Source organism: Myotis daubentonii, chromosome 2, assembly GCF_963259705.1.
Source record: "Myotis daubentonii chromosome 2, mMyoDau2.1, whole genome shotgun sequence".
NCBI lineage: Eukaryota > Metazoa > Chordata > Mammalia > Chiroptera > Vespertilionidae > Myotis > Myotis daubentonii.
In genome coordinates this window covers 98,335,990-98,598,472 of record NC_081841.1, presented here as the reverse complement: position 1 = coordinate 98,598,472, position 262,483 = coordinate 98,335,990, and the positions used below count along the sequence as shown (strand labels likewise).

At 44.8% G+C, this 262,483-nt stretch overlaps 3 protein-coding genes and 1 pseudogene across 19 annotated transcripts in view; 2 read left to right on the top strand and 2 right to left on the bottom strand.

The window, feature by feature from the left end:
• Window positions 1–8,066: 8,066 nt before the first annotated feature.
• LOC132226253 (large ribosomal subunit protein uL29-like) lies at window positions 8,067–8,523 on the top strand (annotated as a pseudogene).
• A 30,968-nt stretch (window positions 8,524–39,491) lies between these two features.
• On the bottom strand, window positions 39,492–181,870 carry WNT5B (Wnt family member 5B). The gene is made up of 5 exons (XM_059683960.1): window positions 181,333–181,870; window positions 67,680–67,825; window positions 65,516–65,763; window positions 60,028–60,320; window positions 39,492–40,881 (listed from the first exon to the last, which is right to left on the bottom strand). Exons 1-5 carry the CDS (start codon window positions 181,336–181,338, stop codon window positions 40,423–40,425), a joined length of 1,152 nt encoding a protein of 383 aa, XP_059539943.1. The 5' UTR covers window positions 181,339–181,870; the 3' UTR covers window positions 39,492–40,422.
• Window positions 122,103–127,191, top strand: FBXL14 (F-box and leucine rich repeat protein 14). 2 transcript variants are annotated; one of them, XM_059683958.1, is made up of 2 exons: window positions 122,103–123,944; window positions 125,338–127,191. In XM_059683958.1, the coding sequence occupies exons 1-2, from the start codon at window positions 122,793–122,795 to the stop codon at window positions 125,371–125,373; spliced, it is 1,188 nt and encodes a 395-aa protein (XP_059539941.1). In that variant the 5' UTR covers window positions 122,103–122,792; the 3' UTR covers window positions 125,374–127,191. The 2 variants fall into 2 exon arrangements, with proteins under 2 accessions (XP_059539941.1, XP_059539942.1); XM_059683959.1 differs by having other exon boundaries at window positions 122,103–123,991.
• A 28,714-nt stretch (window positions 181,871–210,584) lies between the features above and the next one.
• ERC1 (ELKS/RAB6-interacting/CAST family member 1) overlaps window positions 210,585–262,483 on the bottom strand; it is a 524,562-nt gene continuing 472,663 nt past the window's right edge. For 9 of the 16 annotated variants that reach the window (XM_059683946.1, XM_059683950.1, XM_059683941.1 and 6 more), the window contains 2 exons: window positions 260,284–260,472; window positions 210,585–216,078 (listed from right to left, as the gene is read on the bottom strand). In XM_059683946.1, coding sequence (XP_059539929.1) covers window positions 215,941–216,078; window positions 260,284–260,472 — 327 coding nt within the window. In that variant the 3' untranslated portion in view covers window positions 210,585–215,940. Of the gene's footprint in view, window positions 216,079–259,999; window positions 260,027–260,283; window positions 260,473–262,483 lie in introns of those variants that run through there. The other 7 variants (XM_059683955.1, XM_059683952.1, XM_059683953.1 and 4 more) reach the window with 2 other exon arrangements.

Genomic DNA, 262,483 nt, shown 5'->3' with positions numbered 1-262,483 from the left:
ATTTCCTGCTCCCTCTCTTCTCCTTACAATACCCCTATGATGCAAATGTTGGTATGCTTGAAGTTGTCCCAGAGGATCCTTACACTACCTTTTTTATGGGAGGGAGGATTCTTTTTTCTTTTTGCTGTTCTGATTGGGTATTTTTTGCTTCCTCATACTCCAAATTGCTGATTTGATTCTCTGTGTCCTCTACTCTACTGTTGAGTCCCTGTAATTATTCTTTATTTCAGTTAGTATAGTCCTAATTTCTAACTGGTTCTCTCTCTTTTTTTTTTTATGCTGTTGAGGTCCTCACTAAGTTCCTTAAACATCTTTATAATCAGAATTTTTAACTCTACGTCTAGTAGATTGCTTATCTCCATTTTGTTTAGGTTTTTTGTTTTATTTTGTTTTGTTAATCCTCAAAGGAGGATATTTTCCCATTGATTTTTAGGGAGAGTGGAAGAGAGAGAGAAAGACAGAGAGAAACATTGATGTGAGAGAAACACATTGATTGGTTGCCTCCTGCACAAGCCCCAACCAGGGCCTGGGCCAGGGAGGAGCCTAAAACCAAGGTATGTGCCCTTGACTGGAATCAAACCTGGGACTTTTTGTTCCGTAGGCCAATGCTCTATCCACTGAGCCAAACTGGCTAGGGCTTGTTTAGTGTTTTTTTTTTTTTAATGGAGTTTTGTTCTATTGTTTCATTTGGCCCATGTTTCTTTGTTCCTCATTTTGACTGCTTCCCTGTGTTTGTTTCTATATATTAGGTAGAGCTGCTATGTCTCCCAGGCTTGGTAGCATGGCCTAATGTAGTAGGTGTCTTATAGGGTCCAGTGGCATAACCTCCCTGATAGCCCCAGCTGGGCACTCAAGGTGTGCCCCCTGTGTGGGCTGCACACCCTCCTGTTGTAGCTTAAGCATGATTGTTCATAGTTAAAGTGATTAATTACCCGCCTGGCACTTAGTTGAGGGGTTTTATTCCCTCCCTAACTTCAGGGGAAAATCCCTACCTGGGGATTCAACCTTTCTCGGAGAGGTGACCTTGGTTAAAACACAGCGCCAAGAAGCTGAGCAAACATATTAAGAACCATATGCCATATATGCCAGGTCCCTTGAAACAGCAAGGATGGACCGGCTCCCCGCAGTTGAGTCTTGATTGCTGATGGTGCATCAATCAGATCAGCTGCAAAGACTGGCTGTGACCACTGACCACCAATCTCCAACCACCTTGGAGGATCACCTGTGCAGGGACACACTGCACAGAGCAGGACTTATTTCAGCAGGGCTCTGGTTCCCACTGAGTCTTCCCTTGAGTGTGCTGCTTAGGGAGGTGGTTGGGTGGTAGTGCTTTGACATGGTCTGAAGCTGACTACTGGGTAAACTGGCTCAGGGGCCTCCCAGAACATTCAGGCCAAGATCAGCCACTGCCTGTGTTCTGCCCTGGGCCACCAGGCATAAACTACAAAGCAATCTGCAGATGGCTGCTTCTTGTACTGAGCTTGGAGTGTCAGGGCCAGCCTGACAAGTTGAGCCAGGCTGAGGCAGGGAGGTGGGAATTGAGAAAAGAAAGAAAGACAGGAAAGCGGGATCAGGAGGACTGCAGCTCATTCGAGGAACTACAGCAACTTTATTAGCCACACAATCCTATTTATACACAACACACTGAATAGGTCTGTCAAGAGGAATGTATTCTTTGTTCCTCTTAATCTCTAAGGGAGAAACACAGCAGAAGGACAAGTTCTCAGTACAGCATATCTCAGTAAATAGTTACAGACTTCTCGGTAAGCCATGAAAGGCTGTTCTCATTCTACTGATAATTGCCATCCAAACAAGTCTGGGAAAACTGTGTGGGTAAGCGTCCCAGCCTTGCTAGCCCCTTCAGGTGCAAGGACCTTGCCAGCTTACAACTGGCCCCCAACATTGGAGGTGCCTAGGCGAGGCCAAACTGTGAACCAAGGCTGGCTGCTACTAGTGCCAGGCTTGGGGCCAACTTGCTAGAGGCCAGATGCTGCTCATTTGAGAGATTTTAGGAAAATCTGAAGCATGAGCCAAGACAGGCCATTCTTATGGAAATAGTGTGGTTAGGCCCGAAAGGTGGGTGGGGTGGGGTCTCAAGGAATCATCAGAGTGGGGCAAACAGTGTGAGCCAAGTTGATGGAGTCTCAGATATGGCACCTATCAGCTGGCTCTGTGGGGGAAGACTCATCAAAGGAGCAATGGCCTCTGCCAGCACTTCTGTGTAGGAGAAAGCTTCCCCTCCACCTCTCACCCTGATGCCAGACAATTCAGTTCTTCCCTGTAGGTCTTTGGTGCCTTTTAAGCTTCTTTCCCCATGCTGGAGCTCAGAGGGAGTGGGTCTGAGTAAGTCCATGTGCAAGCCCTTTAAGAGGAACTGCCTGGGACTCCAGCAGCCTCAGCCTCCCTCAGCCTCAATTCCCACTGGCTATTACAGCCAGAAGTTTTGGAAACTTCTCTTTTTGGGACTAGAACCCTAGGCACGGGTGTCTGGTATGGGACTGGGACTCCTTGCTCCTCTGGGGGGACCTCCACAGTCAAGATATCCCTCCTTATTTTTATCTGCTATACATGGTCATGGAACCAGCCCATTCCACACCTCTGCCCCTCCTACCAGTCTCAACGTGAATTCTTTAATTTCATAGCTATAGGACTTCAGCTCAATTTCAGGTGGTTCTGAATGATGGTTGTTCTGTAGTATAGTTGTAATTTTGATGTGGTTCTGGGAAGTAGTGAATACTGCATTTACCTACTCCATCATCTTGACCAGAAGTCCACCATGTCTTCCTATATTTAAAAAAAGAAAGGAAGGAAGGAATGAAGAAAGAAAGAAAAATGAAGGAAGAAAGAGAGAAAGAAAGAAAGAAAGAAAGAAAGAAAGAAAGAAAGAAAGAAAGAAAGAAAGAAAGAAAATATATATCAATAGAATAGAATGAAAAGTCCAGAAATAAGCCCATACATCTACAGTCAATTGATTTCTGACAGGATGCCAAGATCAGTCAATGGAGAAAGAATAATCTTTCCAACAAGTGATAGTGGGACAACAGATATCCAGATGCAAAATAATGAATTTAGACTCCTATTTTACACCATGTACAAAAATGAACTCAAAATGGATTAAAGGCCCAGCCAGTATGGCTCAGTGTTTGAGCTTTGACCCATGGATCAGGAGGTCACTGGTTTGATTCCTGGTCAGGGCACATGTCTGGGTTTCAGGCTCGATCCCAGTTAGGGGTATGCAGGAGGCAGCCAATTGATGTTTCTCTCTCATTGATGTTTCCATCTCTCTATCCCTCTCCCTTCCTCTCTGAAATCCATAATATATATACATATTTGTACTACAACTAAAATTCTTAGAAAAGATATATGTATAATCTTCCTGTTTTCATATTAGGCAACAGTTTCTTATATATGATATCTAAAACACAAGGAACCAAAGAAAAATAGATTAATTGGACTTCATCAAAATTAAAGACTTTTGTGTATCAAAAAAGTTAAATGACAATGCAACAAAATGGGAGAAGATATTTGAAATCATATAGGGTGTCCGCCCAAAAAGCATGTACACACATTTTGAATAATTAATAAAGGCAGTGTTTATTAAAATACATTTCTTTTTTAAAATTTCTTTATTTTTATTATTATTACTAGAGGCCCAATGCATGAAATTTGTGCAAGATGCTTGGCCCTCGCAGCTGCAGCTTCGTTTGGAAGGTCATCCGGAAGGTCCAGTCTAATTAGCATATTATGCTTTTATTATTATAGATTATTTTTTTTAATCCTCACCTGAGGATTTTTCCCATTGATTTTTAGAGAGAGTGGAAGACAGAGGGAAAGGCAGAGAGAAATATCGATGTGAGAGAAACACATCGATTTTTTGCCTCCTGCATGAGCCCAGACAAGGGCCCGGGCTGGGGAGAAGCCTGCAACCAAAGTACGTGCTCTTGACCAGAACTGAACCTGGAACCCTTTGGTCCACAGGCCGATGCTCTATCCACGGAGCCAAACTAGCTAGGGCTACATGTCATTTTTAAAATTGAGCTACCAGCTGCTAAAGTGTGTGTACATTTTTTTTGAGACACCCTGTATATTTGATAAAGATCTAGTATACAGACTATATAAATAAATCTTGGAACTATGCAATAAAATGATAAATAGTTCAATTAAAAAAATGGGTAAAAGATTTGAATTAACATTTCTCCAAAGAAGATCTATAAATGTCCAATAAGCACATGAAAAGATGCTCAACATCCTAGTCATTAGGGAAATGTAAGTCAAAACAACAATGAGATACCACTTTACACACAGTAGAATGACTATATTTTAAAAATGAAAACAAACATTCTGGTTAAGATGGCAGCGTAGGTAAATACGGCAATCGCATCCTCCCACAACCACATCAAAATTACAACTAACCCACAGAACAACCATCATTTAGGGCTGCCTGAAATCTGGCTGAATGGAAGTCCTACAACTAAAGAATTAAAGAATAAGCCACATTGAGACTGGTAGGAGGTACGAAGGTGTGGAATGGGCTGAGACCCACATATGGTGGTTTTATTTTTTTCTTGTGTTTTGTGTGTGTGTGTGTGTGTGTGTGTGTGTGTGTGTGTGTGTGTGTGTGTGTTTTGCGGTTCTTTTTTTAAATCAGGAGAGATATCTTGGCAGTGGAAGTCTACGTGAGGAGCCAGGGGTCCCAGCCTCACACCAGACTCCTCAGCCCAGGGTTCCAGTGCTGGGAAAAGAAGTCCCCACAACTTTGAGCAGAAAGAAACAGTGGGAATTGTGGCTGAGTGACATAGAGGCTGCTGGAGTCCCAGGTGTTCCTCTTAAAGGGTTGGCACAATGACTTACACACTTCCTCTAAGCTCCAGGGCTGGGGCAGCAGCTTGAAAGTGTTCATAGACATACGGGGAGGAACTGAATTGTCTGGCATCAGGACAGAACTGGGGGGCAGCTTTCTCCCAGACAAAAGTACTGGCAGAGGTCATTGTTTCTATGCTGAAATTTCCCTTGCCATAGAGCTGACTGGTAGGTGCCATATCTGAGTCTCCATCAACCTGGCTCACACTGTCCACCTGGCCCTGGTGACTTCCTGAGAACCTGCCCCACCTAATTTGCAGCCCCACCCAAGTTGTTTGCAGTGGTCCTTCCATATGAATAGCCTGTCCTGGCTCAGGCTTCAGACTTTTCTAAAATCTTTCAAACAAGCAGCAGCTGGCCTCAGAGTGCCCCATACATATCAATGAGAGGCCCCATGCCAGGCACTAGCAGCAGCTTGCCTTGATTCACCATTTGGCCTCTCCTGGGCACCTCTAAGCCAACACAAGTAACAGCCATCTGCAGATAGCTCGGTAGCTTATGTTAGGTGGCCCCAGACAGGGCACAGGCAGTAGCTGACTGTGAACCTCCCAGGAGGTCCCAGAGCCAGTGCACCTGGTGATCAGCTTCAGACCATGCCAGATTACAACCCTACTACATCCATGAGCAACACACTCAAAGGTCAGATTTGGAGAGTACCAAAGTGCCACTGAAGCAAGTCCTGCTCCATAGGAGTGTCTCCTGCACATCAGCTCTTCCACTGTAGTCGCACCTGGTCCACACTGCCAATTGGCCTGGAGGTCAATCCCTCCCAGTGATGCCAACAGAAAACAATGCTCAATTATAACAAGACAGTGCATGCACCCCATATAGGGGTGCACTTAGAGTACCCACTCAAGTGATTGGGGAGGCTGAGCCACTGGGTCCTACAGGACACTTACTACACAAGGCCACTCTACCAATTCCAGGGGTCATAGCAGCTCTACCTAATACATATAAACAAACACAGGGAAGCAGCCAAAATGTGGAGACAAAGAAAAGTCACAAATGAAAGAACAAGAGAAATATCCAGAAAAAAATGGAAGCAAGCAAACTAACAGATACAAAGTTCAAAACAATGGCTATAATGATGTTCAAGGATCTTAATGAGAGCTTCAAGGGACTTAGTGACTACTTTAAGGAACTTAGAGAGTAAATGTCATAAAAGGTACCATAAGACATCATAAAAAAGTCATAAATTAAGCATACACTAATTGAAATGAAGAATAATTTACAGGGAATCAACAGTAGAGAAGAGGACACAGAGAATCAAATCAGCAATTTGGAGTATGAGGAAGCATAAAACACCAATCAGAACAACAAAAAGAAAAAGAATCCCCCCAAACCATAAAAAAAGGATAGTGTAAGGATCCTCTGGGACAACTTCAAGCATACCAACATTTGCATCATAGGGGTACTGTAAAGAGAAGAGAGGAAGCAGGAAATTGAGAACCTATTTGGAAAAATGACAGAAAACTTCCCCCACCTGGTGAAAGAAACAGACATACAAGTCCAGGAAGCACAGAGAGTCCCAAACAAGATGAACCCAAAGAGGCCCACACCAAGACACATCATAATTAAAAATGCAAAAGGTTAAAGACAAACAGAAACTTATCTCAACAGAAACTTTGTAGGCCATAAAAGAGTGGCAAGAAATATTCAAAGTGATGAAAAGCAAGGACCTGCAACCAAGATTACTCTACTCTGCAAAACTATCATTTAGATTTGAAGGTCATATAAAGAGCTTCCCAGACAAGAAAAAGCTAAAGGAATTCATCACCACCAAAGCAGTATTACATGAAATGTTAAAGGGTCTCCTTTAAGAAGAAGAAAAGAGCCAAAACCGGTTTGGCTCAGTGGATAGAGCGTCGGCCTGCGGACTGAAAGGTCCCAGGTTCAATTCCGGTCAAGGGCATGTACTGGGGTTGCGGGCATATCCCCAGTAGGAGATGTGCAGGAGGCAGCTGATCAATGTTTCTCTCTCATCGATGTTTCTAACTCTCTATCTCTCTCCCTTCCTCTCTGTAAAAAATCAATAAAATATATTTTTTTAAAAAAAGAAGAAGAAAAGACAAAATATGAACAATAAAATATCAATAAGTACATATCCATCAATAATTGAATCTAAAAATCAAAATAAATGAACAAGGAATCTAATGAACAAAATAAACTGATGAATACAATATAACCAGAGGCATGGAAACATAGAACAGATTGACTAATCTCAGAGAGAAGGGGGCAGGGATGGGAAGAGATTAACCAAAGAACTTATAACATATATGCATGACCTATGAACACAAACAATAGGGTGGTGAAGGCCTGGGGTGGGGCGGGATCTGGGTAGAGGGGTACAATGTAGACAAAAATGGGGAGACATCTGTAAAACTCTCAACAACAAAGATTTTTAAAATAGTGAAAACAAAAACATAAACTAGAAAATAACAAGTACTGGTGAGGATATGAAAATATTGGAACCCTCATGCATTGCTGGTAGTAATGTAAAATTATGCAGCCAATATGGAAAACAGTTCTGGCAGCTTCTCAAAAAGTTAATATGGTGTTGCTATATGACCTACCATTATCTTTAGGTTTAAAATAATTAAATTGATATGTTCACACAAAAACATATACAGGGAATCCCCCCCCCCAAATGTATACACACACTTTGAATAATTATAAAGTCAGTGTTTATTAAAATACTTTTCATTTTCAAAATCGAGCTACCAGCTGTTACAGTGTATATACATTTATAGGGATTTCTTGTATATGAGTGTTCATTGCAGTATTATTTGTAAGAGCCAAAAAGTATAAACAACTGAAATATTTATCAATTGATAAATGGGTAAACAAAATGGGGTAGTGATACAAAGGAATATTATTTGGCCATAACAAGGGAATGAAATACTGATAAATGCTACAACATGAGTGAACCTTGAAAACATTTTGCCAAGTGAAAGAAGCCAGACATGGAAGGCTGCATGTGGTATGATTCCATTTATAAGAAGTTACCAGAACAGGTAAATCCATAGAGACTGAAAATAGATTAGTGGTTGCCAGAGACGGGGGAAGAAAAGAATGGTGAATGACTGCTAACGGGTATCGGATTCCTTCTGGGGGGTAATGAACGTATTCTAGAATTAGATGGTGATGATGGTTGTATAACCTTGTGAATATACTAAAAACCACTGAATTGTACACTTTAAAATAGTGAGCTCTCCGAGCAGGTGGCGGCGGCGCTGGCGGCGGGGTGTTCAGCTATGGCCAAAAGTAAGGCTCGGGACCTTCGAGGCAAGAAGAAGGAGGAGCTGCTCAAACAGCTGGACGACTTGAAGGTGGAGCTGTCCCAGCTGCGCGTAGCCAAAGTGACAGACGGCGCAGCTTCCAAGCTTTCTATCTCCCGTGTTCTTACTGTCATTAACCAGACTCAGAAAGAGAACTCAGGAAACTCTACAAGGGCAAGAAGTACAAGCCCCTGGATCTGAGGCCTGAGAAAACACGCGCCATGCGCCGCCGGCTCAACAAGCATGAAGAGAACCTGAAGACCAAGAAGCAGCAGTGGAAGGAGCAGCTCTACCCCCTACGGAAGTACGCGGTCAAGGCCTGAGCATCGCGGCGTCAATAAAGCACAAACTGGCTGAAAAAATAAATAAATAAAATAAAATAAAATGGTGAATTATATCTCAAAAAACAAATATTAACAAAAAAGATTTGATATCTCTTACCATGTCAGAGCAGGAAAGGATCTTAAATATCATTGGTCTACCTTGATCATTTTGGAGAGAAAGAAATTAAGGCCCAGAGGAAGGGAGTGGCTTTAAAAAAGTGACATAGCTAGTCAGCTGCCAGTTGAGTAAGGGGGTTCAGGACCTCTGCTACCAGTAGAGTGCTTTCCCTTTTTTCTAAATTCTTTAACATGTATGAAAAATTTCAGTCGTATACAAAAATAGAGGCAGTAGCATAAACTCCCTGCACCTATAACCCAACTTTAATTATTGCCAGTACACAGCCAGTCTAATTTCACCTATGACCTCATCCACTTATGTCCCTCCTAGATTATTTTGAAATGTATCTTAGATATCATATTTTTCACACATAAATAATGCAGTATGTGCATGTTGTCATGTATTTTTACTTACATGGTCTCTTTCCCACACACATATAAATGCATACAAAAGAAAAAGTAAATGTCCCTGACAAAGAACAAAAGAAAGATAGAAAGAATGGTGAACAAAGAAACTGCTAAAGCTTTAAGTAAATCTAAATATGGATTCACTTTGTGCCGCAAGAGTTTTAAAAAATATTTTTATTGAGTTTTAGGGAGAGAGGGAGGGAGAGGAAGAGAGAAAGAGAAACATAATGAGACTGAAATGTCGATCAGCTGCCTCCTGCACCTCCCTTACGATTCCCTACCAGGGATCCAGCCTCCACCCTGGGCATGTGCCCTGACTGGGAATCGAACTTGCAACCTTTTGGTGCACAGGACAATGCCCAACAAACTGAGCCATACCTGCTAGGGCTGCAAGAATTTTTAAAACATACAATACCTGACTATTTAGTCAGGGGCACTGACCTCTTTTCCCTTAGATTGTCAAAATAAAAAATAAGAAAAAATGATAGCAGCCCAAACAACAATAGTTGTCCAGTGTGAATGAATCAAAATTATACCTTTTTTTTCAGATCGGCAAAAAATATAATATAGTTTTTGGTGTGTTGCAAAATTTAATCTATAGTAATAAAAGCATAATATGCTAATTAGACCAGACTTCCTGCCGGACAACCTTTAGGACGAAGCCAGGGCTGTGAGGAAAGCCCGGGTCCCGGGTGCTGAGGGAAGCCAGTGCCGGCAGCCGGCTGAGGGAAGGAAGGCCTACTCTTGCACGAATTTCATGCATTGTGCCTCTAGTTAGTTTGTTTGCCATGAAATGAAAAGGTTGAGAATTGCTACAGTAGATGAATGGATATGTAAAATATGGTATATGCATACATTGTAATATTGTGTCTCATTAAAAGGAATAAACTAGCTCTATGTGGATCAGTGTGCACAGATCTCAAACATAATGGACTAAAAACAAATTGCAAAACAACATGAAAAACATTAACAGTAAAAACACATTGATTCAAAATAGAAAGGAAAACATATCTGTTCATAGCATGAAGACAGAAAGGGAATAGGACCAAGAGTGGTGGTTAAAGGGATTTTTAGCTACATCCATAATGTTTTATTTCTTTGGAGAAGAAAAGAAGATGAGGCACATATGAGTGTAACCATTAGAAATCTTGGATTGGAAGGATAGAGACGTTGTGATATTAATTGTGTTTCTTATATTACCATATCTGTGCTTAAATTTTTATTTTTACTTTTTTTAATTGATTTTTTTAGAGAAAGGAAAGGAGAGAGAGAGAGAGAGAGAGAGAGAGAGAGAGAGAGAAATATGTATGTGAGAGAGAAACATCAATAGGTTGCCTCCATACCACCCTGACTAGGGATTGAACCTGCAACTAGGGCATGTCTGGAAATCAAACTGGTGACCTTTCCATGCATGGGACAACACTCAACCAGCTGAGCCACACCAGCTGGGGCTTTGCTTAAATTTTTAAAAATCATAAACATTTCTGAAAATTGTATATGTATTGTATAAATATATATTAAGAAGAATTAAAGAGTCTGAAGAGCAACCAATAATTTTGGCCTAAGTCATCTATGTTATATAAATAGTCCCTGCTAGATATGAATTTTGTTTGTTAATCCTCACCCAAGGACATTTTTTCATTGATTTTTTAGAGGGTGTGGAAGGGAGGGGAAGAGACACAAAGAGAGAAACATTGATGTGAGAGAGACACATCGATAGGTTGCCTCCCACACAGGCCCCGACCTGGACTGGAGCTGGATCCTGCAACCGAGGTACGAGGTACATGCCCTTGCCTGGAATCAAACCCAGGACCATTCAGTCCATGGGCCAATGCTTTATCCACTGAGCCAAACTGGCCAGGGCTAAGATACAAATTTTATTGGCACTATGCACCTGCTCCAAGGAGGAATACCCACCATCTTTGCTCTCCATTCTTCCACTTCCAGATTTTGACAAAACTGATCCACATTTTCAGATTTTCCTGTCTTCATGATTTTAACTCCAGAATAGGATTCAGGTAGGTTAGAAAGAAACATTCCATTTTATGTAAAGTCAAAGATAATATCCTAAATTAAGGAGAAATATTTATCTAGCATTTATTTATATTGATTTTAGAGAGGAATGGAGAGGGAGAGGGAGAGAGAGAGAGAGAGAGAGAGAGAGAGAGAGAGAGAGAGAGAGAGAGAAACATCAATGATGAGAGAGAATCATTGATCAGCTGCCTCCTGCACACCCCACAATAGGGATTGAGGCTGCAACCTGGGCATGTGCCCTGACTGGAAATTGAACCGTGACCTCCTGGTTCATAGATCAACACTCAACCGCGCCGACTGGGCTTTATCTAGCACTTATATTTTGATATTTGTCATATTGACATTCTCACAGTAAGAATGGATTCTGTTTGAGATGTGTATGTTTGTGGGCAAGGGTGTAGCCAAATACTAAGTAGACCAAAGCAGCTGGAGAAACAGGCTCAGACGCAGAGGCTGGACCTCAAAAGGGCGACATCCAGGGGTAATGGCAAGTTCAGCTACAGTCAGTGCAGAGGTCAGCCCTGAGGACAAGGAACAAGTGATTACAGGAGTTGGAAATAGTAACTGGGTTAGGAGTGTTAGTTATTGAGTGAGATTAAAGGTAAGGCTGTGGCAACAGTATAATAGCTGATGATCTGACCGTTTGTGTCAGGATCTCATCTGGTATACAGAGCCAACATTGTGGGAGAGGGATTTGGTAATGATTTGTCAAGGTAATAGGACTATATCCTAGGAGCTTAGAAAAGATTTTTGCATTGGTGAGGACTTGTTTGGTTCCTAACAATAGAAACTCAATAATTGGGTGGCATTGACTTTAGATGCAATGGGATCCAGAGGTTTAAATGATGTAGTCAGAACTGTTTTTCACTTACCATCTATGTTAGTCAGGTTTGCTATAATCATACTATATAGCAAGTAACCCCTAAATCTCTATGCTATATAACAAGTAACCTCAAAATTTCAATGGCCCATAACAACATACATTTATTTCATGCTCATAGATTAACAGATTGGCTATGATTAAGCTAATATTGTATTGATTAGGCTTGGCTGGGCTCAGCTGGAGTTCAGGCTTCAAATTAACCACAGATGTGCCTCATGTCTTCATCCTAGGACCAAAGCAGAAGAATGAACAGTTTTCTAGGGCCTGTTCTTCTCATGACAGAGAGTAGAAGATCCAAAATGGTTGGTGGAAACTCTTAAGGCCTCAGCTTAGACTGGGCACACTGGTCATTTCCATCCACAATCTGTTGGTCAAAGCAAGTCATATGGCTAAGTCCAAAGTTAATGGGAAGGGAAGTATATTCCATTTACTCTAGTGGGAGGCACTACAAAGTCACATGGCAAAAGATTAGATAGATAATAGATGATAGATAATAAATAAATAGATCTCTCCATATATATAACTTCAGAAAGACAGTGAAAAATTGAAAATAATAATACAATCCAAACACCATCTCTGAACTTTGCTCATCTCTGCTTGGCTTTACCCTGCTTGCAGGCTCTGTTGCGAAGGGCAAGATGGCTGCTAGCTGTCCCTGTTTCACTTTCTCCAAGCTTAGCAGCCCTAATGAACAGAGACCAATCTTCCAGGTAGCTTTAGTTAAAAAAAAAAAAGTCTAAGAAGGCTCTGATTTGTCTGCCATGGACTCTATAGCTCTCCCTGAATCTGCTACCACAACCATGGGGGACAGAATCCTCTGACTGGCCAGGCTAGGTCACAGACTCACACTCTACCATCTGAGGATTAAGAGGGAGATGTGGTCAACCAGAATCACATAAAGCTAGTGAGGGGTGGCAAAAGGAACCAACACTGGGCAGACATAAGCTCTGCAGTCTCTAATCTCAGCAAGAAACTAGAAGCCTAGTTAGGGAAATCAAGTAAAAACCCAGCTCTAAGGTGTCAACATGAGAGAACTAGGGAGAGATCAGCAGAGCCCCAGGGAACCAAAGTGACAGCTGTCAATGACTTAAGAAACGTCCACATAAGCATAACCAATGGATGCAGACACCCGGGGGGTGAAGGCATGTATGTGAGTGGGGTGGGGGCGGAAATGGGGGGATAAGGACACATGTAATACCTTAATCAATAAAGAAAGGAAGAAAAGAGAAATGTCCAAACCTGTACAAAATGTTTTGACTTTATCTGAGTCAAACAGGATATGCCTGGGAGCAAGGTCTCAATAGACTGAGAAAAATGCTTCTAGGGATGACAGTTTGCAGCTTCTTTTATGCATTTGAAATTAAGGTAGAATGTAGAGAAGATTACATGACTGTAGGAGAAAACAAAGTGGAATCCAATTACAGGATAGTTAGCAAGATTTTTTTTTTCCCTAAGTGGTCACCTTTAGAAAGAGGGGTCTGAAAAGAAGCATTTTAAAGAGGTATTAACCTGGCTGCACAGAAACAATAGACAAGGCTTACTTAAGGCAAAGATAGTCTTTTACTACTAACAAAGTTACGCATATGCCTTGGACATGACTACACACTAAGACCTGCCCAGTTAGGAATTTATGATCAGATCATCCTGTGAGGTTACTTTCCCTAGAACCCCTTTTATTGTCCAGGCAGCAATGGGACTTAGGGTGAAGTTTTTGTGTACTTCTTATTCCTACACTTGATCGTAGCCAAAAGCCCCAAAAGCGAGGTACTTCTAATTCCTGTTGTGGATCTGGTATGGGCCTAGTGGAGACATGGTGGAGACCTGGGTCTCTAGGAACATCCACTTTTAGGATCTAGAAAACGTAATGGGAGGAAACAATGTCTTTTTAGCTATATTGGTAAACTTAAAATGTTTTTTATTTATTTGTTTAAAAATGTTTTTTAACAGGTGAAAAGCTAAGCACATCTGAATCTCAGGGAAAAGCTATGCTGCTCCAACTTCAAGATTAAGACATTGGTGCTGTGGTGGAGAACCACAGGGTAAAATGAGCTCTACACTTACCAGGACTACGTCATTATAGTGAGGGCAACATGGCTGACCTTTCACCAGGTGGCAGGTGTATTGGCCCTCTGTAGACTCATGAGTCAGAACATTGTACCAGGCATCATCTGATAACACACCAACAACTTCATATTGAAAAAAAAAAGATAGCCTGCCTGATGTGGCTCAGTGGTTGAGCGTCAACCTATGAACCAGGAGGTCATGGTTCAACTCCATGATCAGGGCACATGCCTGGATTGCAGGCTTGATCCTCAGTAGGGAGTGTGCAGGAGGCAGCCAATCAATGATTCTCTCTCATCATTGATGTTTCTTTCTCTTCTACTCCCTTCCTCTCTCTGAAATCAATAAAAACATATTTTTAGGAAAAAAATTATAACTTAGTTGAAGTCTTTTCAAATGAGATGTAAATGATATCATCTCTTACTTGAGGCGGTGAACACACAATACAATATACAGATTATGTATTGTAGAATTGTATATAAAACCTATGCAATTTTATTAAACAATGTTACCCCAATAAATTAAACTTACAAATGATATTATCTCTTTGCTTTTTTAAAAAATTCGTATTGATTTTTTGAGAGAGAGGAAAAGAAAGGGAGAGAAAAACATCGATGGGCATGCCTCCTATCGAGCCTGCAACCCAGGCATGTGCCCTGACCTGGAACTGAACCAGGAACCGCTCGGTGCACAGGAGGACGCCCAGCCATCTGTGCCACACTGCCCGGGGGGGGGGGGGGGAAATGCCGTCCACCTGAACGCTAGCCAGGAGTGTATCTTTGAGTGGAAGGAGTGTGTGTGGTGATGGGGTCGGGGGCAAGTGTGTCTCATAGTTGCAGCTTTTCTTCTGGCGGCCATTGCAGGAAATTTAATTCTTAAATTAATGGAACAAAGTCTAAACCTGTAGTGATTTTTAAAGTATGTGCTCTATAAATGCATGGTGACTGACTGATCTAATCATTGGGATTTCTCCATTGACCTTTTTTTTTTTTTTGAAGCCCTATATATCCTAAGGTGAAAAGGGGAAGGATAGAAACAGAGGGGAATAAATAAGAGGGGAGGGTGCCAGTGTAGAGAACTGTGTGCAGCAAAAAACATAGGCAGGCGCTGATCAAGCTAAAAATGAGTGAAGAGAAGGTGGTAACGTGGTTCTTCCAAGGTGAAGAATCTTTTGCCTCCAGGCCATGTCTCCAAGGAAAACTGCAAAGGGCCCACCCAGGCCTATAGGCTCCCTTCCTGTCTTGGTTTATTCTCCCTCATTCGGGAGCTGGTTCCCTTCACTCTCAAATTCCCAGCGCTCAGACGGAATGTGATATTAGCATTTGCCTCTTCAAGTTCTTCCAGAAAGAGAGTCAGATTCGAAGAAGCCCAATACCACTTCCAGCCTGTGTTTTTGGAGATGTGTGAGACTCCAGAACAAGCCCTGTTTTTTCTGTTAACACCAGAAAAGTAAGATTTTTTTTTTTCTGGTGAGGGGTTCTTTGGTCTGTGAAAGCAAGAGTTTGTGATGTTTCTGGCAATTTATTAGAGATTAGTTGAGGGTGATACAAGAAAAAAAAAAATAATAAATAACATGTCAAGGATTCAAATTGTACCCAGTTGTGATAGTCTACTTCTCCCTGATCCTCTCCCTAAGCCAGAGCTCCTATTTGCCAGCCAAATAAACTACATCTGAAGTAAAAGTTCTTCTAGACAAGCATCAAGCTAGATTAGGAATATTTTAGCCAGGTTTCCCAATCAGTGTCTGGTATTTCCATTTCTCTGTCGTCATCTGAGTCTGATGGCTGTGACATTTTCATGACCTTAGACCTGGTACGGATCCTGCAGCGCTGGGTGGGAGGCTTGAGGTCCAGAGGACAGGCCTCCTCTGGGCACACCCGAGGGCCCTCTCATTGGTGGGGCCAGTAGGGGGACAGGCCACAGGGCACTTTGACTCACTCAGACTGTTAATTCAAAAGGAGACCAGAATCAAGAGGGCCGATTAGCACTGGGGCAAGCAGGGATTGGGCCATTGATGCAGAATGTTACAAAACCAGTGTTAGGTGGCATAAGGCAACAACAATATCTCTTCCAGATACTAGAGTCCCTCTGCCCTAGTTCTGTTCAGAGTCCAAAGACCAGGACTCTCCCTATAGCCCAGAGCTTGAGATACACCACTCACATATTATGACACTGTCTTAAAAAAATAAATAAATAAATAAATAAGTTCAGTTAGGACACTGGTCCAAAGGTCAAAAAGCAGAGAAATGCCATCCACCTGAACGCTAGTGAGGGGTGTAGCTTTGCATGGAAGGTGTGTGTGTGTGTGTGTGTGTGTGGCGGGGGGGGGGGGGGGGGAGAGGGGGGGCGTGTCTCATAGCTGCAGCTTTTCTCCTGGTGGCCATTGCAGAAAACAAGAAATGGTTTTCTTGGATGTTTCCACCTTGTGTGGAGGAAACCTGAGTAAGACTCCCTTCCTCTCTTAAGGGTTATTTTTTAGTTTGGTTTTGTTGTTGTGTTATGTATGTGTTGTTAGTAATGTGTGTGTGTGTGTGTATATACATATTTGTACATATATATATGAATGTCGAAGTTGTATTTCACACTCTTGGCAGAAAATTTATAGGAAAAAATAAAGGTGGGTTTGGTTAAACACCATAAGGCAATAATAAGACTGGTTAAGCACTGTACCTTAAAATGTCTAGTTAAAGGTTTTAGGCTTGTCAAAATTGTCAGTCAGCTCAGTTGGTAACTTTAAAAAAAAATGAATGTAACAAAATTTACCATTTTAATAATTTTTAAGTGTATAGTTCAGTGGCATTACGTACATTCACACTGCTATGCAACCATTACCACCATCCATCTCCAGAACTTCTTCATTTTCTCCAATGGAAACTGTCCCCATTAAACCTGCCCCCCCCCCCCCCCCAGTCCCTGGCCACCACCACTCTGCTTTCTGTCTCTTTGAATTAGACTATTCTAGGCACCTCATAGAAGTGGAATCACATGGTATCTGTCCTTTTCTGATTGGTTTATTTCACTTAGCACAATGTCTTCAAGGTTCACCTATGTTTGTTGTTAAATTTTTCTAGTCTGTTTTTTATCAACTGAACTGTTTGTTTTTGTTTTCTTGCTGGACACTCTGACTTTGAAAACAGGATAACCATCTGAAAGTTTGCCTGGCCACTGGGCTCCCTTCTCATCACCCTAAAACAGACCTATCTTTGCCACACTGGATACTTCAGTGTTTTCTCCTGCCTTGTCCATTACATAATTGGTGTGTTGTTGGCTGCTCCCAGCTCTCAGCCTGCATGTCTCTCTCTAGCCCTCCACCCTGCCCCCAGCAGCAAAGATTCAGAAAAGCCAAAAGAAAAGCCCTTTCTTCTCCTAGGAACATGAGGTCCTCCTGGCCTAGAGAGCCAGCCTGTACTAACCCTCCTCTCCAAACACAGCAGGCTCTTTCTCAATCCACGCTTTTTGTTTGCTCCTTATAATTATTATTTTTAAGTAGCACACTTCCTTGTTCCCCTTCCAGCAGTCAGCTACATGTAAACAAGCACCTGGCACCTTTTCCCACAAAAGAGCTGATCTTATACCACTGATCTGTACCGTGCCTTTTGGAAAAATACAGAAAGGCAAGACAGTGATATACAAAGTTCCCACCATCCAGAGCTGATAGGAGCAGTTTAGCCATAGCTGTTTTGTTTCTGACATGAAAGCAGTAAAAGTTACAGATAAAGTTCAAATACTCTGTGATCCTCACAGCCGATCCTATTCCCCTCCTGTCCTCAGAGGTGAACACTATCATGAATTTGTTATAGCTTTTCAGACCACATACATATACCAGTGTGTCTGAGAACAACCCATAGTATTGTTTTGTGTGATTTTTTTAAACTTACATAATGGCCATGTTTAATATCCATTCCCTCTCCTGACAGGCATTTAGATTCTATAAATTTTTTTTTAATTTATTGATTTTTAGAGAGAGATGGGGGGGGGGGGGGCGTTGATTTGTTGTTCCACTTATTTATGCATTCATTGGTTATTCTTGTATGTGCCCTGACCAAGGATCTAACCTGCAGTCTTGGCATATCAAGACTCGCTCTAACCAACTTAGCTATCCAGCCAGGGCTAGATTCTTTCAAACTTTTACTCTTTGATGATAATGCTGCAGGAAATTTCTAGCACATACACCTTTGTGCACACGAGTGAGCATATATATATATATATGATCATTTTGTAGAAGTGGGTTCATTGGATCAAAGGGCACACACAGTTTAAATTTTGATAGACTGTTCTAAAGAAGCGGTGCAGTTTTTTTTTTAAATCTTTATTATTGAAAGTACAGATGTCCCCCTTTTTTCTCTATTGACCCCCTTCTAGCCTGCACCCACGACCCACCCCAGGCCTTCCCCACACTATTGTCTGTATCCATGGGTTATGCATATATGCATACAAGTTCTTTGATTAATCTCTTGTCACCCACCCACCCACCCCTGCCTTCCCTCAAAGATTTCTCAGTCTGTTCCATGCTTCTATGTCTCTGGATCTATTTTGTTCATCAGTTTATTTTGTTCTTTAGAGTTCACATCTGAGTGAGATCATGTGATACTTGTCTTTCTCTGACTGGCTTATTTTGCTTAGCATGATACTCTCCAGTCCCTCCATGCTGTCTCAAAGGGTGAGAGATCCTTTTTTACTGCTGCATAGTATTCCGTGGTATAAATGTACCACAGTTTTTTATCCACTTATCTACTAATGGGTACTTGGGCTGTTTCCAGATCTTAGCTATTGGAAATTGCCCTGCTATAAATATAGGGGTGCATATATTCTTTCTGTGTTTCCAGTTTCTTAGGATATATTCCCAGAAGTGGGATCACTGGGTCAAATGGCAGCTCCATATTTAATTTTTTGAGGAAACTCCATACTGTTTTCCATAATGGCTGTACCAGTCTGCATTCCCACCAGAGGGTTCCCTTTTCACCAAACCCTCGCCAGCACTTGTCATTTGTTGATTTGGTGATGGTAGCCATCCTGACAGCAGTGAGGTGATCCCTCATTGTTGTTTTAATTTGCACCTCTCTGATGATCAGTGACTTTGAGCATTTTTTCATGTTTCTCTTGGCCTTCTCTATGTCCACTTTGGAGAAGTATCTATTTAGGTCCTTTGTCCATTTTTTAACTGGATTGTTGGTCTTCTGTTAAATTGTATGAGTTCCTTATATATTTGAGATATTAGCCCTTTATCAGATGTATCATTGCCAAATATGTTCTCCCATACAGTGGGCTCCCTTTTCATCTTGTTGATGGTTTCTTTTGCTGTGCAGAAGCTTTTTATTTTGATGTAGGCCCATTTGTTTACTTTCTCCTTAGTTTCCTTTGGCCTATGAGATTTATCTGTAAACATATTGCTACAAAAGATGTCTGAGATTTTTCTGCCTATGATTTCTTCTAGGATTTTTATGGTTTCATGACTTATATTTAAATCTCTTCTCCATTTTGAGTTTATTCTTGTGTATGGTGTAAGTTGGTGGTCTAGTTTCTTTCTTTTTCTTTTGCATGTATCTGTCCAATTTTCCCAACACCATTTATTGAAAAGACTGTCTTGACTCTATTGCATGCTCTTGCCTCCTTTGTCAAATATTAATTGAGCATAACGGCTTGGGTCAATTTCTGGGTTTTTTATTCTATTCCATTGATCTATGTGCCTGTTCTTGTGCCAGTACCAGGCTGTTTTGATTACAGTGGCTTTGTAGTATAACTGGATATCACAAAGTTGTGATCCCTCCAACTTTGTTCTTCTTTCTCAAGATGGCTGTGGTTATTCAGGGTCTTTTTTGGTTCCATATAAACTTTTAGAGTATTTGTTCTAGATCTGTGAAATATGCTGTTGGTATTTTAATAAGGATTGCATGGAATCTATAGATTGCTTTGAGCAGTATGGACATTTTAATGATGTTAATTCTACCAGTCCATGAACACGGTATATTCTTCCACTTGTTTATATCTTCCTTTATCTCTATTTTCCACATGGTGCAGTTTTTACTCGCACTAGCAATGCATGGAGTACCTACTTCTCCACATCATCTCCCACACAGTAGTTTATCAAAATTGTTCGTCTTTACTCACCTAATGGGTGAAAAATTATATCTCTTATAGTTTAAATTTCTATTTCTTTTGTTAGAAATGGGGATGTGCACCTTTTTGTGTGTTTAAAAGTCATGCTTATTTCTTCTATGATGTTTAAAAAGTCCTCGGCTCATTTTTCTTTTGAGTTGATGATCTTATTGACTTTAAGTGTACTTTGCATGTGATGAAGTCAGCTCTTCATCATGAGATGTGCTGCAAATATTTCCCCAGCTTATTGCTTATCCTCTTGCTCTTAGCTATTTTTGTCACATGGAAATTTTAAATTGGAATACAGTCAACTTTGTCAATTTTTATTAATGCTTTAAAGTGATGATACACTTGTTAAACTTTCTCTTTCTTCTCCTTCTCTCCTACTTTCCATTTCCCCCAGATATCAAAATTAATCTGATACCATTCTGACCCAGATCATATCTCATATTCCGGGTCTAGGGTCAGATCAACAGCTTGGAGTCACCTGGAGTTAATTCAGGTGAACCCTGGAGGTTCAATATAACTACAAAGGCTCCAGGTGGCCTTGAATCAACTTTGCCCTGGTGTGTATCTATGGGGTTCCTAAATCACTACTGACAAGCAGTGGCATTTCTGGGACTTCTTACACCCTGGGGGTAGCCCACAACCCAGCTGGTCTGCTCAGCCTCCCTCTGCCCTAGTCTGCCCTCCCCCTCAGAGGCATTGCAGCAGGGTTGGCACAGAGGAGCGAGGGCTGTAGTGACCTATCACTTCTTTTTTTCTTTTTTTCAGCTTTTTAAAGTACTCCCCACAGGAGCCAGTTTTCTCATTGTCAGAGAAGGAAAAGGGGGAAAACGAGAATGAACTTTACGGTGTCAAATTAGAAAATAGGCATCCATGTGAAGTCATGATTCCTAATACATAAAGATATACAGATAAATACAGATGTATAGGTGTGTGTAAAATTTTGAATTTGCTCTTGTGAATTCTTTCAAGGTTTACACACACATCCTTCCCACCCTGCTCATGAGTCATCCTCCCGCGGCTGTACGGGTAGGGCCATGGTCAGTTGTTGCCTTTGCCCTCTCCACATCTCTTCCGCTACAAATACAAAGCTCTGCACAAAATATTACTATGTAGGCACTGGAGATTAAAATATAAGACTGAGGGGGAAATAAAACAGGTCATTATTTGTTGTCACTGATTGGTGCATTCCCTCATCTTTCTTGCCTTTCAAGGTCCTTCTCAGCAGTTTAACATTCTGCACCTCTACCGGCCCTACACCCGTTTTACCCCCAAGCTCTTTCCTTCCTCCCCCCCCCCCCCCCCCCCGGTCCATCTCTCCCTCCCTTTCTCTCCATCCCTCTTCACATGAGTCATTACTGTGCTTGCTCCTGGCAGTCCAGTGGTGAACTGGTGCTGCATCTGACAGACACAGGTGCTGCCTTTGGCAAGCATACAATTTAACCAACGTAATACAGTGAATCACTAAATAAACCAGGCCCTTCCTTCCAGTGCTGATCCCTCACCAGGACAGGGGTGACGGGCAAGTCCAACTGTAGCCTCAAGGGGGGATCGCCCACTGAGGGCGAGAGAGAGAGCTTTAAATACTCTGATCCCCTTGCTTCTAGCATACTAATAAAAATTGAGCTCTGGCTGGTGTGGCTCAATTGGTTGGAGCATCGTCCCATATACAGAAAGGTAATGGATTCGATTCTGCACCAGGGCACATATCCAGGTTGTGGGTTTGATCCCCAGTCAGGGTACCTGGGGGAGGCAACCAATCCACATTTCTCTCTCACATCGATGTTTCTCTCTCTCTCTCCCTTTCTTTCAAATTAATAAAACATATCCTTTGTGAGAATTTTTTAAAATTTGAGATTTTTGTGGTTTCACATGCGTTGGCTCACTTGAGCCTCATGAGGGGAGAAGGAAGACATTCCGATCTGCATTTGACAGAGAGTGGTGGGTTGCCTGGGATGACAGAGCATGTAGGTGCTGAGCTGGTGCTAGTGCAAAAAGAGACAGGTGGAGAGCTTCAAGGCCATCTGTCCAGGCACCTGTCTGCTGCTCCAATTTCTTCCCCTGGTCTCCTGACCCTGTACTACTTTCCTGGACTCACGCTACTGCACTCCTCTGGCACTGCAAATGCACTCCTCTTCCGTACTTTGCTTTCTTAACCCAAAGGAGACTTCTGGTTCTTTATCTTCATCAGTAGGTTCACAGGGGAATAGATCAATGGGTCTACATGGGAAGGTAGACGAGGCGCTGGGCAATGCAAGGGTGAGGAAGAAGACACTTTTCCTACCTTTAAGGAGCTTGTGATTTTAAGAGGCTAAATGGATATGCAGACAACTCTACAGCTGTAGTGAGGGAATCTCACGGGAGTCTGAACAAAACACCACATCAGGAACCTCCTGGAGTTCTCTCTTCTCTAGAGCGAAGGATCTCAGGGAGGGAGAGTGAAGTTACTGACAAGTTTGGAGCAAGAGGGGAGAGGAGTGGCAAAATTATGACACTTTCCATCAGCTGAGCAAGAGCAGAGCAGGGGCGGCCGGGAGGACCTCAGGGTGGGGGTCGGAGAAGGACCACAGAGGGGAAAGGGACACAGCTAGGAGCAGGGTGGTGAAGACCACTGAGGTCAGGAAGCCTGAATATGTCATGGGGAGAACTGGCCCCGATGAGTGACTTTTTCCAGGAAACTGCACAGGAGAAAAGAGGAGAGAGCAATTAGACAGCAGCTGGCCAAGGGGAGGAGGGAAGCAGGGGAGGCCACGCCCACTAAGCGCTTTGAGTGTGCGAAAGCTGGGTGCATTCAGATGCCAGAGACTGCTATTCCCCCGTGGCGGGTGGGGGTCAGAAGTCAGATTGCTTCATAGCTCAGAAGGCTGTCTCCCGGGGGAAGAAAGGCGAGTGTGCTTCCTAAGGGCTGGCTTCTGCCACCTTTACCCGAGTAACTCCCAGGCTGCTGGGCTCGGCTCTTCAACAGGAGGTCCAGAGAGGAGGGAATTTGAGGTGCTAGCAGGGCGGGGTGGAAAGGACTGGACAGTACAGGAGAAAAGAAAATGCAGACAGGAGAGGGTGAGCAGTTCAGGAAAAGGGGTGAAGAGACCACAGGGCCGGCCTGAGGCATGCTGGCACAGCAGGGGTGGAGGGGTGGAGCTGGGGGTAGGGTGGGGTTGGAAAGGCGATCTAGGCTTTGGAGCTGCCAAGTAATAAAGAAATGAGGGCTATGACAGGTTCCAAGGAGGTGGCCAGCTGTGACATGGCCTAGTTTGCTGTCACGAGATGGGACAAAAGGACATGGTAGCATGTGTCTCTGTCCCCAGTGCCTTTGCAGAGGGGCCCCAAAATGGCTGGAGGACAGCCACCAAAATGGGGAGAAGATGGTCTGGCCCGGGGGCTTCCTGAGGAAGGTCCTTACAGTGGTGTGTGGAAACGAGAGAGCCCCACAGCACGGGGCTGAGAGAAGGAGCCTTTACGCCAGAGGGTTTTTAACTAAATGACCTTGTCGGAAAAACCCAGAGCTCAGGTCAAGGAGTGAGAGGGCTTTAGGGACAGCCATTGAAAGCTCTGTGAGATCGCATCTACGGGGAATCTTCTGGATGCTCCCCCTGGAACCAGAGCTGGATCTTCCATGAACTGAACGCAGCAGAAGCCGCAGGCCTTGGAAGGCCCTGCCCATCACTGTGTGTGCGCGCGCCCTTTCCCACATTCCCCATCCCTGGCTGTGCCACCTGCAGGCCCCAGAAGCTTACTCTGCCTCCGCCTGGAACTCTACCAGTTGGGGGCCTGGGAAGGACTCGGGTTCTATGAAAAGTCCTGGGACGTGATGTACAGCACAATGACGACCGACAACACTGCTGGGCCACAGCTGTAACAGAGTGGATCCTAAAAATTCTCATCACGAGGAAAAATACATCTTTCTGTTCCTTTTGTAACTCTCTGAAGTTCACTGAACTTACTGTGGCAAGCATTTCACAGCAGACATAAGTCAGGTCGTTAAGCTGTAACCTTGAACTCACAGGTGCTGTCTATCAATTATATCTCAGCCATTGAAATAAAAATACAGAAAACAGTTCTCAACATGCATCGCAAACCAAACCAAAATAAAAACCTCAGTATTTTGATCTCCAAACAATTTCCCTACCCCTGTATTATTAAAAGATAAGAACAATAAGTGCTTATTCACCTGAGAACAAAATTTAAAAATTTTTGGCCCTGATAATATCTGACGGTGCGTTACTAGGACCTTAGCAAAGGGACACACCTACCAAATCTCCTTTGGCTCAGAGTGAAGGTTAAGTGGCATTGGCAGGACCTGTGACCGTCACATGCACAGGGTGTGTCCCTAGCAAACACCGGGACTTGAATTTTGAAGCACAATCCACTCTGTAGGGGTGACACCCTACCTCCTTCCTCTCCTGAGAACTGTCTGCCCAGTCAGCCATCACTAGGACAGAATGTCCCCAAACAATAAATGAGCATTGTTCTGAGAAAGAGATTTGTAAGTCCATTGTTTAGAACTAGAAGGCGCTTCCCCAGATAAACAAGGGTATGTGTAACCTTTCTTATTCAGAACAGCCTGAAAGAACTTCTTGTGTCCCTGAAATCAAGGACTGTATAGTGGTAACAAAAACCCCACCCCGGGTGATGAACAGTGATCCCTCAGAAAATGCCTTCCAACTTCTAACTTGAGACCTGGGACTCTTTCCTGTCATGGACCCTCTGTGGGGCCTTCCCCAACTCTCACTCCTCAGTGTGGCTGCCGTGGTGTGGGCTGGAAGTCAGAGGAGGAGGAGCTGGGCGTGGGTGTGGGCTGGAAGTCAGAGGAGGAGGAGCTGGGCGTGGGGTGGCCAGGCACCCTGGAGGGCGGAGCCAACCCCAGAAATCCTGTAGGATCTAGCTCCCTCTGCATCTCTGAGCTCCCTGGGGATAGGCCTGGTTCCTCATGCTTCTGATCAAGGTTTCTTTGATCTTCTGCAGCTTCCTGAGGTCTTTGTACCCTAAAAACAATGGCAAATGGACTGGAAATTTTAAAACTGGCTCCCGTTTGAAGAAGAGTGGAATTTCTCATTAATTTTTCAGTTAGTGGCCCTCTCAGAAAAGACCAAGTTTGGACCTAGGGAAGAATGGTGGATTTCTGGGCATACAAAAGACCAAACCAATCTGGGTCAGAGTCCTTGCGTTTGTAGTTGGCTTTAATCCAGAGACGATTCCCAAGATTTTACATGTCACAATCTTGCACTTAAAAAAAAAAAATCATGTTTTATTTGATCTTGCCTTAATACAAGCTCAATGTATCTATATACCAATATCTCAGTATTTTAAAGGTTTATGTTTTACAAATCACTGTTATATCCATTATCTCATTGGAGGTAAAGATAATATTACCTGTTTTGTTGCTAAGGAATCTGCCTGACTTGGCTGGTCTTCTGTGCACCAAATCTGTGTCCTTGTTGATGTTTTTCAGAAGTTGATTAACTCCCTACAGGGAGGCAGGACCCAGGGTTCTGGAGCTAAAATGAGTCTCCAGGGAATGTCTGGTGTGCTCCTGTCTCCAGACTCTACTAAATTATCTGAAACATTGAAATGCCTCTTTGTTCTTAATCTTCTCTAGGGAATGGAATCTGTAACTCTCAGTTACCTGTCCTGGTGACAGATAGCCTCTCTCTGATTAGAAAGACATCTTTATTTCCACCTTGGTTCTTTTGATTAAAAACAAAAAAAGTTCATTGGGCAGAGAAAGCGTTTTTACTACTTCGTTTAGAAAACACAATTAGGGACTTAAAAAACAAGGAGCTAGCTGGTTACAGGGTCAGTTCACAGCAGTCTGCGGCACAACTGAAATAATAACTAACGCGAGACCGGGATTGTGTGCATTTTCCATATTCCTTCCTCATCTTCCCTGGCAGCTAAGCCTCACAAAACCCCTGAGGGCGGTAGTGCTGGCCTCAGCGCCAGGGTGATAAGCAAACTAAAGCTTGGAAGCCTGGTGTTTCATCCAAGGTTCCTGTGCAAATCAACCCCAGAGCTGGACTAGATTCTGGTCTCTGACCCTGGAATTTAAAAGCCATGTCTCTGTGCCCACCGAGAACTCACATTGAGTTCTTAATTCAGTGCCCTGAATGCAGGGCTGCTGCTGGCAGAAACAGAGGCGCTCCCCAGGGACTTCGCTTACAGAGAACACGAAGCCCCAGTTGGCTTCTGCTGGCTGGTCCTGGGGCAGAGCCAGCCTGCTGTGCAACCGAGCAGTTGCTGGCTTTGCCCTGCTCAGGCCTGCCTGGGAACCAGCAATGCTCAGAGGCTTTTCTTGAGCTGTGGTCCATCAAGTCTGTCCAGACTCGCATGCAAACCATGTGGCTTTGTACAATCTGAATGCAATGCCACTTTTTTTAAAAAAAATCCTCACCTGAGGATATGCTTTTTTATTGATTTTGGAGAGAGAGGAAGGGGGAGAGAGAGACAGACAGACAGACAGACATTGATCAGCTGCCGCCTGCACGCCCCCTCCTGGGGATTGAGCCCAAAACCCAGGCATGTGCCCTGACTGAGAATCTAACCAGTGGCCTCGTGGTGCGCAGGATGACGCCCAACCAACTGAGCTACACAATGCCACTTTGATGCACTGTGTCTTGTGCATTTGTCCAAAGTTAGAGAAGACAAAAACAGGCCAAGCTTAGGGCTCAGGTGTGCCTAACTAAACTCCCCTCCTCACCTGATCATATAATGTGGTGCAGCTGACCCCAGTGGAGATTAGAAACAGGCCCAGGAAATTATGTTTGCACATCTTATTTGGTGGAACTCGGCACAGACTGTACTGATTTTAATCTCCTGGGAAACTAATTCAGGACAGTTTACCATTCCCTCTCCCAGGTTCAGTCTAGTCGTGTGTAGATCAAGCATGTCAAACTCGCAGCCTGCCTCATTTAAATATGCGGCCCGTTGGCCACAAGTTTGACATGCTTGGTGTAGAGTCTCTCTAGACACTGTAGACCAGGGATCCTCAAACTACAGCCCGCGGGCCACATGCAAATACAAATATTGTATTTGTTCCCGTTTTGTTTTTTTACTTCAAAATAAGATATGTGCAGTGTGCATAGGAATTTGTTCATAGTTTTTTTTTAAACTATAGTCCTCCAACGGTCTGAGGGACAGTGAACTGGCTCCCTGTTTAAAAAGTTTGAGGACCCCTGCAGACATTGATTATTTACTCAGAATCCTCACCCTCAGACTTCTAACAGCCTGAGGCCCTGGTCACATCTCCCCTAAACCCAACTCTTCCTGCAAACAGCCCTCTCACTTCCTGGAAGGTTTGCTGAGGTCAGCAATTCCCAAACCTCTTCTGAGCAGATTCACCCAAGGCATTGTTTAAAACACAGATTCCCAGACCCCACCCCAGATTCATTCGATCAGCATCTGTACCTCTGGGTCTGGGAGTCTGAATTTAAAAATCTCACCAGGTAATTTTAATTCAGCTGGATCAAGGGCAAGCAATGTACTCCCTGCTTACCGGCCCACCAAAGGGGTGGGAAAATACCACTCTCGCCCTTTGCACACATTAAAACACCACTTCAGACTCAGCCCTAGTTGTAATCCGAGCTCTGCTAAATGTCCACCTCAGCTTGCTTGCCCGACACATGAACACCTTCATGCTTTGACCTGGACTCATTTCTCTTAGAGAATGAGGAGCCCCAAGACTGTTCACCGAATTGATTTCTTCTAACACCTACCTGGACCCCACTCTTGTTGTGAACTGAGAACCCAGGCGAGAGTTCTGAGGGAGCAGCAGGAGCTGCTGGTCCTGCTCTTGCACCCTCCGTGGGCACACCCTGGGCAGTGGGAGTCATAGTACCTGCCTCCACTTCCTACCTCCTTGTCCCGGCCTCAGCTCCTCTTTCCAGTGCAACATGCAATTTCTATGCTTGATTGGACATTTCTGCCAGGCGAACTGGCTGCTTACTAACCGGGGGGGGGGAAATCATGGAGAGATATTTAACTGCTCCAAAGCCTTTGAGACACAAGGGAATTTCAGCAACTAGAGATTAGAAAGCTGGCATTCCCAGTCTTGCGAGCTCACGTGACCTCTGCAGAGGGAAGAAAAGCTGCTCTGGCCCTGGTGGCTGAAGCCCTCACTCAAGGAACCGGGTGACCTCCTCTTCCTACCAGCCTGATTCCATTGTTTTCCGTTGTGCTCTGATCCTACAGGTCCCTGGAGGGGGAAGCAATTAGAAACCTGCTCCCCCACCTCAGACCTCTCCCTAATCATTGAAGGGGAGTATTTTGTCTTTAAAAATATGTATATTTTTATTGATTTCAGGGAGGAAGGGAGAGGGAGAGAGAGATAGAAAATTCAGTCATGAGAGAGAATCATTGATTGGCTGCCTCCTGCATGCCCCCCCCCCCCCCCCCCCCCCAGGAATCAAGCATGTGCCCTGACCAGGAATCAAACCATGACCTCCTGGTTCATAGGTCGATGCTGAACCACTGAGCCACACTGGCTGGGCTATTTTGCCTTTTTGAGCACCAAGCTAAGGCTGGGGAAGTCCATCCTTACTTACACTTCGTATTGCTTAGGCCCTGACGTCTGAAACCTTCCCATACTTCAGCCATGTGGCTCATTCCTTTCCTGCTAAGAGTCCATCTTACTGCCTCCTGCCGCTGCCTTGGTGCTTTCTCCAAGGGTCAACCTGTCTTGCCTAACCTGCTGTGTAAGTTACATTGCCAAGAACAAATTCGAATGTTCAGAGAAAAAACCCCAAAAAACAAAACAATTCTCCTGTGTACAATGAACAACCATGAGGCAGCTCTTGAAATCATACTTGATTTGCGTGGAGTCACCCAGTTTGTTCCCTGGTCCCAGGCGTGGAACTCCCCAAGCTCAGCACTCCACCAGTTCTCCTTCTGTTTCAACCTGTATGCCAATATACTCATCACCCAGCCGGTGTAGCTCAGTGGTTGAGTGTCAACCTATGAGCCAGAAGGTCATGTTTCGATGCCCGGGTTGCAGACTTGATCCCCAGGGACATGCAGAGGCAGCTGATCAATGATTCTCATCATTGATATTTCTATCTCTCTCTCCCTCTCCCTTCCTCTCTGATATCAATAAAAAAATATTATACAGTGGGGCCTTGACTTACGAGTTTAATTTGTTCCGTGACAGAGCTCGTAACTCAAATTACTCGTATGTCAAATCATAAAGTGAACGAGTGAGACACGTGATGCTGGGCTGATGTTGTGGCGTTCACTGTGACGTTCGCTGCGCCAACTAGCGGTGGGGTATCTGAAGCTGGCTCGTAACCCGAATTTTAGCTTGCAACTCAAAGCAAAAAATCGGCCGAGAGACGGCTTGTATCTCGAAAAACTCGTTAGTCGGGACACTTGTAAGTCAAGGCCCCACTGTATATATATGTATTCTCTCTCTCTCTCTCTCTCTCTCTCTCTCTCTCTCTCTCTCTCTCTCTCTCAATTTGGTGCATAATTTTCTGTGTCACTGGCCCTGTATGTTTTATACTTTTACCTTCGATTTGGGATCGCCACGTTCCCTCTGCCGTGTATGTGCCCCTATCAAGAGAATTTCCCTAGTCACTCCTGATTAAAAATTCATGGCGGCAAGATGGGGAAGATTATTTACACACCTTGATGCTTAGAAGGAAATGGGCACCTCTTATTTCAGGTGACTAGATCCTGTAATTACCCAGAAACCCACTGAGAAAGAGCTCTGGAATCGGCATCAATTACCAACTGTGTGAGTCAAATGACATTACTTAACCTCTGAGTCTTAGTTTTCCCACCTGTAACATGTGGATAATAATGCCTACAGTGCAGAGGTGCTGAGAGAATTATATAGTATAATATATGCAAAGCAGCTGGTATACAGTAAGCACTTGATAAATGGAGCTGTAATTATCCTCACCTCTACAAGGATAACCTTCATGTATGCAAAGTATCCGGCTTCCTGGAAACTATTCAGGAGCAGGAAGTAAACCATGGTGAATCATATACCTGTTACACAGCCACTTCTGAAGCCCATGATCCATTGTCATCTTTGAGGTCTCGGTGGCCCAGCTGAGCAGTAGGCATTTCACTCTGCACTGCCTTCTGCACTCAATCTTTAAAAAATAAGTAAAAAACACTGGCCTAACTCTTCCCAAATTTGTCCAAATGAAAAATATAAAACTTTGCTGCTGTCCAGATTCTGTTTCTGCTATCAATCCACAAGGACCCCACTGCCCCACTTTTGAACTGTGATGCGAGCCACAGACTATATTTGGCTATAATTTATGAAACAGCGACACCGTGTGGCCAGATAGAACTGCAGCCAAAACCAGACCAGCAGTCAGATCACGTCAGTTAGAAAATAAAATGAGGAAGGGAACACAGCACCTTCCAAGTGTGAGTGGAGTGGAGTTACTTCCTACTTTCCAAATGTGTCCGGCTTGTCCACAGCCCAAGGTTTGAAGGCTGGATGGCGTGTGCTCTCAGCTGGCCACAGGGCATATGTAAAGTTTCAGTGTTTTCAGCATGGCTCCCAGGGAGCTGTGGAAAATGTACAGAAAAATCTTAGCAATCCTTAACCTACTCAGATTTTTCTTGGCATGTGCTCAGACCTTGAAAAACTAGGAAAACCATGCAGGAAGCAATTAATACTGCCACAGGGAAGATATCTTTAAATCATTAACAGGAACCATTGGCCCTTCAAATAGAGCTCAATATTGAAAACTAGAGGCCCAGTGCATGAAATTTGTGCAAATGGGGATGTCCCTCAGCCTGGCCTGCACCCTCTCCAATCTGGGATCCCTCTTGCAATCCAGAACCACTGGCTCCTAAGCACTCACCTGCCTTCCTGCCTGATGCCTCTAACTGCTCCCCTGCCAGCCTGATGGTCCTAACTGCTCTCCCTTCCTGGCCTGATCCCCCTAATTGCCTATCTGCTCTCCCCTCCTGGCCTAAACCCCCTAACTGCCCACCTGCTCTCCCCTTCTCTCTGCGCCTTCAGACCCTGGCACAGGAGTGCTGAGAGCTCTCTGCTGAGGCCCTGCTCCTGTCCTGACACCCCACTCCCAGCCGGTGGCGCAGCAGGCCTTTGCTCGCTTCCGCTGGGGGCGCCGCCACAGCCCATCCTGACACTGCCCTTTGGGCTGGGCAGCACAGCAGGCCTGCACGTGCTTCCTCTGGGGGTGCTGCTGCAGCCCATCCTGATGCCCCCTCCGGGCTGGGCAGCACAGCAGGCCTGCACGTGCTTCCTCTGGGGGTGCTGCTGCAGCCCATCCTGATGCCCCCTCTGGGTGGGCGGCACAGCAGGCCTGCACGTGCTTCCTCTGGGGGTGCTGCTGCAGCCCATCCTGATGCCCCCTCCGGGTGGGCGGCACAGCAGGCCTGCGTGCGCCTCCACTGGCAGCCTCATGTCCTGGTGGCGCAAGTTCCCGCCTCCGTCCCTGCCCACTAGCTCCTGTGCTCGCACAGCCTGTTGAACAGTCATGACTGCGACACCATTAGGACCAATTAGCATATTACCTCTTTTTTTTTTTTTAAATATATTTTATTGATTTTCCACAGAGAGAAAGGGAGAGGGACAGAGAGTTAGAAACATCGATGAGAGACAAGCATCGATCAGCTGCCTCCTGCACACGCCCCACTGGGGATGTTGCCCGCAACCAAGGCACACGCCCTCGACCGGAATCAAACCCGGGGCTCCTCAGTCCACAGGCCGACGCTCCATCCAGTGAGCCAAACCGGCCAGGGCAGCATATTACCTATTTATACCTATAGACTCGAGGCCCGGTGCATGAATTCGTGCATGGGTGGGGTCCCTCTGGGTAGCCTGCAGAGGTCAGGCCAAAACCTGCAGTCCAACGCCACCTGCAGCTCCCACCTGCCGCTCCCACTCATCCCGGCCCCATGGTGCTTGCCGCAGGCTCTTGCCCAAACAGTCCCGATCAGGAGAGGCTCGTGCTGCCACAGCAGTGCTCGCCAGCCATGAGCCCTGCATCTGGCGCTCTCCCAAGAGGAGTGGCCTGTGGGATCGGACTGAAACCAGCTCTCCGACATCCCAGAGGGGTCCTGGATTGCGAGAAAGCGCAGGCCAGGCTGAGGAACCCCACCAGTGCACGATCAGGCTGGGGAGGGACCACAGGAGGGCTCCAGGGTATGTCCGGCCCATCTCACTCAGTCCCGATTGGTCGGACCCAGCAACAAGCTAGCCTACTGGTCAGAGCATCTGTCCCCTGGTGGTCAGTGCACGTCATAGCGAGTGGTTGAGCAGCCTTAGCATATCATTTGCATATTATGCTTTTATTGGTTGTTCGGTTGTTCTGCCGTTCAGTCTATTTGCATATTACCCTTTTATTACATAGGACTAGAGGCCCAGTGCACAAAATTTGTGCGCTCGAGAGGTGGGGGTGGGGTCCCTCAGCCCGGCCTGTGCCCTCTCACAGTCTGGGACCCCTCGGGGGATGACCATCTGCTGGCTGAGGCCTGCTCCCTGGAGGATTGGGCCTAAGCTGGCAATCAGACATTCCTCTGGCAGCCTGGCAGCTCTCGGGGGATGTCCACTTGCCAGCGGGGAGCAGACCTAAGCTGCAGTCGGACATCCTTACCGCTGCTGAGGAGGCAGGAGAGGCTCTCACCACCACCACTGTGCTGGCAGCCATCAGCCTGGCTTGTGGCTGAGCAGAGCTCCTCCATGTGGGAGCTCACTGACCACCAGAGGGCAGCTCCTGCATTGAGCGTCTGCCTCCTGGTGGTCAGTGTGTGTCATAGTGACCAGTCATTCCCAGTCTTTCTGCTGTTAGGCTCAGTTTGCATATTGCCCTTTTACTATATAGGATAGAGGCCTGGTGCACGGGTGGGGACCAGCTGGTTTGCCCTGAATGGTGTCCAGGATCAGGGTGGGGGTCCCGCTTGGGTGCCTGGCCAGCCTGGGTGAGGGGCTGATGGCTGTTTTCAGGCTGCCCACACTCCCTTCAGTGTGGGGGTCTCCACTGGGGTGCCTGGTCAGACTGGATGAGGGGCTGATGCCTGTTTTCAGGCTGCCCACACCCCCTTCAGGGTGGGGGTCCCCACTGGGGTGCCTGGCCAGCCTGGGTGAGGGGCTGAGGGCTGTTTTCAGGCAGGCCAAGCCTGCAACTGAAGCTCCCAGTCTCTCCTTTTTTTCTTTCTTTTTTTTAATTCTGGGATTTATTTATCTTCTGTAATTGAAACTTTGTTGCAGCTCCAGCTCCGAGGCCGGCTGGCTGAAAGCAGGTATCTGGGGTTTGTTTAGCTTCTATAATTGCAACACTGTTGCATCCGGAGCTCAGAGCTGGGCTGCAGCAGGCGGGGAACCTTGGCTTCCTCCATTGCCGGGGCAACCAAGCCTCATGTTCGCTTCAGAGGCATGGCTGCCGGCCGCCATCTTGGTTGGCAGTTAATTTGCATATCACCCTGATTAGCCAATGGGAAGCATAGCAGAGGTATGGTTAATTACCATGTTTGTCTATTATTAGATAGGATTACTAAATCTGTATGATGGAATGTCAGTCTGGGTGGTCCCTGGTTATAGCCTAGTCATCTGCTTAGTAACTTGAGTCCCTTAACACTATCAGACAGACAAATGGGTATTTATCTCATCCCTGAAGTTATTTAGGGAGCAGGAGGCTTCCTCTTCACAGTACTGGGCCCAGGTTTTTAACTCTTGAGTAAAGTCTCAGGATTTGTCCCATAATTATGCATTTTCATAAATCAAGGACTTCTCACCAACATTCCCAGGGAAAATATTTAGGGGGTTTCCATGCACAACAACAAGCTGGATTAAGCATTCTCTCATCTAACCTTCAGCAGAGAAATGGATGAGGATAGAATGGCTCCTCGCACTTCCATGAATCCTTAAACTCCTCCACTTCATTGTCTTGGGCTGGTGGAGAGAGCCCTGGCCTGGGAGCTAAGGGTCAGGAGAGATTCTGAGTCACTTCTCATGGCTAGAACTGCAGTTTGTTAACTCCGACAGACACTGTCGGCTGACCTGTCCCCCCCTCCCACCCACCCCCTCCCCACCCCCACCCTCCGTGAGGAGCAGAGGAAGCTGGTCTGCAGAACACACAGGGAAGCCAACCACAGGTCAGTGAGAGGAGGCGCAGAGCAGCCAGAGGTGTCGGGGTCAGTTCCTGAAGACCCTGGGGTCCCTGGGACTCTCCTGAACCCTCCTTTTAAGCTGACTCAAACCGATTTCTGTTACTTGAAACTTTGAGAGAACAAACTACACAGTGACCTGGGCAGTTAATCTCCTTATCCTGCAATTCCCTCATCTATTCAGTGAGAGTCATCATTCATTCAGCAAACATTTATTAAGTGTTTTCTCTGTGCTAGGCACCATTTTAGGTTTTGGGAGACATACCTAGGAGCAAAAGAGACTTAAAATAAAAAGGTCTCTGGAAATAAATAGACATATGAGAGAAGACACAAACTTCAAATCAGTACCAGCCATAAAGCTGGTTGACCCAACAGAGTGAGAGCACAAGCCCCAAATCTTAGAAAACGTACGAGAGAGCCACTTAAAACACCTACGGTCCATTTGGCTTTAAAATAAAATTAGATGAAAAGACTGGCCTTCCTGTGTCTTTCTTTTACATCTGGTGCAACTGCTGAAGGCCCCTTCTGATATTTTGCTGGGGCCCCACACTTAGAAGCTCTCCTCCCATTGCGGCTTCCTGCCTGCTGGGCTCTGGGCAGCTTTCAGTCTATTTTCAGTTATCAGGGAGAGCAACGGATAATGCACATAAGGGACAAATTAAATCCACACATACTTTTAGCATCTAATTTTAGCCACCCCTCTCCCACTCAGTTATTTGTCAAAACTACTTAGGAAACCCGAATTAACTGATTTGGTTCTATCTTCTGTTGCTGCCTCTGATAGATTGCAAATGAACCAAGTGAAGACTAAAAGGCAGGCAGCAGGGGGGAGAAAGCAAAGAATGTGAATAATCTGCTGATGAACACCCAAACTCTCATACAATTTGGAAGATTAACTGTGTGAGGACTCAGTCTTACATATTGTCTGACCCTCATATCTGGGCTAAAACCTTCTTATTTTGGGAAAATTACCCATAGTTCCTATGTTAAATCAGGAATGAGAGCACCCTTTACTTCCTTTACTTATTATATTAGTATAAATACAATGCAGAGATTCTTATACAATAAAGGACAAATCATAGTACTGAACACTGACAGCTCAGGTGGCCCTCTCAGCTCCTCAGTCTTCCTTCTATAGATATGAAGCTTGTCATCATGAGCCAACCAGAGGGCAGGGATTTCCAATAAAATGGACAATCCAGATTCTGCAGCATCTCAGCCAGAAGTGGTGACAGTTATTTTAAAATTTTTACATATTCAAGTACTTCTCCATCTTCCCTCCAAAGTTAATGAAAAACTATTCCTGTTGCATGGGTGTGCACAAATGCATGTGCACACACCCACACACCCACCCTCCATGCTCACACACACACACACACACACACACACACATTCAGAGAGTCTCCCAAAATACATGTAACCAGTTCAGTGGAGGCTGACAATGCATCAGAGTCTGTTTTTGTTTTCTCATTGATTTCAGAGAGGAAGGGAGAGGGAGGGATAGAAACACCATCAGTGATAAGAGAGCCTCCTGCACACCCCACACTAAGGATGGATCCCATAACCCAGGCATGTGCCCTAACCGGGAATCCCACCATGACCTCCTGGTTTATAGGTTAATGCTCAACCACTGAGCCACACCCAAGGGGCAATCAGAGCCTGTTTTAAGACTGATCTATTTTTTTCCACCCTTTCAGAATGGTGTAGCTCTCTGCCCAAGAAATAGGCTTCTTTCTTGATAAACTACTCTTGCTGTAAGATCTCTATCTTGTGGAGCAATCTCAACCACGGACTTCTCGCTAGTTCTTGGAACTCCAGGAGATGACAAAGCTTAAGTAAGAAAATAATGGCTCGCCCCAGCTGGTTTGGCTCAGTGGATAGAGCGTTGGCCTGTGGACTGAAGGGTTTGATTGCCGGTCAGAGCACATGCCTGGGTTGTGGGCTCGATCCCCAATGGGAGTGTGCAGGAGGCAGCCGATCAATGATTCTCTTTCATCGTTGATGTTTCTCTCTCTCTCCCCTCTCCCTTCTTCTCTGAAATCAATAAAATATATTTTAAAAAGAAAAGAAAAGAAAAGAATGGCTCAACCAGCGTGGCTCAGCAATTGAGCGCTGACCTATGAATGAGGGGGTCAGGGTTTGATTCCAGGTCAGGGCATATGCCCGGGTTGCAGGCTCAATTCCCCATGGGGGGCATGCAGGAGGTAGCTAATCAATGATTCCCTCTCATCATTGATGTGTCTCTCTCATCTTCTTCCTTCCTCTCTGAAATCAATAAAAATATTTTTTAAAAGAAAATAATGATTTAAGATAGGAGGCAGGGCAGAATTTCAGAAGCAGTAACTAATTTGGAGTTTTAATTACAAGTAACAAGTTTTGTTTTTCACCTCAAAGATTGGAGAGTGGCTGACCACTGAATGAGTTCTGCAAGTTAGGATTTTCAATCCAAGTTCTTGAGACTTTGATCAGAATGCCTTTACAAATGGTTGCCTGCCCTGATCTTCACTCTGGCTGCGACTGCCTTCCTACCCTCCCATCTACTTTTAGATGGAGACAGTCAGGCATACCTTTTCCCTAATGATATCTTGAAGACAAGGTGAATACATGCAGACAAACAGCTAAGCAAATATTAACTCATATTCATCATGGAGCTGTAGGCTGCCCCTACCAGTCCCAGGGAGAGGACGGAGGTGGAACATCCCTGGGCAAGTCAGTTCTCTGTGCCAGATGCCCTTTCGCTTCTCAGAAGGCTCCCTGGAATGTCGAGGACTACTTGATCCAGGCATTACATCCAATGCAATGACCTTCCAATTAGACTACATGTTAACAATGATACATATCAGGGACTACGGATCCTGCACAGGGTGGCCCAGTGGGTTGGGAATCAGGACCTGAATGCCTGCCTCCTTGCTGATCTTGGGTTAGCTCTAATGACAATAGGTCCAGTGCAGTCTTTTCTTTTTTGTTTTTTTTAACTGTCAGGTTTTTTTTTTTTAATCTTTATTGTTGAAAGTATGACATATGTCCCCTTTCCCCCCCACCCCCCCCTCCAGCCCCCTCCCCCCCGCTCCCGCCCAAGCCCTCTCCAACCCACTGTCTGCGTCCATGGGTTATGCATATATGCATACAGGTAGTGTAGTGTTTGGACCATTGGCGTGTTATCTCAGGTCCTTGTTAAAGGTGCAGACACCACCCCAGAGCAACTGAATAAGAATTTCTGGTGTTGGAGACCTAGGACTCTGCATTTTTAGAGCATCCTAAGGTTTGGGACCTACTCAAGATTTGGAGCTCCTTATCTGAGACCCAGGAGCTAGAGATCTGACTGTCATGTTCCCTTCCTGCTCTAACATTCAATGGTTCTGGGTAGAAGCTCATTTTCTTAGGTTGGTCCCTATATTCTCCAGCCACATTCCTGTGTCATTACTGGTCACTTAGCAGACAACTGCCAATTCACCAGGATTTAACAAGCATGTGACAGTAACTATACCTTCTTCCCAACCCAGTTATTTGTTTTGTTTTGTTATTGTTTGTGTGTTCGTTTGTTTTTTTAAATCCTCACCTGAGGATATTTTTCCATTGATTTTCATAGAGAGTGGAAGAAAGAGGGAAAGACAGAGAGAAATATTGATGTGAATGATACACATCGATTGGTTGGCTCCTGCATGTGCCCCAACCAGGGCCGAGGACAGGGAGGAGCCTGCAACCAAGATATGTGCCCTTGACCAGAATCAAACCCAGGATCCTTCCTTGGGTCCACAGGCCGACGCTCTATCCACTGAGCCAAACTAGCTAGGGCTTCCCAACCTATTTTTTTAATATATATATTTTATTGATTTATTTTTACAGAGAGGAAGAGAGAGGGATAGAGAGTCAGAAACATCGATGAGAGAGAAACATCAATCAGCTGCTTCCTGCACACCTCCTACTGGGGATGTGCCCGCAACCAAGGTACATGCCCTTGACCGGAATCGAACCTGGGACCCTTCAGTCCGCAGGCCAACGCTCTATCCACTGAGCCAAACCAGTTAGAGCTATTTTAAAAATCAAATATTTCCTAACCCTGGTGGTCAGTGGATGCAATAGTCACATTGGTACTTGAACACATGATTTGCTCTCCACATCAGAAAGAAACATTAACAATTTACTCCATTCTCTTGCCATAGGAAGACCTCAACATAATTAAGATGGCCCATCTCCCTTAATGAGCATAGAAGTCACATTTTAGGATAGTGGACAAATCACTCTCAACGAATTTCCTGTAGTTTCTAAGGATGAGTTGGATTTCAGCTCTTAAACACTTTGAGCACCTGGTATACGGTGACTCTCCATGCTCTCCACGTGGTGTGGCAAAAAGCAATAATGCCAGCCAGTGTTTCAAAACCCGCATTATCACTGCTGATCTGTGTGGCCAGTTAGTTTATTTAGTTAAACGCCAACTAATGAAGCCAAGGACATGGATCTGGTCTTTTGTAGGCCAGCTGACTTCAATCACTTTCTTTTATGTACTCGTCTTGAAAATGTTGACCACGGGAGTCTGCGTAACAGTGTGAAAACCAGTTACTGGTAAAATAACCTACATCTCATAGTCTTTGATGTCAAGTCAGAAGGTTCCCCTTTAGATACTAAAGATACAAGTAGTAGATATAGCCATGGATACTCTCAGGCAGACATCTTTTAGATTGTTTTGCAGTATTATTATAACTCAAGTTAAAATTCCTTAATTCCATTATTTTCCAGGAAATACATTCTAGAATAAAACAGGTGTCTTTATTTGGTTACTGGCTCACCTGAAGGCTGGTCACCTAGTGCAGCCTGGATCAACGTCTCTCCTCGTAATTCCTTCCTTCTTTTGAGGACATAACAGCTCCCTTCTTGGACCCCTGAGCTCTGCCTTACTCTCTCTCCTGGCCCCAGCCACTGGAGTCCAAAACTGGAGTTGACAATACACAGAATCCTGCAGCGAGCATCCCACTCCCTGTGCTTTCCCAGCGACCCAGCGAACAAACCAGGTTAACTTGGTAGGCTGTAAATGGAGGGAGAAGGGATAGGGGAAGTCAATGTGAGGTTTAAACTTAAATCTCTGAGTCCTTTTGCTGATAATAGTAATATGAATAGCTACCACCATTTATTGTTTTAAACTTTGTGTTAGTTCTTGGGAACAGCACTTAGATGCATGACCTTATTTAATTGTGATAACGTTCTCCTGTCCTTGTCTCTGATCACCATTTCCTTACCCTCTTCCATATGTGCACCATGCAGGAGGGTTCTAAGGATTAGGTAAAAAACCAGAGGAGACTCATGAAAGATAATCGTGTGTCCAAATAAGGAAAGGAGGAAAACTTCAATGAAGGGTATTTAATGTCAGGGAGAAACTGTACATCTGGGGCAGAGATGAAGAGACCGTGCCAGGCAGCGAGCCTGACCTAGCTACGCATCCTGTCGCCCATGAGGCCTCCGCTGTTGGAGGGCTTGACAGCAGCATCACAAGGTTCCTCCCTGGTGGGAGCACAGTGCAGCGTTCACTCAGTACGGCTACGCACCCGGCTTTGTGCAGCGCAGGCACAAACATTCAGTCCATGTCCATGTCTTTCCTAACACGTCAGGCCAAAGGGCCCCTTTCCTCCTGGTGCAGGGGACTTGTGGCAGGAGCTAGTGAACTGTGGAGGAAGAGTCATTCTCATTGGAAAGAGGCCCAGGGTGGTGCGGGCCCCTTTGCGGTCCTGGGTCAGAGATGGCATCGGACGGCTCCTCGCTTTTGCAGGTCTGCACACAATGGAAAGGTAGGAAAGCAGTGTCCTCTCACAGAACCCGTCAATATTCTGAGCAAGACCCCGCAGACTTCAAAGCCTACGCTGAGCTCCTGCCGCCTCCCACAGGGCCTCTAGGCCCACAGGCTGGAGTCACAGGGCAGTCATGTACCCAACAGAGACTCCAGACTTCCAGACGAAGTCATCTTCTCCTTCTACCCACTACCTCTCTCCTCAAGGCCATGGTGGATAGGCAGCAAATATTCCCAAGTCCCTACATCCTGAGAGTCCCCCCTGGAGGGAGGGAAAAAGCCCTTTGTCCCACCCACTGGGAGCTGAGAACCTGCAAAGTCCAATCCTCAAAGACCTCTAGCATCTCTTAAATAAGCTTTTCCTTTCCATTTTCATCTTTTAATTATCATTCATCCATTCATTTATACAAATAAAATATATTTATATAGATTTATATATATATATAATCTTCTGTGAGGCAGAGTGGAGAGGAGGCCAGGACGTGGTCCCGGCTATTTGCAGACGTGCTGGTCGACGACCTCCGTGCACTTCCTGCACTTGACGAAGCAGCACCAGTGGAACTTGCAGTGGCAGCGCTCCACCTGGACGCTCTTAAACTGGTCGTAGCCGCGGCCGCAGCACATGAGCTCGCAGCCATCCATGCCCTCCGAGGTCTTGTTGCAGAGGCGGCCCTGGGTGCCCAGGGAGCCTGTGGTCTCGTTGCGTAGGCAGTAGTCAGGGCTGGGGTCCACATACACCAGGTCCTCCGGTGTGGGCTGGTTGAAGCGGCTGTTGACCAGCTCCAGCTTGCCTTTGCGGGTGATGCGCATGGCAGCGGCGCTGTCGTACTTCTCCTTCAGCTGGTCCCCCACCTTGCGGAACTCAGCCAGCTGGAGCCAGCAGGTCTTGAGGCTGCAGGACCCAGAGACGCCATGGCATTTGCAGGCTACATCTGCCATCTTATACACAGCCTGGGGGGAGGAGAAAGAAGGAAATAAGGAGAGTCCCTGATGGAAGATGTCAAGAGGGTGGCTAGCGTGGCCATAGGCCAAGTATAGAAGAAGGCAGATGGGGGGAGGGAGGGAGTAGGAGTAGTCTTTCAATGTAAACAAAGATCTTTCCAGGACCCTAGGTTGCTCAGATTGACAGCAAATAAAGGGGCACTATGAAGAAACATGCCGGTGAGCATGCGGCTGTCTGACCCATGGCAGGGGTAGCATGGGGCGCTTACTACTTTATCCATTTTTTATTACTTGAAACTTGTCACAATAAATGTGTCAGGAAAAAAAGAGATATTTCTATCTTGATCTCAAAGAAACAAGTAAAAACCAACAAAATGTGTCCAGCTTTCATATGATGTGGAGCACCAGTGAGAAAACAGAATCCAGCCAAATTACAAACCGGTAACAGAAACTGCTGGCAGGCCCTGGCTAGCCAGGGCTTTCCCAATCCTGCCACAGCTCCTAAGAATTCAATAGTCACTAACTCCACAGAGTCATCAGGCGCCTCACCATAGGTCACATCATATCTGATACCCCTGGGAGAGGCAGTGACAGTGGAGGGAAAAGGGCGAGGCCGGTGCAGTGGGAGAGCAGGTCAGCAGAGGTCCATCTACAGTGGCGATTCATTTGAAATCAGATCCACCCTGGAAGTCACTGAACCACAACAATGTGGAGCGGATTTGCACTTGGGCTATCCCAAATCAAAATGTAAAAGCAAAGGTAGACCAGGAAGCTGCTTACAAAGTGCTTTCCATGCAACCATACTGATGCATTGTGTTAAACCACCCTGGCAGCAGGCCCAGATTGCAGATGGCGGGATGAAAATGCAAGCCCACTGCAGAACATTTTCTTATGCCACAGCTATTGTCACCAACTAAGTAAGGACTCATTTTTCAAGACTTTTTCTCAGGTTTCTTTTCAAGAGGCCCCAGGTTATGTCTTTATTCAGTACTATGCAGGGATCATTGCAGGTACAAGGGACAACTTACCCATCAACATATTACTATCGTCCAAACTCTTCCTGATCTTTTCTTCTGGTATGGGATTATTCCCACTGTTTTATAATGGAAAAATTGAAGTTCTAGAAATCCTCGGTAACCTGTTCAGGGCCACCCAGAAGGGACTCAGAATGTCTAGCACTTCTGCTCTCCAGTCTTGGGGCTTAAAAACAGCTTAGGGTGAGAAGGAAGGCAGGCTCCTCCCCAAGGTTTAAGGCAGCCACTTGGCTGGCAGCTCCAGGCCCAGGGCATAAAGGAACCAATACCCCATTCCAACAGGCACTTCAAAGACAAGGCCTGCAATTATCCTTCTGGCACAAATCCCCATGTCTGAGCTGGAGGCTGACATTCCTCTGGAAATGGTCCTTAGACAGGGATGTCAGGCATCTGGCACTGCTGGGAGGAAGCATTAAGGGCCTAAAACTGTGTACCTTGCTGCTAAGTGACTAAGGAAACAGGATAAGCATCTGCACTGGGAACAAACACTTAGGGAGATTTGGGGAAAAAGAGTCAAAGCAAGACCTCAAAGAGTAAGGATAGGAATTTTAGTAAAACAAATTCATGAGAAAGAATGTCACTGATCCTAACTGTTTAGACATTCATTCCATCCTTCCTCTAGAAAGAAAGACATTGTAGAGACATAGTATTTGTATTTTAAAATATTTTACTATTGATAACATATAAGTTCCTCTTGTAGGAGAATGGCGGCAGGGGAGGGGGGAATCCTAATTTTTGCCCCCCCCCCCCGCCCCATCTGTAAAAGCAATAAAATGTTTTAAAAAATGTTTTTAGTTCTGTATCTTGCCCCTGGCAAGGCCCTCTTTAAATCCTCATTCACTTCTACCTGACTGAGCACGGTAAAGGCAGGAACGTCACAAAGATTAGGCAGCTTTTATCTAGAAAATGCTCGGAAGCCCTTGAGTAACAAGGCAGTATCAACCCACTGCTCTCACTATCAATATCTGAAATGGAGTTACTACAGAATCTTAAAGGGCAAGAGACATTTCTTGCAAATATTCCCAAGATTTACTCGAGGGTCAAGATGTCAAATCCTAGATAGTCTGTGTTTGTTTGTTTGCTTGTTTGTTTTTTAAATCTGGTTGAAAAGCCCTGGCCGGTGTGGCCGGTGAGTGTTGGTCCACTCACCAAAGGGTTACAGGTTCGATTCCTGGTTACAGGCATGTACTGGGTCTTTGGCTCCCCACATGCAGGAGTCAGTCAGTCGATGTGTCTCTCTCACATTGATGTTTTCTCTCTTTCCTTCTCTCTCCCTCCTCCCCTCCCTTTCACTCTTTCTGAAAAGCAATGGAAAAAATATACTCAGGTGAGGATTAACAACAGCAACAACAACAAAACTCTGGTTGTAAAATACTTGTTCAGGAAATTTTCCGTTCTAGCCACCATTTAATCCTTCCTGTGGGCCTTTTTTGTTTTGTTTTGTTTTGTTAATCCTTATCAGAGGATATTTTTTCCATTGATTTTTAAAATATATATATTTTATTGATTTCAGAGAGGAAGGGAGAGGGAGAGAGATAGAAACATCAATGGTGATAGAGAATCATTCATCAGCTGCCTCCTGCATACCCCCTACTGGGGATCGAGCCTGAAACCTGGGCATGTGCCCAGAATTGAACCCAGGGCCTTTCAGTCTACAGCAGTGATGGCGAACCTATGACACGCGTGTCAGAGGTGACACGCGAACTCATTTTTTTGGTTGATTTTTCTTTGTTAAATGGCATTTAAGTATATAAAATAAATATCAAAAATATAAGTCTTTGTTTTACTATCGTTGCAAATATCAAAAAATTTCTATATGTGACACGGCACCAGAGTTAAGTTAGGGTTTTTCAAAATGCTGACACGCTGAGCTCAAAAGGTTCGCCATCACTGGTCTACAGGCTGACACTCTATCCACTGAGCCAAACCAGCTAGGGCCATTGATTTTTAGAGAGAGTAGAAGGGAGAAACAGAGAGAGAAAGAGAGAAAGATTGATGTGAGAGAGACACATCAATTGGTTGTCTCCTGCATGTGGGGTGCCGGAATCAAACCTGGGGCTCTTTGGTGCTCTGGCCAATCCTGTAACCACTGAGGCACACGGGCCAGGGCCTTTGGAACTCTTTTATGTAAGTGTGAGGAGGTGGAAGGTGAATAACTTTTGCCTCAGATGATGATTAATGGCTGAGGCCTATTCCTTGAGAAAAGGGTAAAAAATGGACAAGAATTCCCACCCTGGGGGATCCAAGATGGTGGCAGAGTAGGTGGATGTCACATTCACCTCCTCGCAGGACCAAACTGGAATTACAACAAAAATATAGAGCAAGAAACCTGAATCACCAACTGAAAACAAGCTGAAGAGAAGTCTTATAACAAGGGTTACAGTAGAGGCCACAGTGAGACTGGTAGAAAGGGCAGAGGTGTGAAAAGGGCTGGCCCCCCTTCACGGGCAGTGGCTGAGATTTGAGAGGGATATCTAAGCTTTGGGGGGTTCCCCTGAGAAGCATGAGGTCTCAGTCCCAAGCCACGCTCCCCAGCCCAGAGCACTGGACTGGGAAGAAGTGCCCATATCACATTGGCTGTGAAAATCAGTGGGGATTCTGTCTGCCAGGGAGAGATGGGAGTCTGCTAGAAACACAGGCACCCTCTTAAAGGGCCAAAGCACCGAATCTCATTGACAGCCACTTACCCTGGGCTCCAGCAGAGGGAGGGTGGAGCAGACTAGAGTTGTGTGAGGAGAGACTGTGATTTGTGGCTCTGGGGAGGGAGTTAAAGGGACAGGATTCCTGTGCTGAGTGCCCCTCCCACACTATAGACTCCATCTTTCTTGGATGGAGCATTCCCCTCTATACAACATCAGCCTAGGGAAAAGCAACAGCTCTACCCTTTGGACTCCCTCTCACCCTACCCTGGGGAGCTTGTGCCATGCTGAGGAGTCAGCTGCCTGAGCTGGGGTGTAGAGGTCAAGCAGACTCAGGGGGTGTCAATGACTTAGTTCTATGGCTTTGGGTGGGGGCCATTCCCACCACTTTCCCATGAACCTGACTGGTGCCCCCCTCATGGGAGATCCACTAACCCCACTCTCTGGACTTGTGTCAGCCCCACCCTCCAGACTCCTGGTGGCTCCACTCTGCCAAGATCTGGGTAGAATCCAGGGCTGACTGAGTTGTGTAACTCTGGGTCAGGAGGCCACTCCCCGCACCTACTCCCAAGCCTGACTGGCACCTCCCCTCATGGAGAGCAACTAAGCCCACCCTCCTGACTCCCAGGGGCCCCACGAGGCTGATCGGGTTCCTGGCAGAATATGGGACAGGCTGAGTTGTGTGGCTCTAGGACAGGGGCCATTTTTCCCTCGCATGTATGACCAGTGCAGAGCTCTCCATTCACGCAGCCAAATTTTGATATGTTTGGGCCTGATAAACTCCGCTGGCCTCACCCTGACGACTCCCTGAGACCCCACCACATAGGTGTGCGGGCACCCAGTATGAACAGCTAGACTTGGTATAGGCTGGGGCATTGCTTAGTGGACTGAGACCCAGCGCTGGCACTGAGTTTGAACCTGTAACATCTGGTGAACACCACTTGCCCTTACTTGGTGAGTCATTGAGAACCTACCTCATGGAACTCAAGTACCGCCAGAGGCTCTTTCAGGACTGAGACTAACAGGCAGCTGGCAGGAATAAGCAGACAGAAGTAGATCTCATGGTGCCTTGGGACTTTGCTGACCTGCCCCCAGCCCAGTGCTCATAAAAGCTGGACGTGGTGGGCAGCTTGGTCCTTCCCACGAACACACAGGCCAAGCAGCGGTAACTACAAACTATGGGTTGCTTGGTAACTTCAAACAGGTTGCTCAGGACCAGGCACAGGCAGTGTCTGACATTGGCCTGCACCAGAGTCCCTCCCAAGAGGCCCCAGAACCAATGCACCCAGTGGCCAGCTTCAGACAACATCAGAGCAGGAACCAATTAGCTTCACAAGTGGCATATCCAAAGGGAGATCTCAGCAAGCACGAGACCCTGCTGAGGTGAATTCTGCTCCATGTGGTCAGCACCCGCACAGCAGCTTGTACACTGTGTTTGGGGTTGATCCTTACAGTCAGCTAGCCTGAGGGTCTACCCCATGCATGAATAGGCTGATAGCAATCAAGAATCAATTAAAACAGGAGGTCCACATAAGCCATACAAGGGACATTCCTACGACACCCAGTGCAGATAATCAAGGTGACTGTATCACTGGGTCCCACAAAACTCTTATTTCACAAGGCCACCCTACCAAGACTGGGAATCATAGCCGTCATAATTTCTATGTAACTAATACATAGAAACAAACACAAACAGGCAGCCAAACTGGGGAGATAAAAAAATAAAATAAAATAAAATAAAAACATGCCACAAATGAAAGCACAGAAAAAGGACCTTAAAAGAAATGGAAGCAAGCAATTTATCAGAAATAGAGTTAAAAAATAATTGTTATAAGGAAGCTCAAAGAATTTAGTGAGAACTACTACAGCATGAGAAAGGACATAGAAACAATAAAAAAGAACCAGTCAAAAATGAAGAAGACACTTGAAGGAATAAACAGTAGGTTGGGTGAAGCAGAGGATCAAGTCAGTGATTTGGAAGACAAGGTAAATATAAACAACAATACCCAGTCAGAGGAGTAAAAAGAAAAAAGAACTTTAATAAATGAGGATAGTTTAAGGGACTTGGGGGACAACATGAAGTGTAACAACATCTGCATCACAGGGGTAAGAGAAGAAGTGATCAAGAACATACTGATCAAGAACTTCCCTAACCTGATGAAGGAAAGTTACACACAAGTCCAGGAAGCTCAGAGAGTTCTAAACAAGATGGACTCAAACCAAGACACAACATAATTAAAATGGCAAAGGTTAAAGGCAAAGAGAGAATCTTAAAAGCAGCAAGAGAAAGACAGTTATCTACAAGGAACATCTCATAAGACCTTCAGCTGATTTCTCAACAGAAACATTTCAAGCCAGAAAGTATGGGCATGCAATATTCAAAGTGATGAAAAGCAAGGACCTACAATCAACGCTACTTTACGCATCAAGGCTATCATTTAAAAAGGAAGGAGAAATAAAGAACTACTCAGACAAAAAAAGCTAAAGGAATTTGTTACCACCAAACCAGAATTACAAAATGTGTTAAAGGGTCTTCTTTAAGAAGAAGCACACACACACACACACACACACACACACACACACACACACACACCAAGGAACATAGCTAAAATAATAGAATGGCAATAAATATGTACCTATCAATAATCATTTAGCCTGGCCAGTATGGTTCAGTGGTTGAGCATTGAGCATCAGCCTATGAACCAAGAGATCACAGTTTGATTCCTGGTCAGGGCACATGCCTGGGTTGTGGGCTCAATTCCCATAGGGGACATGAAGGAAGTGGTTGATCAATGATTCTCTTTCATCACTGATGTTTCTATTTTTCTCTCTTCCTCTCCCTTCCTCTCTGAAATCAATAAAAATATATTTACAAAAATAATACTAATAATTTTAAATGTAAATACTTAAATGTTCCAATCAAAAGACACAGGGGAGCTGAATGGACAAGAAAACAAAACCAGTGTATATGCTGTCTACAAAAGACCCATGATGTATACAGACTAAGAATAAAGAGATGAAAAAAGATATTTCATGCAAATGGACAGGGAAAAGAAGCTGGGTAGCAATACTTATATCTGACAAAATAGACTTTAAGACAAAGGCTATAGTAAGAGACAAAGAAGGACACTACATAATGATAAAGGGAACAATCCAATAAGAGGATACAACCCTTGTGAACATTTATGCACCCAACATAGGAGCACCTCAGTGTATAAAGCAAATCACCTGTCCCAGTGGTTGAACATCGACCCATGAATCAAGAGGTCACCCATTCAACTCTAGGTCAGGCACATTCCCGGGTTGCAGGCTCAATCTCCAGTATGGGACATGCAGGAGGCAGCCAATCGATGATGCCTCTCTCTCATTGATGTTTCTATCCCTCTATCTCTCCCCTTTCCTCTCTTTCTCTAAAAAATAAACACACACACACACACACACACACACACACGGAGAGATAGACAGTAATGCAATCATACTAAGAGATTTTAACAGCCTATTGAAATAAAATAAAAAAATGAACAAGGAAACAGTGGCCTTAAATGACACACTATATCAGATAGATTTAATTTATATATTCAGCGCATGTCATCCCAAAGCAGCAGAATATACATTATTTTCAAGTGTACATGGAACATTTTCTAGCATAGATCACACGTTAGGACACAAAACAAACCTCAATAAATTTAAGAAGATTGAAATGATAGCAAGCATCTTCTCTGACCATAATGGTATAAAACTAGAAATCAATCACAAGATAAAACTAGAAAACACACAAAGACATGAAGGCTAAATAACATATCACTAAACAACAAATGGGTTAATAATGAGATCAAAGAAGAAATCCAAAGATACTTTGAAACAAATTAAAATTTATGGGACACAGCAAAAGCAGTCCTAAGAGAAAAATTCATAGCATTACATGCCTACCTCAAGAAACAAGAAAAATCTAAAATAAACAATCTAACATTACACTTAAAGTAACTAGAATAAAAAACAATAAACAAAGCCAAAGTGAGTGGAAGAAAGGAAATACCAAAGATCAGAGCAGAAACAAACAAAATAAAGTCTAAAAAAGCAATATAAAAGATCAATGAAACCATGAGCTGGTTCTTTGAAAAGATAAACAAGATTTATAAACCTTTAACCAGACTCATCAATTTAAAAAGAGAGAGAACCCAAATAGATAATATTAGAAGTGAAAAAGGAGAAGTAACAACTGACTCCACAGAAATACAAGTGATTGTAAGAAAATATTATGAACAACTATATGCCAACAAATTGGACAATCTAGATAAAATGGATAAATTCCTAGAAACGTAATCTTCTAGAAGTAAATCAGGAAGAATCAGAAAATCTGAACAGAGAGATTACAAGTAGTGAAACTGATAATGAATATGATAGTGATAATGAATTGATATGATAGTGATAATGAATATGAACTGATAATGAATGATAATGATAGTGAAATAATAATAATAAAGAAAGACTCCCAACAAACAAAAGTCCTGGACTGGATGGCTTCACAGGTGAATATTATCAAACATTCAAAGGTGAACTAACATCTATACTCCTCATGCTATTCCAAAAAATTCGAAAGGAAGGAAGACTCCTAAGCTCATTTTATGAGGCCAGCATCCTATATAATAAAGAGCTAATACACTAATTAGACCAGATGGCAGAACAACCAGAATGACCAGTGGGTGAAGGGCGGGGCCTCGAGGCAGTCAGGGCTGCAAGGGCCAAGGCAGCTGGGGCTGCGAGGGCCTACACTGCACGAATTTCATGCACCGGGCCTCTAGTCCTAATTATAAAACCAGATAAAGACACTACAAAGAATGAAAATTATAGGCCAATACCCCTGATGAACATAGATGCTAAAATCCTCAACAAAATATTAGCACACCAGATCCAACAATACAGCAAGAGGGATTTATTTTGGGGACACAAAGTTGGTATAATATCTGAAATCAATAAATGTGATACAGAACATAAACAAAATAAAGGATAAAAATCACATGATCATATCAATAGATGCAGAAAAAGCATTTGATAAAATTCAGCACCATTTACAATAAAAACTCTCAGAAAAGTAGAAACAGAGGAAACATATCTCAACATAATAAAGGCCATATATGACAAACCCATAGCCAACATCATATCCAATGGGCAAAAACTAAAACCATTTCCCCTAAGAACAGGAGCAAGACAGGGATGTCTGCTTTCACCACTCTTATTCAAAATAGTACTGAACTTCCTAGCCACAGTGATCAGCTTAGAAGAAATAAAAGGCATCCAAATTGGAAAGGAAAAAGTAAAACTGCTATTAGTTGCAGAGGACATGATAAAGTTTCCACCAAAATGCTACCAGAACTGAAAAATGAATTCAGTAAAGTGGCAGGATACCAAACAAATATCCAGAAATCAGTTGCATTTTTATACACCAGATATTAACTAGCAGAAAAGGAAACTAAGTGTGCTCTCCCTCCTGGGAGCATGCCCATGCCTTTCCCTACTCCCTCTGCATCCCCCACATGCGTGCCTCTTCTAAACTCTAAGGGACCCCACAGACTTGCAACCAGGAGAGCAATGGGCATTGGCAGCTCACTCTGGGCTAACCCCCTGAACCTGTCCCCAAGGCCCCATTTTCTCTGGCTTTACACTGAGATGACAGCAGCCACAACTTGGCTCACTGCTTTCACTGCGACTTATTGCTCAGTGAGCGAAAGCCAACCCATCTAGGCTCTTTCCTGGTGCTACTTCTATCCTAAGCCTCTCCTTATTTCACTGTCCCTAACTTTAATAAATTAAGAAAACTATCCCATTTACAATTGCATTAAAAAAAAATCTAGGAATAAATTTAACCAAGGATGTAAAAGACCTGTACTCAGAAAATTATGACACTGAAGAAAAAAGTTGAAGAAAATAAAAAATAGGCAGAAGCATATTGTGTATTCATGGATAGGAAGAATTAACACCATTAAAATGTCTATACTATCAAAAGCAATATATAGGTTCAACACAATTCCTATCAAACTATCAAAGACATATTTCACAGAACTAGAACAAATATTCCAAAATTCTATATGGAACCACAAAAGAATAGCCACAGCAATCTTGAGAAGAACAAAGTTGGAGGAATGATGCTATATGATATCAAACTATATTACAAGGCCATAGTAATAAAAATAGCATGGTACTGGAATAAAAGCAGACATATACATCAATGGATCAGAATAGAAAGCCCAGAAACAAACCCATGCCTTTATACTCAATTAGTATTTACAAAGGAGGCAACATATACAATGGGGTAAAGATAGTCTATTCAATGAACGGTGTTGGGAAAATTGGACAGATATGTGCAAAAAAATGAAACTAGACAACCTTCTTACACCATACATAAGGATAAACTCAAAATAGATTAAAAGACTTAAATATTAGACTAAAAACAATAAGAATCCTAGAAGAAAACAGGCAGTAAAATCTCAGGCAGTAAAATTTCTTGTTGCAAGATGGTTTCTGATATATCTCCTCAATCAAGGAAAACAAAAGAAAAAATAAATGGGACTACATCAAACTAAAATATTTTTGCACAGCAAAGGAAACATCAACAAAATGAAAAGACAACCCACTGAATGAGAGAACATATTTGCCAATAACACATCTGATAAGGCGTTCATATCCAACATTTATAAAGAACTTAAAATCCTAACACCAAAAAACCAAACAATCCAATAAAAAAATGGGCAAAGAATCTGCATAGACACTTCTCTGAAGAAGACATACAGATGGCCAATATATACATGAAAGGATGCTTAATGTCACTAATCATCAGAGAAATGCAAATTAAAACAAGAATGAGATATCACCTCACACCTGTCAGAATGGCTATCATCAATAAATCAACAAGCAAGAAGTAATGGTGAGGATGTGGAAAAAAAGGAACCCATGTGCACTACTGCTGGGAATGTAGATTAGTGCAGCAACCATGGAAAGCAGTATGGAGTTAACTCAAAAAATTAAACCTGGAACTTTCTTTTTTCTTTTTTAAAAAAATACATTTTATTGATTTTTCACAGAGAGGAAGGAAGAGGGATAGACAGTTAGAAACATCGATCAGCTGCCTTCTGCACACACCCTACTGGGGATGTGCCCGCAACCAAGGTACATGCATTTGACCGGAATCGAACCTGGGACCTTTCAGTCCGCAGGCCGATGCTCTATCCACTGAGCCAAACTGGTTAGAAACCTGGAACTTTCTTACCCAGCAATTACACTTTTGGGAATATATCTGAAGAAACTCAAAACATTAGTTTGAAAGAATATATGCACCCCATGTATTCATTGCAGCATTATTTATAACTATAGATCCGATGCACAAAATTTGTGCTAGAGTATGCCTTCCTTCCCCCTGCTGCCGGCACTGGCTTCCCTCTGGCACCCAGGTGAAATGTTCTATAAATGTCAATTAAATCCATCTAATCCAGTGTGTCCTTTAGAGTCACTGTTTCCTTGTTAATTTTTTTTTTTTGGTCTGGAAGATCTATCCAGTGGAAGTCAATGGGGGTTAAAGTCCCCTACAATGACTGCATTGTTGTTGATCTCTCCCTTAAAGTCCTCTAGAAGTTTTTTGTTATATATTTAGATGCTCCTGTAATGGGTGCATATATGTTTGTCAGGGTTATATCCTCTTGTTGGATTGACCCCTTTAGTATTATGTAGTGACTTTTGTTGTCTCTTGTGATGGCCTTCATTTTGAAGTCTATGTTGTCGGATTTGTGTATTGTTACCCCAGCCTTTTTTTCTTTTCCATTTGCATGGAAAATTTTTTCCATCTCTTCACTCTCATCCTGTGTGTGTCTTTTATTCTGAGGTGGGTCTCTTGTAGACAGCATATAGTTGGGTCATGTTTTCATATCCATTCAGCTACCCTTTGTCTTTTGATTGGAGCATTTAATCCATTTACATTTAGGGTTATTATTGAGAGGTACTTATTTATTGCTATTTTAATTCTGTATGCCTAGGTTTCCCTGTCTATTTCTTCTTCTCATTACAGCAGTCCCTTTAGCATTTCTTGTAATACAGGCTTGGTGGTGATGTACTCCTTTAGCCTTTTTTTTCCCCCTGGGAAGCTCTTTATTTGGCCGTCTGTTTTCAGATCCTTGCTTTCCATCACCTTGAGGACTTCATGCCATTCCCTTCTGGCCTGTAGAGTTTCTGATGAGTAATCAGGTGTCAGCCTTATGGAAGCTCCTTTGTAGGTAACAGTTTGCTTTTCTCTTGCTGCCTTTAAGATTCTCTGTCTTTAATTTTTGGCATTTTAATTATGATGTTTTGGGGCATGGGCCTATTTGGGTTCTTTTTGCTTGGAGTTCTCCGTAACTCTTGAACTTGTGTGACTTTTTCCATTACCAGGTTAGGGAAATTTTCCGCCATTATTTCTTCAAACACTTTCTCTATCCCTTTATCCCTTTCTGCCTCTCCTGACACTCTTGTTATTTGAATATTGTTATGTTTCACATTGTCCCACAGCTCCCTTAAGCTGTCCTCTTGGTTTTTTATTGTTTTTCTTTTTGATTCTCTGATTGATTTTTTCAACCCTGTCTTCTAATTCACTGATTGGATCCTCAGCTTCCCTTAATTTTCCGTGTATTCCTTCTAATGTGTCCTTTATTTGTTCTATGTCATTCTTTATTTCTGTTTTCATAGTTACATCTTTTCTCATGCTGTTGAGCATCTTTACCACCATTATTCTGAACTCTGTATCAGATAAATTTCTTATCTCTGTTTCATTTATCTCTTCTGGAGAATGCTCTTGTTTTTTTCATTTGTGGGTTGTTTCTTTGTCTCCTCATTATTGATGTCTGTTTGTGTTTGTGACTATGTATTAGGTATATTTGCTACATCTCTCAGTCTCTAGTGCAGGACAGTGTGAAACACTGTTTCTGTCTAATTACACCAGGCAAAGACTCAAAGCCTCCAGAGACCACAGAGTAATAGGACTTTATCTTGAATTGCCCTCAGGAAATTATCCACAGGTGTGTTAAGTTTTTTTTCAACAGTGTGGGGTAATTCTGCCTGAAGGCTAGTTGTTATTCTCAGTCTCTTATTGGGCCTCTCAGAAACTCCACACCATGGGCCAAGGTGTTTTCCAATAGGGTGTTTTGGCTGTCTTCCCCCCAGGCAAAGCTGCCTGTGTAGCTAATGCCTATGTGAGAAAGATGTCCTCTGCAGTGTGAGGGACTGACGCAGCACCGGAAACCGGGGTGTCTGCCTTCTGAGCTTTAACTGCTGAGTCCCGGATCCTGACTTCTGCTCACAAAGCTCCAGTCCCCTCTCCCAGAGCACAAGGTGAGTGGCTTCTCAATGAATTTTGTGCATTAGCCCTTTAAGAGGGTGCCTGCATTTCCAGCCATCTCTCCTTGGCAGGCAGCAACCCTTCTGCTTTTCTACAACCAGATGTTATGTCAGTACCCTTTTCAGTTCTGGTGCTTTCTGCTGGGGGGCCCAGCTTGGGGATTAGACCCCAAAGTTCTCAGTTGCAACCCCCACAGCTGAGATATCTCTCCAGGACTTCAATTGCTGTCTGAGAAAGCCCGGCCAGTCCTTTCACACCTCAGCCACTCCTACCAGTCTCTACAAAGTCTCCACTTTCTGTCCTGGGTGTCAGGGTTCTCTCTAGCGGGTCTTCCATTGATTATTCAGGAATTTTTCCTGTATTTTAGTTGTAATTCCAGTTTCGTCCTTGGAGCATGTCTGTGTAGCATCCACTTACTCCGCCGCCATTTTAATCTCTCAACACCCATTTTTGATAAAAACTTCCAGCAAAGTGGAATAGAGAGAGTATATCTCAATATGATAAAGGCCAAATATGACAAACCTACGCGAACATCATACTCAAATGGGCAAAAACTAAAACCATTTCCCCTAAAAACAGGAACAAGACAGGATGTCTGCTTTCACCACTCCTATTCAACATAGTACCGGTAGTCCTAGCCACAGCGATCAGAGAGGAAGAAATAATAAAAGGCATCCAAATTGGAAAGGAGGAAATAAAACTCTCATTATTCATGGATGACATGATATTGGACATAGAAACCCTAAGGTCTCCACCAAAAAAACTACTAGATTCAGTAAATGAATTTGGCAATGTAGCAGCATACAAAATCAGCACCCAAAAATCAATGGCTTTTTATACACCAATAATGAATTCTCAGAAAGAGAAACTAAACAAACAATCCCATTTACCATTGCAACAACAACAATAAAAAAATCAAGATACTTAGGAATAAACTTAACCAAGGAGGTAAAAGACTTATACTTGAAAACTACAGGACATTGAAAAAAGAGATATAGGAAGATATAAACATGTGAAAAAATATACTATGCTCATGGGTTGGTAGAATTAACATAATTAAAATGTCCATTCTACTCAAGGCAATCTGCAGATTCAATGGAATACCTATTAAAATACCAATAGCATATTTCACAGATCTAGAAGAAATACTCTAAAGATTTACATAGAGCCAAAAAAAGACCTTGAATAGCTGTAGCAATCTTGAGAAAGAAGAACAAAGTTGAAGGAGTCACAATACCAGATTTCAAGTTATGCTACAAAGCCACCACAATCAAAACAGCTTGGTACTAGCACAAAAACAGGCTTATAGTAGATCAATGGAACAGAACAGAGACCCCAGAAATCGACTCAAGCCATTATGCTCAATTAATATTTGACAAAGGAGGCAAGAACATACACTGGAGTTAAGGCAGTCTCTTCAATAAATGGTGTTTGCAAAATTGAAGAGATACATGCAAAAAAATAAAAAATGAAACTAGACCACCAACTTACACCCTACACAAGAATAAACTCAAAATGAATAAGACACTTAAATGTAAATCGTGAAACCATGAGATTCCTAGAAGAAACCATAGGCTGAAAAATCTCAGACATCTCTTGTAGCAATATGTTTATGGATACATCTTCTAGGGCAAAGGAATCTAAGGAGAAAATAAACAAGCGGGCCTACATCAAAATAAAAAGCTTGTGCACAGCAAAGGAATCCATCAACAAAACAAAATGGGAGCCCACTGTATGAAAGAACATATTTGGCAATGATACATCTGATAAAGGGTTAATATCCCAAATACATAAAGAATTCATACAACCTAACAAAAGGAAGACAAACAATCCAATTAAAAAATGAGCAAATGACCTAAATAGACACCTCTCCAAAGAGGACATATAGAAGGCCAAGAGACACATGAAAAAATGCTTAAAGTCACTGATCATCAGAAAGATGCAAATTAAAAGGACAATGAGGTATCACCTCACACCTGTCAGCATGACTATCATCAACAAATCAACAAATGACAAGTGCTGGCGAGGATATGGAGAAAAGGGAACTTAGTACCCTGCTGGTGGGAATGCAGACTGGTGCAACCATTATGGAAAACAGTATGGAGCTTCCTCAAAAAATTAAGTATGGAACTGCCATTTGACCCAGTTATCCCACTTCTATGACTATATCTAAGAAACCTGAAACATCAATCAGAAAAAATGTATGCACCCCTATGTTCATAGCAGCACAATTTACAATAGCTAAGATATGGAAACAGCCCAAGTACCCATCAGTAGACAAGTAGATTTAAAAAGCTGTGGAACATTTATACCATGGAATACTATGCAGCAGTAAAAAGAAGAATCTCTTACCCTTTAGATAGCATGGAGGGACTGGGAGAGTATCATGCTAAGTGAAATAAGTAAGTCAGAGAAAGACAAATATCACATGTTGTCACTCATATGTGGAATCTAAGTAACGAACTGATGAACAGAGTGGATCCAGAAACATGGAAGCATGGAACAGAGTGGTAAATCTCAGAGGGAAGGTGGGGATGGTGGGAGATAATAAACCAAACACCTTGTATACATACTAGAAGCCCAGTGCATGGACTCATGTACTGGTGGGGTCCCTTGGCCTGCCCTGTGCCTTCTCATAATCCAGGACCCCACCAGTGCATGATTGGGGCCGGGGAAGGACCTCAGGAAGGCTCCAGGGCGTGTCCAGCCCCTGTTGCCCAGTCCCAATCGGCTGGACCCCAGCAGCAAGCTAACCTACTGGTCAGAGTGTTTGCCCCTGGTGGTCAATGTGCATAATAGCGACTGGTCAAACAGTCCAATGAACAGTGGGACACTTAGCATATTAGGCTTTTATTATATAGGATATGCATAACACATGGACACACAATAGGGTGGGGAAGGCCTGGGGTAGGGGGTGGGGGCAGGCTGGAGAGGGTCAGTGGGGAAAAAGGGGGGACATATGTAATACTTTCAACAATAAAGATTAAAAAAAACAAAAACAAAAACCTCATTGCCACTGATTAACAAAGGGAAATGGGCGTGGGGGAAGGTAGAAGAGGGTAAAGAGGGGATGAATGGTGATGGAAGGAGACTTGACTTTGGGTGGTGAAAACACAATGCAATATACAGATGATGTATTCTGGAACTGTATACCTCAAACCTGTATCATTTTATTAACCAATGTCATCCCAATAAGGTCAATTAAAAGAGAAAAAGAATTCCCAACCTGGAGCAGATAGAGGCAAAGGGAGAGATAAAGCACTATAAAAAAGGTGTAGAAGTGGAGGAAGGGGGCCAAAGACAGGGAGACAGACAGGGGAAGGTGTGTAAGTGACTGCAGATGAGGCAGATGGAAGGGAAGGGGCTGCCAAGATAAGGGCCCAGTACAAACAAACAGACAATTAAGGGCAATAAAATGAGGAGCCAGCAGAAGTGGGGTCAAGACTGTGACTGAAATGGGGCCCAGATTAGGATGAATGCCTAGTCACCTCCACATCTGTCACAATGCCCCAGGGACAGCTCAGAGCAGAGACAGGAAACAGCCCTCCATGAATTTGACCCTTTGCTAGGAAGCAATATGGGAACTTTCATCTGCACATTCACATGCGTATACCTGGTGATCCCTGTCCTCAGAAACCTACAGGCCATCAGAGGAGGTAGAAAACACCATACCCCAGGAAAAGAACAAATGCTATACTGCAGTTCTGATGCAGAGACTACTATCTGAGATCTTGACAAATGGATAAAATTTGGGCATTTGAGAGATAAAGTGAAGATCTTGACCTTTTCCACCAATCTCTCTCCAGTGGTGGTTAAACACGCAAGGACTGCCTAACAGACTGCTGAACAGAAAGGAAGTCCTGGAGACAGAGGCAACCCCACAGATGCCTGCAGAACTGTTAGCACAAACTGTCACCTAAGACAGTTCTGGTCTCTCTGCCTCGGATTATACCATAACAGACACAGTTCAGAGCACTGACCACGACCTCTCACACCACCATGGATCAATGCCACCCCTCAGACACCCACATGTGGCTTAAGAAAATTGGCCTCGGGATATGCACTAGATAAGCAAGACACTGGGCAAGTGGCCAATTCTAATTTCTACTTGACGTCACACTATTGATGATGTTAAGTCTACACAAGTGTACCATGTGCTACCAAGACAACATCACAAGATCCTGATTCATGTAAAACACATTCCCAATCCCATGTATTTGCTATTTTCTCCCATGAAACATGACTTATTTAATTGAGATGTAAACACGTTTTTAGAAATATATTCATATGCTGTTACCCAATCACCAATTAACCAACATTAAATTTCTGGATTTATTTCTTCTCAAGAAACCTCTTCTCTCTTTATTGTTGTTGTTGCTGCTGTTAAATGTATTTTTATTGATTTCAGAGTGGAAGGGACAGAGGGATAGAAACATCAATGATGAGAGAGAATAATTGATCGGCTGCCTCCTGCACGCCCCCTATTGGGAATGGAGCCCGCAACCCGGGCATGTGCCCTGACCGGGAATCAAACCGCTACCTCCTGGTTCATAGGTTGATGTTCAACCACTTAGCCACACCAGCCAGGCCTCCGCTCTCGTTTTTCAATTAGCTTATCTCTGCTCTCACTAAAGTCCCTGGCCTGGACACGGAGCCAGCTGACTTGGTATAGTCCTGAGAGTGGCCAACACTCCCAGAAAGAAGTCTGTGAGAGGTCTGCGACCCCTGCCCCTATGTCAGAAGGGTGTCCCACCACCAGCACTCAGACCTGTTTACAGTGAGACCCTGATGCAAGTCCACACTCCTCCCACAATGGCTATATTGGGAGAGTCCCGCCCCCGCCATTTCCTGGGGCAGGGGCCTCACAGCGCAGCACAGGAAAGAGGAGTCCAGAGCATGTGCCCAAAGGTGGGGTGTTTATGAACAAGGTACAGGCAGAGCAGGCATGTACTCCCAGAACATCATAAAGGCAATCTAATGCTGTTGCCCAATTAGGCTCTGCACATACAATAAAGCAAGTTCACCTTTAAACCTCCAGTTTAGTTTCTACTGAAACTGAGGCTCAGAGAATGTCATATCTTACAAGTGATTGGTGAGACTATCTGCAAAGAATGGTTTGTCCTTCACACTTCCACTTACATGTAAAACTCCCCTCACATAAGTATTTGCCATTAGACCTAAATGAGCTTTTGGACTGGGTTTCTGGATTATATGATGGCAGCTCTTCAGTCAGCTCTCTTTTACCTAAATCTTTAAGAAATCATAAGCCCTAGCCCTGGCCAGTGTGACTCAGTTGGTTGGAGGGTGGTCATGTGCACCAAGGGGCGATGAGTTCAATTCCTGTTTGGGGCACAGACCCAGGTTTTGGGCTCAATCTCCTATTGGGACGTGTGTGGGAAGCAGCTGATCAATGTTTCTCTCTCACATTTCTCTCTTGCTCTCTTTCTCTCTCTCCTTCCCTTTCTCTTAAAAAAAAATCAATAAAACTAAAAAATCAAAAACCCTAGACTAAGTCTGACAGCCTAAACTTCCATTCATCCTATCTGTTCAAATTACAAGAGGGCCAGTCAAGACAAGAACTCCATTCCTTATGTCTGAAATGCTGATCATAAGATTGCAACTAAGCCCTATAGCAGTGATGGCGAACCTATGACACGCGTGTCAGAGGTGACAGGCGAACACATTTTTTTGGTTGATTTTTCTTTGTTAAATGGCATTTAATATATAAAATAAATAACAAAAATATAAATCTTTGTTTTACTATGGTTGCAGATATCAAAAAATTTCTATATGTGACACAGCACCAGAGTTAAGTTAGGGTTTTTCAAAATGCTGACACGCCGAGCTCAAAAGGTTCGCCATCACTGCCCTATAGGGACAGATGTACTGTGGAGAAACAAGGTTAAAAAAATGACAAGTGCATGTGCCGGTTGAGCAATGGACGCTTTTGAAAGGGATTAGTTCAATAATGTGGGCATCTAGGTGGGCAGTTGTAAGAATCTCCCTAAGCAGGCCAACCCCTTCTTCCATGGCCAGGTCACAGCTCAGAGCTCAGCCCAGGGACAGCCCCGTTGGTCTGCGGTGTGTGGGGAGGGGTGGGGATGGGGGACGAGGTCCAGCTCACCCTTCGACCCGCCTCGTTGTTCTGCAGGTTCATAAGCACCCGGCCCTGCTCCTCCGATCCCTTGGCAAAGTTCTTCTCCCGCTCCCGGGCATCCACAAACTCCTTAGCAAACCGGTAGCCGTACTCCACGTTGTCCCCACAGCCGCCCCACAGCCAGTCCCGGGGAAGGTCCTTGGGCCGCGCTGTCCTGCTGCAGCCACATGTGGACAGCTCACCCTCTCGGCAGGCCCTGCTGATGGCGTTCACCACCCCCGCGGCACTCACAGCATAGGTGAAGGCCGTCTCCCGGCTCCCTGCAAGACAAGGCAAGACGGGGGCAAAGGAGGTCAGCTCTCTAGTGGAGGCTTCCTCCCCTCTGCCTCCTCGAGACCCATGGCCACAGCCACAGCGTAACACTCCCAGGAGTGGCCTTTCACTTCCCATGACTCTAATGGTTTGAAACGTCTCTTGATAATGAGCTGAAATTTACCTACTCTGCCCTAGGATATACCAAATAGAGTGACTCCCCCGCAGCCCTTGGCTTACACTAACACCCATTTCAGAAGTTTATATGACCAGTAGGTTCCTAGGAGGCAGAACCCAATGCAGGAGAGACCGGACACTGAGGAATTTAGGAAACATCTGAGACCAAGAGAATGAGACTAAATAGCAATCATGGGACTAAGAACAGGACTCTATTCTCACAAACATCTCTCCCTTACAGATGGCAATGTTTCACCCTATGAGCCACACATCTGTCTTTTATTGCTACCATTATCTAGGTGGACAGAGGCAGGGAGCAGGAGTAGAGAGTGAACTAGAATTACAACATCCAGAATCATCCAAGCTGCCTCCGGGTCTTCCGCAGGGTCCACACTGCCTCCCAACTCCCAAGCACTGGGAACCACATCTATGGGACACTCAGCAGGTCTCTCCCAATACCCAGATCATTTCTAGTAGAAAAGCCGAACTGTGTTCCTCTATTGCTGTAGTGAACCACTTGAAAACTCACATGATATATGCTCTAATTCAATAAAAATGTTTACAAAAAATAATACTCAGCCACCAGGGAAATGCAAATCAAAATCACAATGAGACACCACTTCACACGCATGAGTATGGCTATCATCAATATGACAGCTAACAAGTTGGGGAGAGTATAGAAAAAGTGGAACCCTCATATACTGCTGGTGGGAATGTTCAATGGTACAGCTGCTTTGGAAACAGTCTGGCAGCTCCTCAAACATAGCATTACCACATGACCCTGCAATTCCACTCCTAAAATATATCCAAGATAAAGGAAAACATCTGTCTACATAAAAACTTATATATGAATGTTCACTGTAACATGATTCATAACAGCCAAAATGTTAAAAAAAGAACACCTCATATTGTCCATCAGCAGGTAAATGGGTAAACAAAAGGTGGTCTTATCCATACAATGGGATATTATTTAGCCATAAAAAGTAATAAGTACAGTCCTGGTTGGTGTGGCTCCGTTGGTTGTCATCCCATGCACCAAAGGGTTGCCAGTTCGATTCCTGGTCAGGGTACATGACCCGGTTGTGGGTTTAATACCCGGTTGTAGGTTCAATCCCCGGTTGGGGTGCATACAGAAGGCAACCCATCAAAATTTCGCTCCCACATCGATGTTTCTCTCTCTCTCTCTCTCTCTCTCTCTCTCTCTCTCTCTCGCTCCCCCTTCCTCTTTCTCTAAAAATCAATAAAAACATATTTTAAAAACATATTTTATTAAAAAATTAATTAAGTACAGGTAGAATATGGATGAACCTTGAAATTATTATGCTAAGTGATCACTTAGCATTTTGTGTCTATACTGAACCTCATATAAAAGGCCACATATTGTATGACCCCATTGATATGAAATGTTCATAATATGAAAATTCATAAAGACAGAAAGATTAGTGGTTACCTAGGGTTTGGGGAGAAGGGGAGAGAAATGAAGAGTGATCTCTAATGGGTATGCAATTTCTTTAAAGGGTTCTGGAATTAGATAGTAGTGCTCATTGCACAGTCTTGTGAATATACACTGAACTGTATATTACTTTATATTTCAATAAAGTTGTTATAAGAAATAAGAAATAACATTCATATAGACTCAGTAATGGAAGGAAGAGAGTGGCTTTTAGCAGGAAACTGAGATTCAATCCTGATCTCAGCTATTAAACCAGACAGAATTTCTGCTCTCCATGGTCAGAAGTAGACACACCACAATTCTGTTTTGGCAGGTGGAGAGGGAAGCAGACTGTAACTAGTAGGTCTAGAGTGATCACCTTACCCTATCAGGGTCCTCAAACTTTTTAAACAGGAGGCCAGTTCACTGTCCCTCAGACAGTTGGAGGGCCGGACTATAGTTTAAAAAAAACACTAGTCGGCTGCTAAGCAACAGGCAGCGGCAGCAAAAACACCCGGCGGGCCGGATAAATGTTTTCGGCGGGCCACACGTGGCCCGTGGCCCGTAGTTTGAGAACCCCTGCCCTACGTTTTGATTATCTAGGCCAGTGGTCGGCAAACTCATTAGTCAACAGAGCCAAATATCAACAGTACAACGATTGAAATTTCTTTTGAGAGCCAAATTTTTTAAACTTAAACTATATAGGTAGGTACACTGTTATTAACTTAATTAGGGTACTCCTAAGGCTTAGGAAGAGCCACACTCAAGGGGCCAAAGAGCCGCATGTGGCTCGCGAGCCGCAGTTTGCAGACCACGGATCTAGGCACAACACAGTGAAGTTTGCAAGCAGGCCACACTGGAAAATTCGTTTTTCTCAATTAACCAGGGGCCAGCTTCTGGTCAGGAGTAGCCCAAGTGGACTAGGAGTAGCCCAAGAAAACCCAGGGATGCAGGAAGTCACACCCATGACTCAGCGATCAGGCTTAACATCTGAATCAGCGCTGAACCACTGCCAGACACCAGGGCCTATCCGGTCTGGGGGAGTCAGACTATGAGCGTGAGCTCCCAGGACGTAAGAGGCTCTTAGGAAGGAGGGAGTCATGCCTGAGAAGCCTTCCCAGAATGGGGCGTCAGCCCCTGGCCTGGCTCCTGGGGCGGGAAGGAGCCTCTGAAGCTGCAGTCCAGAGCCACATTCCACCCACGGTGAGCATTCCTTTTACAGCATTCCTCAGAGAAGTGGGTTGGGATCTCAAGGCAACCCATTTCCCCTTCTGTAGTGACTCTAATCACCAGAGCATTCTTACATTACGCTGAACTAGGCTTCCCTACAACTTCTGCCTGCTGGAGAGGCACCATCGAATCCCTTTTCCATATGACAGCCCTTCAGTATTTGAAAACAACTAAGATGCGTTTTATGCATTCTCTTTTCCAAGCTACATATGTCTGATTTCTTCTTCCATTCTTTAGCAAACATGTTTTTTAGAGCTGAATCACCCCTCTCAGAACTGCCTTTTAAAACAGTGTACCTGAGGCTGTGTGATATCGCAGCCAGTACGTGCTCTGAGGGCCCTCGCCTATCAGCATGGCTTGGGATCCTAACCTGTCCTGAGTGAATCAGCTGTCTCGTGCAGTCATTCTGCCTCTTTCGGCCGGGGCTTCATTAGGTCCTGAGTGCAGGTGGCTCTGCCTTCATGGGCAGCATTTGGGTCTCACGTAAGCTTGGTAAGTAAGGCTTCTAGTGCTCCTCTCAGAAAGCAAGAATGAGTAAGAGTGGGGGAAGGGTGTCTATATATGAAACAATTCAGAGTGGAAACTCCAATCATATCAAGGAAAAAGGCTATTAAACCAGCAGCTACTAAAGAGACCTTACCCTAGTAGGACGACAGGAGACAGCAGGACAATATGATGCCCTCTCTGTTCCAACTGTCAGGAAGGTGCCTCCATGCTCCTCTCAGTGACAGGCCAAAGGCTCCCCCTGAGCTGCTCTGCAGCCGCTTCAAAGAAGGAAGGGCTCTTTGGAAGTCACACACAAGACAGCAGTGAGAGGCCTCACCAGGGGAGGAATGGAGGACAGCTTCCCTGGTAGCATAAGCCTGCAGGGAAGCTACAAAAAGGAACGGTGAAAATAAGGCAGACAGGAGGTTCCATTTGTAACGGAATCAGGTCTACTTTCACAAGCCATTCCACCATGCAAACCTGTACCCAGCAGAGTTTCTACTCCTGCCAACACTTTTCTTTCTAAAGTAAAAAAGTAAAGCCTCATTTTTTGGCCTTCACTCAAACAGAACAACACATGGAAAGGATCTGGCCAACATCAGGCATACATTAGGTCATTCCCTTCCAGTGATTAGGGGGTGCCTCTCTCTATGCTGGGCCATCCTTGTGCCCTCACTAGAAACCCAGGACAGGGGGTGCTGCTGACCAAGATCTTTACCAGGGAGAAGGGACAGATACTAAGTGTATTTGAGAAGAATTGACAAATTATCACCAAATCTCGCTTAACCCTCAAGTCCATTCTTAACCCTCAAGTCCAGTAAGACTGCCATGAGAACATGCGCATCCTCTTGTGAATCTGGAGTTGACACTGAAGGAAGAGAGAAGTGAGGTTCAAAGTGTACTTTCCCCTGGTCCTTACTTCTCGATATGTGGTAGGGGAGGGAGAGGAAAGAGGTCAAGGGGGCGGGGGAGGGGCTGCCAAGTATACAGAGGAATGGAATCTCAACTCCCTAACTCCCTGCTGCTAAAATCATTCCTTGGGAAAACTGCAGCCTTGGGTAACTCCAGAATGCCTTTTGAGGGGAAGCTGTCCTGAGAGAATGTGAGATAGGGACTTCAGGGCTCTAACACCTTCCTTTTATGGCCCTGGGGATAAGACCCAGTAGAATAAGGCCGGATTTCTCAATTTCTTGCCAGGGAGAGGAGAATTACATTTCAAAAGGACCTAAAACAATTAGACCCTAGATCACACCTCCATCTAAGCAATAGGGCAGCAAAAGAATCCTAGACCAAGAGTGGGAGAGGGGAGAGAACAGAAATCTTGGGAAAAGTGGCCCTCTCATCTTTCTTCTTCAGTCTGTCCCCTGCCCCCACTTTCACACACACACCCTTTCAATGAAGAAGCCAGGACTGGATCTGGGTTGGATTAATGACAGCTATCACCAATTTGGCCCCAAGTTTCTATCTCTCTTAGAGTCCAAGTGAAAGAGGCAAAAAGCATACAGACATCCAGGGCAAGGCTCTCAAAGGAGGCCCTTGTGCTGAATGAGACAAAGGGCCCTGGTGGTGGGCGGTTTCCCAGTTCTAACTCAACTCAGATGCTCTGAGCCCTTCCCAGAGTGAGTCACGCTGGCTGCCCAGACAGGGCGAAGCTGGAAGAGAGGGTTAGCTGAGCACTGAGCTGTGCGGCTAACACATCCTCTGAGACACTGCTGTCTGCGTGCATCTCCCTCCCCGCTTGCAGGCCAATTCCAAGCCATGAGAAAAGCCAGTTAGATACCTAAGTGGGCTCTCTCTGCCCCACCCTGAGAGAGCATGCTTGCACCCAGGCCAGGTGAGCACAGCCCCTGTAGCCGAGCCTGGTCTGTGGCTGCTTACCTATCTGCATGACCCTCCCAAAGACAGAGGCGTCGTCCACGGTGCTGCAGTTCCACCGCCTCTGCCGGAACTGGTGCTGGCACTCCTTGATGCCCATCTTGGCTCCCTCCCCTATGTAGGCCATGTGCTCCTGGTACAACTGGCACAGCTTTCTCTGGCCCGGGGAGAGCCCAGGAAGCTGGCTGCACACAGGCTGGGCCCCGATGATGAACATCTCAGGTCTCTGCACCGGGTTCATAGCTAGCGACCTACAGCAGCAATTCAGAAAGGGGAAAGGAGTGAGCACACGCCTGCGTGCAGCAGTAAGTCATTCCTCCAACACAATTACTGAGTGCATTCTGTGAATAAGACCGTGCAATGAGGGCTGGGAAAAGGAAATTGAGGAGCCCTGGCCAATGTGGCTCGATTGGTTGAACTGTCATCCAGTACGCTGGAAGGTCCTGGGTTCAATTCCCGTCAGGACATACCTACGTTGTGGGTTCGATCCCTGGTCAGGGTGCGTACCGGAGGCAACCGATTGACGTGTTTCTCTCACATCAATGTCTCTCTTTCTCGCTTCTCTTTCTCCCTCACTAAAACCAATAAAGAAAATTGGGGAAACTGAGGCACAAACACAGGTGACGACATGTGAGATATCAGATGCCAAAGACAGACGTGAGCTTCTGGGTCCAGAGTGAGCAGATAGAGGAAGAGTTCTTACAGCTGGGAGAGGAGCTTTTTAAAAAAAATAATTATTTACTTTTAAATTTCTATTTTTTAAATCCTCACTTATGGACATTTTCATTGATTTTTAGAGAGAGGGGAACGGAGGGAGAAAGAGAGAGAAACATCGATCAGTTGCCTCCTGCACGTGCCCCGATTGAAGCCAGGGGTGAACCTTCCAATGTATGGGACAATGCTCCTACCCAGCCTGGGCTGGGAGGAGTTTTATAAGGAGATGGCTAGACTGTGAGCTGGCTCTTAAAGCGTGTGGGGCAGGAGGAGAATGAGCCAGACAAGGGTAGGCTATATTCATTTGAGGCAGAGGGCAAAAAGAGCCAACAGGAGAGCACGGGACTTATTCAAGGAGTAGGAGTAATTGGTTCACTTTGGCCTAAATGCAGGATGTGTGATAGAAAGCAATACATTCCCTTAAATCAGTGGTTCTCAACCTTCCTAATGCTGCGACCCTTTAATACAGTTCCTCATGTTGTGGTGACCCCCAACCATAAAATTATTTTCATTGCTACTTCATAACTGTAATTTTGCTACTGTTATGAATCAGAATGTAAGTATCTGATATGCAGGATGTATTTTTCATTGTTACAAATTGAACATAATTAAAGCATAGTAATTAATCACAAAAACAATATGTAATTATATATGCGTTTTCCAATGGTCTTAGGCGACCCCCTGTGAAAGGGCCATTCGACCCCCAAAGGGGTCAAGACCCACAGGTTGAGAACCACTGCCTTAAATAGAACTCCCCCTTATGCCTTTAAAATCTAATCCAATTTACATGCATTGCAATATATTCTAAATGTTTTCACTTCCCTATCTGACCCACACATCCCCTAATCCACTCTTTATCAGTTCAAGGGCTCTCCCTTCAGCTCATCACCCACCAGACACAATAAAGTGTTAAGTTAGATGAAAAGGCTGTACATTTGCCATCTTAGGAAAAATTTGAGCAGGACACAGTCTGTGCAAAACAGGTGGTGAGTGCCTGCCATTTCCATGTTGGCTTGGCAATGACAATAGTCTTTAAAAGACAAAAAGAAAGACACACATGATCCTACAAATCCCTCATCTTGTCATCAGGCTTATAAAATAGAAATTCTACTCTCCTTGCCCCTACCAGCAAAAAATAAATAAAATAAAAATCATCCAATAGCAACAAAAGAGATATTTTCAACCACCCCTAGAAATGGGGGTACAGCCAGGAACAGGGGAATGCAGACAGGATCAGAGAAAAAGCCAAGTGAACGAATCCTTTATCCTGTGGAACCTTTACTTCTGGGGGCTTGAGAGAGAAAAAGGGCTGTGCTAGATTTCCTGGGATAAAAGAGGGCCTTAGGATTCCTATGAATACAGGAATGATCACGACCCACCGTGACCTTCTCCACATTTCAATTACCAAAGGAGGCGTAGGTTGTAGAGTAGGACTTCAGCCCCTCTCACTCACCACCAGGAGCTGGCTTCGGCTGGGAGCTGAGCCCAGCTAGAGAGCAGCGCAGCAGCGAGCAGCAGCAGGCCTGGCATGGTCGGCCTCAGCCCTCCCCAGTGTCCTGGGAAGACCCCTGGGACTGCCAGCGTCCAAAACTGGGCTCCCTGAGAAAACAGAAATGGAAGGAGAATCAGTGTGGAAATGCAACAGATAGGGGAGGCCCCACAGACAGGGTGAGCTCTGGGCTGGATCTAACATCACTTTCTCTCCCCCAAAGAAATGCAGCCTCTTTCCAACCTCCAGTTCTTACTGTTCATCTCACCGTAGGGTTGCCTTGATGTCTCTTACCCCAAACCGTGAAGACCCCACTCGAGGCCTAATTCCAAAGGAAATACAAGCTGAGAAACTAGAAGAGAGAACTGAAAACACGCTACTTCAAGAACAGAGCATGTGCTATGCAGCATTGATGCAATGCACATCTGCCCTTCCAGAGCGAGAGCCACCCATCGCCCTCCTCTTTGCCTCTCACACCTGCCAGAGGTGGATGTCTCTGGCCACCATGCTCTTTTGTGGCGCTAAAAACCAACTGACAGCCAAACAGGAGTTTCCCTCTCAATCTGTTACCTTCTCACTCTAAACAAGTTTTCCAAATCCCAGAAGCTGTTTACCAGGAATAACAGTAGGGAGAAAGCAAGGACTTTTCACTTTCTCAGGGCAACTTCTCTGAGAAATGTAAAAGCCTACAGCAAGCCGGGGCCCTAAAGCTCTGGAGGCTGGGGCGTGCCTCCCTGGGTGGCCCTCATCCCTCCCCTGTGCTCAGGGGCCCTGTGTCCCAGCAGCACCTACAGCAGAATGGGAGCACCTGCTGCTCCTCATGTGCACCCCTTGCCTCTAACATCTGTGCTGAGCAACAACCCCTTCCCTGTGGCAGGAGAGCCTCCCGCATCTTTACTCTCCCGCAGCTTTTTGTAACTACCACCTATGCCTGTATTCCCACAAAAACACCTTTCCTGGAGTCCTCGAAAACCTACAGAAAATCCAGCTTCTGGATCCTGGAGCAAGTCTGTAAAAACACGCCCCTCCAACTCACCCTCACCTCGTTTCCCCTGGAGCTTCCATCCAGGGCATGACCCCTCAGTCCTAGTGAGTCTTCTTCCCACTACCCCTTAACACCTCCAACCTTACACACACAAACACACGTTCCCAAAGCCCCCACCCGACCCCCACCTCACCACGCAGTTCTGGGTCGCCAGGCTCTCCGGGAGGGGGCGGCAGGTGCTTTGGGTCATCAGCCTGGCAGATATTTTTGTCCTGAGGCCACCAAGAAAGGAAGGTGGCCTGAGCTAGATCCAGGGAAGCTGGGCCACAGCCTATCCCCACCCCCTTGTGGTTTTTCTCCTTGGGGTCTTAGCTGTGGCCGGGGCATCAACAGGCAGGTGTGTGAGGTCGGCAGGGGGCAGATCAAAGCAAAAACTTGCTCCTTCCCCTTTGTCATGCAGAGCGAGCTCGGAAATGATCCTGTCTCTAGCCCAGCGGACTAACAGCTCCCCACACCCTACTTCCCAAACAGACCTTCCCTCCTCTAAAGGATGCCCCCTCCCCCTCTACCCCCCATAAATCCTCCCCGTCCCCGAGGGCAGAAGGTCTGTGAATGCACTGACTGGAACCAAGAGAGATGGAGCAGAGATAGGGCTGGCACCAGAAGCTAATGGCTTTATGGAGGGGAGGGGACCAGGTCCAGAGTAGGGAGGACAAGAGAAAAGCTTCAAAGAATCTCCTTGTCCAAACATCCTCAGCTCCACCTACCAGTCCTTCTTGGGGACTCAAGAGTCAGAGCTGCCCCTACTCCCTGTGGCCCTCCTCCCTGCCCACACCTCCCTCCCACCCACATGGCCAGCCCACCACCAAGCCTCCTGCAAAACCCCTACTCCCACCGACACACATCCTCACACATTTCCATCCAGATAGCTGAGCTCTTTCTCCAGCTGGTGACGCTTCTTATCCCCACGGATTCCCCCTCACACCAGTGTCTCTCATTGTCACACCCTTTCACCGGGCCCCTGGGAAATCTCTGGCTCTGCAAGTCCTAGGTGCAGCCGAGGCCACACTGGGAGCCACTGTTTCTGAGCCAAGGACGGGAGTCAGTGCCAGCTAACAGTCGCTGTGGCTTTGACACCCCAGTGCCAGGCTGACAGGTGAGCTAAGGCCAAACTTCCAAGAACTGCGAACCCCGCCCCTCCGTGCTTTAAAAACGTAAACTAAGACAGGCTCACTCCCAGCAGCCGCCTACCAACTTGTGCTTTCCATCAAACTCTCACTAAAAAAGATTTTAAAAACTTAAAAAAGAAAGAAAAAGACTCTAGCACGGATGGTGGCCTCTTTCTCTGCCTTCCAGATGCGAGCCACCCTCTGAGTGGTCACCCAACCCCCGGCCTCGCCCACCCTCCTTTACAGGCTTTCATTTCCTCGGGCAGGGCTGGGAGGAGAAAGGTGGATGCTGGTGACCGGTTTCACTAGTTGGGCAGAATGGAAACTTCTTGCCTCAGCGGGACTGGGGAGGAAGGAAAACGTGTAGGGACTGATGGTTTGGTCTTAATGAGCCGGACACATCAGAGGCCCTGTTTGTGGGCCACTGCTGAGTTCCACAGCAGGTCTCAACCAGGGGAGACTGGTCCTGTGTGGGGAAATAGGTCTAGCAATTATCCAAGAGGCAGGGCGAATTCTTTTTGCTGCCTTGGTAATAACTAGAGTCTCCCCCCAAAACTAAATAGTTTCTCTTTCCTATGAGAGGTGTCATTTCAGAGCCACCAACAGTTAAGTATGAGAGAATCCAGGCTTCTCTTCTTTGGTAGTGACTGGGAGGTTGCAGGCATGGGGAGATGCAACATTCTCCATCGTGGGGACCTCCCCAGGGCCCGCATGGGCTGATCAGACGCATCTGCTCTGCTTCTTCATTCAGCCATTCATTTGTCCAATAAATTCATTAATCCAATATCCAGGAGGGGCCTCATGTGTCCCAGTTACTGCTCTAAGTGCCAGAGATAGGAATGAACAAATAAATTCAGGCAGGGATAGGGGCACCGACCCCCAACCCAGTCCAAAATCTGCATATAACTTTTGACTCCCCTAAAAGTTAACTACTAGTAGCCTATTTACGGGAAATCTTACCAAGAACATAGATAGTCGATTAACACATATTATGTATGTTACATGTATTATATACTATATTCTGATAATAAAATAAGCTAGAGAAAAGAAGATATTATTAAAATCATAAAGAAGAGAAAATACATTTACAGTATTTATTGAAAAAAATCTGTGTATAAGTGGACCTGTGCAGTTCACACCCATATTTTTCATGGTTCAACTGTACATATATGTTAGGTTCTGTGAATATTATGAGAAAAATATAAAGCAGGGACTAGAATCAAGAATAAGGCGTGATAAGCCAGCCAGAGACAGAAAAATACCATGTGATTTCACTTATGTGTGGAATCTAATGAGTAAAATAAACAAACAAACAAAATAGAAACAGACTCATAGATACAGAAAACAGGCTGGCAACTGTTAGAGGGGAGTGGGGAGGGGGACTGGGTGAAAAAGGTGATGTGATTAAGCAAAAAAAAACAAAACAAAACACACACACAAACCCTCCCCCCCCCCCCCACACACACACACAAACTCATAGACACAGACAACAGTATGGGGATTACCGAAGAAAAAGGGAGTGGGGGGGGGTGAGGGGGTAAAAGAGGGTAAAGGGGGGATAAATGGGATGGTGAACATACAGATTATATATTATAGAATTGTGCACCTGAAACCTATATAATTTTATTAACCAACTAGAGGCCCAATGCACAAAAATTCATGCAAGAGTAGGCCTTTCTTCCCCCAGCTGCTGGCACAGGCTTCCCTGCCCTCGCTGTCCACAGGCACCCGGGACCAGGGCTGCTTCCCTCCTCTGGCCCCAGCTTGGTCAGGAAGGATGTCCGGAATGATGTCCGGTCTAATTAGCATATTACCCTTTTATTATTATAGATATCACCCAAATAAACTCAATAAAAAATTTTAAAAGAATAAGGCATAAAAACTTACATTACTTAGGGTCCTTGGGGAAAGCACATTGGGAAGTATCTGCCCAAACCACTATGTAGATGGAAGGCAGCAGGGGACAGCCCTACTGCCCATCTCCAACCCCTGTGGCTCGTCCTGGGTCCTGACTGAGACTGCACCGCCTGCTCTACCAGCACCACAAAGGGCTGTGTATCTGAAAACAGAAACTCCAGGTTCTCGTCCTTTTTCTGGTTGGACTCAGTTACCAATTTTCATTTCGTTAGGGGGCTGTGGTCATCCGGCCCAGAGGCAGGAGACCAAGGAGAGAGACTTGGACAAGTGGGGCTGAGGCCCCAGCAAATCCGTCCTTGAAGAGGTATCTCTGTGCTTTCTACACGCACTTCAGACCGTGCCTGTAATGAAAACCTCAGCCCACAGGGCGAGGGCTTGGAAAGGTTATCCAGCTGCTCTGCTCACAAAACCACCACTGGGTGTTCAGCTTAGGAGTCACACAGAAAATGGTGTCCCATCCCACACCTGTCCCCCTGCCTCAGACAGGCACCCTCACACCTAGAAACTTACCAAGAAATAACCAAGATGCTGGATGGGAGCCTTCTCACGGTTGCCATGGGCTAACTGTTGCTGGGTGACCCAGTGAAGAGCTACTGGGTGCAAAATTTAAAAACGCACTTGCTCTTTTGTTGACCTCTCTGGCACAGCAAGATGAACAACCCTAGCAGTCTGGAAAGGGAACGTCCCTCTGTGAACTCCTGGCTGCACTGCCACAACCTACTTGCCTGTTGTTAAATTATCTCCATGGGGTAGGGGCGGATAGAGGAGGTGCAGGAATGACAGCTGTCATCCCAGTCTCCTCTTTCCTTGGTCACTTCAACACCATAAAGAGGAGAGAAAGACCCTTTATGGATCCTGACTAATACCTCCTGAGGTGTACAGCACGTTCACACATTTCCTTCCCTATTTCCAAGCAAGTGTTCGCCCTGCTTAGCCCTCAACACCAGAACAGTTCTTTGTGGTCTAACCCAGATGGCTCCAACAGGTCTTCCTAAAATATGCACTGAACATCATAATATTCCCATTTGAAAACTTGCAATGGTTCCCAGTTCTTTTTTTTTTTCTTTTTCCCTCAGTTCTTTAACCATCCTAAACTTCCCAGCCCGGCCTCATTTTCCCTCATAGTCTTCTGGATTTCCAAATGCGGACCTCTTTTCGCACCTCCCCCTGCTCCTAGAACAACCCTGCTTTCCCCACAAGACCTCGTTCTGATCTCTTCCCAAGAGGCATTCTCCTCTACAGCAATCCAAACCTTAAACTACTTCCAAGTCCATGCCCATGGTTCACTTCCTCCATGAAACTGTCCTTGATTAATCCAACACCATGGAAATCTTTCCACTTACTTGGGACTTTGTTAGCATCTATGAGTACAGGTATCTACTCAGCACTACCCTATCCCAGACATGCTGTCTTGGAGCTGTGTGTATTTCTTACTTCTCCAACCATCAGAAGTTTCTTAAAGATACAAACTTACTTTTTCTACTTTCCATCTATGCCCCATGTGCCCAGTATAGTTATATTAGGCAGTAATAAATGGTTCATCGTTAATAATCAGTGACATACCTGATATTAGTGAACATTTATTGAGCACCTCCTCCATGCACTGAACCAAGTGTTTTACCTCCACTTTTATACCCTCACTTTAAATACAAGGAAACCAAGGTGTAAAGAGGTTAAGTAGCTTTCTCAGACAGCAATTGAATGGTAGACCCTGGCTTGGACTCCAGGTCTTTCTACTCTTCCCCAGCAGAGGTAACTACATCACATCCTTGACAGTTCTTCCCTGTCCCTAGAATATAACACTCCCTCTGCTTTGCTTTTCTTCTTTCCACTATTGCCTTGTTGCTAAGGCTGTGAATAGCAGTACAGTAAATCAGCCCTGACCAGGTGGTTCAGTTGGTTGGGCATTGTCTCCTACACCAAAACGTGGCAAGTTTGAGTCAGGGCATATAATCAGGTTGTGGGTTTGATCCCCGGTCAGGTGCCTGCAGGAGGCAACTGATCGATGTTTTGCTTGCTCTCCCTTCTCTATATAAATCAATTTTAAAAAAAAACATGCAATACCTATTTAGTTGGGGGCACTGAAAAAAAAGGTAAATTAGATAACAACAACATAATTCATAGGAAGTAGCACAAAAAACAGAGTTTATTTAAAAAAAAAAAAAAAAAACAACCACCAGGCTGATTGTAAAGTTACTAGTATAAACACACACACACACACACACACACACACACACACACACGCACAGCCTTGTCGGTGGGGGAAGAAAGCCAGACTTCTCCCAATCAAAATGATGACAGGCTGCTTAAGGCTGGAGGAATTAAGATAGAATAACAGTTTTAGAGAGCTGGTATTTATGTGTATCAAAGGTTCCCCGTCTCCTAAAGGATGAAACCAAACACCATCACCACATTACACAAGTCCTTTCAAAAGGTGACCTTGCCAACCTTTCCATCTTGTTTTGGTTTTCACTTTGTACTCCAGAAACCCCAAACTGCCTGCCTCTCCACACCTCCTTACCACCCCACACCTTTGTGCTTTGCTGACTTCTGGGAAGGGGTTGCCCTCTCTCTATGCAGATCAGGCTCTTTGTCCTTGAGATCACACCCTCAAAGATGTCTTCCTTGACCATTCAATCCAAAGCAGGCCCCACCTCCATCATTCTCTTTCTAGCTTAGTGCATGTTTTTGCCACATCTATACTAATAAAAGGCTAATGTGCTAATTAGACTGGGAAACCTTCCTGACATCCTTCCAGACAAAGCCATGGTGGTTGGGCCGAGGCAGAGGCAGTTAGGATCGATCAGGCCAGGAGGGGAGGGCAGTTGGGGGAGAGCAGGCCGGCAGGGGTGGGCAGTTGGGGGCAATCAGGCCGGCAAGGGGGGGCAGTTGGGGGTGAGAAGGCTGGTGGGGGGGCAGTTGGGGGTGAGCAGGCAGCAGGCAGAGTGGTAAGGGGAGATCAGGCAGGCAGATAGGTGAGCAGTTAGGAGCCAGCGGTCCCAGATTATGAGAGGGATGTCCAACTGCCCTGCAGCTGGCAGTCGGACATCCCCCGAGGGGTCCCAGATGGAGAGGGTGCAGGCCGGGCTGAGGGTCACCCCCCTCATGCACAAATTTTGTTCACCGGGCCACTAGTTTAATATAATGTGGCATAATTTGGTATGTTTATTTGTATTTTTGTTTCTTTCCTCATAAGTTCTGCAAATGGTCTTATTCACTATTTTCTCCCAGTGGTTAGGATAGTGTCCAAGGGTACCTAGTATGTGCTCAATAAATATTTGTTGATTGAAAAAAGAGAATAGCCCTCTCCAGTTCTCCAGCCACCGGCCACTGAGGTCAGCCTCTCATAGAGACAAAGGAGTCCTTTGGTTTCCATATGGCCCAGCCCATTGACCAGCACAAAAACTGCTTCTACTGATGTATCCCCTTATTTTGGAATCTACTATCAGATGTTAGTTGAGATTTTGGAGATTCTAAGACCCAGCTCAGTCTCTACCTTGTCTTCAAAGACATGAGAACCCTTGGACTTCTAATCCTGCTTATTATGCAGTAAAGTGAAAAGGTCAAAGACATTGCTCCTAGAGGTGGTTTGGTCTAGCTGGGGGAAGTGAAAAACCTACTCCGAAATGCAGGACAGGTGAAGTGCCTGAGGAGTCCAAGGGAGCAGTCATAGTCAGGAGGTAGGCCTGGAGTAGGGACTTAAAGATGTGTAGGCTTTAAATAGGAGGAAAAGAGCAAGAAGGATTTCACGTAAAGATGTGGTTTGGTCTAAAAGAGAAAACTTCGCCCTGGCCAGGCGGCACAGTTGGAGCGTTCTCCCATACACTGAAGGGTTGTATGCGTATGTTCGATTCTCGATCAGGGCACACACCCTGGGTTGTAGGTTCAATCCTTGGTTGGGTACCTGTGGGAGGACACTGATTGATGTTGATCAATGTTTCTCTCTCATATGGATGTCTCTCTCTCTCTCTCTTTCTCTCTCTCTCTCTCTCTCTCTTCCTCTCTCCCTCCCCTTTCCTCTCTCTCTAAACTCAATTTTTTTTTAAGTTAAACACACACACACACACACACACACACACACACACACACACACATATTCTCTGGTGAGGATTTTTTTAAAAGAGAGAAAATTTGAAGGATAGGAGAGATATTGCAATATGTGAAAAAGGATTTTGATAATTTTCAGTGTTCTCAGAATCATTCTTCTTTTTTGTTAATCTTTATTGTTGAAAGTGTTACATATGTCCCCTTTTTTCATGTAGTCCCTCTAAATTCCTACTGAGCATTCAATATCAATTGTCCAGAAAAACCTCTCATGGTCATATGCTTCTAGTTTCTGGGGGCATCATTGCAGGAATGGGGTCATCAGCTTAGGGGATCAGTCATCTTTTGACCATGAAATGATGGCTGAGTAAATCTTCCTAGACAGCCAAGAAGTATAGGAATTCAGATGCTGATTTATTATACTCTTTCCTCACAGTCCCACTTGTTCTCTGTGCTTCAATTCTCTTCCGGATCTAGGACTAAAATCTTGGTGTCATATTTGACTCCTTCCTTTCCTTTACCCTCCATGTCAAATCAATTGCCAAGGCCTCTTCACTGTGTTTCCATAATATTTTAAAAATTTATTCACTACTCTCTATTCCTACTGTCATACTCTGAGCTATTGCAAGAGCCTGCTAATTGCCCTCTTTTCCCTCCAACAAATTGCATCTTTTGTCCCATTCTTATCTACTGAATGACTGAATGAATTCCTTCCATACTTGGTTCTCTAATTTCCAGGGTAACAGCCAGCTACCAGGTTTCTCAAAGTATGGTCCCCAGACCAGTGGTCGGCAAACTCATTAGTCAACAGAGCCAAATATCAACAGTACAACTGAAATTTATTTTGAAAGCCAAATTTTTTAAACTTAAACTATATAGGTAGGTACATTGCTATTAACTTAATTAGGGTACTCCTAAGCTGTCCTTTGCTAAAAACGCCTCAATTTGAGGGGTCGACCTCAGCGAACGTACCCCCACTTCTTCTAACGCCACTTCTTCAAAATAGACTCGCCCAGGCCGAAAACTGACTTCTGCGCATGGGCCACGAAGTTTCAATCACACTGTAAGTGCGTGCCCGCACGTGGTATTTTGTGGAAGAGCCACATTCAAGGGGCCAAAAAGCCACATGTGGCTCGCGAGCTGTGGTTTGCCGACCACTGCCCCAGACTAATAGTATCATTATCACTTGGAAACTGATTAGGTAAACAAATTCTCAAGGTCCACCCCGACCTACCGAATCTGAAACTGGGAGGGTGGTACTTAGCAATCTGTTTTAACAAGCCTTCTAAATGATTCTGATGCCCAGGAAAATTTGAGAAACACTATCATAAAGCCATCTATAGAATATGTGATGAATTAAAGCACTAAATCTTTTAAGTACGTATATGCATGTTAATGACAAATATCTACATATCAATGCCTTAAACTAAAGACTTCTGGGAGCCATAGAACCACAGAACATATAGAAACCAAGCACCACCCCTAGGATGAATAAATATGTCCATCTACTTCTACTCTGATGGTCTACATGTATGTAGACCCTTGTAATACATAAAATACTAATTCATTTAAAAGTGCTACTGATGATTGTGTGATAATTGCACAACTCTAAGACTATATTAAAAACCATTAAGGCCTTAGCTGGTTTTGCTCAGTGGATAGAGCATCAGCCTGCGGACTGAAGGGTCCTGGGTTCAATTCCAGTCAAGGGCACATACCTGGGCTGCAGGCTTGATTCCAGTAGGGGGCGTGCAGGAGGCAGCCAATCAATGATTCTCTCTCATCATTGATGTTTCTATCTCTTTCTCCCTCTCTCTCCCTCTCTGAAATCAATAAAAATATGTCTAAAAAATAAATAATAAGAACCCCATTAAGTTGTACACTTTAAAGAAGTGAATTGAGTGGTATGTGAATTGTATCTCAAAGCTGTGAAATTTTTTTAACAGTGTTCGCAATGCTGCAGCCATTCTACTCTCCTGGAGAATCTGCTGTGTGCATCAGCATATACCAGAGCAGCAGCTGTCCACAGCCTCATACTGTAAACAACACACAGATCCGTCCACCATGTGATCTAGTAACACAACGAAACAGTGGGGAACTACAGTTACATGCAATAGCATGCATGACTCTTACATACATGATGCTGAGGAAAGAAATCACTAAAGAATATATAAACTACTAGAGGCCAGGTGCACAGATTCGTGCACCGGTGGGGTCCCTCGGCCTGGCCTATGGGGATTGGGCAGAAACCAGCTCTCCAACATTCCCTGAGGGGTCCTGGATTACGAGAGAGTGCAGGCCAGGCCGAGGGACCCCACTGGTGCATGATCGGGGCCAGGGAGGCACCACGGGAGGGCTCCAGGGCATGTCCGGCCCATCTCGCCCAGTCCCGATCTGCCGGACCCCAGTAGCAAGCTAATCTACCAGTTGGAGCATCTGCCCCCACCCTCCCGGTGGTTGGTGTGCGTCATAGTGGCTGGTCAAACAGTGGAACTAACGGTCAGACACTTAGCATATTCAGCTTTTAATTTATAGGATGATTCCATTTATGGCAAAACTGTATTGTTTAGGAATCCATTTGTAGGTGGTTAAGTCATAAAGAATAGCAAGGAAATGATTACTATAGATGTCAGGGGAGCCCGGCAGGTGTGGCTCAGTGGTTGAGCCTTGATCTATGAACCTGGAGGTCACAGTTCGATTCTCAATCAGGGCAAATGCCTGGGTTGCAGGCTTGGTCCCCCGTAGGGGGCATACAGAAGGCAGTCAATTGATGATTCTCTGTCATCATTGATGTTTCTGTCTCTCTTTCCCTCTCCCTTTCTCTGAAATCAATAAAAAATATTTCTTTAAATGTCAGGAGAGTGGTTTCCTCAAGGGTGGAAGAGGGCATTGCGGTGAGGACAGAGCAATAAAGGAATTTCTGGAGTGCCAGCAATGTTCTATTTCTTAATCTGGGTAATGGGTTAAAGGGGGTTCACTTTGAAACAATTAAGATGTGCATATATGCCCTAACCGGTTTGGCTCAGTGGATAGAGTGTCGGTCTGCGGACTGAAAGGTCCCAGGTTTGATTCCGGTCAAGGGCATGTACTTTGGTTGCGGGCACATCCCCAGTAGGAGGTGTGCAGGAGGCAGCTGATCGATGTTTCTCTCTCATCGATGTTTCTAACTCTCTATCCCTCTCCCTCCCTCTGTAAAAAATCAATAAAACATATTTTTTTAAAAAAGATGTGCATATATGTTCTATGCAGTTTTCTGTATGTGTTACATTACACAAGGAAAAACATCTTAAAATGAGAAAAAGTCTTATTCATACCTAACGGTTTGAGGGGATCTTTAAATATTTCCTCAGCGTTAAGTACAGCTACAGTCTCATGGGGCACATGACCTTTGCAGGGGGCTGAAAAAGGGATGCTCATATCTGAAAAGAAACCTCTGCTTTATACGCATGCATGCTGGGAAATATAGGTACAGAGACAGCCACACCTGATAACTACCTGGGGGCGGGGTGTGGGGGTGGGGTGGGGCGGGAGGCTGGTGGGAAGCGCGGGGTTCACTGCAAACCACACCGGACTCGCCAGGAGCACCAGGCCAGATTAACGACACAGGAAGCAGCAGCCGCCAGGACCACGCCAGGAGGCAGCTCAGCATTTTGCTTCTTCTCCTCTCACAGCAGGAAATGAGGACCTGGCAAAACCCCCTTCTGTCTCTCTTTGTTTGTTTATTTTTGTTTGTTTATTTCTTGTTTTTGTTTTTTGTCAACTATTACTATTTTGTCCTGTAGCTAGCTGTTTCTCTTACATGAATTTTTTCATAGATGCTATTCTCCTGTAAAACTACGTTTTTAAGTAGTGACCAAAGATTAATGCAATCATGTAGCAGAAAATTCCATAACCTCTTAAAAGAATCCCCAGATGCTCACCTTTCTTCTCAGCTCAATTAACGTAGCCTTTCCCTGCCAGCCTTAATGATCTCTCCCAAGGGTTTCTCTGTCTCTAGGTCTCTCTGGTTCCTCCTTCCCCGCTTTGCTACATGAATCCTCTTAGCCCGAAGGCACAGCACTCCTCTGTGTGTTCTACTTTCTGACAGCTGGTGAAGATGAAAATTTAAAAGTGGGTTTTATGGAGGGAGTAGCCCAGCTTCCATACCACTCACTGTGCAGCAGCCCTTTTCTCCCAAATACCTGGTGTCTTTTCTCCTTGTTTCTCCAGCTTGATGGAGGAATAATCCTTGGGGGTGGGGATGAAGGAGTGATGAGATTTTAATTCTGGCTCTCAAGAAAGATGCAAAATTGTCCTTCCTCAGATATGTGTTTGTCGTTTACAGTGATAAATTCCCCACAATTTGGGGAGCACAGAGCAAAGCAAACCTAATCACAGTGCAGGGTTTGAGGCACACAGAAATAGACCCTGAGGCCTCCACACTAAAATCTAGTTCTTAATGTTTCAGAGAAAAGTGAAAAGTAATGACACCTGGTTTTTTACTAGTATCTGGGGGGAAACCAGTAACTCTAAGTTACCTGGGTCTCTATTTGCTCTCTCTAGCTGTTGTCCCTACATTTCAAATTGATCCTTACACTGTGCTGTGGAGGCGTCCCTAACCCTTCAGAGGGAAGGCATGCCAAGCAGCTTTCTCATGAAAACCATAAGCAGAAAGTCCATTCCTCTCAGGCACAGGCCCCCTTCCTTCCTCGCAGGTGAGAACATTCAAAGCCATGCTGGCTCCCTCTTTCCCTCTCTCCCACGTCAGTGCTAAGACACTCACATTTCCTTCACCAAAACCAGTCACTGCCAGCAGCCTTCAGACCAGGTTTGTGGGTCTCACAGGTTCTGATCTGGAGGATTAAATAGCTTCTGTGGCTGCTCAGGAAAAAGCATGATCACGAAACTCAGGCCTGGGCAGGTTTCAGAGGTGTTTGGTTCACCGCTGAGATTCTTTTGTTTCCTTTATGGTTCTGCCAGGCCTCTTCACAGCACTCCCAACCCTCTTGCTAAAGGGTTCCATGGCTGCCTGCCTTCCCGGTAAAGGCTGGAGGGAGGGATGGAGGCCAAGCCTGGCAGCCTGCGCTGCCTCAGCGAGGGCTGTGCGGAAAATGAAGCTAACACGCAGGTGGCCTGGCGAGCATCTTGCGTTCAGCAGCCACTCAACAAATGTTAATGTTCATCATTTCACAATTATTTATTGTGGGCCTACTGAGCACCTAGCACAAGATGACAAAAATTAATAAGACGTTATTTTCCTAAGAACTCGGAGTCTCTCTGCTCTCCAGCATAACGGTAGGCACTGGCCACATGTGGCTATTTAAGTTTAAAATGAACTAAAATTCAATACTCAGTTCCTCAGCAGCAGCAGCCACGTTTTGAAAGCTCGGCTGCTACCTCTGTCCAGTGGCTATTGTTCTGGAGAACACAGATGATAAACATTTCCATCATCACAGAGCGTTTACAGACGGTGCTGGTCCAAAGTGGAAGCCAGGCAAGAAAACAAATCATCACTCAGACAAAACCAAAATCTATTGTTAAGTTTGGTGTAATAAGAGCTATAAGAGAGATAACAAGCAAAATACTATAGGCACTTGGATTAGAGCAACTAACTCTGGAAGCCACAACCCAGGATAAACACCCCACCTATGGGCCAGGAAATAACCTTTCTCTATTCCAATGACAACCTTAATTAGGCAAAGGAGACACCGTGATGAAGTTGGGAATAATTTCCCATTATCAGAACTAAATGGATAGCAATTTTGCAATTGCTACTCAGCAAAAAGGAAATTCAGACCCAGTGAAAATGCCAGAAAGTAATTTAAATGGAATTCTTTTTTTACTCTAATTCAAGTCAATAAATATTGTTGAGCATCTATTATGTCTTACTCAAAGTCAATTAAGAGGAATTCTTATAATCTTGTAAGGGTGAGGCACACATATGAGATTACTATATTTAGCAGAGTGATATGTTATTTTTTTTTAATTAAATCTTTATTGTTCAGATTATTACATTTGTTCCTTTTTTATCCCCTCCCATAACTCCCCTCCTCCCAGTTCCCGCCCCACCCTCCGCCCTCACTCCCCACCCACTGTCCTCATCCATAGGTGCACGATTTTTGTCCAGTCTCTTCCCACATCTCCCACACCCCTTTCCCCCCCAAGAATAGTCAGTCCATTCCCTTTCTATGTCCCTGATTCTATTATAATCACCAGTTCATTCTGTTCATCAGATTATTTATTCACTTGATTCTTAGATTCACTTGTTGATAGATGCATATTTGTTGTTCATAATTTGTATCTTTACCTTTTTCTTCCTCTTCCTCTTCTTAAAGGATACCTTTCAGCATTTCATATAATCCTGGTTTGGTGGTGATGAACTCCTTTAGCTTTTCCTTATCTGTGAAGCTCTTTATCTGACCTTCAATTCTGAATGATAGCTTTGCTGGATAAAGTAATCTTGGTTGTAGGTTCTTGGTATTCATCACTTTGAATATTTCTTGCCAATCCCTTCTGGCCTGCAAAGTTTCTGTTGAGAAATCAGCTGACAGTCGTATGGGTATGCCCTTGTAGGTAACTGAGTTACTTTCTCTTGCTGTTTTTAAGATTCTCTCTTTATCTTTTGCTCTTGGCATTTTAATTATGATGTGTCTTGGTGTGGTCCTCTTTGGATTCCTTTTGTTTGGGGTTCTCCGCGCTTCTTGGACCTGTAAGTCCATTTCTTTCACCAGGTGGGGGAAGTTTTCTGTCATTATTTCTTCAAATAGGTTTTCAATATCTTGCTCTCTCTCATCTTCTGGCACCCCTATAATTCTGATGTTGGTACGCTTGAAGCTGTCCCAGAGGCTCCTTACACTATCCTCGCATTTTTGGATTCTTTTTTCATTTTGCTTTTCTGGTTGGATGTTTTTTGCTTCCTCGCATTTCAAATCATTGACTTGATTCTTGCGCTCCTCTGGTCTGCTGTCGGGCGTCTGTATAATATTCGTTATTTCAGTCCGTGTGTGCTTAATTTCTAGTTGGTTCCCCAATATAAGATCGAGGGTCTTATTAGTTTTCGTATAGATCTCATTAAGTTTATCGGCAGCTTCTAAACAGTTCTTGAGAGACCTTAAAAGTGTGGTTCTGAACTCTATTTCTTCCATTGACAATTTTGTCCTGTTTCTTTGTCTCCGCATTTTGTTATGCTTCCTTGGTGCACCCCCTAGTGGTCTTTGTTCGCAGTCTTATAGATAAATCTTGATTGTTGTAGCTAATTCCAGGGAGGGTTTGACCTCCAGGCCAAGTGGCTATGAGAATCAGCTGTGTCAGCAGTGAGAGAACTTCTGTCCTCTAGGGAGGTGCTAATCTAGCCTTTGCCTGAGGCTATCTGGCAAATGCCTCTGTGCAGGGCTTGGGCGGGGCGGGTCGCACAGGATCAACAGGGTGGGCCGGAGAGAGCAGTTATGGCGGCTCTCAGTCCTGTCCCAAGGGGCTCTGCCTCTCTGAGTCCCAGCACCCGCTGCAAAGCTCGGAGAGAAAGCTGCACTCGCTCTGACTGAAGCCAGACAGTCCCGCTTCTCCCGTTTGAGTCTGGGTCCCTAAAGACTCGCCTGTATCTGGTGCTCAGAGTCTGCGACTCCCTCCCGATTGAAAACAACAACCGCGCACTCCGCACCTCAGAATTTGACTTCAGCACTGCGCCTCCTCTGAGTGTCCGTATGCGTTTCTCTTTCCTCCTAGTTGTAGGACTTCCACTCAGCCAGCGCCCCTGTGGTTCTGGGTGATGTCCCTTCCGTTTTTTGGTTTCACTTTTGAAGTAGTTGTTCAAAGCAGCAAACTCCGGCGTTAACCTATGCTGCCATCTTGGTTCTCCCAGAGTGATATGTTATAATGAAGGTACCAATTGTTATCTTAAGAATTGTATCCAATTATTAGTACTAAGAAAGACTAATTCCAAAGGAGGGATGCTTCCTAATGAAGGTGGTATTTGACCTTGTCCAGAAGAAGACAGGCAAGATTCCCACCAAGGGAGATGGGAAAGTGAGGCCCTTCTACTGGGCAAAGGTGCACAGGCCTGAAAACACACAACTCATTTTGAGAATGACAAAAACATTATGTAACTAGAGGCCCAGTGCACGAAAATTCGTGCATGGGGGAGGGGTATCCCTCAGCCCAGCCTGCACCCCCTCGCAATCCGGGACCCCTTGGGGGATGTCCAACTGCTGGTTTAGGGCCAATTCTGCAGGGATCCCTGAGGGATCGAGCCTAAACCAGCAGTTGGACATCCCTCTCGTAATCCAGGACTGCTGGATCCAAACTGCTCACCTGACTGCCTGATCGCCCTTAACCACTCTGCCTGCCTGCCTGATTGCCCCTAACCATGTGCCTGCCTGCCTGCCTGATGACCCCTAACTGCTCACCTGCCTGCCTGATTGCCCCTAACTACCTCTGCTACAGCCCTCACCACTGCAGCTTCGTCTGGAATGACGTCTGGAAGGTCGTTTGGCCGTCAAGTCTAATTAACATATTATGCTTTTATTATTATAGATCAATTTCATATCCAAAATTCAACTACCAACAAAACACACACACACACACACACACACACACACACAGAAAATAAAAGCCAAAATTCAAGGAAAAACAAAAGTCATTAACCCTACCAGACTGCTGTACTGATTTTTTGGTAATTTCCGAATCTGCCGCTATACCGCTGTACCTAATTTTCGGTACTTTGCCTAGACTTATTTTCTACAATGTCTCCAAGTTCCATCTTACTCTAACCACTTGTTTACATGTAACTAACATTTTTCTATATCATGTTGGTTTTTTTCTCTTTAATGCTCAGGAGCCCAGGTATAGGGGACAGTGAGGTTCAGGGCCTCAGGTCTGGTATGGTTAATTCTGGGTGAAGTAGGACCTTCCTATGGGACCTCTTCATGGGAGACCTTGAGGCCCCACCTAGGAACTTGGGCTTCATTCTGCAATCTGCAGGAACCATGCAAGGCATTAAAACAGGAGAGCCACGGTCAGATTGGCATTTACAAAATGCTGGCAATAATGATGATGGAGTGAGAGTCTACAGGCTGGAAACCCAGTTGGGAGAGCTAATCCAGCAGAAACGTGATAAGGGGCAGAACCAGAACACTGTCAACCTGAATGGAGAGGAGGGGAGGAGGTGTGGTCTGTGCATTGCACAGCCCTGGGAATGACAAATGCTAGCAGTCAGGCCCTCAGACCACTGGCCTTGGTCAATACTGAATGGAGATAAGGAATATTGATGGCAGTATATCTGCATGTGGCTTTGGGGAGAGCCCATTATTTCTGTGCTCATCTCCAAGGCTGCATTCAATGGTTGAAGCCGGTTTGTTCTTCATGGCCATCTTGCAAACATGTGCCATTGATCAGAAAGAGTTCCCAGTACTGAGAAAAACAAACAGCTGGAAGTACATATACCATCTCGGATGAGTTCGCAGAAATACCTTTCTTCAAATTAACAAGTATAGTTAATAGCAGAAATAATTATTAATAGCTTCTGCATTCCTGAGTATATATGTATTTGTTCAAGAATTACTTCACCCTCATCTGATGTCTTTCCACTTTGGATCATCAAAGCTATTTGTGGCTGAGCTCACTCAATAGTCACTGCATTTTCCAGCCTCTTCGCACTAAGATGTGGTCCTGTGCATGAGTTCTTCCTAATGGAATGTTAGAAGAAATGATGTCTGCAACTTCCAAGCCTGACCCATAAAAACCTCCAATAAGCAGTCACCCATGCTCCCTCTCCATCTTTCAGTCTGGTGCAGGTCAGGGTGGCAGCTTTCTTTCTTTTTAAATATATTTCTATTGATTCCAGAGAGGAAGGGAGAGGAAGAGATAGAAACATCAATGATGGGAGAGAATCATTGATCTGCTGCCTCCTGCACACCCCCTACTGGGGATCAAGCTCACAACCCGGGCATGTGCCCTGACCAGAATCAAACTGTAACCTCCTGATTCATAGGTCGACACTCAACCACTGAGCCATGCTGGCAGCTTTCAAAGTGAGGGCTAAAGATAGAGTCACACCGAAAAAGCCCAGGTCCCAGAATTACCACTTGGATAACTGCCTGCCAATCAGGGACACGCATTTCGGTTTATACATGGGCTAGTTTTAGAGCCAATTTTACATTTGGGTGTTTGTTTATTACTTAACTGGTATAAACTCTTACAATTCTTATTCTACTCTCTATTGCTCATCTGCATACTTAAAAAATATAACTCTTTTAGACTGTAAGCACCTTATTTTTATTTGTACTTGCTCAAAAAGTGGTTTCCCATTTAGACTATCAAAGGACTTCAATTGTGGGCGAATTGCTATCCTCATTAAAAGTATACAGAGGTGTCCAGCCACTCAGTCATAGGAGGACAGACTGAATGAAGAAACAACTCGGAATTCCTGTTCTTTGAGGTCTATGACACTATCTGTCTAGAGCAGTGGTTCTCAACCTTCCTAATGCTGCGACCCTTTAATACAGCTCCTCATGTAGTGGTGACCCCCAACCATAAAATTATTTTCGTTGCTACTTCATAACTGTAATTTTGCTACTGTTATGAATTGTAATGTAAATATCTGATATGCAGGATGTATTTTCATTGTTACAAACTGAACATAATTAAAGCATAGTGATCAATCACAAAAACAATATGTAATTATATGTGTGTTTTCCAATGGTCTTAGGCGACCCCTGTGAAAGGGTCGTTCGACCCCCAAAGGAGTCGCGACCCACAGGTTGAGAACCGCTGCTCTAGAAAGACAGTAAAGCTCAAGTGCCTTGAGGTATTAAAAAAGAAAGTTCAGTCCCATATTAAGCTATTTATCTACAGCGAGACCTAAACAGCAGTGCATCACATCCTGCTGAAGCAGGCCAGCTCTTCCCAACCGTGTGGCCTTGGATAAGTCACATAACTTCTGCAGGGCCCCGATTGCTCTAGTAATGAATGAAGGGCTGAACCAAACAAGCTCTCTAGTCTTTCCAAGTCCTAACATCTCTGGCATCTATTGATTAGCCAACCAACCCAGGTGGCTCATTAAAGTTATTGAGCAATATATTACTCTTTTACAATAAGTCATTTTTTTAAACTTTCCAACCCTTAATGAAAGTAAAGCCTACTAAAACACTAAACTAGATTTTAGTTTTACATGACAAAAGTTAAGATGTTTGGATAGTATCATTTTAAAAAGTCTTTTCTCATGATAGGTAAAAAATGCTCTTATTTTAAACTGCATTTCTTTGATCATTAGTAAGGGCACACACTTTTAGATATTTATTAGCCATTTGTATTTCCCCTTCCATAGGTCATTTAGTTTTAAGGTTAGAACACTTGCAGTAGGACTACAGGAGGGGATGGTACTGCCTGCATCTTTCAACCATTGGCAACTAAAGGGGCCAAAGGTATCTTGCCCAGAACTGTCACCAGCTCAACCGACAGAACTGTAGGGCTCCTGCCATTGAAACAGCTCTGTGCCTCCCAGAGTATGCCTGCCTTTCATCATGTGTTACATTCAATGGAATAAAAGCGGCTGCAAGCATAGCATGTGGGGTTCCACATTCAGTTTCTTTCTGTGACAGCCGCCTCTAATTTCCTCCATTGAGGAGTCAAAGGGGTTACTACACCACCCAGGACCTGGAAATCCAGCGGGGCTGTTTGAGCCTCTCTCTACTTTTCCAAGGATAAAGGTTCTACCGAGAGGCCCCAAACAAGCAGCGCTGCTAATGAGTGAGGCAGACAGGTCCTCAAGCTCAACTGGCCAGGATGGCACTGGTTTTGCCTGGTTAACTCCAGCACAAAAATTCGTTTTCACCCAAGAAAACCTGTAACTAGATATGCGCTGAAGTCACACAGAGAGCAGGAGTGTTGAGACAGAGGGCGGTTTTTGGCTCTGCTGCTTGTCCAAGACTAACCGTGCTCTGTGGCCACATGCTGTCCTGACGTTACCCTTCTGTCTAGGTGACAGTGCATGTGCAGCGATTCAAAAGTTGGAAAAAAACAAACTCTCTCCTGCCATCTGGGTTCTATCAGCAAAATAAAACAATACTGTTTGTTTCAAAAGCATTTAGAAATTTAGTTTAAAAATTTTTTTAAAAACCAACAAGGAAATTTTAATGAGGATCCTCTGCAAAACATGCCCCACAGCCAGTGCCCCGACTTTAAATCAAGGAAACACTGTTAGCAGGAGTGTGGCCAGACCTCAGCCACCGGCACAAGGAGAGGGAGGAGCACTCCTGATCGCCAGCAAACGGTTCATATGCTGCAGGGCACTGTCAGGATGGCGAGGACAGCTGGATCCGAAGCTCCGCTACACGGCAAACAACGTGAGTGGGTGGCACTGGCTTCGCCATGATTTCCTCGCCTCCCTGGCTGCACAGGAGACACTGCATTTCCCCACGGCTACGTAGCACAGCCTCTGCACCAGAGCGCCCACGCTCCAGACGGAGCCCCCAGATGAAAGCAAGAGCAGGAATGCAAAAACGCATCCTGATAACAATTTCCAGCTAACAGTGACCAGACTCCTAGGAAAATTTTGGTGGTAAAATGTATTCATGTTTGTGTTGAGAGAAACCACACACCCACCCCTAAAAGCCAGTATCAACAACCAAAAAGTCAGTGGAAAACAGCACAGCATTACACAGCAAGATCGTGTGACCTGACTTGGTCTGGTAGGAGCAGCATGGAATGGTGTGCAGCAAATGATAACATTATTGCACTTTTGCTTAGGAAAACACTCTCCAAGGCTGAGTCAAACACAGAAATGCCTGTGCTTTCTACCCCAGCTCCTGCCCAATCCCAGGCTGCTCCCAGGACAGACTCACTGACCTTACAGAGTCTTTAAAAGACTTCCTTTTCCCTTTCTCTCCCACTCTACTCCCACACCCAACACAGATGAACCTAAGAAAAATGATCAGAATGAAACTGCAGACTTATTGAGTGCTGACTGCATACACTATACCGAAGGATGGGGGAGAGCCGAGGCCTGGAGGTGAAGAGAAAGGCAAAATCCTCCCCCTAGCTCAGCAGTGAGAGCAGCCAGGCCAGGAAGGTCCAGGGAGAGGGTGGCAGGGCTGAAGGGTGGGGCCAAGTTCCCATCCTTGTTACATTCTGGGCAGCAGCTCTGGCAGAATCTCTACCTGTTTGCTCAGCCTGTTGAATAAATAGAACTGTGATCATCTGTATGCATAGAGGTGAACTTTCCTTGACCCATCAACACCCTTCTGACTTAAACAAACAAACAACCTTTTTATTGAGAAAACACACCAAAACACACAGGGTAAAACGCACAAATCTTAAACCCACGAAACCACCACCCAGATCAAGCCCCATCTAACCATGAAACAAACCAAACTGATACACTGCAGAGAAAGGCAGGGATAGAATTTCTAATTGCCTTGGATCTCTAATATGCCTTTCAAAAGTTGTTTTATTGTGGTTTTGAGTTTATTTTGATGGGGTCCGCTCAAGCGGGATCTCGGAAGCATTCTCCTAGCAGGCACACTCATTCAGGATAGATGTTTCTACCTGTTTAGGGATCTTTCAGGGTCCCTAACATTTAAGAAATGTTGAAGAAAACATTCAGGCTTCCACCTACTGTTGCTATAAATTTGCATTCTTATGTTTAGGAACAGGGGGTGAAGCAGTTTAACTTTTATATGTACTCCGGATACTTTGTCCTGCATAACATACCACAAACTTAACTCCCTCCAACTTGTTATTCTTTGTGAGCCATTTGTTTTCCATGGTAGGACAACAGTGGTAACTGTTATTTTTAGGTCTTCAAGTTTTCCTTTTCCAACTTTGTCTTAGAATGTAAATGAACAGGATAAAGAGATAAAACTTGGTTTTCTTTTTCAGCAGTGATTTTCAACTGGTGTGCCGCAAGGATTTTTAAAATATGCAATACCTGACTATTTAGTCAGAGGCACTGGTTTCTTTTCCCTTAGATTTTCATTTAAAAATGACAACAGTAGCCAACATAACAGTAGCTATCTGGTGTGAATGAATCAAAATTATACCTATTTTTTTGGCAGGTCGGCAAAAAATAAAATTTTTGGTGTGCTACAGAATTTTAGTAATTAGTTTATGTGTGCCAAGCGATGAAAAAGATTGAAAATCATTGTTTTAAAGAAAAACAGGTCGATGAGGGCAGAGAGGGGACATACGTAATACTTTCAACAATAAAGGTTAAAAAAAGAAAAGAAAAACAAAACAGCCCTGGCCGGTGTGGCTCAGTTGGTTAAGCATCCTCTCATGCACCAAAAGGTCACTGGTTGGATTCCTGGTCAGGACACATGCCTGGGTTGAGGGCTCAATCCCTGGTAGGGGGCCATGCAGGAGGCGGCCAAGTGATGTTTCTCACATTGATGTTTCTCTCTCTCTCTCTTCCTCTCCATTCTCCTCTCTTTAAAATCAATAAAAACATATTTTTTTAAAAAGAAAGAAAATAAAAACAAACAAAACCCCCCTGTTTGGAACATGATCCATGCAATGGAACTGAACAAACAGCTCTCTCCCAAAGCCACAGATAATTTAAGATGCTAATGTTAACCATGTAATTATTTTCATTGGTCAAGGACTAAGAAATGCTCAATTTTAAGCACTTCCTATCTTCTACCACACAACATAGAGAAATATCAGTTAGCATATTGATTCATGTCGTAGTCACAACTTTCTATCAGTTTCTGACACCCTGCAGGGTGTTTTCATAAATACCATGCTTACACTGCACGGTATGATGGTCAGGACATTAAGTGTAGCATCAGGAAGCAAACGCGCGCTTTCTATAGCGAAATGTTACCGACCAAGGCAGGCTGCCCATGAAATCACAATGCAGGTTCTGCCAGCTATGATATTTCCTTAGCTTATATATTATTTTTCAAAGTCCGCCCCCCTTTTTAAAGTTAGAGGTATAAAATCAGGAAAATAGATAACTAAGATCCCATTTTGTAACCGATCCCAAAGATTGTGTTTTCCATTTTCCCACAGCACTTTCACCGTCACTAACATGCCTGGGTGACACATAATCACGCTATTTAAAATGCCTATTCTCCTCTTTTAATGCAGTTATATTAATTACTAATCACTCAGTAGCATAAGTGATCAAACTTCTGCCAATGTCCGATTACCTTTCCAATTGCACCTGAGTTTTTTTGGAGCATCAAGTTCAATGGCAATCCTGAATGAGGGCATTCAGAGGTGCTCTGCAGGTCACAGGAGAGCTGCACTCCATCGTCATTGTTGCCAGGACCCTGAGAAAGTCACTTCTTTATCTATGCCTTGTTTTCTTTATTTGCAAAAAAAAAAAAAAAAACCCAACAGCGTTATCATTAAATGTCTACACCAAGCTCTCAAAGCACTAAAGAGAAGGTGTCTCCTAATTACTAAGTTTTGTTGTTATGCCAAAATGTTGAAAACTCCAGTTTAGGTCCTGTAACCAGCGAAATCAAGGGTTCTTGATGGCTACAACACCAGGCATTGATTACTTACGTTATTTGAACTTTTTGGCCTTAAACAGTAACTGAAGTTTTAACATAAAAAGTAAACAACGGACAATCACAAAATGCTACATCTCCAGATTGAGACAAGTTGTTCCAACTTTAGAAAAAATGTGAACAGGGTTTTCATACTGTTTTTCTGTCCCTCCCACCAGGGAGAAAAGCCGGTGCTGGGTGTGTGCTATTGACATCTTTGGGATAACGGGTATTTAGGGAAGTAGCAGTATCACAACCTATAGAAATGGATTTTATTCATGACCATCTTTTCTGGGGTGTGAAGAGTTAACACTAGCAAAGCTGGGACTTTACTTTTTTACCCCCTTGAGATTCTGGCTGGATTTTTAAAAACCATTAACCCTGTTCTCTTGGCAGAAAAGGGGACCTGGCTGTGAACTCTGCCAACAGAGCCGGCCCTGACCCTCCCCTGGGCCTGCCATTATGTAAGAAATGTAAATGCTCAGTTCATCCAAGTGGGACTTGCCCACAGAGCCTGGTTCAGCATCAGCACCTTTTCACAAAGGGAATAACCCAGCAAGGCCTCAGGCAGCAGAGCCCAGGCCTGATGTGCAGCTACAAACCAGCTCCCAGTAAGATTGATCCGATCCCCTCCTTGCCTTTTGAATATTTACCAAGCTATGACAAACCTCTGAGGATTCCCCTAAAAATGCCCTTTACTGGCAGAGAGAACACCGCCTCCAGCCTTGGAGAACCAGTCAAGTTAGCTGTCCACTCCGGGGTCGTGAAAGTTTGGAATTTAGTCAGCCTCTGTCAGTACTGCTCATAGTACAGTGCACCTCCTTCACAGTCTGTGCCTACTTCCTTTGGAAAAGGGAACTGAAACTGGTTATAAGTTCCTTCTCCACTCCCATTTCAGCCTTCAGCACTGAAACTCTGGAAAGAGCTCCAATGTGCTGCTCACTGTCCCGTCCCACAGAGAGACGAGGGCACTTGGTAAAAACTGATATGAGGGGGCCTCACTTGAAACATCTTCCTTCCTCCCCTCTTTCCTAATGTTCTGGCTTTTCTGCCTCCTTTTCTTCTCTGGCCGGGAGCTGACTAACCGTTATTTGTGGTAGCACTTTTCCCACTCTTCAGAACCTGCCACTCTCGCCTTGCCGTTGGCCAGACTCTTTTCCCAGCACTGCCCCTCCATGCCAACATCTCCCTGAGCTTCTGCTCACTGAATCTCCTTTGAAGAGAGGCACTGACACCAAGAGTGGGTTGTTTCAGGAATAAAGGGCTCACAGGGAAGCAACCACTAGAGGGTGACATAATTACACACAAGCGCATTCCTTTGGGACCAGGCAAGGCCAGAGTCAGCCAGCCAGGCATCCAGCTGTGGGCCTGGAGGCATAACATGAACTGGCAGCATAGGTACCCACAGCTGCACACTCACAAGACACTCTCCTACTTTCTCTTCCTCTACACGCACGCATGCTCACAGATACTGACCTACTTTGGCTAGCAAATCAACCAGGGCCTTCCAGTGTTTCAAATGAAAGCCACAGCTCGCCATGACCCAGTACTGCTCAGTACAGTGCAGCTCCTTCACTGTTCTTTGGGGGGAAAGGTTTTTATTGTTTGTTTGTTTTTGCGGTTTTTGAAGGGAATTTATCTTCCTCTTTTTTATTTTTTTCAATTACAATGGACATTCAGCATTATATTAATCTCAGGTGTGTAGCATAGTGGTTAGACATTTATATAACTTAGAAAGTGATCCCCTGGTAAGTCTAGTATCACTGACAACATGCATGGTTTCTACAATAGTATTGACTGTATTCCCTATGTACTTTATATCCGTGACCGTTTTGTAACTGCCGGTTTGTATTTCTTAATCCTTTCACCATTTTCACGCAGCGCCCCAACCCCCTCCCATCTGGCAACCATCTGTTTGTTCTCTGTATCTATGACTTTGTTTCTATTTTGTTTGTTCTTTTTTTTGTTGTTTTCTAGACTCCACATATAAGTGAAACCATATGGTATTTGTCTTTCTCTGTCTTATTTATTTCACTTACCATAATACCCTCTAGGTCCACCCATGTTGTCACAAATGGTAAGATTGCATTCTTCTTTATGGCCGAGTAATATTCCATTGTATCTATATACCACATCTTCTTTATCCTATCATCTATTAGTGGACACGTAGGTTGTTTCCGTATCTTAGCTGTTGTGAATGATGCTGCAATGAACACAGTTGGTGCATATATGTTTTTCAAATTAGTGTTTTGGTTTTCTTCAGATAAATACGCAGAAGTGGAATTGCTAGGTATATGGTAGTTTTATTTTTTAATTTTGGATGTCACTCCATACTGTTTTCCATAGTGGCAGCACCAATTTGTAATTCCACCAACAGTGTACGAGCGTTCCTTTTCCTCCACATTCTTGCCAATACTTGTTTTCTGATTTGCTGAAGATGGCCATCATGACAGGTATTAAGGTGATATCTCATTGTGGTTTTCATTTGCATTTCTCTGATGATTAGTGACCTTAAGAATCTTTTCATATGTCTATTGGCCATCTGTATTGTATGTCCTTTTTGGAAAAATGTCTATTCAGGTCCTCTGCCCATTTTCCAATGGGATTTTTTTATTTTTATTTTTTTGGTGTTAAGTTGTATGCGCTCTTTATATATTTTGGATGTTAAACCCTTATCTGATGTATCATTGGCAAATATGTTTTCCAATTCAGTAAGTTGTCTTTTTGTTTTGTTGATGGTTTTGTTGATGTGAAAAACTTTTTAGTTTAATATAGTTCCATTTGTTAATTTTTTCCCCCCTTGCTTGAGGAGACATCAAAAAATAGTAATAAGAGTGATGTAAAAGAGTTTACTACCTATGTTTTCTTCTAGGAATTTTATGGTTTGGGGGCTTACATTTAAGTCTTTAGTCCATTTTGAGTTTATTCTTGTATATGGTATAAGAAAGGGATCTAGTTTGATTATTTTGCATGTATCTGTCCAGTGTTCCCAATTCCATTTATTGAAGAAACTATCTTTACTCCATTGTATATTCTTACCTCCTTTGTCATAGATTAATTGATCATATAGGCATGGGTTTATTTCTGGGCTCTCTATTCTGTTCCATTGATCTACGTGCCTGTTTTTATGCCAGTACCATGCAGTTTTTATTATGGCCTTGTAGTATAGTTTGGTATCAGGTAGCTTGATACCTCCAACTTTATTCTTCTTTCCCAAAATTACTTTGGCTATTTGGGATCTTTTGTGGTTCCATATAAATTTTTGGATTATTTATTCTAGTTCTGTGACAAATACAGTAGGTATTTTAATAGGGATTGCATTGGATCTTTAGATTGCTTTGGGTACTATGGACATTTTAATGATGCTAATTCTTCCTATCAATGAGCATGATACATGCTTTCATTTATTTTTATCTTCTTCAATCCCTTTCTTTAATGTCTTATAATTTGCTGAGTACAGGTCTTTCATCTCCTTGGTTAAATTCACTCCTTGACTTTTAGTTTATTTTTTGATGCAATTATAAATGGGATTGTTTTCTTAATTTCTGATAGTTCATTTTTGTTGTATAAAAAGGCAACCAATTCCTTTTTCATTTTTTAGTGATTTCAGAGAGATGAAGGGAGCGAGAGAAAGAGATAGAAACATCAACAATGAGAATCATCTATTAGCTGCCTCCTGCATGCCCCCCCTACTGGGGATCAAGTCCATAACCCAGGCAGGTACCCTGACCAGGAATCGAACCATGACCTCCTGGCTCATGGGTCAGTGCTCAACCACAGAGCCACATCAACTGAGCCAAAAGACAACCAACTTCTGAATAGAAATTCTGAACTGTGCTACTGTACTACATTCATTTTATCAGTTGTAATAGCTTTTTGGTGGAATATTTGGGGTTCTCTCTATATGGTATCATGTCATATGCAAATAATGACAGCTTTACTTCTTTTTTCAATTTGGATGTTTTTTTATTTCTTTTTCTTGTCTGATTTCTGTGGCTAGGACTTCCAATACTATGTTGAATAAATGTTGTGACAATACACATCCCTTCTGGTTCCTGATCTTTTAACATTTCATCAAGTATGATGTTAGCTGTGTGTTTGTCATATACGTTCAGGTATGTTTCCTCTATTCTCACTATGCTTGGAGTTTTTAATTAAAAAATGGATGCACCCTAGCCGGTTTGCTCAGCGGATAGCACGTTGGCCTACAGACCAAAGGGTCCTGGTTTGATTCCGGTCAATGGCATGTACCACGGTTGCAGGCTCCTCCCTGGCCTTGGCCCTAGTCAGGGCTCGTACAGGAGGCAATCAATTGATGTTTTTCTCTCACATCAATATTTCTTTCTCTGTCTTCCTTCTCTCTTCCACTCTCTCTAAAAATCAATGGAAAAATATCCTCAGATGAGGATTAAAAAAATAATTTAATATTTCAAAAAACTGGATGCTGTATTTTGTCAAATGCTTTTTCTGCATCTAGTGATATGATACAATTTTTATCCTTTTTAATCATGTGGTGTATCACATTTATTGATTTTTGGATAGTGTACAAACCTTGAATCCCTGAAATAAATCCCACTTGATCATGCTGTCTGATATTTTTAATGTATTGCTGGACCTGGTGTGCTAACTTTTTTAATATTAAATCTGTATTGTTCAGGTTATTATAGTTGTTCCTCTCCCCCCCCCCCCCATAGCTCCCCTTTACCCGGTTCCCACTCCACCCTCTGCCCTTACCCCCCCTCCCCAACTGTCCTCATCTATAGGTGTACGATTTTTGTTCACTCTCTTCCAGCGCCCCCCACACCCCTTCTCCCCCCTGAGAATAGTCAGTCCATTCCCTTTCTGTGCCCCTGATTCTATTATATTCACCAGTTTATTCTGTTCATCAGATTATTTATTCACTTGATTTTTAGATTCACTTGTTGATAGATGTGTATTTGTAGTTCATAATTTGTATCTTTACCTTTCTCTTCTTCTTCCTCTTCTTAAAGGATACCTTTCAGCATTTCAGATAATACTGGTTTGGTGGTGATGAACTCCTTTAGCTTTTTCTTATCTGTGAAGCTCTTTATCTGACCTTCAATTCTGAATGATAGCTTTGCTGGATAAAGTAATCTTGGTTGTAGGTTCTTGGGATTCATCACTTTGAATATTTCTTGCCACTCCCTTCTGGCCTGCAAAGTTTCTGTTGAGAAATCAGCTGACAGTCGTATGGGTACTCCCTTGTAGGTAACTGACTTTTTTTCTCTTGCTGCTTTTAAGAGTCTCTCTTTGTCTTTTGCTCTTGGCATTTTAATTATGATGTGTCTTGGTGTGGTCCTCTTTGGATTCCTTTTGTTTGGGGTTCTCTGTGCTTCCTGGACTTGTAAGTCTATTTCTTTCACCAGGTAGGGGAAGCTTTCTGTCATTATTTCTTCAAATAGGTTTTCAATATCTTGCTCTCTCTCTTCTTCTGGCACCCCCATAATTCGGATGTTGGTTCACTTGAAGCTGTCCCAGAGGCTCCTTACACTATCTTCATATTTTTGGATTCTTTTTTCTTTTTGCTTTTCCGGTTGGGTGTTTTTTGCTTCTTCGTATTTCAAATCTTTGACTTGATTTTGCAATCCTCTAGTCTGCTGTTGGAACTCTGTATAATATTCTTTATTTCAGTCAGTGTATGCTTAATTTCGAGTTGGTCCTTTTTCATAACCTCAAGGGTCTCACTAGATTTCTTGAGGGTCTCACTAAATTTATCAGCGGTTTCTAGAAAATTCTTGAATGTGCTAATATTTTATTGAGGATTTTAGCACCTATTTTCATCAGGGATATTGATCTATAATTTTCTTTATAGAGTTTTTATCTGATTTTGAAATTAGGATGATGATGGCCTTGTAAAATTACTTTGGGAGTCTTCCCTCCTCTTGAATTTTTTTGGAATAGTTTAAGAAGGATAGGTGTGGCTCAGTTTGTTGAGTGCACCATCAGTCCTGGTTCATTTCCTGTCAGAGCCTGGGTTGCTTTTTTGATCCCCAGTAGGGGACATGCAGGAGGCAGTTGATTGATGTTTCTCTCGATGTTTCTATCACTCTCTCCCTCTCCTGCCAGGGTCCAACCCCAGCGGGTCCAGGGGTCCCCAAAGGTGTGGACGGAGTCGGCGAAGAAGGAATGACATGGAGACAGCGTTCAGTTGATCAGCAGCCTAGCCAGGATCTCCAGCCAGGATCTCTAGCCAAGTTCTGGTCTGGATCTCTAGCGAGGTTCTGTAGCCATGTTCCCTCGCTAGGTTCTCCAGCCAGGTTCTGTCCAGGCTCTCCAGTCAGGTTCAGTGTCCAGGTTCCAGTCAGGTTCTCCTGCCAATCTCTGTAGTCAGGTTCAGTCCAGGATCCCTTGCCATGTTCTCCCACTAGGCTCCGTCTCTAGGCTCCGAGGCCAGTCCCTCTCCAGGATCCTCCGGCATGCTCTCGCCAGCGAAGTTCTTCTGTCTCTAGGCTCCGTGTAGGTTCTGTCTTCTGAATTCTGTCTCCTGAGTTCTGAGTCTTTCTGTCTTGTTACAACTGTATTTATACCAGTTGATTCAATCCTATCAATCTCTATTACAAAGGTTAGGGCGTTTCTTATCTCCATTCCAGGGAGAAAAGATTATGTAGTTTAAGCATGATTGTTCGTAGTTAAAGGGATTAATTACCCGCCTGGCACTTAGTTGAGGGGTTTTATTCCCTCCCTAACTTCAGGGGAAAATCCCTACCTGGGGATTCAACCTTTCTCGGAGAGGTGACTTTGGTTAAAACACAGCGCCAAGAAGGTGAGCAAACATATTAAGAAAAGTATGCCATATATGCCAGGTCCCTTGAAACAGCAAGGATGGACCGGCTCCCGGCAAATTCCCCCTTTTTTATTTTTTAAAAGCAAGCATTAAAAAGAAAAACCTGAAACGCTCTCTTGTATCCATTTTAAGAGTAGGATTGGCGCTTTCTGCTATTACCTGAGTCCTGATCTATCACCCCAGGGAGAGCTTGCCAATCCTGCACTTTCCCAGGGTGGAAAGGCTGCAGTGGGGTTAAGGATAAGGCTCCTTGGGCCTACCTTCTCCCATGCCTCTACATTTACCTTTCTGGCACCTTTCCTTCCTCAGAAAAGCATGGACGTATTTCTTGTATAAAATGTTCTGTCTGACTGGGAGTAACCTTAATTCCTCTGCTAATAAGCATATATGTTAAAAGATCAATACGGAGTCTTTTTTCTTTAGACTCAGTATGGCACATCTTCTTAATCTAAAGATCAATACAGAGTCTTCTTTCTTTGGACTCAGTATGGCACATCTTCTCAATCTAAGTTCTGTACTATCCACCTTCTTACCCTACTTATCCTCTATAGGGGGGTCTGTAGCACCCTGGTGGAGTCCTATCCGTCCCGAGTGTGGGGTTCTCAATGGGGGGGGCTTACCTAAGGGAATCCTGTTCCAGGGGTTCCCAAAGGTGTGGACGGAGTCGGCGAAGACTATCCACCCTCTTCCTACGGTGGAGTCCGATCCGTCCCGAGTGCAGGGCGCTTACCTAGGGGTCCCTGTTCGGGCGCCAGATGCCGGGGTCCTGCCCCAGCGGGTCCAGGGGTTCCCCAAAGGTGTGGACGGAGTCGGCGAAGAAGGAATGACACGGAGACAGCGTTCAGTTGATCAGCAGCCTAGCCAGGATCTCTAGCCAAGTTCTGGTCTGGATCTCCAGAGAGGTTCTGCTTCGGATCTCCAGCGAGGTTCTGTAGCCATGTTCCCTCGCTAGGTTCTCCAGCCAGGTTCTGTCCAGGCTCTCCAGTCGGGTTCAGTGTCCAGGTTCCAGTCAGGTTCTCCTGCCAATCTCTGTAGTCAGGTTCAGTCCAGGATCCCTTGCCATGTTCTCCCGCTAGGCTCTGTCTCTAGGCTCTGAGGCCAGTCCCTCTCCAGGATCCTCCGGCATGCTCTCTCCAGCGAAGTTCTTCTGTCTCTAGGCTCCGTGTAGGTTCTGTCTTCTGAATTCTGTCTCCTGAGTTCTGAGTCTTTCTGTCTTGTTACAACTGTATTTATACCAGTTGATTCAATCCTATCAATCTCTATTACAAAGGTTAGGGCGTTTCTTATCTCCATTCCAGGGAGAAAAGATTATGTAGTTTAAGCATGATTGTTCGTAGTTAAAGGGATTAATTACCCGCCTGGCACTTAGTTGAGGGGTTTTATTCCCTCCCTAACTTCAGGGGAAAATCCCTACCTGGGGATTCAACCTTTCTCGGAGAGGTGACTTTGGTTAAAACACAGCGCCAAGAAGGTGAGCAAACATATTAAGAAAAGTATGCCATATATGCCAGGTCCCTTGAAACAGCAAGGATGGACCGGCTCCCGGCAAATGTTCGGGCGCCAGATGCCGGGGTCCAACCCCAGCAGGTCCAGGGGTCCCCAAAGGTGTGGACGGAGTCGGCGAAGAAGGAAGGACATGGAGTCAGCGTTCAGGTGATCATCATAGCCAGGTTCTCTTGTCAGGGTCTCCAGCCAGGTTCAGTCCAGGTTCTCCAGGCAGGTCCAGTCACCAGGTTCTATTCAGGCTCTCCTGCCAATCTCCGCAGTCAGGTTCAGTCCAGGATCCCCTGCCATGCCAGGCTCCGCCTCCAGGCTCCGAGGCCAGTCCCTGTCCAGGATCCTCTAGCATGCTCTCGCCAGTGAAGTCCTTCTGTCTCTAGAGAACGTTCTGTATAGGTTCTGTGCCTAGGCTCTGTCTCTCTTGGTCCTGTCTTCCAAGCCCTGTGTCCTTAGTTCTGTGTTCTGAGTTCTGTGTCTCTGTCTGGTTCTGTGTTCTGAGTTCTGTCTGTTTCTGTCTTATCTCCATTCCAGGGAGTAACGATTATGTAGCTTAAGCATGATTGTTCGTAGTTAAAATGATTAATTACCCGCCTGGCACTTAGTTAAGGGGTTTTATTCCCTCCCTAACTTCAGGGGAAAATCCCTACCTGGGGAAACAACCTTTCTCAGAGGTGACCTTGGTTAAAACACATAGTGCCAAGAAGGTGAGCAAACATATTAAGAAAAGTATGCCATATATGCCAGGTCCCTTGAAACAGCAAGCATGGACCGGCTCCCGGCACTCTCCCTTCCACTCTCTCCTTCTCTCTAAAAAATCAATAAAAAACATATTAGCCCAGCCAGTGTAGCTCAGTGGTTGAGCATCAACCTATGGACCAGGAGGTCATGGTTTGTTTCCTGGTCAGAGCACATGCTCATCCACAGTAGGAGGTGTGCAGGAGGTAGTCGATCAATGGTTCTCTCCCATCATTGATGTTTCAATCTCTCTCCCCTTCTCCCTTCTTCTCTGAAATCAATTACAAATATATCTTTAAAAAACATATTAAAAACAAACCAACAAAAAGAATGGGTGTTAGTTCTTTGAATGTTTGGCAAAATTCACATGTGAAAGAGTTTTTGATAACTGCTTCACTTTCACTAGTTGTAATCTGTCTATTCAGATTTTCTGAATCTTTCTGACTTAGTTTTGGAAGATTGTATGTTTCTAGGAATTTATCCATTTCATACAGATGGTCCAATTTTTGGGCACATAGTTGTTTGTAATAATTTCTTACAATCCCTTGTAATTCTGTGGAGTCAGTTGTTACTTCTTTTTCATTTCTGATATTATTTATTTGGGCCTTCTCTCTTTTTTCTTGATGAATCTGGTAAAGGTTTGTCAATCTTTTTATCTTTTCAAAGAACCAGCTCTTGGTTTCATTGATCTTTTGCAATTTTTTTCTGTTGTTAATCCTCACCCAAGGATATTTTTCCCCTTGATTTTTAGAGAAAGTGGAAGGGAGGAAGAGAAGGAATGGGGGGGGGGGGAGGGGTAGAGAGAAAGAGAGAGGAAAACATCAATAATGTGAGAGACACAGCAATTGGTTGCCTCCCCTACCCATGCACCCCGAACAGGGCTGGGGATCAAACCTGCAACCCAGATATATGCCCTTGACCAGGAGTGAAACCCATGATCCTTCAGTGCACAGGCTGATGCTCTAATCACTGAGCAACACCTGCCAGGTCTTATGTTGTTTTTCTAGACTCTATTTCATTTATTTCTGCCCTGATTTTTATTTCCTTTCTTCTACTCACTTTGGGGCTTGTTTGCTGTCCTTTTAAAATTTGTTTTGTTTTGTTTGTTAATCCTCACCCGAGGGTATTTTTTCCATTGATTTTTAGAGAGAATGGATGGGGGTTGGGGGTGTTGTTATCTTTTAAGTTCTTTCAAGCATAAAGTTAGATTGTTATTTGAGTTTTTTCTTGTTTCTAGAAATAGGCCTGTAATGATATGAATTTCCCTCTTGGGACCTCTTTTACTCTGTCCCATAGATTTTGGCTTGTTGCGATCTCATTAGCATTTGTTTCAAGGTATGTTTTGATTTCTTCCTTGATCTCATTGTTAAGCCATTCATTGTTTAATAACGTTATTTAGCCTCCATATCTTTGTGTGTTTTCACTTTCTTTCTTGTGATTGATTTCAAGTTTCATAGCATTATGGTCAGAGAAGATGCTGGATATGGTTTTAGTATTTTTTAATATATTGAGACTTGTTTTATGTCCTAACATGGGTCTATCCTAGAAAATGTTCCATTTGGCCCTAGATGGTTTGGCTCATTTTGATAGAGCATTTGCCTGCAGACTGAAGGGTCCCAGATTTGATTCTGGTCAAGGGCACATGCCCGGGTTGCCAGCTCGATCCCCGGTGGGGGGGGGGGGGGGGGGGTGTGCATGAGACAGCCGATCAATGATTCTCTCACATCATTGATGTTTCTTTCTCTCTCTCCCTCTCCTTTTCTCTCTGAAATCAATAAAAATATATTTAAGAAAATGTTATATTTGCACTTTTAAAGAATGTATATTCTGCTGCTTTGGAATGAAATGCTCTGAAGATATCAATTAAATCTACCTAATCTAGTGTGTCATTTAAAGCTGCTGTTTCCTTGTTGATTTTCTGTTTGGAAGATCTATCTATTAATGTCAATGGGGTGTTAAAATCTACTATGATTATATTACTGTCACTTTCCCCCTTTATGCTCATCAAGATTTGCTTTATACATATATTGCGGTGCTACTATGTTGGGTGCATAAATGTTTACCAGGTTTATATCCTTTTGTTGGATTGCTCCCTTTATCATTATGTAGTGTCCTTCTTTGTCTCTTAGTACAGCCTTTGCTTTAAAGTCTATTTTGTCAGGTACAAGTATTGCTATCCCAGCCTTCTTCTCCTTTCCATTTGCACAAAACATATTTTTTCATTCCTTTACCTTTAGTCTAAGGTGAATCTCTCATAGACAGCATATATATGTGTCTTATTTTCTTATCCTGTCATCTATCCTGACTTTTGATTAAAGTATTTAAGCCATTTTCATTTATTTTATTTTTTAAATATATTTTTATTGATTTCAGAGAGGAAGGGAGAGGGAGAGACAGCTAGAAACACTAATGATGAGAGAGAATCATTGATTGGCTGCTTCCTGCATGCCCCACACTGGGGATTGAGCTTGAAACCTGGGCACATGCCCTGACTGGGAATTGAACCATTGAACCGTGATTTCCTGGTTCATAGGTAGATGCTCAACCACTAAGCCGTGCCTGCTGAGCCTCGTAAAGATTTTTAAAGGAATTTATACTTTTTTGATCAAGGAGTTTTAAAACTTTGGTGTCTTTGATTGAAGAAGCATGTTCCCAGGTAAATCCTAGATAGTCAAGAGTTGAGAATTGTTGTTTTGATTCTTTAAAAAAAACAGAAACTTTATTGTTGAGAGTATTACAGATATCCCCTTTTTCCCCCCACTGCCCTCTTCCACCCAGTTCCCACCCTTCCCCAGGCCTTCACCACCCTATTGTCTGTGTCTGTAGGTAATGCAATCCTATATAATAAAAGCCTAGTATGCAAATTGTCCCCTCAGGCAGTTGTTCAACCTGAAGTTAGACCACTTGCTATGATGTGCACTGACCACCAGAGGGCGGCACAGAACATGGCGGGCATCAGCGATGCACTGCGACCTCTCGCTGGCTACCTGGGGGTGGGGTGATGGGGACGGAAGTGCGGTGAGAATGTGAGTGTCCACCAAGCTCACTCTCACTCCCTCCTGCCACCACCCCTCCCCGGGACGCAAGGACTCCCTGGGTAAGCCTGGCTGCAGTCGCAGGAACCGCGGTGGCTGGTCAGGCTCCCCGTGGAGAGAGTGCACTGCCCACCCGGCTTCCATGTGGCACTGCTGGGTGGCCCAGAGGCCCACGCTGTGCCCCGGCCTGCAGTGTCCAGCCACGCTCACCGCATCTCCGCATGGGGACTCGGGCGCCATGACTCAGACAGAAGGGGCTGTGTGGGGGCCGGGGGCCCAGGTGCTGCCCAGGTCCCAGAGGTCAGCTGGGACCTGCCCTTCCACGCTTTGATCGCTGGCCAGGCCTAGGGACTCACCCCTGCATGAATTTCATGCACCAGGCCTCTAGTATGCATATAAGATCTTTGGTTTATCTTTTCCTACCACCTTCCCCCTTCCCTCTGAGAGTCATCAGTCTGTTCCATGTTTCCATGCCTCTGGTTCTATTTTATTCATCAGTTTATTTTGTTCATTAGATTCCTTGTTTGTTTACTTTGACTTTTAGATTGAATTGTTGATAGATACCTGTCTATTTCTTCAAATAGGTTCTTGATCCCTTGCTCTCTGTCTTTTCCTTCTGGTACCCCAATGATGCTGATGTGTTACACTTCATGTCCAAAAGTCCCTTGAACTATTTTTTTTTTTTAATTCCTTTTGCTGCTCTGATTGGGTGTGTGTTTTTTTCTGCCTTCTCTTCCAAATCACTGATTCAATCCTCTGCTTCCTCTAACCTACTGTTTATTTCTTCCAGTGTGTTCTTCATTTCTGATTAGTCCATTTTTATGGTTTCTATGTCCTTTGTCATGCTGTTGAACATCCTTATAACCATTACTTAGAATTCTACTTCTGATAAATTGCTTCCCTCCATTTAATTCAGCTTTTTTTCCTGGAGATTTCTCCTATTCTTCATTTGGGGCCTGTTTTTTTGTTTTTCCATTTTGGCTGCCTCTTTGTGTTTGTTTCTATGTATTAGATAGATCTGCTATGACTCCCAGTCTTCGTGGGGTGGCCAATTGCAGTAGTTGTTCTGTGCAATCTAGTGGTAGTTTCCTTGATCACTTGAGCTAAGTTTTCCAGAAATGTCCCTTGTGTGGTTTATGTGGTCCCTTGCTGTTATAACTGATTCTTTTTAAAAGTTATATTTATTGTTGAAAGTATTATAGATGTCCCCCTTTTCCCCCATTGACCTCTTCTAGCTCACACCTACTCCCCTGCCCCAGGCCTTCACCACACTATTGTCTGTGTCCATGGGTTATGCAAATATGCATACATGTTATTTGGTTAATCTCTTCCCACCTACCCACCCACCCCCGCCTTCCCTCTGAGATTCAACAATTTGTTTCATGCTTCTATGTCTCTGGATCTATTTTGTCCATCAGTTTATTTTGTTCTTTAGATTCCATACATGAGTGAGATCATGTGATACTTGTTTTTCTGTGACTGGCTTATTTCACTTAGCATAATACTCTCCAGTCCCTCCATGCTGTCTCAAAGGGTAAGAGATCCTTCCTTTTTACTGCAGCATAGTATTCTATGGTGTGAATGTACCACAGCATTTCAGATAATACTGGTTTGGTGGTGATGAACTCCTTTAGCTTTTTCTTATCTGTGAAGCTCTTTATCTGACCTTCAATTCTGAATGATAGCTTTGCTGGGTAAAGTAATCCTGGTTGTAGGTTCTTGGCATTCATCACTTTGAATATTTCTTGCCACTCCCTTCTGGCCTGCATAGTTTCTGTTGAGAAATCAGCCAACAGTCGTATGGATACTCCCTTGTAGGTAACTGACTTTTTTTCTCTTGCTGCTTTTAAGATTCTCTCTTTGTCTCTTGCTCTTGGCATTTTAATTATGATGTGTCTTGGTGTGGTCCTCTTTGGATTCCTTTTGTTTGGGGTTCTCTGTGCTTCCTGGACTTGAAAGTCTCTTTCTTTCACCAGGTAGGGGAAGTTTTCTGTCATTATTTCTTCAAATAGGTTTTCAATATCTTGCTCTCCCTCTTCTTCTGGCACCCCCATAATTCGGATGTTGGTTCACTTGAAGTTGTCCCAGAGGCTCCTTACACTATCTTCATATTTTTGGATTCTTTTTTCTTTTTGCTTTTCCGGTTGCGTGTTTTTTGCTTCTTCGTATTTCAAATCTTTGACTTGATCTTGCAATCCTCTAGTCTGCTGTTGGAACTCTGTATAATATTCTTTATTTCAGTCAGTGTATGCTTAATTTCGAGTTGGTCCTTTTTCATAACCTCAAGGGTCTCACTAGATTTCTTGAGGGCCTCGCTAAATTTATTGGCAGTCTCACTAGACTTATTGAGGGTCTTACTAAATTTATTGGCGGTTTCTAGAAAATTCTTGAAAAACCTTATAAGTGTGGTTTTGAACTCTATATCCAGTAGTTTGCTTTCTTCCATTGCTGTCATTTGTGACCTGTTCCTTTGTCTCCGCATTTTTTATGCTTCCCTGTGTTGATAGAGTGGCTTTCTGTGCTGGCTGTCCTATAGGGCCCAGTGGCTCAGCTTTCCCAATTACCTGAGGTGGACACTCTTGGTTCACCCCTTTGTGGGCTTTGTGCATGGTCTTGTTGTAGTTAAGCCTTGATTGTTGTAGGTATCACTGGGAGGAAATGACCTCCAGGCCAATTGGCTGTGAGAATCAGCTGTGTCTACAGTGGTAGAACTTTGTGCTGGAGACACCCTTCTGGGGCAAGACTTGCTTCAGGGGGCTTTGGTGCTCACTGAGTCTGCCCCCTGCGTGTGTCCCTTATGGATCTGAGGAGTTGTAACCTGGATGGTCCCACTCTGACCACTGGATACACTGGCTCTTGGATCTCTAAGGAGGTGCTAAATTAGCCTCTGCCTGAGGCTACCCAGCAGGAGTTATGGAGAGATCTGCAGATTCCTCTTCCTTGGTTTTGGAGGTGCCCAGATGAGGCCCAGCTGTGAAGCAGTGCAAGCTGCTGTGGGGCCCTGGGCCTTCTTTTGGAAGTTCTGGGTCTCTCTGACCCAGCTGCAATTTGTTAGGTAATTTTCAGATTGCAAAGGGCCAGGCCTTTCATAGGCAAACGCCTCTGCACACATCAGGGGATCAACAGGGCAGAGCAAACAGCTATGGCTGATCCTCAGTTCTACCTAAGAGGCCCCGAGTCTCAGTGTCCCGGTAATCGCTGCAAGCACCTCTGAGAGAAAGCCGCCCTCGAGTTCCGACTGATGCCAGACAGTCCAGTTTCTCCCCATATGAGTCTGGGTTCCCAGAGACTTGTCCAGAACTGGAGTTCAGAGCAGTCGGGAGCTTGAGACTCCCTCCCGATTGAAAAAGACAACCGTGTCCTCAGTTGCCAGCCCTTTCCACGTGCGCCTCCATACCTCTGCACTTTACTTCTGCAGCTCCTCTGAGTCTCAGTGGGCTTTTCTCTTTCCTTGTAGTTGTAGAATTTCCACTTAGCCAGCCTTCCTGTGGTTCTGGATGATGTCCGTTTTGTCTTTTAGTTGTATTTTTGAAGTGGTTGTGCGAGGTAGCAATTTCCGGTGTTTACCTATGCCGCCATCTTTGTTTCTCCTCTGGACCCTTTATTATTATGAAATATCCTTTTTTGTCTCGTTAGAGTCTTTGTTTTAAAGTTTATTTTGTTTGATATATGTATTGCTACCCCTGTTTTTTTCCCCCTCATTCTCATGGAATTTCTTTTTCCATCCATCCTTTAGTTTTGTGTGTGTGTGTGTGTGTGTGTGTGTGTGTGTGTGTGTGTTCAAATCTGAAGTGGGTCTCTTGTAGCATATATATGGGTCTTGTTTTCTTACTCATTCAGTCACTGATGTCTTATGATTAAAGCATTTATTTATTCATTTATTGATTGGTTAAGTTATTACATATATGTCCTTATCCCCACATTACCCCCCCATTACTCCCACTCTTGCACTCACCCCCCCCTGTTGTCAGTGTCCATTGGTTAGGCCTATATGCTTGCATATAAGTCCTTTGGTTGATCTCTCCCCCTTCCCCCACTCTCCTCTACCTTCCCTCTGAGGTTTGACGGTCTGATCGATGCTTCTATGTCTCTGGATCTGTTTTTGTTCATCAGTTTATGTTGTTCATTATATTCCACAATGAGTGAGATCATGTGATATTTATCTTTCTCCAACTGGCTTATTTCACTTAGCATAATGCTTTCCAGTTCCATCCATGCTGTTGCAAACAGTAAGAACTCCTTCTTTTTTACTGCAGCGTAGTATTCCATTGTGTAGATGTACCACAGTTTTTTAATCCACTCATCTGCTGATGGGTACTTAGGCTGTTTCCAAATCTTAGCTATGGTGAATTGTGTTGCTATGAACATAGGGGTGCATATATCCTTTCTAATTGGTGTTTCTAGTTTCTTGGGAATTATTCCTAGAAGTGGGATCACTGGGTCAAATGGGAGTTCCATTTTTAGTTTTTTGAGGAAACTCCATACTGGTCTCCACAGTGGCTGCACCAGTCTGCATTCCCACCAGCCGTGCACGAGGGTTCCTTTTTCTCCACATCCTCTCCAGCACTTGTCGTTTGTTGATTTGTTGATGATAGCCATTCTGACAGTTGTGAGATGGTGCTGCACTGTCATTTTGATTTGCATCTCTTGGATGATGAGTGACTTTGAACATGTTTTCATAAGTCTTTTGGCCTTTCTTCTGTCTTCTTTTGAAAAGTATCTATTTAGGTCCATTGTCCATTTTTTGATTGGGTTATGATTAAAGCATTTAAACCATTTACATTTAAAGTAATTATTGACAGGCATGTAGTTATTGCCATTTTATTATTCATATTTTAAATCTCTTGCCGAAACCGGTTTGGCTCAGTGGCTAGAGCGTCGGCCTGCGGACTGAAGGGTCCCAGGTTCGATTCCGGTCAAGGGCATGTACCTGGGTTGCGGGCATATCCCCAGTAGGAGATGTGCAGGAGGCAGCTGATCGATGTTTCTCTCTCATCAATGTTTCTAACTCTCTATCTCTCTCCCTTCCTCTCTGTAAAAAATCAATAAAATATATATAAAAAATAAATAAATCTCTTTCTCCCTTCTTTTTCTTAAAGAATTCTCTTTAACCTTTCTTATAATGCTGGTTTGATAGTGATGTACTCCTTTAGCTTTTTCTTGTCTAGGAAGCTCTTTTTCTGTCCTTTAATTTTAAATGATGGCTTTGCTGGATAAAGTAAGTTGATTGTAGGTCCTTGATTTTCATCACCTTGAATATTTCATGCCAATTCCTTCTGGCCTGCAAAGTTTTTATTGAGAAACCAATTGATAGTCTTATGGAAGCTCCCTTGTAGGTAACTAACCGTTTTTCTCTTGCTGCTTTTAAGATTGTTTCTTTGTTTTTAACCTTTAGCATTTTAACTCTGATGTGTCTTGGTGTGGGCCTCTTTGAGTTTGCCTTGTTTGAGACTCTTTCTGAGGCCCAGACTTGTATGTTTATTTCCTCTCTCAGGGGAGGAAAGTTTTTAGTCATTATTTTTTCAAATAGGTTTTCAATTCCTTTTGCTCTCTCTTTTTCTTCTGGCACCCCTATGATGTGAATGTAGGTACAGTTGATGTCCAAGAGGTCCTTTAAATTACCTCACTTTTACATTGTTTTTTCTTTTTGCTGTTCCAGTTGGGTATTTTCAGCTACCTTGTCTACAAAATCACTGATTCAACACTCTGCTTCTTATAATCTATTGTTGATCCCATCTAATGTATTCTTCATTTCAGTTATTGTATTCTTCATTTCTGAGTGATTTGTCTTTTATGGTTTCTCTCTTTTTGTGTAAGTTCTCAAGGGCTTCCTCTATTCTTCCCCTAAGTTCATTGAGCATTCATATAATCGAGCATTCATATAAAGCGTTTTGAAGTCAGTATCTGGTAGCCTTCATTTTGTTTAGTTATTTTTCTGGAGTTTTTGTCCTGTTCTTTCAACTGGAACATGTTTCTTTTCTCCTCATTTTGGCTGCCTTCCTGTGTTTGCTTCTATGCATTAGGCAGATCCGCTATGTCTCTCAGTCTTGACATGGTTGGCTGCCTTATGTAGTAGATGTCCTGTGGCATCTAGTGGCAGTCTCCCTGGCCACCTACTCCAGGTCTTCTAGGGGTGGCCCTTGTGTGGGTTGTGTGTGCTCTCCTGTTGTAGTTGATCTTTAATTGCTATTGACACATCAGTGAGTGGGACTGACCCTCAGGCTGACTATGAGTATTGGCTGTGACTATGGCAGACAAGCTGTTTTGTGGGAGCTGACTCCACGGAGCAAAATTTGCTTTAGAGCAGCTCTGCTACCTGCCAAGTCCACCCTTTGCTTGTGCCATTTGGAGAGCTAATTGGGTGGTATTCTAGTGTGAAGCTGGCCACTGGGTGTGTTTGTTCTGTGGCCTCTTGGCGGGGGGGTGGGGGGGGGGGCCTGGTAAAGGCCAAGGTCAACTGCTGCCTGTGCCCAGCCTGGGCCACCTTGTAGGAGCTACAAAGTGATCTGTGGTTGGTAGCTGCTTGTGCTGAGCTTGGAAATGCCTAGGAGAGGATAAGCTGCAAACCATGGCCAGCTTCCAGTAGTGCAATGCTTGGGACCACTTAATAAGGGGTACAGGGCTCACTAAGGCCAGCAGCTGCTTGTTTGGGGTTTGTGGACACTGAAGAGATTTTATGAAAGTCCACAGCATGGGCTACGGCTGCTGCTTGTGTGTAACAGCTGCTGAAAGAGGTCTGGACGAGTGTGCTAGTTGGGTGGGGTGAGATCTCAGAGAATCACAAAGGTGGGACAAACAGTGTTAGTCAGGGTATGCAGACTCAGATTTGGTGGCTCACCTGTACCTGTAGGCTGGATGGGGGGAAGCTCAACAAAGGTACAAAGTACCAGCCAGTACTTCCTTCCAGCAGTTACCAAATTGGCATTTTCTTGAAGTGATTCTATCAAATCTTGGCAATAGTATAAGATGTCTCCTTTCAATAATGTCAGCTCATAAGCTCCTTCTCTAAATCCAGCTTAAATGCACATTACTGCATGAAGGAATGCAAAAACTGAAAAATGGGGAGGCAGGGGGCAAGGAAGAACCAAGCTTATGATTCATGAAGGAATGCAGTTACCAAAAAATGGGAGCAAGGGAGCAGGGAAGAACCAAGTGGCCGTCTTGGGTTTCCCACAGCCCCATCTATTCATTTAATTAACAACCACTGCTTACACATACAATATACCCTAGAAGTTTTCCTCACTTGTTTTACAACGGTTTTCACGAAATTTCAAAATTTTTGAGGTATTCCAGGGGCCTTCAGATACATTGCAAAGTTATTCCTACATATATTGAGATTTAAATATATATATATATATATATATATATATATATATATATATATTGTTGATTTTTTACAGAGAGGAAGGGAGAGGGGGAGAGAGTCAGAAACATCAATGACAGAGAAACATCTATTTAGCTGCTTCCTGCACACTCCCTACTGGGGAGGTGCCCACAACCAAGATACATGCCCTTGACTGGAATCGAACCCGGGACCCTTCAGTCCGCAGGCCGACACTCTATCCACTGAGCCAAACCGGTTAGGCATATATTGAGATTTTAACACTTAAAACCTCAATGTCTAATGAAAACATTTTTCATAAACATCAAAGTCAATTATTAACATGGACGTATTTTTGTAAAATCCAGGTAAAATAAAGACATGTCTGTTTTACTTAAACCCACAAACGTAAACTAACTTTTATTCACTGGCAATTAATCATAGATGAACTTGAAAAGCATTTCAGTTAGCTTCTATATTTCTGAGAATTTTGAATAACCATTCCTTATAAGCACTTGCCTTTAAATTAATTTTAACAATGCCATTTAGAGGTAGAAAATTATCTCACATTTACAACATACATAGACACACATAGACAGACACAAACAGAGAACGGTTGGATTCAAATTTTGTTTTGGAGGCACTTACAATTTATCTCTGTCCTTGACCAGTCTAGTTCCAAATGACCTTCCCCCCTTTAAAATAAGGACAGCCATTTTAATACCTGAAAAGTATTGGGTTAACACCTAAATGACATCATAGGTCGATCCATTTATCCTCTTTTCCATTCATTCTACCTACTTTTATAGCCGGCTTTTTGTAATTGTGCACGTAAAAATTAATTTAAAAGTATTAAAGGATCTTCATCTCAGCCATCTTAGTATTGATGGGAGGCTGACTGTTGTGGGGCTTGTCTGCCTCCGTGGCATGATTGCCCATGTTAATTCTGAGATCTAAGCAAACTTCTAGGGAAAACCAGCCCTTTCATGTACATTTCCTTATGAGCCAAATGCAGTGACTATCCCTTTAGGACCGGAGGAAATTTCCTCGGGCAATCCCACAAAGACTCTCAGTTGCCTAAATACCCCAGCACTGCAACGCTTCCCACCACCTCAAGGATTTTCTAAGAACGGCTCAAAGCCATGGCCAGCTACTTATAGCAAGGAGGCTGGGGATTCTGAGAGAAACTCACCCAACTTCACATGATGCAAAGCAGGGAGTCCATGGGGCACAATGGTCCCTTGTTTGTACCTAACACGGGCTCTGGGTCCACAGGGTGGTCCTGGGTGAGCTTCTCAGAATTCTTGCCAGCTATGCCAAGTAAATATCAATGTAAGAAATGTACAAACCTATAGAGAATTGTTATAAGAGTTTATCTGAGCCAAACTGATGACATACGCTAGGGAGCAAGATCTCAAATGCTCCCTAAATTTATATTGTTAAGGCAGCAAAGCACAGTGGTGTAGAATGTGGTCTCTAGATCAGTGATAGCGAACCTTGTGAGCTCGGCCTGTCAGCATTTTGAAAAATCCTAACTTAACTCTGGTGCCGTGTCACATATAGAATTTTTTTTATATTTGCAACCATAGTATAAAAAAAGATTTATATTTTTGATATTTATTTTATATATTTAAATACCATTTAACAAAGAAAAATCAACCAAAAAAATGAGTTCGCGTGTCACCTCTGACACGCATCATAGGTTCGCCATCACTGCTCTAGATGTAGACTATGGAGTTCAAATTCCAGTTCAGCCAAAACCGGTTTGGCTCAGTGGATAGAGCCTCGGCCTGCGGACTGAGAGGTCCCAGGTTCAGTTCCGGTCAAGGGCATGTACCTGGGTTGCGGGCACATCCCCAGTAGGAGATGTGCAGGAGGCAGCTGATCGATGTTTCTCTCTCATCAATGTTTCTAGCTCTCTATCTCTCTCCCTTCCTCTCTGTAAAAAATCAATAAAATATATTTTTTTTAAAAAATTCCAGTTCAGCCAGCCGTTTGTCCTTGAGTTCAAGTTACTTCTCTCTCTATGTCGCAATTTCCTCTTCTGTAAAATGGAGATAATAATAAATGCTCAGTAAATATTAGCTATTTTCATTATGGTGGGAACTGCACTAGGAGGTTACACACATTATCCCATTCAATCTTATCAAAACTCACAAGATATGAAAATCACTAGTCCCATTTGACAAACAAGAAAACGAAGGCTCCAACTGGTTAAATAATTTATACAAAGTCACAGAGCTAGTAAGTGATAGAGTCAAGATTTTAACCCCAACAGAAAAAAATGAAGAACATTTTTAAAAAGAGAGAAAAAAATTTTTTTAACCCAGAATCTGTGGCAAGAAACTTGTGTTCTTTTCATTATATTACAAGGGGAAAAAATTCAGTCTTCATACCAGAGGTGCTTACCTTCTAAAAGACAAAAGATGGGGGGAGGGGCGATGGGGTAGAAAACATAGTGTTTTCTTTCTATGCTATTTTTACCAAAACGGAAAGACTTAAAGTATAATTTAACAAAAGTTTTAAAGCAGGAGAAAGAAATGTGGGTAGTAGGAGGTTGCTCTAACCAGTGATTCGCAGTGCTGCGGTCCCAGGTCAGTAGTCATCTTCACTTGTTAGGAATGCAAATCCTCAAACCCAATCCCAAACTTTCTGACTGGGATGCCTTCAAAGCTGTTCTGACGCACCTGAACCTGGTAAGTTTGAGAATCCCTGCTCTAGAGCAAGGAAAGTGTGAGAGTTGGTAGTGAAAACGCAGGTCAAAGGCAACGGGATGGATGTGTGTCTGGCAGGAGAGATTGGGACTATTTCTTGGTGCCTGAATGGGACGTGCTCCTCTTTCTGACGTACCGAGGAGAAAATGGGGTGCAGAGAGGCCGAAGGGCGGCTCTCAGTGAGAGATGACTTTCTTACACTCTCGCACTTTTGCTACGTTTCCGCTCCTTTAACCTGCACATTTCTTAAAAACAGGAAATAACGTTTAAAAATGTTTAACTGACAGAAAATGTGTATTTGTACAATTTGGGGCACTTCTGTGTGGTGGTTTTTTCACAGCCCATTTATAAAAGAGAAAAACAAAACGACATTTATTAGGACCCTACTATGTACCAGGTTCTACATTTGGACCTTCCTTTCTTGAGGAATTTTTTCTCTCCATGAATTCTCATTACAAGAACTACTTTGATTTTATAGATGAGGAAATTAACGTTCGAAGACTTTAAGCCACTGTACGGTAAGTCATGCAGCTATGATGGGAGATCTAGGGTTCCAATGCACAGCTTCAGCCCCGGTGTGAATTCAGCTCACAGTGCTGCCTGGGAAACAGAGGTGTGCTAAGGAGCCTTCATGTCACAGGCACTCAAGGGAGACATGCATGGAAGCCACCCTGCACCTGGGCCTTCCCAGGGGTCAGGCAACCCGGAATGGCTCCTCTTCTCCATCCCTGCCTGGATATAACACCAAACTCTATTGTCAGAGAAGGGTGAACTGAGCAAATGAGACAATATTTTTATTTTTAGTTTTTAAAAATACGTTTTTATGAATTTCTGGAAGAGGGAGAGAGAGATAGAAATATCAATGATGAGAATCATTGATCAGCTGTCTCCTGAATGCCCCTCATTGAGAATCGAGCTCACAACCCCATCATGTGCTCTAAGAGGGAATCGAACCGTGACTGCCTGGCTCATAGGTCAATGTTCAACCACTGAGCCAAGCTGACCAGGCCAACCAACTATTTTTTTTTTTTAAATCCTCACCTGAGGATATGTTTTCATTGACTTTAAAGAGAGAGGGAGAAACATTGATGTGAGAAAGAAAAAATGATCAGTTGCCTCCCCTATTTGCGCCAACTGGGGATCGAACCTGCAACCTGGGTATGTGCCCTGACCAGGAATTGTATCTAGACATTTTGGTGTATGGGACAATGCTCCAACCAACTGAGCCACACTGCCCAAGGCTCAACCATTTTTAAGTGTACAATTCCATAGTGTTAAATATATTGGCAGCAGATCACCAAAACTTTCTCATCTTGCAAAACTGAAACTCTATACCAAATAAATAGCAACTCCCCATTTTCTCCCTCAGCCCCTGAGAGGCCACCATTCCACTTTCTGTTTCTATGAGATTAACTACTCTAGGCACCTCATATAAGTGGAATCATAAAGTATTTGTCTTTTTGTGACTGGATTATTTCACTTAACATAATTTCCTCAAGGTCCATTCCTGCTGTAGCGTGTGACAGGAGTTCCTTCCTTTTAAAGGATAAGTAATACACCACTGTACAGGATGGGCAAAAGTAGGTTAAATTACCAGCATCAAGGATACAAAATAATAATAATGACAAATACAAATAATAAATAAATAATAATACAAGAATAAACTCTGTTTTGTATACTCTATAACTGTAAACCTATTTTTGCCCACCCCTGTATATTCCACATTTGTTTATCTGTTCATCCATCAGTGGACATTTGAGTTGCTTCCACCTTTTGGGCATTGTGAGTAGTACTTCTATGAACATGGTGTACAAATAGCTCTTCAAGATTCTGCTTTCATTTATCTTGGGTATATACCCAGAAGTGGGATTGCTAGATCATCTGTAGTTCTCATTTTTTGAGGAGCTGCCACACTGTTTTCCACAGTGGCTGTACCATTTTACATTCCTACCTATAGTTCACCAATGTTCCCATTTCTCTATAGTCTCATCAATCCGTGTTATTTTCTCTTTTATTAATAGTAGCCATCCTAATGGGTGTGAAGTTATATCTTATTGTGGTTTTGCTTTGCATTTTCCTTGCAATTACTGATGTCAAGCATCTTTTCATTTGCTTGTTGGACATTTCTATATGTTCTTTGAAGAAACGTCTATTCAAGTCCTTTGCCCGTTTCTAAATTAGGTTATTGGAGGGTTTTGTTGCTGCTTCTATCTTCTTCTAGGGGCCCGGTGCACAAACATTCGTGCATGGGCGGGGGGATACCTCAGCCCAACCTGCACCCTCTCCAATGTGGGAGCCCTCAGGGGAGCCCTCTCCAATCAGGGAGTTTCTGTCTATCTTTGTGATCATATGAACAAATTGTCTGAGACCCCCAATCCAGTTTGGTTTGTTGCTCACAGAATAATAGAGGCTTTTTTTTTTCTTTGCTTCATTGGTGGAGATTTCCTGGAAGTTTTAGGATATCTTCCCTTTAATTTTTCCTAGACACTCTGATTTTACTTATGTCTCTCATCTTTGCTTTCCCTTCATCCCCCACTGCCACAGTAACTTGCTCCAGGCTCACTTTGTTCTAGTGTCTAGGACAGTGGTTCTCAAGCTTCCTAATGCTGCAACCCTTTAATACAGTTCCTCATGTTGTGGTGACCCCCAATTTCATTGTTACAAATTGAACATAATTAAAACATAACAATTAATCACAAAAACAATATGTAATTATATATGTGTTTTCTGATGGTCTTAGGCAACCCCTGTGAAAGGGTCGTTCGACCCCCAAAGGGGTCGGGACCCACAGGTTGAGAACCGCTGGTCTAGGAGCTCCGTCTGCCACCAGAACTACGATTCCCAGCATTCCTGATGCTCCCCGCGCTCTGGGCTTCCGCTTCCGGTCCTGAGGCTTCCATCAGAACTACTATTCCCAGAATTTCTGGTGCTCCCCGTGCTAGGAGCAACTGAGGGAGCCACAGCCCCCCCCAAGCCTCCAGCTCTTCTGCTTTGCTCTCTGCCTGTCAACCAAGGGAGCCACGTGCCCCCAAGCTGCCGGCTCTCCCGCTTCTGCTCTCCGCCCACCATCTTTGTCGGGTTAATATGCATATTCACCCTGATTGGCTGGTGAGTGTAGAGAAGGGATGGTCAATTTACATGTTTCTCTTTTATTATATAGGATATGCAGTCAGTGGATCAAGTCCTCACCTCTCTTATCTTTAATATTTTCTAATCAAAAGATGCCTGACCTGGTTAGATAGCTTATTTGGTTAGGGAGTCATCCTGATATGCCAAGGTTATGGGTTCAATCCCTGGTCAGGGCACATTAAGCAATCCTTGGTCAAGAATCAACCAATCAATGTATAAATAAGTGGAACAACAAACCTATGTTTCTCTCTCTCTCTCTCTCTTCCTCTCTCTCCCCCTTCTTTTATCTTTCTCTAGTCAATAAAATTTAAAAAAGAAAAGAGATGCCCCAAGATACTCTCCTGTTTAGAAATACTAAGAATACAGAGAATTTTGCTCTAAAGAAATCTTGAAGTTGGAAAGGAACCATTTCATAAACTCCAGAACTCCTGGAGAAGTTTTGATAAGTATGAAGTCTTTCATAAAGGTATTATGTTAGTATTATTGTTCTCATTCATTTCAGTTGAACATTTACAGAGTATCTACTATATAGCAGACACTGTATCATGTATACTTTAGAGTTAATACAAAACACACAAATTTTAATTCCTAGGATCCAACACCCACCAGGTAGACTCTGGGCCACTATTCTTGGATATACAATTTACCCTTAAACAATGCGGAGTTAGGAGCCATCTTACACGTAGTAGAAAATCCACTTATAACTTTTGACTCCCCCCAAACCTGACTATAGTCCCTCAGTATCCACAGGGGAGGGGGTGGGGATGGGTTCCAGAACCCTCACGGTTCCCCAAATCTGAAGATGTTCAAGTCCCTTATATAAAACCAGAGGCCTGGTACATGAAATTCATGCATGGCCGGGGCGGGGGGGGGTGGGGGGGGGGGAGTCCTCTCAGCCCGACCTGCACCCTCTCCAATCCAGGACCCCTGCCTGCCTGATCACCCCTAACCGTATCTGCCTGCCAGCCTGATCCTCCTAACTGCTCTCCCCTGCCAGCCTGATCACCACTGACTGCTCTTCCCTGTCGGCCTGATCCCCCTAACTGCTCTCCTGCCAGCCTGATCGCCCCTAACCACCTCTGCCGCAGCCCCTGCCACTGTGGCTTTGTCCGGAAGGACATCAGGAAGGATGTCTGGAAGATGACCAGTCTAATTAGCATATTAGTATAGATAATATAGAACAGTGGTCGGCAAACTCATTAGTCAACAGAGCCAAATATCAACAGTACGACGATTGAAATTTCTTTTGAGAGCCACATTTTTTAAACTTAAACTATACAGGTAGTTACATTGTTATTAACTTAATTAGGGTACTCCTAAGCTGGCCTTTGCTAAAAAACGTCCTCAATCTGATTGAGGTACATTCACTGAGGTCAACCCCTTCTACCTCTCCCATCCACTCTCATCTTGTATACTTGTTTCGTCTATCTCCTTTCGTTCATCCACTCTATATGTCCAAACCATCTCAACATACCTTTCTCAGTCCTCCACACTACATCTTCTTTCACTCCACAACGTTCCCTAAAATTAACTTAATAAACTTTACTTTTGTCACCTGCGCGCGATTTGTGGACGCAACTAGCCCTAACCACTGCACAATGAGACTGCTGACTGACTGGCTCACTCAACTCGGGCATGAATCATGCGCGCCTCCCCGGCGCTATGTATCCCTAGGCCCGCCTGCGCCGGTCTCCCATCGCCCCACCGACACCCCCCACTTCTTCTAACGCCACTTCTTCAAAATAGACTCGCCCAGGCCGGAAAACCGACTTCTGCGCATGGGCCACGAAGTTTCAATTGCACTGTACGTGCGCGCCCGCATGTGGTATTTTGTGGAGGAGCCACACTCAAGGGGCCAAAGAGCCGCATGTGGCTCGCGAGCCGGGGTTTGCCGACCACTGGTATAGAACAATGCACACAGTTGACATCATATATTCCCAACTGCAGACTGAAAATACTGTTTTTGATCTGTGGTTGGTTGAATACTCTGATGCAAAACCCAGGGATTCCGAAGGCCAACTGTATATTTATTGGAAAAAAAAAATCCGAATATATGAGAATCCACACAGTTCAAACCCGAGATATTTAAAGGTCAACTATACATATTTTTGAGTGAGGAGTTTAAAAAGTTACAGATCTCTTTTGAGCTTTTCTGCCAGATTGTCCCTCTCTGAATGAGGAAGTATACATCCTTAAGGAATCATGATATTTGGGTTAGCCTCTCAATTTTCCCAGGCCTCTACCAGGCGAAAAACACACCCTATCTGAAAATCTAGCTTCTTTGAAATTCTTGGTAAAATTTTGGATTGCTTCCTACACAGTGCTGTCCTTTCTGCTTCTAAACAGAAGTCTGTAGCTCATTCAGAGAAGAATTTTATTCTGGTTGCAAGTTGTTGAATCATATACAAAAATCTCAACCTGTCCTTAAAATATTCACAGCTATCCCCAGGACTTTCTACATTGGTGTATATCTTTTCCAGACCATCAGTCTCAGGACCATAATACCGTCTGTTTTTGTGCCTCAAATCTGAGCCTAAGCCAAAGCCCCCAAGAAGCTACTGCATAGGAAAACATTCCTAATCTCCAGCCAGCATTAGGAACAATGCATATTCCCAGGGTGGAGGCGACAGCAGGACTAAGTCCGAGGAACAATGCATATTCCCAGGGTGGAGGCGACAGCAGGACTAAGGCCCAGAAAGAAGAGTCATTTCCTCAATAAAGTCACCAGGTCTCCAAAAAACACAGGACTCATTTGATGCCACAGTTCTTTTTCCTCACTAACGTTCATTTTCTTAGATGCTTCCTGATGTTTGTTTTCCTATTTATTAAATGTGAAAATAACCATATTGCTGAAAATCCTTGTAATATATGCTTGAATGCCTTAAATAAAAGGCTCTGTATTAATACAGTTCTAGAGTTCAACTCTACATCTAGGACCGGGTGGCCAACTTCTTTTGAAAGTGCTTCCAGGGGCCTCTAAATGACTCTTTAGACTTGAGAATAAGAGCCATTCTAGTGAAGGAAAACCGCTAAACTTCTCTTTAGGCCAGTGCCACTGGCCCCACCAGAACCCCCTGGTAGTCTACCGCTTTGTTTTGTGTTCAGTAGGATTAAGGTGTTTTGGATTAAGACCTTGACATAAACACAAACATAGCTACATATACACAACAACAAAAGTGACTTTCACGTAGAGTTCAAGGTAAAAGTTTTAGGCAGAAGTGATTGAGACAATAAGCCTAGATACACTCTAGGAAAAGAGTATTTGCCCAGGTATAGCCCAGAATTGTGACACTTATGACACAGCACATCTGGAATAATCTGAATGACTAACATTACAGTCTATTGTTTCAGAAAAGTTATTTAAAGAAAAAAAACCTATGGCCTCACACCATGTGTAATGTGGGTGAGGTAGCAAACTTGTGAGAATGTTCACTTCTGCATTTCCTGATTCAGGGAGGGAGGTGGGTGGGGGTCTAAAATGTCCTATGCCTATTAGTGATTCTGTATGTGCCTGGTCTAGTACTGGTTTCTTGGGCAAAAGAGAAGTGGTCAAAGTTATCAATCTGGCCGAAACCGGTTTGGCTCAGTGGATAGAGCGTCGGCCTGCGGACTGAAGGGTCCCAGGTTCGATTCCGGTCAAGGGCATGTACCTGGGTTGCGGGCATATCCCCAGTGGGAGATGTGCAGGAGGCAGCTGATCGATGTTTCTCTCTCATCGATGTTTCTGACTGTTTGTCTGTCTCTCTCCCTTCCTCTATGTAAAAAATCAATAAAATATATTTTAAAAAAAGTTATCAATCTGCCCTAGCTGGTTTGGCTCAGTGGACAGTGTCGGCCTGCGGACTCAAGGGTCCCAGGTTCGATTCCGGTCAAGAGCATGTACCTTGGTTGTGGACACAACTCTGGTGGGGAGTGTGCAGGAGGCAGCTGATCGATGTTTCTCTCTCATTGATGTTTCTAATTCTTTCTCCCTCTCCCTTCCTCTCTGTAAAAAATTAGTAAAATATATATATTTTTAAAAAGTTATCAATCTGCCCTAGCCGGTTTGGCTCAGTGGATAGAGCGTCTGCCTGCAGACTGAAGGGTCCTGGGTTCAATTCTGATCAAGGGCACATGCCCGGGTTGCGGTCTCGATTCCCAGTGGGGGGGCGTGCAGGAGGCAGCCGATCAATATTCTCCCTCATCATTGATGTTTCTATCTGTCTTTCCCTCCCTCTTCCTCTCTGAAATCAGTAAAAGAGAAAGAAAAAAGAATACATATATATATATGTATATATATATATATATATATATATATGTTTTAAAAGTTATAAATCTTATATGCTGAGTACAGAACACATTCAAAATTTTGTTCAGGTCCTCAAAGAATCCATAAACCATTTTCCTTTTTGATAACGAAATCGGGTTGTCTTGTATATTGAATCCATAAATTCATAAAAAAATATATAGAGGATCATTTTCTCTGATTCGAAAATTCTTGGTTTGGGGGTACTTAACACGAATCTCTGAAATCCTATCCTCTGTGTGGGCATTTAAGACCCAGGAGCCACATTTTAGAATCGAGCATTGTCCTGGTTCCACAAAACACAGTTTATAAACCAACAGACATTTGCTGGAGCACCTTAACCAAGCCCAATAGTCGCTCTAGTTTATAAAGAAGTAAATCTGTGTTAGCACATACAAATATATTGACTGTCAGCATAATTGGGCCATACGGTTTATATACAGTTTAAGAGGCCGATGAGAAAGAAAAGCTCATAAAACAAGGCTGCTGCCTTCTGAGTACAAAGCCAGCCGAGCATGTGCCTGGGCATCGGTGGCTCTCCGACAGTTCACAGCTCAGCAGCGGGAGCAGAAGTGCAGGGAAGTTTGCTGTGTAAAGCAGAAGGGACTCTCTCACAGCGGCGCAAGGAAGCGGCAGTAAATAAGCTTAGAATGAGGACTGGAGAGGGCCGGTGTTGAGCTAAGGTATGAATAAATACAGCTGAGTTTCTCCATAATTTAGGGCAAAGACTAGAAAGAAAGGAACCGTGAACTACCCCATTGGGTAGAACTGAGAGTGTGATAACAGAGAGGTGTTAAGGGGCATTAGGGACAGTAAAAAAAAAAAATTAAAAAAAAGGGAGGAAAAGTCGGGGTGCTGAATATTGAGCAGCACTACTGGGAGGAGTGTCCTGCCGGGATAATGAAGGGAGAGGGTGTAAAGTAGGGCCAGGCATTGTCGGGGGTAAACTCTGGGCAAGACCGTGCGGACGTCGCCAGCTAAGAAAAGAGAAGGCGCAGGGTCGGGGCGTGGCCCCGAGAGCGCCCGGCTCCATAGCGGCCGCGGGGCGGCGACGAGGTGGGTGGGGAAGGGCTCTGGCGACAGCCGCTCTCGGGCGGTGCCGACGGGGTTAACACTCGGGCCGCGACCAGCGGCAGAACTCGGTTTCCAGGGTAACGGCTCCGACAGTTCCGGCAGCGCAGGCCGTACCACTGCGCGGCGCGCGGGGGAGGCGGGGGAGGAGGCCCAGCGCCCAGCGGTGCCGCCGAGGTCCGTCCCGGGCGCTACCACCGCGCGGCCCGCCTGCTCGCCCGGGTCTGCGCCGAGCCGCGCTCCGGCCGCCCGGCCGCCGCGTCCTCCTTGCCGGGCCGGCAGCTCCCAACTGCCCGCGGGCGGCGGGGGGGAGGAACGTGCGCCCGGTGGCCCGGAGTGGCCTCCTGGTCCCCCCGCCTGGGCGGCGGAGTGCGGGCGGCCCGGGCTGGGAGCTTTGAAAAGCGGACGAGAGACAAAGGCAGCAGGAAGCCTCCCCGGCGCCCGGAGCCCCAGCGCGCAGCCGCCGGGCCCTGCGCGGCCGCCGGCGCGGAGCGGCGGCGGCGACGGCAGTGGCAGTGGCCGTGGCAGGAGGCGGAGGATGCGGCAGGGGGCGTGGGAGCGGAGGCGGCGCGGGCGGAGCGGCGTGGCCCCGGCGCGGCGTGGGTAGACCCCAGGCGGCGGCGCGGCGGCCCGGCCGGCTCGGGAGTGAGTGAGGGCGCCTTCCCCGCCCGGGATGTGAGGACCGAGCGGAGCCCGGGGCGGGGGGAGGGAAGGGAAGGGAGGCGAAGCCGACAGGAAGGAAGGAAGGACGGACGGACCAGGAGGAGGAGCGGCGGCGGAGGCCGGAGCCGGAAGGCGGGGAGGGGCCGTCCGTTGGGCCCCAGGCGGCGGCGGCGGCGGTCGGGGCGAACCGCTCTCGTCGCCTCCTCCCCCCGGCTCCGCGGAGGGGGGAGGAGGAAGATGGAGACCCACATCTCGTGCTTGTTCCCCGAGCTGCTGGCCATGATCTTCGGCTACCTGGACGTCCGGGACAAGGGGCGCGCGGCGCAGGTGTGCACGGCCTGGCGGGACGCCGCCTACCACAAGTCGGTGTGGCGGGGGGTGGAGGCCAAGCTGCACCTGCGCCGGGCCAACCCGTCGCTGTTCCCCAGCCTGCAGGCCCGGGGCATCCGCCGGGTGCAGATCCTGAGCCTCCGCCGCAGCCTCAGCTACGTGATCCAGGGCATGGCCAACATCGAGAGCCTCAACCTGAGTGGCTGCTACAACCTCACCGACAACGGACTGGGCCACGCGTTTGTGCAGGAGATCAGCTCCCTGCGCGCCCTGAACCTGAGCCTCTGCAAGCAGATCACCGACAGCAGCCTGGGCCGCATCGCCCAGTACCTCAAGGGCCTGGAGGTGCTGGAGCTGGGGGGCTGCAGCAACATCACCAACACCGGCCTGCTGCTCATCGCCTGGGGCCTGCAGCGCCTCAAGAGCCTTAATCTTCGCAGCTGCCGCCACCTCTCGGATGTGGGCATCGGGCACCTGGCCGGCATGACGCGCAGCGCGGCGGAGGGCTGCCTGGGCCTGGAGCAGCTCACGCTGCAGGACTGCCAGAAGCTCACCGATCTCTCTCTAAAGCACATCTCCCGGGGTCTGACGGGCTTGAGGCTCCTCAACCTCAGCTTCTGCGGGGGAATCTCCGACGCAGGCCTCCTGCACCTGTCGCACATGGGCAGCCTTCGCAGCCTTAACCTGCGCTCCTGCGACAACATCAGTGACACGGGCATCATGCATCTGGCCATGGGCAGCCTGCGCCTCTCGGGACTGGATGTGTCCTTCTGTGACAAGGTGGGGGACCAGAGCCTGGCTTACATAGCGCAGGGGCTGGACGGCCTCAAGTCTCTCTCCCTCTGCTCCTGCCATATCAGCGATGATGGCATCAACCGCATGGTGCGGCAGATGCACGGGCTGCGCACGCTCAACATAGGGCAGTGTGTGCGCATCACCGACAAGGGCCTGGAGCTGATTGCTGAGCACCTGAGCCAGCTCACTGGCATAGACCTGTATGGCTGTACCCGAATCACCAAGCGCGGCCTGGAGCGCATCACACAGCTGCCCTGCCTCAAGGTACTCAACCTGGGACTCTGGCAGATGACGGACAGTGAGAAGGTCAGGTGAGGGTGGCAGCATCAACTCCCCTTGTCCCGCCCTCTTCATCATCCTGTCACCACCACCCTCCCTGCACTCTCAACTCCACATGCACACTTTTTCGTAGATCATTGCAGTGGATGCGATGGGACAGTGACACGAAGCCTCAGGCTCATTTTCTCCTCCCTCCTCCAGCATCCCTGCCGCTTACATGCCCATTCATTGCTTTTGGGGGTTCCTCTGTTACCCCTACCGTACTCCCCTCTTTTTTTCCCTGAGGATGAAGAGAGGGACTCAGCCACTTACCTATCCACTTCTCTCTACTGGGGAATGGAGGGGCCGATTGAGCTACTGTATCCCCACTGCGTTGCATTTCAAAATGGGGGTGGGGGTGGGGAGTAACTAGTCCTTTGACCCTGGGGAGTTGAAGAAAATGTCTGCCTTCACTTAAGCTTTCATTTGAATACTGTGATCTGGTTTTTATGTTGAAATGTATGAAATCAAACCCAACTACAACGGCCTTTTCACCCTTGTTCCACTTTGTAGCTAATCCCAGTCTCTTCTCATCATTTCTCTTTTTACAGTACTCTGCTATTCATGCTCATTTCATTTTTTTATTGTCCTTTTTTTTCTTTTTTTAAGAGATTTGAAATCATGGTCCTTTTTTCTGCTGAATATATTCTATATATTATATATATATAAATTTTATATATATATATATGTCTGGCTACCTCGTTTTAGTTTACTTTTTTCTCTGAAGCCCTGGAATTCTACAAGAGAGATATTTTGAGACTAAAACATTTTTGTGCCTAGACTGGAAAGATGCCCATTGCGTTTGTGTCTATTTTGTTTTGGCTTCTTCCCCACCCCATCCATCCAGTAGGTCCCACTTCCACATTTTGGCTATAATTATTTTTCTCTTTGTCCATTGGGATTTGAGAGCCCAACGACGTTCCTATATCTTGACTTAATTTATAGCACAAATGTGTGGGAGAAATGAGAGTTTGGACTGTTTCGTTTGTTTGAGATGCAGATTGTCTTGAAAATTATTATATATGCAAATTCTGCCCTACCCTCACCCTCTTCCAAGTTTCCTCACAAAAAAAGGTCATACAGTGAGGCTTCCTGTTGGAAGCAGAGGAGCAGAGTTGGCCTGCAGAGCCCTGGGGCTGTAATGTGAAGGGGAGGAGACTGAAATTCATGTCTTATCTCTGTTCTGTTAATAAAATGGGAGTTTATGGGTTTTAAAAATTCTGTTTCTAAACGGAGGAGTAGATGACTTTATTTTGGTGGGGGTTGGAACTTGTGGCTTTAAAAAAGATCGCTTTTCAGTAGGATGTATATTTTTGTTGGATTTTTTTGTTTTTTTTAGAATCCTCCACAGCAACATTCGAGACCATGGAGTTAAAAGAAACCCAGAGACCTTTATCAATTAATTGTACTGTTTGTGAATTTGTATAAATAATAACAAAGATCCTCTTAAAACGTTTATATTCTTACAGTAAAAGGTTAAACTGATATTTATATAATAAAAGAGGAAATATGAAGTATGTTTTTGAAAAAAAAAACACAAAAAAAAACCCCTTGTATCTGTGAATTATTTTGAAGGCAGTGTGTTTGGGTACATGCCAAAGTCAGAGGTGCTGTTTGTGTGCTTTCAAGTAAAAGGAAATAAGACATAGACTTCGGTGTGTCCTATGTGCTATGAGTAAGCTCATGGTTAAAAATGTATCTGTATAAGGTTTACTACTGACATCTAAATGTTTTGTTTTTAGAAATATGGTGAGATTGGAGATTTATATAATTTGGTTTTCAACTGTCAACAAAATGGAAATTTACAGAAACTGAACAAAATGAAACTTTTTTAAAAACCAGATTTGTAAGAGTCACAGTTTCCTCAGAGTAGCCAATTTTTCTTTGGGTGGAAATTACATCTAGGGGTGATGTTCAAAAAACAGGTCGTGAGATATGGAAGTGGGGAAGAAAGATGGGTTTCTTTACACTTTGAGTGGGTGTGGGGAGGATGTGAAATGGTGAAGGCTGAAGGGAACTGAAGCCATTGTTCAGAAAAGTTAAAAGAGGGCTGTCCCTGCTTCCTTGCTCGCTGGCTCAGTCATGCATACTGAATCTCTCAGTGTGAGTGAGGGTCCTAGGGAGAGGAGGAGGGCAGTTCCACCCCTCTTTTTAACATTCTCCTCCAGGCCTGGCTGTATTTGAGCACTTTGCTGGGGGATGGGGAGGTTGGCCAGGAGTTCTTGCACATTTGCATTTTAAGCACTTCCAACGCTGAGGGTGAGGGTTCTTAAGACTGTATTTAGGGGCAGATAAATGAAAACCAACAATTTTAGCAAAGCGTTCCCTTTGATAGACAATAACTAAATAATCTGACATTCTGTGGTTGAGCTTTGGAGATGGAAGAGTATAAATGCTGCTCAAACAGCGAAGTAATTTATATTTCTGGTTCACATAGATCTTTCATAGTTGTTTCTGAAAAATTTTTTTAAAAAGTACCGATCCCAGCAACAGCTGATAAGAGTGGTATAAAACTTTCCTGGATAAGCACCTCTTTCCAGGAAGAGAGCTAGAACCCGGTTTCTCTCGGATAAGATTGCTTTGTACAATGCCCAAGCCTTCTGCTTGAGCATATCACAAAAGCTGCATTGTTCCTTTTTGAAGAGCCTTCATAATTGGGTCTAATTGAGCCTGACACTAAATCCATCTTCCTTTTCTTTGGGGAAGGTGTGGCTCTCTCCCCTTTTAGGTTACAGTACTTACTGCCTGCCGGGGGGTGCCAGGGGAGTGTGAACCCTAGTCAGAAGTAGGGATTTTGAGTTAGGGTCAGTTTTCTAATTTAGCATTTGACACTACTATACATGAAGGTCACATAAACTGTAGGTTCTTCGACTGTTTTTCTTTTTCCAAAAGACTGCATGGCTGTACAGATTGTCAATAAAAATGTGGGCACCTCCTAAGTCCTAGGCTCTGTGCTCACAGTCTTCATTGTAATACCCCAAATAATCCTACCAACTGTAACTGGAAGGGTTTTATGCTTCTCTGTTTTGTTTGGTTTTTACTTTAAAGGTTAAATACAAGCTTGACAAAAGGTTGGGAATGTAATATTTGAAAGTTAAAGATCCTGAGCCTAGTGTCCTCATCCTGAACTAGGCATACTTAATATATCTGCAGTGTCTCTGGAAAAGATGAATAAACCACTTTCATCAGTCAAGGCTAACTTATCTCTCAACCTTTTTGGACAGGAGAAAAGGAATATATATTGAGAACCTGTAGTGTGCTTTGCATGGTACTTCTCCTTTTAGTCCTCAAAGCAACCTGCTGAAAGAGTTACGCTTTTCCAATAAAGTATACTGTTCCCCTTAAGTTATCCCACTACTGGTTGGGAGCCAGAACTCAAACCAGGTCCATTTCTGAAGTCCAGCTCCCTTCTGCTCTATGAGGAGATTTAGTTATTATACCTTACTTGGTTCCCAGTAAGGAAACCTCACAGGAGTGGAAGCTATTTAAATAGTGTGGACATGCTTATGCTGCAGGACATAGGGGGTTCAATCTCCACCATACCTACAAGCATGGAAAATGCTTTTAAAGAATAGATGCACTAAAGAAAATGAGTTGATACATATTTTGTGGGTGGTACAAAAGTTAAAAGTCAAGGGTAAGTTTAAGGATAACAAAAAACCTGGTTCAGGTATTTGCTAAAACTTCAGAACTGAAAAACCAAAATAGGAAGTCTGTAAACTTTATCATCTAAAATTAATAAACCTCAAGAGAAACCCTTTGGGTAGCAATTAAGACAGGGTTCCACATACCTTTCTTTTCTAAGTCTTATCGGGCAGTTGCCCTGTAAGGTCTGTATTGAAAAGATTATTTATAAATATAACTGTGGGGTTCAGACAGTTTCTCAGCCCCTAAGGACCATGGTGGGCCTCTAGCTAAGAGAGCTGGGCGTGTTACATAATTCTCTCAGCTATGGACTCCTTCCTGCTGAATTCCTCAGTCCTAAGGCGGGGGAGGGCCCACTTGATTGATTCCACATTTGCTAACAGGGACAAGGATGCTTGCCTAACTTACAGTACATCCTTAAATAGTTAAGGAAACTAAAACTGTTCATATTCTTTCATGATTTAAATCAAGAACAAGGACCTGAAGAAGCAAATGTTCCTGTTAATGGAGTTTCTTTATAAAGGTAAGAACTGTCTTCAATAAGGACACTTGATATATAAATTGAGACTGGCTTTTACCCAAATCCTGCTGCTTCCTGCAGTGGTTACTAGGTAGATGCTGGTCTTGGGATGGAAAACCTTTTACTTGGGCTTAGAGAATTCGAGCCCAGGTTATCAAAGGGGTAAGGGTAGGGGCCTCCAGGGACCACTGTTTCCCAAGTGTAAGAGTCTTTTGAGTAAAACATCAGATTAGTGAAACAAAACCAAGACCTCATGTAGCTTCTGACAACCAGCTTTTCCCAGTCCCTGAGAGCCCCTGGCTGCTCTGCTGTGGACAGGCGCTGTAGAAAGCCATCTAGGAGGTGTCCCCTCTGTTGTCTTTCTCTTCCCTGCATCAAACACTGCTCCCTTTTAAATGTTAATTATATCCCTTTACTAAAGGGCAAGACCTAAATTTTGTGCCACTGTGAACCCCTGAGGAGTCAGGGGTAAGGCTTTTTATTATTAATGTGTATCATGTGTAAAGCACAGGATTCGAAATTGGAAAAAAAAAATTGGGGGGGAAAAAGGCTACAAACTTAAGCTGATGCTGAGACCACACATTTATCTCACTTTCATCCACGTATGTATTCAAATATTAGGTAGCAAATCTTTTGAAAACTGAATGTTGTGAAACATGAAACATTTCATACTTGGATCAGTGCCAACTATTAATCATTTAGACCTTATCAAAGGTAAGTGCACACTCAGACTAAGACCATATGTATACTCTCAGTCTTGGGTAAAAAAAGGGGTATTTCTAGACAACTGGCAAGTTTAAATGTCCACAGATGATCAGTAGCAGTCTTTTTCTCTTTTCCAAGGATTGCTCTGATTTCACCTGGTGGTGTTGCCTATACCCACCGAGCACATTGGGTGCTAGGTAAAGCCAAGTCTTCTAGTCCAGGTGCATGAGAAAGTAAGCTTGAGATCTCAACTGCGCAGCACTAGAGCTGGGGTGTGTTTAGCATCCCCTCAAAACCGAGGAGAAGTGGGATTCCCCTGCCTGCTGTTTGTTAACCCAAAAAAGTACTTTTTTTTTTTTTAAGGCAAGCTTTTATTATTGCATTACTTTTGCACTTGAATTGTTTGAAAGACAAATGCTACATATTCTTGTAAGTTTGCTTTTATTTGTGATAGTGGAAAATAGTCTCAATTACAAAGAAGAGAAGAATGAGATCTCCAGTAGCAGCAAAGAAACCCAGGTGAGACTGTTAGGGATGTGAATGTGGTCTGCTGGAAGAATTTAGTCATAACACTAAATTCTCTGTCTCAGAGTTCTGTTTTCCCAAGTCTGGCAGGGATTATACATTTAATTTCATAAATGGGGAAAGAGGCTTGGCAAGGGTGAAAAGATCCTGCCTAGGTGATATGAAGTGTCAATATCAGAACCAGGGCTGCTCCAGGCTTTAATGACCACATCCAAGAGTGATCGACATGCAGGTAGCTCTTTGATCTTTCCCTGAGACATTGCAAAGCACTGTCCTGATCCCTTGCTTCAGAAAAATGGTGAACCAGAGCATATTTTCTTTGGGAGTAAAAAAAAAAAACCCACCCCAAATGCTGAAAGTTACTACTATTAAATTATGCAAACACAGATATACATGTTTTGCAAGCATTATATATAGGGCTATTCAAGAAGCCAAAAACTAGTACAAGTTGGTAAATGGGCTATAGGGTATCCAAGTAGCTAGTAGTGTCAAATCTGTCACCTGTTATCCTCAGAGGTCTTGAACCAGTTTCTAAAACACTGCTTTGTGACAAACAGCAATGTGATGTACAAACACTGGAAGTCTGGGTTTGTAATAGCCTCAAAGCTAAGAACTTCCACACGTTTAAGACATTTACAAGTGTATGTCATGCAATCCTTTTATAAAGTAGAACTGAGTGTGGGAACACTATTTTCATGCAAGGATAAAAGGGCTTGACTTCACAGATGTTTTAGCTACAAATCCCTCTTGTCTAGTAAGAGTAAAGGGGGCTAATTTGTTAATATTAGGCAGCCTCTTGTGTTTATTACTCCTCAATTTATGTAATCCACACTCCAGAAGGATCAGGTCTAGCACACAGCTGTCTGTCAATAATTATGACTCGTCATGGATCCAAGTTAATGGAATTAGACTGTGGGAAAATAGATCTTTGAGACTAGATCATTTTTTTTTTAATAAATAGTGTGGAATTACTCAATACGGCTTGGAAATGATTGTTTTCCTCATACAAAAAGGGAATGAAAATGTTTACCACAAACATCCATAATATTTATCTTTAGGAAATCTTTACCTCAGGAATAGCTGCCTCCTGCTTCCAGTTTGTTTTTTGAGAAGTGGTCTCTAAATGGGGGCTGGGGAGGAGGGCGAGTCCTGACATTCCTAAGAATCTAGTAAAATCACCAAGGCTAAATTTAGACAGATGGGTAAAATAAGAACAGGATTACAATAGTTAAGCCCCTCAGATTTTTAATGTTCTTAGATGCCTTCAGTGTTTTAAACCTTAGCTTCATAGCTCAAAAGCCCACTTTTGTGACCTACCCCCCTCCCAAAAAAAGACTAGCAAACAATGTGAAAATGACAAAATTAAAGTGACAATTTCCAATTCTTCTAGTTCATTTCAAGCGCACAAATTTAAACTGTTTTAGGAGTCTGTAAAAACAGTACAGCCAGGTTCTGTGGTCTCCTGAGTTTCATGAAGCTTGTAGGAGGCCTTCACATTTTCTGAGCCTGGAAGAGATGACTGGTTCTCCCAACTCTAGCTGGCGTCTGCACTTGAGCTCAGAGTCAAATGGCGACAATCAGAACAGCGTAACCCAAAGGAAGGCAGCTGGCCTCTTTTCCATACATGCAGGGCTCATTCTCAGTGCAATCACAAGAGGAACTGCAGAAATTCACCACCGTAAGCCTGACACAGGGTTTCAGCACACAGCCTCATCACTGCTTACTTTAGAAATAATGTGTACATGCAAGTTAGGATATAGAGGCCAAGCACTACACTTTATTGAGAGGCAGGGGTGGAAAATCATTTTTTTCTCCTGGATTGTTCCTTGACCTCTCCCATCGCCCCCCCAAACCAAAAAACCCCTCCCACCCGCTCACACAATTCACCCTCCCACTGTGATGCAGCTATGAATTGTGTCCACATCAGTATTAGGAGCTGGAAGTCCCACCTTGTATTTTTCTTTACCTCAAGGTTATAAAGACAATTTTAGGGTCCACTATGAGGAAGAAAATGTACAGTTAATGCTAAACTAAATGTTTGTTTCTCAGTGTGGAAGATGGAAAGTGAAAAAATGAAATTTATTTATCCACAAAGTCTGCAAATCCTGTGTTTTGTCAGCAGGCGGCAGCATTGTCTGTGAGTTGGCTATTTCCAGTGGGGCGCTACAGCCTCCCTCTGACTAATGCTCGCTGGCCTCATTCAGTCCCCTGCCGCACGCCCCCAAAAAGAATTTCCCCAGGGTGTAAGACTTAACAGAAGGGAATTTCATGTCGCCAAAAAGATGAAATGGAATTTTAAGACATCAGTGAAACTACTCAAAGGAACCTAGGTGCTGAGCACTTTGTTTTTTGGAGCAAGTTAACAGATGCAGCCCCCTCATAAAGGTTCTGGGTTTAGCCAGCAGCTCTCTGCTTTGGGTAGCCATGGGAAGAGACATCAGCTCATTTTTCTTAAAGACCATCTCATTCAAATCCTGTTAGATTGTCATATTTGGGAAGTATGAGGGAACAAATGGGGAAAATTTTTAGTCATACATGAAGATACCAATTTTAATAGCAAGAGCAAAAGGCTAGTTTATTACAAAAAATAGAAAGTGTATTGTCTGTGATGAAAAATTCTAAAGATCTTTTGAGGAAAAACAAAAATATTTTTAAAATTTTAGGAGTATCTATTTTTTATTATTAAAATTAGTATCTTTATTTGCCCAGATGAAACAACTTTATAAAATCTAGGAGTATCTATGAAACTGAAAATGATTAAGGGCCCTGATAAAGAAGTAAGTTTGCTCACTTTAAAGTCCTCCTATGGAACACAGACCTTAGGAAAAGGTAGCAGAAATTAAAGAGAAAACTTCTGAGTCAACTTGGCCAGATTCCATAAAATACACAATGAGGGAGGAAAGGCCTTTGGGCTCTTACCCTCTTGCAACTCAGTAGCCTAGCCTCAGGGAATCAAAGCATGAACCCAAAGGGCATTTGGGGCAAATGTGGAATAAAAATGTGGAAGGTGGAAGACGGAAATCCCCTGTGGCAACTCCTACCAAGCTGTATTAGCTGGATGAGGCACAGCTCATTAGCTCCGTGATACAAAGATCAGTTCAGGCTAGAGAAGAAGAGAGGGAGGATGAGTTTCTGGAATTCAGGGCCCAGACATGAAGCAGATTGCCATTCCTGGCACCATCCATGAAGGTCTTACAAAAGCAGACACGTCCCTGGGTGCTTTATGGACACCCCAGATGAACTATGCCATTGTTAGTGACCATACCAAATGAATACAGATTTGGGGAAAACAACCCCAATAAAGAAAAGAGGAGGTAGAGGAACGAAAAAGAGACCATGTATCTATCATTCCACATGAAGCAGAGGAGGAGGAAGCACAGGGCAGGTGAGGAGCCAGGAGGATAAAGACACAGTACATGAAATTAAGTGAGGGAGAGTGGGGACCGGGAACCACCAGCCATGCCTAAAAGTGATCCTCAGGGTGAACTGGGAGGGCTGCTCTTCGATTTGCAGTCTCAAGATCAGCTCGCCTGGGCATGCACATGTTTCAAGAAGATAGGCTCTCTTTCTTTCGTTGTCTGAATCTGACTTGAGACACAAATTTCGACCAATAGGCCGCCAGGCTGGCCAGAGGTGAACCTGTGATGAGGGAATGGGTGGGGGATGATGGCAGCACAGACCGAAATGTCCTGCTCAGACCCTGCACCCGCCTCGGCCACCGGTGTTCCAATGTGCCCATGGCAGCCAGGATGAACGCTGTGTTTTACCCACTGTCCCGTTTTCACAGGGAACAAGCAAGGACGACGGTGTCTACAGGGAGGAACAGAAAGCAAGTGTTTCCAGGGCAGGCTCTGAGCGATGCCCTCACACAGGCCCTTCAGGCAGCAGTCTGCTCCGGTGACCGACACCACCCACCAACCCCACAACTCAGGCTCCCACACTCCGTCCTGGCCCAGAAGGTATAACTGACGGCTCTTGTCATCCCAAGAAGACAGAGATTCTATTTTAGGTGACATTCCCCAAAGCCTCACCCGAGAGCACAGTCGCAAATCCACACCGCCTGGACGCTTATTTGCAGACTGGGCGGCCACTGCTGCTGTTTTCGTAACCTTCCTCTGTCTTCTCAGTCCCGCCCTCACAAAAACAAAGGTGCCCACACAGGCATCCATTTGCTCTTTAAAGTAACCAGCCACTTCTGGGGTTCTTGATTTCCTATTGCCGTCTGTGGAGAGTGAAGAGGGGCGCGGAGAGGGCTGTGGTGGGGGGATTCCAGGTGACGTGGACACACATAGCCTGTAATGAAGCAAGTCTTACGGCCTCTTACACACCACCAAACAGGACTCACACATCACCTTGCAATCCTCCCTGATTTGGGTTGCCTTCCCCTTGATGGCCCAGAGTTTAAGCCGCCTGTGCCATTCCCAAGCCCGTTAGTTCCCACTCCTGTGTCCATTCGAACTTCGGTACCTGCCGGGAACCTGCAGAGAAACTAAGGCTCTTGTGTGCAAGGGGCTACAAATACCTCCCCACCCTCCACTAGTGCCCAAAGCAAACCTGCTAAGGCTAATCTCCCCCTCACTTGCAGCTCAACAGCTTTTCTCCTTTAAGCTCCTGATAATGGTTTTACTAAAATCCCCTTTTGATGGAAAAAAATCCCAGCTGGACATTTCAGGCCTCTGCACAATGTACAAGTCTGCAGGTCTTTCCCTACCTCACAAAGGCCTCTAATCAAGTGGAAAATGTGCTGGAGGCCAGAGGTTTGGGTCTGCAATTATTTTTTAAGGGATTACTAGAGAAGAATGGGGGGCAGTGAGGACCTCCCCCTGCTTTGTTTCCCATGTGGCCCTGCTTTGAGACATACTGAGCCAGCAGTAGCTGCCCAGATCTTCAGCACAAGAGCCTCATCTCTTCCTTCTCTGGTGGAAGGATGTCATCTTTGAACACCATCGCTTCAAAAAGATTTAGAGAGTTTGGAAGCAACAGGCAGGTCCTATTCTGACTCCATTTAAGCTCTTACTTAGAAACCCACTATGGAACAGGATCTCCTGTGTGGGGAGAGCACTCATTCATTAGCCTCTAACCCTGCTCTGTATGCAGAGGGGAGAGTTCACACCGAGTCCATAAACTGCTCAGATTGAGGGCATTCAGTAAGGCTTCCCAGGCTGTGGAGGGCAAAAGGTCATGTTCCCAATCGTGCCAGATACCCTTCGTCTTATTTGTACACATTGACCCTTCCCCTCAACACTGAGCAAATACCCATGAAACTCCTAATGTAAAACATGGATTAAAATATACAATGCCAACCATTTTTATTACCCTATTTGGAATCTTTGTTTAAAAATGTGCACAATGGGAGGGAGTCTATCTCCTCTGTGTATCATGAAGAACCATCTTTGATGTCATCTATACACGAATGTTCATGAAGGATTAACTGATAAAGATGAACATTTCCGGTTGGCCCTAAGTTCTCATCATTCTCTTTCAGCACACAGACTGCTCATTCTTCTACATCCACCTGGTTAGTGATGTATGCAAATACCCAGTAAAAAGGAAATGATTACAAAGTCCTAAACTCATTCTGGGATGATCAAGGATTAGGCAGTTCAGCTCTGAAAGTTAGAAGTCAACATGTATTTCAAAATAAATACCAGGCTTTCTTCAAAGTCCCTAATATACCTTTGGTCAAAAACAAAACCAAACCAAAAAAACCTACAAATTCCAAAACACCAACTCTAGTCTGCTTTCATCTGTGCGAATACTTCATTGACATATTTTCCTTATTAAGTTTTCAGTTTTCCCTCAGAAGAACCCTACACAATTGAGAACTGGATGGAGAGAAGCACACTTATTACATTTAATATATTACATTTAATACTTAATGCAAATATCATGTTAGTATTTTATTATGTTGACCTTCATACTTCTTTGGGTGGGTGTTATTGGAGGAAGGGACTATATAGTTGCCCCCAAAAAAGCAAGTGAGGGTGGATCCCTGGGTCCTCTTCCCAAAGAATGGCAGAGAGGTTTGCTGAACCACTTCTGCTGTTTATCACGATGTGGTGACAGCTTTCTCCAGGAGGGAATAAACTTCTTCCTACTTTAGCTGAAGATGTACTTCTTCAGAAAGATGAACTGAAACATTCAAGGGCATCAAAGGACACAGTGGACTACCTCTACTGGGGCCCGACTTGAGATAAGCCTGCCTTACAGGAGAGTTGCTCCAAGCTTCTCTCCGGACACACTTCCTGAGTCACTGCTCAGCTGCCTATTTACTTATCACCACTATTTCAGGGTTCATCAATATTCTAATACTTCTCTGCCCTTTTTACAAACTATATTGAACAAAATACCATTTGTTTCAGAAGTCATTCTTCCTACCAACAACAATTTGGGAAAGAGTAAAATAGTAATTTGGAAGCAATAATTGAATAGAATAGTGACAACAATGCATCTCAGATTTTTCAGGGCAGTGGGGAATTTTAGTACTTTGGAATGTAAACATCTTTCAGACTCTCATTGGATCATACAGGTTTCTAAAAACCAACTTAAGACCAACTTCCTTCATTTTCTATTCAAAAAACAAGATGAACATATTTAGAATTAATAAGTATAAAGGGATAATTAAATTATATCTTGAGGTTGAAATGTTATCAGTTTTTAGTTTATTGTGTCCAACTGGCATACCTAAAATAGTTGGGAAATGCCCTAGAGTCCACAAAAAAGATATGCACTATTTTGTCTCCAGATTGCACAACGTGCGGTCACCTACAGGGAGAAAGGGAGCCTCGCTTCTCTGTAGTGCTTTTTCTAGCTCCTTCTTTCATGCTCTTGATAACCAAAGGCTACATCCAACTTCTTCTGCTCAAACTGCCTCTGTTGCATCACTGAGTGTTTCTGAAATTCTCTCTGTTCACTCACGCACATACTTGTCTGGGTCCCCTAACTCTCTAGACCGCCAACTCCATGCCCAACACCTGCAGGCTCTCCCAGGAATGGCTGCACTGCAGGGCGCTCTCTGCTTCCCCCGAGCTGCCCTCCAAATCCATCCCAGTCCCCATCTTCCAGACTCACGGAGGCCAGATGAGTGAGAACTGTCATTATTGTATTTGATTGGCAATCTCTACACCACAGTTTTTAAATATTTACTAAAATATGCCGGCCTATTGAAGGGTGTTCTTAAAAGTGATATATAAACCCTTATTTCAAAAAATTCTTATTAAAAACAATCATCCAGAATAGAAAGATTTGGATGACAAGGCAAAATTGCCCTTCAGTCCTCATGAAATACCACTTCCTTCCCTTGAGGGGGCCTCAGGTGACAGAGTGGGCTGGGTCCATTTGGACCCAACTCCAGCTTTGAGTGGCTAACAGTCTTGACAGATGCCCCAAATGTGGGTCTGGTACAGAATCTTATAATGACTTGTATGGTATCTTGAAATTAAGCATTTGTCAGCATAAGTTAAGCTCCCAGTAGATCTATGGTAATTGGGCAACATTAAAAATATCTCTCCCCAGGTCTCCTGCTTAAGAAATCTCTTCAAGTTCCTCTCTGGGAACCCTGTGAGTTTATCTACATAGTGCTGACAGTCAAGTGGCAGGACTGATAAGCTTGTACTTGGCTTTATCAGTTATAGAGTTAAAACTACTTTAGGAGCCTATAAAAAGGCTAACAAATAAATATTCCTTTTGACCAACACAATCAACCCTCGTTCACAATCACAAAATCCTGCAGGTTTATTGGGAATAATTGCTAACTAATAGTTAAAATGCTAGAGTTTATGAATGACTTTTTAAAAACTCAAATTAGTGTGGATTCAAGGCTGTCTTTCACTTAGTAAATATTTATCTGGCATCTATTACAGGCTGGAGTCCTGTGCCAGGGCTGCGATACAGAGGGACGTCTCACACTTACTTGTAGAGGTCTGCTTTCTTGAGTGGGAGAGAAAGAAGCAGAGTTTCACTGGGAACTGCTCCCAACCCACAGCCTGATTTATCTGCGCCGCAGCCTGTAATCTAGATATGCCCATGGGAGTGTGCCCATATGTGTTTTAGAAAAAAAACAACAACACACACAAGACAAGTCGGGGTGGCTGTTTCACCAAGTTCTCAGTGCAGGAGGGAACCAGCCAGCGGCGGATAAGGAGGCAAAACCGAGGTTTATATAAACACAATACTAATCTCCCTCTCACGTCCCCAGAGGGTGACAGCCCCGCTCCTATGCCAAGCCTGAACGCTAGCCTCATGGTCTCTCCCCCACCTCCTCCAGGCTGCCCTAGATGTCAATTTCAACCTGATTCCACTGGTACAAAAATACTGAGTGAGGGGCTACACGAACCCAATGGCCGGCAGGTCTCCTCCCCCCACCCCCACCCCCGAATCACTGAACCGCCAACCTGCCTTTAGCCGGCCAGTCAGCTTAGCCTGTCTGGACTTTATCAGCGTAGCACAAGCTAAAAAGTTTCCAAGGGAGGTCTATCTAGCCAAACCAGGTCCTTGACGTAAATGACTACAGGGATGGGCAAAAGTAGACTTACAGTTGTGAGTATGTGAGTTTATTCTTGTAGTATTATTTATTAGTTACTGTATTATTTAGTTGTATTCAACTACAAACCTACTTTTTGCCCATCCCTGTATTCAAATTATTTTCTGCTTCATGTCCAGTAATTTTGTTTTATTAGAAAAAGAGTCTGTGAGGAGAAAAGGAAATATTTAAGGTTTCCTCCTGCTGTTCAAAGCTAGTTAAATGTAAACAGAAAAAACCTGTTGGGCTGCGTATGATTTGTCATGTGCGTCTCAGCGCTGACACACACACACACACCGGCAGGCTCCACAGCCAGGGAAGTCCCACCCCAGACAGGACCTTTTCCACCCAAAATCCTGCAAAGGGAGAGAGTCTGTGCCCAACCTGCAGACCACTCGGTAATGATTCCCCAGGACATAAGCACAGACAGTTTCTCAAAGACGCGGCCTCAGAGACAGTGACCCTCATCACTCTTCGTCTAACGTGCACATGAAAACCAGTCCCACACACTCCACTCACTGTCTGCCTCCTGAGAAGCCACCAGGTGCCTTCGTAAGCTCCCACGAATGTCAGCTCCAGCACTGAAACAGCATGGACCGGAGCCAACCGCCACTCCAGGGGCAAGGACTCAGTGCGCTGGGGGGGGGTCCTACTGAGCACTGATACACTGGAAGCTGTGAGCGCAATATTCTCAGTGACCAATGAGGAGGAGGACTTTTCCCCCAGGGGATTCTGAGAGCACAGTGTCAGCATTTACTCAAAGTACCATTAACCCTAGCCATACACAAAGATCTATGCTTATGGCTGGAATATTCAGAGCCAGAGAAAGAGATAGAGGGAGGGAGGGAGGGAGGGAGGGAGGGAGGGAGGGAGGGAGGGAGGGAGGGAGGGAGGAAGGAAGGAAGGAAGGAAGGAAGGAAGGAAGGAAGGAAGGAAGGAAGGAAGGAAGGAAGGAAGGAAGGAAGGAAGGAAGGAATTTCTCTTTGTTCAACTCTTAATCAGCATCTCCTGAGAAACTGAACTACTTATATCTCAAAGTGAAATAAAGGAATCCCAGTGAGCAAAAGGAGGGTAAAGCTGTGGGGGGATGTTTATTTTTATTTTAATAGTTTTTTCTCCCTTGGGGTTTTGCTTATCTGTCTATATATGTCCCTAGAAAGTATTATTCTTAGAGTCCAGAGTCTGTTCACATTTGTTTGTACAGATTTTTAAAGGGCAAATGAAAGACAAGCTGAGATACTTTTGTTATGTACTGTTGTACTCAAATGATGAATTTAGACCTTTGCCATCCAGTTCAAGACCAATTTGTTTATCATTACTGGCCAAAAAGTAATTTTTTGAAATACACTATTAAGTTCATCAAAGATGATTTGTAAAAGAAGGCCCAACGTTCCCAATAAACTCCTACCAAAACCTTTCAAGGGACTGTGACCAGACCCAGTCCCTAAGTCAAGCAGGACCCTGCTGACCACACATGGCTATGTCCCTAAAGCTCTCTGCCTATATCCAACCTTTAGCTCAGGCACAAGGCGGGACTGCCGGCCTCATGTGGCTTCTTATCACCAATGCTCTGGGACCCTCGAGGCCGTGAACTGCAGATGCCTCAGGAGAAGGCTCTAAAGACTCCTTTGCTACCCAGGGATGTGGCACTTCTCAGCTCTCAACTGCACTCACTGTCCCTGCCTCCGCAGGCACCTCCTCTGCCACCAGGGCCTCATTCACACCACTGTTCCTTCAGATGGGTCTTGGATGGCCTGCACAGGATTTACCTGCCTGCCTGCTAGAAATGCATTTTCAGGGGGGTGGGATTCCCAAACTCTCTATCCCCAGAGATTCCTTCCTAAAAATGTAATCAGATCATATTGCTTGCTATCCTGCTTAAAAACCTCCACTAGCTTTTGCATAAATAATAAAGCCTCAACTACTTACAGTAGCGTACGCCTTCAATATCCCATTACCCCTCACTTTTTTGTGTCCTGTGCATGTTGTACTCCCAGGCCTATAATGTTCTTCCCTTCCTGTTTGATTGGAGAATTCTTCCTACCCTTCAAGCCCTGACTCAAATGAACTCCGAAAATCTTCTATTACTTTCTCCAGTGCAGCCCCGAAACAAGGTGTTTGAGGCTCTGGTATTAGCACTCCTGGTACTGCACTGTAAGCTTAATATATATATTTGAGAAAGAAAAAGAGAAGGAGTGAGAAAAACATCAATGTCAAAGCAAAACATCAACCAGCTGCTTCCTGCATGCCTCCTACTGGGGATTGAGCCCACAACCCAAGCATGTGCCCTGACTGAGAATTAAACTAGCAACCTTTTGGTGCACAGGACTATGCCCAACCAACTGAGCCACACCAGCCAGGCTGCACTGTAGCCCTTTTTTGCATTACTCCCTCTCCCTAGACGGATCTCCTGGTCATGGGAGGTCAGGATGGCATGCAACTGACAAGTATAAAAGTATGTATTGAGTTTCTATCAGGTGCCAGCTCTGTACTAGGGGCTGAGGATATAGCAGTGAATGAAACTTGTTTCCAGTTTCCCAAAGTGTACAGCCTGTGGGAAAGAGAAACAATCACGAAATAATTTCCATAATATGTGATGAATATTTTGATAGTAGTGCCCGTACAGGTTGGGGGTGAGGAACCCAAGTAAGAGGACCTAAACTGGTCTAGGGTCAGAGACCGCCTTCCTAGGACTATTGCTTGCACACTGGGAGGTTCTGAACAAATGTTCTTGAGTGAAGTGTCACTTAAATGCTGATGATCCTTATATGTTCAGCCCAGACCTCTGAACCCACAGGCCCAACTGTTAGACATCTGTACTCTCTGTCCCACCCAACACATTTAAAATGAAACACTTTTCCCCAAACCTACTCTACCTGCTCAAATAAGCTACAGCCTCTATAAAAGGCAACCCATGGTTGGCCAAACAATTAATCTGGGAGTTACATATGTCTGATTCCTCCCTTTGCCTCATTAAACCCATACCCAACCAGCGCATCCCAGCCTGTCAATTCTGCTTTCTGGATTCCAAGTAGTTTATCTTCCTCTCCACCCTACCATTGCCCTAAGTCAATCCTCATCATCTGTAACTTCTAAGAGTGGTTTTCCTAATGTACCAATCTAACGTTAAATCACTGCCTTGGACACAATTCTTCCTGCGTCTGTGGTTCCTCCTGGCACCTTGGCCTGTACACACTGCGCCCTCCTCTGGGGATGGAGGCAGGACCCCTGGACCTGGTGGTCCAGTGTAAGGACTTCGTTAAGTACCAGATGGGCTGATACCTAAGGACAGTCGAGGGTGCCTGTTGCATCTTAGCAACCAAAATAGCCAAAAGTAGCTCGACCGATGTGGCTCAGTGGTTGAGCGCTATTATATGAATCAGGAGATCACAGTTTGATTCCCGGTCAGGGGCTCAATCCCCAGTAGGGGCCGTGCAGGTGGCAGTCAATCGATAATTCTTTCCCATCACTGATGTTTCTTTCTCTATCTCTCCCTCTTCCTCTCTGAAATCAATAAAAAAAAATTTTTTAAACCCCAAAGTGTAATAACTAGTGTTATGATCAGATCAAAATGTTCCTGCATGCAGAGGCACATTATTTGCATTGAAATGTTCTCTGCAGCCCTGGTACCAAACATTCAAGGAAGCACTAACACCTATCCTCCTCAAACTATTCCAAAAAATCCAAGAGGAAGGAACACTTCAAAGCCCTAATTCCAAAATCAGATAAAGACTACAAAGAAAGAGAATTATATATCTCTGATGAACATAGATACTAAAATCCTCAACAAAATATTAGCAAATCAGATCCAGAAATATATTAAAAAGATCATACACCATGACCAAATAGGATTTATTCCAGGATGCAAGGCTGATACAATATTCACAAATCAATAAATGAAAGACAAAAATCACATGATCATATCAATAGACGCAGAAAAAGCATTTGACAAAATCCAACACCCATTTTTTGATAAAACTCTCAGCAAAGTGGGAATAGAGGGTCATACTTCAACATAATAAAGGCCATATATGAAAAACCTACAGCCAACATCATATCCAATGGGCAAAAACTAAAACCATTTCCCTAAGAATAGGAACAAGGCAGGGATGTCTGCTTTCACCACTCTTATTCAACATAGTACTAGAAGTCCTAGCCACAGCAATCAGACAAGAAGAAGAAATAAAGGGCATCCAAATTGGAAAGAAGGAAGTAAAACTGTCATTATTTGCAGATGGCATGATATTGTACATAGAAAACCCTAAAGAGTCCACCAAAACACTATAAGATTTAATAAATGAATTCAGCAATGCAGCAGGATACAAAATCAACACCCAGAATTGATGGCATTTTTATACACCAATAATGAAATCTTAGAAAGAGAAACTAAAAAAAAATCCCATTTACGAATGCAACAAAAAAATTAAGATACCTAGAAATACCCTTAACCAAGGAGATAAAAGACTTGTACTCAGAAAACTACAGGACGTTGAAAAAAGACAGAGGAAGATATAACAAGTGGAAGAATATACCATGTTCATGGATTGGTAGAATTAACATCATTAAAATGGCCATACTACCAAAGTAATCAGTAGATTCAATGCAATCACTATTAAAATAAAAACAGCATATTTCACAGATCTAGAATACTCCAAAAATTTATATGGAACCAAAAAAGACCCAAAATAGCTGCAGCAATCTTGAGAAAGAAGAACAGCGTTGGAGGATCACAATACCAGATATCAAGTTATACTACAAAAGCCACTGTAATCAAAACAGCCTGGTACTAGCACAAGAACAGACATATAGACCAATGGAACAGAACAGAGAACCCAGAAATCGACCCAAGCCATTATGCTCAATTAATATTTGACAAAGGAGGCAAGAGCGTACAATGGAGTAAAGATAGTCCCTTCAATACATGGTACTGGGAAAATTGTATAGGTACATGCAAAAAAAAATGAAACTAGACCACCAACTTACATCATACACAAGAATAATCTCAAAGAGGATGTAAGTTGTGAAACCATAAAAATCCTAGAAGAGCTCTAGCTGGTTTGGCTCAGTTGCTAGAGTGTCAGCCTGTGAACCTAAGGGTCCTGGGTTCCATTCCAGTCAAGGGCACATGCCCAGGTTGCAGGCTCGATCCCCAGTAGGGGGCAGGAGGCTGCAGAGCAATGATTCTCTCTCATCATTGATGTTTCTCTCTCTTTCTCTCCCTCTCCCTTCCTCTCTGAAATAAATAAAAGTATATTTTTAAAAAAAGGAACTAGCCTACTTGCGCCGGGTGAAGGAGTGAGGGCATGTGTGTGTGTGGGTGGGGGTGGGGGGAGGTAGGGAAGGCCTGGGGGAGGTCAATGGGGAAAAAAGGAGACATTATGTACTACTATTTGTAATACTTTAAACAATAAAATAAAATTTTAAAAAACAAATAAAAATTAAAAAAAATCCTAGAAGAAACCAGAGGCAGCAAAATCTCAGACATCTCTTATAGCAATATGTTCACTGATACATCTCCTAGGGCTGTGGTTGGCAAACCGCAGCTAGCGAGTCACATGCGGCTCTTTGGCCCCTTGAGTGTGGCTCTTCCACAAAATACCACGTGCGGGCGAGCACGTAGTGCAATTAAAAGTTCATGGCCCATGCGCAGAAGTTGGTATTTTGTGGAAGAGCCACACTCAAGGAGCCAAAGAGCCACATGTGGTTCGCGAGCCGTGGTTTGCTGAGCCGCAGTTTGCCAACCACTGTCCTAGGGCAAGGGAAACAAAAGAGAAAATAAACAAATGGGACTACATTTTATTTAAAAAGCCTTTGCACAGCTAAAGAAACCATCAATAACATGAAAAGAGAGCCCATTGCCATTGAGGCAGAACATATTTGCCAATGACACATCTGATAAGAGATTCATTTCCAAAATATATAGGAAACTCATACAACTTAACAAAAGGAAGACAAACAATCCAATTAAAAAATGGGCAAAGGAACATGGACACAGACAATGGGGCAGCGAGGGCCTAGGGGGGGCGGGCAGGCTGGAGGGGGTCAATGGGGGGAGGGAAAGGGAACATATATAATACTTTCAACAATAAAGAATTTTTTTTTAAATGGGCAAAGGACCTAAATAGACACTTCTCCAAAGTGGGCATACAGATGACCATAAGACATATGAAAACATGCTCTAAGTCAGTGGTTCTCAACCTGTGGGTCGCGAGCCCTTTGGCGGTCGAACGACCCTTTCACAGGGGTCGCCTAAGACCATCCTGCATATCAGATATTTACATTACGATTCATAATAGTAGCAACATTACAGTTATGAAGTAGCAACGAAAATAATTTTATGGTTGGGTCACAAGATGAGGAACTGTATTTAAAGGGCCAGAAGGTTGAGAACCACTGCTCTAAGTCACCAGTCATCAAAGAGATGCAAATTAAAATGACAATGAGGTATCACCTCACACCTGTCAGAATGGCTACCATCAACAAATCAACAAATGACAAGTGTTGGGGAGGACGTGGAGAAAAGGGAACCCTAGTACACTGCTGGTGGGAATGCAGACTGGTGCAGCCATTATGGAAAATAGTATGGAGCTTCCTCAAAAAATTAAAAATAGAACTGCCATTTGACCCAGTGATTCCACTCCTAGAAATATATCCTAAGAATCCTGAAACACCAATCAAAAAGAATATATGTACTCCCATGTTCATAGCAGCACAATTTACAATAGCTAACACTATGGAATACTATGCAACGGTAAAAAAGAAGGATCTCTTACCCTTTGAGACAGCATGGAGGGACCTGGAGAGTATTATGCTAAGTGAAATAAGCCAGTCAGAGAAAGACAAGTATCACATGATGTCACTCATATGTGGACTCTAATGAACAAAATAAACTGATGAACAAAATAGGTCTGAGAAGGAAGGTGGGGTGGGTGGGAAAAGATTAATTAAAGAACTTATGTGCATATATGCATAACCCATGGACACAGACAATAGTGTGGTGAAGGCCTGGGAAGGTAGGTGAGGACAGGCTGGACGGGGTCAATAGGGAAAAAAGGGGGATATCTATAATACTTTCAACAATAAAGATAAATTTAAAAATAAAATAAAATAAAATGTTCCCTGCATCAGACTCTAAAGGTGGAAACTCTTCAGGAGGAAAAAGAGTTAATATCTTGATTATGGTGATTTTATGGGGATATACATTTGTCAAAACTCACCATATTGTAGACTTTAAATGAAACCAGTTTATTGCACATAAATTACATCTCAATAAAGTTGTTATAAAAAATGTTCCCTCTACCAAAACTGTTACTGAATTTGCATCCTCTCACCTAAAATGCTCCATCACTATCTGCCTGTAAATCCTCTTTTTCTTCTCTGCCTCCATGAACCTTTCCTGACTGCCCCAGGCAAATTTGGGGGCCATTTCTCTTGTCTCCCACAGTCCTAGCCATCTCTCCCCATCCTCCATGGTGAGGTCTCAAATCCCCTTGGCAGTTAGGAACTTCAGGCTTACAGAAATACTGGCTTGGGGTAGGGAGGTCTCAAGTGACTGAAGTACAGGAACTGTCTTCATTTAGGTAACCCCTACACTCAGGGAAGTGCTTGGTGTACAGCAGGTGGACTAGAAGATATGTACTCTGCCCATTAGGCTAAAGTGATTCTTACCTGAAGAAGGCAGAGTGGCTAATAATGACCCCAAGTGGGACAGGGATATCTTGCACTAACCTAAGTGAGGAATCTATTAAAAACCCAGATTTATTAAAAGGTCACTCTTTGATAACTGTTATGTCCCTGTCCCAAGGTAACCATTTCAAAGAAACAACATATATGATTAGAATATTTCAAGTATCCTTTTTAAAAGTACTATATCATTTTGTGCGATTGGTGAGCTATGTTGCTTAAGCTTTGCTGATTAAAAAACTGTTTCACAACTACTGCCATACAAAAATGGGCTTTTGGAGGTACAGCTAAAAATCCAAGATATATGCAAGATTCTGAAATAGTAATCAGAGGACTGTCTAGTCAAATGGTCATGGCAGTGACTGATTATTAATGATAAATGTCATGCATGGTGAAGACTACTGACAATAATGGCATAATCTGCCATTGTCTTGCAGTGACCTCTCACACAAGAGTCAGCAGGCGAGGGGAGGGGGACTGAGGTATGCAACACTGGCAGTCTGTACTCTGCCCCCTGCCATCATCACACCTCCGGTCATTACCACCACCACTTGGGAGACCACCAAAGGGTAAAACATCAAGAGAGACTGACGAGAATTAATACCACTTGGTCTCCATGCATATCATCAAAACTTTATTGAATATTTAGTGTATGCTCAGGCTAAAATAGGCAAAAATGATAGGAAATGGGTTCTATCTTTTTTAAAAAGATTAATTTACTTATTTTTATATTGATTTTTTAGAGAAACAAAGGGAGAGAGAAAAGAGAGGGAAACATCGAACCCATAACCTGGATATGTGCCCTGGTTGGGAACTGAACCCACCACCTTTTGATGTATGGGACAACACTTCAACCCACTGAGCCACACTAACCAGGGCCCTATCTTTTTTTTTCTTTTTTTTTTTAGTTTTTTGTTTTGTTTTGTTTTTGAGAGAGAGAAACACTGATTTGTTGTTCCATTTATTTACGCATTCATTGGCTGATTTCTATATGTGCCCTGATCGGGGATCAAACCCACAACCTTGGCTCTAACCAATTGAGCTACCAGCCAGAGCCCAAAATGGGTTCTATCTTGCTTTGTTCATTTAGTCCTTGGCTTAGCTTGATTGACCCGACCATCCCCTGCCTCGCATTTTCCCCTTGGAAACTAGATAAAATACTAGACATAAGTCTTGCTACTAGATCCACGAAACATAATAGGGAATCATAAAGAGTGAAGTAAGCCTCCACTCAACAAGTATGTTCTGCAGTTGTAGAGCATGCCGTTGTGTCCACCCAAATCCTTTCATCGCCACCACTGAGGAGCACAGAAGCCCACCTTCTAACACCAGTTCTTGTGTCTCTGCAAGCTCTCCCTGCTCATCCTGATAGGAATTAAGCACCAGAATTAATGCTCTCTGGGCAGCCCTCAGCCGATGAGTTGGTGTACAACCCTCCAGCCCATGGGGGGTGTTCCACCCCGGCTGAGGTCCCCATTGGTAACCGGCTTGGCAACCCGCCCTTTACTGGCTGCCTCCCCTTACCCATCTCACTCTCCCACTCCCTGACCAGCAGTTCCCTCACCCCACAAATAATCTACATAAACAACCAGCACCCTTTCCTCAACCTCGAAACAAAAGAAAAAGGAAAAGGAGAAGAAAGATAAGGCAAGACAAAGAGACAGATGAATTTATGTTCTCATTCCTGTGACTTACATCATACAGTCTCCAGAAATACACATACATATGCATGTAGATAACACTGATTATATCCACATGTATAGAAAGATGCACCCATCTTTTCCTTTTAGCTCTGTAAGAATTTTAATGTATTCTTTTTTGTTGTTGTTAATCCTCACCTGAGGGAGAGACAGAGAGAGAGAAACATCGATGCAAGAGAGACATCAACTGGTTACCTCCCACACGCCACTGCCCCCCCACCCAACCCTCCCCGGTCCCCAACCGGGGCTGGGGAATGAGCCTACAACCACGGTCCGTGCCCTTGACTGGAATTGAACCCAAGAACTTCAGTCCACAGGCTGATGCTCTAACCACTGAGAAATGGCCAGAGCTTTAATATATTCTTTATACCCCACCCTTATGCAAATGTTTTAAGATGATTATATTATCCAAGATAATTAGTCTACATTATTCAAAGTATGACTCAGGGCTATACTTTGTGCTAACCAGCCCAAAGGGACCTCAGGGAAGCAAGCTTTAATTATATATGTATGTGCATATGTATGTTCATATATATATATACATACAATGATGATATATATAATGATAGTATATATTTCTGAGAAAGCAAACTATGATTACACAGCAATAGCTGGACACACAAGGAATTCACAGCTCCCCAAAGAAAACACATCTGGATGACCTGTCCAGCAACTCTCCCCTGAGATGTAGGACTGTCTCTATATTTCATTCCCCGTTCCTTGCCTGAAACAGTTTCAATCACTTGACAAATCATTATCATTCATTAATAATGCTTACCAAGTGTCCATATGTGAAAGAAATTCACTACACATTTCACAGACGCAACTTCTTTCCCCAGGGAGTTTTCATTTTAATGGGAACAATATAGAATATATGTCTTCCTTTTACATATTCTGTTTGGGTTTGTTGTTGTTTCTTGTTTTGTCTGCTTTCTCTCTGATCCAGAGGAATGATTTCCTGGCTTCATAAACTAAGTTGGCTCATTTCACTTCTATGAGTCAGGAAATACTTCACAAAAGAATAAAGATTTAAAGTAGACTGGAGATAAGAAATGGAAGGAGGCTGAGGAGGCAAACCAAGCTGGCTGCGCCTCCTCGGTATGGAAGGAAATTCCTAGTGGTGGGTCACCCTGTGCAGGGACAAAGGAAGAATCACGGGGGACAAAAACAGCACACACCAAGAAGAGGTCAACTGATAACAAGCAGAAATTGTCCCATCCATCACAGTTCTCATGGTTTCATCTCAAATTACTCGATGTCAATTTGATGTGATCAAATTTTCTCAGTCCTGATTTCATAGCCACAGAGACTGAATTCTGTACTATACAGCTTAGGGAGTCCAGACAGGTGGAATCTAATTTTCTCTTCCAAAGCTCTCTACCAGGCCTGCCTTAGTTGGGCCATGAAGGCCAAGATTTTGGAGAACTTTGTCTCTTTTGATTGTTCTAGAAACTGTTGCCTAAGCCAAGACTTAGTCAAAGTCTGATAAGAATCTTCACCCTACTATCCAAAGGACCTTCTGGTTTGGCCTGTAGTATAAGGGTCCTGAGGAATGAACTTCCCTACATGCTGAACCGGATGACTTGGGCTTGGTAGTGAGCCTTCCTAAGGTCATCATCTTGTGGAGAGACAATTTGATGGGTAGAACTTATATTGATTATTTTGTTGTGGTTAATCCTGACCTGAGGATATTTTTCCCACTGATTTTTAGAGAGAGTGGGAGAGGATGGAGTGAGGGAGGGAGAGAGAGAGAAACATCAATGGGTTGCTTCCCACACACACCCTGACTGGGGCCAGGGACTGAACCTGGAACCCATAGACCATATGGTGAATCACAAAGGTTTCAGGGTAGTGATTTCTCTAGTCCAGTGGTTTTAAACCTATTTTTTCAAAGTTCTAGGACTCTGCTTTCCCACTAAAATTGTATATTGAAACAAAAGAAATAAAAACATTTGTATAGCTAATGGTTGGGGAGGGAAAGGGACCTCCACACTGGCCCCTAAGTATGAACTGTCTCAAAGTTCTGTCTTAAAAACCACTTATCTAGCTCAGCCCCTCCATGTTAGGGGCACACCATTTCCTTTGCTCTTTTTGCTATAACACCTTGTCTTTGAGAGTCTATTTGAACCTATAGAATCACATATGGCAATATTAAGCCACAAAAATTACCGACTCTATGCTTTCATTAAAGACTCCTTCCTGTTCATTTCCTGAGAAGTTTTTAGTTCTTTGTACCACATTAATTCCAACTGGTAATTCTGAATGCCTCTTGGCAGAAGTAATATAGGTCAGATTCCATTAAACATATATCACTACAATAATTTAAAAAGACCAAAAACTCAAACCCAGCTTATGGTCTACAGATTCCAGTAAGATTTAATTTGTACAATGTAATCAGCTAGAGCTTAGTATTATACTAAAGTGTTTGGATAGTGTTTTGGATTTTACTATAAAAAGATTTTTGCCTATATTGTACATATTGTCCTCATGCTGGCAGATTCAATAACTCAGTTGGTAGGTGGCTTCCAAGTCCCTCACCATATTATCAAATCCAACTAGGACACCACTCCCCAGACCCTTGAGGAGTTTATTCCCACACTTCCTGTAGTGTCTCCAGGTAGTCAGAGATGACACAGAGAAGGGACAAGACCTGGCAGCACAGCCCCTGGGAGTGGACTCCGTGATCACAGCTTGTCAGTAAGGACTCCTCAGTTATCTGCAAGACCAGAGACCTTATCCTATATAATAAAAGGTTAATATGCAAATTGTCCCCTCTACCAGAAGTTTAACTAGGAGTTCGACCAGGGGGCAGGGCCAGCTGGCCAACTGCCTGCGGCCCCTCCCCCCAGCCAGCTCCATCCCCGACAGCCCCCGATCGGGGTGGGCTGGCTGGACCCCACCCATGCACGAATTCATGCACGGGGCCTCTAGTTAAAGTAATTATGTTCAAAGCCTCTTAAAAGAAGGGAAGGTAAATAAGAACTTGAAAGAAATGCATGTACATACCTGAAAAATTCAAGGTCAGGGTGGAAGCAGGTGTGGAAGGATGAGGTAGAGGTATCAGACTCTGTGAAAGCTTGTTGGGGGGTTCCTCTTACACATTCCCACACCACTGAGATTGAGGGGAGGGAGATGTTGAGGTTCAGAAAGAACTGGTTGCAGAAGCAACAGCAATGAAAAGGAGGCCACAGGAACGAGGAAATTGTCTACATGGAGTATAAATTCAAGGCCAGGATCCAAGTAAAACATCAAATTGGAAAGAAAAAAAGGTAACAGAAACATTTCAGATGACAAAGCTGAAACTCTGTCTCTGAGATGTGGCTTCTTAGGTCTCCCTTTTATGCCTGACAGTTAGCATCTGAGCCCCGTCATACCTAGACACTGAGTCCCTGACACGCAACGCCTCTGGTACAAATGGAACCCGCTCACCGCACCAGCGATCTGGGTAGGAGCTAGGTGGGTAGGGCCAACTCGAACCCTCTGCTCAGGTTTCTCAACCATTAGCTCGCATTTGAAAAATGGTATTAGCACAGTTCGCGCTGGCACACTCTCTGAACGCAGCTTGCCCCGGCTCTGGCACGGTGCCCCACAAAGGGAGGGGGATTTTAATAGCACTTTAAAAACAAGGAAAAGAGGATGAAATACTTGTAAAGCTTTCGACAATATTGCGTCATACACACATAAGCATGCGTGTTCTATAACATACACAATAAAACTTCCAGTAGAACAACCTTTTATAGTATCTCATGGAGCAGTGACGCTAAGAGTTGAGAACCAAACTGAGGCTTCTAAACATCTGGGGCTTTTAAATACCTCTGCACTCTATTAGTTTTGGAGTGACCTACAGCTTTCTGAACAGAACACGAGAGCATATAAATTCTGCAGCACTGCAGAAAGAGCTCTGGGGTTTAAAACTCGGTTATGCAAATTATTTGTTGCATAACCAAGTAATCTAACTTCTGGTCCTTAGTTTCCTCATCTGTAAAATGATGAGAATACTGAAACCTACTTCAAAGAATTATGGTTGGATAAATTAAATGAGATGATATATGTATAACATCTACTATAGTGTCTGGTACACAATAGAAGTTTCATTCATTTAACCAATATTAATTGAGCATCTTGCTATTTGTAAGGCACTATGCTAGGTGCTAGAAATAAAAATGAGCAAAACCAGATTTGGTACCTGTTCTCTTGGAGCTTTCAGTATGGCCACTAGTCTAGTCACTAAAAATAACACTCATTGTGAATTGCTCCTCTTGAGTGAAGTACACTGCTGGTCCTACATAGGTTGCAAAGATAACAAGTGAGTTATAAACTGTGTTCCTCAACTGCTTAAATTGAAAGGATAAGAGAACCATGGCACTGGATGGCTCTACTACAAATGATGTGACCTTGGGCAAGTCATATAACAATTTGGAGCTCAGTTTTCCCGTAAGTAAAATAAGGAGGCTGGGTTGGATTAGTGGTTCTTAGTCTCAGGTGTGCATCAGAATCTCCAAGTGTGGGGCTCAGGGGCCTGTCCTGATTTTTAAGATGTCCCCAATTCATCAAATATAGATATCTTGGTCTTTGTGCATCTGTAAGATCCCTTTTAACAGGAAAACTCTGTGATAAGTTCCTGTAACACAAAGTTGAAGCCAAGCATGCCACAGAAATGGCACCAGTTACGTGCAATGAGAGTTAGGAAAAGGCAAACATCAGTTGGTATCATGGAAGTGGAACTTGAGCTGAGCCTTGGATGAGGGCTAAAATCTGAATTTGAGGAGACTGAGAAAGGGAACAGCGTGGAGAACACAAGCCAAATATTTGACAGGAGGGCAAAGTTGCTTGAATGAAAATGATGGTACATGAGTTTGGCAAGGTAGCTTGAGACTAACTTCATGATTTTCTTCCTTCCTTTCATCCCTCCATCCATTCATTCATTGACAATGTGAATGTATTTGGAAATAGGGTCTTTTTAGAGGTAACAGAGTTAAAATGATGTCATTAGGGTGAGCCCTAATCCAATATGACTGGTGTCCTTATAAAATGGGGAAATTTGGACACAAAGTCAGAATGCACAGAGAGAAAACAATGTGAAGAGACACAGGAGAAGCCACGTGAAGTGGAGGATTAGAGTGTGCATCTACAGGCCAAGGAACACCAAAGATTGCTGGCAACTACCAGAAGCTAGGGCAGAGGCCTGGAACAGACTGGATCAGAAGGATCCAGTCTTGCTGATGCCTTGACTTCAGACTTCCAGTCTCCAGATCTGTGACACAATCCATTTCTGGTGCTTCAAGCCCCTCCAGTTTGTGGTACTTTGTTACTGCAGCCCTAGGAAACTAATCCGTAATGTGATGGCAAAGGGTGTAGAGGCAAAGGGCTGTTCGAGATCGCATATCAGAGGCGTGGCAACTGGTTTACTGAACCACTAGATCCACCAGCTAATTATGCACCTGGAACTGTGCCTGGCACACCTCATTTAGTGTCATCCAGTAATCAATGCACATTTGCTGAGAAACTAATGAGATGTTGGGGATGGAAAGAGAGTAAAGATCGATTCTTGGGGAGAAGATGGGATATGGGAGGAAATGTAAGTTCAGTCTCAGCCACGGGAGCCTCTCCAGAAAGACATCTAGAGGCAGCTGGGGCACAGAAGCGAGACTTGGGGGAGAAGTCTGGGCCAGAGTTTAAGTTTTAGGAAGAATCCATGTAGAGATAATAGACTAAATGCAGTTAGGAAAATTACATAGAAAAAGAAAGAGAGAACTAAAGGCAGGCTCACAGTAATGTGGGGTCTCAGAGGAGGATAGAGAAAGAGGAGAGGAACACATACACATTTGGTGGCACCGAAGACAGGAGAGAGTTCCAGGAGGAGGAAGACCTAGCTTCGCGAGTTTGGGCATGTTTTTTTTCCATATAATAACAAGTCTTTCTTTTAACATAAATCAATGACAAATCTTGAATGGTTTTAAATAGAGCAGCTTTTGAATTTTTTTAAATTCAATTATTATTAATATTATTTTAATATATTTTATTGATTTTTTACAGAGAGGAAGGGAGAGGATAGTTAGAAACATCGATGAGTGAGTGACAAACATCAGCTGCCTCCTGCACGCCCCCTACTGGGAATGTGCCCGCAGCCAAGGTACATGCCCTTGACCGGGATCGAACCTGGGACCCTTGAGTCCACAGGCCAACACTCTATCCACTGAGCCAAACCGGTTAGGGCTAAATTCAATTATTATTATTTTTAATTTATTAAGGTATGATATATGTGTCCATATCCCTCATTGCCCCCCTTACCCCCTCCCCCTGCTCATGCCCTCACCCCCCTCATGTCTGTGTCCATTGGTTATGCTTAAATGCATGCATACAAGTCCTTTGGTTGATCTCTCCCCCTTCCCCACCCCCCACTCTCCCCTGCCTTCCCACTGAGGTTTGACGGTCTGATCGATGCTTCTCTGTCTCTGGATCTGTTTTTTTCATTAGTTTATGTTGTTCATTATATTCCACAAAGGAGTGAGATCATGTGATATTTATCTTTCTCTGACTGACTTATTTCGCTTAGCGTAATGCTCTCCAGGTCCATCCATGCTGTTGCAAATTGAATTTCTTAAATGCAAGTAAAGATTCTGGGGAGAAAGTGTTAATCTGAGTGTTTCTATTGCAACCTTAACCTAAAAAGCTCCAAGAGTGTTGAATCAAGTAAATAATCTAGTAGCAAATATTACCTTCCTAATGTCATAGATAAAAAGTCTCAGGAAATAAAGAGTTGTAGCTCAATTTTACCTAGAAAATCAGGTGAAGAGCTGGGTTCTGATTCTTGGACAAATATTCAAATCAAAGCACCAGTCAGCTCATCCATTTATTTATTCATCCAACACTTTATTAACCAGCTGGCACTGCATCAGAAGCCCAAAGATTAAAAAAAAAATTATCAAGAAGCTTACAGTCTAATGGAGAAGACAGGCACATTAACGGGTGGTTTAAAAACAGGTTAAAGTCCTAGCCAGTTTGGTTCAGTAGATAGAGCATCGGCCTGCAAACTGAAGGGTCCCAGGTTCGATTCCAGTCAAGGGCACATGCCCGGGTTGCAGGCCTGATCCCCAGTGGGGGGCATGCAGAAGGCAGCCGATCAATGATTCTCTCATCACTGATATTTCTATCTCCCTCTCCCTCCCTCTCCCTTCCTCTCTGAAATCAATACACACACACACACACACAAAACAAAAAAACAGGTTAAAGACCCTAACTAGAGAAACTAAAAAACAATAGTGTTCCATGGATGGGTGACTAGGTAAGCAAATATGGTGCATACATACAAACACACATGGAGGAACCATGAGGACATTATACTAAGTGACATAAGTTAGACATGAAAGGACTAATATTATGTGATTCCACTGTGTAAGATACACGGAGTAGTCAAATGCATAGAGACAGAGAGTAGAATGTTGGTTGCCAGAGGCAGGGAGAGGAGAAAGGAGAATGAGGAGTTAGTGTTTAATAGGTACAGAGGTTCAGTTGGGGGTGACAAAAAGTTGTGGAAATGGATGGTAGTGGTGGTTACAATATGAATGTACTTAAAGTCACAGAACTGCATACTTAAAAATGGTTACAATGGTAAATTTTGTTATGTACATTTTATCATAATGAAAAAACAATAATGCTTGTGAACCTATTAGGTAATTGCAAACATTGAAGATCTACTTCATGAGTCCCTATGAGAACATAAAGCTCCTTCAGCTCAGTGAATGGCCACGTTCTCGTGCCACCAGATGCTATGTGGGAAGGGACGTGTTCTGCTTTCTGCTGCCCAGTTTGACAGCTAGCAGCACCCCACAGATCTCAAGGCACATGCAGGCCTTTTTGACTGTGACCTGTGTGTAGCAGGTTCTTATCCTGTACAATTGGGGATAAAAGGAAGCTGACACAATGTCCAGGGGTTTAGGAATTATTGCCCGTCATCTGGGAGGAAAAAGGACGCTCTTGCTGGCTCCCTCCCCATCACGGCCACAGAAGTGAAACCCCTGCCACAGCCCTCTCAGAAAGACCAAACTCAGACTGCAGCAAAGAGTCTGTCACTTAATGTAAATGGCATGTTACCACTGATTAACTATTAACATTGGTCTTAGTAGCTGGCATTCTAAATTTTCTTATAACACACAGAAAAGATATGAAGTTAAGTAACTGATTCTGTCAATAAGTTGATGTCAAATTCAAGTAAAGAGAATAGGTATGAGTTGCTATTGCAGTCCATACTACATACTTTAAAGTTTTTATTATAATTCATTAGCATTTGCATCTTTAAATATAATGTTTATGTTTTACTTTATTACATGTTCACGTCCAGAAATATTAGAAAATACAACTAAGAAATGGGAAGCAGTAGCACTGAAAACCCTATCACCTAAAAAGAACCACTACTGACACGGGCATACCAATTTTCAGCTGGAACCCATGTGTAGGTATTTACCATACTCCCCCAGGGCAAACGGCAGCATGTGCCCTGGAAGGATGGCTGTCAGGCGGGGAGTCAGAATTAGAACTCGGTTCTCCTTGGCCCTCTGAGCCTCGCTTTTCCTCCAGTAACCATATGGATGATCAGAGTCCCTGGCTGAAAATACAGCCTCCTCTGAGATGGTTTCCGTTACTAAAATGTTTGAGAGCAAGCCAGAGCCTGGCCTGGGCACTGAGCGAACATCTGGGTGAAGGACTGGTCAGAGACCCACCCAGCAGCTGGAGGCCATATGGGCACCGAGCCTCCCCAGCCGGCAAGGCCTCCCGCCCCACATCTCCCCTTCAAAGACTTCCACCCCCTCTTTGCACTCCTTTGCTCCTCTGCCCTCACTTCCCCACTCTGCCCGGGATAATAATTTCTTCTGCCTTCTTTGTTCCCTTCTTCCTTGTCATGTCTCTAATGTCTTCCTGTTTCACTCTACCTGCACCTGGAAGAGTTTTTCCCTCCCTTGTCAGTCTGATGGTTTCCTCCCCTCGAAGCCCTTTCTCGCTGAAAGGCGTGCACGGACTTCCCACACTGAAGGCCTTCCTGCAGCTTCCTCCGACCAGTTAGTGTCAGCGGAGAAGGATCGCTCATTTACCAAGCTCACCAAGACCGGCTCTGAGTCAAGCACTGTGCTGCCACGGGCACAGACTCCGGCCAGCCCTCAGGCTCTCGAGGGCCTGAGACTGTTGAGGGACAACTGAAACCAATAGTGGAAGGAAAGTACTAGGATGTATGTTAGAACTTTAGTGTGTAAGTGTCACTGAGAGCAGAGAGGAGAAAGCAGCCTTGCCCAGGGAGGTCAGCGAGGCAGGAAGAGAGGGCAGTTCCGAGTGAACCTCAGTAAATGTGGTTGTCCCACGGGCTCCCAAGGTGCAAAGGGCCAGGCAAACAGCAGGGTGAGCATGAACCACAGCCCACACCAGGCAGTCGAGCAGGAAGGGCTCGTAACTCCACACTCAGGAGGGCCACACCGGCTCGCCTGTGTCCCCTGTAAATGGGTCTTATATCAGATTCTGTATCTAATTCTCATTTTTAGTTGGGAAAGTTCAGAACAGATTTGCCTGGGTCTCAGGTCACAGCAGAGCTAAACCTACGGCTGAACGCACTGGTAAAGGTTCATAACACCAACAGAGTGGCATGTGGTCCAGAGTCTATTTGAGATGAACGGCCTCTGTGACACTGGGTTCTCAGTACTGCACGTTTGCTCATCTACTAAGTAGGGCCAGGGATCAGCTCAGTGACTTCCTCTGACAAAGAGGGTTCCATAGTCCCATAAGTATGGGAAACACTCCCTCTCCTGGGGGATTTATGTGGCATATGAAACATTCAAGTTCTGTGTGTGTGTGTGTGTGTGTGTGTGTGTGTTTTAGGTGTTTAATTTGGTTGAAAACAATATTTCTCAAATGTATTTGATCACTCACTCCTTTTTTTTCACCAAATACCTATTCACCTCCAGAGAGGAACGCATGTTGAAGGTGCTGGACTAGACAACTCCCAGCCCACCTCTCAGCCACTGCATTCATCGCTCTATGGATAGGAGATAAGTCATTGAGCTGGAACCAGAGTAACCAGGTGACTGGGTTTCATGTATACTACCACTTATCCTAAGAAGATAATGAAACTGGAAGTGGGATGTGACTTTACGAAAGGGTGTGATGACAAGGATGGACAATGAGGGGTCAAGCGGGAGGCCTGAGAGCCACAAGTGAGAAGAGAAATAACACAGAGGGCGGGAAAAATAAAAAGTCCTGAGCAGGGAAAATGGGGTTGAAAGATAAAGCCAGGAAAACCTCCATCAGAAGAAAGTACGTTTGAAAGTATGAGGCAGTTTCAGAGAAATCCCCTAGGCACCAGGAAAGGCTGGACTAGGGATCAGGAGGCCGTGAGATTAGCCTCTGCCTCAAAGTGAAAGAAACCAGTGTCCTCAGGGCCACGGACAGGAAGGCATCTTGACAAAGTACAAGTAAGGAGAGTCTAGTGAGGACACAGAGCAGGACCACAGGCGGAAGGAGAGGAAAATCAGATAACCTTAGGGTGACAAGGAAGGAAACAGGAGGGCTAATGAATGCCTTACCCTGCCACAGACTGAACGAGCAGCAGGAGCTGGTATCTGCAACCTACACTCTGCTCTCCATGCCTTCCCTTCCGAGGCGGCTGGGACCCTGCTCACAGCCACACTCTCCCGAGCATGTGCACTGCTTGCCAATGCACCTTCAAGTCTTCCGTGGCTCTGTAATCCGCCTCAAGTTACCGCCCAATTTCTGTCCTTCATCGCCAAGCTACCCGAAAGACGCTTCAGTGCCACAATTACAACTTCCTGGGTAGACTAGAACCCTCCAATTTGCCACATCCAAAAATGAATCCATCCACTTCCCCTTCAATCCGGCCCCTAGCTTACCTACTCACATGAGTGCCACAGCCATGTCCCAGTCAGCCAGACTTGAAGCAGCAGCGCCTCCCAGGCTTACTAGGGGACAAACCTTGTGACATCTGTCTCTGCGCTGTCTCTTCCATCTGTGCCACTCTGACCCCTATTCCGGGGACCTCCTACATGCCCTCCACGCTCTCCTCCTCGGAGGGCAAATCCTCACCCACAGGCCTCTCCTTCCTCCTACCTTACTAGACAGCAATCAAAAGACACAAACATGCTGAGCCCAGACTCAGTCTCACAATTCTTCTTAACAAAATATACAGTTCTAAGAGGTCACCATCAGGCAACTAAAGTTGACACTCAAGATGACACTCAAGCAGACATTTCATCAGAGCTAACAACTCTGAAATCTGAATCCAACGCCAATGCTGTCTGCCAAATAAATCCCAATGATGCAAATATGCAGTCCTGACATCCTACGTCCGGGTGACAAGAACTTGGTCACAGTTGTTCATATTGTTGTCACTTCAGTTGAGTGATTGCTGGCACTACACACACCAAGTTGTTTTTTTTAAATATATTTTATTGATTTTTTACAGAGAGGAAGGGAGAGATAGAGAGTTAGAAACATCAATGAGAGAGAAACATCGATCAGCTGCCTCCTGCACATCTCCTACTGGGGATATGCCCGCAACCCAGGTACATGCCCTTGACCGGAATCGAACCTGGGTCCTTTCAGTCCACAGGCCGACGCTCTATCCACTGAGCCAAACCGGTTTTGGCTACACATCAAGTTTGATTGGCATATAAAAAGTTTTTAAGACGATGACACCATGATTCAGCATTGAAACATGTTTTTGGTACACAGAAAGGCAGGGGAACAGAATATGCATTTTACATTAGTAAATAAAATGTCATAAGAGGAATGACCAAAATCCGTATTTTATTGCAAAGAAAGGAAGATACGCAGAGGCAGATGAAGTTGGGGTACTCCTTGCTAAGATATGCTTATCACAAGACAAACAACTGTAACCAGAGGCAAGAGAAATAGACAAATTCCTTGGAACAGATGAAAGAATTTGCAAAGAGAGGCTGGCATAAAAATACATGTTTCACAGGACTATCTTTTTGTTGTTGTTGTTAATCCTCACTCGAGGATATTTTTTCCATTGATTTTTAGAGAGAGTGGAAGGGAGGGATGGAGAGAGAAAAAGGGAAAGAGAGAGAGAAAAGAAAGAGGGAGAAAGAAGGAGAGAGGGAGAGAGAGAAGAGAAATGAAACACATTGACTGGTTGTTTCCCTTGACCAGAAATCGAACCCACAACCCTTCGGTGCATGGGCCAATGCTCTACCACTGAACCACACTGGCCAGGGCTCACAGGACTATCTTAAAGGCATTGTATTATAAGTAATTAGCAGTGTTTCCTTTCTTTACATATAGAAAATAAAAGTATAGTATAAAACCAAAGACATTTTAGAGTCAAAGAATTTGTTCATGTCAAGTTTAACATCTCAGGAATTTTTTCATAGGGTCCCTAACCCCCCCCCCCCAAAAAAAATACCTAATAGTTCCATTTAGTAAGTGGTCACATCCAAACTACTTAATAAGTATTTATGTTCCAACAACTTAGGAGCCATTTAAAAAGATACACACAAATTGAAAGAAAAATATTTTTAATTTCATTCTTAAATGATCCCACAATAACTCTTCAAGGTGAACTCTCATAACCCCCTTTAGGGATGAGGACGTTGAAGCTCTGAGAAGTTCAGTGACTTTCCCAAGGTCTCAGAGCTAATAAATGGTTCTGCCATGTAGGACGGAAATTTAGGTAGTTTTTTCTTTTTATATCTCCTGTAGAACATAAACTCCTTACAGGCAAGAACTACGCCTTAATCCTGTGTGTATTCAGCAGAACCTAACATAGCATCCTGCCACAAAATAAACAGTGAATAAATAGTTCTTGAATCAAATAATTTCTACCAAAGAGCCCCTCTCATTGCAGCATCGCTGACATTTTCAGTAGCTAGCCCTGTGCTTGCCACATTGAAGAGAATGGTAGGAAAAGGGTACCAAAGGAAATAAAAAGAAAAAAAGATGGTTGACTACACAGCCTGGACAGAGGTGGCTAAGAGTTACCCAAGTGGTGCCCTCTGAGCCATAGCCTGGGGAAGTCTTAGACTTATAAGCCACTGCTGAGCTTCCAGCCTTTGCAAAAACTGATCTGAGTGCCCGACTCAGCTCTGGAGGGACAAGGCGAAGTCTTCTGCAAGGACACTCATCCCCAGCCGCCCAAGCAAACTAGGGCAGCACGAACAACACAACACGGGGTCAGTCCCAGGTGTGCTGAAACCAACGCACCAACAGGGAAAGGCAGGTGCAGGGCTCAGGGACAGCCTGCAGCTCACTGCCACTGCTTCGGAGCCAGCGTCCTGACTCCGCAGTGCAGCCTGGCCTCTGCGCAGGTGACTGAAGAATTCCCTTCACCCTGTAGAAACACAAGCTTCCTTCACAACCGTCACCACACATGCGCCTTCACAGCGGGGGTGCTGAAGGGCAGTGCAGAACTGGCCCAGCTGTGTCTCAGGATCTCTGGGGCGACTTCTGCTACAACAACCACCCACAGTAAAATCCCAATCGTATACACTTAGCTATGGCTTGGGCGTGAGCCACACTTCCCAGTTATCTGTCCTAAAAAGGGTTTTTATTTCTCCTCTGGAGAAAGTGCAGAGTATGTTGGAGGGAAGCGTCTCTCCACAGGAATTCATTTCATTCACTTCACCTCACGTACCCTCTACACCCTGAACCTGAGGCATGTGTGTGTGTTTAATATGGGGCCGGGGGGTGGGGGGGGGGGGCTGACAGGAAATGTGTCCCCAGGGAAACAGCCAGGAGAAAATCCAGGAGGACTCAGTGGATCCGCCAGGCTGCATGCTGACCTCCCTGCAGTTCTGAAATGACAGTGAGTTAAGAAGACAGGACTCAGAGGTCTCCCGAGACCACAGAAGCCATCGGTGGAAGTTACCTGTGAGAAGAAGCTTAGTAACAGGACTGTACAGAGACCATCTGGGGGCCACACAGACCATCAGATTGGAGACCTTGCACAAGCCCCAAGTGTGAAGTCCCCTCATTCCTGTCCCAGGCTTCCTGTTCTCTTCCTGTCCATTCAGATGTGGGCAATTGGTTACAAGGCAGCAAACCTCCACCGACCAGCAGCTCCTACGATCTGTTGAATTTGTGGAAACAAGGGCAAGTCAGGGTCTCTCACATCTTCTATTTCCCTTGGTCCTCACCACACCTGACTGAAGTGGCAGGCCCACATCAGCTCCTGAAGAAACTGTTACTCATGAAGGGGAAGTTCTAGCCCGAAATCAGACAGCCGTTCTCGGGTCCAGATCTCTCCAAGTCAGGACTCATCTGTCTCATCTTTCATCCAGCACCTCAAAGCATTCTTACCACCATGCAAACGGGCAGCTGGCAGAATGAAGTGATTTACTTAAGGTCACACACACATGCAAAGCATTATCATATTATCACCTGCTCTGGTGAAATGATTTCCATGACAAGGTTGGTCGTTGATGGAAAGAACAGCCTGGCATGGGAGACCTGACTCACCACCAATGCCAGACATGCCACTGAAACACTCCTAGAAATACTTTCCAGAATACTAAACAACATGATAATATTCAGTAAGAATTCTGTGTTATCTCCAATTATCTTAAGCAGCATCATTAAATACAAAACTAAATAAATTTCAATTCACATGTATTTAAAAGGCATTCCATGGCCGGTGTTGCTTGGTAGTTAGAGCGTCAGCCCGTGCACTGAAGGGTCATGGGCTTGATTCCTGGTCAAGGCACGTGCCTGGGTTGCAGGTTTGATCCCCGGCCTCTCTTAGCAACAATCAATGTGTCTCTCTCACATTGCTATTTCTCTCTCCCTCTCCCCACTCCCTCTCTTTCACTCTCTCTAAAAATCAATGGGAAAAAAATTATTGGTGGGGATTAACAAACAAAAAAGAAAAAAAAAAGCATACCATGTAGTATCTTGGGAGAAGGGAGAGAAGAATTGTCACAACACATACAAGTTCCCACTCCAAATAGTTTACTTCTATTTTCAGAGGGCTTTCATTCACCCCTAAGCTTCTAAAATTGTGCAAAGACATGATGGGCATAAAGCTCAAGTTACTATGGCCTTTGAACATCCCAATGATCCCTGAACTCTAACTACTAGATGCTTCACTCAGCCAATGATCCCATTCAACAAGTCCGCTGCCAGATGGGGTTTGCACGCACAAATCATCTGTCCCAAAGGAACGGGTTTCTGAGCTCCTGGAACTTCATCAATTAGTGAAAATCACAGGATTTCCTACTTATTATACAAGAAAATAACATTAAATACACCAAACATATGAAGATTTATAGTCTGTCAATTCATCATGGTTTGACTGGATTTTCTAAAGATGTTCAGGTCACTTCCTCTATCCATAACTAACGCAGGATGCCTCAGAGACCTGTATTAGCCACTTAGCATGCTTCAAACATTCATCTTTAGTGGCACAAACAATGCATCTAAAAGTAAGTAACCCATAAAAGAGGAGAAAGTATTTGTGTGTGTGTGTGTGTGTGTGTGTGTGTGTGTGTGTGTGTGTATATATATATATATATATATATATATATATATATATATGCTACAATATATTAACAATTCTTACAACTCAAAAGACAAATAATCCAATTTTTTAAATGGGGAAAGGATCTGAATAGACATTTCACCAAAGAAGATATAAAAATGGCCAATAAGCACATGAAAAGATACTCAATATCATTAGGAAAATGCAAATCAAAACCACAATGAAATACCACTTCTCATCCTGTCTTAGCCTGCTCGGGCTGCCATAACAAAACACCGTAGACCGGGCAGCTTCAACAACAGAAAGTCATTTTCTCACAGTTCTAGAGGTTGGAAGTCCAAGATGAATGTGCAAGGATCGCTGAGTTCTGGTGAAGGCTCTCAACCTAGTTTGCAGATAGCACCTTCTTACCGTGTCCTCACATGGCAGACGAGAGAGAACAAACTGGCTCTTTTTATAACAGCACTAATCCCATTATGAGGACTCTATCCTTTCGACCTTATCTAACCCTCATTACCCTCAAAAGGTCCCATCTCTAAATACCACTACATTGGGAGTTAGGCTTCAACCACGTAAAAAAAAAATTTGGGGGGGGGGCGGGGGGGGGATGGTATGTATTTCAGTCCATAGCAATATCCATTAGGATGGCTATAATTAAAAAACACAGATAATAATAACTGTTGACAAAGATGTGGAGAAATCAGAGCCCTCATACACTGCTGGTGGGAATGTAAAATAGTATAGCCACTTTGAAAAACAGTCTTCCAGTTCTTCAAAAGGTTAAACATAGAGTTTCCCAAATGACCCAGCAATCCCACCTCTTAGTATATGCCTAAGAAAAAAGAAAACATATTTCTACACAAAAATTTGAACACGAATGTTGATGGCAACATTATTCATAATAGCCAAAAAGTAGAAACAACCCCAATGTCCATCAACTGGTGAAAGAATAAATAAAAGGTGCTATATTATTCAACCATAAAAAGAAATGAAGCCCCAGCCAGGTGGCTCAGTTGGTTGGAACATCATCCCATACACCAAAAAGGCTGCAGGTTTAACTCCTGGTCAGGGCACATACCTAGGTTGTAGGCTTGATCTCCAGTCAGGGCACATGAGGGAAGCAATCAATTGATGTTTTTCTCTCACATCCATGTTTCTCTCTCTCTCCGCCCCTTCTTCTCTCTCTAAAATCAATAAACATATCCTCAGGTGAGGATGCAAAAAATAGAAAAGAAATAAAGTACTGACACATGCTTCGACATAAATTAACCTTGAAAACATTATGCTAAGTGAAAGAAGTCACATATTGTATGAGTCCATTTTTTATGAAATGTTTAGAATACACAATAGAGACAGAAAGTAGATTGGTGGTTGCTTAGAACTAGTAGGGGCAGTTGGGGGAAAACGGAGTGACTGCCAATGGGTACAGTGTTTCTTTTTAGGAAGATGAAAATGTCCTAACATTGATTGTTGTGATGATTATACAACTCTGTGAATATGCTAAAAACTACTAAATTATATACTTTAAATGATTGAATTGTATGATATGTGAATTAAATCTCAATAAACTGTCATATATATTTAAAAGTAAGTGGTAGTTAGCATCCCTGGAATCCAGTTAAGACATGCCTTAGGAGAAAACACCATACCCCTGAGTAAGACCTCTTCTAGACCCAATCTCATACAAACGAAAACCAAGCCCTGACAGGATCTGCAGGAAAGATGGAGTCAGTCCCGCCAAGTTAAAGTTTGTGCTTTTTACAGATCTACACTAACAAAGTGTCAAACTAAGCCAACACCAGCATAAAGTGATCAGCCAGTAATTTAACTGTCTGCCAAAACAAGAACCAACACACTTCAGAGTCTTTAAAATACATTAGCACAATGCCCATTATTCAATCAAAAATCACTAGGCAAAAAATAAATAGGGAAAATTTAAGAAAATTAGTCAAAATAAACTAAATTTGACAGGCCTAGATGTTGAACTTGGCTGACAAAGACTCTGAGGAAGCTATTATAAGTATATTTAAGTCATTAAAGACAACTCTGTTCAGATAACTTAATAAAAATGTGGTCTTAATGTGGAAATAAAGAATCTCAGGGGATCCTTGGCTGGTTTGGCTCAGTGGATAGAACGTCGGCCTACAGAGTGAAGGGCATATGCCCTTGACCAGAATCAAACCTGGGACCCTTCAGTCTGTAGGCTAACACTCTATCCACTGAGCCAAACTGGCTAGGGCTCACTGAATAATCTTAACAGCAAACTGGAGATGGAAGAAGAAAGAGTTGGTGAACATTAAGACACACCAATAAAAACTACCTAATCTGGGCCCTGGCCAGCATGGCTCCTTGGTTAGAGCATTGGCCCATGCACTGAAGGGTCATAGCTTTGATTCCCAGTCAAAGGCCCATACCTGGGTTGCAGGCTTAATCCCCGGCCCCAGTCAGAGTGTGTACAGGAGGCAACCAATTGATGTCCCTCTCTCACATCGATGTTTCTCTCTTTCTATGTCTCTCTTCCCTCCACCCCTACTTCCCATCACTCTCTCTCTCTCTGAAGATCAATGGGAAAAAAATATCCTTGGGTGAGGATTAACAAAAAAACAAAAACAATCTAATCTGAAGAAAAGAGAGAAGGAAAAGACAAATTAACTAAATTTTAGGAACGTAAGTGACAATATCAATCAGCCTAATATAAGTGTAATAAAAACATCAGGATATTTCACTTATATGTGGACTATAAAGCAAAAAGTAACAAACTAACAAAAACAAAAACAGACTCATAGATACAAATAGAATGGTGGTTTCCAGAGAGGAAGCAAAGTGGGGGAAGGGTGAAGTGGTAAGGGAGTCAACTATCCTATATAATAAAAGGCAAATCAGCCGAACAGCAGAACAACCGGTCACATGACACACACTGACCACCAGGGGGCAGACGCTCAATGCAGGAGTTGCCCCCCTCGAGGTCAGTGTGCTCCGACAGGGGGAGTGCCGCTCAGCCAGAAGCCAGGCTCATGGCTGGTGAGCACAGCAGTGGTGGCGGCATTCTCTCCTGCCTCCGTGGCAGCATTAAGGATGTCAGACTGCTGGCTTAGGGGAGCAGGCCTAAGCCGTCAGTCGGACATCCTCTGAGGGCTCCCAGACTGCGAGAGGGAACAGGCCAGGCTGAGGGACCACCCCCCCCCCCAGTGCATGAATTTCATGCACTGGGCCTCCAGTCTACACTAATAAAAGATGAACATGCAAATTGACCATACTTTCGCTATGCCTTAAGCCAGGGGTCCTCAAACTTTTTAAACAGGGAGCCAGTTCACTGTCCCTTAGACCGCTGGAGGGCTGGACTATAGTTTAAAAGAAAACTATGAACAAATTCCTATGCACACTGCACATATCTTATTTTGAAGTAAAAAAACAAAACGGGAACAAATACAATATTTAAAATGAAGAACAAGTAAAGTTAAATCAACAAACTTACCAGCATTTCAATGGGAACTATGGGCCTGCTTTTGACTAATGAGATGGTCAATGTCCGGTTCCGTATTTGTCACTGCTAGTCGTAACAAGTGATGCAAGTGTGCATCAGTTAGTCTAGATCTGGTTGGAGATTTCAGATGTTTCATTCTGGAAAAAGGCTCTCCTAACTTCAAAAGAAAAGGCTCTCCTAACTTCAAAAAAAAGGCCCTACTAACTGCAAAATAAAAAAAAAAAATAGACCTCCTAACTTCAAAAAAAAAAATCCTAACTTGTTCTTACCTCAGTCCTCAGGCAGCAGCAGGCTCTGCACAGGCAAGCTCGTGACTCGTCTGTTCACACCCGAGACTGAGAGGAGGAGAGGAGTCGGAGAGTGCGGCGCACATTCTACACATGCGCACTGCGGGCCCGGGACGAGTCGGCTGTTAAGCAACAGGCAGCGGCGGCAAAAACACCCGGCGGGTCGGATAAATGTTTTTGGCGGGCCGCATGTGGCCTGCGGGCCGTAGTTTGAGGACACCTGCCTTAAGCCATGCCCACCAGCCAATCAGAGCGACTATATGCAAATTAACCCAAGATGGCGGCCGGCAGCCACGGAGCTGGAGCAAGCAGGAGGCTTGGTTGCCCCAATGATGAAGGAAGCCAAGCTTCCTGCCTGCCGTGGCCAGCTCTGAGCTCCACTCAAAGCAACAAAGTTTCAATTATAGAAGGTGAATAAACCCCAGATACCTGCTTTCAGCCAGCCGTGGCCATGGAGCTAGAGCGAGCAGGAGTGGGTTGCCCCTGGCGATGGAGGAAGCCAAGCTTACCTCCTGCCCGCCCTGGCTGGCTCTGAGCTCCACTCAAGGCTACAAAGTTTCAATTATAGAAGTTAAATAAATCCCAGAATAAAAAAAAAGAAAGAAAAAGAAAAAAAGGAGAGGCTGAGAGCTTCTGTCACCGGGGGGGCGGGGGGGGGGGGTGGCTTGCCCAGCCTGAAAATGGCCCACAGCCCCTCACCCAGGCTGGCCAGGCACCCCAGTGGGGACCCCACACCCTAAAGGGGGTGTGGCCAACCGGAAAACAGCCATCAGCCCCGCACCCAGGCTGGCCAAACCTCCATGGGGTGAGGGTCCCCACTGGGGGGGGCTTGACGAGCCTGCATACAGCCATCAGCCCCTCACCCAGGCTGGCCAGGCACCCCAGTGGGACCCCCACTCTGATCCGGGACACCCTTCAGGGCAAACCAGCTGGCCCCCACCCGTGCACTGGCCTCTATCCTATATAGTAAAAGGGTAATATGCAAACGGACCCTAACAGCAGAACGACTGGGAATGACTGGTCACATGACACACACTGACCACCAGGGGGCAGACGCTCAATTCAGGAGCTGCTCCCTGGTGGTCAGTGCACTCCCACAGGGGGAGCTCTGCTCAGCCACAAGCCAGGCTGATGGCTGCCAGTACAGCGGTGGCGGTGGGAGCCTCTCCCACCTCCTCAGCAGCGCTAAGGATGTCTGACTGCAGCTTAGGTCTGCTCCCCGCTGGCAAGTGGACATCCCTCGAGGGCTGCCGGGCTGCCAGAGGGATGTCTGACTGCCAGCTTGGGCCCGATCCCCCAGGGAGTGGGCCTAAGCCAGCAGGTGGACATCCTCCGAGGGGTCCCAGGCTGCAAGAGGGCATAGGCCGGGCTGAGGGACCCCCCTGAGTGCACAAATTTTTGTGCACCGGGCCTCTAGTATGGTAATAAAAGGAGACTAGACTTTGGGTCGGGACCACACAATATATTACACAAATGCCAAATTATAATCTTGTGCACTTAAAAATTAAATAGCGTTATTAACTAATGTCACCCAATACATTTTTTTAAAAAAAATCAGGGTAAGAGGATGAGAATGAGACAGAAAATATATTTGAAGAAATTATGACCAAAAATTTCCAAAATTTGATAAAAATCACTTATAGATCTAAGCAGCTCAGAGAGTTCAAGGATAAACATAAAAAGAACCATGCCTCAGCACATCATAGTCAAACTCCTGAATGATAGTCTTTTTAAAAAATTTAGATGTCCCTTTTTTCCCCATTGGCCCCCTCTACCCTGCACCTGCCCCTCCCAGGCCTTCACTAAACTATTGTCTGTGTCCATGGGCTAAGTTCCCTGGTTAGCCACTTGAAAGTAGCGAAGATCATGGAGCTGAGAGAGACACTATGTACAGGGAACAAAGATATTTTTTTAAAAGACAGTTGACTTTTCATAAGAAAGTAAAGGATAGAGCACAATGAACAATATCTTTAAATTGTTAAAAGAAAATATGAATTTTATAGTCAGCAAAAATATCCTTCAAAATCAAGGGTGTAGTAAAGACATTTTCAGGTAAATAAAAGCTGAGAGAAACAGACTTGCACTATCAGAAATACTAAAGGGATAACCATCAGGCTGAAAAATTGGGTCAACAGGAAAGAATGAAAAACACCTGAAATGGGAACTAAGAGTATAAGCATTAAGACTTGCCGAAACTGGTTTGGCTCAGTGGACAGAGCATTGGCCTGCGGACTGAAAGGTCCCAGGTTCGATTCCGGTCAAGGGCATGTACCTGGGTTGCGGGCACATCCCCAGTGGGGATGTGCAGGAGGTGGCTGATTGATGTTTCTCTCTCATCGATGTTTCTGACTCTCTATCTCTCTCCCTTCCTCTCTGTAAAAAATCAATAAAAAATATATTTTTTTTAAAAAAAGACTCTTTTCTTGCCCTAGTCGTTTTGGTTCAGTGAACAGAGCATAAAGCAGGGGTCCTCAAACTACATCCCACGGGCCACATGCAAATACAAATATTGTATTTGTTCCCGTTTTGTTTTTTTACTTCAAAATAAGATATGTGCAGTGTGCATAGTAATTTGTTCATAGTTTTTTTTTTAAACTATAGTCCGGCCCTCCAACGGTCTGAGGGACAGTGAACTGGCCCCCTGTTTAAAAAGTTTGAGGACCCCTGGCATAAAGGGTCCCCGGTTCAATTCCGGTCAAGGGCACGTACCTTGTTTGCAGGCTCCTTCCCAGCCCAGGCCCTGGCTGGGGCTCATGCAGGAGACAACCAATTGATGTGTTTCTCTCACATCAATGTTTCTCTCTGTCTTTCCCTCTCTCTTCCACTCTCCCTAAAAATCAATGGAAAAATATCTTCAGGTGAGGATTTTAAAAAAAAGACTCTTTTCTTCTCATAATTTACTGAAAAGACAACGTTTAAAGCCAAAGTAATCCTATAGAACAAAGAGCTAATATGCTAATTAGACCGAACAGCAGAATGACCATCTGGGCGACCTTCCGGATGAAGCGGGGCTGCGAGGGCCGAGCCTCTTGCACGAATTTCGTGCATGGGGCCTCTAGTAACTCCCTAAGAGGGGTTTATAGCAGATGCAGAAGTAAAAGATATGACAACATACTAACACATGGCAGCAGGTAAGTGGAATTATACTGTTGTAAGTTTATCACATCTGTACTAATAAAGTATGGATGAGGAGAGGCACAATGTGACTGTGAAGAGATACTAAGATCCTGGTTAATTAAGGGTGCATATAGTTAGCCCCAGAGCAATAATCACAACAACAAAAACAGGGGAGGGGATGAATGGAAAACAAATAGCAACATGGCCGACTTGAACCAAACCATATAAAATTACATTAACGGATCGAAACTTAGCATCACCAATAGTAAGAAACACTGAGATCATGTCTCCCGAACATGATGCACTGAGACAGACACAGCATCACTGCTGTAGCATCCCTGCCAGAAATGCATAACCACGATCTAATCATGAGAAAACATCAGACAACCCACCCTGAGAGAGCATTCCATAAGTGTACACATCAAAAGTGTCAAGGTCATGAAAAACAACAGACGCACTGAGGAAGTGTCACCAATTGGAGGAGACTAAGGAGACATGACAAGTAAATTTAATGTGAGATATTGGATTGGATTTGGGGCCAGAAAAAGACATTAGGGGAAAATTGGAATAAAGTCTGTAAGTTACTTACTACTGTAATAATGTTAACTTTCTGTTGTAAAATGTTAACGGGGGAAACTAAGTAAAGGGTATACCTACAGGAATTCTCTGAACTATTTTTGAAACATTTCTGTAAGTCAAATGATTTCAAAATAAGCTAAAAGATGGGGTTAAATGTGAATAGACTAAACATCCCAATTAAAAAACGGAGATTGTCATGTTAACCAAAATTTGGATGAACTCAAATGTCCACCAAAAGTGAGTAAACAAACTGTAGCATATTTATTCAATGCAATACTACACAACAGACTGTAAGGGGACCAGGGAGGTAGAAATATCTTGATTGGGGTGGTGGTTGCATGGGTGTATGTATTTGTCCAAATTTACTGTACTGTACAATTACAATATTATTGTATGTAAATTATACTTCAATAAAGTTGATTCAAAAGAAAAAGTGACATCCCCACCACTCAAATGTGGTGATACAGAGCAGCATGTGAAGAAACAGAGCAGACTTTATGAAGTTTATGAGTTTTGACAGTCCTAAGACTTTCTCTAACTCTCAAATGCAAACAGATTGTGGGAGCAAGTTCATGATATTTTTCAGAAGCAGGCCTCCCAGGCTCTCAAGCATCAAAGGGAGATGCCCCTTAGGCCTCTTCCTAGCACAGGGATGGTCGACAGTGCATTGCAACAATCTCACTTGAAAGAAAATATTTAAAAGCTGTCTGGTAAGGTTTTGACCAGGATCCTCTTGATTTGGTTACAGCATAACAAACTATGTATTTGAAAATGCAATGTTGTTGAGGTCAGGTTACTGTTGAACTGACATGTTTGTGTAGTTTATTAATACCATGCTTAAGTATGAAAATAACACCAACTCTACCCCTCCTTTCCAGACATAACCAAACTTTTGATTATGTCAGCAGAACTAGTCTCTGGAGACTGCACAATAGCATTTTTTTGTGGTTCTTTAGAAGCATAATTAAAGTGAACATCTACTGGGTGCTTTATGTGTAAGGCCTTGCTAAGTGCTTTCATGAATTTCATTTAATCCTCACAATGGCCCCTAAAGCATTTTAACAGATGAGGAAACTGAGGTCAAGAGAGAGTTTGGGTAACTTGCTCAAGATCACTTCTGTGTGGGGGTGAGTTCTGGGGCCAGGGTTGGGCCAGCACTAACTGAGCTGCAGAACTTGACTTTTTAAAAAATATATTTTTATTGATTTCAGAGAGGAAGGGAGAAAGAGACAGAAACGTCAATGATGAGAGAGAATCATCGACTGGCTGCCTCCTGCACACCCCCTTCTGGAGACCAAGCCTGCAACCTGGGCTGTGCCCTGACTGGGAATCGAACCGTGACCTCCAGGTTCATAGGTCAATTGAACCACATCGGCTGGGCAGAACTTGATTTCTTAAGCACTGTCCATAAGAGATTAGACTTACCTTTTCAGGATAAAGATATTTGTGCTAATGTTACTGATATTTTTATCTATTCCAATGCCAAGGCAGTAAAACAGGAAAATATAAAATGGAAAAAAACGAACAGCTCACACTAGTTATAGGATATAACTTCTTTTTGATACTTTTGGATACTATTTCACTTCACCACAAAAGCTTCTACAAAGTTTTCAAAGACTCTCCTAGAAAGAGAGAAATAAGAAGACAAGTGCCAGGTATGAATCACTGTTGAGTCACCTGGGCTGTGTTTTGTCAGTGATTTTAAGTCTCTGGGTCACATACTCTCCACATCCTACAAGTAGAAACAGCACTTTACATTGGTTATAAACTACTTTCATACATGCTATCTCACTTTGTACTACAACGGCTCTGTGAGATAGGCAAAGGGCAGGGTGGCTATATGGTGAACTCATTTACAGATGAGGAAAGGGAGACTTGTCTAAGTTATATTTTACCCAAGATCCCTGGGAGCAGGGGTAGTAACCCTAGACTTCTGCTTCACAGGTGACCGCAGGACACTGAGCACCCTCATGTATTGGGGTCCAGGGTTTGTGGGACATCTGGTCTTTGCCTAGAATTTCCTATCTCAGTTTTACCTCCTAGTCAACAGATGTTCAATATGAAGGTGCCACTCTAAATACCCTATTTTGCAAAACAGCAGAAGTACATTTCCAAGGGAACACTGAGGCAGGCACCAGGAGAGGACAGCAGGTCATTTTTGGTAATCAATGACATTACCTTATTTCACCAAACTTAATATGCTACCGATTCTAAAGTGCACCATGATTTTGTACCTAAGAAAGGAAAGTACTCCCGATTAGACAACAGTACATTGATTTTAAGATGCATCCAGACCTCAGGTATGTTAAAATGTGTCTTAGTGTTGATGAAATGTGGTAATTCAAGACCAGCGTTCTCCAAGTGGGGATTATAACCTTCTTAGAAGTCACTAGCTCATTATTTTAATTTATTTTATTTTTGTTACAAAATCTAGCTCATTAATTTTAATTTATCAGTATTATTGAATGGTAACAATGCTGATTGCTGGGACTGTTAGTGAGAGAGGGGAGTGAAGATGCGTAAGCACCACTCTGCCTTCCAGGAACTCCTATTGGGCCCTTCAAGGAAAATCTCAAGAGCCAGAAGCTGCGCTGTTTCCCACAGCTCACTGGTACCAGTAGCTGTCATAGAAGAGAATTTCCGGGTCTCCTTTGTCACCTCAATGTCAAACAAACTAAACTATGAAACACTTCAGTTCTTTGGGACCAAACTCTGAGCAGCTTGGTATTTGGAGTGTCGAGATAACAATTTCTTGACACTCTCATTGTTTTCAGTGAAGAGTTAAAGAGGGGAGTGTACACTAACTGCAGACACACTGTTGCAGGAATTCTTAAAATAACCGTATGAATCAGGCATTATTTTCTCTGTTTAAAGATGAAGAACTGGGAACTCACAAAAGCTAAATAGGCATAGGTTGTGCATGGCTGTGTCAGGATTCAAGCCAAGTCCACTTGGCCCCCAAAGGCCATGTGCTTTCCACTGGGCAGGGGACAGGAAGCCCAGCGTGCAAAGGCTTTGAGAAGCTTGAAACTCGCTGCTAGATTAAACTAAAGTCTGGAGGGCTGATGTTGCACTTATACTTCACAGTAAGTAACAAAACCCCTTGAGCTGCAGGACGCCTCACTCAATTTAGAAAGCCATTTAATCAGTAGGATGGCTGTTCACTGCTCTGGGGCGGTTCCCTGGTCCTAGCTGCATACAGGGACTCACCTTAGATCTACCTGAGAAGGTGGCTTAACCAGCCATATCGTTAGTCGTGAAGATCAGACGTGAACTACAATATAAGACAAAGTGTGCAAAGGGCCAGCACAATGCGTGTCCTCTGAACTATATGACAACCCCTCAGGGAGCCAGCTCCCAGCCACAGAAAGATCATTCTGACAGAGACGATCAGGGAGGTGGCATCTGAGCTGTGCCTGGGAGGACAGGCAGGTGTGAACAGGGAGAGAGGAAGGGGAGCCAACGTCAGGAAGCAGGGCCTCTGGCTGACTGCAGTGTAGGGAGCGGGAGGGCAGGAGTCTGGAAAGGCTGGTTAGTTAGGATTGGAAGGGTACTGAACACCAGAGTAAAGATACCACATGAATTCAGTAGGAAAAAGAGGGGTCACTGGAGCATTTTGAGCAGGAGGGGGACCTAGAGCAGCAGGGTGACCAGTGCGGCGTGGGGGAGCAGGGTGAGAGATGTCCTGTGGAAAGTGGGCCAGGGGCAACCAGCAGGTGAAAAAGCTGGGGCCAGGAGGAGAGAGGGCGGAGAAACAACCAGGTGCAAACCAGAGGTAGAAGCGGGCCTGGTGGGCTCACAGACAAGCAAGAGGCCCACCTACTAGGGTGAAGGACAGAATCCAGCAGGCTTCAGGGGGAAGCAACGGTCAGATCATCCAGGCTAGTAAGCACTCCAAGGACTCAGCCTTTACCCTGCAGCAGATGGAAGGGAGGCCATCGGAGGGCTCTGAGGGAAAAAACTGACCTGGCATATCTGGCAGGAAGGCTGCAGATGATTAAAGCAGGGAGACCAGTTGGGAGGCTTTACTATAATTCAGGAGGGAGCTGCTGGTGGAATGAGCCAGGAGGAGGGGAAGGGGTGGACGAAGGGAGAAGCGGCCAGGGCTCTGAGTGTCTTCTGAAAGTAGATTTAACAAGATTCACTGATGGACTGGATGTGGGCAGTGGGAGGGAGGGAGGGAAATAGAGAGAGAAGGACAGAGGGAGGGAGGGAGGGAGGGAGGGAGGGAGGGAGGGAGGGAGGGAGGGAGGGAGGAGGAAGATAAACTTCGGGGTTTATGGCATGAGCAACTAGAAGGATGAGATAGAGAAAGAATACTGTGCAAAGAGCAGGTTTAAGGGGAAAGGTCAAAGTTCAGGGTGGGATGCCTTTCAGGTCTCCTGAATAAGGTGCTGCTCAAGCAATCAGATGTGCGTCTGAAGGTCTAGGGAAAGGAGCAGGCAGGAGATGAAAACGTGGGATTACTAACAGTGCAGGGAGCATTTACAGCCATTACAGTGTGTTAGAAGAGAAGAGGGTGAAGGAGAGAGAGAAAGGCAGGAAAGCTGCTGCCAGGGAGGGAGAAGGGAAGCTAGGGGAGTGAGGGGCCCTGGAAGCCAAGCGATGAACAGCACCAAGGAGGAGGGGAAATGGAGGTCTTTTCCTACCAGTTCTTTGCTAATTATATCCCGTAAGGCTTTACTGGATGCTCCTGCTGGGGCACCTGGGACGAAGGAGATGCGTTTCAGTAACTTCAAGATGGGCCAGTAGTCTGGAGTGACCACCTAGCAAGGCCGATGACTGGGCCTGGGGTGCAAGGCGCTGGGAATGAAGCCCATGGAACTCCTTCCTACTCCAGTCCCTTCACCGTCTCTCAATCTGGTCACATACGGATGGAAAATATCTTCCCGCCATGGCAGCGTGGAGGCATGTTCCAGGTCCCCTGAGAGCCGCCAAGGACCAGCCTGAGCAAGACCAGGATTTGTGTTTAAGGGAAAGGGGACTGTCCCACTTTCCTCCTTTCCTGACAGCCAACCCTGAACATTTGTCATCTCCCGTCCCTGGTCATTCCACAGCTGGACCCTCTATTCCCATCGATGTAATGATCCAATGGCATCTATGAAAGTCATTTCCTGAGACTGGCCAGCACATGCTGACAGCGATGGGTGTGCTGTTACTGTCCCATCCAAGGCAGCCCACATCTTTAATGCGGAGCAGGCCAGGGGCAGGCGCCAAGGGGCTCTAACTGCCCTGCCATTGCACCCTCATCAACAGTGCAAAATAGCTAACTCCCCTGCAGCCTGGAAGAGTCCTCGGCATGGTTTAGTGCAGTGATGGCGAACCTTTTGAGCTCGGCGTGTCAGCATGTTGAAAAACCCTAACTTAACTCTGGTGCCGTGTCACATATAGAAGTTTTTTGATATTTGCAACCATAGTAAAACAAAGATGTATATTTTTGATATTTATTTTATATATTTAAATGCCCTTTAACAAAGAAAAATCAACCAAAAAAATGAGCTCGCGTGTCACCTCTGACACACGTGTCATAGATTCGCCATCACTGGCTTAGTGCTCTACGTACACGAATCCCCACCACCTACTGCACAGCAATCATGTGAGAAGAGTGTCAAGTTACTATTTCCATTGACAAATGAGGAAACTGAGGTACCGAGAAGTCAGGTCACCTGCCCTGGCGACATATACACAGCCAGCTACTGACTGCTGGGATTCACAGCCGGCATCTGACTCTAAACCCTAGTCTCTGTTGTCTTAGCTTTCTATAGCCTCTTGTCTGGTGGATTGTCCTAACAGTGCCATCTACAACGTTCCCCCATTCACCAGCTCCTGCTTCCAAGTGGAATATGGCATTTTCTAGTTCAAAATGTATATACAAAAATCTCTTTAAAGGGTTGGTTATTTCTATTGCAGATCTTGTACCCCAAACAAGATTTGCACGCAGTATTTAATAATTCATTGCTCAAATTTTCTCAGGGGAAACTTCTCGATGGATATGGGTAAGGTATATCATCTTAGAGATGAGTTTAGGAAGGGACTCAACTATACTCCAAACTCCCAAAGCAATGGAAACCTCCCATCATCTCCGGGTTCCTGCTGGGAAGAGCAGTGGGTGGGGTGCACAAATCCTGGTTCAGAACCAGGAGATGTGGCAAGTGCAGGCACCGGGAGGGACAGAGCGCGGGCTCAGGGCTGCTCTGCACCTGTGCCCTCAACGCCCAGCTCCTCTCCGAGGGCAGAGTAAGGCTCAGCAGCAAACAGGATTCCCGTGGGCTCGTGTTAGAAAAGCTTTCTTGCCATATTTTTTTTGCTCCCCAAGAAGGACTCTGAGCAAATCTACTGATGGAACATTCCAGATCATTCAAAAGTGACCTTTGGGGGCTCAGATTTGTAAACCAAGAACTTTTAATCTGCTGCCTTTTCCAATTTAAGCCCAGCTATCATTTTCCAGACCTCAGGAAATCCACTCCTGACCCTTTATCAACTAGTCAGACAAGACTAACCTTTGAAGGGTTAGCATTTCTGGGCTCAGGGAAGCTTAGAGAAGAGAGGACTGCAAACCCGTTTAAGAACGACTCTGGGTGCCTCCCCCCAGCAACTCAGGCAGCAGCCCTGAAGTCACCCGAAGCTGGAGACAGAGCCTCCCTAATCCTCCGGAGGCTGGCTAACCGCAGAGGCCCCTGGCAGGCCAGAGCCCAAAGCCAGGAGCACAACCTGAGCCTCCAGCTCGACCACAAGCCCTGCCTGCAAGACCACGACTTGTGAAACAGTAACTGTGAAAGCGGTAGGGCTGGGGCCGCCCCTCCGCCCCTCCCACCCCTCCCGTGGGAACGCACCCTCTTTGATTGGCTGCTTCCCCACCCCAGGCCTGGTCTACAGCAGAGGGGTTTCCAGAACTGAGCCAGCTAAAGCTATTTAAAACAACAGCATGTGAGAACTGGAAGGGGCCTAGAGCACAGTCTAATGCAACCCTCTCACTTTATAGAAGAGACAACTGAGACCCCAAGAAAAAGCAACAATGAGCCCCCTCTCACCACCACCCACCATACTCTCCTCCTTCCTCCCACCCCATAAGCCTACCAGGCAAAACCTCAAGAAAAGACGGTGAGCCAAGAACAGGACATATAGGAGGGCTGGGTGGGTTCTTTGGGGGTTTGGAGGTGCAAAAAGAACTCTGACAAAACAGCCTGTGCCCTTAAAGGCTGCATTGCTGCCAGCACTGGATTGCTCAGAGGGGACTCCAGAGCCGCTGGCTGGCTGGGCAATGATTACAGTCAGCACAGCAGCCTGAGTTTAGGTTTCCTGAAACCTCATGCATGGTGTTTGGAGGGGTCAGGGGGCAGTCTCCCCCCAGTACAACCTGGCTCCAATTCACCCAGGAGGAAATCGAGTTGGGAAGAAAGCCACATGGGGTGGAGAGGCAGGGAGGAGTGAAACCAACTTTAGAAAGTCTAGAAGAGGATTCATGCAGCACAAAAAAGCCCAACTGCAACCACAGGGGTGAAGCAGTAAGGACATGCTGCCGGAGGAGCCAGCCCAGTGGCCAGACGGCCAGCTAGTGGGTCCACAGAGGACAGAGGGGGCGGAGGGTTAAATTTAGCCAGGTAAACAGAGCTGCCCCTGGAGAAGGCCTGGCAAGAGCAGGGCAGTCACCTGCTCTTCTCGCTGAAGGGGAAGCCGGGCCAGACGGTATCAAGCAGGAGGTCTGCTTTCCAGGCTTCACCAACGTGCTGGTGGGGGAATGAATAGGCTGCTCCTCAGAGATGGGTAGAAGGCCATTTTTACTTTAAAAAATGGCTCAGATTTAAAATCATTAGGTCTTTTTGTCTTTATCACAGTATCCACCCCCAACCCCTCTGCTGGGTTTTTCTGGACTCCTGGATACAATTTGAAGATGCCCCAATGAAAACCAGCCAAGAATGCCCCATATTCTCTCTTCACTAGGAGATTTTTATATCTATCGTTCTTATGAATCTTGAGGGACCTGAAGGAGTTACAGAAACAACTACAACGAACTCTGAGGACTGTGTTCAGGTGTGGGGCCGGAACAAAGGCGGAGCCTGGAGACTTGTTAAGACGATTAGGGAGATAAATGGCAGGCAGCTTGGAAGGGCACCAGGGAGAACAAATTCAGAACAGCAAACAAGAAAGTTTTTGTGGGCGCATTTTTCAGAGAAGGCAAGGGTTATCACTTCATATAAAAATTTCCTCCCCTGCTAGAGATGCCAGGCCGTGCAATCCAGAAGCCAGCAGAGCTCCGCTAGAAGTAACAATTAGGACAGACTGGCCTGGTCTTCTGTCCTCTTGGAGAAGTGCAAACAAAAAAATCTTCCTGCTAGAGCAGTGGTTCTCCACCTTCTGGCCCTTTAAATACAGTTCCTCATGTTGTGACCCAACCATAAAATTATTTTCGTTGCTAAAACTTCGTAACTGTAATGTTGCTACTGTTATGAATCGTAATGTAAATATCTGATATGCAGGATGGTCTTAGACGACCCCTGTGAAAGGGTCGTTTGACCGCCAAAGGGGTCGCGACCCACAGGTTGAGAACCGCTGTGCTAGAGTGACTAGAGTAAGAGGAGGGTGAAATCCACCAGTGAAGACCATCCCAGGTTTTTTCATTTCACAGCATATGGCTCCCACCAATCTGGCAATATCCCTTTAACTTAAACTTTTGGGGCAGAAAATTTCTTAGAAAAAGGTTGTTTCAAGCCAATAAGACACCCCTGGAGATAGTACAACCACCAAATGTACTCAAGAGAGGACTGATTTCAGACACCCTGAGCAAACACCTACACACACACACACACACACACACACCTTCCCTCACAAATTCATACTCAAATACATAAGAAATCAGAGCCTGGGAAAGCAGGAAAGCCATGGATGGAAAGGGCCAGCCAGCTCTGGCTCCCGCTCCCCTGGCAGGCAGACCCCACAGTGTATCACACACCCTCTGTCTGATTTTCTTTAGGAAAAGAAGGAATTGTTGCTCAGGGCTACCTTTAGCTATTTATCCACGTATTGACTTTTTTGTTGTTGCTGTTAATCCTCACTCGAGGATATTTTTCCATTGATTTTTAGGGAGAGGGTAAGAGAGAAGGAAAGACAGAGAGAAACATCAGTGTAAGAGAGACACACTGATTGGTTGCCTCCTGAATGTGCCCCGACCAGGGCCCAGCCAGGAAGGAGCCTGCAACCAAGGTAGAGGTACACATGCCCTTGAACGGAATCAAACCCGGGACCCTTTGGTCCGATGCTCTATCTGCGGAGCCAAACCGGATAGGGCAACACATATTGCCTCTTTAGGTCCCTTTGCTCCACCCCCTCCGACCCTGGTGTCAGCTCCAGCTGCCCCATAGTGGGGAGAGCTGGGTTAAGCCTCCTCTTTTCCCTGGACTCCCCGGCCTGACAGCACCACCAAGAGCCCAGCTGCATCGCTCCTCTCCCAACTGTGCAGAGGCCTCTCAGCCCTTCCTTTCCTTAGGAGACACACTGGCTCCTTCTCTATTTATAACCCCAGACCTTTTGTGTCACAGAGACACTATTTTGAAATGGAGGAAAACCATCACTCAGCCTTCCACCTGCCTTAGGTCGGTATGTTAGCCAGGACTTATGTGTCTGAACCTGGACAGCTGTGTGGGCATAAACTTGGGCCAGCACCCACTCACCCATGCCAGAGATTAGCAGTCTGGCCTTTGAAACCCACAAGCAAATCAGACAGCAGCAGGAGTGGCTGGCACCAGGAAAGGGTCCTCAGGCTTTCTGAGGGTGTGCCCACTGCTCCTGGGTGCTCTGCTGCCTTAGGGACAGCCACGGGAGAGGTCCCCCTAAGCTTCCCTCCAAGTGCCTGCACCAGTGCTGGTATGTGGCAGGGGGTGTGACCCTGCCTGGCTGACCCAGAGGTTTCTGCACTCACACAGATGGCATGACACACATGTCCCACCACAGCTCTGTCCAGCGGGCACATTCTTGGTGACTAGAGCAGTCCAGGGATTGGTAACATGATCCTTTCTCCTCCAGGTACCAGGATGCAACTCTGCCCAGGGTGGTAGTAACTGACAGCTGTTGCCAACGTGGCCAGGTGGCAAAAGCAGTGAAGGCAGAGGGGGTTGCGGGTGGAGAGCAAGTGCCCCCATTCGGAGCTGGGAACCCGCCCCCCTGGACTGAGCAACCTCAGCTTTCTTCACGGTAAACTGAACCATCATCTCTCACAATGAGTGGAGGACGAAAATATCTAGAAATCTGGCCCTGCCTGGAGTGCATGGCCAAACATGCCTGAGGGTCCACGAGAAGATGGAGAAAGAGGTAACTCCCCATTCTCGCGGGGCAGGAATAGATGGGCATAAGGAGCGGAGGAGCAATGAAAGAAAACGGAAACCTCAGACCCCACTCCGGGCTTGACCTGCTCTGGGCTCAGGCAGGAATTCGGGCACCAAACTAACTACTCCAGGGGCTAAAGTCATCCAGATGTGGTGCTCGCCCCGCCGGGCGGTCGCGGTCGCGGACCTCAAGCGGAGCCTTCCAGCTGGGCCCGACCGCGCCGGGAAAGCGAGCGAGGAGATCGGAGGGGCTCACGCTCCTCGGACCGGCGCCCGCAGGGCCGGGGAAGTCCCTGCACCCGCCGGAGGGCGGCACCTCCCCGCCACCTTCTCAGACGCCCAACCCTCGGGGACCGGGAGCCGCCAGCGCCCGAGCTGCGGGAGAGGGAGGGAAAACCCGACCCTCGCTGCCCGCGCCCCGCGCCCCCAGCTTTGTTTGCTGCCTGGGGCGGGACCCCCTTCCCTTTCCGCGCTCCCTGCCCCCACCTGACGGGGCTCGGGGAGCCGCGGACCCCGCTCCCAGCCAGCTCCCCAGGTCGCCTCGCGGAGGGCAGGGCCCGCCCCCGGCACCCCTAGTCGCTCCGGGGGCCGAGCGCCCGCGGCGCCCGACTCAGCCGGCCCGCGGCCGCCGAGGGGGCGGAACCGGGGGCGCTCGGAAGTTTCGGAGGCGGGAGCCGAGAAGGGGCGTCTCCGCGCGGCGAGGCCGGGGCTGGGGCGGCCCGCGAGCGCCCCTTTCCCGCAGCCGGCGCTTACCTGCATGTCCCGCCGCTCGTCAGGCTCGCGGGCTCCGGCTCCTCCAGCGACGGCGGCGCTGGGTCTGCTGGGCGCGGCGAGCGGAGGCCCGGGGACGGCGGGGGCGGGGGCCGGGGCCGCTCCCCTCAGCGCGCAGGCGGCTCGAGCTGCCGCACCGGACTCCGCATCCGCGCCGGGCGCGCTCCGCTCCGGGTCCCGCCGGGCCGGGGGCCGGGGCCGGGGCCGCCTCCGCGGGATGCGCGCTGCCCAGCCCGGGCGGCCGCGGCCCTGGGAGCCTGCGCTCGCTCCTGCCGCCGGGGGGGCTCCCTGCTCCGCGCCCGGGACCCCGCGCTCGCCCGGCGGGAAAGTCGGGTGCGGAGCTCGCGCCGCGCAGAGGGAGGCCCCGGGCCCTGGACGCCCGGCTCCGGCCCAGCCGTCGGTCGTCGCTGGGCTGCACGCTCTCCCCTGGAGCGCGGGACCCCGAGAAGTTTCGGCCGAGTCGGCTGCGGGCGGGCGACGGCCGCGGCTCGGCTGGGAGTGCCCGGCGGGCGCCGAGCGAGCGGATCCGAGCCCCGCCGCCTCCGCCCCGCCCCGCCCCCGCGCCTCCTCCCCGCCCCCGGCCGCCGCGCTCACTCCTTCCCGCCCCCCCCCCCCCGCGAGCCCGCGACCCCCGCCCAGGGCTCCGCCCAGCGCTGGGACCGTGACCTCCGCACCTGCCCTGCCGCCCGGGCGGACGCGACTTCTCCCTCGGCCTCTGGACGGAGCGGCCTGGGCCTTGACGGGGGTGTGGATGGGGAGCCCCCGCCCAGCCCCCTCCCCAGCCCGGAGCACCCACCGCCTCCCGCTCTGGGAGCTGGACCTGGTGCCCCGGCCAGCAGCCCCCGCGGGCGCCCAGCACCCCTGTCAGGAGCACCCACCTCAGGGGCTGCGGAACTGGAGGCACTGAGGGGAGAGAGTTATATCAAAGCTCTTGTATTTACATCAAACTTGCGCGCGCTTTATCCTCCTTTGAGTCCCCCCAAAGCAGTAGAGCGGCTGTTACTTCTGCTTTCCCAACCCAGCCATTCCTCTCCTGCCCTGACCTTCTCCCGCAGCCCCCAGCAAGAGGCCTCGGGGACAGGACATTTGATGGGGGCGGGGGCGGGGGCACACCAAGAAAACTGTGTCCAACGCGTTCTTTATCGCTTCTGACAACTAAGGTTGAGTTATTCACCCGACTTTTTGAGGGGAAACCAAGACACAGAAAAGTGGCACCTTCAGTCCATAGTCGCTAAAGGGAGTCAGTGCCTGAAAATATCACTAGAGTCCAGTGTTTAGCCTCAGCTCAGACCGAAGTTTAAATACTTTGAGGTTCCAAGTCCTCTTAACACCCCTGGGTGACCTGCCCCAAAGGGAGTTCGCCAGGGTCCCAGGGGATGCAGGCGCTTGAGCCAGGGCTCCTGACCCTGTTCCAGACTCAGGGCAGGGGCCCGCCAGGCGCAGCCAGCACCGTTTGAGGCCTGCTCTCCAACTGCCTTTTCTTCTACAGTTTGGAACCCATCTCTTCCCTGAGTCAGAGGCCGCCTGCTAAAGAAATTGCCTTTGAAAGCAGTACAGTGTGTGTGGGGGGGCGGGGGGGGGGGCGGACAATAGAAATAATCCTAGGTTTTGCCTTTTCTTAATTAGTAACCAAACAAGGCGGCAGCCTTCCCCTTTCCCCGGCTTGGGGCTGCAGGGAGAGTGAGGGGAAGAGGGAGCAGGAGCCCATTACAATGGGTTGGCAATAGGAGCTATTGTCCTCCCGTTTTGTTTTTTTTGTTTTTTTACAATAAGGAAACTAAGAGCTGTTTTAGCAAATACCAGACTAATTAGAGGGAAAAGCTTCCTTGGAACTGTGCTGGCTTGGGCCGGAGGTGCACTACGACTTTCTCACCTCCCAGTGAATGGGGTTTATGAGACCAGGTCCAGCAGCCTTAAATGAGTGGTCTATAATTGCGAGGTGGGGGGGGGGGGGGGAGGGTTGTTTTCACCTAGGGGAGCTAGTTCAAGGCTTTATCTCTGGGGACAGATGGGACAGGGAGAAGAGCTGGTCTAAAGCAGGCATAAAAGCTTAGAATCCACTTTGTCCAATGAAAAACATGCCCAGTTCCTCTCCTCAGAATAAGCGTGGATTCTGAGGTTAGGATCTATGTGGGGGGTCAAGGAAAGGCCTTGTCTAGGAGGCCCTGATCGTTCTGGGATGCAACCGGGGAGAATTTGGGGATTCGCTTCATACACACATATGGACCCCAAGAGCACAGAGATGACTGAGACCAGTTCCCAATCTAAAGGAGTAAGGTGGGGGTAGGGGACAAATTTCTCATTTGGGGTCTAGAATGAGCACAAGAAGGGACAACTTGGCTTGGTCTCCCTCTGACAACCCAGGAGGAGAGCAGGTAACAGATGGATGCAACCCCAGCTAATGTCCCACACGTAGCCCTCCACCTCCCACCATCTCAGTCCAAGATGAGTCAAACCTTGTGGCCCAGGAAGGGGAGTTGCAGTGCCCCCAGGAAAGGAGCTTGTGGCTGAGCAGCTGGGAAAGCATGCAGTGAGGAGCCCTGGGCCAGCTTCCCAAGGGAAGTGGTGCGCGCCCCATTGCTTGAGTCACTGAGCTGCTGGGGAGTCTACAGCCAGCCCTGGGGGCAAGTGCTGGTGGGAATGAGAGAGCCCTCACCATGTTTTGTCTGTGATTGCTGGGTGGGGTCTCTTGCCTTCTCCCCTGAATAAAACATATCCCAACTTGGCATTTGTGGTTAAAACAAAGAAAGAAAAAAGCACGTATCTGGACCTATGGAAAGTTGTAATGATTCCTGCTCTGTTTATTGGAGACAAGGTTCCCCCTTCTTTGTCATGCCCTCCCAAGCCATCAGCCACACTTCGAGGTCTCTTCCAAGCCAGAATGCGGAATAAAAATCCTGTGGGAAAGAGTAAGAGAGAAGCCAGTCTCCTCCATTTCCTTAGCTCTCCGTGGCCTTCCTGTGGGGGTACATCTAGGCTGCCCTCCCACCCTGGGGCAGTGCATTTTAGGGTAATTGTTCCCTTTCCCCCCAACACCAGGAGGAAGAGCTCCGGGTGTCGATGCTATTCCTGCTGCTGGTGCACCCCTGTTTCTGGAGAGTCCTACCTTCCTCCCAGGCGGCTTCCCTGGCCCCTATCAAAGGGGGTTGGGGATGCATGGAAAATTCCTCGGGGGAACCGGCCTGATGAGCCTTTAGAGCCCAGAACAAGACAGAGAGGCAAAACTCATAACCCTTTTATCCCAACTTTACCTCTGTTGTCTGTGTGATTCAGTGTTCATTTTGTGCTTGTTATCTAGATGTTTTTCTAAAAATGAGGGCTTAACAAAACCAATAGATTCTGACCTAAATGTCCAAAGACTGTCCATAGATGACCCCACAGGGAGGCAGGAGCCATTTGGGACATCTGGATAAAGGCAATTCTAAGAGCTGAAGGCACGGCTTGATAAGAAGGAAACTGCAGTTCACTTGTAGGGGAAAATGTTCCCACCAAAAACCAGGCAGCTGAAGGGGTTTGTATAAAGGCAGGAGAAGGGCTACACTATTGACAGTCTTAGCACCTAATATGTGCGGAGTTCTTACCAGTTCATAAACTGCTTTTACACTTTTATCTTAACTGAGATTCATCAAATAAGATTAGTCCTGCTCATCTCACTTGGAGGACTCCCCTCTGACCAATTCTCCCCCAAAGAGAGGCAACAGCTCTCCATGAAGGAGGTCTAGTGTGGCTACTGAGCAGGTGGCTCCGGGCCAGCCCCTGAGGAAGCCAGACTTGCTGCCTTAGTCATCTCGAGTAAGACACTGATCTCTCTAAGGCTGTTTCCTCATCTGAAAGCAGTGGTGGTAAGATAACCTTCCTCATGGGAATGTGAGAGTGAAATAGGATAGTGCGGATAAACCAAGAACCGTGTCTTCCATATAGTATCTATACTAATAAAAGGGTAATATGCTAATTAGACCAGATAGACCGGACGTCTTCCAGATGTCCTTCCTGACAAAGCCCGGGCCTGGGCAAAGCTGCCCTGGGTCCCAGGTGCCTGCTGGCAGCCAGAGGAGAGAAGCCTGGGTCCCGGGTGCTGGAGGAAAGTCGGTGCTAGCAACCGGGGGAAGGAAGGCCTACTCTTGCATGAATTTTTGTGCATTGGGCCTCTAGTGTACTCAGTAAATATTAACAATAGTTAATAGACCTGGCTTTCCATTTAGACAATCTAATGTTACTCTCAGTCCTTGAACTCCTGGATTTTGACCCCATTTTTTCTCCCAGAAGAAGACAGAGTCCTAAACAGTTCTCTGAATGAATTGCTGCTGTAACAATATCTAGGATGAAGCAGTTGAAGGGTCACTACACACCGCAAGCCCAGATCAGCCAGTGATGGAGGAAAGAGTTCTGTCATCCCGTCAGCGCCGCTGGTCAAGGCCCAGTAAGGAGGCGATGGGCAGTTCTAGTGAATGTGGTCCTGGTAATCGCTGCTCCGATGCTCAGCTGAAAACGCAGCACCGTTTGGGTTGTAGTCGCCATGAAGTGCTGCTTTCCTTTCAAGTCTGCAGCATCCCCATGGCTGTCCTGCTTCCCCTTCTCAACTCTGACTAAAGTCCTTCCATGTACTCTGTACTGATGGCCATTATGGAGGAAACGAAGACAGGGCACCCACCCTCATGGGCTCTGGCCTGGGTACACGCAAATGGGACCCAACAAGGACAGGTGCCCGGTCTGCAAATGCCTGGGGCAAGAGCCTGGCAGCTCCAGGCCATCAGGGCTGAGGGTGGAGGCCTGAGCTCACCGTCTCTTCTTGAAGGGCTCTTGACCTTGCCCAGAGCCTTCCCACTCTGGGCCTCAGTGTCCTCACTAAATGAATTTGTGATGGAGTCAAGGGGGAAATTGGGGAAGACGGATGTGTGGATGGGAGACAATGAATTTGACTTCGTCTACATTTCATTCGAATGTCAGTGGGGGCATCCAAGTGTTGACAGCAAGAAATAGTGAACTGGAAGGGGGTTAGAGGTCAGGGTGGCTGAAGAGGCAGTTCAGTGAAGTGAACTGATAACACTGAAAGCCAGCGGCCAGGGGTCAAGGGGGGAAGATGGTGAGGGAGTGTGGGTAACCCCTAGGAGTGTAACTAGGAAGAGGGGGCACTGCAGGAGGGAAGGGGCCCTGGGGTCCAGTGATGCGGCTTCCACAATCAGGGAGTCCTGGACACGCTTGAAAGCGAGAGAAGAAAAGTGAGGAGGGTGAGAAATTCCTATTGTTAGAAAGGGATGGGGAAAGGCTGGGCGGAGAGGAGGCCAGGAGCTCAGTGAGGGGGGCTCACATTCCAGAGCCTGAGGCACCCCTTCCTTCCCACTCGCAGGAGCCGGCTAGTTAGGACAGTTAGGTGGACAGGAAAGGCAGAGCGAGAGCGAGGAAAGCAGAGCGCATTTGCTATGAGGAGCCTCCTTGGGAAGCGCTGACGTGCCTGTGGGATTCACCCTGTGCCAGACCACAGGGCATCTCAAGGTCATTTGATCCAAAATAGTTCCTTGGGAGGCTTCCTAGGGCACTGATGGTGAATTACTGCTTATCAGAATCTCCCAGGAGAGAATGTTACATCACAGATTCCCGGGCTGCACCGCAGGCCTAAATATGCCCGCGGTGGTCTGGGCCTGTTAAGGTCTCACAGGTGATTCTGAGCCGGTTTGAGACCCGGCCACGAAGTCAAAAGGGCCCAGCACACAGCAAGCCTCCTAGGAGGGGAGAGGCTCTTGCTGAAATGTACAGTGTAAATCGGAGAAGGCGGGCCCTCTCTAAGCCCCACGAAAGGTCCCAGTTAAGCTCCTCAGGCAACATTGCATGGAGGTGGAGTGGGGGTAGAGCTGGAATCTGCCTGGTTTCTCACCAGCCGATTCCTTCCTACCCTGGCCTTAGCAAGGACCGCGTGCGGCGTGCTCAGCCCGAATAAAACTGGGTTCTGGGTTCTGGGTTCTAGGTTCTGACTTGGCCATCGCCTTCGTGTTGGAGAGTTAACTTTTGCTCAGTGGTACTAATAAGGATGATAAAGAAAATCCACAGCTAATCCAAACATCTCAAGGTAAGTAATGGTTTGTCTCCCTGTAATTATCATCAAACGCATTTCTAAACTCCTGGATCCGCTCTCTGAGTTGGGATGCTTTGCTTGGCTGTGTCCTAGCTGAAGTACTTGTTTGGTGCGAGGAAAGATGGTCGTTCCACAAGAGGCAAACAGTGACAAGTGAGGATGCATCATTCTAAAGGATAGTTGTTGAGCATTCAGAATGTGAAACTTAGATCGTTTAGCCCAACACCCTCCCTTGTTCTCTGAATTTTTCATTCTACGTAGTTATGCAAGAATGTGGTCCTAATATGTAACTAGCAAGCATCCCGCATCAATCCTTGAGGTTCTCAAATATCTTCATCAGTAAATATGACTCAGAAAATAACAATCAGCCTCAGTGTTAATTACACGCTAACATTTCTCCCTTCCTAGAGGTCCTTCCTGAGACTTCCTGCATTGGCCGTAAGGACAGTGAGACAGAGAAAGATGACTGATTAGCAAAGAGACCGAAATGACATTCAGTGTTGCCTTCCCTTTCAAGATGAAAAATGGGCCTAACCGCCTTCGATGCTTAGAGAACTATGGACAGAAAAACCCCTTTGGGTTTTATATCCTCACTAGTGTGCTGGAGGTGCTGCCTGGCATTTCCCAAGCATGTGTAGGTGGTAGAGAAACAGATAAGGAGAGAACAAGGCAAGAGTTGACCTGCTCAGGGAGTGGAGATCCCCGGTGGCTTCGCCCTCCCGCGCAGGCTGCAGACCTGTTTTATGCCCACACTCCGACCTCGCCGTTTAATTTCCCTTCTGCCTGGCTTGTAGCCTGGTAACCATGCCTGCATCCCCACCTGCATCTCATTCGTGGGCTGCCATCCGTGGTGCATTTTAAGCAGGGATTTCTGGGAACAGAAAAGCTACCAGATCCACTGCAGATGATCCATCCCCCAGTGGTAGAATCTCAGGGCCACGGCATTGAGCAGAGGACATATTCGGGGCCCTGGGCTCGGTGGGGAAGCTGACGGGAGCCTTCCCAGCTTTTCGGTCTTACCACCCAGGCAGCTGCCTCCTCCAGGCCACTCCCTAAGGTGCTCTGCTCAGGCTCCCTCACCATCCGCCAGTGGCAGGAGGCCAGGCACTGCTTGTCTGGCTTCTTTAGTTTCAATGTCCATCTGGGTTTGCAGTGAGTTACAGGGACAGGGCCTCCAGGAGCTGACAGCGAAGGCCCAGGTAATCAGACCTATCCTGGTCTTCAGGATTTTCCTTCCCTGGGAGGTGTTCTCAGTGTGTGTTTTAAAGATGCCTTCGTTCTAACAATGAAAGGATCAGAATAAGTCTGGTCACGATCAGTACTTTGAAACCTTCTCCCTTTGCACTTACAGAACCCTCAGCACGACCCTGCTGGCCACGCTGGCTGAGGACAGTGACCCAGGCGGACAGAGGACGCTCACTTGTTCCACAGACCGAGCACATGTGTTCATGTGGCGGGAGAGGAGGTCTCGGCAGGCAGGCTGGCCGCGGGGCCAGGATGAGTGGAGGAAGAGAAGTCTATGAGGAGGAGGAGGAGGTCTAAGGTGCCCCCCGGGGTGCCCGGGCTGAACTTTACCTCGGTTTGAAACAAAGGCTATGATCTCAGCCTTTTCCTTGTCCGAGGCCAGGAGGAGGGAAGAGAGGCCAGGACCAGGAAGGTGTTGACAGGAGGCCCTCAATGGCCGGGGTCTGCAGCGCCACCACTGCCGAGGAGTGGGTTCCAGGTCCGTGCTGCCGGGGGAGGGTGTCTCCCCCACACAGGCAGCGCCAGCGCCCATTACACCCCAGCCCCACTGCGGCCTTATTTCCAACCTCAGGGGGGCCAAGAGGGGCTGGTGACTGGAAGTGATGAAGGATGTTTTTAGCAGCTGAGCACACAGGTGTAAACTTGGATCCTGGGGATGGGGCCCTGGTTGTGCTGTCCTTTCCGTCAACCACCTCCTCACTCCAGGGCTGCTCCAACAACGCGGGAAACCACTGAACCCGCTGGTTCTGCGACTCCCCTTTGGACCACTTCTCTGCTCCAGGGGGCAGCGGAGAGAGGGGGTTAGGAGGTGAAGTGACTTTATCTGGTCCTTGGTCCCAACTTGGATAAGAGGAAGGAGATGTCCGTCTTCTCCCAAGCCAGGCCCCAGCCACGTCCTTCTCTCTGCTCTCCCTCGAGTAGCACCTGGGCCCCTTTCCCTCAGGGCCCAGGCTGTGGCTGCGGTGGGGCTGGCGATGTTCTGTGACTTGGGGAAGGAACACCTTCTCCAGCAGAATCCAGATCCTGGAGTCCAGCCCTCAGGGAAAGCTATTGGGTTTCAGTTTCCATGGTTATTAAACGAGGGCGTTTTGTCAAGTGCATGCACCACATAAATGTTAGTTTTTCTATGTTATATTGGCAAGTGGTGCCAGGAAGTATGTGCAAGGACACCTGCCTCAATTCTGCACTAACTTCTCCAGGAGAATTACAACATCAGGACAACAATAATAAAAACCAATCTAATTGCGTGCTTACCATGTGCTAAGGAATTTAATCCTCACGACAACTCTATGAAGTCGGCACAATCATTTCCCATTTTACAGATGAGAAAATAGAGGCCAGCAAGCCCAAGTTACCTACCCACAGTTTTGCAGCTAACAGGGGCTTAGGGCAGACTTCACACAAGTTTAGAAAAGCCCATCTGGAGAGACACAGAGAATCCCTGCTGCTGTTTAGGCCAAACTCTCTGCCCCAAGTCACCACATACATCCTACCTCCATACAACTGCTCAGGGACTGGAAGTCTACTCTGATCCTAACTCTATAGAGAATGGAGAGGGAGAGTTGGGCTGCAGAACTTGAGAGAAACATAGGAAGTTGATATGCTTTTGATATGTAATCTATTCAAATTCATAACGAGGTAGGAAACCAATTTTCCCCAAACTAGGAATTGAGGAAAGGTCATTTCTGCGATTCTTATCTCAACCTCTTACTCCTGGGGCCAGAGACAGGTTGCTTTGAATTAAGTAATTTTGAGGTGGTTCTTGGAACTGCAGGGAACCAGAACCCTGAAGTCTGCTCAGGCTGCGAATGGGCCAAACCCATGAGGAAGGGCCGCTGGGAGCAAGGAAGGGCTGCTATTTCCTTCAGTTTCATGTTTCCTTTCTCTCTGCTACCAAACTAGAGGCTGCAAAGAAAGCCAGACCCCACCAAATCCCAGAGTGGGGAGCTCCCCCTAGTGGCCCAATGGACCCACTTGCTGATGGGATGGCCCCTGGGGTCTTGACAAAAATGAGCCCAGAGTCGGGCATGAGAGAACCGTCCAGTGTAGGTGCACCCCCCAAAGAACTGAGAGCAGGGACCATTATTCACAACAGACAAAAAGGTAGAAATAACTCAAATGTCCATTGACTGATGAATGGTAAACAAAATGCAGTATAAACATACAAGGGAATATTATTAAGTCTTAAAAACATATGAAATTCTGACACAAGCTGCAGCATGGATAGAACTTGAAGACATTTTGCTCAGTGAAATAAACCCGATATAAAAGGACAAATATTGTATGATTCCACCTGCATGAGGAGTAGTCATACTCATAGAAACAGAAAGTAGAAGGCTGGTTGCCAGGGGCCAGGGGAAGAGGCAGCGGGCATTTATTATTTCATGGGTAGAGTTTCGGTGGGGATGATGAAAAGTTCTTGAGCTGAATGGTTGCACAACAATGTGAATGTACTTATCACTATTAAAATATACACTTAAAATGGTTAAAGTGGTAAATTTTATGTTATACATATTTTACCATAATAAGAAAAAAAACATAAAAAAGAGAGAATGTGTTCATCAATTTTTGTGGGGGAAAAAACACACCTTTTTCCAGGTTCCTAAAGAAATTTCCCAAATCACCTAATTTATGTTGAAATTTCCTGTGCTTATTATCTCAGCCTAGAATGAAATCTAGGGGGAATATTATCTTAAAACCCACTCGGTTTGGAAGAATAAAGTGGGAGGAATTATTGTACTTGGTGTGAAAACTTACTATATAGGGTGGGGCAGAAGTAGGTTTACAGTTGTTTGCATGGAAAATAATACAATCCTATATAATAAAAGCCTAATATGCTAAGTATCCGGTCGACCAATCAAAGCGTAATATGCTAATGATATGCTAAGGCCACTCAACCGCTCACTATGACGTGCACTGACTACCAGGGTGCAGACAGTTGACCAGTCGCTATGACGTGCACTAACCACCAGGAGGCAGACACTCCGACTTTTAGGTTAGCTTGCTGCTGGGGTCTGGCCCATCAGGACTGAGTGAGGCGGCCGGATATGCCCTGGAGCCCTCCCACAGAACCTCCTCAACTGGCCAACCTCCCGCATCCCTCTTCAGCCCCAAGCATGCACCGGTGGGGACCCTCAGCCTGGCCTGCGCTCTCTCGCAATCTGGGACCTTTCGGGGGATGTTGGAGAGCCGGTTTCTGCCCAATCCCACAGGCCAGGCCAAGGGACCCCACTGGTGCACAAATTCATGCACTGGGCCCCTAGTGATTAATAAATAATAAGACAAGAATAAACTCTGCATTTTGCATACTTCAACTGTAAACCTAGAGTTAGAGGCCAGGCAGCATGGTCTTGGGGAAAGGACAGACAATCAGTGGCACAGAGTAGAGACCCCAGAAACAGACCAACACAAAAGTGCCCAGCTAGTTTTTGCCAGAAGTGCAAAAACAATTCAATGAAGCAAAACTAGTTTGTGTAACAAACGGAGCTGCAGCAATTGGATATCCATCGATTAAAAATATGAACCTCAACCTAATCCTCACACTTGACACAAAAATTCATGTATTTATCATTAACCACTAGAGAAATGCAGGTTAAAACTGCAGTGAGATGTTACAACACATCTATTAAAACAGCTAAAAAGATAATAGTGACAACAGCAAATGCTGGCGAGGATGTGGAGAGATGGGATCTCTCATGCGTTGCCAGCGGGGATGGAAGAGGGAACAGCCACTCTGGAAAGGAGTTTGGCAGTTTCTTTATGAACTGAACGTACACTTACCATCCAACCAGCAATCGCTCTCCTGGGCACGTACCCCAGAGAAGTGAAAACTTATGCTCCCACAAACACTTGCACACACTGTTCATAGTAGCTCTATCTGTAATAGCCCAAAACTGGAAAAACAGGTGAAGATTTAAACAAACTGTGGCAAATCCCTGCCACGGCGTACTACTCAGCAATAAAAAGGAAGCAACTATTGATACGTGTAACAGCTTGGGTGGCTCTCAAAGGCATTCTGCTGAGAAAACCCATCTCAAAGGTGACGTACTGCATGGTTCCAATTACATCACTGTCTTTAAATGACACAATTATAAAGATGGAGAACAATTAGAGTTGTGAGAAGTTAGAGATGAGACGGGAGGGAGGAGAATGGGAGAACTTTGTGGCAATTGAACAATCTTGTATCTTGATTGACAAGAATACACACGTGATAAAATTGCATAGACACCCCCCCACCCGGACCCCCCCCCCCCCCACACACACACACACGCAGAGATGGAGTAAATTGGTGGCTTTGAGTAAGGCCTATGATTGTACCATGTCAGGCTCCTGGTTTTGATTTGTTATGTAAGACTAGAGACGGATGCAGGGCACAGCTTCCCTCCAGCACCGGACCCTGGCTTCCCTTGCAGAGGGAAGCCCCACCCACCCGCCGCAGCCTGCAGGTTGGTGGCCTGGGCCTCCCTCTTTGGGGCAATCATAGAGCCCCCCCCCCCCGCCACACCCCCCCCCCCCCCACATTGAGTTCACGCCGGCTGGTGGCCTGGGCCTCCCTCTGTCGGGGGATTATGGGGCAATGGCCAGCCTCCAACCAATCACATCACACCCGCCTTGGCTGGCCTGGCGCCAGTGTGTGTCATAGCGTGGTCCCAGACGGTCATCTGGATGGTCACCCGGATTTGCAAATTACGCTTTTATTATATAGGATGTGACTGTTGGCAGAAACAGGATGCAGGGGACCTTTCTGTATTATTTTTTAAATGCCCTGTCAATCTATAAATCTTTTTTTTAAAGTCTAGAAAAAACTTCAAGAGACAAGGAAGAAGAGGAAAGTAAACGTTGCAGAGCATTTACCCTCTACGGGGGTCATCTCATACCATCGTCTTCGTGACCTGGGACATGGGTATTACCCCATTTCGTGGACAAGAGACCAAGGCCCAACATGGCAGAATTGTGTATCAAATCAAGTCTCTAACCTTAAAGCCTTTACGAGCAAATGGAATAAATAGTCACGATTTTGCTTCGCCTGCCAAAGTCACCATCGTCTCAGAAACAGGCCCTGTGCTCTTTGTTTCAGTCACTGTTACCTGAGTGGCCCATCTCCTGAGATTGTCCTGCTCGATGTCATCCATGTGAACTGATCAGCACACACCTCTGCTCTTGCCCTGCTTTAAACACCACTTTTGCTCTGTCCCTCTCCCGACGGCGAAGTCCTGGGCGTGGTGCTTGAGGACTCGAGGTCCTGCCCAGTTGCCTCCGTAGGAAGTGTCTGCTGCTCCTCCTGCTGATCCTCACATGAACCGTCTCCCCTGACTGACGTGGTTTATGGTCCCCGTACTGCTTGCCCTCAGCCTTCAGCTCCCACTTATCCTTTCAGTGCTCTCAGCCCATCTAGATTCGTCTGTCTCTACTGACCCGGCTTCACTGCCCACTGACGACCCCAACACCCAGCGCCCCTTGTTCTTCACACCCAAGAACCTAAGGCTCTGCCTGCCAGGCACACAGTAGGCACTAGGCACGGGCTTGTTGAGTAAGTGAACTGTGAACTGATTACACATGCCCTTATATGGATATTAGACATATATTCCTGTTAGTTTGACCTCTTGAACCAGATGGCAGCTTTCTTAACTTACATTGTTTCCTGTTCTCAACAGCCCTCAGCCCAGTTTGTTAACTGATTAAAACAGCCACTAATAATGAGCTTTTTCCCATACCCTCATCTGCACCCCTGGCCAGCTATTTGGACAATCCTGTCTCAGACACAGTCACTGCTGGGGCTGCTGGGGGCTTGAGGATCAGCTGTCATCGACATCTTCTTCTCTTTTTAATGTTTAATTTTTTTATTGATTTTAGACAGAGGAAGAGAGAGAGAGAGAGAGAGAGAGAGAGAGAGAGAGAGAGAGAGAAAGAAACATCGATGTGAAAGAAACATCGATTGGTTGCCTCCCGTATGCTCCCCAACTGGATCAAACCCACAGCTCTTGGTGTATGGGTCCACGCTCCAACCAGCTGAGCCACAGGGCAGGGCTTTCTGCTTCTCTTCTTTTGTGGAGAAGTTTAAGTTGTGAAAGACCCAGGATGTGTGATCTTTTCACAATAGCCCGTCCACTCACCGCTCTCCTCTTGATTAGTCCTTCAGCAATTATGACCTTCCTTGGGGGGTTGACTCGGCCCACGTTTGGAGTGAACTCAGACGCTGGCCCTCATAGCTGTGGTCATCCGTCTCTCAGGCTGAGCACATTAGGAGGGAGCGACCAAAAGTGTAACTGAAGAAAAATTAGTGGCTGGGGAAAGGGCCGGGCTGTTGCTGGGAGCAGGCCTGACCTCATCGCCTTTCATAGCATCAGTCAGCGCTGAGGTCTGAGGAGCCACGACAGCGGGGGAGGGGAGGGGGAGTTGGGGGGGGACGGTGTCTGAAACTCAGATGACTGGAAAGGAGCTTGCGTCAAAGACAGTGAGTAGGAGCAGCTGCTCTCCGGGTGCTTCTCAAAGGACTCTGGGAACCCTCGTGAGAGGGGCATCTTCTCAAGGGGTGCCCTTCAGAGGGAAGTGTTGGCTACCCTTCAGCCCTGGCGCCTGGAGTCAGAAGGAATAGGTGAATCGCTGCAAAGGTGTGGCCGACAGGTACATTGCCGGGGTCCAACCCCAGCAGGTCCAGGGGTCCCCAAAGGTGTGGACGGAGTCGGTGAAGAAGGAAGGACACGGAGACAGTGTTCAGTTGATCAGCAGCCTAGCCAGGATCTCCAGCCCGGATCTCCAGCCAAGTTCTGGTCTCGATCTCCAGAGAGGTTCTGCTCAGGTTCTCCAGTCAGGTTCAGTCACCAGGTTCTAGTCAGGCTCTCCTGCCAATCTCCGCAGTCAGGTTCAGTCCAGGACCCCCTGCCATGCTCTCTCGCCAGGCTCCGCCTCCAGGCTCCGAGGCCAGTCCCTGTCCAGGATCCTCCGGCATGCTCTCGCCAGCGAAGTTCTTCTGTCCCTAGAGAACGTTCTGTGTAGGTTCTGTGCCTAGGCTCTGTCTCTCTTGGTCCTGTCTTCCAAGCCCTGTGTCTTGCTGTCTTGTTACATCTGTATTTATACCAGTTCATTTTAATCCTGTCAATCTCTATTCCAAAGGTTAGGGCGTTTCTTATCTCCATTCCAGGGAGTAAAGATTATGTAGCTTAAGCATGATTGTTTGTAGTTAAATTGATTAACTACCCGCCTGGCACTTAGTTAAAAGGTTTTATTCCCTCGCTAACTTCAGGGGAAAATCCCTACCTGGGGAAACAACCTTTCTCGGAGAGGTGACCTTGGTTAAAACACAGCGCCAAGAAGGTGAGCAAACATATTAAGAACAGTATTCCATATATGCCAGGCCCTTGAAACAGCAAGGATGGACCGGCTCCCGGCAGTACATTTCCCTCCTCTTCACCGCAGTGTAGACACATACACTGGGTTCAGCTCTACTATTGACAACACCCCATTCCTGTACCCATGTGGCCGCATGCTAGCACAGCCTGTGCAGAGCAAGCTGGTGAAGTCCCAGGGATTTAGGCCGCTGCCCCAAATTGTGACAAGAGGAAAACTATGGTATCTCCAAGTTTTTCTCTAGGCCAAAGTCGGCAAACTGTACCACTGGGGCTGAATCCAGCACACTGCATATTTTTGTATGGCTTCTACATTTTTTAAAAATATATTTTATTGATTTTTCATAGAGAGGAAGGGAGAGGGATAGAGAGTTAGAAACATCGATGAGAGAGAAACATCCATCAGCTGCCTCCTGCACACCTCCTACTGGGGATGTACCCGCAACCAAGGTACATGCCCTTGACCAGAATGGAACCTGGGACCCTTGAGTCCGAAGGCCAATGCCCTATCCACTGAGCCAAACCAGTGAGGGTGGCTTCTACATTTTTAAGTGGTTGTAAAAATAAATAAATAAATGAATGAATGAATAGATAAAAAGAATACTTCACTACATGTGAAAATTTTATGAAATTCAAGTTTCAGGTCTACAAATAAGGTTTAAAAATATATTTTTTTATTGATTTCAGAGAGGAAGGGCAATGGAGAGAGAGAGGGAAACATCAATGATGAGAGAGAATCATTGATTGGTTGCCTCCTGCATGTCCCACACTGGGGATCGAGCCCACAACCCGGGGATGTGCTCTGACCAGAAATCGAACCCATGACCCCCTGGTCAATAGGTCAACACTCAACCACCGAGCCACACCAGCTGGGCTACAAATAAAGTTTTATTGGCACACACATTTGTTTAGATACTGCCTAGGGCTGCTTTAGCACAGCTGAGCAGTTGCATGAGACTCTATGGGCTGCAAAGCCAAGATTGACCCTGGCTACAAAATTTGCAGTACAAAATGAAAATGTGGGAGGTTCTTGTTTTAAAAATTATTAAGAATGCCACACTTGCCGAAACTGGTTTGGCTCACTGGATAGAGCATCGGCTTGCGGACTGAAAGGTCCCAGGTTCGATTCCGATCAAGGGCATGTACCTGGGTTGCGGGCATATCCCCAGTAGGAGATGTGCAGGAGGCAGCTGATCGATGTTTCTCTCTCATCGATGTTTCTAATTCTCTATCTCTCTCCCTTCCTCTCTGTAAAAAATCAATAAAATATATTTAAAAAAAGAAAAAAAAGAATGCCACACTGGCCGTAGCAGGTTTGGCTCAGTGGATAGAGCAATGGCCTGTGGACTGAAGGGTCCTGTGTTTGATTTTGGTCAAGGGCACATGCCTGGGTTGTGGGCTTGATCCCCAGTAGGAGGCATGCAGGAGGCAGCCAATCAATAATTCTTTCTCATCATTGATGTTTCTATTTCTCTCTTCCTCTCCCTTCCTCTCTGAAATCAATAAAAAAATATTTTTTTAAAAAAGAATGCCACACTGGCAATAGTAGAGCATTAAACTAAGTGTGGTGACCCCTCTAAACCCAGGGTCCTGACTAAAGTACTTAATATCTGGCTCTTTACAGAAAAAGTTTGCCCAAATCTACTCTGGAGGTTCAAACACCAACATTAAAACAAAACAAAAAATGTTAACCTCCAGCAAAACATTTAGAGAAAGTTACTAAAGTGTTTCTGGACATACTTTAAAAATAAATTATTAAGCACTAGGACCCAATATGGGTCCACTCAAGTTAGACTCATGTTCTCTTGATTGGATTGTCAGCTGGACGGGAGGGGCAAAGGGCAGGGAGGCAGCCGCTGTGGGCACCACCAGTCCTTCCGCTCAGCAGCCATCCAGTGTTCATGCCAGGCACCAGGGGGAACCTGCACAGTGTCTCATGCATGGAGCCAAAATTTAAAACTGAAAATAGTTTTGTCTTTTTATTTTTAAGATACCATGATAGCTCATTTGAAAGTTTATTCCCTGTGCTTTAGAGTTGGGTTCAAAAGTCATTTTTGAAAGTTATTTGGGCTTTTTCTCAAGCCATTCCAGAGGCTGTGCGTGAAGTTGAACAATATTAGCCTTTTTGTCAGACACAGTCATTGAATTTGGTACAGAGGGAATTTGGTTCAGCAGGGACAGGCCAGGGCTCCCCATGGGGACTGGGTGCTCCCCACCTGCTGGAAACCAAGATCAACCATAATTAATATAAATGCAAAGAGTCCCAAGAGTCGTCAGAAGGCTGACCTGGATTCCTTTGATATTCACAGGGTGAATATTTGCATTTTATTACCTTCTGCTGACTCAATGGCCTAAAGCAGTGGTTCTCAACCGTCTGGCCCTTTAAATACAGTTCCTCATGTTGTGGTGACCCCCAAGCATAAAATTATTTTCGTTGCTGCTTCATAACTGTAATGTTGCTACTCTTATGAATCGTAATGTAAATATCTGATACGCAGGGTGGTCTTAGGCGACCCCTGGGAAAGGGTCGTTCGACCGCCAAAGGGGTCGCGACCCACAGGTCGAGAACCGCTGGACTAAAGCAAACTCTCCCAAAACCTGATAATTTTGCTGTTTACTAAACATGACCATTGATATGTCTGTTTGCATTCCTAAAAGGCAATTGTGTATTCTAGTAAATAAAAGCAGACAGAACGGAGACTTGGTGGGAACTTGACTACTACAGTTAAGTTTTTCCCTGGCTTCCCCCCCCAATTTCATAATTAATATTTCTTGTCTTGTGTGTCAATTTGCACGTCAGCTCTTTCTCCAAGCCTTTGAACCTGAAAGCCGCGCTGACCGTGGCCTTTCACACCCACCGACCCGGAGCTGTGGCACCTTTAGGATCCGAGTGAGCGTTAGTCTGGAAGCTGCAGCACGGTCCTGTGCCGTCCCCGCTAGCTGACAACAGCGTAAGTCAGATGAGCTAAGCTTCCTTCGGAGGCCCCGCTGGGGTATCCATTTCTAGGTGGAGTAAATAGTATTGATCTTTGCTGTGTCTGAGATCAGACTGATTCTTTTTGAGGTAGAAATGGATGGGGAATGGGATCGAGGCCCTGCTGTGTCATGCCTCTAGTTGTCTAACTCTTGGGTTAACCTCAGGGAAGACACGTTCTTTATTGCCCATGGACAGGGGGGACCCCCAGCTGCGGGGACCCTGCCAGGGCTACGGCAGGACAGAACTGGCTGGAGGACGACCCTCGCTGGTGTCCGGCTTAGCTGGCCCAGGTTGCCCAGCTCCGAGGTCCCCTGGTCCATCTGGAGGGCGCCCTGGGCTGGAGAGCAGGGACCTGGGCTGCCACCAAGTGGCCGTGGGCCCTTGACCACTTTGCTTAGATTTCTAGACCTCATTCCGTTTAAAATGAAGAGACAGGGTTTTGTTTTTGTTATTTTAATTCTTTCCCGTTCTAATCATCTATGAATCTATAAAGAAAAGTTTCAAACGTAAAAATTTGATCAAAAATAGAACTGGCTGCCTTAGAGCGTAAGAGGGGTGTGTGCCCAGGGGAAGTCAGGGCGACCCACTGCTCTCTCAGGATGCCCTCAACGGAAAGCAGCCTTTCTTACTTCTAAATAAAGTGAATTTCTCAGGAGGTTTCTGCTCTAAATCAAGCAAATTAACAAAAGTTCGTTTGCTCAACCTCCCGGTGCCCTGTTCCAGTCTGGAAAATGGAAGATGCACGCAGGTGTAATCTTAGAGCAGACAGGGCCTGTGTGGGGGCCCAGCCTGAGCAAAGGAGGCGGGAGGCCCAGGAGAGCTGGGGGCCAAGGCGGCCAGCGGAGCAGCCAGAAGCCAGTGGCCAGGCCACTGTGCCAGGCCAAGGTGCTCGGGCTGTATCTTGGCCAAATGGAGCCTTTGGAAGATTCTAGACTAGGAGTGACAATCACCAAAACAGTGCCCAAGGCTGAAAGGACTTGGCGTGAAAGTAGCCTTTAAATTAAAAGACAATTTTATTGTGGTAAAAACGCACAGCGTGATATTTATGATTTTAGCTGTTTGTACGTGTACCATGTGGCGGCACCGGATGCAGTCGGTGCTGTGTAACCCCCAGTCTGTACCCAAACTTCTTCATCCCACAAAACTCGATCCTGCTTTCTGTCTGCATTTGTTATTTTTAAATTACTTTCCTATTGTGATAAAACTTACATAACATAAAAGTTACCATTTTCAAGTGTATGGTTCAGTGGCATTAAGTACATTCACACAGCTGTGCAACGGCCACCACCATCCATCTCCAGAACTTTTCAATCATCCAAAGCTGAAACTCTGTCCCCATTAAACACCGCTCCCCATTCCCGCCCCCAGCTCCTCACCATTCTGCTTTCTGTTTGTATGAATTTGCCTGCTCTCGGCACCTCTGTAAGAGGAATCACACAATAGTTATTAGTGTCTGGCTTAATCACTTAGTACGGGGGGGGGGGGGCAACCTTTTGGTGAGTGCGTGCCAAAACCAGCAAAATCTCTGACTCAAAATTCTTCTGCGTGCCAACCCTAATTTTTTGAGAACATGTTACGCTTACTTGATATCTCTTAACATGTATGTATGTGAAGAACCTTGAAGAAATAATAAAATTCATTCGAGCGACAAAAATACAGTATATGATGATGAAAAATACGTTTATTTTTTAATGTATACATGTACACTGATAGTCCGACAGAAAACTTTATGACTCCGTTTGATATTATCAGTGAGACTTTTGCTGCTGCATCACTGATGACAGAGATTTTACATCAGGTTTATATTTCATGACCTTCAGAGATATGCACGAGCTACTACTTTCATCCATCAGGCTACTCCTATTACGAGACTTAACAAAATTCATCACTGAGAACAAAGATTCACAAGCGTATGTGGATGAAACCAAAACACTGGTCGGATCTAGGAAGGCAGGGAGAGTTAAGGCAGAGGCATAGAAATTGCTCTTCCCCTCTCTCATCAATCCATGTCCATGGTCTTTAAGATAACTTGTTATGTAAAATTATTTATCTGAAAAATAAAAAAGTCGATATTAAGAAAAAAATTGTAAATGGAAGAGTATAAGAGAGGGTTTCGCGTGCCAGCAAAAGTTACTGGCGTGCCATGTTTGGCACATGTGCCAGGGGTTGCCCACCCCTGACTTAGTATGATGTCTTCAAGTTCCCTCCATGTTGTCGCATTGGTCAGACTTTCCTTTTTAAGGCTGAATAATATTCTATCACATGTACATTTTGTTTTATCCATTCATCTATCAGCAGACACAGGTGGCTTCCCTGGCTACTATGAACAATGCTGCTAGTAGCACGGTGTACGAATGTCTCCTTGAGCCCCTGCCTTCAGTTCCTGGGGTACATACACAAAGGAGGAACTGCCAGATCATGTGGGAGTTCCATGCATAGTTTTTTGCGGAACCACCATACCATGTAGGGGTAGCCTTTGATAGAGAAGCTGCAGGCAGAGAAGACGAGGAAGACGGGGAAGGAGGAAGGGAGGAGCAGGCTGGGAGCAGGCGGGCCTGGGGCCCCTGAGGCCAGAGGTGTGACTCCAGGTCAGTGGCATCCCACTCAGAGTCTCCGCTTCCTTCCCGTTCGTTTATGGAGAACATTTTATTGGACACCTAGAATGCACCAGCCACTCTTCTAAGCACAGGGATACACTGATGATAAAACAGATGTGGGCCATGTCCTCTTTCAACATCTGTATAAAACGTGGACAGTGCTCCCCAGTAGCATATGTAAAGGGCTAGCTCAGTGCCTGGCTCATCAGAAGCACTTCATAAAGAGTTCTTTCCTTCCCTTTACCTTGGCAGCTGGGTGATCAGGGATTCTGTATGTTCTCATGTCAATAACCTCCTGTTGAGGTGTTCATAGAAACAACTCCCTTCTAATTCTCAATTTTAAAACTCAAAGAGGGCCACTGTGGAAAAATAACAACAAATCCAGGGCTGCCTTGTGCAAACTGGGTGCAGTCAGTGAGGAAAGAGCCGCCCTGGTGGAGGTGGGAGGTGGGCGGTAGGAGGTGGGCGGTGGGAGGTGGGCAGTGGGAGGTGGCACAGTGAGGCTGGCTGCCTGGGTTTGCCCTGGGAGCCAAAGCTACCCACAGTCAGCAGTGACTGATGCAAACCTGGAGACCAACACAGGTCAGCAAACAGCAAAAGGCATTCCACGAAAAGCTGGTGAGAGACACAGAACATAAATACGGTTGTTTGGGTCAGGACACTTCCCCGCTGACCTGGCTCGGGGATTTTGTCCTGGAGAGGCAGGCCAATTGCTCCCCACCCCACTGGGACAGGCCTGACTCCAAGCGGCTCTGTGGCCCCTGCGCAGCAGCTCCTGCGGCCCGCGGCCGGCCCCTGGGGGTCCTCGTCTGGCTGCTACATTTGGAGAAGAGAAGAGAACACTTTCTGCGGTGGGGTCTTTTTACGCAAAGGGAGAGAATGGGGGAGGAAGGAAATCAGGCCGCTGCTGGGAAAGGCTGCACAGGTGCGGGCTGGAGGAGCCGGCCCCGGGACGGCGGGGCAGGCCCAGGCGTCCTTTAGTCCTGGGGCATCTCCCTGCTGTCCGGGCAAGGGGAGCAGTCACTGCGGCCTATGAGTCACCCCCAGGCCCTCGCTGCACCGTGAGGTCATGGCACGTGGCCCCTCTCTTCCTTGGGAGGGAGACATCAAGGAAACTCCAGGAGGAAGTCCTTGCATTGAATAGAAGCCCTGGTTTGCAGACACATATCCCATCAAGACCATTTAATCGCTGTTTACGGAGACTCCTACAGACACCCATGCCAAGGGGATCAGATGAAGTCCCACCAGAACCACCCCCATGTCTCAGAGCTTTGAGGGTCTCAGTGATTCTGGGCAAAGGCCCTCCTACTTCGGGCGATTGCACTGAGGAGATCGGTAGGATTCTGTAGTCAGTCCCAAGTTGTGCTGATGGTTTTTGACCCCTTATAATAAAAGCAATACTTTTGCTAAGACTGGAAAGATCCGTGGGTCTCCTGAAGCTGTTCTGTCTAACTAGCCAGAAAGTCCTGTGCCCACTCACTGAGCCCCCCCCCCCCCACACACACACACCAGCGCTGTCTTTAGCTCCTCAGCGGCTCCCTCGGGTCCAGGAGCCCAGAGGGTGAGGAGTGGAATGGCTTCTGCCCCAGGTGCTGCTGGGCCCTGCAGAGATGGCTCCTGCCCTTGGCAAGCTTGTACCAGAGCGGGGAGACAAAGCATGTGCAAGTCCAGTGACAAAAATCACAAGGGACCTTGGTGGTGCAAAATGTCCTCAGGAGTGGAAACAGATCCAGGACAGGAGCTGGGCCAGGAGTGCACCAAGCGCCTGAGCTCTGCAGGTCACGGGGAGGACGGCGTGGAGCTGAGTATGGAGGTGAGAGTGGTCCCCTGCCCTCTGACCCTGCCTGAATGACATTGCTCAACACGGATTCATGACTTTGCTCTGATTCCTCATCTGGAGTTAGAACTCCTTGCAAGCGGGGATCTTATTCATATTTCTGTGTCTTGTGAGATGCTGAGTGTAGTGCCTGCCCCCAGGAAAGAAGCAACTAGTGTTTGGAGGTGAGGTCGCACTCAGGTTGGTTGGAGAGGAACCCAGCGGGTGCGTGATTGACGCTTCCCTCTCTGTCCCTCACATCTTACTCAGCGGGTGATTCTGGCCAGTTCGGGGACTTGCCAGAGGAGATGCTGCCCTGCTTGCATAAGTCCCCCAGGCATAAAGAAGGTCTGCTTGTTAAGGAAACAGCCTGAGGAAAGGTAGAAAACAGAATCAGTAGTTCAGAGGCCTTACCTGGGCTCCTGCTCCATCCTCCTGGGCCCCCCATGGGGGCTGAGTCAGGCTCGGCCTCCCCACCCATGGTCTTCCACCACTTGATTCCTTCTGGATTAGCTCAGTGGAGCTTTATCCCAAAGACTGTCCAAGTTGGCAAGAGTTGCACATCGGGCTGTTTGGCTTTTAATAAAGTTTATGATTTAAATCTTGTGCTCTTAACACCTTCTTTGCAAGCCTCAGAGGGGAACAAAAATGTTGAAGTTGTTTACTCATTTCCTTCATAACATGGAGACCCCTCACACTTGGCCAAAACCTCTGTGTGTGTGTATTAACATAGAGCAAGGATGACTGTACACACACACACACACACACACACACACACACACACACACGGAAACACTGGCTGCGTTTCAGTCCCTGGCAAGTTCCCCAAACACCAAAAGAGCCCTTTTGCATGAAGGTTTTCCTCTGAAGAACAAATACCTGCATTAGATTCTGAGTGTCACTCCCTCCCCAAGGCCGATGAGGTGGGGAAGGAGCCTTACCAGAATTCTCGAGAGCCCGGGAAGGAAATAGAAGTGCAGAGGGGCCTAGAGCAGGTCCTGGTAGACCCTCAGACAGCTGAGGCTCCAAGGTCAGACTCTGGCTGCTGCCCTCTCGGTAGTTTGCACAGGAGAGGCAGCTGGAGGGCCCTGCTGTCTGGCGCCCTGGCCAGGAAACAAGGAAATTGGAGCAGGCTCGCTGTGCCCTGCCCTGCCCTCAGGGGCTGCTCGGTTCACAACGGATGTCCGTGCTAACATCTCAGGGACCGACACGTGTCCAGTAACATGGGCTAACGCGGGGCCAGCTGTGGAGAAGCGTCACCTGGAATACGAAGCTCGTGGGAAGCCAGCCAGTGAGCAAACCAGTGTGGACCTCTGGGTAAGCCGCACCGTGGGCTGAGTGTGCGCCGCTGGGATGTGGAGGACTCAGAGGAGGAACAGACAGGTTCCCTGCCCTCAGGGCCTTGCAGCGGGACGGGAAGAGCAGGCCAGGGCTTGGGTGGCAGGAAACGGAGGTCAGTGTCCTCTCACGTGGCTGAAGGGACACCTCAGGAGCCTTTGCACGCATTAGTCCGCGCAGGAGGCTCGGAGGCATTGGAACGCGCTTTGTGGCTGCGGCCCGTACTCCACAATGACGTCCTGGCGGAACCATCGCGCTGGACTCCAGCTCCCTGGGCCTGCTTTGTCACAGTGACCAACAGGCAGGCAGACAAAGCTGGCACTCAGGAGCCCATCCCTGCGGGAGGGTAACCCGCCCAGCTGATGAGGCAGGCACATTGGCAGCTGGGTCTTCTCCTCCTAAAGCAGAAGCAATATGGCTGTTGGCATCTGACTCCCTTGGGGGAAGGGACTGCAGCCCAGGCCCAGGGGCCCCCAGGCGGGCAGTCCCGGCGCCCTCTGTCGGTGCCCTCCTGCACACGCCCGAGGGAGCCCAGAAAAGGGGCTGAGAGGAGAGGTCGTCATCTCCCCACAGGAGACTTCCATTCCAGGCCTCAACTTCCCATCTACAGGCAATTCTCACATTTAGGGAGGACGCCGGAGCAGGAGACAGGCCCTGAGAGGCTCTGGTCAAAGTGTGATGCACGTCAGTAAAGGAGATGGTCCCATTTTCAAGGCTTTAGGCAAAACAGTACGTGGATTCCCTCGCCGGCCAGGAGGACAATCCCAGCCCACACTGGGTGGGTGCTGCCCAGCAAAAGCTGACCTACTCACAGACCGAATGGGACAGACAGCGCCGGATGCCCTCTGTGGCTGTCATGGGACGGACGCTTCGCCCGCACTGTTCCAAGTATTGTTTCTATTTTAAAAATGAGAAAACTGAAGGTCAAAGAAGTCAAGTGAATCCTCCAAGGTTGCACAGCTCATAAGCACCCAAACCAGGATGGGAACCCATTACTGGCCCACCTGCCTCGTGTTCAAGGCCAAGTTTCCTACAGGCCAAGCCCTACTTTACTCTGAAATTGAGAAGCTGGTTCTCTGCACATTCATCAGGATGAGCATCCTGTTCCCCTAACCCCCTGACGGCCATGCAGAGGCTCTCTGGGCGAGGAGTGGGGGAGCTGGGGACTGGCACCCTGAGGCCGGCACCCTGAGGCCGGCCAGCACCCTGAGGTAGGCACCCTGAGGCTGGCACCCTGAGATGGACTCCCTGAGGCTGCACAGTCCCTTGAGGGCAGGTGTCCTGCGGGCAGCTGGCAAGGTAGGGCTGTCCAGTAATGAGCCCAGTTGACGAGAAAAGCTGACTGGCTTATTGAGTTTTCTTCTCCCCTAAAGAGTCAGATGACTGCTAAAAGCTGCAGGGTCATCCTGACATCAATTCTTATACTGTAGGGAAAGTGGATGCAAATCCCCTACTCACCCTGGAGCCTGCCCTGTGTTTGCAAGGTGCTGCCTCGTCCCCTGTCCCCTCAGCGCCGGCCGTGCGGCTGTGGGAGGGTGGTGGAGCGCCATCACAGAAGTTCTCGATTCCGGGGATGTTCTCAGCACGCACGCACAGTGGTGTCCAGGAACACCAGCCCATTAAAACGTGCACACAAGTCCAAGTTCAGATTGCAAACAGATGCCCTCCAAAGCCTCATTTCCGACAACCCTTAAGAGCAAAATCATAATAAAAAAAACTCAAGTTCAAGATGAACCAAACAGGAATCATCAGAGGCCAGAGACAGTTTCTTGGCATGGAAACTCTGCAGACATCTGACGGACGTCTTTCCTCACATGTCCAGTTCTCTCTCTTAAGTGGAACACGGCTCAGTTCTTCACTCTCACAAGCAAGGCTGCGGGGCTGCGGGTGGGTGGGCGGAGTGCTAACTCGGGAAGGGGAGGGTGAATGTCAGCGCTCTGTCTGGAGCAGCTGGAAGGAAGACAGAGGGTTGGGTTCGCAGGAGGACCAGCAAGAGGCGGCGAATGTCCCAGTCGCCCTGTGAGCCACGGCTTGCGGAAGGGTAATAACTTCTTTCCCAGACAAGGTGTCAAAGAAACGGCCTCAGTGGATGGGGAGGGCTGACATGGAATTACCAAGTTGTCAAGCCTCAGTCCTTTCCCTATAAAGGCGGAAGAAGGTGAGAACATTCTTAGTGCCTCATTGTCTGATTCTTGGGGAATAAATGGCACCCAGAACCTAATAGAGCATGAACTCCTGGTGTGACTCTCATCCATCCTGCTGAACAAGACAGGCCCAGGATTCCCCTTTCCTCCAAAACCCCCAACCACCACCTGGCCTTGGTGCCTCAAACTGTTGAAGGTGGCAGCCTCCTGTGTCCCAGACCACAATCTGCTTCCTACTCAGCTGTGAGTCTTTGATGGTACTGCAAGCTAGTGGAAGGAACTGGAGAGAAAGGAGTGGAAACAGACCCGCTGGGTGAAGCCCAGGTCCCTCACTTCCTCGCTGTGTAACGTTGGGCAGCTTCCTGTGGCAGCTCCAGGCCAAGGCCCTTCCTTCACCATCTCTGACAGATCTCAGGGTCAGCAAGGCCGGAGACTCCCAGAGTTGACATGCCCGTGCTGTTTTGATTAGCCTTGTGGTTAGGTCACTGGCAGCGTGGGGAATGCTCTCCCAAGCTACCATCCTGTCCAGGTCATTACAGAGCCGTCACGATAGGGGCCCATCCAACATCCTTTGAAGTTACATGGTGGCCCCCATGTCATCTCTGTGCTCCTAAGCCAAACAGTACTTGACCAATCGATACTGGACTGCTTGCTACCCCCACACCCCATGTCCTTTCCTAGCTCCCTGTCTTTATGCAGGCTCTCTTTTCTGCCCCCTCATCCTTGAACTCCTCTGCTGGCAAAATTTAATTCATTTTTCAAGGTCAAACTTGAAGGTCTATGACAAGCATTGCCTGCTCTTTTGTGCTCCCACCCACACTGGACTGAGAGCTCCCTGAGACACGTGGCCACAGTGCTGGGCTGGAGAGCACAAGCTCTGGAGACAGAGTGGGGTTTAAATTCTAGCCCTACCACTTGCCAGCAGCTGTGTGGCCTTGGGAAAGTGTTCAGCCACACTGTGCCTCACCCCTAAGATGGGGATAATAGTACCTACCTACCTCCTCCGATTGCCACGGAGATGAGATAAAACATGTGAAGTGTTGAGAACTGAACCCGGCACATGCTGTTGTTACCTGCATGCCTGGTCCCTATAACACAGGGGCATGAATACTGGACTGAGGGCTAGGGTGGCATTTTGTGAATGTGGATACAGGGTGGGGGTGGGGGAAGGTCCATCTGTGATCACTGAGCAAGTACAATGGAAGGATGCGAGTATATAACTTAGGAAAATTTTAAACGTACACAGAAATAGAGAATCTATCTATATATAAAAGGCTAATATGCTAAGTGTCTGACCGTCCGACCAGTCACTATGATGTGCATTGACCACCAGGGGGCAGGCTCTCAATGCAGGAGCTGACAAGCTGCGGTGACTTGGCAGCGGCAGTTCTCAGGTGACACACCCCGAAACCAGAGAGGAGGGAGCCTGATTCCTCGCGGGGCTGCACGATTCCACCTTTGGCCATGGGTTATGTTGTTGCTGGGGCACTTGTTGGCCCTGAATCTGATTTATTGCACACTTGCATTTGCGTTACACACCCTGTATGAGAGCAACTTTTCAGAGTGCTTTCTTGCACTCCAGGACCCCTTGGGGGATGTCGGACTGCTGGTTTTGGCCCGATGCTGCAGGCCAGGCCGAGGGACCCCACCTACCAGAGGTGCTCACTCTGCAGAAGCCCTTCCAGCAGCTGGCCTGGGAGGGACCGTAGGAGACTGGCTCCAGGGCATATCTGGACTGTTTCGCCCAATCCCCCCCTGCCAGCCACCTTCCAATTAATTTCCTTTCAATGTGCACGCATCCATGCACTGGGTCACTAATAGTATATGAACCCATGTAGCCACTGACTAGCATCAGCCATGTGGTCTCATGGTCCATCTTTTCCTGTTTCCTCTCCTTGCCCCCTCCTCAGTACACATACTGGATAATTTTAAAGCACATTGCAGATGTGAAGAAAGCAATTTTATGCTTTACACTCTTAGAAGAACTTTCAAAAAGAAAAACGTAACTATTTATTATCCTCATCATGGCTTGTGACCTCGATGAAAGCAGCAGCATTCTACAGAGGGAAAGGTTAGAGGCTGAGAGGTCCAGGGCTCCTGGGTGTGAGGCCAGGGCTCTTCCTAGGACATCTGGGAAAGCTGATGGGGCTCAAGCCGCTTCCTCGGAACGCTCCCCCACCCCAAGTTCTAACTAGTTCTTAATCAATTTTGAGCAAGCTTGAGATATTCCATCCCCCAAATCAAATACAGTGGGGCCTTGACTTACGAGTGTCCCAACTAATGAGTTTTTCGAGATACAAGCCGTCTCTCGGCCGATTTTTTGCTTTGAGTTGCGAGCTAAAATTCGGGTTACGAGCCAGCTTCAAATACCCCACCGCTAGTTGGCGCAGTGAACGCCACAGTGAACGCCACAACATCAGCCCAGCATCACGTGTTTCACTCGTTCACTTTATGATTTGACATACGAGTAATTTGAGTTACGAGCTCCATCATGGAACGAATTAAACTCTTAAGTCAAGGCCCCACTGTAATAGCCATCTTTTCCCAATTCAGAAAAAAAAAAGTTAATGAATGGAATTCTCAATTGCAAGTTCTCCTCTCATATTTCCTTAAACCGCATAGTCTCTGCATCCATTTGTTGAAACCAAGTGCTGGTAGGCCACAGAGAGTGTAAACAAACAGTGGAAAGACAAATGGAAAACCCTAGAAACAGCTGATCAGGGTAATCTGTGGACACGCCTGCGTGTGGTGATTTTGTACCGTGTAACACGTTCTGCTGGTAAAGGTCTCAGAGACATGCCTCCTGCTGAGATGGTGAGCAGCCCCAGGCTTCTAGTCCTGTGAATGGAATGGCACGGTCTCCGTGCCCCTCCACCTGGCGGGCTGGGGAGCAGCCATAGGCTGCATAGAGGGTGAGGCGGGGCAGAGCCAGGTGCACTGGGACCACCTACCAGGGACTCTGACGCTCTAGCTAAGCTCCAACGCAGTGGGCAACAGAATGTACCAGGGAGGGAAGGAAATGCAGCAAGCAGGCTGGTTCTCTTCTGCAGTTGACACAGAAATGAATCTAACAGATTCTCATAAAAGAAATATCCCAGAATAATTTCTTATTGAGCATCAGGCCCAAGACAAATAACAAGGTTGGACATTCTTGGAGCACAGGTTTTTGTGGCTCCATCACTGTTGGTATCTGCGCTTCTGCTGACTGGCAGCTCACACATCCCAGGGTTAATGCATCAGAACACACCCAATTCTGAAGAAAACACTGTCAGGCTGGGACCCTCCTCACTGTCTGCCATCTAAGCAGGAGCCGCTGTGCTGGCCCTCAGCAGTGGGTCTACTCTATGCTCTGGAACAGTTAGATCAGAAACCGGGAACCTGGCTCAGGGCCTAGGGGGTAAGGAAGGAATAGGGAAGTGGAAATTGACTGTAAAAGGCAATTAAAGGGGCTTCCAATCGAGTGTAAGTGGGAACCTAAAGGAGGCTCGCTCTCTCTCTGAGACCGCCCAGCCAGGCCTGTCAGGGCAGCGCGTGCTGCCAACTCCTCGCCCCCCTCAGGGATGGGCACCCTGGTTCTCGGCTACCTACCACCAGGGCTGACACCTTGGGGGCTGCTGGCCTCCCCCTGCTTTTCTCCCATCTGAGGCCACAGCTCACTTGAAGTATCAGACTAGATGAGATTCAAAGAAAGACACAGCACATAATTTTTAAATAATTTTATAAGTTCCCGATGGATTTAGTTTGTGAATATAAAAGAAAAAAACCAAAGTGTTTACAATAATTATCAAGGCAAAGTTGACTATAACACAATTTCTCTGTAGTGTCGTTATCCTGTCAGTAATGCGACTGGCCACCACACACACACACACACACACACACACACACACACACACACACACACACACTTGAAGGCAGCAGGTGCATTTGCATCACAGACACCACCATTGCGGCTGCTACTGTCACCAAAAGGAACTCAAGCTACAAGGAAACAGTGCCCAGCACCCCCCTTCCCCACCCCCCCCCCCAGCTCCTCACTAAAGTGCAGCACTTTTCTTCTGGAGCAGAGGGTGCATGTCCCAGGGAGACCCCAGTCCCCATCCTGGACACCCTGCTGTGTGGGCAGGTTCGGGGCTGGTCCTGTGCAGCCATCAGGCCAGAGGGGCGGTGTGCTGCCCGCGGGTGGGCCTGGCTGCCTTAGAGGGTGATGCAATACTGGTGTGGTGTGAAACGGCTGGGCTCAGAGGGCTTGCTCTGGCCCAGGGCTGGATTCCCTGGCTTCAGCAGGCTTCACTTCCTTCCCTGACAATGGCATCTCAGAGGGGGCGGGGGAGGGCCACAAGAGGTGGCCTGGGCCCAGGAGATCTGGGACTAAAAATCTTAAAGGGAAAGAATCTAGGACTGAAGCCAGAAGGAACTGAGATCTGAGTGTAACGCATTCACCGGACTACAGGCTCTGGGCTGGCCAGTGCTTGGTCCATATTGGATGGTCACTGGATGATATAGCACCAAGTGGGCAGGAGAGAGGTTCTGTGGCCTGTACAGGGCTGCTCCAGGTGTGGGGCTTCAGGGTCAAGCCCAGGCTGCCACATAGTGTTAGGCACACTGAGCTGGGACCGAGGTGGGGGTGAGGGTGGTTATGGGGTCACAAACTACCCAGAGGACCTGAGGATGTGTAGGAAAGCGCTGGCACGACTGGAGCTCTGAGACCCAGATTCCCATTCCTTTCCCTCAGCAGTTGTCGTTCAGCCACGCAGTCACCTGCCTGGAGCGTGGTCCTCGAACTTCCCACGCGGCCGGCCCAGCTGCCACCTGCGGCAGCTTAGGAGGAAGGGCGGGGTTTGGCTGCCCCGTAGCTTGAATTCCTTTTACATGATATTGATTTGCATTTTTTAAAACACAGCTCTTTAATTTTTCAGTTCTACAACTACTTTTTAATATCTTAATAATCTCAACAATGGACACAATGTAACTGCCCAAATTCTCTGAACCACACAGACAATATTGACAAGCAGAGAAACAAAGGAGGAGGTGGGATGGGACAAAAACCTGCTCCCCACAAAACCAGTCCTAAAACCATCTCTCCTCCCAGAGTCAGAGGAGCAATACCTACATTGGGGTCACAGTACTCACTAAACACATTGGGGGAAATCAGGAGACACTTGGTTACAGTTTTGACACTAAAAAGTTTGGAAACAGTTTTTGCTTAAAAAGAGTAAAGACAGCCATTTTGTTCAGAAGGATTTCCTTGTATGTTTTTTTCTTGCCCAAGTATTCCCTTAGTTCACATGGAGGAAATTGCAGATTCCTTTAAAACATTTCTTTAAATGGTTGAAGTCACTCTCCTGAGAGCCCAGGGACTGGCAGTGATGGGTGGATGTGTGGCCTTGCAGGCATTGCAAAGGGCAGCGTGCTGCCTGCATCTACTCCCTTCTCATCTCCTTTTCCACAGTTCTGAACGTTTGCAGGTGGGGAGATGAGGCTGGGGAGGCAGACATGAGAGTTACGGATATTGCTGATACAGGCCCATGGAAACTTAGCAGGTGTCATGTGAGGGTCACATTCTATGTGGTGACATACTCCTCCACTTGTTCTTTCCTCAAAGACCCTGAGGGTAGCCAGCGGGCCTATGCTTAATGGGGTCAAACAGAAGGGCAGGAGGGCTCTGGTATCAGCAGGACTCTCTAGCAGTAGACTAAAACTCTGTGATGGCTTCCTCTTCCTTTTCTCTCACTCTGAGGAGTGAGTGAGTCAATGAGCTCCTCATGGAAAACCAAACAGACTTTCATTCACAAAAGTGCCAGGCCACACTGCCACTAGTGACACTGAAGATGGCCTTGGGTCCAGTATGCCTTATTAGTATTTTTAAAGCCCAAGGGTAAGAAAGAGAGAAAGGAACTTAGATCTTCTTTAGATTGTAACATACAAGGTCAAAGGTTAGAATGGAGATGGATTTCAGGATTCCCATGCATATTTCTTAATATGTTAAAGCCCACTTAAAGTCTTTTCTATTTCAAATGGTATCCGAAGTCCTTGTAAAATCTCAATTCAATACTTCATCAAGGACTCAATGAGTACCTGGGATAGAGGGATATGAAAAGATGAAAAGTCACATTTTCTTTCTTTAGTCATGCACTCCAGGTTGGATTCCACCCACTCTTCTTCTTGTCCCCTTTATGATGATCTTCATTTTGGGGTACAAATATTTAGGTGTTAAGGGGCAACTAGGCTTGCCAATGGAATGGATGAGTTTGGTGAACATTATAGGCAACCTTCAGTGAGTTTTCAAGGCTACATACTAATATTTGGTAGTAGCTGAGTGACCGTGTGAAACCTTGAATATCATAAAAAGGTCACAAAATGATAGTCCTTGTGTGATGGGAATTGTGCATTTAGTGAATGCTGGCTCGATGAATGATTTAAACTCAGTAAGATACTCTAAACACTAGATAGAAACTATATAGACTTTGCACCTATAATGTAAATGCACGTCATGTTCACCATTGAACTTTAGCCAGAGCCTAATTCATCTAGGACCAAAAAGTCCTCAGAACCATTTGAGATACTAGGAAGAATGAATGAGACTCCCTGCTTTGGTTCATAGAGACCAGACAGATGCTGTCTGCCCCAGAAATTTTTCTTCTCAGAAGCACTTGTCTAGAGGACTTCCATAAGGTTTTAGAGGGGGAGCAACAGGAAGGGGTGAAATGAAAAGAGGAAGGACGACGGTGCAGTGAGAGTCATGAAACGTGTGGGCAAGAGTGGCAGGTACTGCATTTGGTGGTAAAGGCCAAATCAGTGAGACCCAGAGAGAGACCTGACTGATGCCTTCCCTTGCCAGATCAGCTAGGCCACAGCCAGCCAGTGCCAGGCCAGGCCGCTTCCCTGGGCATGGCCTCTTCTGCTTTCTGTTCTGCTGTAGTCCTGTGAAGGCTGTCATCTTACCTCAGTTCTTTCCTTATGGCATTTAAAGTGAGATTCTAATACTCCCCCCTAAAATACTAGGGGCTATCTACATGATTTATGGGCAGTGCAATAAATAAATGAAACTGAGGTAATTGACCACAAATGACCACCACTTTATATCTAACCCCTGTGCCCCCGCTCCGGCCAGCCTGGCTATCAGGAAGCATCTCAGTAAGAAGTTTATGAGCAGAGTCCATTTAAACCTTTGATAAGGAACACTCTACAGCATCTCACAGGGGGGACTGTTTTACAGCAGGAGTCAGGGCAGCTGGAGACTCGACCATATAAGTTAATGAGACAGTCAAGGCTTGCTGGTGGGGAAGATACTGCACTGATGGCCGTGATGACTTTACAGGCAGCATCAGATTCTTTGGGTGAGTAATTGGGAAAGGGCAAAGGGGAAAATGCAGGACAAAGCCATTTAGCCCAGCAACTCTTATCAGAAGATGTGAGTGTCTGGTGGGTGTCTGGTCACAGAGGTGGTCAAGGGCCTAGATTTTGGTTAAGTGGTCTATTCTTGGTGCCTGATTTTGTTTATGACTGTCATTGTCTATGCATGGGGAAAATGCTTTTCAAAATGCCAATATCTTCAGGTGGATTTGCAACTTTGGGTTCAATTTTCTCATTTGTGACATGGAGCTGGCCAAGCTCCACGAGGTGCACGGAGATGTATTGAGAAAACACCACCTACTCTCACAGGCCCCCGAACAGTATGCTCTTTCAGGGTAACAACAACAAGCAGAAGTCCTGAATCACCAAATGGCAAGTAAGTGACTCAGCCCCAGCCCCCAAATCCATCAATTCTATTATAGTGAGAAGTGAGAAATGCTGATTTAGGAAAGATTTTCTGGAAAAGATACCTTCTATTAAGATGGGGGAGAGGAAGAGTATGCCTTTTGCTGCTTTGACTCAAGCAGGTATGTCTCATAGAATCCTTTATGCCTCTCCTCCATTTTTCCCACAAGGATGACTGCCTAACAGTAGGCATTTCATAAATATTCTTTGAATGAAAGAATGGAGGAAGGAATGTGTGTGGGATGAGAACATTCATTTGTGTCAGAGGAGGTTTCAGGCAATGCATGAAGCTAAGGTTCTAGGAGTGCAAATCAAGAGTTAAGCTACAAGGGTGGAAGGTGGGTCAGAGAGTTCAGTGACCACTGGGCTTGGAGCATGGTGGGGAAGGCAGAAGCATTCTTCTGGGGCTCAGGGGCCTGATGAGGGACATGTTCAGGAGAAACAGCCTGACCCTGACAATGGCCATCTCCAGAAGCAGAGCTGGTGATGATAGCGCCTCACGTCAAACCCCTCTTCTCTTTCCATTAGAGATATATGATCTGACTAAGCAAAAGGCCAAAGGTTTTACACAAGAGGACTAGGGGGAGAACTGCTTGCACCACCCTGTCATTAACTGGTCGAGGACAAGAGCACGCATATGCGAGACAGGGCCGGGTGTTCGTGTACACTGAGCCACGAGGAGGCCTGCTTGTGGCTCCCCCGCATAAAACACTGCAGATGAAAGTAAACAAAAGAGACAGTGTAAGAAGAGTCAGTTTTCTGTTTGTCCCTCTTTAACCCTCTCTCTTTTTCTAATAATATCTTTTTGAGATTTTTAAAAAATCCTTTTAGGAGAAAGCACCTGTTGTGATTTTAGGACACTCAGCTCTCTTGTCCATGGGGAAGCATTCTCTCAGTATGCTGAACTCCAAGTAGATTCCAGGTTTAGTTCCCATGTCAAGGACAGAAGTAAGAGGCTCCCTACTCCATGACCCTCTGTGAGGGCAGAGCCACCAGCTTCCAGAGTTCTCCACTATTGATGACCAGATCGCGGTTCTTCATGGAGACTTGGCCACTTACCCACCTTGGACATAAAAAAATAAGTGTAGAGACAACATCCAATTGAGGCCAGCAGAGTAAGATGACAGATGTAGAAGTGGAGCTGGAATCGCACTTGAAGAACTAACCAGGGTAGGATGGAGTTCGTAGTGTTTGCAGGGCGCCAAGAAGTATCTGGGTGCCTGTCCTCATAGTTCGCTCTTCTTGGCTCCTGGGTTCACTGCACTGGGCTGCTGGCTGGCCACTCCCCATGAAGCAGGGTCAGGATGATTCTTCCAATGCGTTGACCACTTGCTCCAGGATGTCGGGGCAGTGGTCTGCGATCTGCTGGAGAATGGCGTTGGCAAACTCCTGCAGTTCTGCATTGTCCCGCTCACCTTTTTCTAATTCACTCTGAAGCTGAGAGGGAAAGAAAAGATGGACTTCAGATTAAAATAAAACAATCCTATTTGCACTGAGTTAAGAATTATTGTTTATCAATAAAGAAATGATATTTGCAACAACATGGATGAACCTGGAAGGCATTATGCTAAGTGAAATAAGCCAGACAGAGAAAGACAAAGATTGCATGCTATCACTTATATGTGAAATCTGGAAAAAAGAGTTGAACTCATAAAATCAGAGAGTAAAATGGTAGTTGCCAGGGGGGTGGGGAATGGGGGCAACGAGGTTGTTAAAAGGGTACAGACTTTCAGATATAAGATGAATACGGTCTGAGGATCTAAGATTAAACATGGTGACAATAGTTGATTACACTGTACTAAATAATTGAAATTTGCTAAGAGAGAATAACTGAAGTATTCTTATAAAGACAAAAAGTAACTATGTGAGATGATGAATGTGTTAACTCGATTGTGGAAATCCTTTCATGATGTAGAAGCATATCAAATTATCACACTTTATGAAACCTACAGCTGGTTCTTTGAAAGGATAAACAAGATTGATGAACCTCTAGCCAGGCTCACCAAGAAGCAAAGAGAGAGGACCCAAATAAACAAAATCAGAAATGATAGAGGCGAAATAACAACAGACCCCACAGAAATACAAATGATTGTTAAAAAAATACTATAAACAACTCTACTCCGACAAACTAGACAACCTGGAGGAAATGGACATATTCCTAGAAAAATACAACATTCCAAAACTCAGTCAGGAAGAATCTACAAATCTCAATAGGCCAATAACTATGGAAGATATTGAAGCAGTCATCAAAAAGCTTCCAGAAAACAAAAGCCCAGGACCAGACGGCTTCACAGGAGAGTTTTACCAAACATTCAAGGAAGAACTACAACCTATCCTCCTCAGACTACCACAAAAAATTCAAGAGGAAGGAACACTTCCAAGCTCATTCTATGAAGCCAGCATCACCCTCATACCAAAACCAGATAAAGACAACACAATGAAAGAGAATTACAGGCCAATATCCCTCATGAACATAGATGCCAAAATCCTCAACAAAATCTTAGCAAATTGGATCTAGCAGTACATCAGAAAGATCATACACCATGACCAAGTAGGATTTATCCCAGAGATGCAAGGATGGTACAATATCCGCAAATCAATAAACGTGATACATCACATAAACAAGTTGAGAGGAAAAAAACCACATAGTCATATCAATTGATGCAGAAAAAGCATTTGACAAAATCCAACACCCATTTTTGATGAAAACTCTCAGCAAGGTGGGGATAGAAGGTTCATACCTCAACATAATGAAAGCCATATATGACAAACCCACAGCCAACATCATACTCAATGGGCAAAAACTAAAACCATTTCCCTTAAGAACAGGAACAAGACAGGGATGCCCACTCTCACCACTCCTGTTCGACATAGTACTGAAGTATTAGCCATTGTGATCAGACAAGAACAAGAAGTAAAAGGCATCCAAATTGGAAAAGAAGAAGTAAAACTGTCCTTATTTACAGATGACATGATGCTGTACCTAGAGAACCCTAAAGACTCTATCAAAAAACTATTAGACTTAATAAATGAATTCGGCAATGTTCAAAATTGGATCTAGCAGTACATCAGAAAGATCATACACCACGGATACAAAATCAACGCCAAGAAATCTATGGCATTTCTATACACCAATAGTGAATTTACAGAAAGAGAGACTAAAAAAGCAATCCCATTTACCATCACAACAGAAACATTAAGATACCTAGGAATAAACTTAACTGAAGAGGTAAAAGACCTCTACTCAGAAAACTACAGGACGTTGAAAAAAGAGATACAGGAAGACATAAACAAATGGAAGAATATACCATGTTCATGGATTGGTAGAATCAACATCATTAAAATGTCCATACTACCCAAAGCAATCTATAAATTCAACGCACTTCCCATTAAAATACCAACAGCATATTTCACAGACCTAGAACGAACTCTCCAAAAATTCATCTGGAATAAAAAAAAGACCCCAAATAGCTGCAGCGATCCTGAGAAAGAAGAACAAAGTAGGTGGGATCTCAATACCTGATATCAAGCTGTATTACAAAGCCACTGTTCTCAAAACTGCCTGGTACTGGCACAAGAACAGACATATAGATCGATGGAATAGAATAGAGAACCCAGAAATTGACACGAACCAATATGCTCAATTAATATTTGACAAAGGAGGCAAGAACATACAATGGAGTCAAGACAGTCTCTTCAATAAATGGTGTTGTGAAAATTGAACAGATACATGCAAGAAAATGAAACTAGACCACCAACTTACACCATACACAAAAATAAACTCAAAATGGATAAAGGACTTAAATGTAAGTTGGGAAACCATAAAAATACTAGAGGAATCCAAAAGCAACAAAATCTCAGACATATGCCAAAGCAATTTCTTCACTGATACAGCTCTTAGGGCATTGGAAACTAAAGAGAAAATAAACAAATGGGACTACATCAAAATAAAAAGGTTCTGCACAGCAAAAGAAACCATCAACAAAACAACAAGAAAGCCCACTGCATGGGAGAACATATTGGCCAATGTTATCACTGATAAGGGTTTAATCTCCAACATTTATAGGGGACTCATACAACTTAACAAAAGGAAGATAAATATCCAATCAAAAAATGGGCAAAGGACCTAAATAGACACTTTTCGAAAGAGGACATTCAGAAAGCCAAGAGACATATGAAAACATGCTCAAAGTCACTAAACAAAACAGCAATGAGGTATCATCTCACACCTGTCAGAATGGTTATCATCAACAAATCAACAAACGACAAGTGCTGGAGGGGATGTGGAGAAAAAGGAACACTCGTGCACTGCTGGTGGGAATGCAGACTGGTGCAGCCACTATGGAAGACAGTATGGAGTTTCCTCAAAAAGTTAAAAATGGAACTCCCATTTGACCTAGTGATCCCACTTCTAGGAATATATCCCAAGAAACCAGAAACACCAATCAGAAAGGATATATGCATCCCTATGTTCATAGCAGCACAATTTACCATAGCAAAGAGCTGGAAACAGCCTAAGTGCCCATCAGCAGATGAATGGATTAGAAAACTGTGGTACATCTACACAATGGAATACTATGCTGCTATAAAAAAGAAGGAATTCTTACCATTTGCAACAGCATGGATGGAACTGGAAAGCATTATGCTAAATGAAATAAGCCAGTCAATGAAAGAAAAATACCACATGATCTCACTCATTTATGGATAATAAAGACCATTATAAACTGATGAACAAAAATAGATACAGAGGCAGAGCAGCATCAAACAGACTGTCAAATTACAGTGGGAAGGCTGGGGAGGGTTGGGGGGTGGGGGGGGGTCGTAAGAGATCAACCGAAGGACTTGTATGCATGCATATAAGCATAACCAATGGACATAAGACACTGGGGGGTAGGGGAGGCTGGGGGAATGTCAAGGGGGGTGAAAAAAAAGGAGACATATGTAATACTCTTTGTAATACTTTAAGCAATAAAACAAAATAAAAAAAACAAATACAAGAAAAAAATCTTGAAAGCAAAAAAATACAAATAAAATTATCACTTTAAATATATCACAATTTTATTTGTCAATTATACCTCAATAACACTAAAAAAGAAAAAGAAACAACAAAAGAGACACTTTCTATGCAAAGTCTTCCCACATCTAAATTAACAACCAAGAAAATAGAAAGGTAAATACCAAATGTCTTTTCATGAAAATAAGATCTAAAGAAGTCAGTGACTAGTCCAAGTTCCAAGGATTGTAATTTGCAGAACTGAGACTCCAATCCCAGTCCTCTGGTTCCAGGTGGAATGTTCTCTCCACTGTGCCCCAGTATCACACACCTGCTCAGGTACAGGGATGATCGCAGACAGGATCTTAATCTTGCATAATGGTCCTTGACTTAAGGAAACTTAGAATGTAAAAGACTTCCCCAGGTCTATGTACCACTTGTATTCAGTGCATTAGACGACCCTACCATAGGCCTGTTAATTTGGACATGAGGCAGTCTTCTGTTTGTTTAGGAGTAATTATATTTCTAACTTCTTATTGTTTTAAACACTCTCTTTGACATTCCTTCAAGCATTAAACCAACATTTATTAAGGACCTGGACTTGGTTCTTGCTCTAAAGACCCATATCCTATCTAATAAAAGAGAAAAATGGTAATTGGCGTACGACGATACCCTTTTCATTGGCTAATCAGGGCTATATGCAAATTAACTGCCAACTATGATTGGCAGTTAACTGCCAACTATGATTGGCAGTTAACTGCCAACTAAGATTGGCAGTTAACTGCCAACAAGATGGCGGCTAATTTGCATATGTAGGCACAATGCAGGGAGGCGAAAGGGAAAGCAGGAAGAAGCCCCCTGCCACTGACAGTGATCGGAAACCCAGGGGGGAGCTAAGAGCTGGGGGGCAGGGCAAAGGCGGCCCTGGGGCCGCCTTTGCCCTGCCCCCCAGCCATGATCGGAGAATCAGGCGCCTTTTCCGCCCTGGCCAGTGATAGCAGGAAGTAGGGGTGGAGCCAGCGATGGGAGTTGGGCACGGTCGAAGCTGGCAGTCCCGGGAGCTAGGGGTCCCTTGCCTGGGCCTAAAGCGGAGCCCACGATCACGGGGCCACTGCAGCTGCGGGTCCCCGCTGCCCGAGCCGAACGCCTCGGCCAGAGGCGTTAGGCCTGGGCAGGGGCGGAGCCTGCAACCGCGGGGAGCTGGGGGTCTCCTGCCCAGGCCTGACACCTCTGCCGGAGGCCTCAGGCCTGGTCAAGGAGCCGATCCGGTGATTGGTGATCGGAGGGTGATGAGGGTCAACTCCTCTGGCCAACGCATCAGGCCTGGGCGGGGGGCAGAGCCGGGGATTGGGGGGATATGATGGTCCCCTTGCCCAGGCCTGAAGCCTGGGTCAGAGGCATCAGGCTTGGGTGGGGGGTGGAGCAAGCGATCAGAGGGAGATGGGAGTCCCCTGCCCAGGCATGATTCCTGGGCCAGAGGCCTCAGGCCTGGGCGGGGGCCAGAGCCAGTGATCAGGGGGAGATGGGGGTCCCCTGTCCAAGCCTGACACCTCTGGCGGAGGCGTTAGGCCTGGGCAAGGGGCCGATCAGGCGATCGGAGGGTGATGGGGGTCTATGCCTCTGGCGGAGGCGTCAGGCCTGGGCAAGGGGCTGATCAGGCGATCGGAGGGTGATGGGGGTCTACACCTCTGGCCGAGGCATCAGGCCTGGGCAAGGGGCCGATCCTGCGATCGGAGGGTGATGGGGGTCAACGCCTGAGGGCTCCCAGTATGTGAGAGGGGGCAGGCTGGGCTGAGGGACACTCCCCTCCCCACACACACCCAGTGCACGAATTTCGTGCACCGGGCCCCTAGTAGGTTAATAAAAGAAACAAACACGTAAACAGATCATTACAACCCTGCGTAGTAAGGGCAATAACCGAGGCAGGAACATATATTTTATCCTGGAGGAGTCCGGGAAGATGTTACTAAAGGCAACATGTGATTTGGATCTTTAGAGCTGAATAGGAGTTTGTCTGGGAGATCAGACAGAAGAGGCTTTCAAACAGATGGAACAAGTGCAGATGCACAGAGCTATGAAAGGGCTTGGCACAGATCTAGGGAAGAGTGAGATGCTCAATATGGTTGGAGCACAAGGTAATGGGGTTGGGTGGAGAACCATAGAAAACTGAAGAGACAGACTGGGCCAGATTGTGTATGTAAAGTTAAGGAGTTTAGATTTAATCTTGTTAAAACAACAACAACAATAACAAAAGGAAGTCCAAGAGTTTTAAACAGTACAGAGACATATTGGATTCATTTTCTTAGAAGATAGCTATAAAGATACAAACATTAGACTGAGTGGAAAAAAAGAATACATGAAGGGAGGTAGCTGTACAAGCCCAGGTGAGAGTCAAGGAGGGTACAATGAAGGTGGGGTCTGGGCACATGGAGAGGAACAGACACATGTAAGACTTTGCAAAGGTAGTACTGATAAGAGGTGGAATTAAGTGACAGGGAATGGAGAATAATTTTGACAGTTATAGCTGTGGATATTAGACAAATAAGACTGAAAATACAGGAAGCAGAGCTGATATTAGGCAAAGAGAGAAATTGAAAACTGAGTGTAAAGTGTAATTAAGAACATAGGCTCCAGAGAGTTAGGCTGCCTGGATTCCAATGTCTGCGCTGCCAATCATAGTTGTATGACTTGGACATCTTTGAGCCTCAGTTTACTCATGTAAAATGGGACAATAACATTTATAGATGGTTTTAAAGATTTAATGAGGTATTCCTATAAAGTGTAGTATAATGCCTGACACATAGAAAATGCTTGATAAATGTTACATGTTGTTATAATTATTGTTAGTTACTGTTTTTATGAAATTGGTAAGATTATCCAAAAAGAGCATGTAGATTAAAAAGCAAAGAGAACCAAGTTCTAACTACAGTGTTGATAGAATCTAGATGCTCTGAGCCAAGAATTAACATGCTGCTGCTTCAAATATATCAACAAGCTGGGAACAGATTCAGCAATCTTCTCTCTGCTAAATGTTGACTAAAGATAGGGAACTAAAGACATGTTGACTAAAGACATGCATGGGCTAGATTTAGACCACACTAAGTCTTGGTGCATATCAAGGCCTGGCTGTGTCATATAAATATAAATCTCTGAAATGGGAAAACCAAAGAGGCCAGGTGCCTTGGAAATACAGCTACACAAAATATAACCCAGAAATACTGCTATGTGAAAAGGCTATAACTCTCCTCACTTATTTTGAAGTCAATCATTCAAAATCAGTAAGGAGAATGTCAGGTTGTATTGCTTCAGATTATTTTTGGGACTATTCGAACAACTCTGGTTTATGTTCCGAGCCAGGTTATCTGTACTTGACTCTATAAGTCACATATTTATCTCCCATGAAATATTTTCTATTCTATTTGGCTTCTGCTATGTTAAGTAAACACGAAGTTACTAATGGATACATTTTAGCTTAATAACATTTTTCAGGATCGCAATACTTGGATTTACTAGTAACAAGTATTACACATGCATTGTAAAAAGTTTGGAAAAGAAAACCACCAAGAAAAAAAAGCACCTATAACATTAGCATCAGGAGATAGCCACTGCTATATATTTTGTTATATATTCTTTGAGACTTTTTTTATATACTGGGGGGGGGGGGGTTGGGGGGAGGGAAGGTCCCTCAGCCTGGCCTGCACCCTCTCCAATCCAGGACCCCTCGGGGGATGTCCGACTGCCTCTCGCAATCCGGGACTGCTGGCTCTTAACCGCTCGCCTGCCTGCCTGCCTGATCACCCCTAACTACTGCTGCCTGCCTGATCGCCCTTAACTGCTCCCCTGCTGCCCTGATGGCCGCTAACTGCCTCTGCCTTGTCCCGCACCCGGGACCCAGGTTTCCCTCTTCTGGCCGGTCGCAGGTACCCAGGACCCGGGCTTCCTTCTCTCTGGCAGGCCGCAGGCACCCAGGACCCAGGCCAGCTTCACTTGGGCTGGCCGAAGCCACAGAGGACTGTGGGAGGGTGGTTTGTCTCACTCCCGGGCCACAGGCACACGCGCAGCCATTGGCACCCGGGACTGTGGGGCAGGTGGTTTGTCCCTCTCCTGCGCTGCAGGTGCAGCCACAGTCGCTGGTGCCTGGGACTGTGGGGACCCTGGGGCATGCAGATTGTCCCTCTCCCAGGCCGCAGCTGCAGGCGCCCAGGACCACGGGGTGTGCGTTTTGTTCCTCTCCTGGGCCGCAGCCTGGCTGGTCCCCATTCCTCTCTCGCGAGCTCATTTGTGCCTGGCTGGTCCCCATTTCTATCTCACGAGCTCATTTGTGCCTGGCTGGTCCCCGTTCCTCTCTCCCCAGTGTTGAGTGTCTGAGCCGTTATAGCATGACAACGTGAGGGCATGATGACACTTTGCATATTAGTTCTTTATTATATAGGATATATGTACATATATATGTGTATATATATGTAATTTTAGAAACAAAATGGCAATATTATATAGATTATTTGTAAGCTATAAATAATCTATATAATATATAGATAATGCTATCGATATATTTTTACCTAAAAATATACTATAAATATAATTCTTTTCTTTTTAAAAAAATATATTTTGTTGATTTCAGAGAGGAAGGAATAGGGAGAGAGAGAAAGGAACATCAATGATGAGAGAGAATCATCGATTGGCCACCTCCTGCACTCCCACACTGGGGGTCGAACCCACAACCCAGGCATGTGCACTGATCAGGAATCGAACTGTGACTTCCTGGTTCATAGACCAATGCTCAACCACTGAGCAACCCAGGCTGGGCTATAAATATATTTCCAAATCAAATCCCAAAGACTCTTTTAGGAACTTGGTAATGAATTCTAAAATGTATCCTAAAGTGTAAATATATAAGAAGAATTCTGAAAATATTTTATTTTTTAATCTTCATCTGAGGATTAATTTTTTTTTTTTTTTTAGAAAAGAGAGAGGAAGGAGGAGAGGGAGAGAGAGAGGGAGAGAGAGAAACATCAATTGGTTGCCTTCCATATACACCCTGACCAGGGATTGAATCTGCAACCTAGGTATATGCCCTGACCAAAATCGAACCCACAACCTTTTGGTGCAGGGGATGACGCTCCGACCAACTGAGCTACTGGGCCAGGGACCAAAAATATATTTTAAAGAAAGATGATGGGGGACTTGCTCTACCCGATTGTAAGACATACTACAAAAATATACTAGTTAAAAGTATTGTATTGATAAAATTTGATCAGTGAGATTATGCTCTGAAGACATTAGAAATCAATGACTATTTTAGGTTGACTGAGCCTAGTGGTATTTAGATTCCTGCTCATACCGTACATACACATAAACTTCAAACTGGCTAAAGACCTAAATTTAAAAATTACACTGTGAATATGCATTCTTCTCAAGTGCACATGGAACATTCTTCAGGATACATAATATGTTAGGCCACAAAACAAGTCAATAAATTTAAGGAGACTAAATCTTGTCAAGCATCTATTTTGACCACTATGGTATGAAATTAGAAATCAATTACAAGAAGTAAACACACAAATATGTGGAGATTAAACAACATGCAACTGAAAAACTGAATGGTCAAAGAAGAAACAAACAAACAAAAGAAATAAAATACTTTGAGACAAATGAAAATTGAAATACGATATACCAAAATTTATGGGATATAGCAAAAGCAGTTTTAAGAGGAAAGATCATAGAGATAAATGCCTACATTAAGAAAAAAGAAAGATTTCAAATACACAACTTAACTTCACACCTCAAGGAACTAGACAATGAAGAACAAAGCCCAAAATTAGTAGAAGGAAGGAAATAACAAAAATCAGAGTGGAAATAAATTGCATAGAAACTAAAACAATAATGAAGAAGATCAATAAAACTAAGAGCTGGCTTGAAAAGATAAACAAAATAGATAAACATTTAGCTAGACTTATCAAGAAAAAAAGAGAGCAGACTCAAATAAAATCATAAATGAAAAAGGAGATGTTATAACTGATCCCATAGAAATACAACGAATCATAACAGGTTACTATGAACAGTTGTATGCTAAAAAATTGGAAAGCCTAGAAGAAATGGATAAACACCAGCAAACAAAACATAGCAAGACTGCATCATGAAGAACTAGAAAATCGGAACAAACCAAACACTACTAAAGAGACTAAATCTACACCAATAGAAGAGAAAGATGCAAATTAACCATCACCCCTCCACTCTGCTACACCCACCAGCCAATCAGGAGCGAGTATGCAAATTAACCCAACTAAGATGGCGGCAGCCACAGAGCTGGAGCGAGCAGGAGGCTTGGGTTGCCCCCGGTGATGGAGGAAGCCAAGCATCCTGCCTGCCTTGGGCTCTGCTCAAGGCTACAAAGTTTCAATTATAGATGATAAATAAATCCCAGATACCTGCTTCCAGCCTGCCCTGGCCTCCGCTGAAGGAGGCGCTGAAAAAAAAAAAGAAAAAGAAAAAAAGGAGAGGCTGGGAGCTTGGGTCACCGGGGAGCATGGCCAGCCTGAAAACGGCCATCAGCTCCTCACCCAGGCTAGCCAGGCACCCCAGCAGGACCCCCACCCTAAAGGGACTGTGGGCAGCCTACAAACAGCCATCAGCCCCTCACCCAGGCTGGCCAGGCACCCCAGCGGGGACCTCCACCCTGAAGGGGGTGTGGGCAGCCTGAAAACAGCTCTCAGCCCCTCATCCAGGCTGGTCACACCCCTATGGGGTGAGGGTCCCCGCTGGGGGGGCTTGACCAGCCTGCAAACAGCCATCAGCCCCTCAACCAGGCTGGCCAGGCACCCCAGTGGGGACCCCCACCCTGAAGAGGGTGTGGGCAACCTGAAAACGGCCCTCAGCCCCTCACTCAGGCTGGCCAGGTACCCCAGCGGGACCCCCACCCAGATCCGGGACACCCTTCAGGGCAAACCAGCCAGCCCCCACCCGTGGACCAGGCCTCTATCCTATATAATAAAGGGGTAATATGCAAATTGACCCTAACAGCAGAATGACTGGAATGACTGGTCACTATGACACACACTGACCACCAGGGGGCAGATGCTCAATGCAGGAGCTGGCCCCTGGTGGTCAGTGCACTCCCACAGGGGAAGCTCTGCTCAGCCACAAGCCAGGCTGACGGCTGCCAGCACAGCGGTGGTGGTGGGAGCCTCTCCCGCCTCCTCAGCAGTGCTAAGGATGTCTAACTGCAGCTTAGGCCTGCTCCCCACTGGCAAGTGGACATCCCCCAAGGGCTCCCCGGCTGCCAGCAGGTGGACATCCCCCAAGGGTCCCAGACTGCAAGAGGGCACAGGCTGGGCTGAGGGACCAACCCCCCCGAGTGCACAAATTTTTGTGCACCGGGCCTCTAGTCAGTAATAAAAACCTCCCAACAAAATTCCAGGACTGGATGGCTTCACAGGTGAATTCTACTCCACATTCAAAGAAAAATTAATACCAATCTTTCTCAAACTCCTCCAAAAAATAAAAGAGGAGGGAAAACTTCTAATCTTATTTTACAAGGCCAGCATTACCCTGATACCGAAAACAAACAAGGACACTGTAAGAAAATTGCAGGCCAATATCTGTGATACACACTAATGCCAAAGTCCTTCAACAAAATATAAACAAACCAAATTCAACAATACATTAAAAGGATCAAGTGGGGCCAAAACCGGTTTGGCTCAGTGGATAGAGCGTCGGCCTGCGGACTGAAAGGTCTCAGGTTCGATTCTGGTCAAGGGCATGTACCTGGGTTGCGGGCACATCCCCAGTAGGAGATGTGCGGGAGGCAGCTGATTGATGTTTCTCTCTCATCGATGTTTCTAACTCTCTATCTCTCTCCCTTCCTCTCTGTAAAAAATCAATAAAATATATTTAAAAAAAAAAGGATCAAGTGGGATTTATTCCAGGGATGCACGGGTAGCTTAACATTTACAAATCAATAAATATGATACAACACATTAGAAAAGTGAAGGATAAAAATACATGATCTCAGTAAATGTAGAAAGAGCATTTGACCAAAATCAACATCCATTTATGATAAGGACTCTCATGAAAATGGGGTTAGAGAAAATGTATCTTTATATAATACTAGAGGTCTGGTGCATGAATTCGTGCATCAGTGGGGTCCCTTGGCCTGGCCTGCATCCTCTCGCAATCCAGGACCTCTCAGGGGATGTCGGAGGCCTGGTGCACAGATTTGGCCGAGGGACCCCACCGGTGCACAAATCCATGTACCAGGCCTCTAGTGTGCATATAAGATCTTTGGTTAATCACTTCTGGCCCTCCCCCCCTTCCCTCTTCCCTCTGAGATTCATCAGTCTGTTCCATGTTTTCATGCGTGTGCGTGGACCATCTGGCCCCTGGTGGTCAGTGCACGTCATAGCTACTGGTCAAACAGTCTAGCGGTCGAACGGTTGAACTGTCGCTTAGGCTTTTATATATATAGATGGTATTAGCATATAAGTGGACACATAGATCAGTGAACCAGAATAGAGAGCCCAGAGCTCCCTGATTTCACACTATGTAACAAAGCTATAGTAATTATAATGGTATGGTATTAGCATAAAAGTGGACACATAGATCAGTGAACCAGAAAAGGAGCCCTGTCTTGACTCCTTTGTCATAAATTAATTGACCATATATGTGTGTGTCAATTAATTTATGACAAAGGAGTCAAGACTATACAGTGGGGTAGGGACAATCTCTTCAATAAATGGTGTTAGGAAAACTGGACATCCACATGCAAAAGAATGAAACTGGACCACTATCTAATGCAATACATAAAAATTAACTCAAAATGAATTAAAGACCTGAATGTAACACCTGAAATCTAAAAAATTCTAGAGGAAAACATAAGCAGTAAGCTCCTTGACATTGGTCTTGGTGATGATTTTTAGATTTGACGCTAAAAGCAAAGGCAGCAAAAGCAAAAATAAACAAGTGGGACTACTTCAAACTAAAAAGCTTTTGCACAGCAAAAGACACTATTGAAAAGGCAACCTACCGAATGAGAGAAAATACTGCAAATCATATATCTGATAAGGGGTTAATATAAAAAATATATGTAAAGATCTGGAGAGCATTATGCTAATTGGAATAAGCCAGCCAGAAAAAGACAAGCACCATATGATCACTAATATATGGAATCTAATGAATAAACTAAACTAACCAGCAAAATAGTGACAGACTCACAGATAGAGAGCAGACTGACAGCTCTGGGGATGGGAGACTGGAGAGGCATGGATGGACTGAGCAAAAAAGAAAACAAGAGAGAAAGAACTCATGGACACAGATATGTGATGATTGTGGAGGGGGCGGGAGGAGAGGGGTGTACGTAGAGATGAAGGAGGGTATATGGGGAATAAATTGTGATAGAAAAAATATACATAAATTAAAAATAAGTAAATAAATAAAATAAAAATGTTCGGGATTAAAAAAATAGTAAAAAGAACTCATACAACTCAATAGCACCACCCCCAAACCAAACAATCTAACTAAAGAATGGGCAGAGGATCTGTGTAGACATCTTTCCAAAAAAGACATACAGATGGCCAACAGGTAAATGAGAAGGTGCTCACCATCACTAATCATCAGGGAAATGCAAATCAAAACCACAATGAGCTATCACTTTACACCTGTTAGAATGGATATCATCACCCTGGCTGGGTGGCTCAGTTGGTTGGAGCACTGTCACATATACCAAAAGGTGGCAGGTTTGATTCCCAATCAGGGCACATACCTAGGTTGCAGGTTTGGTCCTGGGTGGGGCACATATGGGAGGCAAACAATCAATGCATCTCTTTCACACAATGTTTCTCTCTCTAGCTCTCCCTTCCTCTCTCTCTAACAAAATCAATAAAAACATATCCTTGGGTGAGGATTAAGGAAAAAAAAAGAAGAATGGCTATCATAAAAAGACAAGAAATAAAAAGTGTTGCTGAAGATGTGGAGAAAAGGGAACTCTTGTGCACTGTTGGTGCGAATGTAAACTGGTGCAGCCTCTATGGAAATCAGTATGAAGGTTCTTCAAAAAAAAAAATAAAAATGGAATTATAATATGATCTGTCAATTCTACTTCTGGATATTTACCCAAATAAAATAAAAACACTAACTGAGAAAGATATACACAACACCCCCATGTTCACTGCAGCATTATTTACAACAGTCAAGACATGTAAACAACTGATGGAAGAATGAATAAAAGAAAATGTAACATATATATACATATATACATATACAAACACAATGAAATATTCAAGCTATAAAAAAAAACAAGGAAATTCTGCCATTTGCAACAATATAGATAAAACTTAAGGGTAACAATATAGATAAAACATATATTATGTATGTGTACATGTTACATTTTCTTTATCCATTCTTCCATTAATGGACACTTAGGTTGCTTACATGTCTTGACTATTGTAAATAATGCTGCAGTGAACAGAAAGACAAATACCATATGATCTAATTTATGTGGAACCTAAAGAAAAACAACAACAACAAAAAACCCAATCTGAAATCATGGAGAGAACAGATTATTAAATTCCAGAGGTGGGAGATGAAGGAATGGGGGAAAAGGGTAAAGGGAGTTAAAAGGTACAAATTTCCAGTTACGTATAAAATAAATAAGTACTGGGGATGCAATATACAGCATGATGACTGTAGTTAATAATACTGTGTTGTATATTTGAAATATGCTAAAGAGTAGATTTTTAAAGTTCCGATCATACCCAGTCGGCAGCTGAATGTTGACCCATGAACCAGGTGGTCATGGTTGCGGGCTCGATCCCCTGTAGGGGACGTGCAGGAGGCAGCTGATCAATGATTCTTTCTCATCATTGATGTTTCTTTCTCTCTCTCTTCCTCTCTGAAATCAATACAAATATATTAAAAAAAAGTTCTCATCACAAGAAAAACAATGTGTAAGTAGGGGTGGTGATGGATGGTAACTAGACTTACTGTGATGATCACTTTGCAATATACACAAATATCGAATAATTATGTTATATACCTGAAACTATCATGATGATGTTTTTATGTCAATTATAACTCAATAAAAAGTTATTAAAAATTATGTCATGAAAGTACTAGAAGCAAATTTAGGAACATTTTTTATAATCTTGGATGGAGGACAGGTACATGCATTTTATATTTTGCAATAGACTGAATGTTTGTATTCTCTTCTAATATATATGTTGAAATCCTAATCCCAATGTGATAGTATTTTGAGGTGGGGCCTTTGGGAGGTAATTTGGTCATGAAGGTAAAACGTTTATGAAGGAGAATATTGCCCTTATATGAAGAGTTCAGAGAGTAGCAAGCTCTTTCCACTCTGTGTGGGCACAAGGAAAAGTCAGCAGTCTGTAATGGAAGAAGGCCCTCATCAGAGCCAGACTATGCTGCATCATGCTCTTGGGCTTGCAGCCTCCAGAATGGTGAGAAATAAATTTCTGTTGTTGATCAGCCAGAGTGCATGGTATTTTGTTATAGCAGCCTAAACTGACTAAGACAGGGGGTAATACATTTAAAGAAAGCTATAAAAGGGAGAAAAAGGGCAATTTGGCTATATAGAAATTTAAATGATTATATGGAGTTAGAAGAGATACAAAAAATTAAAATGCAAGTGATGACTTAGGAAAGATTTATAATAAACTAGAGACCCGGTGCACGGGTTTGTGCACTGGTTGGGTCCCTCAGCCTGGCCTGTGGGGATCGGGGCCGGGGAGGGACTGCAGGAGGACTCCAGGGCATGTCCAGCCCGTCTCACCCAGTCCCTATTGGCCAGACCCCAGCAGCAAGCTAATCTACCAGTTGGAGCGTCTGCCCTCTGGTGGTCAGTGTGCATCATAGCGACTGGTTGAATGATCGAACTAACGGTCAGACACTTAGCATATTAGGCTTTATTATATAGGATAACACAAAGAACAAAAAGACAAAGGGCTTAAATCAATATATTATACAAGTGGTACTGTAAGCCTAAAAACCTAACAGGAAAATGGGCAGAGAATAGCAATAAAAAACCCAGAGAAGAAATACAAATGGTTAATAAGCACATAAAAATATACAATTTCATTAATAGTTAATAATTTTTCCCCCTTATCACATTGGCAAAAGTTTCCAAGCTTGTTAAAAATCATTGTTGGTAAGGATCTAGGGGAGTGGGTACTCATTTTATCACTATTGATGGGAATATAAATTGGTATACAATATGGTCTTATAAACCAAATGTAATTGTATGTATCCTTTGATCAAATATTTCCACATTTAAGAGTATACTCTATAAAAATACCAGAAATAAATTCAACAATGTAAGCACGAGTATGTTTACCAAGGCAATTTGTAAGAGCAAAATTTATTAACAAACTCAGTGTCAAACAAGAGATGAGAGAGAGCTTTATGCTTGGACTTATATATATATAAAAAAAATGTATGAAAGCAAAAACAAAACTATTGAGTGGTTAGTTTGAGTGGATGGAATGACTTTCAGTTTTACTCTGTATACTTCTGTATTGTTTAATACCACAAGCAACATAAATTTTATAACAAGAAATATGAATAAAAGTGTGTAATATAAATATTCAAAGCGACATGCATATTATTATTATTATTATTATTATTATTTTAATACTCACCCAAGGATATTTTTTCCACTGAGTTTTAGAGAGAGTGGGAGGGAGAGGGAGAGACAGTGAGAAACACTGATGTGAGACAGATACATCAATTGGTTGCCTCCAGCATGCCCCAGACCAGAGCCAGGAGCCTGCAACCGAGGTGCATGCCCTTGATCGGAATCGAACCTGGGACCCTTTAGTCCACAGGCTGACGCTCTATCCACTGAGCCAAACCTGCTGGGGCAAAGCTAAATGCATTTTAAATGTGCAATTCTTATATTCTAAGACACTGAGAAGGAACAAATAGAAATGTATAAAATATTTACTCAAAAAATATTGATTGATTTGTCATTGAAAAGGAATGAAGTTCTGATACCTGCTATAACATAAACCATAAAAACATTAGGTGAAAGAAGCTAGACACAAAAGACCACATATTGTATGATTCTGTTTTTATAAAATGTCCAGACTAGGTAAATCCAGAGTTAGAAAGATGAGTGGTCACCTAGGGCTGAGGTGAGATGGGGTCCTTGGGAGTGACTGCTAAGAAGTATGAGTTTCTTTTAGAAATGATAAAAATGTTTGAAAATTGACTGTGGTCACGGTTGCACAATTTGGAAAACATTAAACCTATTGAATTGTACACTTTAAATGGGTGTATTGTGTGGTGTATTGCGTGGTGTGTGAACACTGCCTAGTAACTGCCTTCGGTTTGGGCAGAAGGAGGAGAAGGGGAAGGTGGCAGCCGATATCAGAGGGCAGGAAGAGCACTGGCTGCTTCCCGAAGGCTGACAGCTCGTGGAGAGAGACCAAGGCCCCTGGGCTGGCTGGGCTTGGCATTGCCCCTCAGAGACCCTCCACCCCAGTCCATTTCGTGGCCGCAGTAAAGCCACACCTAGGGAACTGTGTTCCATTTCAGGCACCTCATTACCAGAAAAATGGAGACAAACTGGAATAAGTTCAAAGAAAAGTGGCAGCATGACTAAGAAGCTGAAAGATCCTTTCATGAGGCAGGATTAGAAGAACTAAACAGTAGACCTGACTAACTGCACACGAAGGGGAGGGAATGTGATTATTACCTACCAATGTCAGAAGGGGTAAATAAGAAGCGGGCAGAGTGATTAGCATTAGAGGAGAAAGTATAACAAAAGGCGCAGGAAAAATATTTGGGGGATGGAAGAACCCAGAAGTATACTATAAGGCTATGCCTTTTCCATGATCTAACGAATGGTTTGCTTAGGAAAAAGTGTTTGGTTTTTAAAGGGGGGGATCAGAAGAATCAAAAAGTTTAGAGCAGGAAGTGTTCCTTCATTTGCTGCAGTTGTTTTACATCTCGGAGGCCTTTCTCAGTTCCCAGGGAGTGTGCATGGTTTGCATTTTATCTGGAAGCAGGGTTAAATGTGGGCATGGCTGAGCAAGGAGAGAGTTCATTGGCACTTGATCCATTATATGCTAAAATTTCCTGTCTTGAAAAAAAATCTCAAAGGTCAACCTTTCTGATGAAACTGGAATTACTTTTCAAATGAGGGCTTTTATTCTGGCTTTGAAATGCAAAGCTTCAGTCACTCTGAAGTCACAGGAATACCGGGTTGTTAAAGCATTTAGACCACTTAGGAAAGAAAGGCAGTGTGAAGTAGCCAAACTGAAACTTAGATGTGTTACACAGCACAGGTGTGAAAACAAATCTTGAAATGCATTAGTACCTTGTTATTTTAAAGTATTTCGTTAGCATGTGCATCACAGGTAAAAAAGGAAGTTTTTGCATGGTTTCCATATGCAGCAGGTCCCAAGGATAAACTGGGAAGAGTGTGTTCCAGCTTCTCACTCAAGATATTACTGTTTTCTTTCCCCCTTCTTACTGCCCAACCCACTGCTCCATGCTTGCCTATCCATTTCTCACCTTCTCTCCAAAGAAACACCCCTTTATAGTTAACATCAGAAAAGATTTTCCCCAAAGTACAAACATGTAATGTTTGGGATTTATTATATCCTAGCTGCAGTGAATTAAATTCTTCTTCCTCCTGCTTTCCCTTCCTTGTTAGAGCTACAAATCTAAACTTAGTACATGTAAGACTGAGCAATCCAACAAGATCTTCTATTTCCTACCTTCGGCTCTCTAATAGTAGGCCAATTCCATCCCTGCAAGTACTACAGTGAAGACTACTGTCCTGTGTACTTTTTTTAAAAGCACCATAACTACATGTAGCACATAAGTTTTACATGATCTCTTCTCTGGATGTGACAAATTTTCTGTGTATGTATCGAAATCTTTGCATCTAAAGACAACAACAAACTTAAAAATACTCCTGAAGTAAAATACTTTCCACTGAACCACAAAACAAATTTTTTCCCTGGAATCCTGCAGGCTCCTGTAATTTGTGCATTAAATCTCCTATCTCAGCACTTTAGTTTTTCTCCATATATAAAATAGCTACTATAAAATCTTCCCCAAACCTCTTGGGCACCTCAAGATTTAGCAGAAAAGTCCCTTTCTACTAAACCTTAAATAAGATACTCTGGAGGAAGGGACTGTTGGAATAATAAATGTACAGGTATCTGTATATATAAAAGCTTAAGCAACTGTCCAACTGTTAGACCATCTGACGAGAAGCTATGACATGCAATGACCACCAGGGGGCAGACGCTCCAAACGGTAGCTATGACCCACACTGAATACCAGAGGGCAGACTCTCAACTCAGGAGCTGCCAAGCTGCGGTGACTTGGCAGCTGCAGTTCTAGCATGACACACCCAGAACCAGAGAGAAGAGAGCCCGATTCCAGGGTGTGTCACCCGAGACCTGCCCTCTCGCAATCCGGGACCCCTTGGGGGATGTTAGAGAGCCAGTTTTGGCCTGATCCCAGCAGACCAGGCTGAGGGACCCCACCCACCAGTGCATGAATCCATGCACTGGGCCTCTAGTGAAGTTATAGAATAATATATTCTGCTAACAGAAACAGGAATCAGAAAATATGGATTAGAATGAGCATGAGGGCACCAAATCTGGCTGCTGCAAATTGGTGGCAAAGGGCACAATAGTGGAGGCTCAGTGCCATTCACTGTAAAAGCAACCAGTTATTCTGAGGAAACTGTTAAAGGAAATGTAAGCCATGCAACATCCTACCTCAAAATTACCCCATGACACTCCTCTTCCAGGCTAACCTGAGCCACCCTTCCATGGCCCTGCACCTTTAATTAATTCCTTGTTTCAAATCTTCCCTGGTCCTTTACCAGAGCTTCCAAGGGCACTCTCATCCTGAAAAGACCTTTTAATCTGTATTTCTCACAAGCTAGTACCAATTTTTCTTTCTTTCGTCATCAATCATCTCAAGAGAATAGTGCTCATGTGCTACCTGTTTCTCATTTCCCTCCTTAACATCTTTTAGTTTTTGCCATTTCACCAAAATTGTTCTCTCAAAGGGTTACTAAACTAAAACCACTACATTGGAAACTGTAAAACATTATTTAGAGAAATAAAAAAATCTTAGATTCCACATATAAGTGAAACCATGCAGTATTTGTCTTTCTCTGTCTGACTTATTTCACTTAGCATAATACCCTTTAGATCCATCATGTTTTTGCAAAAGACAAGGTTTCATTCTTTTGTACTGCTGCATAACAGTCCACAAACAAACAACAACAAAAAAAATGGGCTTTTGGGAACAGAGACCAATAGGATGGTACCATTATCAGAAGGGAGGGGGGTGGAGGGGACCAGTAAAAGGGAAAGAGGAATATAGTCACGAATACGGTGATACATTTAAAGTATGGTGATAGAGAAACGGCCCCGGTGAGGTCGGGATGGCCCTGGTGAGGTTGAAACGGCCCCGGTGAGGCTGGGACGGCCCCGGTGAGGCCAAAATGGCCCCGGTGAAGTCGGAATGGCCCTGGGGAGGTTGAGACGGCCCCGGTGAGGTCGAGACGGCCCCGGTGAGGTCAGGACGGCCCTGGTGAGGTTGAAACAGCCCCAGTGATGCCGAGAGGGCCCCGGTGAGTTTAAAACAGCCCTGGTGAGGCCGAGACGGCCCCGGTGAGGTTGGGACGGCTCCAGTGAGGTTGGGACAGATAATGGGGACCAGTATAGACTGATGAACAGGGGTAGATGCAGAGGCAGAGCAGCATTGAACGGACTGTCAAACTGTGGTGGGAAGCCTGGGGAGGGTTTGGGGGAGGTTAGGGGATCAACCAAGGGACCTGTATGCATGCATATAGGAGTAACCAATGGACACAAGACACTGGGGAATAGGGGAGGCTAGGGGACTGTCTAGGGCGGGGGGATAAAATGGACACATATGTAATACCCTTTGTAATACTTTAAGCAATAAAAAAATAAAAAATAAATAAAAAAAAGCACAAAGAGAAAAAAAAAAGGATGGTGATAGATGATTACTATAATTAGTGAGGATTAACCACACTAATGTCAGGTAAGGAGTAAAAATGTGAAATCACTGTATTATACACCTGAGACTAATATCCTATCTAATAAAGAGGAAATATACTAATTGATCCTCACGCTGTTGCAAAAGATGGCAGTACCCACAGCCAATAACGAGGGAATATGCTAATTGACTGTCCCACCCTCAAAGATGGTGGCACCCACAGCCAATAAGGAGGGAATATGCTAATTGACTGGCATGCCCTCAAAGATGGTGGCACCCACAGCCACAAAATGGCTGGCAGGAGAGGGCAGTTTGGGATGACCAGGCCAGCAGGGGAGGGCAGTTAGGGGCAACTGGGCTGGCAGGGGAGGGTGACTGGGCTGGCAGGGGAGGGCAGTTGGGGGCAACTGAGCTGGCAGGGGAGGGCAGTTGGGGGCAATTGGGCTGGCAGGAGAGTGGTTAGGCGTCGATCAGGCTGGCAGAGGAGTGGTTAGGGGGTGATCAGGCTGGCAGGCAGAAGCAGTTAGGGGCAATCAGGCAGGCAGGCAGGCGAGCGGTTGGGAGCCAGTAGTCCCGGATTGTGAGGGGGATGTCCGACTGCCGGTTTAGGCTCAATCCCTGTGAGATCGGGCCTAAACTGGCAGTTGGACATCCCCCGAGGAGACCCAGATTGGAGAGGGTGCCGGCTGGGCTGAGGGACACCCCCCCCAGTGCATGGATTTCGTGCACCGGGCCTTTAGTAATTAATATAAGATTACACACCAACTATACTTAAATTCAATGAAACAAAAAGAATCCAGAAAACTAGATCAAACATGGGAATAACCCAAATGTTCATCAACAACTAAATGGTAAATTGTGTTATATTTATAAATAGAGGCCTGATGCACGAAATTTGTGCAAGGGGCTCGGCCCTCGCAGCTACAGCTGCCTCGGCCCTCACAGCCCTGCCTCGGCCCTCACAGCCCTGCCTCGGCTCTCACAGCCCTGCCTCAGCTACATCCAGAAGGTCGTCCGGACAGTTGTTCTGCTGTTTGGTCTAATTAGCATATTAGCTCTTATTATATAGGATGATGAAATACCATACAGTAATGAGAATGAATATATATGTGTAACCTAATAGATGTATTTCATAAACATGATGTGGATGAAAGAAGCTAGACACAAGAAAGTTCACTCTGTTTGACTCCAGGTATACTAGTATGAAGTTTAACAATAGGCAAACTGATCAATTTACCCTTGTAGGGTGGAGTAGTGACTGGCAAGAGGCTTCCGAGGTGATGGTAAGGTTCTGCTTCCTGTTGCAGGTGTTCATTATGAGTGTGGAAACATTCAGTGAGTTGCATACACATGATTTGTGTACTTTCTTGTTTACATGTATACATCAAAACCTAAGATACCCCAAAATAAAAACCTCAAGGATTACCTAACAGCACCATGCAATGGTTTTTACTCAGTCTTTATCCTACTTGAACCCCTTCTGTGATATCTGCCCCAAATAACACCTCCTTCTAAAATCTTCTCTCCCGCCCTGACTGGTTTGGCTCAGTGGATAGAGCGTCAGCCTGTGGACTGAAGGGTCCCGGGTTCGATTCAGGTCAAGGGCATGTACCTTGGTTTCGGGCACATCCCCAGTGGGGGGTGTGCAGGAGGCATCAATGTTTCTAACTCTCTATCCCTCTCCCTTCCTCTCTGTAAAAAAATCAATAAAATATATTTTTTTAAAAATCTCTCCTCTTGAGTTTCTGGCTCTCCTCTGCCTGCCCTGTTCCTCTTCTTTCTGCTTCTGCCCACATATAGAGAGTTCCTGAGGTCTAAGAGGTCTGTTCTTCCTCTTGCACTCTCTGCATGGATGACCCTGTCTATCTTTAGCTTTATAAAGAGGTAATAATAATAGTGGCCACCTTATTGGTCATTTATTATGGGCAGGTATTGTTCCAAGTGCTTTAGTACACTAACACATTTAATCCACTTTCTTTGCCAATTTAATGATTTCTGTTGAGTTGCACTTCTCTGGATTTAAAACAAGTTTTACTTATCACACATATACAAAAGAAAAGAGAACAGTATAATCACCCTTATATGACCTAAATTTAACCATTATCAAGGTATATAATTATAACCCTAGTTCCCTTCTCTTTCCTGAGTTTCAGACTACATTTTTCAAATGTTTGAAAAACATTTATTTGGGAATGTTGTACTTATATAGCAAAAAATGTTGTTCATACTATTTAATATAAACTGTTCTTTTTACTTAATAAATGCTACACGTGGTTTTTCATGTGATTACGTATTCTTCTAAAACACGATTCTCCTGCCAGATTCCTGTTATCGCCCTTCCCAGGCTCAGCTTCTTTTGGTTTAGGTTCTTCACTGATGATCATCTTTTGGTCACAACCCTAAATACAAGCTCTCATACCCTAACAGCTTTTGCTGATTGCATACAGCTTCACAGCCTCTTCAGCTCTGGTTTGTAACAGCAATCTCTCTAAAATAGGCTGCATTAGGTTCTCTCTTCTTCCAATATATTAAATGACTTCCTACCTACAAATTGTTCTAATTTCGTTGGCATGGCAGCCACAATGTGGCAGCCCTATCCTCCTTTTCCAATTTCATCTTCTGGTATATCTTGCCATTCCCTGGCTTTTGCTTTTACTTTGATGAAGTTCTCTCTCATCGTGGAATGTGGACAGTCTTACCTCCTACATGCCCCTTTTCTCTGTAAAGTCCTCTCTATTCAGTGGTGAATACTACTAAAGTATTAATTTTGTGTTTCAAGAGCTGGCTATATGTTAATTCCCCAACACTTCCACACCTTCTTGGTGAATTCTTTTTGACATACTAATGCTGCCTAGCAAAATACCCTACACAGCAAACAATAAAAAACCAACTAGTAAGTAAAGTGAAGGAACAGATGCTAATCCTGGGGGAAAACACTGATGCCTTTCCAACAAGCCTTTGAGGATAAAAATGGAAGCATCTCCAAATCAAGACTGCCTGACGGTGCAGACCTTATAGTAGGGCACATAAACTATGCCCTGTGACACACACTTCCTTCAGAGTGTTTGAATGATGGGGTAGAGACAAGTATAGGGTACCAAGATGGCCTCTGGCAAGAATTTTCTGGCTTTGTCTGCTGAATGTTATTATACTGTATTCTGTTCTTAGTAGCTATCCCAGCCCTCCCTGAACTCAGAGTAGTAATATGATTTCTAGAGGCCTTGAGCCAAGAATCACAAATGCAACAGCAACTCAATCTGAATTGCTCAAAGCAACACACGTTGAAGTGAGTGCAGCAGATGGAAGAAGGGAAAGCTTCAGCCTCCACAACAGTTCAGGGGAAAATGGACAGAGGGAGCTCAGAAGGAAAGGGAGGCATTTCAGAGATGATGCTATGCAACCTCACACCCAACAAAACATTGTGATGAAAGGCTGGTGTAAAGAAACCCACTTGCGCTCTCCTCCTGCTTTCAATGTTAGGATAACTGTCAGGGAACAGAGCTGATGGTGTGAAGAATGACAAGGAACATAGCTGGGATGGATGGAGGAATGGGAGTATAGCAGAGGGATGGGCTGACAACCAGGGACACTGGCCCAGTACAGGTCTGACTTTAGAATAGGTACTACCATCTCCTCATAGTGAATAAAGACATCAGGGAGAGCTAATAGAAATCCACAAAATAAGAAAAAACTTAGAGAACATAGCCTTATTTCAAGGCAAACAACTCACTATTACAGTCATAAAGATGAGGTGTATAAATGGTTATAAAGAAGGGATGGCTATGAGAGGCTAGGGGATGAATTCAGTTGTGGTTGGCAGTGACTCAGATTAATTCCTTTCTGTAGAAGGTCTGGTGGTCAGCAGGAAATTAGATGATTGGTTTGGTTTAAGCAGATGAGAATCTGAACTTGAGGTTAACAGCTAGGTCCCAGGATGCACAGGCCACCAGGTCTGAGCTATAAACTGGCAGGATGACTGGAGCCTTTAGAGGTGATGGATCAAGCTGAGATGGTCCCTTTCTCCTGTCCAGATCCGGACTACAGCCCCCAGCCCAAATCAGCAGGCTGTTTGGCTGTTTAACTACATCTGCTTAGGAAGTATGAAGATATAAAATGACTTCCGAGGTTACGTTTTTGAATAACTAGAATTAGCAGAAATGTATTTTGCCATAATACCTGTTGACTAAAATATCAAACATAAAACTAATATGGTCAGAGGGATCTGAGAGCATTGTGGATAGTTCTCATCCAGTCATTTACTTTTCTACAGGTATTTTGGTCACTTTTTTACTTTTTAGAATCCCTCTAACAATTTGTAGCAGGGGAAACTAAAGTTCCTCTTGAAAAATCTGTCCTACGATTATTTCCCACAGATTAAGAATAATATTTCAAGTCTGAGCTTGCAGCTTGAACCTCCCAGCTTTCTAAGTCTCCACCTACCCTAGTTGCTGATTGTGTCGAGCCTGAAGCAGCTGTCACCAGGCCCTGGCTCCACGCAGTGCAGCAGGAAGTGGTAATGATCCTGAGGCTGCAAGTGGGCCTTCCCCGACCCCCACCTGTTAATGAACTCCTTTGCCAGGCAATACCTGAATTTGTTTTTATAAGAAGGAACGGCTGTTGTTGCGTAGGCCAAAAGCAAATAAGATGTTACTGCTCGTCCATGGTCAATATTGAACAAAATGTCATAATAAAAATAAAAGTTTAGCTATATTCCACCAAGGGCACCTGTAAATACATGATCCACAGTCTGACATTCCACAGTAAGCTCCTCAAAACTCCTGGTGATACAAAGGAACTTCCTCCTTCCCTTCCCTCATGACAGAAACATCAAGGTAGGAGGGAGCCACACGGACTTCAGCCTCTCAGAGATGAAAATCTTCCAGTTACTTCCTAGTGCTATCAAGAGCACTTTATGACGGGCACACGGTACATTTAGTTCCCCAAATACTGAATGAATGAATGCTTGCCATATACGTGAGGGCAGCTAGATTTTTTAATGTTATAGCATCATGTATTTTTTTTAAAATATATTTTATTGATTTTTTACAGAGAAGAAGGGAGAGGGATAGAGAGTTAGAAACATCGATGAGAGAGAAACATCGATCAGCTGCCTCCTGCACACCCCCTACTGGGGATGTGCCCGCAACCAAGGTACATGCCCTTGACCAAAATCGAACCTGGGACCTTTCAGTCCGCAGGCGGACGCTCTCTCCACTGAGCCAAACCAGTTAGGGCAGCATCATGTATTTTTACCTTTAGTTTTCAAAGGCTAAAAACAAAACAAAAACAAAAATAAATCAAGAGCTTCTCTGCTGGCACCGGAAATTCTGCAATGTGATACTGGCAACTTCCTAGTCCTGAAGGAAATAAAACAGCCAAGGTTTTTAGAGAATCTGTATTAATACAAAGCACACAGTTTAATTTTTACACTCAGCGCTCCTCCACAAAATATCATGTGGTAGGACTACTAATCCTAAAAGCAGGCCACTTCTGAATTCAGACTCCTGGACCTGGAAGGGAGCTAACAGAACTGCCAGTCAATCCTCTGACCATACAAGCAAGACAACTGAGGCCTCAGGAGGTAAAGTGGCTAGTAGAGTTCAGTGACAGAATTATATGCCTCAGGAAAACATACGGATTATCCTTCAAGCCCACCAGTGAGTGGTTAGGGAATCAAACTCTACTGTCTCCAGATACACAAGTTCTCCATGAAGAAAAAGAGGAAGTCTCCCCCCACCTCAGAGGGAAGTTTTACAAAAACCTGGTCTTGCAAGCTAACAGACCTCTTGGAGTTGTCATAGCACTCACTGTTGCTCATCATTCTTTTGAAGGTAATAGTCAGTCACGATTTTGTGAAAGTCAACAACTGAGAGGTCAAATAACACAGGTCAAAGTAGACAAGTGAAGTGTGGTCAGTGGAATCCATAGGGCTGAAACACATGCTGCTAACACCTGCCACTCCAAATTAATCTCCTGACATATAGAAGGAGCTGGAACTAGGCACATACAAGGGGTGTAACAATCCAATTTCAGACAGTTATCTCTACATAAACCAGCAGAAATGTTTGCTTTCCAATGATTCCATTATGTATTTACAGATGTCACTAACATACTAATGTCTTGATTTCTAGCGTACTTATGTCTAGACACTTGTGAAATGCTGGCTGCTTTCCTGCTTAAAGCACTCTTCCCTTGCTGAGATAATTAGAGTTTTTCTCTGTCATATCCTATAAGAACCTCCCATGATATAGGTATTAGATCTTCTCTGAACAAGTGAGGGAAAGGAGTGAACAGTGAAGGAATATGGCAGGAGAGCAGAGGACAGGGCTACGTAAGATAAAAGTGGGAACAGGGACTTACCTCCCAAACCCAATGGACCTCCACTGGTCCAACTGGCCCCCATACATTAAATTTCCAAGAGCCAAGAGTCATCTCCCATATAAAAATGTTTCTCAAACACCAATGGAACTGTGATGTAGCATCCCACTCAAAGAACAAGCCGACTGTGACTACAGTGACACCACTGTATTATGTCATTGAAATTTGCTAAGAGTTGAACTTCAAAAAAGGTAAATATGTAAGGTGAGGAATATGTTAATTAACTCAATGAGGGCAATTTTCCACAACATATACATATTAGAGGCCCTGGGTACAAATTCGTGCATGCGTGGGGTCCTTCAGCCTGGCCGGCGATTGGGGCTATCTCACCCAGTCCCTATCAGGGTGATCAAGGCTGGCCGGCTGGGAGGCGGGTAGGGGCCGCAGGAGGTTGGCCTACCACTGACCATCAAGGGGCAGTTCCTGCATTGAGCGTCTGCCCCCTGGTGGTCAGTGCACATCATAGCTACTGGCTGACCAGTTGTTCAGTCGTAACTGTCACTTAGGCTTTTATATATATATAGGCTAGAAGCCCGGTGCATGAAATTCGTGTACTGGGGTGGGGGTGGGGGGTCCCTCAGCCCAGACTGCACCCTCTCCAATCTGGGACATCCCCCTCACAATCTGGGACTGCTGGCTCCTAACCACTCACCTGCCTGCCTGCCTGATTGCCCCCTAACCACTCCGATTGATGCCTAACTGCTCCCCTGCAGGCCCGGTCGCCCCCCAACTACCCTCCTCTGCTGGCCTGGTCATCCCCAACTGCCCTCCCCTGCTGGCCATCTTGTGACAACATGGAGGTGGCCATCTTGTGATAAAATGAAGGCGTCATGCGAGGGCAAAAGGGCCACTTAGGCTTTTATTAGTATAGATTACAAATCATCACATTGTATAGTTTAAACATCTTAATTTTTTGTCAATTATACCTCAACAGAGCTGAAAAACACAACAAACCAAAAACAAGCCAGTTAGCCATCTGGGTGATGCGCTTAGATGAAGAACAGTCCTGAGGCAAGGGGATTGATGGCATGGCCTCTACAAAGCTTTTCCAGTCCAAAGACATGTTGAGGTAGGACAAGGCCTGAGAAAGTATGGAGTATTAAAAACAAAGAACCAGATTTCCCAGAATCTTAATATGGCTGTATAAGTTGATTTGGTAATATCTCTTACAAAGCTATTAACTGATGTGAATAGAGACATTCAAATTAAGGGCCTGTCTTTACCAGAATGGAGAAAAACTTTCCCTCTTTGCCAAAGGGATCCATCAGAACAGCGGCAGGGCTCTGGGAATCACAGACACAGCCATGCTGGCCAGCCAGCCCAGTGTATTTGGTTTGGCTCTCAGAAATAGAAAGTGTCAAAAGGGAGAGGATGAAAAAACCCCACAAAAACCCAAACTAAAAGGAAATCTAATGCTGAAACTGTCAGGGTGGTAAGAACAAGGCTCTGTTACAACTGAAATTTAAGTGCTAAACCAGCACAAAGCCTAAACCATGTCTAGCTAATCTCTCTGGCCAAGCAGGAAGAGAGAAGGAAGTTTCCCCCAACACAGCGGCCCGTGCTCAATGCACTCTATGTCCAGGACTGTCGTTTGCTGTTCCCAGCACAGTGTCTGATCCCAGGGCCAATGTGATGAAAGACTAAAAAGTTCCACAGGTAACTATGGATCTTGCTTGATTTTTTCTTCTTTTAGTGGCAACCTGATACATTCCCTGGGTGATGTCTCCTGGCTCCCTGGTGAGATGATGAAATGACCCATTAGTGAGGTACAAGCTCCATGGTTCAAGACCATGGAAGGGGTGCCATTATTGACCAAGGCTCTGGGGTCATGTGAGCTGTTCTGCGTGGTGCCCTGATTACAAATGACTGCCTCATGGAGAACCATGTGATTAAGGGCAAGCATAATACAATGATATGGCAAGCTGTGTCTGATATGTCTGATATAGAGGAGGTTGGGGTGGGCTGGGGGTCTGGAGTTGCATGTTACTAATTTTGGATTGCTAAAAGGAAAAAAAGTATGTGATGTGATTTGAAAACTCCTGGGGAAGATTGGGGTTGAAAGAAAAATACTCCTACAGCCCCCTGAGCTCAGAGAACTTTATAGTTAGGTGAAGAAGGGTGAGAATGTGACTCCGGGGACAGTGCCAGTCCAGTTTGGCTCAATGAATGCTTAAGGCTCATCACACTTGTGAGCACAGTTCCCCCCAGAAAGTGTGGGCAAAGCCTTGGCATTCCAGGACTCAAGTGGCTCAAACAGCTTTGTTTCCACATGGAAGGAACAGCTGCACACGAGAAGGAAAAGCCACACCAAAGCAAATACTGGGAAGTTTCACCAAGCTCTTTGAAGAGGAGGAAGATCACCAGATTTTTTCTACTTTTCTTTCCAAGGAAGCAGCTGGAGAGGAGGTGGACTCAACCTCAGAATCAGCCAAGTGAGAAAGCGAGCTCTACATGGGCAAGAAAAGATGGAGAAGTCTGGGGTTATCCCACTGTACACACCCCAGGAGGTGGATCTAAATAAAAAGCCCTAGCAACTCCTGCAGGTGGCTTTTTCCAATGGTCCCATGCCAAAATCCTAGTAGCCTGGCAGAGGAAGCTCGAGTAATAACTGTTGTCCTGCAGAAGTGTTATACCAGCGGTTCTCAACCTGTGGGTCGCAACCCCTTTGGGGGTCGAACGACCCTTTCACAGGGGTCGCCTAAGACCATCGGAAAACACATAGTATAGTGCAGCCCACGGGACCACAGCCTGTGGGCTGCACTCTACTAGATAGAGCTTAAGAGGTCCAACTGACAGTGCAGGGAGCAAGAGATGCTGGCAAAGCTACAGCCCTGAAGGAGGTAAGAAACTTAACACATTTTAAGGTACCTACTATTCACTTTTCTCCCACAAAGAAAGTCACAATGCTTGGTCAGCACACAAAGCCAGGAACAGACAAGCATCTTATCTGCCAGTATCTATCACTAAAACACACTTTGCTTGAACCAGAAGGGCAGCGCTCCTGCAGCATCCTTCGAAGGTATAACAAACACAGTGGTTCTCAACCTTCCTAATGCCGCGACCCTTTAATACAGTTCCTCATGTTGTGGTGACCCCCAACCATAAAATTATTTTCGTTGCTACTTCATAACTGTAATTTTGCTACTGTTACAAATCATAATGTAAATATCTGATATGCAGGATGTATTTTCATTGTTACAAATTGAACATAATTAAAGCATAGTGATTAATCACAAAAACAATATGTAATTATATATGTGTTTTCCGATGGTCTTAGGCGACCCCCGTGAAAGCGTCGTTCGACCCCCAAAGGAGTCGCGACCCACAGGTTGAGAACCGCTGGTATAACACTTCTGCAGGACAACAGTTATTACTCGAGCTTCCTCTGCCAGGCTACTAGGATTTTCTTCCGCGGCATCTGCAAGGTGAAGTAGTAGGATAGGGTTGGAAATGGAATGTCCAGTCTCAATTCTGCCACTTGGCTTTATCATTTTGGGCAAGTCATTTCAGCGCCCTGGCCTCAGCTCAGACTAGATGATCTCTAAATTCTTTTCAGGTTTAATAATCTTTGAATAAATAGAGCTCATTCCTGATTAAATAACATTCAAGCAGTGACTGCCAGCTGAGCACCAGCAGGCTATTTCTAGATGGAGCTTTCAGCTCTCCAGGCTTCTCAATGCCCCTTTCTCTGGGTCTCACCTCAGGATGCCGGAGAAAACTCAGCACTGTACCTCTTCCATGATGCCCCACCAGGGTATCCTGCTGGTTGCATCCTGACACTCTCTGTGGTAAAGTTACCTTTAGGAATAAATATTTATTGACTCAGGTTTAGGTTTAAAAGACTTACAAAAGTTGATGTGATTTCCCATAGACTTTAAAGGTGCCAAACAACTGAGAGTCAGAGAGCTCTGAGGGCACTCACCAGGCCCAGGACACTGAGGAGCAGATTAAACTGGGTTTTAAAGGACAGTTTTGTCCTTTTTTGAACTCTTCTTCTCCCCTCCCCTCTCGCGCCGCCCCCCCCCCCCCCCCCGCACCACCCGCACTCCACACCCCCCAGTCGCTCACTGATCTTATTCTAGTGTTCAGGTTCCCTAGGCATACTAAGGTGACAGTGACAATGTGCTGTACTCACACTATAAAGGGCAGTGCCTTAAAGAAATGCTTGATTCAAAGGAATAAAGTGAACCAGTGAAATTCAGGCATTTAGGCAGGAGCTTTAGCAAATATCTCATACTCCTTTTACACCACTACCACATCATGCTGTTTGTTAAGCTGGCAATAAAATGTTAGTGCCTGAAGTTTGGCTTAGGGTTTACATTAGAGAAAGATTATTTTTTTTAGTCTGATAACATTAAAACTCTTATTTATCTTTAACAAGAACCCCATGAAAAATGCCATCAATCAAACCTGATCTTCAGGGCTACTAAGCATCACTGCAATTTACAGCAAGACCTGCCTGTTATCTGCAGTGTCAAAATGAAAGGCTCCCTTCATCAGGACAGCATATGCTGGGTAGGACATTTTCTTTGTGCTTAGGTGGTCTTTTGTATAAAGAGGTAGACAAAGCGGTAAGATAGCATTTATATGGTGTAGAAGAACACCACAATCTTATCGCCAGGGAATTCCTGATTTCATTCAATCACTAACCACTTTTAAGAAAGGTCTAGTATTTGGGACTGAAGTCACCAGCAGGCCCCATGTCTCCCCTAGGGAGTAAGCTGGAATTAGTGAGTGTGAGTATCAGATTCTGCAGTTGTTCCTCATCCCCCACCTTTTAATCTGTGGGGCTTAGGATCTAATTGGAATGCCATTTCCAGAGTTTGGAAGTCAGTTGTTTGAAACCTTGAAACAATCACCTAAGTAGTAGTTAGGTTCCCAAGTAGGCCCCATGAGACTATTCATCCATTATATGAGTTATTGGTTGAAGCATGCCCCTTCCCCCAACTCATATGTTGATGTGCTAACCCCCATAACTGTGGAATGTGACTGTTTGGAGAGATGATTTAAAGAGATGATTAAGTTATGATGAGGCTATTGAGTGGGTTCTATTCCAATCTAACTGATGTCCTTGTATAGAAGAGGAAATGTGGGCACAACAGAGACACCAGGGATGCATGTGTAAGGAGGAAAGGCCACGTGAGGACAGGGTGAGAAGGTGGCCATCTGCAAGCCAAGGAAGAGAACTCAAGAGAAACCTTGATCTTGGACTCCTGGCTTTCAGAACTGTAAGAAAATAAATGTCTGTTGTTAAGCCAGCCAGCCTGTGGTAGTTTGTTATGGCAGCTCTGAAAGTGAATATAATATTGTCATAGAACTTACCACCATTTATAACATCTTATCTACTAGAAGATGCTTCTGAGTTCTAACATCAGAAATACTAGTACCTCTTCACTTCTCCTGTGCGTCCTGGTTCCATCTCTCCTACAGAGACTGGGAGGGGTCAGGAGAAGCCTCATTTCTACGGCAGTGGCCCCTCAGCAGGATGTTCCTATGACAGGTGTGCAGGAGAACCTCTTAGAGTCTCGGGATAATTAATAGCAACAACAGTTAGAATAGCAGCCAGGGGCTGCTGTGGAGGGCTGGGTCATCAAGTAGCAGGGACCCTTTGGACTAGTGAACAATTCAGGAAGGGAAGTGGTGGCAGTATTTCCCCTCACTCTTGGGGCAAGCAGGGCTTTAAGTGATGAGGCACAGGGGAGTCCGGTGGGAAGAGAGGTTCTCTCTTTGTGTATGTAAACTGAAGGCTGCTTATATTTTAGGATACCTTTTTTATTTCACACCTGGAAAGTCATGCCCCATGGGGAGAGGGGTGTGGTTCCCATACCTTTTGCTTTTTTAAGTTTACACAGGTTTCCCTTGAGAATTACTATAGCCACTATTAGGACAGGAGCTCGGCGTTATTCAGGGGTGCTGGTCAGAAACATGGTTGCGAGCCCCCAGCATGCACCATAGTAGATCCTGCCTATAAAAAACTTAAGTTACTTGCATTTCTAGACTGTCTCACTAAACCTTTGTAAAGAATTAAATAGCTAAGGATAACATTTCAAATGCTCTGACTAGACTGGAATACTGTCAGTTCTAAAGTTTATGAGCTCCACTGGCTTTAAGTTTGCAGTTCCTACTCTGGTCATGTTTTTTGGCATTCATAAGAATTAATTTTCTTCTTTGCTTAGTTGGGGAAGGATTATCTCTGGAAGTTGACACTGGAGAGGACAGACCCATGTTTAATGTACTGAACTGCAGTAATTGTCAAGACTCATTAAAATTAAGATGGTAATTAACTGCTCCTGCAGGAGCTCTAGGGAATCAGGAGTGCCAACTGTCTTCTCCCGTGGGAGTACTTTAAACACAAAGGAAACATACAAAGGGCAGCAAAAAAAAAGAAAAAAAAAAAGAAAAAAAAAGAAAAAGAGAGATCTGCAAAGCTCTCTAATTAAAAAAATATTTCATATTCATATTTTAGAACTCTAAAGAGTCCAGTGCAAGACCAACCTAATAAAAACTAGACTAAAAAACAGTTATTGCAACCATTGCTGCAAAGCCAAGGACACATGAGACCTGAATTCAGAATAGGTGTTTTATGTTCAATTTTATTTAGTCCCAGCAAGTAGGGGGTAGATACCAGTAATGAGGACCAAGGGCTGCCTTGGTCAAGAAGTGGAGGGAAAGACCTGCGGACAAAACAGAAACAGCAGAATGCTCCTTCTCTGAGATAAGTTAAGGAGGGAAATGGTGGGAGGATCTTTCATATCAAAGAAGGTTTGATCTAGCTAAGTCTCCTGATACCCTTTCTCTCCACAAACAGGAGTATTCTACATGTAGCACAGAGCATGTAGTTTTGCCCCTATTTAAGTGTATCCTTTCATGTGTACACCACAGGCTGTTCTCTCATTGGGAGTTAATTGCAATTAATGCTTAATACTGTGTAATGTGAACTATGTGAAAGAGTTCCTTATCTCCTCCATTTTCATCATCCTTATTTCCTCTTCCTTTATCCAATTTAGCTTTAGGGGATTTTATCAAGAAGTAAGGTAGCAGCTTTGTGTCCTAGGCCCAACTGAGCACTCTGTCAGTCCCTGTTCTTTCTTGTGGTGTCTGCCCAGCTCCTCCGTATCTTCTTCTTCTTTTTTTTTTTTGAACAAGCTTTTCTCTGCCAGATTTTCAACAATCAACTGGCAAGATATTCTGCTCTTTGCATAAAAAGGTTAATGGCAGCTTTCAGAGGAAGGAGAAAGTGCCAGACTGAATGAGAGTAGAGAGGAGAGAAAAAAAATGCGGTTACTCCACAGGGTTTTTCTTATAAATTTGTTAAAACACTCTCCCTCTCTCTCAAGCCCAGGCCCGATACAGACACATTTATCTCCATGGCTCTGCAGTTTTTTCTGCTGGATTGCTGGTCTTGCCTCTCTCAGCATCTCACACTCTGCTGCTCTTAGTTTTTTTTGACAAGAGTTCAACATTGGAGCTGAGGAAACAAGTTCAAACATTACAAAAAGAAGAAAACCAGATCAGAAACATTCAGGCTGGGAACCAGAACAAAGTTTGTTGCTCCACAAAGAACCATTCTTCTTTTTTCTTTCTGTCTTATTTTCTCTCCCTGTTCCCCTTATCCCTTGCCCCCCAACAGCTCATAAGTCCACTTGGCTCACTTGTGTGGTACAACACTCTGTACAAATGCATTCAAGAGAGAAGAATGGAATGTCATGTTGTGACTCATGATTGATGCATTCCCTGAGTGCAGGAGATGACTTTCAGGTTCTGTGCCCAGTACTTCCCCAACATTCACACCCTCCAGTTCACCATCTTAAAAAGAGAGGGGTACAAGCCAAAGAGTGATTGATCAAAATTGAGAAAACAAATGGAAGGAATCCAAGGAGAGGACATAGTCTGGGCCAAGTTTTGGAACAATACTTCCCTGAAAATTAAAAATGGGACTGAGTGCTGGGAAAGGGAGCTGGAATCCAAAGCTGCATGACCCACAGAGCAGGCTGGCTGATACAAGTTCATTCCAGTGTGCCGGCCCCTGATGGGAGGCTGGCATTCATGGCGGAAAAAAAGGATTTGTACTCTAGGGAGAAATTCCATTTTTAGCAGAATCTGCCCATCAGTCAAACTGCTTCAGAAAGTTTAAAAGGAGACTGGTAGTGGGGTATGATTTTTTTTTCTGTTTTTGTTTTAAATTAAATTATCACTGACATACAGCAAAATGCACAAATCTTTAAATGTACAACTTGATGAATTTTGGTAAGTATTCTCTCAATATTCTTAAGCATCTCCTTTTTCATAAGAGGATGAAAATCTGAACCTTAGATTACTGATATAAATTTTAATAACTTTTAAACTTATTTTCAAAGTTCAAACTTATAGAAAAGTTGCAAGAATAATACAAAAAATTCTCATACCCTTCACCCAAATTGCCAACATTTTACTACCTTTGCCTTAATATTCATTTCTCTCTTGATAAACAGATATAGGTGTCTGTATGTATGGCATCTATCTATCTATCTATCTATCTATCTATCTATCTATCTATCTGTCATCTATTCATGGCATCCATGAAAGAGAAAAATAAAAGAAAAAAAGGACAGTTAAAGTACTGAGGAAGAAATCACTAACAAATTGTTAAAAAAATAATAATATGAAGTGATATGAAAAAATAGCAAATAAAGTTTCAAAACATACAACAGAGAACCAAAATGCAGAATATGTCCCTATATATTTATACACTATATATGAGGCCTCTAGAACCATAAGAAATGCAAAAAATTCACTGTTAATAACTCATTCTCGAATTGCCCCCATTAAAAATCAAATTGCCCCCCTGAGGGGCATGTGCCCTAGGTTGGTAACTACTGGTTTAGATGGTGTCTCCTAGGTTTTGTTAACATTAGTCACTTGGTTTAGACGGTATTTCCAGGTTTTTCCAATGTAAATTAACTAAAATAATTTTGTGCTGAATAATTTTTTTGTGAAGAGACTTTCAGACTGTGGAAATATACTGTTCCTCAAAAACTTTTACCCACTGTTTTTCATGCTCATTCATGATTCTTGCCCAAATCAGTGATTACTATGATGGATGTCAAATAATGATTCTCTAATTCTATCATTCCTTCTCCATTTACTGGCTGGCATTCTACTATTTCCTTTCCTCCCATTCACTTGTTTATTAATTCACTTCTTCATACCAGCATAGATTCACATATTTCTATTTTATTTCAATGAGTTATAATCTGTTACTATCATTATGTATTTTGCTGCTCAAATCTTAAAAATTTTGTCATTAGGAACCTCTGTGTCCTTCTGACATACTCTCAATATTCTTGGAACACTTTCTTACTTTCTGGTATAATAAAATGTTTTTGGATTTATGTTGAACTTTGCCACACAACCTTGGACTTAGTCATGTCTCCTGGAGCCCTGATTCTTTTTGGTGGAAAAAGGCATTTAGAAATTAAGATTTGGGTGCTTAACTGAGCTCCTTGTTACAGGTGTATATTATTGCTTCTAGGTCTTCTCAGCAGATAAGGCTAGAAAATATATGTGTGTGTATATATATATATATGTGTAGATGAACACACACATACACACAGAGAGAAATCTAAATCAGTACATTGACCAATCAATCAATAATCAATCTATCAATCTATTAGCAACCATGAACCCATATTAATACTTCCAACAACAATCCAACATCACAGGGTTTGCCTTTACTTTTTTTTTTCTTTTACCTTTCTATATTTATTACTCCCTTCTCCTATAGTGACAAATCTGGCCCCCATTATTCTCAATATATTTACTCATTTGCTCAATCTTTTTATATGTAACCAATCTCCCAACCATGTGTGCTGCCATCTTGGTCCTAGCCTACTAATTCCACCACACCAGCTGAATCTTCAGCCTTGGCCATGCCAAAAATGTTGGTGATGTGGGTTGCATCCTTGGGCCCTGCCCATTAAACACATTGTGCTGTTTGAACCCTTGGTCCCACCAAATACATAGGCTCCAATCCTTGGATTCAGCTCTAGGCCAAATATTCAAGCTTTGCTGACCAAATCCTTAGCCTGTGTTCTGCTGGTCATCTTGGTTACATCAGCTGAAGCCTTGGTCCCAGCCCACTGACCATGCCAGCTGATTCTTCAGCCATGATAAAGGGGGAAGGGGTAGACTGGTTGACTGGTAGACTGTATTTAAGAGGAACAAATACCTACATTCTAATATTTGTCAGGAAAAAATCCTTAAGCCTACTTAACATATAAAACTTTTTTTATAAGATTACTAATATTTAGGGCATATTGCCTAAATACTGTCCAAAGAGTTGAAATTTATTACTTATATGAAATAACACATTAGATATCTGAGTACTTGGGCAGCAATATTTAGGGTCTCCTATAAAATGGTTTTTATTGAAATAAATTTTGGTATTATGATATTGTTGAGATGTTAAAGAAAAAAATAGGCTTATGGAAGTTTTTGTTGTTTATAATAGAAGGATGTTGAAGATGTTGCTTATAATTTGATTCTTGATAAGGACCCACAGGGAAGAAATTTCTTTTGTGATCATTTCGATATACAGAAAAAGCACCTGACAAAATACAACATCCTTTCATGATAAAAGCACTTAACAAATCAATACAGAAGGACCTTATTGCAACACATTAAAGGCCATATAAGACACACCCACAGCCAGCACTCAGTGATAAAAGGTTGAAAGCTTTTCCTCTAAGATCAGGAATAAGACAAGGGTACCTCCTCTTACCACTCCTATCAACAGTACTGGATGTCCTAGCCAGAGCAATCAGACAAGAAAAGGAAATAAAAAGCATCCAAATAGAAAAAGTAAAATTGTCTTTGCAGATAATATGGTCTTATATATAAAAAATCCTGAAGACTCCACCAAAAACTGCTAGAACTAATCAATGAATTCAATAAAGCTGTAGGATACAAAATCAATATACAGAAAACAGTTGTGTCTCTATATACTATAATAAAACATCTGAAAAATATATAAATAAGACAATCCCATTCACGATAGCATAAAAAACAAAGTACTTAGAAATAAATTTAACCAAGGAGGTAAAAGATCTGTACACTGAAAAAATTTTGGTGAAAGAAACTGAAGAAGATACAAGCATATGGAAAGGTATCCCATGTTCATGAATTGGAAGAATAATGTTAAAATGTCCACATTACCCCAAACCATCTATAGATTCAATGCAATTCCTATCAAAATTCCAATGGTATTTTTTATAGAAATAAAAAAAATCCTAAAATTTGCATGGAGCTACAAAAGACCCCAAGTAGCCAAAGCAATCCTGAGAAAAAAGAACAAAGTTTAAAATATCATATTCCTGATTTTAAACTATACCACAAAGCTACAGTAATCAAAACACAATGATACTGACATAAAAATAGGTCCACAGACCAATGGAACAGAATTGAGAGCTCAGAAATAAACTCCTGCATATATGGTCAACTAATATTTTAAAAAGGAGCCAAAAATACTCAATGGGGAAAGGATAGTTTCTGTAATAAATGATATTGAGAAAATTGAAAGAATGTAGAAGAACTGAAATTGGACCTCAATCTTACACCAAACACAAAAATGAACTTAAAATAGATTAAAGACTTAAACATAAAACCCAAAACTGTAAAATCCCTAGGGGAAACATAAGGAAAAGCTCCTTGACATCAGTCTGGGCGATGATTTCTGGATATGACACCAAAACAAAAACAAAAATAAATAAACAGGACCACATGAAACTAAAAAGGGAGACGAACAACCCAATTAAAAATGGGACATCACTAATCATCAGGGAAATGCAAATCAAAATCACAATGTGATACTAGTTCATACCTTTCATACCTGTTAGAATGGCTATTGTAAAGAAGACAAGAAAATAACAAGTGTTGGGGAAGAGAAAAGGGAACCTTTGCTTGTACATTGTTGGGGAGAATGTAAATTGGTACAGTCAGTATAGAGGTTCTTCAAAAAATTTAAAAAAGAACTACCATATGATCCAGCAATCCCACTTCTGGGTATTTATCCAAAGAAACTGAAATCAGGATGTGGTAAAGACACCTGCACTCCCATGTTCATTTTAGTGTTATTCACAATAGCCAAGATATGGAAACAACCTAAGCGTCTGTCAATGAGCAGATAAAGAAGATGTGGTATAGATATGCATAGTGGAATATTATTCAGCCATGAGAAAAAATATAACCCTGTTCTTTGTGACAACTTGGATGAACACTGAGGGCATTATACTAAGTGCAATAAGTCAGACTGATAATGTATGATATTGACTTACATGTGAAATCCAAAAGAAAAAAAAAAAGCCTAATTCAGAAAAACAGAGTGTACCCTATACTGTGGTTACCAGGAGCTGGGGTGTTGAGGAAATAGGGAGATATTGTTCAAAGGGTATGAACTTCTAGTTGTAAGATTAACAAGTTCTGAAGATCTAACGTATAGGATGGTGATTATAGCTAAAAATACTGTATTACATATTTGATTGCTGCTAAGAGAGTAGATCTTAAATGTTCTCACCATAAAAAAGAAATGGTAATTATGTAATGGAATGAAAATGGTAGCTAATGCTATGGTAGTAATCATTTTATAATATATAAATACATCAAGTCAACATGCCACAAGCCTTAAATATATACAATGTTGTATGTTAATTGTATCTCAATAAAGTTGGAAAACAATTTCCTTTGGATCTCAGAACTAGAAATTGTCATGTTTTTGATGATATACTGGTTTGTTATATCTTGTAGGATAGTATAAACTGTATGACTAATCACATCTCTCTTGACAGTGCCTGAGAGCTCACTCCTGGATTCATCTTGTGTTTTTCTCCTTCCCCTTGATTATGAGAACCATGGAGTTGGGAATGCAGAAGGAAGGAGAGTTCTTTAGGAGATTCTGATATCCTTTATCCTCTCCGAGAAGCACTGCTCCAGGACCACTCACTCAATTTGAAGTACTATAAGATTTAGAACTGAGTTTCTGACGACTCATTCCATCATTCTGGATCATACTCCCCTTTAATCTTAAAGCAGAATGATATAATACAGTACATATAACTTCTAATTTTATATAAGAAGTAAAAATACGTAATGTGAACTGGAAAAATATTGTCTCAAAAAGATAAAATAATGGCTGTTCTTTTTATGTATACAAGACATTTAAAAACAAGCTACCTATCCTTGGCCATAAAGTATCTCAAATGAGGGGATTTTCAAAATTGCAGCAGAGTAGGTGGATACTATGCTGACATACTCCCAGGACCAAACTGGAATTATAACGAAAATACAGAAAAACTATCCTGAATACTCAACTGAATACTAGCTGGAAAGAACCCTGATAATCAAGGATGGAATGTGGAGACCGCATAGAGACTGGTAGGGAGTGTGGAGGCACGAAAGGGCTGGCTGGGCTCCAATAGACAGCAGCTGAAGTTATGAAGGAATATCTCAGCTGTGGGAGGTTCTAAACCCCAAGCTGGGCTCTCTAGCCCAGAGCACTAGAAATGAGAAAGGTGCCCATATAACTTCAGTTACCATAACATCTGGCTATGAAAAGGAATACACAGCAGATTAGGGGAAGCCGAGGATCGGGCAGGTGAATTAGAAGATAGGGTAGAAAAAAATCACTCAATCACAGAACCAAAATGAAAAAACAATGAAAAAAACAGGAGGACAGCTTAAGGGAGCCGTGGGATAACATGAAACGTAACAACATTCACATAATAGGAGAACCCTAAAGACTCCACCAAAAAACTACTAGATTTAATAAAGGAATTGGGCAATGTAGCAGGATACAAAATTAGCACCCAGAAATCGATGAAATTTTTACACACCAACAATGAATTCTCAGAAAGAGAAACTAAAAGAAACAATCCCATATACTATAGCAACAAAAAAAGTAAGATTCTAGGAATAAACTTAACCAAGGAGGTAAAAGACGTACTCTGAAAACTACATGATGTTGAAAAAAGAGATAGAGGAAGATATGAAGAAGTAGAAGAATATACCGTGTTCATGGATTGGTAGAATTAACATCACTAAAATGTCCATACTACCAAAGCAATCTATAGATTCAATGCAATCCCTATTAAATTACCAATGGCATATTTCACAGCTCTAGAACAAACATTCCACAAATTTATATGGAACCAAAAAAGATCCTGAATAGCTACAGCAATCTTGAAAAAGAAGAACATGCCCTAGCTGGTTTGGCTCAGTAGATAGAGCATCAGCCTGTGGACTAAAGGGTCCCGGGTTTGATTCTGGTCAAGGACACGTGCCTGGGTTGCGGGCTTGATCCCCAGTAGGAGGTATGCAGGAGGCAGTCAATCAATGATTCTCTCTCATCATTGATGTTTCTTCCCTCTCTCCCTCTCCCTCTTCCTTCCTCTCTGAAATCAATACAAATATTTTTTAAAAAAGAACAAAGTTGGAGGGATCACAATACCAGATATCAAGTTATACTACAAAGCCACTGTAATCAAAACAGGCTGGTACTGGCACAAGAACAGGCATATAGATTAACGGAATAGAACAGAGACCCTAGAAATTGACCCAACCCATTACATCAATTAATATATATTTTTTAATATATTTTATTGATTTTTTACAGAGAGGAAGGGAGAGAGATAGAGAGTTAGAAACATCGATGAGAGAGAAACATCAATCAGCTGCCTCCTGCACATCTCCTACTAGGGATGTGCCCGCAACCAAGGTACATGCCCTTGACCGGAATCGAACCTGGGACCTTTCAGTCCACAGGCCAACGCTCTATCCACTGAGCCAAACTGGTTTCGGCTACATCAATTAATATTTGACAAAGGAGGCAAGAGCATACAATGGAGTCAAGACAGTCTCTTCAATAAATGGTGCTGGGAAAATTGGATACATGCAAAAAAATGAAACTAGACTACCAACTTACACTATACACATACATAAAACTCAAAATGGATAAAAATTTAAATGTAAGATGTGAAACCATAAGAATCCTAGAAGAAACCATAGGCATCAAAATCTCAGACATCTCTCATAGCAATATGTTTGTGGATACATCTCCTATGGCAAGGGAATCAAAGGGAAAAAATAAACAAATGGGACTACATCAAAATAAAAAGTTTCTGCACAGCAAAATAAACTATCAATAAAATGAAAAACACAAAAAAACAGTCCACTGATGGGAGAGCATATTTGCCAATGATTCCTCTGATAAAGGGTTAATTTTCAAACTATATAAGGAACTCATACAACTTAACAAAAGGACTACAAACAATACAATTAAAAAATAGGCAAAGGATCTAAATAGACACTTCTTCAAAGTGGACATACAGAAGGCCAGGAGACACATGAAAAAATGCTCAAAGTCATTAATCTGAGAGATGCAAATTAAAATGACAATGAGATATCACCTCACACCTGTCAGAATGGCTATCATCAGCAAATTAACAAAGGACAAATGTTGGTGAGGATGTGGAGAAAAGGGAACCCTAATACACTGTTGGTGGGAATGCAGACTGGTGCAGCCACTGTGGAAAACAGTATGGAGTTTTCCTCCTCTCCCCCCCCAAAATTAAAAATGGAACTGCCATTTGACTCAGTGATCCCACACCTAGGAATATATCCTAAGAATCCTCAAACACCAAACAGAAAGAATATATGCACCCCTATGTTCATAGCGGCACAATTTACAATAGATAAGATTTGGAAACAGCCCGAGTGCCCATTAGCAGATGAGTGGATAAAAAAGCTGTGGTACATTTACACAATGGAATACTATGCAGCTGTAAAAAAGAAAGAACTCTTACCATTTGCAACAGCATGGATAGACCTGGAGAGTATTATGCTAAGTGAAATAAGCCAGTCAGAGAAAGACAAGTATCACATGATCTCACACATATGTGGAATCTAATGGACAAAATAAACTGATTAACAAAATAGATCCAGAGACACAGATGCATGGAATAGACTGTGGAGTTGCAGAGGGAAGGCAGGGGAGTGTGGGTGGGTGGGAGGCTATCAACCAAAGACCTTGTATTCATATAGGGTATGCATATGCACAGACAGTGGGATGGTGAGGGCCAGGGGCAGACGGCGGGGGTGGACTAGAAGGGGTCATTTGGGGAAAAAGGGGACATATGTAATACTTTCAATAAAGATGTAAAAAAACAAACAAAAAAACCAAAAACAAATGAACAAAAAGAAACTTAAAAAATAAATTAAAGTTTTAAAAAGTATCCCAAATGTGAGACTTGGCCCAAATTTATTTAGTTGTTGGAATTTTTTATTTCATTTTTCAATTATAGTTTGCATTCAATATTATTTTGTATTAGTTTCAGATGTATAGCATAGCATAGTGGTTACATAATCATATACTATACAAAGTGTTCCTTGAAATTTCCAGTAACCACCTGGCACCATACATAGTTATTGTAACATTACTGACTATATTCCTCTTTCAAGAAGAAATTAAGATTTTTACAGCAACATGCTAAATCTGAGAGGTAGGGCTTATCTTTTCACATAAAATAAGTAAGGTGGATAATTGATTGGGCTGTTATAAATATGTCTATTATTAGGCAATATCACACCATGGGAAAGTAAGCACAGCTCTGATTCCAGTTTGCATTTCTCAACCTGTGAGTTGTCACTGCTACCTTTAACATCACACCATGGAGGATTTTGTTTTAAACACAATTTCCTTCCTGTATTATGAGTAACAAATAATGTTTAACAAACAGGAACTATTTGGCTGAAAAACAGTGTACAGCTTCAAAATTCTGATGAAGAGTTTTAGTAAATGTACAACACAATTCAGAAACAAAAGGAACTTAAATTAATGTTTTAAAAACTGTTCTAATTCTTTTTCTAAGTGTTCACTTTCCATGTCTGCTCTCTATCTCTATCCTTATCCAATTTTCTCTTTGTTTCTTTTATTCATTGTTTTTATCTCTTGAATTATCTTCTCATTTATTTATTGAACTAAAAAAAATCATAACATGACAAAAGAGAATTAGTAGAATTTTACAGGCAACAGTAAACAGAAAATGTAGTAGAAAGGGAGTAACTTTAATTAATCTAATGGTTCTTTTCCTTCAAATAGTAATTCCTAATATCTGTTGAAGAACTAACTACTGCTAAGAATCTTGAGCACCAACTTCCCTAAGGTAACTCCTATTGCATCAACCTAAGTAGCAGCTGAATTTTGATAGGGTCTTATCAAAGTTCAAGTGACTGACCTGTTCCTGGGTCATCTTCTGCAGCTCATTTTCCCAAGTTGCCTGGTCATCGTCCAAGTTATAGGAAGCTGGTGGAGTGAGCCCATGAAGGATCAGGGGGTCTCGGTCATGGCAGAGGGCTGTCAGGTGTCCAATATACAATTTTAATTTGCTTCTATTTTGGTCAAGTTCTAAGAGAGGTTGGATGATCTAAGGGGAAAAAAAATGAGGAAAGTTAAGATCAGTCTGAAATGAGCTTAAATATCGTTATGCCTCCCAAGTCAAAGAAAACTGACCAAATCGCTATTGAAATCTTCAGGATTATAAAAAGAAACATTTTCACATACCTGCACATTTACAGTATCACACTCAACCACCCCATTCTGGGAGATGGGTAGGGGATGTTGGCTTAGTACATCAATTCAAGACTAAGAGTTCCATACTTTGGCAGGGGATTAAGCACAGGCCTGACTTGTTTTTACAGAGATGACATTGCTGATAAGGACTCCAGTTACCTCACAATTTCTCTTCAACTTATTTATGAGTAAGTTTCAAAAAGCTGCTAGTGAAATCTGCTCATCTGAAAGCCTGGGCAACATACACTTCATGTGTTCCTCCACCTCCTAGAATGGACGAAAAATGCTGTCTCTGGAGAAGGTGCATGTTTTCCTTGGCCAAGAGATGTGACGAGTGAATTCATTACCAACCTTCCTCATCCTGGCTTAAGCTCCCCTCATTCTTTCCACAGAGGCTATCTGATATTCTTTTTAAACAATGATTGATAAATCTTTATATAACACCAAATACCTGACTCATAGCCAAAAACTCTGAAATTCTCTTAGTTGTAACATTGGCTCTATGTTTTTCTTGAACAGCAGTCCTTCTCTCTTTCTCTTTTACATTCCCTTTGCCCTGGATAAATAACCATCCCTTTGACTCCCTTTGGAAGCCATTAAATGACAGATGGCTTCTGCCCCAGAATTTCATTTAACAGCTCTCATGACAATACTCTGGTCAGGTACTTAGTAGTTGGTCAAAGCCTGGGGTTTAGGAACAGTTGGGCCCGATCTCACATCTCAGAGCACTGAAATGTTAAAGCAGCATCTGCTTGATACACAGCAGCTGTGAAAGCTGCAAAACGTGGCCAAAATGCTGGCGATTCTCAAAATGTTCCCAGGGCTTAAAAGGCAGAGGTATGCACCTGCTGCATGTCACTGGGCTGGCATTTGTCAGCAACAGGACACCTCTGACACACCTAATGAATAAGGAGCCCAGAAATCTTCAAGTCAATAGAAGCAAGGCCTGGTATTACTTTCAACAGTGACACTGATTTCCTCTGGCCTCCTCAGAGGAGTGCTCCTGCTGCTTTCCTTTCTAAGGGTTTTAAAACAATGTTATGTAATTTTTATTATGAAATTAATATACATTTTACTCTGAAAAATACTGGGAGAAACTGTAAAAGAAATAATAAAAGAGCCTTTAGGTATTCCATCAAGAGTACAACCTGAATGACTTCTGGTCAAGATGGCGGTGTAGGTAAACATGGTACTCATATCCTCCCACCACCACATCAAAATTGCAACTAAACTACAGAACCACCATCATTTTTTTTTTACCTTTTTTTAAATTTTATTGCTTAAAGTATTACAAAGGGTATTACATATGTGTCCTTCCCGCCCCCCCGCCCTTGACAGTCCCCTAGTCTCCCCTATCCCCCAGTGTCTTATGTCCATTGGTTATGCTTATATGCATGCATGTAAGTCCTTAGGTTGATCTCTTACCCCCCTCCCTCCTGCCCCCCAACCCTCCCCGGCCTTCCCGCTGCAGTTTGACAATCTGTTTGAGGCAGCTCTGCCTCTGTATCTATTATTGTTCAAAAGTTTATAGTGGTCTCTATTATCCATGAATGAGTGAGATTATGTGGTATTTTTCCTTCATTGACTGGCTTATTTCACTTAGCATAATGCTCTCCAGTTCCATCCATGCTGTTGCAAATGGTAAGAGTTCCTTCCTTTTTAGAGCAGCATAGTATTCCATCGTGTAGATGTACCACAGTTTTCTAATCCATTCATCTACTGATGGGCACTTAGGCTGTTTCCAGATCTTAGCTATGGTGAATTGTGCTGCTTTGAACATAGGGGTGCATATATCCTTTCTGATTGGTGTTTCTGGTTTCTTGGGATATATTCCTAGAAGTGGGATCACAGGGTTAAATGGGAGT

What these genes read in the sequence shown, in the direction of transcription:
- FBXL14 (XM_059683959.1), top strand. Translation starts at nt 122,793, where the DNA reads ATGGAGACCCACATCTCGTGCTTGTTCCCCGAGCTGCTGGCCATGATC. An exon ending in ACGGACAGTGAGAAGGTCAG is followed by an intron (nt 123,992 to 125,337) that starts GTGAGGGTGGCA and finishes TGTTTTTTTTAG; the next exon opens with AATCCTCCACAGCAACATTC.
- WNT5B (XM_059683960.1), bottom strand. An exon ending in GCCGAAGCCAGCTCCTGGTG is followed by an intron (nt 65,764 to 67,679) that starts GTGAGTGAGAGG and finishes TTGCTGCTGTAG; the next exon opens with GTCGCTAGCTATGAACCCGG. An exon ending in ACAACGAGGCGGGTCGAAGG is followed by an intron (nt 40,882 to 60,027) that starts GTGAGCTGGACC and finishes TCCTCCCCCCAG; the next exon opens with GCTGTGTATAAGATGGCAGA.